Source organism: Xenopus laevis, chromosome 7L, assembly GCF_017654675.1.
Source record: "Xenopus laevis strain J_2021 chromosome 7L, Xenopus_laevis_v10.1, whole genome shotgun sequence".
Taxonomy (NCBI): Eukaryota; Metazoa; Chordata; class Amphibia; order Anura; family Pipidae; genus Xenopus; species Xenopus laevis.
The window spans coordinates 43171188-43459545 of NC_054383.1; the positions used below are offsets into that span (position 1 = coordinate 43171188).

At 37.6% G+C, this 288358-nt stretch overlaps 3 protein-coding genes across 7 annotated transcripts; 2 read left to right on the top strand and 1 right to left on the bottom strand.

Annotated features, from left to right (window-relative positions):
• The first annotated feature begins 9847 nt into the window (after positions 1-9847).
• fam241b.L (family with sequence similarity 241 member B L homeolog) lies at positions 9848-14313 on the top strand. Of its 2 annotated transcripts, none has more exons than XM_018225464.2 (3): positions 9848-10003; positions 12110-12237; positions 13798-14313. In XM_018225464.2, the coding sequence occupies exons 2-3, from the start codon at positions 12145-12147 to the stop codon at positions 14056-14058; spliced, it is 354 nt and encodes a 117-aa protein (XP_018080953.1). In that variant the 5' UTR covers positions 9848-10003; positions 12110-12144; the 3' UTR covers positions 14059-14313. The 2 variants fall into 2 exon arrangements, with proteins under 2 accessions (XP_018080953.1, XP_018080952.1); XM_018225463.2 differs by having other exon boundaries at positions 9866-10003; positions 12088-12237.
• A 54750-nt stretch (positions 14314-69063) lies between these two features.
• On the bottom strand, positions 69064-169661 carry LOC108696263 (cGMP-dependent protein kinase 2). 3 transcript variants are annotated; one of them, XM_041568869.1, is made up of 19 exons: positions 169306-169661; positions 141595-142204; positions 137759-137925; positions 135480-135593; positions 122273-122378; positions 115612-115675; positions 112823-112900; positions 108613-108707; positions 106894-106962; positions 102880-102981; positions 100459-100609; positions 94925-95061; positions 88039-88128; positions 83159-83300; positions 81941-82104; positions 80864-80986; positions 72871-72937; positions 70692-70758; positions 69064-70608 (listed from the first exon to the last, which is right to left on the bottom strand). In XM_041568869.1, exons 2-18 carry the CDS (start codon positions 142056-142058, stop codon positions 70741-70743), a joined length of 2151 nt encoding a protein of 716 aa, XP_041424803.1. In that variant the 5' UTR covers positions 142059-142204; positions 169306-169661; the 3' UTR covers positions 69064-70608; positions 70692-70740. The 3 variants fall into 3 exon arrangements, with proteins under 3 accessions (XP_041424803.1, XP_041424802.1, XP_018080955.1); XM_041568868.1 differs by having other exon boundaries at positions 72875-72937; positions 169377-169660; XM_018225466.2 differs by having other exon boundaries at positions 72875-72937; positions 169306-169660.
• Positions 148198-153001, top strand: LOC121395399 (posterior protein-like). 2 transcript variants are annotated; one of them, XM_041568871.1, is made up of 2 exons: positions 148198-149931; positions 150070-153001. In XM_041568871.1, the coding sequence occupies exons 1-2, from the start codon at positions 149301-149303 to the stop codon at positions 150969-150971; spliced, it is 1533 nt and encodes a 510-aa protein (XP_041424805.1). In that variant the 5' UTR covers positions 148198-149300; the 3' UTR covers positions 150972-153001. The 2 variants fall into 2 exon arrangements, with proteins under 2 accessions (XP_041424805.1, XP_041424804.1); XM_041568870.1 differs by having other exon boundaries at positions 148198-149088; positions 149158-153001.
• Positions 169662-288358: the final 118697 nt, after the last annotated feature.

Consider the following 288358-nt stretch of genomic DNA (forward strand, 5'->3'; position numbering starts at 1 on the left):
AAAAAACATTGGCGCTAGGGCCCCCCTGACAAGTTAAAAAAAGATGGGGCCCCAAAAAATATTTTTTAAAAAAACATTGGCCCCAGGGCCCCCTTACAAGTTAAAAAAAATTGGTGGCAGGGGCCTATAGAATATTAAAATAATACATTGGTGGCCAGGGGATTAAAAAAAAAAAACCCACATTGGTGTTCAGTAGAATTGAACTCGTGGATTCAGGACTTCAACTTCGCCTCCTTTCGCGACTTTGGGTCTTTTCGCAGCTTCAGGACTTAAATTTCGGCTGTTTTCGTGACTTTGGGTCTTTTCGCCGCTTCGGGAGTTCGGCTTCGGCTGTTTTCGTGGCTTCGGGTCCTTCGGCACTTCCGCATTTTGGCTGTTCTTGGCACTTCCACATTTCGGCTGTTCGGGATGGCCACAGGCTTCAGCGCTCTCAAGGGGGGCATGAAGGGGGGCCCGGCAGTGCTGCAGTTTTGAAAAGAGTCGGGCCCCCCTTCATGCCCGGGACACTTGTCCTCCCTGTCCCCCCCTGATGCGGCCCTGAGCGCATGTAATGGATCCTCGTGACAATCCCAATCTTAGTGCTCAGGTTTCATGGGCTCCAATGCAAAGATAAAACCAAAAATAGTGTAGTACTATTTTAATCATAAATTTCCATTCCATTGTGATCTCTACACAGGAAATTCCTTTACTTTTCCCTGGGCCCCTGCTCTCCTGCTGATCTCTCTGACTACTTTGCTGAGCAGGCTGACTACTGTTACTTTGTATCAATAGCCAGCTGTCCTCAGCCTGCATCCTCCAAACCCCACAATTCCCTGCACACATGATTTCAATAAGGAAAGGAACATCACAGTGCATGCATTGTGGGTTATGTAGTTCTTGTATGCTGTCTGTAAGCTGTCTGTTTTAGTCCCTACTTCCCTGCCAGGATCTCAAATGATGCAGAAAGAGAAGAACCGTTAAACAGCTGGATTTCAGCATAGAAAATGGCATTTATTTATACTTTTTGAAGAAATAGGTAACTGTGATGGATATATTAGGGTTTATTGTGTTATGTGGGCCTCTTTATCAAATTTTGGTTTGGAAGCCGTAGTTCCCCTTTAAATATAATTGCATTTTAAATATTTCTTTATTTGTATGTACCGAAATTTCTTCTAATTTGAATAATCATTAGTAATCATTAATTATAAATAGGTTAAGTTCTCTTGAGGTGCTACAGCATCATCTGCTTCTCTAAGCACAATCAAGCTTTATTGACCACTCCTCTACAGAGAGTCCTTGCAAGACATCTTTATGTTGGCCTCTCCTGCTAAGTGCTAACATATGGTTCTGCTCTTCATTCATGTTCTTCGGACATAGGGAAGGACGCAGAAGGGAAGAATTTAGAAGTATTGTATCAAGGGCTTCAATTGATTGTGCACTGTGAGAAGTAGAGGAGCAAGAAGCATCACCATACAAGTATTGCGTAATAGTAATGGAGATCTGCATTACATTAACACATATTTTTGATTATTCCAAAATATTTAAGACAGAGATACTATATTTAACAACTGTTAAATTTACCCTAAATTTTGTTTGAGATCATATCTCAAACATTGCTTATATAAGTTGGAGCTAACTGTGTGCTTATACTAAAAGGTTTTCTAGAATTCCTAGCAATTATTAATAGATGGCACTGTTTAGTTTACATCTAAAGAGAATGCATCCAACAAGGCAAACAATATGGCAGCTTGCACTGATATGTGAACAATAAGCTGTGCCTCGTGTGTTGTGATGTCTTACGAAAAATTAATGGATAGTAAATAGAAAATATGTTCTCCTTTAACCCTTGTGCTGCTGTGGATTGTTTTCAGTTTTTTCTTTGATCTATGCTGAGCCATGTGTTTACTGGCAACATGTGGTTCAGTAAGATTAAAGACTGCTGGCATGGAAAGGATTAAAAGACTTATTAAGTGCCTTGTAAACACATTCGTTCTTATTAATTTAAATTTTAATTCTGTTTTGCTTTGATTTTTCAAACTTATATTACCAATGCTTCAAAGACTTAAAGGGGACCCGTCACCCAAAAAAATTATTTCAAATCCTATTTTATCATGTTAGTCAAGCAAAATGAACTTTAATTACACTGTATAAATTATTTGAATCTTGTTTCCTTCAGTCTGGGATTTCAAAATTATAGCAAGCAGGAAGGAGCCATTTTGTGGACAGTGTTATTAAGACAAGTCTTGTATCATCTCAGAATCTTGTTTGTGCATCAGAATGCGGGACCTGATGTCCATCCCCATGTCCTGGTTACACAATTAAATGGTTAAGAGATTGGGGGGAATGTGGGGAGAGCAGTGACACCTAAGAAGTGCTGAATGGAAAGTGAAAGTAATTGCTTGCCCCACCTCTATGCCTAGGCATAGAGGAGGGGCAGGAAATATTTGATTGACAGCTGATATTTTTAAATGAGTTTACAACAGCTATAAATGCTTTAATAAAAAAAAGAAATTGGATTTCATATTTATTTTGAAAAGGACTTTTATTATACAGATTTTTATGTCTGGGTGACGGGTCCACTTTAAGAATACCAGCTGTCTGCCTCTAAAAACTCCTCTGCTTTCATTATCTTATTAAAAAGTAAAATGCTAAATATTGGTTTATAATATGTTATGTGATAGTATATCCCTCATACATTAACCCTCATACATCAAGTGAATTGTAACAGCCTGTCTTTAAAAATGTAAATCTGAATTTAAACTTTTCGTTTATAGATTAACCAAATACAGTTGACACAGAAACATTTCGTTTATGATGATTTCAATCGGAAAGGAGAAAGAAAAAGCTTTTTACACATGAAATAAAGTTTTATTACACTCAAAAGGTTTATGTCTTTTCCTGTGATAAGTAACTTTTCTTGTGCAGCAGGGAATAAGCTATCCTTAAAATGAGCAAACTCTTTGCACTCGGCCCTTTACTTTTATTAGATTGTAGCCTAAAGTGAATACATACATTGGGCAAACAGAATTCCGCATACGGAGTAATTCTACAGTTGCTTTTAAACATTTGCTACCGTCTGCCCTATTATAAACTAAAAAAGTGTAAATAGATAAAACATTCAGAAAAGTCACAAATGCTATATAATGTTTGATCAAACATTTGTGTTAACCACCCCTTCCAATGTCATAGCTTCCAAGAATTTGGAAGTATCAACAAAACCAGCAAGGCTTTTTAGATACTACTTATCCATGTAAATGTCCTAATAGAAGGCAAATGTTTAATAAAATGTTAATATTGGCTGCTCAAAAGTCATGGGCAATACCATCTAAATTTGACAAAGGCAACTACTCTTAAGCTGGCCATAGATGCAAAGATCCGTTGTATGAATCATCATATGATCAGACTTCTCCATCTCCCGACCTGCCACTAACCATTCAGATCAAAGTCTTACCATTTCGATCAAATAAAGTAGTTAAAGAACAGATCAGCCAATGTTCTGCTCCTGACAGCAATCATACGATATCTATGTCCGACAAAGCTAGTGTCAGTCTCCCACTGAAAATCATATGATCGGCAATACATGCAGAGATATTATCGGTAGCCGACAGAAATTTTCTAACCTGTCCGATCGACCAAACGACCAATCTCCATCCCGATGAAAAATGTCGGGAATCTCCACACATGGTCCGAAAATTGTACGAATCCTCGATTCGTACGATTGGATCTTTGTGTCTATGGCCAGCTTTAGGTTTTTTTATACTTACTCAGCAACAAAAGACTGTGAAGATGTTAGTTTTTAATCTAGCATCAAATGTTATCAAGTCTTTATTTGTATCCAGTGGTATTTGAAATGGAAATCATTACCTCATGCAGTTAAAATATTTAATACAGTTATTCTGTAGAATACCTTTGAAATGCAATGTATAGTTGGTAGGATGTAGCTCAAAAATTATCTTTAGATCTGGCTCTATATTATCTATAGACTTGGCTCTAATGTACAATTCTGGTGTAAGGGGGAATAATAACAGTAGCATTGCTATTGTTCAGCAGTCTATTAAAAAATTGTAAACGGTTATATTGATATGTTCAATTTGTACATTAACCACAAAGGCAAGCAAACACCCAGAAATACAGAAAAGAAGCAAATTACATTGTGGTAGTTATAACTGCACAAAAATAAAGGCTATTGCAACCATAAATATTGCCCTAGAATTGAATAAACCTGATTTTCTGTATAAGGTAGAGATCTTAGGTAACCACATTCCCAAACAGAAAACAAAGTTTAAGTGGCCTGTCCAGTCTACCCTGGCCTACTCAGATATGTCCTAAAACATCTCTGAAATGCATAAAATCACATCCATTTACATTTGTCTTTTCAGAGACATTTAAATAGGGCCTTGTGTAGGGCTCATTTAAAATAACTCATATATATTTTTGAAAACAGTAACATTTTATTCCAACCATTACAAAAGCACATTCCAACACATGCTGAATTGTCACAATAAAGGCAACTGAAGTAAGAAGCCAGTGGAAATGCAGATAAGTATCTAATACAGGGAAGGGTGCAGAACTAATCTAGTCACTATGATGAAGTTGCAGCATGTCCACAGACTATTACAGGCGCGAGACTTCTGCTATTTTCACCCCTACCTTTCTAAAGACAAGCATTAACAGAGGTTTTATCTGTAGTTCCTTTATGACATGCCCACACACAGGCAAGCAAGCTGGCATATTGAATGGAGAGTTCACATTGTGTTTTCTATGCTCTCCTGCTCCATGGCCTCTTATGTTGAATGGCTTATTAGCAGACCTCTTTGTAATGTAATTGGATTTTAGCTGTTGTTTGTTGCAATGAAAATGTCATCTATATAGGTGTGGTTGTATTCATTCTGAATTAAGTTGCCTTGTTCTTTCAGTGAGCTGTAAAACTATTCACTCCAGGCACAGCTGTGAAGAAGAAAGCCTTGGTATTGCTCCAGTACTGTTACTAATCAATAGATCTGTTAAATAGCTAAAAAACCCATTGGACATATAGAATGATATAAGACACACAATTAATAGTGATCTAGAATGCTAGATACAGACCATTTGATTACCAATCTGGATTCAAGCCTTCTTTGATGTATTGTAGTAGTTCCCTAACTTTTCAGTGGTTGTACAAATAAGCTTGGGATAATGAACCATTTATTATCAGTACATTTATTCCCTAAATACTTCACCTGATTATCCAAAGAAATATTCACAAGACTTCTAGAAATAATAACATTGAAATATATAAATTTATAATACTATCATTAGTCAGTTGTCCAGGAGTTACAAAGCCCTAAAAAATCTTATAAGAACTGCCAAAACACTGAATAGGCGAGTTGTTTCACAAACATACCATGAGGTCAATTCTTCTCCTTCCCCTGCCACTAGTTTTATGGGATAAAAATAGTTTTTTATTTTCATAATATAAAAAAAACACTTTTCTACATTTCAATTTGCTAATGTTGAAAAAAGCCTTTTATGGGCCACTATTCTTTACTTATTTTTCACTTGCATCCTTATCCTAGCTTTTATAAAGACGTTATTGGCCTTGAAGTTCTATCCTTGCTAAGCTTCTGGCTAAGCTATATGGCATCAAGCTCTTTATCATCTCCCTAAGCCCTCATATTGTGTTTCCCTTAATTAAACAGAAAGACTAGCTTGCAGCTTAAGGGTAGGGGCACACTGGGCGATTCGCCTTTTCTTTGCAGCGACCTATCTCAAGACAGAGTGAAGGTGTCCCCGAATCACTCAGTGAGCCCCTACCCTAAGGGACACAATTCTTTTGTTTTTCTAAATTGAGGCTATAGTCACCCTTTTCCAACATTTCATCAAATTAGCTTTTGCCAAATCAATCGCAATTTGCGATAAGACAGCCAGTCATATGAGGGAGTGGGATATCACCTGCTAGAGTCTTGCTTGAGTCTGTTTTTAGAGACCCATTATCGACCCAGACCCGCACTTCCACACTCTGACCTGGTCCCACACACCCGCATTGCCTCTGGGTTTCTCTCCCACCCAAACCAGCCTGTAGAAATCCCTTCCTGATCCTGCCCCGCTACCTCGCTACTCACCATATACGCTTGGAAACTGGATGTGATGTCAGTATTTCAAAATCATTACACGGGAACAAAATACCTCATCTTGTATCCTCAGCAAATAATTTATAAATCACAAACTAAAGTATGGACGGAGCACTGACAGATGCAAATGTAAGAATCCTAGAGGCACCAGTCCAAACTCAAAGAACAGCACTGCTTTTTATGTGAATGGCAGAATAGCACAATTTCTGTTTATTTAGGCCATGGGTTGATTGCTTCAGTGAATGCAAGAAAGGCCTATCTATAGGAACCTTTTTTAATTGAACCTAAAATGAAGCATGGAAGAAAAGATTCCGAGTTTCTTCAGGAAAAGAAAAAATGACCAGACTGAATAGGTAATTGGATTTTCTTTGCAAGTCAAGGATACTATAGTTTTTTTAGGATCTAGAGACAAGATTCCAAAGACTGCTAATTAATATTTCAAAATGCTATAAGAAGTAATTAAAAGGCAGTGATATGGAGTTTAAAACAAACCTACCATTTTATAAATACTGACAACTGATTTGAACGAAGCATAGGATAAAAATGTTCATAAAATATTGACTCAATAATAAATAAAGTTGAAATGACAATAAACCTGGCTTGAAATAAAGTTGAAATGACAATAAACCTGGCTTGACTGGCATGCTTGCTTGATTAAAAAAAAGAGAATGCAAAAGTCGGTTATTTTTTTCAGTGGTTTTGTGACATATACTTTCCATAGTTTTACTACAGCTTTTAATTGGTTACATATTGCAGAAAAATCAATGACCTGTTGCCAGCAGAGATAATGCCACATAAGAAGTGCAGCCTAATTAAAACAAGAAATATTTGACATGCCATAAAATGAAACCATTCAGCTATGGAATCCTTTATCTCAACATCTTGTTAGGTCAATCAATATTCAAAAGCAGTTTACTAGCCAATTCAGCATAACAGCCAACCAGTGTTGTGTACATTCTGGAATACAGCATGCTGTTTGATTTAATTACATTGTTAGGCAATATAGATTTGTAGAGCTCTAGTTAATCAAGACACATTACAAAAGATCTCAATAAATGCTACACCACAGCTTGCAAAAGATAGTTCAGTAGGTTCAATATATAATCATTATGGATCAATTCCCATTGAGCCTTAATGGTTATCAAATTTATCATTGCAAATGACTGCACTGCAATGAATTCTGTATCAATCAGTGTCGGTATTCATTTGATTCAATTTTAAAAAAGTAATTTTGCAGCAAGCCTTCTTTAGGATTTTTGTTGATTCATCGAACTGGCCTATCAAAGTATAATGGTTATCCCACTAAAGTGAAAACACCACAACAAAACTTCACACAAACAATGATATTTTGCCACTTAATTCTGAAAAACAGAAAAAAATCTCCAAATTTTTGGTTTCCAGAAAACCGCAAAATGTACATGATGCATACACATTTTCAAGGATGACAGATCTGCCTCTGCAAACAAAATGCTATCTGTGCTTTATGTGTCAAAAAATAGCAAGTTTTTGTAAAATTCACATGGGCAAAAATGTTTCTATTTCAGACTTCTTAAATGTAAATCTTTGATTTAGAGGGCCACCCCCTTGTGGAACTGCCCCAAGCCTCGGCAGGTATAATTGTAATAAAAAGGTGGCAACCCTAGCAGCACCTCCATACACATTCAGTCATGTCTCACTCAGAATAGCTGCTGCAATGTTCTCCATAACTTGGAAAATCAGTGTTAGGTTAACATTGCTAGAAGGGTGGTTCGCCTTTAGTATGTTATAGAATAGCCAATTCTAAGCAAATTTTCAGTTCGTTCCCTTTGCCTTTTTTTTTATAGTTTTTTAATTAATTGTCTTCTTCTTCTGGGTTGCTAGGATAATTTGGACCCTAACAACAATATTGCTGAAATTGCAAACAGAAGAGCTGCTGAATAAAAAGCTAAATAACTCAAAAAACAAAATAATAGAACCAATTGCAAATTGTCTCAGAATATCAGTCTCTGCATCATACTAAATGTTAACCCAAAGGTTAATTCCTCCACAATTGTTATCTGGACTCAATAATAATCAGACTAGTTAGAAGTGGCTGTAGGGTCAGTAGTAGCCCCATTACAGGTCACCAGGTAGTGTACCAGAGTAAGCAGACAGCTTTGGATTTTTGAAGGGTGGAAGGAAGCTAGACTGTAAATTAATTAAGTGACTGACAACAAGTGGTCTGTACCACTGCATAAAGCTGGAGCCATACATGCCCAGACCTGATCGGGTATTTTTCCCATCTTTAACCACACTGCCTAAAAAATCTGCAATACTGTTCGTCCTGTGGTTCCATCAGCTGGATAAACTGACAGGTTGACCTGTGTATGCCACCTACAGAGAGTTTGATTTCTAGATACATAGGGGAAAATCACTTACCGGCGAAAATTTGCCAGCGATGGCTTCTCTCACATCGCAACACTTCGACAGGCGAAAATTTGCCAGGACAATGCTAATTCACTAAAATTGCGAGGTTGCGTCCAGGGCGCTGAGCGATGGCTATGTTTCGCTAGCGTTAATTCGGCAAGCAAAGCGAAGTTGAGCTAGCGTTGGCTAATTTGCATTCGGCGGGAAGTTAAAGTTAAATGGACGTATATGTTATAGCACATGAGCCCAGTGTATAGTTTATGTGCCATATGTTAGGCAAATGTAGGGGGGAAGCCGAGTACCCTAAAAATTTTTTTCGATCTTTTGCAGCCTATCACCCTGAAAAACTGAAAAGTCGGCAGTGTTTTTTGGGACTTAGAAAAAATGTCAACTTTTTTGGATCATCCCTAACTACTCTATTGCACTTCGCCCGGTGTGAGGTGGCGAAGTAAAGTCTGGCGCAAGAGGTAACGTTCACGTAGTGAATTTGTGTAGTTACGTCCCTTCGCCAGAGCGCAACTTCGTCTGGCGTAAGGGTGTGAAGAAGCACTAGAGTCGGTCGCTAGCGAATTTACGCCAGCACCCGTTAGTAAATCGGCGAAGTGGCAAAATGACATCACGCTGGCGAATTTTCGCTAGCGTTAGCCACTTCGCCCTTTAGTAAATTTGCCCCCATATATCTAAACTGAAAGACTATGGTGTTAACCTGCAATAAACTATATAAATGGACCTAACTTGAGGAAATGGTTCACCTTTAAAATTAACTTTTAGTGTGTTATAGAATGGCTAATGCTAAGCAATTTTTCAATTGGCCTTCATTTTTCCTTTTTTCATAGTTTTTCAATTACTTTCCTTCTTCTTCTGATTCTTTTCACCTGTCAAATGGGGGTCAGTGACCCCCATGGAAAAACGATTGCTCTGTAAGTCAGCAAATGTATTGTTATTGTAATTCGGACCCTAGCAAACAGACTGCAGAAATCGCAACTGGTGAGCTACTGAATAAAAAGCTAAAAAAATCCCCTCAAAATAATAAAAAATGAAAACCAATTGCAAATGGTCTCAGAATACCACTCTCTACATCATACTAACTAACAGTTAAGTGAAAGGTGAACAATCCCTTTAAGGGATATATCTCCAAGACACAAACAGCACAGAGTAGAATTTGCCACGATTTCATGCACGTTGGCTGCTTGAAAGACAAGTTTATTTGGTAAAGCTATTCTGTTTTATGACTGTTATATTCTTCTTTTCATTGTTGGATCCAAGGCAACACGAATTATCTATACTGGAAACATTTCCAGCAGTTGAATGAATAGACACAGCGTCTTATTTCCCTGTGCTTTTCCTACAGCTTACAGTAGATGGCGCTAGAGAGCACCGTAGGCCGGTAACGAGTTGCAGAAAAGGAAGTGCTACATTCCAGCCTGTCACTACTTCCTGTTTTTACGAGCAAGGACTCCTGACAGCTGTGCCGGGGGCAAGTACCCGGAAGTAGGCAGACTGCATAGTTCTTTGTAGACGTGTGCATGGTAAGCTTGCATTTGTATCAGTTCTTCAGAACCGTACTGTACAACGCTGAGGCATAGAGTAGGTAGAGAAATCGGCACGGCAGCTGTTATAGGAATAGAAGCTTATGGGGATCGGCAGCAGATGCCACAGGTTGCCTATGTCTGCAGTAAATTCTCACCCGAGGCAGCTGATCTGATTGGTGCCTTGGGTCATGTTACAGTGATTAGTGTCAGTGTGAGCTGTGTTGTTGTTCTGTGGGAACAGGTGTCTGCGAGGAAACACACTTTTGCTACAGACAAATATGTAAATATAATAGGGGTCATGTACTGAAATATGGTGCATTGCAATGCCTAAAGTGGTTGTTCACCTTTGAATTTGAACTTTTAGTATGATGTAGAGAGTGATATTCTGAGACAATTTGCAATTGGTTTTCAGTTTCAATTAGCAGTGACAATAAATTTATAGCCTTAAGGTGGCCATACACGGGCAGATAAAGCTGCCGATATCAGTCGTTTGGACCAATTTGACAGCTTATCTGCCCATGTATGGGGGCTTCCGACGGGTCTTCCCAATCTATATCTGGCCACGATATCGGTCGGGAAGGTTTGATTTTTAACCGACCGACCCGTCGGAGCCCCTTGGTGTATCGTAATTCAATCGTTCAGAAATACGGCCAAACGTTCGAATTACCCCCGATATAGCCATGCCGTTAGTGGCATATCAGGGAAAGATCCGCGGATCTTTGAGTCTATGGCCAGCTTTACAGAGCAGGGCCAAGGTATTTTGGCATCCTTGGCAAGGGCTTCAATCAATGTCCCCCAGCCAGTCCCCGCATTACAATTTCCCACCTTACCATTCAAATTGCCTCATGTACCTGTGCCAGCACCTATTATATTGACTCGATTTGTACCTGTGCCACTGGCAGTCGATCCCTCAACTCCCAATCTGTACCTGTGCCAGCATAAGCCAAAACATCCATCATTTTGTTACCCCCAATGTGTACCTATGCCAGCGGCAGCCAAAAAAATCCATCATATTGCCCCAAACATCTGTGCACCTGTGCCAGCAGCCACCATAATGCCCATGTACCTGAGCCAGCAGCAGCCAATCCCTCATATTGCCCCCAATCTGTACCTGTGCCAGCATGAGGCAATAAAATACACAATATTGCCTTCAAATACTGTATGTACTTGTGCCAGCAGCAGCCAAAAATCCATCATATCATCTGTTTACCGGTGCAAGTAGCAGCCAAGATATTGCCCATAAATATGTACCTGTGTCAGCAGCTGCCGAGTGGGGAGTGATTCTGTCTGCAGTACGAATCACGGGAAGAGGGGTTTGGAACAGGTGGTTTATAATATTTAAAAACTATTACTAAGGCCAAGCAAATCAGGGTTTAAAAAAGAAAAGAAAAAAAATTCTCCTTAAAAGTGCACCCCCCCATTATTGTGCCCTAGGTGGGCCATTCTAAAATTGTGCATGTTGCATTGTAATAGTCTTCATTAGGCTTTAATTGCATTGTAATTTTAATTGCACATTGAGAATGTTAAGATCTGCTTGAAGGTGACAACTTTTGGAGCAAACGTTAACAACTTTTTTTATTAAGCAGTTTTTTTCACTTACACTGCACACTATCGGAAACTAACCTTTGCAATTACTATCCTACTGTCGCATGAGGGGCAAAGTGTTTGCAAAGGCAACATTTTTCACTTTGCGAACATATATTCACATTGCAAGCGGCTTGTGGACGATTTATGTGTTTGTGACCAATATTGCATTCCTCCACACGTAACAAGGAATCGTGCAATTCACACCCACATTGACACAAAGCTCAAACTAAAATGAATACAGTCCACATGTTATCACTGACTGCTTGAAATTGCACTGGAGTTCTAGGAAATAATGCAGCATTGTAGGAAAAACAGTCTGCATGCACATTTTGAGTTTTTAAAGGATTTCACACTAATGACCACCCATGTTGAGATAACCATATAACCACCTGATACTCATTGCTATATTCCAAATTAAAATGAATACACAAATTTTAAAGGTTTTATACTTGTTGAATCAGAGCTGAAAAAGTGTTTTCTCTGTTTTCTAACAGTGTGCTCAATATATGTGTACAGCAGGTGAGGACAGAAATAACCTTTGAACGGAGGAGATGGTGCGTATTTTGGCAAATGGTGAAATTGTCCAGGATGATGACCCCCGAGTGAGAACAAATGCTCACCCAAGAGCTAACACTCAGAGACAGGTGAGCTTCCTGTAATCAACTATTGAACAGAATACCTTTGTCCTTGTGTAACAAACATTGCATACAGTGGTATACAAAATATACCATTTATAGTATGGGATCCGTTATCTGGAAACACGTTATCCAGAAATCTCTGGAATTCAGGAAGGCTGTCTCCCATAGATTCCATTTTATCCACATAATCCACTTTATTAAAAATGATTTCCTCTTTCTCTGTAACTGTAATAGTAAAACTATGCCTTGAACTTGATCCCAACTAAGATATTATTGAGCCTTAATGGAGGCAAAATAAGTCTATTGGGTTTATTAAGGAAATGATTTTCTAGTAGTCTGAAGGCATTAAGATCCAAATTACATAAAGATCTGTTATCCGCGAAACCCCTGGTCCCAAGCATTTTAGAAAACAAGTCCCATACCTTTATATATTAATGTAACTATATAGTATGTGTGGATATTAAACTCTACTTTTTACAAATGCTTCTCCGCAAGAATGTTTTGTGTCTTGATACAGGTATGGGATCAGTTATCTGGAAACCTGTTATTCAGAAAGTTCTGAATTACAGAAAAGGGCAATTTTCCATAGACTCCATTTTATACAAATAATCCAATTTTTAAAAAATTCTTACCTTTTTCTCTGTAATAATAAAACGGTACCTTGTACTTGATCCAAACATGATGCAAAATTAATCCTTATTGGAAGCAAAATAAGCTGATTTTTTGGGGGTTTATTTAATGTTGAAGTGACTTTCTAGTAGACTTAAGGCACGACGATCCAAATTACAGAAAGATCCCTTATCTGAAATCCCCAGGTCCCGAGCATTCTAGATAACAGGTCCCATACCTGTACTAATATCACAATGAGTGACATGCAAAATGTAATTGTGTGCCATGAATAAGCTGCAGAAGCATCTAGGGACAAACACTTAATGATATGAATGGTCATATAGCCCAAGTTGTATTTTTCTCCGAGCTGTGCAATTTGTAATACTTTTTGTATTTGTTTGTTTTTTTATTTGTTGTTTTTATATCTGTGTTCCATTTTGCAGAGCATCTGTTGCGCTTGTCAGACTAATCCTGCCACCCAGCTGTTAGAACTTCTGCTGGTTGCCCCTGACTAGAATACAAGCTGACATTAACTTCATTCTTCCTTAGTGCCATAACTGACTAGTGACCGCTGCCATCTTTGCTTTCTCACATGCTTATGAGTGCCCAGGTGCTTCAAACACAATAGCTGTACTTGAACAGGACACTGGACTCTTATGTACCTGCCACAGGCAATCACTTACATGAGAGAGCAAAAATGGTAGTGGACATTGCATGGAAGTGGCTATAAATACAGAACTTGTAAATGGCAGCCAGTCTGTAAATAAGGTGACAACTCATACAACATGAATAGTGACAAAAAGGATGCTATGATGAATCAACCCAGCTTGTAGGATCTGTACAGTGAACCTCTGGAATAGAAAACTAAATTACTAGCCTAGTACTTTGTTGGATTTAGTTGTCATTTCAAGGTTTTTATGTTAATTTAACTAAAACATTTTCCGTTCCTGAATCTAGGGATTTTTTAACACCGCTACCAATGGTGGACAAGGACCACAGCAGATTCCACAAGAGGGAGGGAGGCCAGAAGGGCGCTCTCCATTCTCTGAAATTAACCAGCAGCTTGTAAATATGGGCTTTCCACGCTGGAACCTTGGAAATCAGGTGGTGGAACCTGTCATGTCAATTCTTCTTCTATTCCTCATTCTTATGGTGGGTGTACGTGGCTTACTTCTGGTTGGCCTGATATATATTGTCTCACATCTCAGCCAAAGATGAATGGAAGTGGTGCCAAGAACCTAATGTTTTGTATGTGTGGTTTCTTCATTATTATAATTGTGTATAAAAAGTGGACCAAAATTACAGCTATTTATATAAGTTGTACTAATAAATATGTAGATCTATAAAGAGCTATAGTTTAATGCAGAAAAGTTGCACTACAAACAAATTATCAATATCAATGGATCAATTCTCAAAAAGGATTTGCTTTTATGTGTAATATTAATAAAAATGGATTTTAATGTGTTTACTGAATTTTCTAGACACCTGGGAATTTGTTTACTGAGCAAAACAGCACTGTACACATCTGATTGGTACATGTGCAATTATATTACATTTTATTTCTATTTAAGGCCGTAAAACACATTCATGAATGTAATAAAAGTCAGCAAGAGAAATACAATTTGCACAAATAAGAATAAAAATTTGCATTTCGCAATGTAATTTTCTTCCTTAAACTGTTATTTCATTGTGCACATTGCAATTGCTCATTGCACACTTTTAAGAAGTGTTTGAAGGTATTTAATCTTTTGGAGCAAACACAACCACTTTTTCTTTAAGAAGTTTTATTACATTCACTGCGCACTGGCACAAACCATAAAATTTGCAAACTTTCTTCCACTGTCTGCATAGGTCGCTAAACGGTGTCCGGATTCTCAAAAGCTATATTACATTCACGCAAAGGCAAATTTGTTTGCGCAAATACATAACTGTCGGCATTGCAAATCATTTCTCTGTTACCAACATTTATTACATTCCCCCGTAAATGTTCTAACTGTGAAATTTTAACTGTAATTTTTTTTAAAGCTGTGGGACCTGAAAGAATAGTCAAGTGTGTTCATAATAGAACTTGGATTGTATGCTCCACTGGATCAGGGACTACTGTGAATGATGATATCAGAGTGATGCATAATACGTAGAGGCTATAGAAATAAAGGATAATAATGTACTCTACTATACAACTAAAGTACTTGTAGCAATACTGTGTGTATAAACTGGTATCTGCAGCTACCAGTGAGCTTTTATAAAAAGCCTTTAAGCTCTTATTCTGGTTGGATGTCTGGAATATACATTGCAATGTAATTTCTCCTACAGCACACCTGTAGTTCACCAATCCTGTAACTGGTGGTGCGTTTCTTCCGTTGACCCGGCCGGGTCCCTTAGCAACGCATGTGTATAGAAAACGTATCCGCACACACACTGGTTAATGCAGTCGGGGAGTATACCCTTTTATTCAGCCACCAAACATTCAACGTTTCAAGAATCCTGATGAAGGGTGTTGAATGTTTGGTGGCTGAATAAAAGGGGATACTCCCCGACTGCATTAACCAGTGTGTGTGTGGAATAAACATTGAACACTGGATTTTCAAGCTTCAGTATTGATTTAACAGTTTAGTTATCTGAACTATAAGGCTTGCCTCCTGGTGGCCAGATGGTTGAGATAGCAGCAGCAGACTGATAGGTGGGATGGGAGGCACAGCCTTAATATTTATTTTGCATTCTTAATTCATATTACAATTTATATCCAGTAGTTTTTTCCATGGGCCACTACTGCCATGTACTTAAGTGCTTTCATTACCATATGACTGGATACATTGCAGGTAAAGCATAGCAGGGTGACTCTTTAGCCAATCTATTGTTAGTTTAGTTAATAGCATTGCTAGGATCAGAAATTACAGAATAATTATAATTTATTTTAGCTGTTTGGTTACTCTCCCACACAAGATACGCAAAACCCGAGATAAATAAGGGACAATTTACAGAATAACCCAGGGATCCCCAACCTTTTAAACCTGTGAGCAACATTCAGAAATAAAAGGAGTTGGGGAGCAACACAAGCATGAAAATGTTCTTGGGGTGCCAAATACGTGCTGTGATTGGCCATTTGGTAGCTCATATGTGGATTGTCAACCTACACTGAGACTCTGTTAGGCAGTACACCTTTTTTTTTCATACAACCAAAACTTGCCTGGAATTCAAAAAGAAGCAGCTGCTTTGAGGCCACTGGGAGCAACATCCAAGGGGTTGGAGAGCAACATGTTGCTCACAAGCTATTGGTTCTGGATCACTGTCTATACTTACATGTGTTCTTATTTATGAGAGAATATAGGAATATCATAAATGTAATTCACTCACTATCACACTCTCTCTCAACACTCTTTACTTGTATATAGAATGATTAGCTCCAGAAGTAGTGTCATATGTGAAAAGTTGGTATGCATCTTTTAATGTATTGCCACAGATGGTGCTTTATGTAGTTCAGTCATAAAAATGTGGGCTCAAAGCACTGTTGACCTCTTTGTATATAAATTCATAACCATATATAACTATATGTGCCAATATTAATGCTTGCGTAATGTTGCAACAATGGCAAAATAAGATTTAATATCGAATTTTTTATCTGTGTCTAAATGCGTTTAAGACATGTCTCTTTTAAAATTAGCATAAAAATGTTTAGATTGAGCGGCAATGATTTCGGACCACTGAACCACAAGGCCCTTTGCTATTCGCTCATAAAGAGGAAATCCTCTGAGGCTCTTTCAGAGCAGAATCTACCGTCGGCAGTGTGACTTTGAATGGAATAACCTATAGTTAATTAAAAGGTCGCAGCTCAGGCCGTGCAACATTGTTGTGATTTTCAATAAGTGTATTTGCTTGCCTTGCAGAAAAGGCCTTAGCAAGGAAAAAAGGGTATTTCATGATACAATTTGAAAAAAGAAACCTTTTTATTTCTGTTACAAACCTAGAGACCCTAAAGTAATTTATTCCAGGTTTAATGAAGTTGCTAAGAAATTGATTAATTAAGCTCTTTATAATGTGGTGAGAGACCCTGACTGAATCAGAGCCCTAAATAAATCAATGTCAGACTTTACATGCCAAGTGCAAATTAACAACCTACAATAAAAATATCACTATAGAGTACAGAACCCATCATATTTGCTGTTTGTATTTAGTGTTGCCAACATACTTGCCTGAAAAGAAATTACACAAATCTATAAAGGATCATAAGGTAAGGGGCAATCATCAGTGTTTCTTTTCTGTTCAACAGTGATTTTAAGACTCCTCAGTTTCAGGCACCTGCTTTAAAGTCCAACATTTGGTCAAAGTCCCCCCTAACTTCTTAACAAGACTATAGATATATGGAAATATTGGTGTATCAGTCATTCAGCTATAGTACCAAGAAAATCTCATTATGATTAGCCTTCAAGCTGGGATTCTAGGACTATCTAAGATGGAAAATAGTCATTCTTCTGGGAACATACAGTTTGGAAAACACTTTTTAGAATGTCTATAAGCCCTAGCTAGAATTCCAAATGGAGTTTTTATACACCCAACAATTTTTAAGAAGCTTTGAAAATGGCTGACTATTTTGGAATAAGTAGATAAAATAGGTTTGTATATTTCATAAGCAGAAGCTATGTTATTGATTGATAACAGTTCAGGGGTTATTTATCAACTGTTGTTTTCCCATGATTAAATTTTTTCCATTAAAATGTGCAATAATGGAATTTTCAATAGTTATTAAGCAAAAAAACATGAAAATCATTCCATTGTCTTTTTATTTAAATTTAAAATTTTCCAAACTTTTTTGAAAAAAGGGTTGTATCTATTATGTAACTCAAGCAGTTGGTGCTAAGATCTCATGCTATAATGCTACGTTTCTTACAATTACCATATTAACAGAAAAACCATAATCTAAATTCCACCGACTGCTCATGCATAAACATCTGTGTTTACACAACACTTCTATCAAGATTTGTATTAGTGTAATTTTAGTTTAGTTTCTTTAAATAACAAAAACCCACAAATATTATTTATTAAAAAAAAAACCTCAAATTCATTGAATTTGTTATTTACAAATACATTTTACAAATACATTTTAAAAAGTTTGGACAGTGTAAAATATAGGTAAGAATCTCATTCTTACCTATATTTTACACTGTCCAAACTTTTTGAAGCAGGGTTGTTTAAACCAAAAAGCTACATACCCTGTACTTTCAGAACCATGATTATTCACATTAATTATGTAACTGAAGTAGACCAGAAGTAATATACTAAACATTTTTAAAACTTTTTAAAGTAATGTAGCATATATGTTTGCACATTTGCAAGTACAGTTTGTGTGTGAGCACTGTGCCTCCAATGAGCCAGAGGGGATTTTCCAATAGCACATACTACAAGTACAGGTATGTGTACCATAGACTCCATTTTAACCAAATAATCGTAATTTTTAAAAATGATTTCCTTTTTCTCTTTAACAATAAAACAGTACCTTGTACTTGATCCCAACTAAGATTTAAATTAATCCTTATTGGAAGCAAAACCAGCCTATTGGGTTTATTTAATTTTCCAGTAGACTTGGGTTATTTACTAAAATTCAAATTGTCATTTCAATAAAACAAACTTGACCCAACTTCCATTACCTTATTTATTTTTTAAAATAACTTGAAAATGTTGGTCTGGAAAAATCTCAATAAAATCGTAAAGAAACTCTAATTGTATGAATTTTTCGGATTTGACTCCTGAATTGCTCGAATTTTTAGAGTTATCACCTGAAAACCCTGAATTTTTCAGATTATCGTACAAAACCCAGCGCAGACCATAATATCTTCAAATTGGAAATGGGACATCTGCCATTTACTTCTACAGGACCTCAAAAGGTTTGCGATGGAGTAAATTTGAGGGGTTTACTCTGGTTAACAGGTCCCATACCTGTACAATATACTTTTCTCATGAAAAGACTGAATATGAAACAGGTATTTATCACATAAAAATGGGCTGTTTTGTATAATATATATCTACTGGTTGGGTTTAGGGGCTAAACCACTCAATAAGGGGGCTTTTGTAAAAACAAAATATATATATATATATATATATATATATGTGTGTGTGTCCTTTAGCAACTTTAGAATAGAAGATTTTAAATGGTCCAAAAACAGAAAAAAGACAATAATTACTTGCAATTGTCTGACAGCACTACTGTATACACCATGTACCGTGGTAAAATAACCCTTTAGATGTTTCTCTTAGTTATTCTCTACAAACTGTAACACAAGTCAAAGAAAGTGTAAGCAAAACTAGATAAAAGAAAGGGTAGAGATGGTTCAAGACCATTGGTCTCCAGCCCTTGAGGCCCCCATTATTTGTGGCAGGGATGGAGGTAATCCTGTGTAGCTAATTTATATTCTTAACAGCACAGAAATCCAGCCTTGGGCAAAAGCCAGGGAAGCTGAACAGCTCAATGGATTTGTACACATTAATCAGACAGCTATTAATCTCTAGTCTTTATCATTTTTGCTGTTCTGTAATGGTGTCAGATTGCATTTAAAGCATGGGTGCCCACATGCAGCATTGTAGTCATTCAGAGCAAAAATGATCTTGTCCAATACTTTGTTAACCACGAATGACCATTGGTATCTCCAATAGCCATATAGTACTTGGAGATTTTTTTCCATGAACTTGTCTATGTCTATGCAGCTCTGTCTATGCAGCTTTGATTACTGCTTACTGGGTGGTGGTGTTTCTGCTGAAACAATGCTGTACTAAACCAAACCATTATACTGAACAGAAAAAAACGAAGCTAATAAATGCTAGTCATTTATGTACTTTTCCATTTGAGAATATTTCCTGGCTGTTCGCTACTGAGTGAATGTGTGCAAACTTCTCAATCATAATGGGTTTTAACAATGGACTGATACACAGAACATACCCACACAACACAGCCTCTTTGTTAGTGTTAGTATATTAATATTGACTAAGTAGACTTTTCTTTATTATTAGCTATTATTGTTTATTATTTGCTATTATTAGCGCTGCATTTATTGCTTTGGGTTACTGCAGGGATGGAAAATCACAAAGAAGGATCTCAACTTCTTTATGCCTCATAAAGGAAGTTGAAAAATTATCACAGAACAAAATGTATTTGGAGCTTCAAATGCACGGCTATGCCTATCAGTGTCACAGGCTTTAAAGACACATATATACCTTCCCTGAAACTGAATCTCTAGCAGCCAAGTGGTGATTGGGCATCAAGAGTATTTTCTACAGAGATCTATCCCTTTCCAAGGAGAAAGACTCATGGGTAAGAAGAGCTGGCATGATTCTTATTGAAAGGACAGCTTGATCAACTAGGCAAGCACTGGCCCTGCAAGAAAAAGCTTTATGTGTGTAAAACTGTATATAATGGAAGTATGACTGGTGCATGGGCCATTGCCCTAAAGCATTGCTGTTCAACTAGCGGCCTGCATTCCCCCCTTGTGTGGCCCTCCATGTGAAAGTCTGCTTGCTGTGTCTGCTTACCATGTGTAAAATTTAAAAGGTACTTAGATTAACTGGCCCTTGCATTGTTTACACCTCAAATTCAGGCTATAAAATCCTGCATTGTTCACACATGTAATCCCCTCTGCATTGTTCACACATGTAATACCTCTATTGTTCACACCCTAAAACCCTGTACTGTTTACAACTCAGACCCACATAGTTCATCAGTTTACAATTCATACAAAATGCTGAAGGGCCACTAGCACTGTGTCACTATGTGTAGTACATCTTAGAATGGTCCTGATAGGCTTACCTGTCTTCTGCTTTCTCCTGCCTTCTCTATGCTCCCTGTGTGTGTTGTATTTTGACTGCCCTATGCTCCCTGTGTGTGCCATTCTCTGCCTGCCCTATGCTCCGTGTGTGCCATACTCTGCCTGCGCTATGCTCCCTGCGTGTTTCATACTCTGCCTGCCCTATGCTCCCTATGTGTGCCATACTCTGCCTGTCCTATGCTCCCTGTGTGCCATACTCTGTCTACTCTATGCTCCCTATGTGTGCCATACTTGCCTGCCCTGTTCTGCCTGTGGAACATTAGCCTGGTATTTGTTCTGGGGGTTGGTTAGCATTTGAAAATTGTTGTTAGGGGCCCCTTAGATGTTTAATCATGTGCTGGGGGGGTGCTGTGTTAGCCACATGGGAGGATAAGGCATATCGATTTTAGGGTATGTCTTAATATGACAACTTTTTTTCACATATTGGTGATAAGTGATATTCCTGCGGGGAGCACCAACCATTTGGTTTTTTGGTGTGCTACCATAATTAAGTGGACATGGTCTTGTAGTAACATGGGTGTGGTTTAAAAACAGGGAGTGCTGGTTTTCATTATTGGCCCTCCACCATGTTGCCCAGAAAAATTCTTTCCCTTGGTACCACAGAAGTTGAACAGCACTGCCCTAAAGGAAAGTCTTAAATTTGTCATTTATTAGGAATGCAAAGAATCCAGAATGTAGTAGAGGACCTGTTATCCAGAATGCTTGGGACCTAGGGTTTTCCAAATAACAACTCTTTCCATAATTTGGATCTTCATACTTACTAGAACTCATTTAGACATTAAATAAAACAAATAGACTGTTTTTTGTTCCTTTAAGGATTAATTATATCTTTTGATCAAGTACAAGGTACTGTTTTATTATTACAGAGAAAAAGGAAATCATTTTTAAAAAAAATGAATTATTTTACATGGAGTCTATGGGAGACGGCTATACAAACATTTAATATCATTTGAGTACACTGAACAACTGAATTCTGCAATCTTTTTGGTTAAAGAGAATATGTTTTTTTTGTTAGACTCATTTTGGACTATAGCAGAATAGTTGAGGACCCAAAGTCCAAGCAAGGCAGGGGCTGTTAAATGTTGGCCATGGCTTTGACATTAGTTTGTAGCATTTTTACTCACACCCTCTTTTACGCACAGGGTATGGGATGGATTGATAAAATACTGTAATCTCATACTAACCCAACTCAAATTAGTTTTCCTTAAAGTGGTGAATCTTACAATAAAATAAACCATTGCCAAAAATGCCATACCCAGAAGCCCCACCCCTACCATTCCCAGGGTTCCAACACAAACTATAGCATTATTCAGGTGGATTTTGTTGTCCTCATGCACACCAAAAAAATCTAAATAAGGTTAGGGTAATCTCCCTGAGTCTAGCTAGGGGTGCTTCTCTCCTAAGCATGCTCATTCTGTATTGGATTGTGGGTTTCAAAAAATGTCTTTTAATTATATTGTCCTTTGAATTCTCTATTCTCTCTAATTGTTTTCAGTGAAATACTAGATGCACACTTTGCAGCTTGGTTGGTGCAACTGTAGAACAGTGGCACAAAGAATGTTTTGATTATCATGGACCTCTCATGGAGATTCAAGTTGATCAAAACACTCCTCCTTACTCCATGCTAGAACTACTGAACAAAGGCATTCCTGTAATGACTAATAATAGTTAATTAAAGCAAAAATGAAAAACAGAAAAAATATCATTAAATGAGTAAGAACTTTGGGGAATCCATACAAATATTTCTGAAAAATTAAAGTGTATGTGATTTCATATATACAGTATATCTTTGTGTTTGAGCGATTGCAACAGGTAGTTAATGTCTTCAGTAGAACACACTTTAAACTATATAAATGCAGGTATGTTCTGAAGAACTTGCTTTGCATGTCCTTTTGTAAAGCATCTGAAAGTATGCAGGTTAAGAACCAACTAGTGCCTACTAAGCCATCAGCATGTTTATTTGGTTTGACCATCATGTATGTTACAGGGCAACCCTTTTGAAATAAAAAAAATACCAAAAGTGGTATAAAGGTGATACATTTAGTGGCTAAATAATATAATCATAGCAAGCTTTCGTAACATTTTAGTTCCTTTTTAAAGCTGATTACAATGAAGCTGTCGTGTTCTTTGGTATATATAAAACATTCAGCTCATAGGTCAAATGACCAACAAAAAGGAATATCAATCTATGTGTGAGGTGTCAAAGTCATTTACCAGGGCATCTGCAAGAGACAAGCAGATAAGGTACAAGATAATGTGGGTCAAAGAGGCGGAGTATAAATTAGGGCTGAATTATTGGAGTAGAATCAAAGGAATTCCATATGATCTTTTAGTCTATATCCAGACATGTTGGTATTTCTGACCTGGTGCATCATGTATGGAAATGTCCATGAAAGTCTCCTTAATTTTCATGAACATTCATTCTGCAAAATGTAAATACATATTATGAAATGATTAAATATTTTGAATACAAAGAGGAATGTTAAAATATGTTCTGTCCATACAGGTTAAAAGTGATAACTTGCCTTTTGATACCAACTCCCTGTAGGGCTCCTAAATGGTCAATGGTTGAATGGGGTTAAGTTGCACTGGGTGATAATACAATTAATGTGGTGTCCCCTTGTTGGAATAAGTTGGCCTGAGACCCAAAGGTTAGCAGTGCTTGGGAAGAGCATGCAACGTGTAGTATTTGCTCCATTCATATAATCTATCCCCTTTGCAGCTGCCTGAACAGTGTAAGGTTCCACGGCTCATCCAAAAGACAACTGAATTTTACTTGAGCTGAATGCGTACACACCAATATAGATGACATTTTCATTGCAAACTAACAAGGAGAGAAATCCAATTACATCACAAAAGGGGCTCCCTAATAGACTATTTGCTGTGTGTGGGTCTGTGTTGTTGAGTTAAAGGCTTTCTCAAAAATTGGATGCAGACAGCACGGCACAGAGACAATCCATCAGCAACACAAAGCCGGGAGTGAAAAACTCACTAGCCTTTTGTCTGCATTCAGGGACAAAAAGAAAAAGAGCAACATTTCAAGGAATTGCGACTGAAGTAAAATAATATCTGCACAATACTTTTAAAGGTCATTTTCTAAAGTAATTTTTTATTAGCTTTGTTATATTGCAGTGTTAGAAATGTGCCTGTATTATAGACTATTCTTCAGAGCATTTGTGTGTGCACGGACCTTGCTGTGTTAGCTCCATGTAATGAACAGAAACATAAGGCAACTGCCCTGGAATAGTTTTGCAAATACAACTTTAAATTACAGCCTCCCAGTCCCAAGTATCAAATGAAGAGAGGCTGAAACATTGCCCCAAAATATTTTCTGCTTTAATAAATGGAGTAATCTCACTTCCACTGATCGAGCTTGCATTCCTTCTCCTTCTTTACTTGGGACCTTGCTGGTGGCCCGTCTAGATTCTTCCCATGATGCAATACCATATTCAGTAAAATATTAGGAGTTCACATAAACATAAAAAGCATTTTGTAACTACATTATAATTAATAACAATTTTTGTCTGCCAGGGTGTCCCTCATGCATAAATATTTAAACTATCAAAAGGTAGTGGACTTCACCCCTGGGTGACTATAAGGCAATGAATATATATATATATATATATATATATATATATATATATATATATATATATATATATATATATATATATATATATATATATATATATATCCTTTGTGAAAGATTAGGCCGAATACCGTACCGCATCTGAATCCTAAGTAAAAAGGGGTAAACATTTTTTTTACTTCCTAGTTTTGTGAATAAAAGTCAAATGATATCCCTTCCCACTCCTAGTCTACATTAGGATTTCGGCCAGTCACAAGGATTCGGCCGAATCATTGATTTGGTGAATCCCTAATCATTATGAGATCAAATAGTGTCAAAGCTCCTGAGGCTAGATTTCTCTAGTCCTAATGGAATAGTTATGTCCCAAAACAATGGACAGTTATTAATGATACTGTATATAAATAGTGTCTCACAAATGCTTGCACAATTTCAACCAGTAAAAAGATGTTATAGTTTACCATATGATTATTATTAAATTAGGTGCACCACACTGCAGCAGCCAGAAGCCCCCAGATAGTATAAATATACAGTAATATTTGGAGTTTGTTTCACATGCAATATAAAATTAAATATACACAGCTGTTAATGAATCCCTTTTTGTACATAGTAAAAATTATAATTTAACGTGTAGATTATATGTTACAGAACTAGTGATGGGTGAATTCGCGTCGTTTCGCTTCGCCAAAAAAGTTTTTCAGAGAAAATTTTTTTTGACGCCGGCGAATTTTTGCTGCGAATTTCCGCGGGAGTTTCGCGAATTTATTCACGGGCATTTCGCGAATTTATTCGCTGGCGGCGAAACGCGCAAATTCGCCGCAAATTCGCGCCTGGCGAATAAATTCGCCCATCACTATACAGAACTATAGAACTGTTCCCATAATACAGTAGGTTAACAAAGTGAGACGGAAGCATTACAGAGGCAGTAGCACTAGGCTACCTGAACGGTCCTTAAGAGGGATATAAATGAGCTGGAGTTCAGAGATGTGCAACTAAACTGGTTAAAGGGATGGAAGATTTAAATTATGACTCCAAGTTTGGGGTTGTTTTCTCTGGAAAAAAGACACTTGCAAGGAGACATAATTACACTTTACAAGTATATTAGAGGGCATTATAGACACCCCTTCAGACTAGAAGAAAAGAACTGTAATCTGAAGCAACGTAGGTGGTTCTTCACAGTGAGGACAGTGAGGTTGTGGAATGCACTGCCGGGTGATGTTGTGATGGCTGATTCTGTTAATGCCTTTACGAGTGGCTTGGATGATTTATTGGAAAAGTAGTATAGATATTGGTATACAGTATATAGTTTATATATGGAAGTATACAGATAGGTCGGTATAAGTATGTGTATATATGTGTGTTGGGGTTCATTAGGAGGGGGATGAACTTGATGGACTTTAGTCTTTTTTCAACTCAGACAGGGCCTCAGTGAGCGGACAGTTACAAGGGGCAGCAAAAAGCCGCCTCCTGTAACTTTAAGAGCCGAATTTCCATTTTTTAAACCAGAAATTGGGCTCTGCTAGTGCAGAAAGCGATGTAGCGCTCATTGCGCTAGCGATGCAGTCCTTTTTAACCCGCTCCAGCCCTAAACTTTTAAGGGAGGGGACGGTATCAGGGTTGCTTAATGTAACTATATAACTATATTAACTGTTAGTTAAAGATCTCTACAAGAAGAAGACCTAGAAACTGCCACAGACCATGTTGTAATGTAACAGTATCTATTTTAACAATAGGTTTTTGTGTTTTATATATAAATTAAGACAGCAAAGAAACATTCTTATTCTATAGTTAAAGATCTCTACAAGAAGAAGACCTAGAAACTGCCACAGACCATTTTGTAATGTAACATTATCTATTTTAACAATGAGTTTTTGTGTTTTATATATAAAATTAAGACAGCAAAGAAACATTCTTATTCTAATCCTTTTTTTCCCCTTACCTTTGAGCCAAAAACACAACTAATGTACTTATGTTGCCCTCTAGTGGCTACAGAAAGAACAAAGCAGAAGGACAGAGAGAATACTTGAGCAATAAAAACAGCCTAGTGTTCAACTCTTTTTCTGGGGCGTAACTACAGAGGAAGCAGACCCTGTGTTTGCAGGGTGGGCCCATGAGGTATAGGGGCCCCATATACAATTGCAATAAATACTGGTAAAACAAGTCAACCTCTACACATTTTGGGTGCCTGTAAAATAATTTGTGATAGGGCCCAGTAATATCTAGTTACGCCACTGCTCTTGCTAACATATTCCACTACTGTGTTGGACCACAATCTGTAGTGTGCGTGAGGCCTTAAACGTAGAAAACTGGAACAATTGCCCCTAAACATATCTACAGCACGTGACACACTGCTCAGCTACAGAATAAGTGTCAACCTATGGTATATAATGCTACAAACATACACACATCATAAATAATCAACTGAAGCCTGGCAACATTTGATAACATATTTTAAACTGGGTACTGAATATGCATAGATATTGCGAGGTTGGCTTATTATATGAAAACTTAAAACAATCATATTGGCAGGGTAATTGCTAGCCTACATGTTTTCATCCCTATCTCAGGAATTGTTGCTAAAAAAATTGTGAAAAATTGAAACAAATAACTCCCTGCAGGGCACCACCCAGTGGGACAAGAATATTGTCAACCAAATCTGCTATAATCTAATATAAATGCAATCTAACAATAAATCACACTGAACTCATCATGGGCCTTTTAGGCATGCTGAGAGATGTGCAGCTGGGCATGAATAGGCATATTGCAGTAGGTTCTTGATTATAGGATTACATTTTCCCTTTCTTTATTAATATGATTACCTTTACTTTTTATAGTTCTTTTAATATGATTTGAAACAAACTGGAAAAGTGAACCATGTTTATTCACATGTATTAAATGAGTTGTTCACCTTGAGTCCAAATTACCCTAGCAACCATGCATAGATTTGAATAAGAGACTGGAATATGAATAGGAGAGGGTCTGAATAGAAAGTAATGAAAATTACCAGTGACAATAAATATGTAGCCTTACAGAGCATTTGTTTTTAGATGGGGTCAGTGACAGGCAAAGAATTGAAAAACTATAAATAATGAAGACCAATATAAACATTGTTTAGAATTGGTCATTCTATAACATAATAAAACTTTACTTAAAGGTGAACCGCCCCTTTAAAATGAAAGGGAACCTTTCCATAGGTTTGTGAATTTTTTCCCTAAAAGATGCACTGGCCCAGGGAAAAAAACAGGGTGATCTGATTGACTAGTAGGGTACAAGACATTGAACCCTAGTGAATCAGGGTTTCCCTGTCATTTAATAATAGTAAATGCCTACGTCTACAAGAGTAAGCAGTGGCTTACTATGATGATTTGACAGGGACATTTTTGTCTTGGATAGCAACCATGAAGCATGGCATGTTCCTGGAGAACAGGTCCTGCTGTTTATTTTTTATATGTTGGAACATCAGGCTTTGAGAAACCTTAAAGGAGAAATTAACCCCCCCCCAATAAGATAGTGCCCCCACCCTGCTTCCTCCACCGAACAGTTCATTACCCCTGAAAGGATTATGCAATTGCTTGCATATCGGTGCTGAGTAAGCACAGTGGAGCTCATGGGCACCATCTTCCTGGTCTTTGGTCTTCTTCGGGTCCTCTTCCTTCCCTTTGGCAATTCACGGCACTGTTGGTGCATGCGCAGTTGTTACGAATTGGAAGACTGCTCCAACTGCGCATGCTCCAATACGGCGATCCTTACAGATGAAGGCCGAAGATCCAGAAGATAGCGCCCATGAGCTCCACATATGCTTACTCTGCACCAATATGTGAGCAATGTATTTGGGACACTTTCAGGTGTAATGAACTATGTGGAGGTGAAGCAGGGAGGGGGACTATCTAGGGTAATAGGTAGGGGCTTTCTTATTGGGGGTGTTAGATCTCCTTTAAATGAGAACAAGATAAAAGAAAGTATATTTATTATAAAAATGATAGTATTTTGTAGTATTGCTTATGAAGAGTCATCCTTCAGTCCTAAGATGAGGAAAACCATAAAAATGTAAGCATTCATGAGCAAAGAGTTGTATGACAGCAAGGGTTGGGATTTGGTTGGCAACATAAAAATCCTGGAACTGTGATGAAACATCAATGGATCTAATGAATTTGAAATAAATAGAGATTTTGTTATCTGTATGAAATGATAAGTTATAAGCCTCACACCACCACATCTTCAGGCATATGTTGAACTTGCACATCAGTCAGGATTCCAGAAGGACCTCTATATTAATGAGTTCCCCAGAAGCCCCAAGGCTGCTGTCTGCATTGTTATGCCTTTGGCTAAGGCCTATAGCACATGGATCTATTCTCTGGCATTTTGTCTGCCTTGTTTTCCATCTGCTAAACATGCAACACCAAACAGCAGAAATTCACCTCTGTTGCTTCAGGGATTAGCGTGTAGGTGACAACAGTGACAAGTGTTTTCAGGCATTTTGGGCCTAATGAAGGTCACACAAAAGCCAATGTCTTACAGTTTCTAGCTGCTTTTCACAGTGAAAACCTATACTGCAGGCACATCTGTACTATTTGTGTAAACTTTAATACTTGTTTATTCTTTTGCTGATATATCTTTGCAGGAAAGTGTACTGCTAGCACTGTTTGCATTGTATCAGTGAGTGAGTAGTTTAAGAATTACGTTCCCTGCTTTTCTTATCTGATGACTGACTGCAGAATCCTGATAACATGCTTCTTTTTGCATAGAAATATAAGGAAAGACCAGTAAAAAAAGAGAAAGGGGAAATCAGAAGGTAGAAAAGGGAAACACAGAAACAAAAAGAGATGGGGCACACTGGAAATCTCTGCTGATGCTCTCTGATTCTCTATGGGTCTCTTTGCCAGTTTCTGCTTGGGACATATCAGAAAGAAAATGGATATCAAAGGGCACTTAAAAAAGGGGAATCTAAGGAAAAAACACCAACCTTATTTTTAGTGTGGGGGGGGGGGGTGCCACATAACTGTTCCATGAACACTAGATATGTGACCTTTGGCAGGTATGGGATCGGTTATCTGGAAACCCTTTATCCGGAAAGCTCCGAATAACAGAAAGGTTGTACTGAAAACCCCAGGTCCCAAGCATTTTGGATAACATTTCCCATATCTGTACAACATAAATACTGTAGACACCACTCTGCCTTATGTACATGAATTACATGACTGTCTCATGTGCACTAGGCATGTCACAGTTACATGGCATACCTACCAATGTGTACGCATTAAAGAGCAAGATAATTTAGGCCACACTACTGACTTGCATAAGCCAAGCCCAGTTACACTCAGTCACCTCCACTCCCAGCAAACTCACAACAGCAATATATCTTGTAGTTCTGGTACTGATTTATATACTTTCTCCATAGATGGGTTTCTAGCCCATGTGTGGAGAAAGCTTGGAGGGCAGCAGGCATGTACCTTTGTCTGCTGCCTATCTCAGTCCGGTCTGCAGAGTCGGGTCACCTCACTAGGTTGCGCGCAGGTATGCAAAGGGAGTATGGCATGCATAATTGCTCCCCAAGTTACACTCCTGGAGGAGTATAGGGCAGGCAGAGTATGGCACACACAGGGGGCATAGGGCAGGCAGAGTATGGCACACACAGGGAGCATAGGGCAGGCAGAGTATGGCACACACAGGGAGCATAGGGCAGGCAGAGTATGGCACACACAGGGAGCATAGGGCAGGCAGAGTATGGCACACACAGGGAGCATAGGGCAGGCAGAGTATGCCACACACAGGGAGCATAGGGCAGGCAGAGTATGGCACACACAGGGAGCATATGGCAGGCAGAGTATGGCACACACAGGGAGCATAGGAAAGGCATGTAAGATGTACTACATACAGTGAAACAGTGCTGGTGCCCCTTCATATGTGGTGTGAACAGGTGCTCCATTGGGCAGGTAGAGTATGGCACACACAGGGAGCATAGGGAAGGCACAGTATGGTACACACAAGGAGCATAGGAAAGGTATATAAGATGTACTACGTACAGTGACACAGTGCTGGTGCCCCTTCATATATGGTGTGAACAGGTGAAATATGTGGGCAGTTTCAGCCTGGGTCTGAGGTGTGAACAGTACAGGGCTTTAGGGTGTGAACAATAGAGGTGTTACATGTGTGAACAATGTAGGGAATTACAGTCTGAATTTGAGGTGTATGCAGTGCAGGGGCCAATTAATATCAGTACTGATACTTTTTAAAGCTTACACATGATAAGCAGTCCCAGCAGGCAGACTTTCATGTGGGGCCACACAAGGGGGGTTGCGAGCCGCCAGTTGGACAGCACTGCATCCAACATACCTCTTGTTAATCGTAATGCTACATGCACAAATGCAGATGTTTCTGAGAGAATGCCGACTGGCACACATACAGGAAATCTGGAACATATGTGAACAATTATATATAAGTATTTAAGTGTAGACAAATAAACATAATCAGATCACAAACCCATGTACACAATCTTTGAAATGTAATACATACACATGAGCAAACAAACACAGCTATGTACATATACCTACAGACAGCTACAAACACATTGCTGACACTATGTTAATAATTATGATGATGATGAAGCCAAACATTTTGCTTGCCATCTTACCATATTGTGGGTGCAAGCACACCCATTCAAAGTGGTCGACATCTGATCTAATTAAGCCCCTATTTAATGACCTTCACCTTCAGACAGAATAGAGTCCCTCCCCTTTCATTAATTGACACAGAACTCTAATTATATGATGGCTGTAGATTACTGATGATTGAATCTCACCAGATTTGCTTCGCTTGTGAAGGGTGAAATGAAGCCAATTTTCCCCATTTGACAATTTTTTTCACTCACTCTTGTTGTTGGTGTTTTTCCTATTATTTGCTAATACTGCTGACAAATAGATGGTTTAATTATCAGAATTATTTACAGATTTTAAATAGTGGACTCTTGACAGGTCATGGATTCGAATTGCAGCTTGTAAATTTTATCGCTTATTTTGGTAGCCGAGGATGAGTAGAGTATAACAGTGCTTTATTAGCAGGTTCGTTCGGCCATTACACATCAACAGTAGCTTGAACTCTAACACCCAAGCTGTACAGAAAGTACTGTGCATGCTCAGCACAACTCATGTGCACAGGGACACCTACAGGCCATTTGTATAAACACCACATCTTAAAGGACAAGGAAAGCTGATTTCACAATTGTTGCCAATAAATTAGCTTCCCTCCAGTGAATTCATTGATTACCTTAGCCTAGGGATTTTCTAATGGAGTGCCAAAAATCCAACTCACCTTTATTTTCCAGGCATCCCTCAAGCAGACTTAAATTTGCACATTCACAGTAAAATCTGAATATTTTAGTCTACTCCACATGTTCAAGTCTACCTGGAACACTGGGAAGTACATGTAAAATGTTGGCACTGCCATCCTGGGCCAACAAGTCTCAGTGATTAAATTCACTGTGGGTTACTTGCAATATTCAATGAATTCAGTTTTCCTTGTCCTTTAAATCACTGAATTTCTGTACTGAAGTGAAAACTGTAGAAACAGTAAGAGTGGATCAATATGCTGCATATTTCAATATTCCTGAAAGTTCATTAGATGAACATAGAAATTAACCCTTATACGTTGAAGTTGTTAAATTTATAAGGGGAATAAAAACAATATCACAAGAATTCAGCATATAATTAATCTCAAGACTATATAATTTATAATATAATGTTATCTTCATTTTCAAATGAAAGCAGCTCTACTGTATGGCAGGGTACAAGGCTAGTTAAGTACCCTCTGCAGCTGTGTTAAAAAGTAATTCTAGTGCAGCAGTAATTACAAAGTGTTGTATTAAGGCTTTGTGTACTAACCATGGCAAATACACAAAATGTGTTCTATCTAATACATTCTGTATAGAAAATATCACGGCTCATTGGCAGCATTTGTCTCTTATGGCACCTACAGGACCTCACAATACTTATATCCAGGTTTCAGTAAAATGATCAACTTTCTGCTTCATAATTCTTGAGATTCTTATTCAATATATTTGCATCTATAATGAAGAGAAAACATTGTAAATGGCACATGAATTTTCTGCTCATTAGGACATTTTATGTGAAGTGACTTGCTGTACTAAATGCTGGGTCATCCCAATTCCTGAAAAACCCTTTCTATCCAAGGCCAGAGCTTAATAAAACAGGATCTCAATGTAGTGCTGCAAAACTGGTGCCCTTAAAAGAGAAAATGTACCCAGATTAAATCTTAATTCTTCACCTATAATCTATGGTTGAACTTCAGTACTCTAGAATGCCTTTCTGACATCCTGATGTGTATAAAAAAATCAGATTTCAATCAAAAATGTTCTAAAGGATACATTCTCTCACCCCGAAATGGCAATCAAACAAGTACAATTTCATTATAATTGAAATAAATTATTGGATATATATTGGATTTACAAAAGTAACACGAATGCATCTTTACATAACTCTGCTACTCTGCTAAGTGCACCTGGAAAGGAAAAGGTTTGCAGCTATGCTTTTCTAAATTGGCTTGCAAAATGCTGAAAAGTACACCGGCCTGGGTTACTAGTCCATGAGCTCAATGCCACTTGATTTTCTGATGCCCCAGCAATTAAACTGTTCTGGATAGTGCATATGTGGAGTAGAATATAATTCACAAATTAGAAATCTGGGTTGTACTGCAATTCAGCTCCCCGGGGCTGGGGGTGTCTAACACATTGGCACCCCTCCAGTCAGCATCACTTTACTGGTCTTTTAGTAAATCAATTTTGTATCCAACATCTCATTTCAATCAATGTTGCACCATTATGCATTACTAGTTACCTTTTTTACTGCAATATTTTATCTCCTATAGCAGGAGTTGGCACACAAGAGAGCATAACATATATAATAGCCCATTTGCTAAAGGAATGCAAAATACAAAATAGCCAGTCAGTTCACTGTGTTCTTTACTTATAGTACAACAGTCATTGTCAGAATTAGGCACATCACAATAAACTTCAACATTTTGCATCGATGAATTTTTGTTCAAAATGAGTAAATTATGTTAATCGGTGCAAGTTGCACATGCACGTGAATGAATAGCCCATAGGCAGAACACAGACATTAACTTACTATAAATGGGCTTCAGTTGTGTGTGATTCTTTTGGCACAAGCTATAGGAGCAACCCCAAAAGTGAGCCCATATTTGCAGGTGTCAAGCTGGTGTTAGGTACAGGGCTCTCTTGCAATGGGGCATCAAAATAGATGCAATGGGCAAATTGGAACACATTGCTAGTACACAGTGCTAGTATAGATAATCATAAGTAGGCAGGCCCAGACTAGGCAAATGCCAAAAGGGCTACTGTAAGATGTCATAGGCAATCTGTATGTATTAGGCCTGTGGGGGGCTGTTTGGGCCTTTGTATACTCGAAATACCAGGGCCTATTTTAAATCCCAGTTGGGACCTGCAAATCAGGGAAGGCACATTGTGTATGATATTTTCATGGACACAATATTGGGACTATTTTAACACCCAGAGCTGCATTTAGCATTCATTAATAGGCCCCATAAAATTAAAGCGTATATAAATATTGGGGAAATGCTCATTTTGATGCACATTATCAAGGGAACCGTGTACACTCCTACACAGCAGAAACAGAGAATCTTGCTGATAACAGAATTGTGTGTGTTTTATTAGCTTCATAAATATAGATACTTGCAGTAACTGTTTCACAGTTATTAGCGTTGAGCTTAAAAAAATACAAATTGCTGCTATTAAAAAGTATCTTTCAGTGTAATTAACAGGGTTATGTAAATCAATAATACGGCTGTGTTTTAGCTGCTAAAACATGCTAATTGTTGCAAATGTTTGATCTTAATCCCCAGAGTCCATCTCCTCATCCTGTATAAAAAAATTCTGTATTCTCATTTGAGAGCTGCAAAGCTTAGAATTTAATAGTTCCCAATACTATAATATCAAATACTGGTTGTACAAATTAGATAACCAGTTTTGTCTGTGGAATATGATATATTTCGTTTTTTGGACGTTGCTATGGGCTGGGGTTGGTTATTTTGTTTTTAAATCTCAGTTTCATTTTAGAGTCAAGTTATTTGGTTGGCCGTGACTCGTCAGTCAGTTGTGTCCCAAGTGATCATTGATTATTACTTTTTCTCCAAAGAATACAAACTGAGACCGCTTGATTTTCATGGGGTTGAATTTTTTTTGGCTTTTTAAAATATTTTTAAGGGCAAAATCAGACTGGTAGGCTTCTCATTTGGGGGCCTGCAGCAGATAAATAATGTATTTAGAGGTCAGAGTGAACCTTTAGTAAAATTTCCCTCACTGCAATGGATGGAAAGCATTTTAGCTCCCTTTGCTCCAAAAAAGGGGGGTTGTGGAGCACTCCAAGACTAAGTAAAATATATAAATACAATGGAAGTGCAACTGATCTGGCCAAATTAACTACAAGATACAAAAAACAGAGGGGATTGATTAATGCACATTCCCTGGTCCCATGTTTCTTAAGTTATCCAGTATCTATGGAAGTGCACGTTATGAAACGGATTGGCAAGTGTTGCCGATTGCTGTTTCTGTAGTCAAACTTTAATCAGAGTGAAAAGTCAAGGGGGGGCATTTATAAACTTCACGCAGGGCAGATTGGTTCGCAAAGGGAATAATTTGCCCTGTGCATGGTTATATTTATAAAGCTGAATAAGAGGGTGCAAACAGAATTGCGTTTTTTTTTTCACAATGCGAATGTCTATAGGAGCTTTTTAAATATGGCACAATTCGCAAATTGTGAATATTTATGCACACACTCTGCGACTTAATTACGCCACAACTTTGGTGGCGGATAAAATATTCACAAAACAGTTTCGCAAAATGCGAATTTAAGTTACTGTCAACGCTATTTTTGTGCACAACAACCTCGCACAATGGGTGCACTCGCGCAAACTCCCGCCTCATTTGCGAAAATTTATTCAAACCGGAAAGACGGGTAGAGCAGTGCAATATATTAGCGTTCAGGAAAAAACATGTGCAATACAACCACTTGCGAAAAATATGCACTGCGCGAACTTTATAAAGGACCCCCAAGGATTTTTAAGATCAGCAGTTTTATACCCATTGCAGCTAGACACCTTGTTCTTAATGGTAATGATACATGGGAGATTTAAAAAGTGTTTGACATGCACAAATCCCTATGAATCCAGAGGGGCAGTTTTTGGGACCTTTTATGGCTCCTCTGAGAGGCGATTTCCTTTGGGTGGTAAATCTGCCCGTCTGTCATTGCCCTAACAGTCAATCTGATAAGTAACAGATTGTTGCTGTGCAACCCCATGCATGCTATAACTGTAATGTTCTTATACTCCAAGTTTGACTGTGTAGTCCAAAGTTTCTTCTGGCTATCAGGGTCAGAATGGGACACTGGGGAAAAAACCCAGACTTTGTGTGCCTCACCAACCCAGACCCACTCCCTGGACTCCACACATGGCCCCGACTGGGGCAGAGGGGGTTATGGCTGGGGTGGGGGGGGGAACAAAAAAACACACCCGCACACGAGACTTGTATCTGCAGGGCAAGCCCTTGCAAAAGTTTTTACTGTGGTGGTGCAACGTTTCGGGGCTCTGCCCCTTTGTCAAGCATGGGGTGGGGGGGGGGTCCAGGGAGGTGGAGGGGGGCTGCCCCCAGTTCAATGCTGCTGACTATTAAATAAGTCAGAGGGTTTGTTATGTGGCCTGCTTCTCCTGGGAATAAATGTGCCTATGCCCTCTTGCTAATACTGTACTGACTAATCCAGTCAGCCATGTATTAGTATTCTGCCACAGATGTACGTTAGAGAAATCCTCTGATTGGTTGTGAGTGATAATCCCTGTACAAGCAATGGTAGATAGCTGAACTCACTAATATTTCCAGATAGGGTGCCAGTTGTATGTGATAATCCAGTGAGGAGAATACAATGGTGATGCTTTGGTAATTTATTGATTTACCTAGAGCAAAACATATGCAGGAACTTAGGGTAATGCTGGAGAATATTAGAGGTCAAAATGAAATGCTCTCACCAGGTATGATGTCTGTAACAGAAAGGAAGTACACAGCACCCTGGGACAGGATGTGATGTCACAAAGGGAGGAGAGCAAAGCAATGGAAATTAACATAATACATTCAGAGGCACATAATAAGAATGACCACAGGGTGGCAGCACTACATAACAGTAATAATAAGATAATGCAGTTACAGCCAATTACAATTAAATGAAAGAAATAAAAGCTGGAACAGCACACTCCCCGTCTGAAATCCTAGGATTTCAATATATATGGAAACATGAATGTCCATGAAATGTTCAATCAAATACTGGAACCTGAAAGACAAAGCAAAACAAAGAAAGCACTTAAACTGAAAATGATGGACAGGAACAGTCCAAATGTCTGGAGTTTTCTGGTTCCTAGGAATAGTCCGGAGATGGACGACTGAATGGAAGAAAAGTTCCTCAAGTAAATGTCATTCCTCAACGGGTAAGAGAAGAACAATCTCGGATGCAGGCCTGATGAAGGACTTGGGATCGCCTTGTTTTGTGATGGTCACTCCCACCTTGCGAACCTTGCCGTCTTCACTGGCAAAGATTTTTGAGATCAGACCCATGGGCCAGGAATTTCTTTCCACCTTCTGGTCTTTCATGAGAACAAGATCTCCAATTTGTAAGTTTGGCTTGATCTGTTGCCACTTCCTACGTGCTTGAAGAAGAGTTAAGTACTCCTTTTTCCACCTGCTCCAGAAACAGTTGGCCAGATGTTGAACGTGTTTCCACTGTTTCAGATATAGGTTACCAGAAGAAGACTCTTCAGGTGGATTAGGAACAGATCCAAACTTCTGAGTGAGAAGAGTTGCTGGAGTGAGAATGGCAGGGGATTCTGGATCCATAGATACAGGTACAAGAGGTCTTGAGTTGACAATAGCAGATACCTCAGCTAGGAAGGTAGCCAAAGTCTCATGGGTGAGCCGTGAGAAGTTTGAGTTCATAAGCATACAGTCCAATATTTGGCTTTTTGGTACATCTTGCTTGTCATGTATACATTTCAGTTCCATTTTAAAGGCACTCTGCTGTACGTTACGTATCACAAGCAATTCACTTAGAACAATATCTTCTGCTGTGAGAGGTTTATGGCACATGTGCCAGCTGCGACATCCAGTGTTATGCTTCTCAGCGAGAAAACAATGAACAATATGGACTAACCTTGCAATGGTGTGAACGAGTCTTGACCATCTGAAGAAGTGTTCAAAGGGATGACAGCCCAAGCCAGTCCTCTTTTCAGACTTGGTGACAAGGGTACTAACTTCAGGCCGAATCTCTGGATCTTCATGAGGGTCTTGGAGACTGAAGACGTCTTGAGTAGGAGTTTCTTCATTCTGGTTCAGTGGAAACTCTGGACCTGTTAACCAAGAAGAATTTGCAGAGACTCTACCAGATGCCGGTCTGGTGGCGCAATCTGCGGGATTGAGATGAGATGGAACATAGTGCCACTGTTCAGGTTTAGAAGACCTTCTAATCCTTTCAATGCGGTTACTGACATAGACATAGAAGGGTTTTGACTGGTTGTATATGTAACCCAGGACAACCTTACTGTCTGTGTAAAATTGAATGTCATCCACATGAATATCCAGCTCACGCTGTATAAAGTCAGCAATCTCTATGGCTAGCACAGTCCCACAAAGTTCGAGTCTAGGAATGGTGTGCTCAGGTTTTGAAGCTAATTTTGCCTTTCCAAACAGAAATCCAACATGCACTTGATTGCAATAGTCTTTTATTAAATAAGCAACGGCTGCGATGGCTTCAGTTGACGCATCTGAAAAGATGTGGATTTCTTTCCTCTGAGTTGTAGAAAGGGATGTTGGAGTGTAGCATCGTGGTATGTGAATCCTATCTAGTGCATGCAAGCATTCTTTCCACAACTCCCATTTTTGTTGTTTGTCAGAGGGCAGTGGAGCATCCCAGTCTGAAATGGACTCTGAAAACCGTCTTAACAGGAATTTGCCTTGTACAGTCAAAGGTGCTACAAATCCCAGGGGATCATATAGGCTGTTCACCACTGAGAGAACTCCCCGTTTAGTAAATGGTTTATCTGCGCAGTTAACTTGAAATCCAAGGGAGTCATTTGATAAATCCCACCTCAGGCCCAGACTTCTCTGTACGGGTGGGTTGTCTATCCCTAGATTCAAGTCTCTGAATTCTGCGGCATGATCACTGGGTTGAAAGGCTTTCATTACTGCAGCACAGTTAGAGGCTATTTTATGTAACCTTAGACAAGACTTTGAAAGCATACCTTGTGTCCTTTTTAGCAGATCTATGGCTTCCTCTGCTGTGGGCAAGGATTTGAGCGCGTCGTCCACATAGAAGTCTCGCTCAACGAAGTTTCTGGCATCTTCCCCAAACTCTGACTCACCATCGGAGGCAGCCCTACGTAGGCCGTAAGTAGCAACAGCAGGTGAAGGACTGTTACCAACCACGTGCACCTTCATGCGGTATTCAACCATTTCTTTGCTGGTGTCGTTGTCTCTGTGCCAAAGAAACCTGAGGTAATTTCTGTGATCTTGTCGTACGATAAAGCAATGGAACATTTGTTCAATGTCAGCGGTAATGGCAACTGTCTCCTTTCTGAATCTCATGAGTACTCCTACCAGATTATTGGTCAGGTTTGGACCGGTGAGAAGGACGTCATTCAGAGATACGCCATTATGTTTGGCACTTGAGTCAAATACCACCCTTATCTGGTTTGGTTTCCGTGGGTGATACACTCCAAAGGAGGGAAGGTACCAGCATTCTTCATGCTCTTGTAAAGGTGGAGCCGGCTCTGCATGATCATTGCGAAATATCTTTTCCATGAAGGCCACAAAATGAGTTTTCATTTCTGGTTTGTTCTTTAACGTACGCTGCAAGGACATGAATCTTGATAGTGCCTGTTCCCGGTTGTCAGGGAGTCTGGCTCTTACAGCACGGAAAGGTAAAGGTGCAACCCAGTGGTTAGATGCATCTTTGAAGAATCCATTTTTCATTATTTTAATAAACTCTTTGTCATCAATGGACAAGGCCAATGTGTTGTCCTCTGGTGTTGTAGAAAACACTGTTTTTCCTAAGTTGTCATAGAGGGTAGGAACGATGTCTGGTGCCTTTAGAAGGTTAGAAAGCTTTTCCTTTACCTCATAATGATGAACACATGGCTTAAAGTGAGATGTGCGACCATTTTTGAGCACAAAGGTTTTAAAGGAGCTCACTTGAGATGGTTTGTGGCTCTTATCTATACATACATCGCCCACGATTACCCAGCCTAGATCAAGTCTCTGTGCATATGGGGCATTGTCAGGACCATTGCATTGTTGCCGCACCTTGTGGACCCTCAGAATGTCTCTCCCAAGCAAAAGTAGGATGTCAGCATTCATGTCCATAGGAGGAATCTCACTAGCTAGATGTTTCAAGTGGGAATGATGGTATGCAGCTTCTGGAGTAGGAATTTCATCTCTTTCATCGGGTATCTGGTCGCATTCAATTAACGTTGGCAAGGGTATATGAACGTTCCCTTTAATGGAGGAGATAAGGTATCCAGTGGCTCTTCTGCCATAAGTCTCTATACGACCAGAACAAGTGTTGAGGGTGTATGGTGTTGCTTCTCCCGTTATGCCGAAGATCTCAAAGAATTTAGGTTTTGCCAGAGACCTATTGCTTTGTTCGTCTATAATGGCGTACATTCTGGTGGCCTTTTCAGATTTCCCTTCTGGGTAGACATTGACCAAGCACACCTTTGCACAGCACTTGGAACCAGCCTCTTTGCCACATATCTCCATACAGGAAGAGGAGACAGTCGTTGTAGCTAGCTCTCGAGCCGGTGGCTCCCCGCCATGAAGTGCGACGGCACTGGTAGCAGCTTGAGATGGTGCGTTGTCTGAAGGCAGGGTAGGATGCATTGCTGTAACGTGCTTGTCACTGCTGCATTCTGCACACCTGATAATAACTTTACAGTCTTTTGCCATATGATTTGATGAGGCACAACACTTGTAACACATTCCAAGCTCTTTGAGTGTCTCTCTGCGTTCTTGCAAAGACTTTGCCCTGAGCCCACGACATTCCTTTAAAGGATGAGGTCTTTTATGGATAGGGCACATGTTGTTAGGGTCCTTTTCTTTAAGGAAGGGGTTGTCCCTCCTAGTAGTGCAGGCCGCAACAAGTGGGACATTTGTTTTCCTAACGGATACTGTTCGCCTTAAATCTCTATGTTTACTTGTGGTGTTGTCATACCTTGAACATGAGGATGAAGCAGGTAGGTTGGATTCAGTGAAGTCAAAGCTGGGGTCATTCTTCTTCCGAGCCTGGTCACTGATGAATCTGGTAAAATAAGAGAAAGAGGGAAAAGACACATTGTGTTCTCTCTTGTATCTGGAGCCCTGGTCTGCCCATCTCTCTTGCATGCCGTGTGGTAGTTTCAACACAATTGGATTGACGCCATGGGCAGTATCAAGGTAACTCAGTCCTGGCAGACGCGGGTCCATTTTCGCCAATTCTAGTTCTCTTAGCAGGTCGCTCAGATCCTGGAGCTTGCGATTGTCCTTGACAGTTATCTTTGGGAAGGCTTGAAGTCTCCTGAATAAGGCATTTTCTATAGCTTCGGAACTGCCATAGGTCTGTTCAAGTCTCTCCCATGCTGCAGCGAGGCCTTCCTCTGAGTGGCCTGCATGGACTGCTCTTAATGTCTTCACACGTTCTGCAGATTCTGGGCCTAACCATTTGATAAGCAAGTCAAGTTCTTCCTTGGCAGTGAGGTTAAGATCACTGATTACAGCCTCAAAGGTCGATTTCCAGGCCCTGTAGTTTTCGGCACGGTCATCATACTTTGAGAGACTAATGTTAATCAGCTCCCTGCGCATGATGTATCTGGCAAAGTCTGACATGTCTGATCTCCCATTTCCTATTGCTGGATTGCATTGTGGTCTCTCTGGAGCATGTAGGGGCTCTGGCACATGGGGTTGAGATTGATCAGGATGAAATGATGTGGCATAAGGATTAAGCTGTGGTTTGGTCTCTGGAGCGTTAGCCCGCTTGATGCTAGAAATTACCTTATTACTGGGATTTGATGATTTCTGGAAATCTGTGGGTTCACCCAGCTGGCGATTTAGAAGTGGAGTTGGTACATGCGATTTAGCAGGAGGAGCAGGCGATGGTTGCCTTAGCACGTATCTGGCAGTGCGGTCGGCTGGGTCTTCCACTTCTCCTGGGATGAAACAGTCTAGGTCGGTACCTTGGCCTAACGCTTGCTCCAGGACCTTCAGTTTAGCTAAGGTAGCTGCTTCTTCCCTTTCTGTCTGGAGGATTTTTAGTTGGGCTTCTGCCTCTGCGTCTATTTCTGCTCTCTTCTTCGCAATCTCAGCCTCCTTCTTAGCAAAGCAACTTCTTACACTAGCTTCCTCTGCTTCTGCCCGGATCTCTATAAGCTTGTCATGCAACGCCGACCTTCCGGAATGAGAGGTTTTGGAGGATGAAAGGGTATATTTGGTATGTTTACTTGAAGTTGATCGATGGGATCTCACCTCTTGTAAGTGTGCGATGCGGAATTCTGCCTTGCTTTTAGCGTCTTGTACTATGGCATCCTTCTCTTCGAGGAGATTCTCTCACTCAGCTCTTCTGAGGCATCATCAAAATCAGAGTCGCTTAGGAAAGTGATGTACTTTGCAGACAGTCGCTGATAGCAGACATAGGCATTAGTTAAGAGATTCAATAGTGTGGTTAGCTTTGTTGCATCGTTGTTATAGCGTAAAAGAGCTGCTATATAGTGTTCAGTTCTCTGCCATAAATCGTTTAAATTGTCACTGAACTCTTCTTTGGTTGCCTCATAGTTCTCTCTAATCTTTTGTGTTGGCTTGATAACACGTTTAGATCGTACTGCTTGTTCTTCAGTTAACATGGACTCTGCTTCCTGCATATCTAGGTTTTTGGGAGCAGGGTGAGTTTCTGTATGTTCAGTGATTGAGGAATCCACTAAGCCTCTTGTGGACATGTTGTTCCTGTTTAAGTTGTACTGTCTCTTTAAGAAGGGATTTCAGCTTGCTCACTGTGCTTATGAAGCCACATGCATATAAGATGGCGGACAGCTCTAAGCTTGCTTGCAGACTGCGTATAGACATGCAAAGACTGTAGATTTAAGCTTCATTTTGACTATTCTGCCACAGATGTACGTTAGAGAAATCCTCTGATTGATTGTGAGTGATAATCCCTGTACAAGCAATGGTAGATAGCTGAACTCACTAATATTTCCAGATAGGGTGCCAGTTGTATGTGATAATCCAGTGAGGAGAATACAATGGTGATGCTTTGGTAATTTATTGATTTACCTAGAGCAAAACATATGCAGGAACTTAGGGTAATGCTGGAGAATATTAGAGGTCAAAATGAAATGCTCTCACCAGGTATGATGTCTGTAACAGAAAGGAAGTACACAGCACCCTGGGACAGGATGTGATGTCACAAAGGGAGGAGAGCAAAGCAATGGAAATTAACATAATACATTCAGAGGCACATAATAAGAATGACCACAGGGTGGCAGCACTACATAACAGTAATAATAAGATAATGCAGTTACAGCCAATTACAATTAAATGAAAGAAATAAAAGCTGGAACAGCACAATTAGTGAAAGGAGCCACAGGTGTCAGCGCTCTGAAGTAAAGCACAGAGGCCTGTGGCACAATGCACCATGCAATTTAAAGAGTCTGAAAAAATGGCCGATTGCACTTTGCACACTACATGGTTTATTGTAAATGAGCCTTTTACCTCTGATGAGTTTTGTAAATGAGTTTCTATATTTATGGAACAGACCTTTAGCTAGCTGCCATTTTGATGACATGCCATCACTACATTGAGGCGAAGCAAACCACACTGATTCAAAGGGGAAAAGTGTCAAATTGTACATGTACTGTAAATTGTAACATTTATTTTATCTTATTTAGTGACAGTACACATGTCTGTATCATGAAGGTCCTCAGTGTAATGAGGAGCGGAATAAAAAGGATACTTCACCGTAAAGGTCAATTAAAAAGGGTGAGCATTATTACTATGGTAATTTCCACACATTGATTAGAACATATCATAATTGCCATTTCAACAGAGCCTTGGCTGAAGCTAGAGCCAAGTAACCGCTATTTAAGTACAGTGAGAAATAAAATATTTTCCCAAACAGTACATGATTTGCAAGTAAATAAAGCTGACTTTAATGTCATACTGAGATAACACAAACAAGTTATTTATTTAAACACATATTTTTAAATGAAATAGAAATGATTGAGTGAAGTGTGTGTAACATATACATTTATCAGCATGTATTTGCATGCTCTCTAATTGCAGAAATATATCCTGTATTCATCATTTTTAGTTTCTGCTTCCTACCTTTAGCAAGACAAATAAAGCACCAAAGAGAGCTGCAATAATTAAAAAGCTCAGTGATAGGAAACCCAGCATGTGCCATCAGCTGAAATTAGACTTAGAGTAGGGAGAATTATTTTCTTCATCACCTGCTGACAGAAAGCAATTTGCTAATTGTTGGTGTAGATACAGTTTATAAAGGCTTCTGTCAAGCTGCATGCTACCTTTTCATGTTTGTAATGACTGAAAGCAAGCATTAATTTGAAAAAATAAATACTGTTTATTATGAGCAGTGGTTTACAGTTGTGGGATTATCTTTTTTTTTTTTGTTCTTCTCTTTGGTTTGATACAGATTTTTGTCTCTATTTTTGCCTGTTTATAAAACTGTAACATGAATTGCTCCAGATATCCACAGTAATAAGCTATGAATGACAGCATTCTTCAAGTGGCTGCAGATTTTTATGCTGGAATTTTACAAATACTCAGCTTTATAAAAATGTTGAATTTTTCAGATGCCAATATGAGATGTATTTTATCACCTTATCTGAAGTAACTTTATATATATAGGTCCTGTTTGTGTGTTAGAGTCCATGGTCTTTGTATGGTTGGCAGGCATGCATGAATGTATACAAGTTTACATCACTTGATGAGCTGCTGCCTGGTGGTATCGGGAGCACATAAAAGGTATTCCTTGGTCAGATTCCTAGGAGAAGCCTTTCCAGCATTTTGTTCTAAATGTTTAGTAAATATCCATTGTACCGCAAAATTTGTAACAGAAGACAGTGGCACGGAGGGCAACTATAGGAAGTGCAATGAGCAGATTTGGACACACCTTTAATGAATGCCAAAAATTAGCACAGTGACTGCAACAAAAGTTGCACACAGATGCATCTTTAAAGACCCTTCATATGTTTTTACAGTTGCCATGACCATAATATAAATGCTCTATGGATGTCTTTAAAAATTAAGTTATTGTCAAGGAAATAAAAAACACTAAATATTTTACTAAAACCTTCATTTTCAGCTGTCAGTCACTGAGTTTATCCTGATGTTCATTTAATGGCCCGGCAGCTGGAAACCCTGAACAGATATAACAAATGACTAGTGTCTGGAAATATTTTAGCAGCATGACATCAATGTATTTAGATTTAAACAAATCTAACTGGTCAACACAACCTCTAGGGAGTTCCAGGGGCCCTGGATAGATGTGTTCTATAATGTGTACCCTGTTTCTCTGTATGAAGTGCTCAGCATTAAACTGCTGACAGTACTTCATATTTTAGAATCCTGTAGGTTTAGTATGTGCAAACAAGGGTACTACATAAAGAGGCTAGGAGTATGGAATAAAAAAACAAAAGTAGAGTGTACAAAAAAGCATAACTGGTGGACAAGGACAAAATCAACCTGGTAACACAGGACTTCCACTGCCATTGCCCCATGCTGCCTTGCCACAACTTTATCACCATCCTTACTATTGCATTATACTATCCCTGAAAAATTATATATTGCAATCTTTCCTAAGCTTTATAAGGCCCTCTTTTACTCCCATTTTCATTCATTATTTGTATGTAATCTGTATGCTTGATGTATACACCCCTCTATTGTACAGCACTGTGGAATATATTGGCACTTTATAAATCAAACCAAATGAAACATTTCAACAATCCAAATGAAACATTTGAGTACATACAAGTTATGTGTTGAATCATGTTTCTCTTAATATCTAAAGTCAATAACAGTTGAACCAGGCTCGGATTTGTGGGAAGGCCACAAAGGCCTGGGTCTACTTCACAACATTTGAAAAATAGAAAGAGGGACAAAAAGATTTGTCACACCCATTGTATGGCCACACCCCCTAAATACCACATAAATTTTACAAAATCTGGAAGGTTATGGGAAGTTTGAACACATTTCTGGGGGATTTAAGGTCCGGTTTTATGCGTTATTACAGCTTTGCTAATGAAGGTGATTTGCCTTTTAAAGGGGTGGTTCACCTTTAAGGTAACTTTCATTATGTAATAGAATGGCCAATTCTAAGCAAGTTTTCAGTTGGTTTTCATTATTTTTTTTTTTTAGTTTTATAGTTATTTGCCTTTTTCTTTTGACTCTTTGCAGCTTTCAAATGGGCGTCGCTGACTCCGTTCTAAAAAACAAATGCTCTTTAAGGCTACAAATGTATTGTACTTTTTATTACTGATCCTTCTATTCAGGCCTCTCTTATTCATATTCTAGTCTCTTATTCAAATCAATGCATGGTTGCTAGGGTAATTTGGACCTTAGGTACCAGATTGGTTAAGATGCAAATTGAAGATCTGCTGAATAAAAAGCTAAATAACTCAAAACCCTTCAATAATAGAAAATGAAAACAAATTGCAAGTTGCCTCAGAATATCACTCTCTACATCATACTAAAAGTTATCTCAAAAGTGAACAACCCCTTTAAGCTGTAAAGCTGGCTACAGATGCAAAGATACCATTGCACAAAATTAAGGTTTTTGGACTATGGGGGGAATAAATATAAGTCGTTAACGGAAAAACTATGCACAATGCGAAAAGTTATGCCTTTGCACGAACAAATTTTGCTTTGCGCAAATTTATTAATCTGAATGGTTAGTTGCAGGTTGAAAGATTTGTCTGACACAGGCTAATAATCTGCATGTCTATGGCACAGATACAGAGATCTGCATGTTTGTCGAGGTCACCAAATGAATGGAATGCTGCCCGAAGTACCTCCTTGAAGTGGGCGATATTGGGCTGATCGGATCATAGGGCCAAGGGCCCAACGATTTGATCACAATGAGGTTAAGAAGGCAAAGAATTGATGCAGTCCTTGATTCAACTGGATTTTTAAACCTGCCCGATCGACATCCAGCTGATTTACGGCCAGATATTGATGAGGGAAGTCCATCGGTGGACCCAAACACTGCCCAATAAGCTGCCAATGTTATATATATTGGCAGCTTATATTTGTCCATGTATGGAGACCTCATCTTATTAGTTACAATTGTATTGTGCAATGTCTAAATGGCAACAGAAAATACTTATCCTAAACTATTAAATTAGGTATGGCCTAGGGTGGCACAAATAAAGGGGCAGAATTCTGCCCAACCGTATCGACATTGTCCTTGAAGTACAGTATTTAGAATAGGAGGTGCAGGAGGTTTTGCTGCTTAAATCACCTGCTTGCCAAGTCCCCAGAACAGAAGAATGCACATACACAAACCAGTGAGGGGAGCAGAAGGAAGAGTGAGTGTGAGGGAAGGGAGAACCATCCAAGGGGCACCTAACCTAGGGCGCCCCGCTGTCAAATCAGAACCTGGTAGCAACTCAATATCATTTTAATCATTTTAACACCCAAACAAACAACAACAATAATAATAGAAAAACTATCTGTATCTGAGTACTAAAATTAAAACTTGGTAATGATCATTATCCACTCTCGACAATTTCCTTACTGTGAGTGAGTATGTATAATAATTATATAGAGGAAATTAAAGTAGGCTTGTGTGTGCAAGCATTTCACTGAGCTGCATTATGACTATTACATTAGAAATGTATCATGACCAAAGGCCAATGCCACACTTGGGTTGATCTGACCCTGCTGAAAATCACAGGTCGAGAATCAGCCCCAACACTGGCATTAGTTCTTTTCTTAGCCTGCAAACTTTACTGCTGCTTCTGTCCAGGTACAGGCACAAGTGGAAGAATTCGGTGCAAAAAATTACCAACACATGGTTCTGGGTGCAAGCAAAGAAGAAAGCTAATGTTAATATTAGGGCTGATTCCCAACCTGCACTTTTCTACAAAAGTGTGGCCCCATGTGGCAATTAGTCTTATTCTTACCCATATTCACTATAACTGTACTAACACTGAGATGTCACTATGTTAAACCTTAGTATGCGGTTAGCAACCAGTATGGCAGGCTGGGACAGATTAAAATCATCCAATCATTTGGCTCCTTGGCCAAATATTGGCTCATAATGTGGTAGTAAGCAGACCCACCAGAAGAAGACGGCATCAGCAGGCTGATCCAATCTAGGTATCCAGATACCTGCTTAGAAGCTTTCTGCCACTTTTGCCTGTAAAGACCCCTGCTCTACACTGAATTATTGCCCAATATAGGTCTATTTTGATAGTTCCTGGGCGCTATTTCTAGTTTGCTTATCCGTGTTTGACCCTCTGCCTGATTGACTCTGATATTTTCGCTGTCTGTCCTTACCCTGGCCTGTGACCTTGACTACACTTCTGTTCCTTATTTGGTGCCGTATTGTCTAATCCTTGACCTGTCCCGTCCCTTGACTACGCTTCTTGCCCTCCGTTCCTGTACCACATGCAGTTCCCTTGCTCGCCCAGAACTCTCCCCCTGGTCCTCTCACACTAAGACCTGGTGGCACCTGAGTAGCGGAAGGCTCCTCCCGAAGCCAAAGATGGCTGTTAAAGGTGGAAGACTGAGCCGCGACTGGGACCTTGGGGGTTGTTCTGGGTCTATAATACAGTTATAGAGGCACACAAATTGCCATGCCATGTGACTCTAAAGCTTGGGCCCATTTTTGGTCATACATGATGGACTTTTCTTGACTGTGATGGACTATGAATATCCAAATTAATAGTTAGATTTAATTTCAATTTGGGCTTAATCTTTGGAACTTCATAGTCAAACTAGCACAGAAGGGCACCCGAGGCAAACCCCTGGTTTGAGTTCTGCCTTCTGCCATAAAAGAAAGAATATTATCATGTACTGTATAAGTCCAACACTACTGCAAATTCAGAGCCTATTAGCTCCCAAACAATTCTCTAATCAGTTTCACTTCAATCCACTGTAATGCATTCTATTAACAACTGTACATGTGCAGAAAAGACTGTATGTTTGCATATACTAAATACTAAATATCAATACTGTAGAAGGGCAATTACAAAATATTATAGCTGCAGGTTTTTCTCGAGGCAGAAGGTGGCACTGTAATCTTTGCAATAAAATGGCCCTGCTTTATAGAGTCAAGCCTCCAGGTATTAATGATTGTTTTCTAGCTCCTTACATGAAGCTGCTGGAGGACCATTCAGTGCTGTCAAGCAGAAATCTGACACTATTCATGACTGTTAATGTATATTTTGCCAGGCAATTGAATGAAGTGTTTTGTGTATGCATCCCACTGAATATCAGCTTCAGGCTTTAGGCTATTAAATCTGAAACAGATAACAGTATCAAGCAATTGTGCCAAGAATGGTAATAACAGTGTTATCCCCTGCTCTGGCAGGAAGGTCAGTTATTGCACATAATTGTTATTGCTCTTAAGCTTGCAGTGGGTAAATTAAAAATCCAACAGGTATTCACAACCAAGGTTTTCTGGAATAGGGAGGATTCCTTAGGGAACCTGTGGAGTACTGAAACGAGTTACTATAAAAAAGTTTCTTGTTTAATCCCAGCCCAGCCAGTCTCCTTCCTGCAGCCGGGGAGCATGAGAAGCAGGCGGGTAGGGGATGACAGTGGGTGGCGGGTCGAGAAGTGGGTGGATGAATAGTTCCAGGTAGGCATCTCTGTGCTTTGGACACCAACAAAGATTTTTTTGCAGGGGGGACCACGCACCAGCAAGTTACACCACTAGCAATATCCATTTTTCAACACTGCTTAATTTTTATGACCATTAAATTAGTTATGTGCAATTTTCTGTTACTTAAAATATCCAATTTTCTAAGTTGATATTTTAAAGAGATACGGACACCAGAAATTAAATCTTTTTTTTTTTACATCTATCATATTATTGTCTTTGCATGCTATTTATAATTTTGCCTTACAGGTATTTGCCTGATGCTTTTAATGTTTCTCTATGAGGGAGCCAGGCTGCCATATTTGTGCAGCCGTAGTCTGTTAGCATTAGAAACTCTGATAGGTTGAGAAGGGACAGTCAGGTTTAGGTCAAGTTTAGGAACTTCAAGTAATTTACAAATACTTTCAAACGTTACATACAAAAGCAGACCTATCAGGGAAAAACGATCAACATGATTTATAGGTAACTTTTAATGTACATTAAAATTTTGAAGGGTAGTTTTTTCAGTGTCATTGTCACATTAACACTATTGGGGGTATGTGTTTCTCTTCTTTTGATAGCCTACAGGCAGAATCTTAGTAATATATGGCAGAAGGTACTATTAATAAATACAGAACCACAAGAATGAATGTTGGTGGAAACATACTTTTAAATCCATCACATACCACCTCTCTGCTTCAGGAAATGCAGCGACTTGGGATCTATGTGCCACATCTGGTGGACATGCCCAGTAGTTTTGGAACTATGAATTACGATAGCAGATTGATGTACACTGCAAGGATTTAACAACCCAGCTTGACGGCTAATCCAGCACATCTGTATGGCTACCAAAATATGTACAGCAGCTACCTGGAGAGAGAGCTCTCTCTCATCAAGCTGAATGAACAACCTAGATCCCAGATAGATGATACCACGAAAGCATTCAACAGTATACAGTGTCTTTAATTCTCCTTTTCATTATTGATTTTCTTCTTGTCTTTTACCTCCCTTTGCTTTTATACTTACTTTTATATGCTCTATTAAACTGACAGTTTGAGTTGTATCACTTACAAAAACAAATTAAACCACAGTAAACAAAATCTAAATCCATCACATACAAAACATAAAATATACAAACGTTTATTGCACTGAACTGTTGACAAGATCTGAGTGTTTCACAAGGTTAATGTATAAAAGCTGTATGACCTTTCCCTTCATTTTTGGATCTGGATGATACAGTAACTGCACAAAGTAATGGTGACTAAGGGATAATACTGGGAACCTAAACTTAGGCACAAGAAAAGGACAAGAAAACTTAGGCACAATGCACTGATGATTGTCAGTCCCAAACAGTTTGGGAGTTTTAACCTTGAAAGCAAGTACATTGCAGTTAAAACTTAGTCCCTGTGTAAAATGTATAATGAATAGTGATGGGCGAATTTATTCGCCAGGCGCGAATTCGCGGCGAATTTGCGCGATTCGCGGCAGGCGAATAAATTCGCGAAACGCCCGCGAAAATTGGGGGAAAAAAATCGCTGGCGTCAAAAAAAATTTTTTTTTTTGAAAAACGGACGCCCAAAACGGGCGCTGGCGCCGAAAAAAACGGGCGCCGGCGTCAAAAACGGGAGCCGGCGTCAAAAACGAGACGCCGGCGGCGTTTCGCAAATTTTTCGCCGTTTCGCGAATTTCGCAAATTTTTCGGCGAAGCGAAACGGCGCAAATTCGCCCATCACTAATAATGAAGCAATAAAATTCTTAATGAATCAGATGCAAGTTGGGTGTAGGACTGGCCATAACAGGGATGACTTTGCCGTTGTTGACAAGCTTAAATATATTGCAATATATGGACAAACAATCCTTGTTTTGTTTAAAGGGTAAGGCATTTTTTAGTAGCTTAAGGCACAAAATGTCTCAGTGTCCTAAATATATTGATAATGGGTTGAGCGCAGAGGACTCTTGTATTTGTCTATATGTATTTTGTGGTCACATCCTCATTGCACCCCCACTTACCGGTAATGGTTTTAAAAATTTGTTAGTTTATACAGGAGCAGTAGCCAGCTCCATATTGTAGCTCCCACCCTTTACAGCTATAGTCAGGTGATCCCAGTAGTGTCCAATAGACGTCACTGGTGAGCTCCAATTCCGACAAAGACAGAGAGACTGCACACAGACGCATGAGCATCAGGCACTCTGATGCACGCACCTGACCTGCCTTGCCTAAATTTTCTCCAAGTCTCAGGCAGTGCCGCAGCAAGCATCGGCATGCGGGGAGGGGGGGGGCAGGTCAGTGGATGCTGGTCAATGAAATTTTTATTTTTAAAAGAAAAAAATGCCTTAAAATGCAGACAGAAATACATTGCAATATTGCTTGAATTGATATGACTTGTTTATATGAAAAGAGTTGTTTTGAAGTTAAATTGATGTTTTTAATGGACACGGTTATATAAAGCTAGAGTAACTGCTGACATCACCTCTGATGAAGTGCCAGAACGAGGCATGGAACGCGTCAGGTGACCACATTGTCATAGAACAGGAAGTATGTTTCTTGTGGAGCCCAGCTAGTTGATTGTAAGGATCTGCTGTTTGGATACGCTCCTTAACTTCTTTTGCTGCATAAAAACCCCATGGGCTCCTGACCACTATGGGCCCCTAGGCTATAGCCTCTGCTAGCCTAAGTGTTAATCCACCCCTGCCTGTTCCTCTACGAGGGGGCTGCCATATTTGTGTAGCAGGAGTCCTTTAGCATTAGAAACTTTAACTGACAGCCTGAGATGGGACAGTCAGGTTGGCAAAACAGTCAGGTTTAGGAACTTCAAGTGAGGACTACTTACAAAGCAGACCTATCCGCGAAAAACGTGACCTATAGGTAAGTTTTAATGTAGATTAATATTTTGAAAAGAAAATTTTTAGTGTCAGTATCACTTCAAAACAGTAGAATTTCGTTCATGGCAAATAATAAAGAAGGAATTTTTGATTGATTTTCTTTTTAGTATGCTGTCATTACTCTCCAGGACATATTTATAATAACATTTTTAGCCGGTTTGTTTTTATTTCATGGCCTATGTTTGTGTTGTTTCAACAGAATGTAATTAAATGAGCTATCTAGCAGTCCTCCCACACAGTTTCAGCATGATTCTTAATAATATGTGTAAGGTTATGTCTAATATAGAAAATGTATTATTTGGTAATGATTCTGCTCTTGTTTTATGATACATCTGTTTTGCTGTTTTTCTGTCTAAGCCTAAAGCTGGCCATATATGTAAAGATTTTTAAAGGATCTTTTCGATAGCTTGAGACCACGATTATCTCGAAACTATTATATAAATGTACGATTTGTCCATCAACTAAAAAGACCATTTCAGGCGATATTGCCAGGAAAACTGAGGGTAGCTGCCTGCTTGGCCCTGCAAACATAGATAGATTGCACTGGAACCATCTGTCAGATCTATTTTCTGACAGCTGTCGGGCAAAAAATCGTAAGATGCACGATCGTTCAATTCCCACTAACTTCACGATAAATTGACGGATTGGTTGGATTGCACTGAAATCGATCTTTCACCAACGAAAGATCTTTGTGTCTTTACTCTTTAGCGATACTGTTTTCAAAAAAGAAACATTTTAGCTAGTAGCATTTTCTCTCATTCTGAAAACATTATATGCTGAAGATTTATAGACATAGTGCAACACATATATGTTACGGCACATGTATTTCCACAAATGCGGTGAGCAAAGTTCAATTTCAAATGTGTAATCAGAAGGAATATTAGAAACAATCACTAATAGATTACAGAGGACTATAGTATCTACATCAGAGTTTACAACTTACTTTTACATGGCTAATATTCATTGATTTTCCCTAGTATAAGTTCATGTAAGTGAAGCCTAAGAATTAATATTGACCGGAAACCATACTTTAAACTTTTGGATCCTTATTTATTTACATATTTTTGGTACATACTGTATGTGAGAGTGGTGGGCCCCCCTTTTGACCAAATGCTAATGAAAAGAGCAAAATGCTGGTTTAGCTGTAGCATGGCATTTAGCAGGAATATATGTATAATATTCGGCTTTCTGCTGCTTTAGAAGAAGATCCACAGACCTCATGAAATATAAAAATAACCAGGTTATTAGTTGCTCCCTTCTAATGTGGAAAAACACTAGAATAATTCGATAGATCAGGTATAAAGAACATAGGGCATCCAATGGCATCCAATGATTGTGGGTATTGATAGCCTGTGACAAGCATGTGTTTCTATAGCGATGACGCACTTGCATTTCTTTCTCTTTTTTTTTGCACTTGTAGCTCCTGGACACCATCAGGTGTTTCCATGGCAACCCTTATTTGAAGTAAATAATTTCTAAGGTTTATTTTGATAAGTACCTCATAGTCTTAACAGGACAGACATACATAATTTGCATATAATCCTTTAACCACCTCGCAAGCTTATATAACGAATCTATGCTACATGCTGTGCAATTTTGTGCAGAAACAAAAGGGTTAATGTTACTTTGTACTTTATTGGTTGTTAAAGGAATAGTAACATCAAAAAATGAAATTGTTTTAAAGTAATGAGAATATCATTTACCGTTGCTCTGCACTGGTAAAACTGCTGTGTTTGCTTCAGAAACACTACTATTGTTTATATAAATAAGCTGCTGTGTAGCAATGGGGGCAGCCATTCAAAGGAGAAAAGGCTCAGGTTACACAGCAGATAAGCTCTGTAGAACATAATGTTATCTGTTATCCACTATTTAACCTGTGCCATATAGCCTTTTTTCAATTTTCTCAATTGTTTCTGAAGCGAACACACCAGTTTTACCAGTGCAGGACAACAGTTCATGATATTTTCATTACTTTAAAACACTTTCATTTAAGCTTGAACATCCCATCCCCATCGTACATGTTTAGTTACGTTTTCTAACCTGTGTGTTCAGTTTAAAGTCAATCCACTGTTAGATTCTGAAGGAGAAATAAAAGTCATTTTAGGCCTCTAGCAACAGTTGTTGCAGTCCTAATAGTGTGAATATAATATTGCAATTCATAGTCCATGTACCGGTAAAAATATATTCATTTCAAAATTTCATAAACATTAGCTATAGAGTACCGAAATCTGAATGAACATGTAATGTTATTGTATAAATGTTCTCGTCCATGCTTCTTTCATCCTTTACTTTAGAGAGCATGTGATTAATGTGTAAACTCAAGGGAATAAGTCCCATGGAGTGGAGCTCTGGTGCAGAGGGAAGGTATAATTAGTTTAGGAATTGCCCCTATCTCTTTCATGAGGAGTTAGGCATGTTGACTTGAGTATGTTGTTGTGCTTAAAGGGGTGGTTCACTTTTAAGATAACTTTTATAGTGTTATATAATGGCTAATTCTAAGCATCTTTTAACATGGTCTTCATTATTTATTTCTTATAGTTTTTTAATAACTTCTTCTTTCCAGCTTTCAAAGAGCCCCATCTAAAAAACAAATGCTCTGTAAGGCTACAAATGTATTGTTATTGCTATTTGTCATTACTTTGTATTCAGGTAATCTCCTACTCATATTCCAGTTCTTTATTCATATCAATGCATGGTCGCTAAGGTCATTTCAACCATAGCAACCAGAATGCTGAAATTGCAAATTCTTAACTTAACTCACAGGTGAACAATCCCTTTAAGCGGTATTTTGGGAAAGTGCCTACCCTTTGAAAGAAGAGAAAAAACAGTCTTTGTTATTTTCCTCGAACTCACCTCTCTGAGGAGGAGATGTGGATTACTAAAAGTTGTTATGAGAAAAGGAAAAAGAAAAGTAGTAAACCCCCACACTTTCTGACACTACCTAATTCTTAATTATTTATCACTGACAAAGCGCTGTGTGCCGAACAATACCCTTCAACAATTAAAGCGCTAATTTAATTCTATGTTATCATCAGCGTAATTCATTGATTGTTTTAATTAATTGTTATAGTTAAGCAATAAAATTCATTAAGTTAAAGTGCCAGTGCTGGTTTCATTCACGTTCTATCGCTACAACAGGTATCAATTGCCTGATTAATCAAGTGCCAATTGTGATGAATAGAATAAAAGCGACTTGCACCAATAAAAATGAAAGTTAAAGTGCTAGTGCTCTTCTGGATACAGCCTCAGGCTGTCAGTGAATCAAAAATTGATAAGAATAAGTTTAAAAATGTGCTAGTGCTAATCAGTGTTTTAAAAGCATGAGTTCATAATTATATTTTAAAAACCCCAGAACCATCATTTAAGAAATAAGAGTAGGAAAATAAAAATAGGCAAGAGGTGGAGAAGTCCAAAGAAGCTACTATCAGAGAATATTTTCTAGGCTCTGGGACTCCACATGGGAAGAAAGTAGGACATTGAGGACTGTGGTCACTATGGTTATCTTTCTATCTGTTGGTAAGAACTAAACTTCCCTGAAAAACCACAAATCTTATAGTGCCATAGAATGAAAATAGATATGGAGAGGTTTAAATGCGGTAATGGGGAATGCCGATACGTTCAGTATTCAAACTGATAATCATTAATTATTATTGAATAAAAGGGGTTCAAAACTGGGTTCAAATTAATGTTATAAAAACAACAAACAACCGGAGGCTCCGCCAACGCATTTCGCTTAATCCTTTGCCTCGACGAAGCGGATCTGGGCTGGCGGGGACCACAAGAGCTGGCCCAGTCCAAGCCTCACCACGTGAAATAAACAGCACAAAACACAGCTTCGAAAATTAATCAAAAGCATAATGGCACAAAAGCTTGTGTTTTCACATTTTCTTGCTTTTAAAAAATATATAAAATTATGCCAAGATCAGAGTGGGCTCTGTTAATAAGACAGAAGTTAAGGTGGCCATACATGAGCAGATTAAAGCTGCCGATATCGTTCCTTTAGACCAATTCGGCAGTTTATGTGCCCGTGTATGGGGAATTCCAACGAGTCTTCCCGATCGATATCTGGCCACCATATAGATCGGGAAGGTTTAATTTATAAAGCGATCGACCAGTCAGAGCCCATTGCTCCTCGTTGTAATCCGATTGTTCGGCCCTAGGGCTGAACGTTTGGAATATAGCCCTGCCGTTGGTGGGCACATCGTGTAAAGATCTGCTCGTTTGGCGATGTTGCCAAACGAGCGAATCTTATAGTGTATGGCCAGCTTAAGTCAGGAGCAGGGTGAGGAGAGTGTCTCTATACTCAACTGTGCAAGGTTAATTCAATCTATTGATTTTAAATTCTGCTTCTATTATTCTACTATGGCCTTTTCATCCTCATTGTATTGTATATCAATGCATAGCTCTTGTTCAGATCCACTCCAGTGGAAATTCTGCTTCAGTGTGGCCTCATTCAGGAATTCATGCTTTCTCAACCTATATGGGACAGTTAAAATTTGTGGCGGGTGATTGGGATATTTTCATCTAGCCTGTTTTTGAAAGGATATACAGGTTGTCGGTGGCAAGCTTCTTATTTCAAAACCTGCTCATGGGAAAGAAAAATTAATTGTCATTTGCGAGCAAGCCACTGCAATTAATTACTGGAAAGAGAAATACATTTTGAAACTCACTTGTTCTTTCATCAGTCTGTTGCCCAAACATGAATGAGCCAAGATTAATTAATCTGTCCCTAGATGAAATAATCTAAAAATGTGTTTACTTTGCCAGAAATGTCTGCTTATATAATGGAAACAAATTGCTTGAGCTGTGCTATTTTACTTTTAGAAGAATCCAAAATGCTGTCCCTCAGAATTGAGTAAGCAAACTTCATATTTGAGACTTCCAAGTTGCTTTCTCTTCAGTGATGAATATAGCAAGTGGCTAGTGAGCTCTGTTCAATCAGGAATAAGTGTAGAGTGGCTCAGCAGGAATGCACATTTGGCATTATGCACACGAAGAGGTCTGCTACTGCCAGATAAATATGGTCGCTGCTTAGCCTTCGATAGAACAGAAAATGACCTGTATGAAGAAAAAAAACAATATTGTTTTGAGATACAAAGGTTGAGACTTGTAAGGGGGTAGACCGGGTATTGAAGGTGACTGTGCCTAAGAAATGTTGTGAAGTGTAAATGTTGTGTGCATATATGTTTTGTTAAATTTAAATAACGAGAATAGGTGTAATGTGCTAAATTGGCTACTGGTAAGCGTATGTAAGTGTAACTGTAATTCAGATGCCAGGCACTAGAGTGCATTGGCTAATCAGGTACAGGTAGAAAGAGGGTCTCCTAGTTTATATATCTGTTGAAGAATACATTTATTTGTTTTCCTGTTGCTGGTTGTCAATTGTGCCTTTAAAGGAGAAGGAAAGGCTGAGTTTACTTGGGGGTGCCAAAAGTTAGGCACCCCCAAGGAATTGTATATACTTACCTGAGACCCCGAGCCGGTGCTACTATCCGGTGGTTCTTTCAACGAGCACCAAGCAGCAATCAGCTTCCGGTTTCTTCTTTCTTCATGTGGATGTGCATGAGCAGTAACGCAAAAACGTTATGCTTGCCATATGCTCAGTTTTCCCTGTCATATCCCATGCTCCTATCCATTCAAACTCTGCCTCTAATCCTCCTGAAACCTACACTTTTCCCAGTAAGTCCTATGTCTTTTGCACCATTCAGGCCCACAAATTTACTGGGCTCCACAGGGGGTCAAAAAAGAAAAGCAATCAGTGCTAACATGGTCTTTCTGTGGTTATTTAGTCCAAACAAGTGATTGAATTTCACCCCTCTGATTAGGCTTGTAAATACCAAACAGCAACTCTGAGGAAGCGAATAAAAAAAAATCACTTACATTTTGGTGTTATAATACTACACTATAAGTGATTATGAAGTTTACACTTAGGTAACATTTACTAAGCTCGAGTGAAGGATTCGAAGTTAAAAAACTTCGAATTTCGAAGTTTTTTTTGGGTACTTCGACCATCGAATAGGCTACTTCGACCTTCAACTACGACTTCGACTTCGAACTAAAAGTCGTTCAACTATTCGACCATTCGATAGTCGAAGTACTGTCTCTTTAAAAAAAACTTCGACTACCTACTTCGGCACTTTAAACCTACCGAGCATCAGTTCTCATTCGGCATAAACATAGAAGAGAAGAGTAGTGTTATACAGTTTTACTAAAAATAAAATCCCCTGCTAAATGCAGGCTACTTACAAGCTTCTGTAGTATCTATCACAAAGCATGTAATCATTCAAGTTGGTGACTAGTGATGGGAGAGTTTATTGGGCAGGCGCAAATTTGCGGCGAATTTCAATAAAAATATTTGCGTTGATTTGCGTAAAAAAAAGTATGCGGGCGTCCGTTTTTGTGGACGCCGACACATTTTCACGGCGATTGTGTGAAAAAAGAGATGTCGCCGTTTTGCAATCTTTTTTTTTCGCGAATTTTTCGGCGAACCGAAATGCCCCAAATTCGCCCATCACTATTGGTGACACAGTGCAGATGGATATCTCTACGCATTTCATGTGATGTACGTCACACTTCCTCCGGACAAAAAATACATAACACTTAATAGTGATCCCTTCATTTAAAACCTAAAGTTTGTATGCACCACTTATATGAGGACGGAGCTATTGCATGTGAGGTTTCATGTGAGGGCGGAAGTGACACATGTACAGACCCATGTGAGGGCGGAGGTGACATCAATGAAGATCCATAAGGACAGTTGAAGTGATGCATATAGGGGTCTGTATAAGGGCAGGAGAGGAAAGTACAGTATATGGATTCATAAGAGGGCAGAAGTGATATACATAAAGGAGCTTCTATATTGGCAGGAGACTAAATGACAAAAAAACAATATTTTTCCCTTTCCCCTTCTTTCCTTTCTTTTTTTCCTGTTTAAATAAAGATAAATACATTTTCAGAGGTAAAAATATAAAATACAATAAATACATATAGAGATGCTGTACAAAATAACCACAAGGCAATAATAAAAATATCTCAAACTAAAATATTATACAGTCATAAGTAAATATAGAAAAGAGAGACATGATAGGGTAACATAAACATATCTAAAAATAATGTATAAAACTGGTGGGGGGAAGGAGTCCTGTCCGACCTCCCTCCCTCTTCCCTTATCTTTTAATGATTTTAGAATATCAGCTGTTTTTTTAGTTTCCCTTATTTTCAATTCTCTGTGTTTTACAATAAATGTCATACATTTGTTTGAGTGGATTTCCAAAATCAAGTCCCTTTCAGACTTAAACTCAACTCCATGTACTGCAAAACCTGTCTTTCCCTTTTGTGTGTAGTACCATACTTTTTTCATACCATCACTGCTCTAGTTATTTCAGTTATTGAGACTAATGAAATTCATATCTCCAAATAGGTGTCAAATAGGTCTAAGGGCACAAAATGCCAACAATTAAACTGCAGTCGAAATTATTCAATGCAGCCGCATAAAGATCATACCATTCTTACTGGTGAAGCTAGGTTCTCCCATAAATGTCAGCAAATAACTTTCTCCCAACAAGTCATACACCATCTCTCTTTTAATTAAAGTCTTCTATAGTATATCTGTGAGAAGATATCTAGCTGAAAGAAATAGTCCAGTATGATAAAAACAATTGACAAAAAGTTCACCACTAAAGATAATTTTATGCCACGTTTTGCATATTGGCTGTGAGTGTCCACTTGCATGCTGTAGATTTTAGTGCATGTTCAAAGGGGTATTAAAGGGATTAGTGGGTCAAAGTCATAGATCCTATTGGTGGATCCTGTTCAGGTTTTCCTCTAATAACTTGAAGGACAATGTTCACAAACACATTTCATACAACTTTCTCTTTCTGTTGCAAAATGTGTTGCTTGAATTGGTATAATTTTTTTTGCGTATATGTAAAAAAAAACCAATACCATTGATGGAACATAGCCCCCACGTTCCCCTTCTCCATCTAAAACCTTGAAAATAATGCCTTGCCTCTCTTTAAAACACTTAAAACCAAACATCTCATTAATTTTTAAGGCTTGCTGCTCTTGGACAAACATTATGCCTTTGCCTTTTATTACATATGAAAGAAAGACAGAAAAAAGAAACTATTTCTGGTACTCTGGTTAGGCATTTATTTGAAGTAAATTAGAATGTAACTTATACTGAAGTCATTGAACTTAATTAAAATATGGGTATCTAGCTTCTTTTAAAACATTCCCTCTTATTCCAAGTGGCAGGAAAAATGAAGCATGTATAGCAGAGATATAAAACACTGGAATGGTCCAGTAAAGCTACTATGATTTGAGTTATTCCTATTTTTTTCATAACAATTCAGGGCAACTTTAAAGTACCGTAAAGATTTGTACATATTAGACTTTTCCAGAAAATCAGGTGTGGCACAGTGGTTAGCATGGGTGCCCTCCCATTGCATGAGGCTTTTCTTTGCTTCCTGTCAGGCAACTGCCAGCATATGTTTTAGGTATGGGATCCATTATTGCGGAAAAGCTATCTCCCATAGATTCCATTTTATCCAAATAATCTAAATTTTAAAAATGATTTCCTTTTTCTCTGTAATAATAAAACAGTACCTTGTACTTGATCCATACTAAGTTATAATTAATCCTTATTGGAGGCAATACCAGCCTAATGGATTTATTTGTTACATGATTTTCTAGTAGACGTAAGGTAGGAAGAGCCAAATTACAGAAAGAACTGTTAATCGGAAAACCCCAGCTCCCAAGCATTTTGGATAACAGGTCCCATACAGGGCCCCCCGGGCCTACTGCCGCAACTTTAGTTCCCCTGCCTTCCCCTCCCCTTTCCGCCCATACTGTGTTTTTTGCCGCGACTGTCCCAGAGAATGGAGGCCTGTGGCTTAGTACAGGGAGCGTCCCTGTCAGACCCAGGTGCCACGCCTGTAATAGTATTCCCATCTAACATGAGGGGTCTGGAATTTCTAGCCTCATCAAACTTGTGTCGTCCTGATGACTTCTGGTCAAATGACAATTGTGTCAATGTATTAATTGGCACGGTGTATATAAATCTAATACTGCAATAACTTTTTACTGCATTCTGCAGATTGCTTTAAGCTAGGAGCACATATGACAGTTTTTAAGGTCATCCTCATCACAAAGTCAGTGATGAATAATATATGGTTTCTGATTTCAGTTTGGGCTAAAGAGGATTGTGACCTTTATAAATAACACCTTTATTGGAGTTTCCCATAAATCCTCTCTGGTCAGTGTCTATGTTACAAATGAGTGGTCCCTCCAATCACTGTTCTGTCTTCATACAGGGAGATATAAAATGCTGTTTCCTGTGGGGTCTGCCTAGTTGCTTGTTAGCTGCCATTCTACAGTGCAAGTGCACTGTGCAGTCCCCTGCACAGCACAAAAAAGCTGTCAAAACAGTGGCGTAACTACCAAAGAAGCAGACCCAGTGGGCATGGAGGGCCCAGCGGGAGTCTGGGTATGTGAGATGGGGGTTTTTCATGGGTGACCCATGTACGGTGGGGGAATGTAGGTGACCCACGAAAGTGTGTGGCAGGTATTATGTGCAGAGGGTGCCCTGAAAAACATTTTTACACCCCTGCCTCAAAAAGAAGTGGAATAGTAGTAGTAGGATATTTGGGGGACATTTTCACTAAAGTAGCACAAAGGTAACTTTTAAAAGCATGTTCTTTCTATAGGTATATACTGCAATTACTATAATGGCTTTAGAGGCCTGGTGGGACTTTGGGTATGTGAGGCGAGGGATTTCATGGGTGACTTGTGAGTGGGTGTTATATGAGGTCATGGGTGCTCCGCATGTATGTGTGGTGGGGGATCGGACCCACGAGAGTGTGTGGCAGAGATTATGTGCAGAGGGCGCCCGGAAACACATTTTGGCAGGAGGTCTGAGTTCCTAACGTTACACCCCTGCGTCAAATAGAAGTGAAATAGTAGTAGTAGTTGATATTTGGGGGTACATTTTTCAGTAAAGTAGCACAAAGGTAACTTTTACAAGCACATTCCTTTTATAGGTGTAGAATGCAATGATATATGATACTTTCCTTGACACTATATTTTCTCTTTAATTGAAGAGTGGTACGTACCAAAATTTTCCCCATTATTTCATTTTAGGGCAGCAATAATCCATTAGGTTGCTTCCCTTCTCTTTAGACACTTGCTTTCCAAAAAAGTTGTCTGGCTGGATACACTCTGCACTACACTCTGCACCTTACACTAGACCTGGGGGGGCACCAAAACACTTAGGCCTGGCATGGTGAGCACAATGCCTTAAATAAGTCAGAGGGATGGACTATAGTACTTAAAATAGGATGATCCAATGGCACATACTAATTGAAAATTATATTCATGAAAAAGCTTTACTTATATGAAACAATGTTTTGCATATGGGCAGTTGTATATGATATATTGTTATAAAGACTTGCGATGTGAGTGGGTATAGTTTACCTTTAATAAAAATAAATAAACAAGTGGCTATGTATTATTGTTAAGCTTATGAGAAACTCATGATAGGAGCTGCATTAAACAGAGAGCAAACTGCCATACTACTTGCTTATCTCTAGCAAACATCGCCATTCTCAGCCAGGCAAGCTACACATTCTCCTTCAACAGCTAAAAGTGAAATTATACACTTGCACTACAAACATTTACAGTACAGAGTGAAAATTCATCCTCTGCTAATATAAATATTATTCACTCAGCATTAAACACGCTATAATTATAGTGGCATTTGTAGAATGACTTTTATGATGTGCACTCCACACAGTTCATGATTTCTCAGTCACTTTGTATATTTCAACAACATTTTGCTTAGAATATATTTCCATGGTATAAGATCTATTAATGCATTTTTAAAGGTGTTTCTTTGTATTTTACAAACTTTATATTAATATTACAAAATACAGCATTGTTGTAACATTTCTTCAGCGATCATCATGGGGGTCCACATATAAGGGCAAGGGGCGGCACTTCATAATGTACGATATTCTCTTGCCATATGAATATATATATTGTTTTGTTCTTTTTTATATGAACATTTTTCTTACCATTACCATTGAGAATCTGCAATAAGCTTATAAAAGGCTTACATCTTTTGGTCAGCACCCCTTCAAATGATGGACCATCCCAATGCCTATTCTACTGCTCAGAGCAGAAGTCCAGTTTAGCTCCGCCCTTCCCTCTGTGAGACGCTTCATACTCCTCAACTGTGTGAGGATTTCGAGAATCTCCTCCTGATGAAGCAACTTCTTTCCCAGGGCAGTGTGAATCTGTTGTGTTAAGCTTAGAGTATGAATGACAGTTTATGTGTGTGTGTCTGTGTGTATATCTGTGTGTGTAAAATGAACTATTAGCGTTAATGTGTGTGAGGGCAATTGTGTGTAAGAAGTCCGACAGACTGTGTGTGAGTTATAGAGACTATAATGGACTTGTGTATAGCTGTGTAACTACATTCATTATTCAATCTTATAGGTACAGGTTGGCTGTGGGTTTTGCCTACAAAGCACATTAACTGTGGGTTTTGCCACAACGCACATTAACTCCTACAGTTCCTTGCCCTGCATTTACCCTTTCCCTTCTCAATTTGCTGAGTTACCCCCACGCTCACCTCTTTGTCTCTAATAACCCTCTGCCTCCCTCACTTCACTGACCTCTTTTACCCTTTCCCTTCTCATTCTGCTGAGTAACCCCCACACTCAATTCTCCGTCCCTAATAACCCTCTGCCTCTTTTACCCTTTCCCTTCTCATTCAGCTGAGTTACCCCCACACTAACCTCTTTGTTGCTAATAACCCTCTGCCTCACTCTATTCACTGGCCTCTTTTACCCTTCCCTCCTCTTTCTGCTGAGTTAACCCCATACCCACCTCTCCTTCTCTCTCACTCTCTGTCTCACTCTATATATCTGTATAGATAGAAATATCTATAATATTATAATATATATTTTTGAACCTCACCCCTTTCCTGTGGGAATGGGGCCACTTCAGGATTGTACAGTCATTTATACAAGTCTGATTTTTTTTAGGGTTAGTATCCCCCAGCCTGGATTCAACCCTCCCACTAGACCATATGATGGGTAGAGAACCGAACTGCACCTTAAAAGGGTGCCTCAGTTGTAGATTTCTATACATTTGTATTTGTGGGGTTTGCACAGAGGCTCTTAGTTGTTCTAGAGAGCGAAAGGTTCTGTCTATTTTCAGATTTACTGCATACTTAACACCTACAGCAGCCATACTGAAAATCCGCAAGGCCCCTTAAGTGTGGAAGGTTGCCTTAATACTTAAAGACTCTTTTGTGTCACTGGAACTGGGACCCCCAAGGAGAATAGGGTTCCTCAGAGATCCAAATTCATGGAGAACGTCTAATGTTGCATCTAGACATTACCCCCCATGTGCTAAAAAAAAGGATAACCTTGTCTACACGTAGGACTATCTTTACTTTTTGCCCAGGATGATGGCCTTTATTAACTGGAATTGATGGATTTTTAGTGCCAGAGACTCGATTGCTAAAGCAAATAACAGCAGGGAGAGAGGACATCCATAACTTGTGCCCCATTCAAGTGCAAAGCATGTTGATAAGATATTATTAACTCTGACTTGTGCTACTGGTTCCTTGTACAGTATAATAAATGGATCCAGGGGATAAACTAAGGGACAAATCCAAACCTTTCAAGAACCTACCATAGATATTGCCAACAGACAAGTCAAAAACTTTTGTTATACAGAATCAAAATAGGCTATGAGCATTTCTGCATTTTCATACACTTCTTGATGTGTTCCTGCATCTCAGGTCAAGAATCAGCAATGTGTTTGCACCTCTGCCAAATTGGAGCTAAAGTGGATGGCTGCCATCTCATTCCTTTATAAAAGGCACATATGAACCCCCCTAATCATGGTGCTCATTAGTAAGCATTGCAGCTACATGACTACTTAGAAAACAGTTCAGCCTCAGTAAGCAGGTGTTCTGACTAAGAGCTTACAATATGGAATTTCATATGTGTCCATTTTAAAATGAGTAAGTGCATTTATCTTTCACATTAGTAACCTGTCAACTCATCCATGCAGAACAAACTGTTGTTCTACATGGTTAATTGCAATTAAATGTAAACGTGTATTGCATATTCAAGCTGCAGTGTTTCTAAATGATCGGCTAATCAGCTTGATGGCTTTTATGAATGTTTCTTAATGCAAAAGTACATAACATTGCATACACACCCATGTATTTACACATATGCCTCATTCAGGCATGGTTGTCTCCTTGTGCATCATAATGTATAGTATACCCATAGCATTGGCTTTTAAGAGTGGGAAAACAGTGGTCAGTGCCAGTACACCATTATGAATTAAAGCCTAAAAAAAGTGCAACAAATAATTGAACATTTAAATAAATATAACCCATTTTCATCATCAGAAAAAATGGAAGCTTATAGAAAATTCCATATGAGATATCTAACAGAAAACATCCCCGGTGCAATTGTTGTGTTCAGCTCAAGTAATACCATCCTTCTGTTCTCACTGAGTTAGATGTTCTGCACAGAACGACAGAGTGGTCAAGCATGATTCATCAGTCGTGACTTGAGAAAATTACTTGTTCCGTGGAAAATTACCTGTCATCCTTGTCAATTAGTAAAGGAATGGTCTGTTGCTTGTGCCAATATCACAATGAAAAAAAACAACTCCAAGTTAGATTTCTGAAACCTAATGTTTATTGAGTAGAGAACAAAGGGAAACCTAATAGGGTAATCAAGGCATTTTCTTCAGCATGACAAGTTCGTGTTTAGTTTGTTTTTTTCACTGTTGGCCCATTCAGCCAAACACAGTATAAGTCATCACATAGCTTTCTGCTTTTTCACAGCACAATGGCTAAACACACAGTTTTAATCCATCTGCTACACAGCTTCTCTAAACATTGGAAATCATCACGCACTGCATGGATATGGTGGGTATCTACCAGGTCTCTATAATGTACAATTAATGACTTCAACCACAGAAAAATGAAATGTTATGCAGTATGTTCTGGAAACCAGTGCGTCCACCCATACATATCATTGTAGGGATTTTATCCCCCCCCCCATAAATGGCATCAGCGATCAGACCATAAGAAAGAATTTAACAAATTATTTCTCCTGAATGATTTGTCTATATTTAGAAAATGAAATTCACCTATGCAAATTTACAAAGTACTAAACATATAATGTATTCTAACTATTTCAATTAACAATTTAATCAAACCACATTTTGAGCTGAGTTTCAATGACAATAAGACAGTTTCAATAACCTAACTAGGACCTAGGGACAAAGGCTCAACTCATTCTCATTTCTTTCTTTCTTACAGTTGGCAAGAATTGCATGAGTCGGGATCCTGAAAAGATGCCAAGCAACTTTTGAAATTGAGATTTCAGATTTGCTTCAGATCTTAATTCCATAGGTCAGAGAAATTCAACTTATGGCTACACAGATGTTGCTGAAGTGTAATGCCCAGACTCCTCGGACTGAATCCGGAAACACCTTATCCAGAAAGCTCAGAATTATGGAAACGGTCATCTCTTATAGACTCAATTTTATCCAAATATAAAATTAAATTAATGAATATTAATATTATTGAATCAAAATTTTAAAAAATTATTTCCTTTTTCTCTGTAATACTAAAACAGTACCTTGTACTTGAGCCAAACTAACATATAATCAATCCTTATTGGAGGCAAAACCAACCTATTGGGTTTATTTAATGTTTAAATGATTTTACAGAAGACTTAAGGTGTGTAGATCCAAATCCGTTACCCGGAAAACCCCAACTCCCAAGTATTCTGGATAACAGGTCCCATACCTATTAAAAAAGTGTCCCACTGGGTGCAGGAACATATATGGAGCCACAGGATGGATATCACTGCAAAACTAGAACATAGTTTCCTTTTGATGTATTGTACACACAAAATTAGAATTATGTCTACAAGACAAAATGTATACTTTTTTCCTTAACGACTATACTGTGATAACATTCATCAAAGATGGTCTAAAACAAAAGGATGATCTATAATCAGCTGTGTATGTGCCTGAATTATTTTCTGTATGCTATGAGTAGAGCAGTTAAATCATTTGTTGAAGAAATGCTGTTTAGGCTTTATTTTTTTCTTAAAGGAGAAGGAAAGCTACAAAGGCAGTTTATTGCCAATACATTAGCCACAACAGTGCAAGCTAGAAAGCCATTTTTATTCTTTAGAATGCTTTTCCATACCTGAGTAAACAGCTGTAGACACTGTCTCTGTTTGTTTAGGATAGCAGCTGCCATATTAGCTTGGAGTGACAATTTCCTGCCTGAGTCTCTCCCTCATAGCTATGAGCTCAGATTACAGTAGGGAGGGGAGGAGGAAGGGGGTGCGGAGCAAACTGAGCATGCTCAAGCCCAAGCCTTGTAGGTTTAAGCTGAAAACATGAAGTCTGATACAGAAGACCATGTGTACACAATAGAACGAAAGAAATGTGTTTTGTTTGACAGAGGACTCTGAGCAGCATTACTTTGAGGGGTCACTGGTATATTTATATAGACCTGTCTGACAAAGCTTAGTTAATTTTAACATTTTCTTCTCCTTTAAATAAATGATGTAAATTGTATGCAATCAACTGTGCAGCCTACGCAGAAAAGTCACAATCGTGCAGTGTCCATAAGATGCCTTGCTTGTTGTCAACTTAAAGAGACTATTGAAACGAAGATATGAGAAATGTTAGGGAGGTTTAAGTAATAATTGTGCATGAGGTGAGTAGCTGCAAATCAGTGAAAAATTTTCACTTTCATTCTGAAACAATTCTGAATAATTGGAATTCCCAAATTCTGTGACTTTTCAATAATGGCTTAACATAACATAACTGTGGCTGTGTATACAAGCATAATATACAAACATAGATATAGTATGACAATTAAGTTACTATAACAAAATGGGAATCACATATCTAACCATGTTTGTCATCAATTCTCTTACAAGATATGCGGCACATTTGGCACAACTTGGTTTTATGAAATTTTAGTAAAAAATGCTTCTACTTCTTATGCTGCTTTATTAATTGTCTGAAAAAATATTGCTAAACTTAGTGAAAAGGTTAGTGACTTTATTTTTGTTTGGGTGAGTTTTTTGCATCAAAACACTGGAGCCTATGAGCGTTTTTTCAATGCAACTTTTTTTTGCAGCAACTTTTCCCGTGCAGAATACATTTGCTGGTCATTATAAGAGCAAATATTTTTATAATAGTAGATTATGGGGTTTTAAAGTAGTTGTTAACCTTTAAATTAATTTTAGTATAATATAGAGAGTGATATTCTGAGTCAATTTGCAATTGTTTTTATTTGTTATTATTTGCAGTTTTTGAGTTATTTAGCTTATTATACAGCAACTCTCCAGTTTGCAATTTCAACAGCAATCTGGTTGCTAGGGTCCAGAGACTGGAATTTGAAAAAAGTAGCAATAACAATAAATGTGTAGCTTTACAGAACATTTGTTTTTTAGATGGGGTCAGTGACCCCCATTTAAAAACTGAAAATAGTCAGAAAAAGAAGGCAAATAATTCAAAAACTATAAAAAAGAAAAAAACGAAGGCCAATTAAAGTTAAATAGAACTAGCCACTCTATAAAATACTAAGGGTGTTATTTATCAAAGGTCGAGTTTGTGAGTTTTTTTTCTACCTCAAATAAACTCACAACTCCAATGTTTGCTTATTTATGAAAATGTGAAAGCAAAAAACTTGAATCAAGGGAATTGAATACTTGAATTGATCGAGTTATCTGTGAAAAAAAACTCAAATAGCTCGGACTGATCGAGTTTTGAGCGCAAACCACCGAACCCCCCCCCCCCCAGAAAATCATGAAGGCTAAAAACATTTTCAAATGGTTCAAGGGACCTCTGCTAGTGACTTCTAAACATTGACAGGTTTTAGCTGGACTATTTTTGAATTCGAGGTTTTTGCAGCTTTGGGGTATAATAAATAGGGGTATAAAAGTTTTTTTTTAACCCAAAATTTTTTTTTACCGATACTACCCTTGAAAACTTGAATTTTTCAGGAAAAACACAACTCAACCTTTGATAAATAACCCCCTAAAAGTTAACTGAAAGGTGAACCACCCTTTTGAGGACAGTTAACTTGTGAAATTTGGGCCACATGTTGCAGCTTTTATAAAATATTGCCCTTGTGCTTTGTATCTTCAGAAATCACATGCAATCCTGGATGAAAGTCTCCATTCCTTTCCACCCTGCTAGTCCACCAAAGGCACAGATCATGCACAGATGGATATGTGCATGTATGTGTCATTGGAATATGAAGTAGGATGAAGGCAGAAGAGGAAATGTCAAACCAGGTTACATGTCCAAAGAAGCAAAGGGCAAAACAGGTTGAAGCGAATTGTAATAATTGTAAAGCCTAAAATGTCAGATTGTAATCAACAGTAACATATGCCTTTAGTTTGTTTTGGTTTGTTTAAGGACTCCCAGAATGAGCTATAGCTATATGTAGTAAAGAATTTGAAAGAAAAAAAAAAACACAATTATCTTCTAACTCTTTTTGCCCCAAATAACTGTTCATCTGCTTCTGTCATCATTCACCCTACTGCCCTGTTTGTTTTGGAAACCTAGTCTAAAAGGCACATATCAAATGCAATGGAGGTATGGAAGCCCAGGAAAGCTATTAACTTGGAATCTCCAGATATAATAGTTCTTTATGCTCTACGCTAATGCTGTTCTGCATTTGGGCATTTTATATTATAGGGGTGGAACATTGTACAGTGTGAACACTAATATGCTCTTTAACATATCAGTTTTGTGCAATGAAAGAAACAGACACTGAGGTACATCTATAAAATTTCCTCTTTAGGGAAGTGCAAAACACCTATCAAGAAAAATGATCTTCCTTTTGTTACAAAAGAGCCTCACGAAAGTAATCTGCTTTTTTTGCTTCAGCAAATGTTTCACATACATTACATTCATCAGATCTTATAGGTGTTTTGTTTAATTCTTTCTTAATAACTTAAAATACACTTAATCTTATAGCAGAAGAACCCATTAAGTTTTGCTTTAACATTACTCATCTCTATGGGTGAGAATAAAAGAGCTCCTGAGAATATGTCCTTACCAAATTATACAAAATGGTTGCCATTAAGATAATTTTGCATCTTCTGAGTCAGCACTGGACATTCGTAACAGAAGAAGACAATGAATGTGTCTTTCTGTTCCACTGTCAGATCCATAACACATTTTCAACTGTTTGGCAAATTATTAAAGGAAATAATAATCATCTAAAAGATTTGTGTGTTATATGAAAAATTAATGCCTTGCTGGAATCTTTAAATGCTGGGTTTGCTGTTGGGATTTGGTTTTGTCCAGAGATCTCAGATAAAGATGTCAGATTGTAATCAGCAGTGACATAGCAGCAATATAGTAAGAGGACCAAAAAATGTTAGAAATTTTTGTCCCAGCCCGATAGCTCATCTGGCGGGTCTTCGGATTCAGGGAGGAAATTGTCAAAATAGCTGTGATCTGTGATTCCCTTGATCTGCAATCAGAAAAATAAAGCCATGTCTGGAAAAATCAGCACTGGGTCCATATATTATAGCATTCATCTTTAAATTTACCAACCTCTCGTTTTAACGGAGATAGCAGCTTTCGGTTACGAAGTCCTTCCCAGTTAAATCCTTGATACCATCTAAGGAACAAATATGTGTTTCAGTTAAATGCATCAAAATTCATTTTTGGTATCACAGAATAATAAAGGGTGCATTTAAGTTTCTTCTAATCTGTACACAGTTCCTCCCATTAGACAATGTCCATTCTGCTGTGTTTAAATGCATATAAAAATGACATACACAACCCTAAGGGTGGTGACACACGCTAAGATTCCAGGGAGATTAGTCGCCCAGCGGGCTACAGGAAAACTTTGGGCGACTTCGGAAAACTAACCGCTCCAAGTGCCATCCCGCCGTGATTTACATTCTAGCCAGCGGGAAAGCTTTTCTGGGAGATTAGTCACCCGAAGAAAAGGAGATTTGACGCTGGGCGACTAATCTCCCTGCAATCTTAGTTTGTGTCACCACCCTTTAATGAATGTCAGTGAATGGTAAGGGGCCAAAATAGGATCCCAATTAAGAGTGGTCTCTACAATGATCTTTACCTTTCATTGTTGAAAATTCACATTTTTTTTTTTTTATTGACAATTCACTAATTATAATTTTTACCTAATGAAATGATCATATAAGGGTTTATTGACCAAAATATATGGCTGAAACAATGGCATCCTTTAAGACCCATATAGGGAGCACTTGTAGCTGTAGATCTAGTGCATGGTGTTGAACACAGCATTGTCTGTCGCAAGGGAGTGCTGTACTCAACACCAGAACTTAGCATGCTGTGTAAAAAGTGGAGAAAATTATTACTGGTGATGTTGCTCAGAGCAACCAATCAGATTTTTGCTTTTGTTTTATAACTGTTGAAATCTAATTGCTGATTGCTCTGGGCAACATCACTGGTAATGCTTCACTCCTCTTTTTACACAGAATGATAAAATAAGTCCCAACGTATGTGCTGTTGCTCCCCAAGCTATGGGACATTCCAGGGGAGTCCCAAATACTGGCTACCTACATTCACTTCAGATCACTCGAAGGTCATCTCCCATAGACTCAATTTTAAGCCTATAATTCTAATATTTAAACTTAATGGAGATACAAATTACAAAAAATACCCCTTATCCTGAAAAACCCAAGTCCCAAGCATTTTGAATGACAGGTCCAATACCTGTAATAGCATATCTGAGCTAGAATTTTACCATGCGTATTGTTTCACCATTAAAATATGCATTTTATTGTGCGGGGAAAAATGCAAGTAAAAAATGGCCTTTGTTTTGCCTCAGAACTGAATACAATATGGACCTGGAGTCTTTGTATTGTTTTTTTGCACCTTGCCTTGAAATTATAAATTAGAGATTTAACCTTTGTTTATTTATTTGATCAGTGATACCTTAAAGGAGAAGGAAAGCTACAGAGGCATTTTATTGCCAATAGATTAGCTGCAATAGTGCAAGCTGGAATGCTATATTTATTCTGTAGAATATTTTACCATATCTGAGTAAAAAGCTCTAGAAACTTACTGTTTGTTTAGGATAGGAGCTGCAGTATTAACATGGTGTGACATCACTTCCTGCCTGAGTCTCTCCCTGCTCTGGGCTCAGATTACAGTAGAGAAGGGAGGGGGGGGGAGGAAGAGGAGCAAACTGAGCATGCTCTTGCCCAGGGCAATGAGGTTTAAGCTGAAGGCAGGAAGTCTGATACAGAAGCCCATGAGTACACAATAGAAGGAAAGAAATGCAGTGTTTCTTTTGACAGGGGACTCAGAGCAGCACTACTTTGGGGGTTTACTGGTATATTTAGATGGACCTTTCTGATAAGGCTTACTTAGTTTTAACCTTTCCTTCTCCTTTAATATTTAAGTTAAATAGTATTAAATAAACATGTTACATAGTTTTGATATTTTTTCTATTTAGAAAATGCAGCCACTGTTTTTGGTATCTTAAAACCAAATGAGCAAAAAGTAAAAACTTTCTGTTTTTACTGACAGTTGATGTCATAGCTATGAGAACAATCTGAAAATTGTCAACAGCAAGGCATTCACATGTAATAAATGTTTAATGTGTATACCAAAATCCCTATGTGGAGAAAACACCAGATTCAACAACGTCTATTTTAAAGCCAAGTGGGTGATGACGAATGAAATGAGAGAAAAAAAAGGACTTATCAGTGCCAGGATGGAATGACTGATGACGTACATACTTGTGCTTTCGAATATCACTGATGCCATTTTTACGATTTCCTAATCTTTCTGCAGGGTTTATCCTATATAAAAAAAAAGTTAAGGTTCACTTTTTCATTTAGATTCATTACAAATGTGTTCCTATTACATACACTGACAGTGATACCTCTCTACTGATACAGACACATATATACAGGCAGACAACATAATCTATAATTTTTCCATAAAAGTATTTGCAGCTGCTTTACATTACCCATCTGATCCCCCATGTTCCTCTGTGAGGGTGCTGCCATATTTGAGCTTCAGTAGTCTGTTAGCATTAGAAAATCTAACTGACATGTTGATAAGGGCCAGTCAGGTAGGCAAAACAATCAGCTTTAGGAACTTCAAGTAACAATTACTTACAGTTCTAACAGTAAAAAATGATCAACATGAGCTATAGGTAACTTTTAATGTACATTAATATTTTGAAGAATGTTTTTTTAGTGTCAGTTTCACTTTAAGATTGATTGTAGGGGAGAGAGGTGGGAGTCAGGAAGACTGGTTAGTAGGAGATTGCAATAGTATAAACAGAATAGGATTAGTGGATGGATTAGTGTTTTGGCTGTTTGTTTGTGAAAGAAAGAGGCGTATCTTGGCCTGACGAAATGGCAGGTTTTGGCAGAAGTATTAATATAGTTAGAAAAGGAGAGAAACTAGTTAAAGATGACCCCAAGCAGCGTTGTAAATTAATTGTCATGCCATCACTAGTAATGGTGAAAGGAAGAGATGGGCTAGGTTTGGTTGAGAAGACCATGAACTCAGTTTTGGCCAAGTTAAGCTTGAAGTGGCTTTGCTTCATCCAGGAGGAGATAGCTAGTAGGCAGTTTGCTTTCTGGGTCTGAATGTCAGTGGTTAGTGAAGGGGTGTCTATATATATCTGGATGTCATCTGCATGATATTTAAGGCTTAATGAAGATACAAGTTCTCTTAAAGAGAGAGTGTACAAGGATAACAACAGAGCACAAAGGCACCCCCACACTACGATAAACAGGGGGAGAGAATTTGTTAGCAAAAGTAACAGAGAGGGAGTAGTCAGACAGGTAGGAAAAGAACCAGGATGCAGCTCAATCCCGGATACCCAGTTTATATAGTATTTAATGGCCTATTAAACAATCTTATCAAACTTGAAAATACTATAGATATAAGTAAATATTGCCTTTTACCTTGTGCCGCCATTTTGTTATCACCTGACCAGAAATACTGCAACTCTTATTTGTCAGGAAGAAGTGTGGGAGTTAAAGACAGAACTCTGTCCATTAATTGACTCATGTGACCTAACATGTTTGTGTGATGTTATTTTCTTCATTGTGAATCGTATGGTCCCAGGGAGCAGCACTTAGTACTTATTACTTAATATGGCAATTTTATATTTAGGATTATTCAACTGCACAATATACTAAAAAGTATATTATTATGCAAATGGTTTATTCAGGTGAAACAGTATTTTTTTATGCAATATATTTTAATAGAGAGCTACATTGTTCAGGGGTATCGTTTTCCTTAAGTATGCTTTTCACAACATCTAACTGACATGCTAGATATTACTGCAGCCAAGGCTTGTTATATACAATTTTCAGCACCAGCTAACTGGAGTTTGGTGAACACTAAACTAAGATTAAAACTTAAACAAAAGCTGGCGATAACAATTAAGTAAATTCAAGGGGTTGTTCACCTTAAAATTAACTTTAATATGATGTAGAGAGTGATATTCTAAGACAATTTGCAATTGATCTTCATTTTTTTATCATTTGTCGTTATTTATCATTTTGTTTAGCAGCTCGGCATTTCAGCAGCTATCTGGTTGCTAGATTAGATTAGGATTAGGACATTCAGTGACAGACAAGGAGTCAGAAGATGGAACCAAGAGCATCTTCTATTTGTGGCCTGTCTTGGAGCAGTCAATGTGCTATTTATAGATAAATTATGTTTTCACTATATAATGACCTCTGCAGTTTGTCCTTTTTAACTCTGTATATAACTGATTTTATCTGCTATCAGTTTCTGTAATAATGATTCTTACACCCACTTTAAACTGATGATCATGTCCTGAGTAGAGATCTTGGACATCATGTTTGATTCACTATAGCCTGGCATTACAGGTATTAAAGGAGAACTAAAGCTTAACTAAAGCAATTTGCAACGACCCCTAAATTTAGCTTCTCAACAGCTGCTCAGAGCCCACTGAACATGTGAGTGTTGCAGACACTTTCCAAGGTGGTGACCCCCTGTGACAAGTTTGAAGTCCTGGATCATTGCTGCTATTGAGAAGCTGAAACTTTAGGCTGGTGCAATAAGTTCAGTATATAAAATATGGCATTTTTAGTCATAATCATGTTTAGGGTTTAGTTTTCCTTTAAATAAATACCTTACAAACAGGCAATTATTATTACATAGTTACATAGTTAAATGGGGTTGAAAAAAGACAAAGTCCATCAAGTTCAACCCCTTCAAATGAAAACCCAGCATCCATACACACACCCCTCCATACCTTCACATAAATTAAATATAGCCATATCTATACTAACTATAGAGTTTAGTATCACAATAGCCTTTGATATTATGTCTATCCAAGAAATCATCCAAACCACTCTTAAAGGCAATAACAAAATCAGCCATCACAACATCACTCGGCAGTGCATTCCACAACCTCACTGACCTCATTGTGAAGAACAACCTACGTTGCTTCAAATGAAAGTTATTTTCTGAAGGCATGGCCTCTGGTACAGTGATCCTCTTTATAGGTAAAAAGGTCCCCTGCTATTTGTCTATAATGTCCTCTAATGTACTTGTAAAGTGTAATCATGTCCCCTCACAAGCGCCCTTTTTCCAGAGAAAACAACCCCAACCTTGACAGTCTACCCTCATAATTTAAGTCTTCCATCCCTCTAACCAGTTTACTTGCATGTCTCTGCATTCTCTCCAGCTCATTTATATCCCTCTTAAGGACTGGAGTCCAAAACTGCACTGCAAACTCCAGATGAGGCCTTACCAGAGACCTATAAAGAGGCATAATTATGTTTTCATCCCTTGAGTTACCGTAATGCCCTTTTTTATGCAAGACAGAACTTTATTTGCTGTAGTGACCAAAGAATGACACTGTCCAGAATTAGACAACTTGTTATCTACAAAAAACCCTTCTCATTTAAAGAAACTCCCAACACACTGCAATTTAGTGTATAACTTGCATTTATATTATTTTTGCCAAAGTGCATAACCTTGCATTTATCAACATTGAACCTCATTTTCCAGTTTGCTGCCCAGTTTCCCAATTTAGACAAATCACTCTGCAAAGTGGCAGCATCCTGCATGGAACCTATAGTTCTTTTAGTATCATCTGCAATAATAGAAACAGTACTTTCAATGCCCATCTCCAGGTCATTAATAAACAAGTTGAAAAGCAAGGGACCTAATACAGAGCCCTGCGGTACTCCACTAACAACACTGGTCCAATTAGAAAATGTTCCATTTATCACCACTCTTTGTAGTCTATCTTTTAGCCAGTTCTCTATCCAGATACAAATACTATGTTCCAGGCATTTCTTAATTTAACCAGTAATCTTCTGTGTGACACTGTATCAAATGCTTTAGCAAAGTTTAATTAAATGATAGCCACTGCCATCCCAGAATTGTTGTCCCTACTTACCTACTCATAAAAAGAAATTAAGTTAGTCTGGCAAGATCTAATAGGCATAAAACCATGCTGGCACAAACTCATAGTATTATGATTTGCCATGAAGTCCAGTATCGTATCCTTTATTAACCCTTTCGAAAAGCTTTCCTACCACTGACGTCAGACTAACTGGCCTATAGTTTTGAGGATGAGAACGGGATCCCTTTATGAATAGCGGCATCATCAAAGAAGGTTTGGCAATCACAGAGCTAAGCTTGCTAAGTACCCTTGGATGAATACCATCTGGCCCCGGACCTTTGTTTATTTTAACATGTTCTAGTCTCTTTTTGAACTGATGAGCAATAAAAGCACCGGAGTGCAATAACATATAATAAAATGGAAGAATAAAACATAGCTGATCCCCACAATGCCCAGTCAAAGAGAGCTTTAAATGGGTTAAAGCGTCCCAAATTAGTGCATCTGTAAAAACACGGTCATGGTTTTCTAGTGCAAGGGGTTAAATAAATTGTCATGTGTCTCCATCTACATCAACAAAAGTGCTATAAAAGGTTGTTCTAATCATCTATCTTATGATTTGCTTTTCTCTACGGTCCAATCTAGACTAAAGTTCAACAAAATGTACTTTTTAATTGCAGACATCAGCATCCACTTTGCTTCCATTTTACCAGCAGAAATGATTGGCATATCAAAATGCAGGACTAATTGCTATTTACTTGTGATTAAGATCTAAAAACTCATGCACCAATTCCCTATGCCAATTACTGTAGACTACAATGAGAAAAAAACCTTTACCCGTTGCAATGATATGTGCTAGGAATAATGTTAAATCTTCTGTGGACTGAAGACGTGATGATGACTCACACTGCCCATGTCTGACTCAAAGCCGAAATTCCCATGGCTGCTTATGTAGTCTGCAGTGACTCATATTTTGGCTGTGTCATCTATTACAAACATTTGAATTCCACTACAAAAATACTACAGAATAATGTCTCAGAATGCCAATCAACTATGAAAAAATGTAACTGAGCCTGAAAATAGAAGTGCAATAGCTGTAGATATATAAATATCTGAAATGGAGCACTCCTACTGTATAGTTAACTGCCTGGGTGCCAGTAACCCAAATTTTTTTTTTCTATACATTTTTAATTTTTAGTCAAAATTAACAGGGTCAGGTCTTGAACATACAGCAATTGTATATTTACAATCCATACATTATGGTATACAGAAATCAAATCGTCACACTTATTTGTGTAGAAAGAAAAGAGGCATATCAATAAGCGTAACACTCATTAACTGAAATAAGTCATTGTCACTATTGTCTTGTCTATTAGGGGTATGTCCAAGCATGATTTAAACCAGAGATAGAGGGGGAGGGGGTGAGGGATTCCAGGCTAGAAGGCCTCTATTCAAACCTGTATCCAACTTACAGATCTACAAGGACTGTCTGCGGTATAAGGGGGTTGTCATATATCTTCTACTGCTCACTATAGGCTTATCGGTCTAGTGGTCTGGTACTTTCCTAGCTTTTCAGTAACCCAAAATTTGAATTAAAGAAAAACTCAAATGGTTTATTTCTCCATAAGGTAGACCAAAGTATGTGACCAAAACACTGAAGATTAAAAATTTGATAGATTAGACAGATAGATGATAGAATAGATAGATGATAGATAGATAGATAGATAGATAGATAGATAGAAATGGATAGATAGATAGATAGATAGATAGATAGATAGATAGATAGATAGATAGATAGATAGATAGAAATGGATAGATAGACAGATAGACACACGCTGATAGATAGACAGATAGATAGCTGTAAATGCCTTTTTGGAGTACATATATATAGTGAATAAAGTACCCCCTCTTGTAAAATATAAGGATATTATTAGTTACCGAGGAGTTTCATGACCATATAAACTCACCGATATATTTATCTTGTTTACTTGAGAAAGGTAGTGTGCTCTATTTGAGCGATATTGTCTTCCATAACACTTACTAATCTTTAACTTTAATTTTGTTTATTTTTTTGTTTATTATTATTTTTTGTTCCAATTATTAATGCTATTATACGTTAACCTTTAGGATATAATACCATGCAGTGATTGTATAGCAATCACGTACTGCCCCTCTAGCATTCATGGATCACAGAGATATAACCAATGTTATTTCAGCGCACTCCCAAGAGTGCGAACAGCAATTGAAGTGAAATGATGTTTCCGGGCACTTTTGGATACAAACTCAATTCTGAATAAAATGTAACAGCTGATTAGCATGTGGATCCGATTTTCACAATGAACTTTGTCTAACAAGTGAAGTTTACAACATAATTGCAATGATACAGCGAGAGGACTGATCACGTGATGAGATGTTTAAAGCCCCACTCGATTTCCGACGCTTGATCTCTTGACAAAGCCACTTTCGTGGCGAAACAGCTGTCGAGTAGTTCGGCGCTGCTGGGCTCAAGGCGGTGTTATTCCCCTGTGGATTGGATGCATTTTTTATCCCGGGGATGATCTGACGGATATTTGTGAGCGTTCCACTCCACGGACGATATCCACACAAGGGCAAGTATAGGAAACCTTTTGCTGGCATACTGAACTGGGGTTCTGCATATATACCCCTTAGGCTACTACATTGGATCCAGCGTTTGCTACAGCTAACTCCTTACTTACCCTGCACTTAACCTCGGCTCAAGGGGTTTCCGCTGAGGGACTTGCAAGGGGAGCCAGCCCCTACCCTGTTTGGGATATACTTCTTATACAGAAAAGAAGGGACATTTTGGCACGTATGCCCTTAATGTGGTCTGAAACTAACTCACATTAATGCAGAAAAGTAATGCTTTATCTTTGCCGGGAGTTTACATCTAATACGTTATACTAAACCATCTATACTGCTCCAATCACATTTTTTTACCTACGCAAGGTTTTTCAACCAGCATGGAAAATAGTGATCACTAACTAACATCAGGGCATTCCCCGATTTTTGTTTCCAGCAGCGCTGTTGGTTTTTAAATATGTTTTAATTTGTTTCACTAGCATGGTTATTAATAAATATTGCTTTTTACTGTAATATATTGTGTCTAATTCTCTACAGTGCAACTGGATAGGGGGATAAGTCCTCTTTTGTATATAGGATAATTGCTGTCCAAATATTTATGGACCTAACTGTATATCCCTCAATCCTTGCAAGTGGCATGGTGAAATTTCCCCTTCATACTGCCATTTTGTTTGTTTTTTGGCTTTCTTGGTGCCATGTTGCATTTGCAACCCCTTATGTAACATCTTGAAAACAGAGAAAAATAAATACAAAGGCACACTCACTGCTAAAATTCAAATCCTTTTCATTTTTATTTCTAGTGAGATCCCAACAAACTTGATGAAGGGGCTTGCCCCAAAATGTTTGCTGGGATCTCACTAAAAATAAAAATGAAAAGGATTTGAATTTTAGCAGATGCATTATAGTGAGTGTGCCTTTGTTCTTATTTTTCTACGTTTTAACGGAAGCTCTTATCTGCAGCAGGGCTAACATTGAGCACCTCACATCATTATTAACTATCATTTTGAATATATCAAAGCAAAATAAGTTTTTTGGAATTGTATACATCTTGAAAACAGCTTTAAAATGATCGATTTATTTGAATGAACTATCTTATAAATACATTGGGCAGGCTTGGACCCCTTTTCATAAATCCGGAGGCATCTGCTACACTATGTATCAGTCTTCAGAGAGTTATTTTAAAGAAACCTATGTTATTTCTTAATGCTCACAGAACCTCACACCTCCACTGTTGTAATATTGCTGTGAAGCAGAATTGTGCACATTTACAGATAACTGTTAAGTTCAAGTTTGCTAAGGATTCCAGCATAAGTGCTGTGATGAGAAGCAAAGGCTTTTCCCTTTCCATCTGCTGCCTAACAATATCTGAGATGCTCCAATAAACTAATTACAGAAGCTTCATGTATTCCATTCCGAATAATAGATCTCATTGCACATAATTATTTAGCATGGAATAAACTTATTTTTTCATATACTTAAATGACTTTACTGAAAGAATAAAAACAAATCACCCTAGCATCAATAAATGGGGGCATGACCAGAGCTAGTCAAGGTGGATCAGTGGAGGAGATTGACAGGGCATTAGTGGAGATGGATAAGATCAAGGGTAGGGGCAGGGCACAGAACCCTGCTGAATATTAATCTGCCCTGGAATGCCTTGCAGTTTTGCTTATCATATTTATTTACATTTCCAGAAAAGCTTTGTCTTTCCTATTTTCGAGAAATTAATCTCTTAGTAAATTGTGACCAATGTACATAGTATAAAAATATACATTATTACCTGCAAAGCCTTCTGATGACATCTTCAGAGCGTCTTCCAATACGGTGAGGGAAGTCTACTTTCTCAATACCTTTCAACACCATGTTATAAATTTTGATTGGGTCTGTTCCAGAGAAGGGTGGGCTGAAACACAAGGCACAGACCAGTATTCAGTATGTTGTCATATTGGAGAGATTTACTAGTAATACTTGGTAGTGTTAGAAGTTAAGGTAGACAATGTAATTCTCCTACGGCACACCTGTAGTTCACCAATCCTGCAGTTGGTGGTGCGTTCCTTCCGTTGACCCGGCCGGGTCCCTTAGCTACCAACGTGTATAAGAAACGGATCCGCACACACGCTGATTAATGCAGTCGGGGAATATCCCCTTTTATTCAGCCACCAAACATCAACGTTTCAGGGGGGGAAACCCTCCTGATGAAGGGTGGGTGTTACCCCCCGAAACGTTGATGTTTGGTGGCTGAATAAAAGGGGATATTCCCCGACTGCATTAATCAGCGTGTGTGCGGATCTGTTTCTTATACACAGAAGTTAAGGTAGAGCAGATTGGTCAGTCACATCACTTGTTACAATGTTTGTCCCAGTCACTAAAGTAGGAAAATAATTACTCCAAGTGACAGCACAGATCGATTTGCACACAAATGAATGCTTTAGCATTAAATTGTTGTTTCATGAATCACGCCAATGTGTGACCAAAAGTGTTTGGGCCTATTAACGACATTATGCTTCTGTAAATAAGAATTGCTGATTTCAACTGGTGAAAACTGTTACACTAAATTTAAATTTGTCTCCAGGTTTTTTTTTATATGTTTAGACTTGGTCTAGATTTATTAAACATTCACATAATACACATAGAAGTTTTGATAGAACAACTAGCATGCCAAAATGATCAATTCTGGAGAATAAATCAAATAATGTTAGTTGCTCAGTGATTCTGTGGCAGGCTCTTCATAGTGATTTTGTAACTTTGACCTAAAGCCACTTGCTGCATATAAAAAAGACTCAAAAACCACTGAGCATTTATAACATACTAGGTATGTTAGGTAACCAGATATGTAATAGATAACCTGTTCTTATACCTTCCTGTTAGTAATTCATAGATGAGTATTCCAAGTGACCAGTAATCTGCACCAAAGTCATGTCCTCTGTTCATAATTATTTCCGGAGCCACATATTCAGGGGTTCCACAGAATGTCCAAGTCTTCTTCCCTGGTCCAATCTTTTTAGCAAACCCAAAGTCCACCTAAAATGCATGGATTAAAACACAGACATCAAAACAATAGCTAAATGCACAGACATCAAAACAATAGCTAAATGCATTACTATATGCTACTATGTACTCTATGAGGTTACCCCTTTCATCCAGCTCTTAGTGATAGAGGAGTACATAATGAAACCCACATATATAACCTATGTGAATAATACAGGGATGCAGTGAATCCAGAATTCTAGCCAGGATTCTGTCTTTTTCAGCAGGATTCGGAATCCACGTGCCTGGCACGAACAAGGAACTGCATGTAACATGTGGTTTACCCTTTATTTTTTCGAGATTTATTATACCCCAAAGCTGCTAAAAGTCAGAATCTGAAACTCCGCCATCACAAACCTGTTGAAGTCAATGGCAGATGTCCCGTTTACAATTTGAAGATATTATGATCTACACGGGGTTTTGTTAGATATCAGAAACATTCTGGGTTTATGGGCAATAACACAAAAAAAAAAATGAACGATTCGAATGTCAAATACGAAAAAAAAATTAATATGATTTTGAATTTTTGCTCAATTTTATCATGTCTTTTTCCAACCCGACTTTTTCGAGTTATTTTATTGATAAATAAGATAAAAGCATGGATGGGAGTTTGGTTTAATAAAAATATGAAATAAATTCGAGTTTTAGTAAATAACCCCATCAATTTCTATTTTAAGCTGAGTTCGATGCTCTCCGATTTTGAAGAATGTTAACCTCATAAAATATGAGTGCAATATTTATAGTACTGACATGTTTTGATTTAATATATTACGTTAGCTGTTTTGTAACCTTTAAGAAGACATAACTTTTGTCTCCACAAATGTACACAGCATAAATCAAGAGCAGAACACAGTGGATATAAATATGTTCTTCGACCTAGTAACTGAATGTACTTTAAACAGCACTGAAGCATAAAAGCACAAATATTCTACATATATGGATAGGCAAATTATCCGCTGATTGTACAGTCACATGGAAATGGAGGCAGATGTAGCCCCTGCTAACAGCACATGCAAGGCAAAATTAACACAAAATATTTGGAACTTACCATTTTTATATATCCTTCAGAATCAAGAAGAAGATTTTCAGGCTTAAGGTCTCTGTAGACAATGCCTCGATTGTGCAAGTAATCAAAAGCCTCAAGAACACAGCCAGTGCAGAATCTTGCTGTTCCTTCCTCAAATGGACCACTTGTATAAATAAGGACATGCAAAAAAACATTAACATTGTTAATAATAATTTCATTTCACAAATGTATGCATCCTTTTGGTCAAAACACACAATTTTAAACTTAAAGCCTCAAATTCGAATCTAAGATTTATCATCCACCTACCCTGTAAGCAACTCAAATTCGATAGGTCACCACCTTAAAGGTGGTAATACAAAACTATCCCTAATACACAGAATTAATGTATCTCATGGTATATAAGTATTTGTGACCATACACAGATAAAAAAATATACAAAAAACATTTCTATTAAAGAATGAGAACAAAATCAGGTTTGTGCAGAAAAGGATGTCGTTATATTATGAACTCCATTCTGTACATTTTAACAATCAATCTGTTTCACAAATGTATAACCTCCATGTAACAGACACACTTATGTGTAGAGTTACTTACAGAATGAATTGTGTAAAAAAAAAACTTAGACAGAATATATAATAGTGTACCTAACTAGTGTACGCCAAGCTAGATTTGAATGAAAAATAGATAATTGTGACAGAAAGCAAGATTTTTAGTACAGGATTTATTCTTTCCACAAAATGAAAGCTCAGTTTCACAAAACAGATAAAACATCCATTCTGAGAAGCAATACTGTCAGTCACATCACTGAACCAATAAGAACAAAGCTTACTGCCATATAACAAACAAGATGCAAAGTTGCCAGCTCTGTGTATGGTCACAAATACTTATATACCATGAGAGACATTAATTCTGTGTATTAGGGATAGTTTTGTATACAGAATTTGTATTTGGGACAAACTGCGAGTTCTTAGTACATTCGAGTTTATAAGAGTAAAAAAAACCTCACATAAAGTCTTAAATTCAACTTTTGATAAACAACTCCCAAAATGTGGGTGACTCAAAGTCATTTTGTTATTTTTGTTTTTGTATTTCTTTCTAATGAACAGTTTAAACAGTATACATGCATCTGCCCTAATATGTGGCCTGTAGAGACCTCAAAATGAAAACTGTGCATATGACTTTTCTTGTATTCCAAATCAACTTCTAAAAACACAGCACCCTACCTGTCTATTATGTGATATAACACAGCACATTGCAGCATATTCTATATCACCCCAGGGCCGCCATTAGAAATCACGGGGTCCCGTACAACAACATTTTTGGGGCTCCCTGGGCCCCGCCCACACTACCACCCAAGCCCCACCCCAGATCCCACCCACTCCACCCAAGCCCCACTTAATCCCACCCAAAGACCACACAGACATCAGCACAGTCTTGTTGAAAATTTTTGAACTCACTCTAAGGAAAATAGTATTTTTCTAATTATATTATTGTATGACATGCACCTGGATTGCTGCTGAGCAAGGAACTGCGCAGTTTAGATTTGACAGTATTACTTATACAATGTCCCTAATTAGCGATGGGCAAATCTGTGCCACGAAATTCGAGAAACTGCGAAATTTTCATGGGCAATGGGCGTCAGAATAATTTTGATGCGTGTCAATTTTGATGCGAGCTACAATTTTTATACGTGCAACTATTTGGTCCAAATTCATTAAAGTCAATGGGCATCTGAATAATTTTGACACGCAAAAGGCCCCCTGTAGCCACAGGGTCTGCTTCCTCTGTAGTTCCACCCCTGCTTCTGGTACATTTATTATAACATGGCAGGTAGGTGTGGCCTGTCCCATTATTGCTCTCAGCTTAGACAGGAAGAGGGAAACAGGAACAGGAGTGAATCATAAGACAATGGCAAAACAGCAGGAATGCCCTTAACCAAAATGGCCACACAAGCAGGTTACTACAATAAGAATAACCATATCACCTAAAATGATCACATTTATGTTTTGCATACTTTTCTTTCTCTACAATCATTATAAGTGCAGAATTATATTTCTTATCCATTTGTAAGAACTTCCAATTATGAACCTGTAGTGTTTAACAGCAACCCTTTTAGGAAATGTTTGTTCATGTGTATTACTATGCAGCACAGGGGACATTAGAGGGCGCCCTCTATAGCAGGCCACATACTATGCCTTAGGGATGATGCAGCCATGTGGAGCAGAGCTGGCAACTTCTCATCTTGTTTGTTATATGGCAATAAGCTTTGTTCTTATTGGTTCAGGAATGTGACTGACAGTGTTGCTTCACAGAAGGGATATTTTATCTGTTTTGTGAAACTGAGCTTTCATTTTGTGGATAGAATGAATCCTGTACTATAAAATCTTGCTTTCTGTCACAAATATCTATTGTGTCATTCAAATCTAGCTTGACATGCACTAGTTAGTTACACTATTATATATTATGTCCAAGTTTTTTTTTTACATAATTCATTCTGTAAGTAACTTTGCACATAAGTGCGTCCGTTACATGGAGGTTATACATTTGTGAGACAGATTGCTTGTTAAAATGTACAGAATGGAGTTTGTGATATAATGACATCCTTTTGTGCACTAACCAGATTTTGTTTTCATTCTTTAATAGAAATAAGTCTTTTGTATATTTTTTTATCTGTGTATGGTCACAAATACGTATATACCACGCGAGACATTAATTCTGTGTATTAGGGATAGTTTTGAATACAGAGTGTATTTGGGACAAACGGCACCCCATACTTTTGGATTACAGTGCATTATTAGATTTGATTCAACTTTGTTGGTTGACAGCAAATAAAAATTTGTCATGAGGAAGGATGATGGCTTTTTATTATGAAACAACATCAAATTCTAGATGGAAATGTTGTTTAAAGCCTTGGATTAATATAAAATGACCGGCAGCATAGACAATCTATATTTTACAGAGATAAAATTTCATTGAAAATTCAACTCTGGCATTTCTTTAGGGATTAACTTCCTTGTAGTTCAAATCGATTTAAGCCCTCGAGAGTAGCCCTGTAAAACTGCTCACTTTTTGTAAGGAAAAACATCAGATTTGTGTTTTATGGGTTCTTTTCCAAAGATGAAAAGCCTAGTGAACATGGCACAGAATGAAAGCATCAAGGCTTTTTGCCCTTTTTAAAAGAGTTAGTTTAAAGTCATTGCTGCACAGATCATGATATAAACTGTAGAGAGATCTTTATCTCACAGTATATTTCTATTAAATTTTTATTTAATAGATGTATTTATTTTTTAATACATCTATGTTTTTATTTATTTCTCCCATCTACTCAGAACTGCCTATGACTTACCGATTAAAAAATAAGGTGTTCATACTGAGAATATGTTTGGATTTTTTGGGTTATGTTCCCCATATGTAGTCCAGCATTTGGTCAGGTCCATCTTAGCTCACAACAGAGTCGGGCCAAGAGGTACTGTGCCCAAAGCCTCTCGTCACTCCAGCTGCCCCCTACTCAGCACCCCACTCACTCTCGACAACAGCTCACCCTTCCACTCATTACACCAGTCAACCCCATTTGCCACCTGACGCAGCGGGCAGACGCACACTCCTGCGCGATTGGGTGAAGAGGTGGTCGGGGGTTGCTGTGCACACGGCTCCTCAGTAGTTTTTTTTGCAGGGGGGCTGGCAAAGACTAGTTATGCCACTGGATTGATTTCAATGCATTTCATGAATTTTTGCTGTTTCCTGAATTCTTCTGCAGTTTCGTAGACAGATTCACTCCTCACTGCCTGTTAATCCTGTCTGTGCCAGGGCCGGTTTTCCTTTTATTTTACTGCAATACAGTTTGTTTAAATAAATACTATACCCCCAGAATGAAAAAAAAAAATAAAACATTTTATATTAAGTGGCCTCATTAAAGAATCCTACCAAACTAAACGCCTGGGCATAGGGTGGCAAGACTGTAGGGGTGGCATGGCGCCCAGCCGCTTGCATGTGCACACACGCACCTGAGGGGGGACATGGAGTTGCGCGCGACATTTGCAGGCGCTAGGAGAGTGTGTGTGTGTGTGTGTGTGTGTGTGTGTGTGTGTGTGTGTGTGTGTGTGTGTGTGTGTGTGTGTGTGTGTGTGTGTGTGTGTGTGTGTGTGTGTGTGTGTGTGTGTGTGTGTGTGTGTGTGTGTGTGTGTGTGTGTGTGTGTGTGTGTGTGTGTGTGTGTGTGTGTGTGTGTGTGTGTGTGTGTGTGTGTGTGTGTGTGTGTGTGTGTGTGTGTGTATTTATTAGGGATGCACCGAACTGCTTCTTTCCAAATAGAAACTAGCTTTCTGTGATATGCAAATGAAGACTGGCACTCCAGAAGATCTATATTAGCATATAAAAGACAGGTTTGGACATGTAATCTTCATTTTCTAATTAAAGCCTGTGCTTGGGAGTTCTATGACAACCTGTAGTTTATATTTATACATTTATAATGTTTGCTAAGGTGGGATCGTCTCAAAACCATGGTAATCAGACAAATCTAATGTAAATGCCTCCCTTGTTTACCATTCCTGGAGGAAAACAAAACCCCTAATAACTAAAATCTGATGCAGGATAATAAACTATAATAAAAAAAATAATATAAACTACAATCATACTTATTTATATTATCTCTCTCTAAAAAAAAAAAATATATATATATATATATATATATATATATATATATATATGTAGATAAAATAATGGTATATTCCAATAGATAAGATTAGGGGGTTCTACATAAGGTTTTATTAGCAAACTGTTTATTCACCCAAGCAAATTATCACATACTATTGGTAGAATTTTTATTTGTTACAGTCCACCTTCATTTTTTCTTGATTTTATTAATCAAGATGGGACAATAAGTACGTAAAATACATTAACTCACGTGTCTCGCAAAATGCTCCAGAGTTCACCTCCCAGACACACCTCCAGAAGCATGTAGACATATTTGGCATCCCTGAAAGTCCTGTAGAGCCTACAAAACCAAACAGAGAAATCCTCACATCTGCTATTGAAATTTGCCTGCCAAGATTTAAGATCAGCAATCTGCACTGTACTTTTCACAATCATTTGTATTACTCAGTCTGTCGTGTTTATAGGCAGCCTTGTGTTGTATCCACTGCAGTATCATTTTGTAGACAATCTATTGGAAAAACATCTGTTATGTGCAAAAACAAACATTGCTGCTCAAAATACACTTACCAAACTTGTATTTTTGGGAAAGGGTTTTAATGAAATTTTACAGTAAGCAGAAAAATTATTTAAAACATAAGATTTCTAACTCATTTTAAAACTTATATTTTGAACAGTCTTTGGTATGCTTCCATTGTAGAACTGTCCAAATATATACTTGTTTATTTACTTGTATCAAGCTTGTTTGTCTAGGTCTTTCAAGCGGGGGGGGGGCAAATTGGGCAGATCTGTTTATTTCCTGGGGCCAACTATTGAATCATTTTATGGGCCTATGGGGACCCATCATCAAAGCGATTTTCAAACTTGCCCAATAGATATCTATCCAAATTTTGGGTAAGACAGGCAATGCCGGGTGCCAATAAGATTCCAACTCTGTCTTGCGGGGCCAGGTCAGCAGCTTTTATCAGCCTATGTATGGCCAGCTGTAGAAAATTGTAAACTGTTATGAAGAGGGTCCTTATAGTGCTGCAGTAAATATTATTACAATACAAATACACAATTATAATGTATTTAACAATGATATTGCTATGATGCACTTTTCAGCAATATATAGCAAAAATGGTTCAAAAAGTAGCTAACATATAGGTTTACTTTTTACGTGTCTTTATTGATAAAATTAGAATTTTATGGCATAGCAAGGAGACAGTGTTGTTATCCCCTGACAAAATGTGACTGGCTAAATGAAAGAGATCAAGACTAAAGCACTTATTCACAAATGGCCCACATAATCAGCCATTTTTTTTGGACTGCATGGGACATTGTGTAAAAAGTTGTGGTCCTCTGCATCTAAAATTGAGTGCTGCCTGAGTTAAGGTGGCTATACACGTAGAGATCTGCTCATTTGGCGACTTTGCCAAACAAGCGGATCTCTCCCTGAAATGCTCACCTTGAGCAGGGCGATATCGAGGGGTCAGGGTTGGACTGGACTGGACTGGACTGGCGGGACACCGAGAAAAAACCCGGTGGGCCCCAGGCTCTTGTGGGCTCCGCCGACCCGGATCCACACCCATAATAGCTACGTAATGGTGCAAAAACATTGTGCACATTCGCAAACGAGTGTACCATTGTATGCGTGTGCACACACATGGTCCACCGGCTCATGCACACATGCAACAAGCCGGGGCAGCACAGGGGGCAGTAGCCCCAGGGGGCCCCGGGCCCCCCAGTCTGACCCTGGCTGATCCGATCATGGGCCCTAGGGTCCAACTACCGGATCATAATGCAGGCAAAAAGGCTGACTTTCGAACAGATATTGATCAGGGAAGCCCATCAGAGGGCCCTACACACAGGCCGGTAAGATGCCGACTCAGTCTGTCAGAAGCTTTTATTGACCCGTGTATGGCCACCTTCAGTCAGTGCTCGATTCACATGACACAAACAAGGGGAGGTGTCCTCCCTACTGACCCCCTATCCGCCCTGTACCTTACATGTCATTCAGATGCACTAGGTACAGAGCAGCATAGCTATACAATGTATGTGCTTAAGAAGAATTATTGTCTAGTGAGTAGTTACCCTCATTTTATGACATTCAAAATTTTAAAAAATAAAATTTATTGCATGAGTGCTTGTCAATCATTGGTGTATCTTTAGAGATGTTTTTGTTTTTATGAAAATTGAGCATACATTTATTCATATATATTTTCCTCCTATTAGAACACAAATTAAACCAGATAGGTGCAAAACAGAGGCAAATACATTACAACCTATATCTGTTGTTGCAGTGTTCCTGTTTTTGCATTGATGCTAATGGTTACATCCCCCCATTGTTATAACATGCAAAGAGGGTTGAACAGTGACTGGTAGATGCTCCACAGGTACAACATTCACTAAGCAATTCTGTACAAAAAGGCAGACAAACACATTATCCGCAGATACTTTAATTATATACTGTTGCAAGTGAGGGAATACAGGGTTATGGAAGCTCATAGCTCATAGTACAAATTGATCCAGAGACTAGTCCGATTGCCATTTTGGAGTCAAGAAGGAATTTTCCCCCTCTGAAGTAAATTGGAGAGGCCTCAAATGTTTTTTTTTTGCCTTCCTCTGGATCAACTAGCAGATAGGCAGTGTGACAGGGTGTTTGGGAAACACCACTGTCTTAGAGCAAAAGGCACATAAAAGAGTGCATTTAAACTGCATTGTATGTGCTGCAAAGGAATATTTGGCTCAGGTAGGGTTAATATTCCCTCTCAGCCAGGTAATTAAGTGGCAGGTGAGAGAGGATCTACCTGACCATGTAAAAGGGCTGTGTGAGCACAGTTCAGGGCTCTCCAGGGAAGTGAGGTGCTGTGAGAGACAGAGCTGGGCAGAAGGAGCTTTTCTGCCAGCAAGAGAGTTCCAGAGCTTGGAGTCTAAATCCCTTGTGGGGAAAGAAAGAGAAAAGGACTGGCAGAGGCTGGTGAGTCTGAGTCCCAGGAGGGTAAGCCAGCAGGGCTGAGTGTGAAGCCCAAATACTTCAAAGCCCAAGAGGGTGAGAGTTTCCCTTGATGGTGAGCGACCAGAGGGGGGAAAACCCTAAATATTTTGAAGTGTATTTACTGAACTGTACCCGGCATGTTCTACAGTGAAGTTGAACTGTTACCTGAACATTTTTCTGTTGCCTTTTTGTTGGGAATGTCCAGTGCTTAATAAACCTGTGTTTTTGTCGGAAGCCTTGGTGTCCCTGTCTCTAAGCTCCAAAATCCTACGCTACCTGCCTACCAAACGCTAATTCCCCCTTAAAAATGCATGTGCAGGCCACTGGCATGTCACAGCAGGTTAAAATGTTGAACTAGATGGATGTGTGTTTTTTTTTTAGTCTAACTTACTATGTTATTATGTTACTCCTTTTTAATTTTTTTTTTTTTTAATTATTTCATTTTTTTCTGAAATAATAAAACAGTACCTTGTCATGATCCTAACTAAGATGCAATTAATCCTTATTGGAGGCAAAAAATTCTTGGGTATAATAAATGTTTACAGATTCTTTAGTAGGCTTATGGAGATCCAGATTATGGAAAAACCCTTTAAAACGGAAAGCCCCAGGTCCCAAGCAATCTGGATAGTATATCCCATACCTGTATATGGTAAGAAAATGTTTCATTTGTTTTCAGGCCATGCAGTATATAAAGAAGTGTTTGGACTGTAGACATAATTATTCTACACAATCTCAGAATTAAATGTACAAGGAGAGAGGAATCAGATTGGTATATATTTAAGTGAAAGTTGAAGATATGTTTGTTTTGGTTGTAGGCCATGATATATATGAAGAAGAGTTTAGAAAGCAGATGTGTCACAGCTGGTAAACTCACCAAGGAATGGCAAGGATGAGATTTATTAGGCTCTACAGAAATAAAACAGACATTATTTTTTTGCACTTTGAGCTTCACCAAACAAACTGTTAACCTCTGGCTAGGTTGTATTATTCTTCTGGTAAATATTATATCAAATTACAAGGCTGCCCGATATTTTCATTGTACAATACTTGAAGTAGAAGTTTCTCACTGTTTGGTGAATCTCCTCTTGGCATAACATCTCCTGCAAACTGTTATATCTACTTCCTTGCTCAGAAAAGACAATGATTACTGTATTTTTAAAAATATCAAATGATCTACAGTTATAGATATACAGTTTCATGATAGATTGCAATGCAATTTCAATCTCACAGTTGTCACTTTCTGTGGTTATGATAATTATAGGATGTGCAAAGTACATTACATTCATCTAGTGTGCAGATACAGTGGTACATTGTACCATATTTAAACTGCATATGTGCATCATTGTTCACATTGGGGTAATCCTTTCTTTGCTAAGCATGTATCAGTATTTCAGTTTTGTTTATATAAACTGTGTGTCTGTGTGTCTTGTGGGCTGCAATGGCGACAGAATAACTAATAAACATACTAACAAACACAGAATAAATAATGGTCTGATTCTCTACATGCAAGAGGGTCATTAGGCAACTGAGAACTGCAAATAGTGATCTATTCAATCAGATAGAGCCCATATGGCCAGCACTGGTGTATTAGTACACAAAATCAGCTTAATATGCAGTTTTATTTATTGTTTAATAACTTTAAAATATTATTTACAATAACTAAAAGGATATTATCAGTTCCAAGAGGAACACTTACTGTGCAAATACAATTTAAAACAAAGCTACACTAAATGATTTATTATACACAAGTTTCAATAATAATAATAGTAATAATAAGTGAAATCACTGTATACAAGCACTGTATACAGTATAGCTGATGACATTGTTCAATATTTAAATATATAGGACTAGTGTAAACAAGATGCTAAGTTTGGCATGAGTTAATAGATTAAACTGAAAAACCAAAACACAGTGTATCACACACACAAGCAAAATGTACTGGCTTTTTTTTCAATCCAATTCAAGGAATCTTTCCAGCATTAAAGGACAAGGAAAGGCTAATACACTGGGCGGTGCCAATATGTTTGATAATTAAAATTAATATTAACATTCATACATGTTGCCTCCATCAGTTTTTAACTCATTTTGACAATCAGATGTGTGAACTGTACTGAAATTTAGATAGGAAAAATTAATTCTGCCAATTAGGGTTTTATCATGAAAACAATTCATTAAAAAAACTTTTGCCATAATTAGATTTAATTCGATTCAATACCAAGTAGGATACAGTCATTATGCAACTATCCCCTTTTTATTATAATAGCAGTTAATATTTTACACAAGTTTTAATTTTATTCTGACACATTAGGGGGTTACATTTTCTGCATTCATCTGGATTGTTAAGGTCACTCTCATTAAATGAGCAACAGCCATAGCCAAGCAGCATTGAAGTATATGTTAATGATCCTTTTTTTTATTCAGACAATAAAACATAAGAGGGCTCATTTACAACTGCAGCCAAAACTTGCAACTTGCAATGCCTACTCTGACAGACCCTGATTGTTTCTCCTACTCAATGTAACTGAAGGAGTCACAGCGAGACATGGATTTTTACTCTTTAGTGCTATTCTTATCTCTACCAGGGAGCTTTTACCTTGTTACCTTCCCCATTGTTCTGCTGATGGGCTGCTGGGCTGCTGGGGGAAGGGAGGAAGTGATATCACTTCAACTTGCAGCACAGCAGTAAAGAGTGACTAATGTTTATCAGAGCACAAGTCACATAACTGGAGGCCCCTAGGAAACTGACAATATGTCTAGTCCTGTGTCAGATTTTAAAATTGAATACAGGTATGGGACCTGAATACTCGGGACCTGGGGTTCATACCTTAAATTTGATGAAATATCATGTAAACATTAAATAAACCCAATAGGCTAATGTCTAAATATACAATAATAATTTTTGAATCTTTAAATAGAAACCAAGGAGTACAACATATAGCAAAATTTTTTGTAAATTGTTCAGTTATACAGGTGGATAATTTTTTAAAGTGGTATAAAATAACATTCCAGATTAAAGGGCTTTTAAAGTGGTGTACAGGTATAGGATCTGTTATCCAGAAACCCGTTATCCAGAAATCTCCAAATTATGGAAAGGTCATCTCCCATAGGCTCCATTTTATCCAAATAATCCAATTTTTAAAAAAATTATTTCCTTTTTCTCTGTAATAATAAAATGGTACCTTGTACTTGATCCAAACTAAGATATAAGTACTGCATATACTCGACCCGAGTATAAGCCGAGGTACCTAATTTTACCTACGAAAACTGCGAAAACTTATTGACTCGAGTATAAGCCTAGACACAACTACAGCCCTGTCTCCCAGCAGCGCACATTCCGCCAAAGCGACCCCCCAGCGATCAACCGGACTTCTTTGCAAAGTTGATGGTGACAGAGAATTGCCAAACGGATTACTGTGTGCATTGTCCCACTGTCCCACTACCATGTGCAGAGGGTGCTGTGTGATATTGCCATCACTGTCAATCTTTCGTATAACCAACAGAGGGCGTTGTATGATATTGCAGTCACTGTTATTCTTTCATATAACCAACAGAGGGCGCTGTATGATATTGCAGTCACTGTTAATCTTTCATATAACCAACAGAGGGCGCACTGTTATTCTTTCATATAACCAACAGAGGGTGCTGTGTGATATTGCATTCACTGTTATTCTTTCATATAACCAACAAATGGCGCTGTGTGATATTGCAGTCACTGTTATTCTTTCATATAACCAACAGAGGGCGCACTGTTATTCTTTCATATAACCAACAGAGGGCACTGTGTGATATTGCAGTCTCTCCCCAAGCGAACTGTTGGTATAGGAATGATTAAAAGTGACTGCAATCTCAGCTACTGCCCGCTGACTCAAGTATAATCCGAGGTAGACTTTTTCAGCACATTTTGGATGCTGAAAAACTCGGCTTATACTCGAGTATATACGGTAATCCTTATTGGAAGCAAAGCCAGCCTATTGAGATTATTTAATGTTTAAATGATTTTCTAGTAGACTGATGGTGTGAAGATCCAAATTATGGAAAGATCCGTTATCCGGAATACCCCAGGTCCCGAGCATTCTGGATAACAGGTCCCGTACCTGTATTTCATATTCCATATTAACTGCCTATTCAATTAACACAGTTTTTTTTTTTTAGAAGATTTTACCTGATGATGAAGGGACAGTTGATTTGCTGTAAAATGTTTTTCTCCCAGTATACATGTTCTTGCTGATGTGTATCTACAATATGCTTCTTTTTAATGCACTTCAGTGCAAAAGTCATATCTTCATCTTTGAGTTTCACCTGAATGAAACAAAATATGCATTTTTAAGCACAACATTTTTTTTTAGTTATTGTGACAGTTGTTGCTTCTAACAAGTCAAAAGAGATAAAACATGTCTAATATGTTCAGAAAAGAATGGGTATTTAAATAACAAATTAACTTCCAACAACATAAAGTCTACATTGCCAGCAAAAAGTTCCAGCTATGTAGATTTACAAACATTTGTGCTAAATTGCACAAATGCAGTTGCCAGTAGTAACCATCTAATTGTAGATACATGTCACCAGGTTCAAATTATTTAAAAAAAAAAGTATTGCTAGCCAATATGAACTGCTGTAGTGGAAGCAGCCGCTAGCAGTCAGTGAAAGGATTTATGTACAGATATGGGATCTGTCTTCCGGAAGCCTGTTATCCAGAATGCTCCGCATTATGGGAAAGCCATTTGCCATAGAATCCATTTTAATCAAATAATTCAAGGTTTAAACAATGATTTTCTTTTTTCTGTAATAATGAAACTGTCAAATACTTACCGAGGGGACGACAGGGACGCCTGTCGCCCCCTCGACGGGGACGCCCGTCTCTCTCCTCCGCCGCCGATGCGGCTAGGCCTCAGGCGCCGGCTCCTATGGAGCGCGCCGCGCGCATGCGCAGCAATTAAAGGGCCAGTCACGCTGGCGCGATTGCGCAGGCGCTGGCGCTGATTCGCCAGCGTCCAATGTCGCCAAATTCAAATCCTTAAATGGCCAGCAGTCCTTTTGTGCCTTGCCCAACGTAGGTTCTGTTTATTGTTCCTGGGTGTTATTATTCTAAGATACTTGTTGTGACCTTTTGCTATCCCTGACTACTGTTTGACTTCCGCCTGCCCTGATCCTTTGGCTTGTTCCTGACTACTCTTTGGATTCCGTTTTTGTACTTCGACCCTGTTAGTTGCTGACCTGGCCTGTGACCTCGACCATTCTACTGTTTACCGATTTTGTACCGCATTTCCGATTGGTTTCGACTCGGCCCGTTCCTGGACTTTGTTAAACTTACGTTTAGTTCCCTTGCTCGCCCAGAGTTCTTCCTTCAGTCTCCTCACTATTAAGTCCTGGCGGCATCCGAGTAGCGGAGGGCTCCACCCGACGTGAAAGGCGGCGGTTATAGGCCGAAGCGTGAGCCGAGCCCGGGACATTGGGGTTTACTCTGGGTTGTGGGATACCGAACGTTACAGAAACAGCCCCTAGTACTTGATCCAGACTAAGCTGCATGAATCCATATTGGTGGCACATTTAAATAATGTTTAAATTGTTTTAGTAGTCTTAAGGAATGGTGACCTGAATTATGGAAAGATCTCTGCATAACAGGTCCCATACCTGTATTGCACTTTATGAGTAAGACTGGTGTATTTTGGCTGTTCATAAGACTTGTGAATATGCAATATTTGTGGTTCGCATAAATTAATTCAATTCATTTAATATTATTGGCCAAATGTATTTAAATCATTCCTCTTACAATATATTGCCTTCAGCCCAAAGAAAAAAATTTTTCATGTAATGTGAAACCTGAATTCACTAAAACTTACTGGGTGTAGATATTTTTAATCCAAAGTATCTTTCCAGCATTAAAGGACAAGGAATGATTAATACATTGGGGGTTGTGCTGTCACCTTACTAGTATTTCCCAAGGCTTCTTTGTGGCTTCTTCAGACTTGTAGATTTACACATGTTCACATACCTCCCAACATTTTGGAAATAAAAAGAGGGACAAAAAATTGACCATGCCCATTTTGTGGCCACACCCCCTAATTACCATGTTCATTTTATAAAATTTGGCAGGTTGTGAGAAAGGTTTGAATGGTACCCTTTTGTTCCTATTTAAGATTATATCCACTTAGCTACAGTAACGTAACCGGAGGGGGGCGGGCCCTGGTGCGGGACGTGCAGCCGGGCCCCCGCCCCCTCCGTACCAGATCATCTGCCCTGAAATCGGCCGTTGCGACCGGAAATCGGCAGTGCGCGAGCTGCCAGGGGACCCTGAGGGGGTGCTGGCCCTGGCCCAATTGCACCCCCTGCTCCCCCGGTAGTTCCGCCACTGCTTAGCTATATCGGAGGCCTGACAAAAGTCAGTATACAATGCTAGAAAAGTAATTTCTTATAGAAAGAAGAAAGTACCCTGCATGAGCTAATTACTATACCATTGGTCACAAAATTGGATCTAAGTTTCCTCTTACCTACTATACTTTTCTATATACTATTATACTTTTCTAATAGTGCGATTAGTGGTAATCAATTAGGAGCCCACCTGGGTAATCATCTAGTTTATACTGCAAGTAGGTTACAATTAAATACCCAGATTTAAATTGGTGATTTAAAACAGATTCTGATCATAAATACAATTATCAGTTTAATACCACGTTAATTACCTTACACAAAGCGTATAACCACCAATTATCTACAATTCATAAAGTAAAGTCCTTGTGCTTGAGTGATGTTAGACCAGAAGTTTTCGAAGATTATATTCGCTGCTTACTTAATTTCCGTTTTTAAATTAAAGTGCAGTGCATTTATATATATGAAATCAATTCAAAATTAAATAAGTTGATTCCTCCAAACCTAAAAAAGGGGGGGTCGATTGAAACACTATTCCCCAATTCAGAAATGCATTAAATAAAGTGCAGTGCCATAAATACAATTAGGATCCCATTCCAAAATTAATTAATAGTAGGTTAAATGAATTATTAATTTTTTTTGTGACCAGCAACAAATAAGGATATAATATAATATAGACCCTTGCGCTCAATTCATATGAAAATAGTCAGAAAAGGAAGAAAAAGAACGGTGGAGTTGTCCCAAAACTAGCTGCCTATTAATTTCTTTCCCTGGGACACCACAAAGCAAAGGCAGTCAGGGTAACTGGGACTGCGGTCTTGTATTTACTCTATTTCTATTACTCTTGAAGAGACTAGCCTATTCTAAAAAAACACAAAACGTCAGCCCCATAGATTAGTATAGCAAAGGAGTAGAAATAAATAGAATATGAATATGAAGCGCACAAAGGGTTCTAGAAACGCCAACCCTCTAGGACCAGATACAAACAAAATGCTATTTTTAAAACTGGTAATTAAGTATCAAAGTTAAAAGCAATGGACATGCCGACGTGCATTTCGCATACTTGCTTTGTCAAGGCGAGAAAAATTTGGCAGGTTATTAAAGTTTGAACCTATTTCGATGTTTTTTTTTCAGTTATTGCAGTTTTGCTAATGAAGGCGAATATCCCTTAAGGGTCTGGCCACACGGCAAATCTCCTCTTCTTCGCGGCGACTAATCTCCCCGATCTGCCTTCCGCCGGCTAAAAATGTAAATTGCCTGGTGACTAATCTCTCCTAATCTGCCTGTGTGGCCAGACTCTTAAACTGTGAGTCTAACTACTCCCAAGAGACCTGTTATCTTATATTGTTACAATAACTTGAATTTGCTTATCTCAACATTGTTACAAAAGTATCTTATCTGAATCTCCTGGCTGTTCTGGGCTCTCTGCCAAAAGCCAATTAAGTTCAACACATTGTTTCTTTTTTTAGCTGTTCAGTGCAGAATTGCACTTTCCAGTACAAACATGTCTGCGGGTTGAGCTGTTAAAAGAGGGACTGTCCCACTGAAAACGGGACAGTTGGGACGTATGTGTTAACAAGTCAGATTTTACTATTTTATAATACTGTGCATATGCAAGTCTAGATAGCCACAAAGCAGCCTTGGGGAATTTTAAGTACATGGCGGCACTAAAAAATTATCAATTTACAATGCAATGATTAATAAATAGGGGCAATGTCAATATGTGACATGTTGGCACTGCCTCCCATTTATAAAAAATGTGATTTTATCTGTATTAACCCATTTGCAAAATGCATGTTATTGGATGATGGAGGAAAATTACCATCAATTTTAACCTCAATGTCTTTTATTTTGGTAAAAGTCTTGGGTTCTCATTGAATTTATCTATTTGTAATACTAATCTATATTGGGGATCTTCAGCATACTACTATCACCGACCTACAACCTCCTATGCTTCAAGATAGTAAATGATTGGTTAAATAAGTGCCTTGATTGTGTTAGCTTAGGTTTTAATTGCATTCAAGGTGTAAAAAACATTAGAGAGCTCTTTTATTCTGTAATACAGAATGGAAAGTACCATTTTTGGACACAATTCACCATGTTTTTTCCATTAATGCATTGTTTCCCTCAACAATTGTGTCTGATGCATTAAAACACATGCAATTGCACTTGTTGATGAATTGGATGCAATTGCATCCAAAATTGTTAAATGCTAAAATGGCACCTGTACTTCATTCAAAAATCAGAGTAGACTGGATGGACAGCAGTGTTGCCTAGGGTGCCCAGTTGGCTTGGCCCAGCCCTGGTGGCATCAACATGTCCATTGATTGCACCAATTTTTTGCATTAACTTTAGCATTACCACATTTGTAGCTGTGTTCATAAATTAGCCCTTTTTTACACCAGAGCTGTGACCCATGACAACCAGTCAAATGTTTGCATTTTTCTACTGCAGCTTGCTACAAAACACTGATCGTCGATTCGTTGCTATAGGTTAATGTTTAGATGCAAATTTACCAAGTGTTGATTACTGAGCGCTTCATATGTACAGTCATTATATATAAATATATATATAATTATTATGCTTGTTACTATACCCACACTAAAATCATCGTATTAATTTAGAAGTGCCACTTTAAATGATGAATATATATTTCCATTAACAATGAATGTCAAGCCCAGGGCTACTATCCATGTTGCATAGGTTTTTCAAAACCCATTTGCTTATGCATCAGTCTCCATAGCAACCTTAACATGGGACGGTTTCTGGAAGATATTCTGTATATGTTTGATTTTTTGAGGTTGCATTATACTTTGGTCTGTGTGTGTTAGGATTTTCATACATCATATAATTTATTTTTGTCCCTATATGCTCTCAAGCAGGCATTTGTTTCAGTGTTCATATGAAACACAGCCTCCATCAATCTGTTCTCAGCCACTGACAATTTTAAGACTTAATTTGAAGCTGCTGACCCCTGAAAAGAGCAAAATAGCATCCAACCACAAACTAACTTCTGAACACCATATACTTCATCTTGTGTTCAGAAATCTCAAGCCACCGAAGACCGTAAAAGAAGAAGGCTTTGCTTATAAAATTATTCGTAGGAAAACACTCTACAGAATTTATGGATAGTGAGAGAATGAAGGTACAAACTTTTATGGGATAACCATATTCCTCCAGTGCAACATTTTTCACCCGAAGAAGGGAGTTACCATTAAAGCTTTTTAATAAATCCTGTAGGGCAATTTCTCACAAAGCAATTTGTGTGCCAATTGCTCTGTTTGTACCTGTAAACAGAAGTGCAGACAGTAAGAGGCAGTGTAATCTCACCAGCTCAACACGTCCAAATCCTCCTGTTCCAAGAGTAGTGATGACATCTAAATATCGAAAGGGTGATGTGCTGGAGAATTTAGAAACTAGTTCTCTCAGCTGGTTGACCTCTGAATTATCTCGGGACATTGAATGATGTAAGCTTTTTCTCCTACAATGCAAAAATACACACAGTCAATTATTTAGGATGATATCCCTTTCTTGGACTGTGGAACTCTTCTGTGAACCTCTGAACATTTGTATCAAACTTTGAACAACATAAAATTCATAAATGATAATATGTTTGTTTTTCCCAACTGATATGTATTTTAGCTTTTAGACAAAAATGACCTGTGAAACAATGCCTGCAACCATAAAACAAATGCAACATTCATATTCCATGATGCTAGTCATGGCTACAAAATGGTTAAGGATGGAAGTATGTAGTCTTGGTGCATAATGATTTGCCTCAGCCTCAAGTGTTCTTCTTATAGTCATTAATAGGTGTGAGAGTATTTAAAGAGCATAGCTCACTGTATATATTTGCAATCTATTAACCATCATTTAACCAAATGAAACCACAGTTATGTAATAATATTGACAAAGTTGTCATAATTATAAATTTCAATTAGTATTCTATTTAAAAAAAAAAATCAATCATCCCTTTGACTCTTATGACATACCAGAGATTTCAGCAACATAGAAGCCCTCAACACACCTATCACTCTCAAGGAGCAGGACTGGAGGGCCCACATCAAAACCCACAGAACAGCTCAGCATGAAGAAAGCACCAATATGTCCAACTGTATTCAGAGGGGTTCCACCTCATTTATTATACTGAGATTTACTAGACGGTGTTTCAGGCTTATCACATTGTCTGGGGAACATAGTGAACAGTGCAAAAAAAAATATATACCTTTGTGAATTGTTCACACGCTATACTTATGTGGGCATAATTACCCTCTATTTTAGTGTTCATTTTATGTATGCATGAAGGAAGGCTACTGCCAATCCCAAAATGTTGCAGTTTTTCTGTCCTGTAAATCTCTGAATAATAAATGGGATGAATCAATTAAGTTGATTGATTTTTTCTTTAGACAAGCGTGCAATACCAATTTATTGATGAAGATTATAAAGCCTGTATTACTTCATCAAGACTGAGATCACAGAAAAACAGCAACGTTTTAGGACACTTTTCGGCCCTTTTTCAGGCTTGAAAGGATGGTGCTGTTCATTGATTTATTGTACCTTTTATGGTGGTTCTTGGCCTCTAAGCAATGTGCACCTAATCCCGAAGGATATTTGTGCTGAATCGGAACTCTATTTTTATACGAACATATAGTAGCTACAAGTTTTCTCTGCAGAAATAGTGACAGCAAAACCAATGACATTGTCTACTATGACCTCTCACTGTAGAAAACTGGAATGTAGAAATGAATAGTACAGCTGTGCAGTTGTTGCAGAAAGATATAAGTCAACCATGTTTGCTAATATTATAACTGCCCATTAAAGAAAGTGATTGGAGACAGGCCAAGTAGTCTGTCACCTCTACTCTACTGAAATAATCATGCCTATGTTATGTGTATCAGCTGCAAGTGTTTGTTTAAGTGCTTCCAGAGGAATCTCACAGCTAATTTGCAGCTATATTGTTGCATCTTTTACAAATTGCAATGGATGCAACTTTGCCTGTGCTCCCCCCCCCCCCACCAATTACACTGGAATTCTGAGGGTAAAAAGCTATTTGCTGACATACACATTTTCTCTAAACTATAGTCCAAAAACCTTTTAAATTTGTTTGAGAATCCTATGATTTCTTCATAACAATTTTCACCGAGTCTATCTTTAGGAAAAAAGTACTCTTACTGATGCATTAGCATGAGAAGGGAACTTGTTGACATGTAAATATAATTGCAATTTTAAAAAATTAATTTTTAATGTTCATACCAACACATTAAATTGCATTCCATTAATACCTTTCAACTAAAAAGAAACTAATTTGGAGGCAATTAAAAATGCACAGTCCATTTTCGCCTATTACAAATGGTATTTAGTGAACAGAACGGCCTGGGTTTTTATCTAATTATGCATTTCAAATTTTAATAGTAATTGCCAGACCTCTGTCTGACCATTTTTTTCCACATATGTGATAATTTGTGTACATGCATTGCATTACAAGGAGAATGTGATATATTTTAACTCTTCCACCAAGTTATAGGCATAATGATATTGCATAAGATAGCTGAAAGGACAATAATACCAAGACAAAAGCTATACATTTTTAAATAGTTTTTGACCTGTTTTGTGTAAAAATGTTTATCTTCACTTGGTATGTGTGAAGTCTAGTTTATTTGTTATAACGTTCTAAAGGAAATTGTACTGCTGCATTTGGTTCTGACAAACAAGAACTAAAACAATAACAGAATAAATTAATAATAATTTTACCTAGCATTCCTTCTGTCGTGGTCATTGAGTGCAAGCTGGTAAACATACTCCCGGAGGTAAGTCTGTAGCTCTTGGTAAGTTCCAACCATCTGATTGAAGGTACTAGGCAAGCAAAAGAAAAAAGAAAAAACAACTCTGAAAAGTTCTGCAACTCAGGTGTACATCACATAGATATAAACTTCCCTATCTACAGAGGCAGAACACGTACATTACCAACTGGGGTCCTGGAACTAAATTTATATCAAAATAATAGTACTGTAATACGTTTTTTGTCTATGGCTCATCAGATTTTAAGTCTTTTCCTATAATTTGTAAGTGCTGCTGAAATGACAAAGTTAGTGACTAGGGTTTAGGGTCAATAAACATATAAATGAGGGTTAAAAGTATCCAGACACCTGTCTATCCAACATCCTAAACTAAGGGTATTGATGTGATGTTGGTCCTCCCTTAGCTGCTGTAACAGCCTCATCTCTTCTGGGATAATCTTAGAACATTGTAGGTGGGTGGTAGGTGCTTGCGTTCAGTCACAAGTTGTGAATTTGGACACTGATGTTAGGGATCAGGCCTGGTTTTATTTATATGAAAATCTGTTTTAAATATAGCCTGTTTTATGTGATATTTATTTATAGAGACACTGATGTTCATGGGTATAGTTTTCATGTAGGTACAGAAGCTTATGCCTTGTTGGTTTGTTTATTTACTGTATCTTTATCGACTGATTTAATTTTTAAACATACTTGAAGATGACGGTGGTGTGTAAGGTTTTATTTAGTTACTTATTGTATGCAGTTATAGTTATTTTTTATTAAAGAACTGTTTTGCCAAAGAAACAATTGTTTCTGCTTTAGGCATAACATGTGAGCAAAAGAAACTACAGACTACAGATTTCTGTAGATTTCTCTTAACAAAAGAACCAAGAAAGGATTTGGTGAAACTAAACATAGAGCCTACATGCCCTGCGGTAATTTTCCTTCCAATAGATACAAAGTGCTTGTACAGATTCCTATAATAAACAGAGAAACAAAAAATGAATCCAGGAGCACAGGATGGTTTCAATCATGCAGGAGTCTCTTTACTCATCTCTGCAGAAAGTATATTCCCTAAAGGTGCCTTTAGCCTAATATAATATGAGATATTTTATAAATATAATATTGAAGATGAAGAAAAAGAGTCTGTATACAATAAATAGAAAAACGCAGGCTAACAAAGGGAGTTAGATGGACTTTTGGTCTGAAATTCTGTACCACCAGCCCATCACTCTTTTTCATTAACATAATTAAATCTGGGTACTGATTTAATCAGTAATATTATCCAGGTACTAGTGACCAAACAACAGCTCCTGGGGCTCTGAATTTTTTTTATTACATATTAAGTTTAGTCTGTGTATTGGTCAGTGTCTGGGGTGTTTATTAAGGCAACAATTAAGATAAACTGCTCAATTATTTACATGAAAACAGAACATTCGCTATAATGTGACAGCATCTACCACTAAAGAGGTACAACATACCCAACGTGCACTGCTCCCACATGAGACATATAGTTCTAACATATAACCCATCATGCATAGCGACAGCAATAATACTTTTGAATTAAGATTTTAAACAGAAAAATTATGCTAATGTGTTATGCATGATTTAAGTCCAACAATTTAGCAACATTCTACCATTTCATAAATTATATTTTCCAAGTGCAATTCTGACTCTTCCATCGACATTGTGGCAGGTTTAAATCAGATAGTCAAACAAAAATTACAGAAAAAATTACAGATTACATACATGTAAGCTTTTTCAAGCAATTATGGTTTTTCACCCAGTGATTGAATGTCTACACTTGACCACATGCAAACAATGTGGTATCCTTAGCAGTGTTAAAAATAATGATATTTGCATTCAACAGCATCATTATTTAGCATTCTTCTTGTTTATCCATTTTGATTTAACATCAAAAGACAAGGATTTCAATTGCCTGGAACAAATCCATTTTGTAGAATTGAGGTACGCATTTTATTTTGTGGGTGGTTAATTTCAGAACATGAAAATCATATTAAATTTTGTAGATTCTGAGATCCTTAGATTGTGTGTTGTTTACTCAGCATTGTTGAAGTGTAGCGAAAGTAATTATAGATTATTATACCTTTACAAAGTTAGAAGTACAAATGAAACAATTATACTAGACTTGTTTTTATTACCTCTCCATTTCAAATATAAACGGGATGCCCCGATAACAAAGAAAATCAAATTATGACACGAGAGTCATTGCTTGGAGTGTTAAGAGATATATTAAAAACAACTCTGGTAAGGGAGTAAGAAACTTTTTCATGTAGCTGGTTATTTCTTCATTTTTTATTATACACGTAATTGGTAGATGTCAAGGGAGTAAGAAAATATTGTTGTATTGTTTCATAAAGAAGGTTCATTTTTCAATTTTTATTATATGAATAATTGGCCTGAGTCTCCAAATAAGACATTCCAACAAATGTTAAATATTTTAATGAACAAGTCAAACCAGCAAAAGGGCCAGAATTATAAAAAATAGGTAGATAAGATATAATGGCAATTTTTGATTACCATTAGTAAAAAATAGAATGGTTTTACAAGGTAGCCATGTTAATGGAGTATTATGAAATGGTACTACTGAGACATACACTAATTGAGATCAGAATCAGCAAAAAGAGCCCAGTGTAACACTAATGAAATATTACAAACTCTGTTTTGCAGCTCACAATAACTAAGAACACTCCTAATACATTATAGGAATATACTGTATGTAAATTACAGGTATGGGACCTGTTATCCAGAATGCTCAGAACCTGAGTTTTTCCAGAAAAACGGTCTTTCCATAATTTAAATCTCAATAAGTCTACTCAAAAATCATTTAAATATGAATTAAACCCAAAAGGATTATTTTACCTCCAATAAAGATTAAGTATATCTTAGTTAGGAGCAAGTACAATGCAGTCTTTTATTATTACAGAGAAAAGGGAAATCATTTAAAAAAAATTAATAATACAGTCTATGGGAGATGGCCTTCCCATAATTTATAATGTCTCAAGCAAGGTATGTCCTTAGGTTAGGCTGTTATTTGAATAATGAAGAACTGAAATAAGTTTATTTTGTAAGAGACTCCAAGAGTCCCTCCCCTTCATTTACCCAAAGAATTAAAGTTAATATGGGAATGGGCAGTGCCAGCACCTTTATCTTGCTGCAGACATATATATTTGCTCAAACTTAGGGGCACATTTACTTAGCTCGAGTGAAGGAATAAAATAAAAAAAACTTTGAATTTCGAATGATTTTTTTGGCTCCTTCGACTTCTATCGAACGATTCGAAGTAATAATCGTTTGACTATTCGACCATTCGATAGTCAAAGTACTGTCTCTTTTAAAAAAAACTTCGAAGGTCCCCATAGGCTTCCTAACAATTTTCTGATCAAAGGAAAATCGTTCGATCGATGGATTAAAATCCTACGAATAGTGATGGGCGAATTCGCGAAACGGCGCCGGCGTCTCGTTTTTGACGCCGGCGCCCGTTTTTGACGCGAATTTTCGCGGGTGTTTTGCGAATTTATTCGCTGGCGGCGAATTGCGCAAATTTGCCGCGAATTCGCGCCTGGCGAATAAATTCGCCCATCACTACCTACGAATCGTTCGATTCGAAGGATTTAATCGTTCGGCCTAACGATTTTTCCTTCGATCGTAGGAAATGCGGTAAATCCTTCGACTTCGATATTCAAAGTCGAAGGATTTTACTCGATATTCGACCCTAAGTAAATGTGCTCCCTAATGTGCCACTGTTGAGTGAGATGTACGGGCAGGCAGGATTTGCCAAAAATCAAGAAAACTAAGAAACATTTATAACTTCTACTTTATTACCTTTATTTTTCAGATGACAGCATTTTCAAACTTTGCTTGTCATTTTTGCTGTTTTTAGTTTGTACATTGCTAAGTCATTTTTAGAGTACGGTGTGTACAGGATTTTGTGAGAGAAAGCTCTTATTTGCAGGTCTATACTTACTCTCTGTCAATGACAAGGCACTGCGTGTCATCCTCTTCAGCAATGATGTTGGCAGAACGAACATCCTCACTTCAAGAAATGATAACAGTGAGAAATTAAGCATTAGAGATTCCATTAGCTATGTTCCACATCCTCAATCATCCCATTATCGATCAAATGAGTGAAACAAACCTGATGGAGTGGATTTGATGCGGCAAGAACACAAGGCAGGGATAAAACAAAACAGAGCCCACATATTCAGTGAATAGACTAATCGTTAGTGTTTCTGATATTAACTCTATTTTCCTCCCTGTAACATCATGTTGCCTTACTGTCCTTCCCTTGACTGTCTAATGTTAGGGCAGGGAAAGGAAAGTAGCTAGAGACACCAGCTGTTTAACCTCTCTTGCTGCAACCATACAGTATACTATATGCTATATACCATAGATCATGTATTTGAGAATTTGGCCTTAGTCTCCTGTTGTCCGTTGGGCATCTTTTGACTGAGAAATGAATTTCTATAATTAATGTAAATTTAGTGGAAATATAATCTGAGGTGGGCATGGTGGAGGGTATTAGAAAGGCAACAATATTATCACATGACCAAAATGGAAGTGAGATCTGCATCAGAATAAATTTCTCTTCCCACAACACATTATTTGTGTTAGGTACGTGTACTATATTGCTGATGCAATACTGATAAGACTTTTTTTTAGATCACACCCCTCTTTGGAATCTAATATTTCCATTATCCTTTTAGCTCACAACAAAATGAGAGATACTTTGTACTGTTCAATTATACATTGCTGTGGCAATTAAACTAACATATCCACTGATATAACTCTACGTAACCTTACTCCTATTGCAGTAAAGCATAGTTTCCTAAGCGTATCCATAGGCCTCATCAATAATGCATACTTTCTGGTTAATGACAAAATGCCACAGATGCATTAGACTGTAAGACAGGTGGATTTGTCATAGTTAACATAAATGTATTTATGCACTTGTGCTGCTATGTGAATCTAATCACCTTGATGCCAGGGAGTGTGTGTGTGTTGAGGGGAATTAAATTGAAGAATTAAAGGGCAGGATACCCCATGTTCAACATAATTTAATTCAATAGGGCTTGTGCTGAATATACTTTTTGTCTATGGTTTTAATTACAAAAAATGCTGTGTTATTTCGTCAGCAAACTTAAACTAATCCATGTTTGGTCCTTAAAGGTAGATAATTAGATTGCCTTTGTTTTGAAGTAAATTGGCTTTGTTATAGAGTAAAATACATTTTAAAATCAAGAAAAATACAGAAAACAAATTTTTGTGGTAAAGGTAAAAAGTATGTCCAGCCCATGTACTATTCATTGAATTCATGTTGAAATTGCATTTATTATCCATTTTCCACTAGAGCAGCAAAAATGAACTGTTGACAGCCATGGGTAAAACTTTCCCAATTTTACTACTTTTCTGACCTTTACAATATCTCCTCATTTATATCTTCTCATTTTATCCATTCTTTCCACATACTGTATATCACTGCTTTCTTCATGCAGTTAGTTATATTTTTCACAGGCATGGATATGCAGCCAAAAAAACAGGGCACCTGTTGACTCCACCGAATTTTGCTAAAAAAAAATGACAGCTAAAAATACCCATCAACTCCAATATATTTTGCTCAAAAAAGTTGCTGAGATAAAACACCCATTGACTCCAATGTATTTTGCGCAAAAAGAAAAAAAATTACCTAATCAATGCTTTCTCTCCAAAATAGTCTCCAACTCCCAAAGTCTTAATTTCTTGTGGTTCCTGAGATCCTTCCACTGCTTGTGTAACACACACCTGGTAAAAATACAGTTCAAATACTTAATGCAGTAACGAGTGAGATATATATATATATATATATATATATATATATATATATATATATATATATATATATATATATAAATGAACACTAGTATCTGGGTCACAGTACTTGATAAAGCAAATTAGAACATGTATATGTACAGAGGGTCCATTACCATTCCAAACTTTTATGGTTTGCAAGTTGTGGACAGTTCCTGTGCAGGTCACACTTAAGGGCAGATTTATTATTACTTGAGTATCAAATTTGGGGGATTTAAAGGTATGGGATATATACCAGAATTTTCAAGGCTTCGGGTGTAAGTGCAAGAGTAGAGAGTACAGGATCTATGATCCAGAATTCTTAGGGCTTGGGATTTTTGCAGGTTTATTATGTAATTTGGAAAACCATTGCTGTAGGATACTAAAAATGTAAACATTAAGGAGCAGATATATTAAATGTTGACTTGAAAATTCGAATCAAACTCAATTCAAGTTTTTTAAATATTGGAATTGGATTTTTGAGATTTATCATACTCTGGCCCTTTAAGAATTCAGATTTGACTATTCGCCATCTAAAAACTTCCGAATTACTGTATAGGTCAATGGGAGAGGTGCAGTGACCAATTTGGAGCCTTCCTGACATTCGAGTTTTTTTTGGAGAAATAACTGGAATCAATTCAGATTTGAGTTTTCGAGTCTGTAAAATTAGTCCAAGTTTTACATATTCCATTTTATTAATAAATAGTCAAATATTCGAATTTCGAGTAAAATAGATTTCATGTGAGTTCAACGCTGGATTTCGTGGGAGGGCGCCACTGGGCCGCGTTATCCTAGCGTCCGCCCCCTTCCCACGAGCATGCATTCTCGTCTGCACCGGAGTGTTGGGGAGCTGCTCTCCCGCAATGCTCTCCAGAAAGCGGATGAGCAGCATGCCGCCCCTAATATTATGTTGCCCCAGGCCTTTGTGGCCTCACCACAAATCTAGGCCTCTGTGAGTTAAAAAAAACTCACATGAATTTAAAATTCGACCCTTGATAAATGTGCATCTGAATAAAAATAGGATTATTTTGTCCTCAGTATGAATTTATGCAGCTTCCATCTGCATTTTATGAACCCTCACATCCTAACTTGCTCATCATTCAGAGGAGCAAAGTATAGAATGGCAGGAGGCACAACATGCAGTCAGGGTTGGACTAGACCATTGGGTGAGTGGCACACAGATGCTGCTGTGCCGGGCCACATTTAGTTTTTTTAAAGGGGCCAACTGATCGGGGAGCGGGTCTGGGCCGGTGGGGGCCCATGAGGGCCGAGACTCAACAGTTTTTTTCCCGGTGTCCCGCCAGCCCAGTCTGACCCTGCATGTAGAAGAGAGCTGAGTGTCCTAATGCTGCTCTCTGCACCAAGTGCTGGATTTTTTATTCTGTGCAGTGACCAGCAACCCAGGGGCACAAGTAAGTGAGCACTAGGGGGCATACTCTTGCACTTGCACCCCCATGTGTAGCAAATGACCCTTATGGTGTTTTTAACCTCACAGTACATCTAGACATAAGTTATCAAATGTTGAGATATAAGCACATAGATGTTTAATATTAATACATTAAGGGGGTTACTTAAGTTTATCTCATTTTTAATGAGAAAACAAACCAAAAGTATCTCCGCGTCCACAAATTTAACTAATGTATCAGTAAATCTTCTTGAAAAAGTCTGGGGCGAAAAAATTTCGTAACAAATTCTTGCGTCAATTTAAATGGTACGGTTGACTGGTCTAAACAAGTTTTGGCTGGAGTATTTTTACATTTTTTGCAGCTTTGGGATATAATAAATCACTAAAAATGTGAGGTTTTTTTTTTCTTCTAAAAATTCCAGTTTTCTTCTTTAAAAACTCGAAAAATTTGAGGTTTACTAAATGCACCCCCTAAAATGTACATTAAATACTAATTTAGAGGCGCTTGAGCATAGTGGACCAACAATATGCAAAGCAATACAAAAAGTGAAGCTTGTTTTTGAATGTATTTTTCCAATGCTTTTGTCTTCGTCAGCTGACTATACACGTGCACACAGACACACAACAGCGACAATTTTCTGTGTGTAAAAATATGTAAATCACATACTGGAAACAAGAAATCTAACATGTTTCTATTGCAATTAACAGGTTTCCAATTTCATCCTTGAGGAAACTGGTTGGTATTGAAAAAGAAGCAATGCCAGATGTGCCACGAACACTTTGTTTCCAGGCCTTCCCTTGGGCCTGCACTTGCAGGTCTATTCATGCCTTCTTGCATCCCTTATTTCCACACAGACCTATCATCAGCTGCTGCTAGCTTTTTAATTACTTAGATTAAGAAGTGGCAGATCACTGGCACGTATGAAAGCCAAGTACATTTAATTTGTATCAACACCAGAAGGAACTTCCCTACAATATAAACACTTTTGAAGTCCATTTTAATACCACTTGCTGCCAAGTGATAGATTGTGTAGGGAAACTGAATCCTACTTGTTATCTCTCAGTTGGTGCATAATGTTTGTAAACATGAAAGGTTTTAGGCAATAAGGACAAATTGTTACATTTAAAGGTTTCCTACACCCAAAAAAAACCCAAACCAGCCAGTTAATAGAATATATGTATATGACAATTCTTTTAGGTTTTCCTTGAATATTCTTTGTTTTCTATTCGCTGCAAAGCTATCTTCCAGATTAAAGGCATAGTGACATGATCCTATATTAAACCTAAAGCTGCTCCTGTTTGCCCCCTTGCCTACTCTCTAAATAAACTCACGTCTTATTAAACGGTGTTGATCTTTGAACTACAGTTTAAAGAACTGCTCCCGGGTTACATGGCTCCAGGAGGACGGAACAATGTTCTGATAGCTGCTGTTTACATGTGTTCTCCAGCCTACCAAAAATTGCACCGCCCCCCTTCCCATGATCACAAAGGTGCTCTTCTTTAAACTTTTTCAGACAGCAGCACAGGTTAGTAATCAGTATGTTGGGCCAAAATCTGCCCCGGGTTCACCGTGACAGCCAATGCATAACACAAATATAATTAAAAACAGAACATGGATGGGTCTGCCGTTTTTCCACCATTGTTTTTCCACTGGCAAATAAAAATATGTGTGCCATGGGCCTAGCATTTAGAAACCTGAATATATTGTGATGATTAAAAGGTAGATGCATCGTTCTACTCCAAAATAGGTGACAAAAAATAATGCATGATTAAAATGTAAATCAATCACTAAAAGTCAGGGGAAAAAATTCAAAAAATGAAGTAAATGTCAAGGAAGCAATTTCTAATAGGTGTCACTGTGCAGGTTACACAACACGATATTTAGAAAGGAATTTCTGATCTATCAGCAGACTGCTACAGTACCAACAAGGCCCTAGCTAGGTACCCTAGGATAAAGGGCAGTTCATATCCCAGATATTCATTCTCTCTTCTTACATTTTTATATTTCTTTTGCTATATTTCTCCTCCACTCGCTGTAGTAACAGAGTAGGTTGATGACACACAAGACATTTTGTTCACTGTGTTCCTCCAGAGCAGGCAATAAAACTCCCTAAAATACATTTGTATTGATTGCTGAATCCCCAATGGTAAAACATTTGAATTGCGCAAAAATTACAGGAGTAGGCAATTTCACCATTACACTATTCAAATATTTCACTAGCAGATTTTTAGATTTAGACATTTGGTTGCCTACATCGAAAATTTAGCTCAAGATACGAAATGTCCCATGTGCCATCCCCCTAAAACTAATTGTATTTTTCCTAGTGGAAACCCCCCTGAGGTGTGCTCCTCAGTGTTCCCTAGGTGGAGGCACTGCACTGTAAATCCCAGTTCCCAGTACTTTTCATAAGCAAAAGGTAATCAGAGCTCTGGATTGCCAAGGGTCAATTGCTATTTAAAGAGACAGTAACCAAATTAGGGTTATATAATGAAAATGAAATACTGAAAGTATATATAGCCACTTGAGGGTGTCTAACTTTTGGCACCCCAATTAAATATGCCTTTCCTTCTCCTTGAAAGAAAATAAAAATGGCTAGTGTCTTATACAAAAAAAATATAGACTATTATTAGACATTGCATATATTTTTAAATAACCCATTCTTACCTTTCCTTTGGCAAGAATGAAAAAAGTGTTACCCTCTTCACCTTCTCGGATGATATAATCTCCTTTGTCATAAAAATCCTGTCAAAAGAAATATGATAGAGAAAGCTATCAGTGTTCCAGTGGGAGCAGGAGAGCTCTGTATATAGAAATATAGATAGGGTTTCCTTTGCCTTTATCTATGTAGCAATCTAGCACTGCTGTACTTGAACACATGAGATTAGTGCACATGGAGGCCCTTCTGCAATCAGCAGATAAAGCAAACCTGATTGCAAATCTTTCTGCGGACTGATCTTGATGCTAGGAATCTAGCAGACGAAGCAAATAAAATCAACCATCCTACACTAATTTATTTTACAAAAATAATGTTCTTGATATTATATTGTAAGTCATTCCATTTTCCAAAGCAGGATAATTTTCTCTTCATTTGTACTAAATTATCTCCCCCAATTTAATTATGCAAATAATCACTGAAAAAATTATTTTGCCATTTAATTGCTTTTCTGATTATCTTGGGGGCAGACAGCTGTGACATAGCTTTTCAGAAGCTGAAATGCCAAATACAGAGCAAAGCTGAGCTAACCGTGCCATGCAACTTATTTAAAAGAAAACATATCCCTAAAAATAAATATGGGCAGAAAAGCTGTATTTTAAATACTGAATTGATCAACTTTTCATTTCTTTTTTCATTTTATAGTTTTTTTAATTATTTGTCTACTCACTCAAATGGGAGCCACTAACCCCAGCAGCCAAACAACTATTGCTCTCTGAGGCTACAGTTGTATTCTTAGTATTACTTTTTAATCCTTATGTTTATATTTAGGTCTTTTCTTTTCATATCCAAGGCTCTAATTCACGCCACTGCTTGGTTGCTAGAGTAATTTGGAGCCTAACAACCAGAGAGCTGTTGAAATCCTAAACTTGAGATCTGCTGAACAGAATGCTAAATAATTCAAATTCCACACATACTGTAATAAAAGGCGAACATCCCCGTTAAGGCATTTAAAGTTCTGCACAAGGGCTCAGTGTCAGTGACACTCACATTCTTAGTGTAGTCTGGGCAGCTGTTAAGAAGCTAAGCTTAGGGGTCATCACAAATCATTGAGTAGAAAATTAGGTTCACATGTTCCAGTGCAACAAGGCTGATTATTGCATTATTTAATAACCTGCAATGCTTTCTGAGATGCCATGCAATGACAATCAATTTTTTTTATTAATCAGCCATGTATCAGGGAACTTTCCAATTGTCTCTATAAATAGAATTTATTGTAGTCAGTACCTAAGTTCAGTACCTAACAGCAGCACAGAGCATATGCTGTGAATCAACAGAAAATAACTACTGGGGCACCTTAGGATTCCCTGACCTTCACTGCTAAACAGCTGTGGTAGCCTTGGGCTGGTACAGAATCTCAAACGTGCAGCATTTCTAGCTACTTCTTTGTTAACCTTAAATTTCTTGAATGTCTTTATACATGTAGATATATACATATGAGGGTGGGTGTGTGTGTCTGGAAGGGGTCTGGCATTAGGATCTAACCATCAATGAAACCAATGGAGCATGCTACAAATTCCTATCGCAAACCTTTTTACTTGATGTTGCAAAGTAAGCAGCATACTACTAAATGAGTGCAATTCTAGAGCAGATTGTTACATTTTGTTCTGCCGTCTAACAGACAATAGACATCATGTTCCCTGAGATTGTACCTAAAATAATTACATAAATAACGGCACTTTTGTGAAAAAAACAATACCCTTATGAAGTACAAAGTTATGTCCATCCCTTAAGAATTTAACAAAGCATATACAATATTCAGTTCAGCATCCCATTCACTGAATTATTTGCAAGTGTCAGATGGAGAATGAGTCATTTGCTTGGTGAGGGACAAACAATTAGTCAAGCAACAGTGCTCTCACCAGCTACTAGATTGTAATTGCTCTCTTTATTCTTGATGAGAAGTGTGTTACTCCACTGTGTCAGCAGAACTCCACTGCTGCACTCTAAAACCACTAGAATTTTAATCACATTTATTCTTAAGGCGCACAGAATGTGCTTGTTTGAAATTCTGTAATTAAATGAATGGACAACCAATTAAAGCAAAAATTTCCTGACCAGATTGCCACTACTGAGTAAAATGAATATCTTAATCAGATGATGCCACACATTTAAGTCAACCCTCATCATAAGTACCTACTTAGCAGACTTTATACTGAATTTATGGTGAGCTGATGAAACTGATTAGAGCATATGTGTCTGTGTGTAAGCCTTCTTTATCTTATTTATTGTTGGATGTGAGCTGCTATAGTATGCCAATCCACTCATTATTTTCTTCTTTCTCATTCAGGGTTTATGGTTAATTATAAAAAGCTGCAATTCAGAAGATAACTGTGCTTCTATTAGAGATATTCAACTATTGATTTAAATTTCCATATACTGTCAGCTTCATGCCCCGTACCAGCCATATTCTGTTGGCTTTTATTGTAAGATCATATGTATCCTTGAAGAATTCAGGATCAGTATCAGCTGTTTTATATGTTTGTATTATTTGATTAGATATATGGAAAACCTTTGTTTTGGTTAACTTTTCTGACAGTGTGAACATGCATCTAGAATTAATTTAATAAAATCTTAAAATCTGATGTTTCCAATATTAGAGAGCAAGCATGTTGAAGGTAGGAATGGGAGCTTTAAATATTTAAGGAATCCATCCCTATCCACATTAATCCTATAATCGGAAATAACCAAAACAGAGTAGATCCTTTATTACTTCTGAGGCGGGTAATAGAATACGTACAACTTCCAGGCAGTCCACAATCTTGGATAACTTTTCTTCAGGCAAGTCTTTTAAAAGAGAAACACTGGAGAGAAAAAAAGAGGCAAAAAAAGTTATTTTCTAGTATATAGGATTTTTGAATAGACATTGACAGCACTGTTATTCATTCTCTGCTTCCTGCCTCTGTTAATATAGATTTTCACCCACTCTCTCTCCCTCTAATGTCGGTTGTCCACATTCGTTAATGATTTCCTGAGAGCCAGAGCTGCTTACTGACAGAGACTGGATCATATCACAGTGGCACAAGACTCTTTAACTGTAATATAGAAAGACTCCCACTGTCCCAGATACATAAAAATCACCCCAGACTCTCAGCTAAGTTAGAGTATTTTGGTTCAGTGCCTTGCAATTGTCTTCAATGAGTTTAGAGAACTGTTAAATTAGCCTGTAGGGGGTCATTTAAGCAAAAAGCTGCATACGACTCATACACTTCTGCTCTATTCTTGCAGTCAAGGGTTGCTTAGCTTTGCTACTCTGTTGTAATCGTTATATGACCCCCCTTCCCCCTTATACCCCCTGGCTCTATCTGGCACTGCTAATGAACCAACCCATCACATCTATAACGTCTTATCCGCCAAGTTACAATATGTAGCTTGTAATGTGTTTCAGCTTACAGAGAGAGGAGGAAGGAAACATAGGAAATCATTAATAAATGCAGAGGGAGCTATAATGCAAACAGAGTTTACAGCTAGCTACTGCATTACAAAAGGTTTTGGCTGGAAGGATTTATTGCAGATTTCTAATTCTTGAGATTCAGATGCATCGCTGCACTCTGAAAAGCTATTACTGGTAGGCAAATATTTTCTTAAAATTATTTACATTTTGTTTGTCTTGTCTCCATAGCTGGAATGTACAATTATTCGTTATCACAATAAAAAATACTATACTACTTACTATAAAATGTTATAAAATCCTAATGCTTGAAAGAAAAAGGGGAAAGTGCAAACTGGCATATATTGTTTCCATTCAGCTGAAGGATTTTGGATGGTACCATTTGATGTTTAGTAAGTAGACCTTTTAGCTTATTCTTTTTCATAGTGACATGCAATAAAATAAAGCTTTCGTTCTGGTGGTGCTTCATATTGCCCATTTCATGGGTTGGATCCTGTTGCAGGGTTCTAATAGACTTAATACACATATAAACATATACACATGCAAACAGTATCTCTGGTTTCTAAGAGCCTTTCCCTGCCTGCCCTACTCAGCATGAAGGGTAAATATGTAATACACCCAAGCAACCTCTAACGCAGGTAAGCTAACAGGTAAATTAAAAAATTCTATTTTTGCAACAGCTGCTCAGAGCCCACTGAGCATGTGCGTGTCGCAGACAATTTCCAAGATGGTGACTCCCTGTGACAAGTTTGAAGTCCTGAATCATTGCTGCTATTGACAAGCTAAAAATTTAGGCTGGTGCAATAAGTTCAGTATATAAAACATGGCATTTTTAGCCCTATTCATTTTTAGGGTTTAGTTCTCCTTTAATACTAATACTATACCTTAAGTTAGAATAGGCGTTCCCTGCAAAAGGTCATTCCCTGCACATATGTATGCACCAAACATATGTATAATGTAAAAGCAGTATGTAACAATACTGTAGTAATTCTGCTATATCCATACACTGCCATATCCATATCCTGCAACTGTTTATTCTGGTAATTCTGCTATATCCATACACTGCCATATCCATATACTGCAACTGTTTATTCTGGTAATTCTGCTATATCCATACACTGCCATATCCATATCCTGCAACTGTTTATTCTGGTAATTCTGCTATATCCATACACTGCCATATCCATATCCTGCAACTGTTTATTCTGGTAATTCTGCTATATCCATACACTGCCATATCCATATACTGCAACTGTTTATTCTGGTAATTCTGCTATATCCCTACTTGTATTTGTTAACCCCAATAACTTTTGTCTGTCAGGCCTATTCTACTTTAGTTCTTTGATAAATATCTAAAGCACACATCTGTGTCCCCTCCTCCGTGAACAAGAGATATTTTTATAGCCCCAAACCTGGTTCTGGTGTCTGTAAAACTCTGCCCTTTGCTAGCTATTTAATTGATTAATTGATTAATTAGGCTCTGGTTTTCCCAATCAGCTACATATAAATTCAGACACAGTATTGGGGATGGCACTCGTGTCTGGGGCATGGCACGAGTGCTAACATTTCCTAAGTGCTTAGAAATGACAGTTAAACAAGGCAGTTTGACAAGGCAAAAGGAACCGGATTCCCCTGCAATCAACAGCGAACCATCTGGGATAAGAAGAAAACAGATTTGCTTGTACCTGCTAGTTTGTTACTTCTTACTCCAAACATGCTTTATCCTGCATTTCTCCTCCTTTCACTCTCATGCTTCATAAAACATTTTTCACTACCTCCTCCATCAAATCCCAGTTCTATACAAATTTCAGCCTCTCTACTCTCCTCTCCTTCCCTCTCCACACATGAAGTTTATAAAGTACTCTGTTTAGCTATTCCACAAAACTCCTCCTTTTCATACAAACCAAGGGCTTATAAATCCCACTCTCACTTAGTCTATCTTTCCTTTCTATTGCTGGCAGCTGGGGACATTTCCCCAAACCCTGGCCCTTACCCCATCCCAGTTATATCACGACCACGAGCTCCTTCTCTCCGGAGCAAATTCAATCAGTACAGAACACTTACTCCTATACCCAAAAACCCAGTTAATCTTTCATGTGCTCTCTGGAATGCCAGATCTGTTTGCAACAAACTCACCGCTATACACGACCATTTCATTGCAAATTCCTTTAACCTACTTGCGCTTACTGAAACCTGGCTCTCTCCTACTGACACTGCCTCACCTGCTGCCCTGTCCTATGGGGGCCTACACCTTACTCATACTCCTAGACCTGGTAACAGACCTGGAGGTGGGGTAGGTTTGCTTCTCTCTCCCCGCTGTACTTTTAAAGTTCTTCCACCTGTTCCCTCTTTATCATTCTCCTCATTTGAGGCTCACTGCATTAGGCTCTTTTCTCCTGTTTCACTCTGCATTGCTGTTATATATCGACCACCAGGACCAACTGCACAATTTCTGGACAACTTTGCAGCCTGGCTTCCTTATTTTCTTTCATCTAACATCCCATCCATCATATTAGGTGACTTTAATATACCCGTTAACAACATTAACAACTCTTCTGTCTCTAAACTTCTTTCACTAACCTCCTCCCTAGGCTTATCTTTGTGCTCAGACTCCCCCTCTCACTCCAATAGTAATGCTCTGGATCTCATATTTACCAGACTCTGTTCAACCTCCAATTTTACTAACTCCCCATTTCCCCTCTCTGATCACAATATGCTCACATTTCAACTCTCACTAACTCCCTCCTCACCCCCTGCTATTCCCCAAACACGTACTTACCGTGACTTGCAAGCTGTAGACGTGTCACATCTCTCTTCTTCCTTTGACTCTCTTCACTCTAATATCTCAGCCATCTCATGTCCTAATGAGGCTACCTCTGTCTACTATAGTACTCTCACCACTGCCCTAAATGAGCTTGCTCCTATAAAAACTAAACGTTCTCGACCCAAACCACTTCAACCTTGGCATACTGCTCATACAAAAGCGCTCCAAAGACACTCACGTGCACTTGAGCGTCGCTGGCGCAAATCCCGTTCAGAATCAGACTTTTGGAGCTACAAATCCGCCCTGCGCTCCTTTAACACCAGCCTCTTCCAAGCCAAACAAACATACTTTACTTCACTCATTAACTCCCTTTCTAAAAAACCAGCACAACTTTTCTCCACCTTTAACGCTCTCCTTTCCCCTTCTGCACCCCCTCCATGCACATCTGTCTCTGCTCAAGATATTGCTGAGCACTTCAAAAACAAAATTGACACTATCAGAAGGGACATTACACTACTCAACCCCCCTAGACTTCCACCACCCTCCCTGCACACTGCCCAGTCTCTCCTGTGCTCCTTCACCCCTGTCACTGATGAGGAAGTCTCAAAGCTTCTGGCCTCTTCTCACCTTACCACCTGCCCGCTTGATCCAATTCCCTCGAAACTTCTCCGCAATACCAATCCTTGTCTAATCAAAGCCTTAACTCACCTATTTAATCTTTCACTCTCAACTGGACTGTTTCCTTCTCAACTAAAACATGCTCTTGTCACCCCCACTGAAAAAACCCTCTCTTGATCCCTCCAATCTTGACAACCTCCGACCTATCTCTCTGCTACCTTTCATCTCTAAACTACTTGAGCACCTAGTCTACAACCGACTTACCTCATTCCTCTCTGACAATAACCTGCTGGACCCCCTACAATCTGGTTTTAAGCCACAACACTCCACGGAAACTGCCCTGACTCGACTAACTAATGACCTTTTAACCGCTAAAGCCAACAATCATTTCTCACTACTAATACTGCTTGACCTCTCAGCCGCATTTGACACTGTAGATCACCCTCTCCTCCTCCAGTCCCTCCAGTCGCTTTGCCTTCGTGACACAGCCCTGTCCTGGTTCTCTTCTTACATCACCAATCGTTCCTTCAGTGTCTCCTACAATGGAGTATCATCTTCTCCCCTCTCCCCTCTCTGTCCTGGGACCATTACTATTCTCCCTCTATACTTCCTCCCTTGGCAAATTAATAAATTCGTATGGTTTCCACTACCACCTCTATGCTGACGATACTCAAATCTATCTCTCATCTCCTGATCTCAACCCAGAACTCCTAACTCACGTCTCCTCCTGCCTGTCCGCTATCTCTACCTGGATGTCGCAACGCTACCTTAAATTAAACCTCTCTAAAACTGAAATGGTTCTCTTTCCTCCAAGAAACACCAGTAGCATCCCCGAAGTATCCATCATAGTTAACAATTCCACTATCACCCCCTCTCCCCAGGCCCGGTGCCTTGGGGTTATCCTAGATTCTGCCCTGTCATTCACTCCTCATATCCAGTCACTTATTAAATCATGTCACTTCCACCTAAGGAACATATCCAAAATACGATCATTTATCACCCAAGACGCTGCCAAAATTCTTATTCACTCTCTCATCATATCGCGTCTAGACTACTGTAACTCTCTTTTAATTGGCCTCCCCCTCCAGAGACTGTCACCTCTCCAGTCCATAATGAACACTACTGCGAGGCTCATACACCTCAGCAACCGCTCATCCTCTGCCTCGCCCTTCTGTCAATCCCTGCACTGGCTTCCGTTGCCTTTCAGAATCAAATTCAAATTAATGACACTGACTTTCAAAGCACTTCACAACTCTGCTCCACCCTACATCTCTGAACTCATCTCTATATACTCACCCACTTGCTTACTTCGCTCCTCTACTGACCTGCTACTCAACTCTTCTCTCATTACCTCCTCACATGCTCGCATTCAAGACTTTGGAAGGGCTGCACCCCTCCTCTGGAACGCTCTCCCACGATCTGTCCGACTTTCTCCCAACCTTTCTGCTTTCAAAAAATCTCTGAAAACGCACTTCTTTCGAGAAGCCTACCCTCACTCTGCTTAACTACCAAACGCAACACCACATACAACACCACATTTCTCACCCACTTACTTCGATCTTGCCCACTCCCACACCTTGTGTATTACTCCCTTCCCTTTAGACTGTATGCCTATGCATAGGGCCTTCCTCACCTCTTTGTACCTGTATTGATTGTGATGTTTGTTACTCCATATATTCTATGTATGTAATTCATGTGATGTAGTTGTATAATCACAGTTACTTTACAGTGCTACGCAATATGTTGACGCTATATAAATACATGTTAATAATAATAATAAAATACAAATATAGGATCCATTATATGGAAACCTATTATCCAAAAAGTGCTGAATTACCGAAAAGCCATCTCCCATAGACACACCTCCCAACATTTTGGAAATAAAAAGAGGGACAACTGTTTTTTGACCATGCCCATTTTTGTGGCCACACCCCCTAATTACCATGTTCATTTTACAAAATTTGGCAGGTTATGAAAGTGTGAACATATTCTGTGTTTTTTTTCCAGTTATTACAGTTTTGCTAATGAAGGTGAATTGCCCTTTCAGCTGTGAGTCTAAGTTTTCCCAAGAGACCAGTTTATCTAAATTGTGACAATTACTTATTTGCTTATTTCAAAATTTATTACGAAAGTATCTTAGTTGCACCTGCTGGCTGTTCTGGGCTCTCTGCCATGCCATAAGCCAATTAAATTAGAAACTTTTTTTGGCTGTTCAGGGCAGAGAAAATCAGGACTTTTCAGTACAAATGTTGGACTGTGGGGTGAGCTGTCAAAAGTGGCACTGTCCCCCTGAAAACGAGACAGTTGGGAGGTATGCATAGACGCAAATTTTAATCAAATAATTTACATTTTTGAAAATGATTTCCTTTTTCACTGTAATAATAAAACAGCACCTTTTACTCTATCCCAACTAAAATTTAATTAATCCTTATTGCAGGCAAAACAATCCTAGTGTGTTTATTTAATGTTTAATTGATTTTTAGCCGCCAAAGTATGGATATGGAAAAATCCCTTATCTGGAAAACCCCAGGCATTCTGGATAACAGGTCCCATACCTATAGCAAATCAGCCACACTGTGTTCTATATAGTATGAGAATCTGTATTATAAAAATAATGGTCCAACATACCTGCGAAGGAAGCTGAAGTACTCTTGGTGCTGGGCCTGAGCTGAACTCATCATAATGTTCTGGAAAACCTGCCTGTCCAGGACCCAGATTTTTGAATCAGTCACAGCTGCAAAGCAAAGATATTGGTGTTCATGGTAGCGTTACATGACATAGGATTACTGTAGGACTTTATTTACAATCTTTATACTGGCCAATGGGTTTAAAGAAATAGACCAACATTCCAAAACTCGGAAATGATAAATATTACAGTGTCACCTGGGTAATCTAGAGATTCCTAGCAGCCAGGGAAGTGATTAACAAACTGACACATTAATTAAATCATTTACAAGTTTTACCAATGTGTCATATTTTTTTTAATGCTTTGAACAATTGAACTCTATTCTCTGTGCATTGTTAAGCCCCAAAACTTTTTGGTCATTGTGCTCAGAAAGAGCTTTGTACTCAGGAGTCTATTATTTCAACCCACTGACACCCCTCTGTCAAGGTGCGGTGCAATGTGCAGGAATTGGCTAATACTGATGCAACTCTTTGCACTCCATTCTGCAATTGTGGTTACTGGCAGTGGTGTAACTATAGAGGAAGTAGACCTTGGGGGGCATTGGGGAAAAGGGAGGCTGATTCTTCTATGGTGTTCAAATTCCCCTCCTTGCTGCACTTGTTACGCCCCTGGGTAATAGTTGCAAATTTCAGAGAAGCAAGGTACAAAACTGTCCTAATATGTTTTGTCAAAGTGAACATACTCTACCCCTTGTTTATATAAAATGCAATAGCAAAACTATAAAGCTCACTTTAATTATTCAAAGGAAACAGTATAATGTACTTTCTATTCCACTAAAATAGATATTTAAAAAAAAAAGCATAATTAAAACAAATAAAAGTATATATGGTGTAAAAGAGATAAAACAGCAGTACTTTAACTATTAAAGGAACAGTTCAGTGTGAAAATAAAAACTGGTTAAATAGATAGGCTGTGCAAAATAAAAATGTTTCTAATATAGTTCGTTAGACAAAAATGTAATATATAAAGGCTGGAGTGAACAGATGTCTAATAAAACAGCCAGAATCCAATTTCCTGCTTTTCAGCTCTATAACTCTGAGTTAGTCAGCGACTTGAAGGGGGGCCACATGGGACATTTCTGTTCAGTGAGTTTGTAATTGATCCTCAGCATTCAGCTCAGATTCAAAAGCAACAGAAATGACCCATGTGGCCCCCCTTCAAGTCTCTGATTGGTTACTGCCTGGTAACCAGGGTAACCAGTCAGTGTAAACTAAGAGAGCTGAAAAGCAGGAAGTAGTGTTCTGACTGAGACGTTATATATCAAATCACTCCAGCCTTTATACATTACATTTTTGGCTAACTAACTATATTAGAAACATTTTTTATTTTGCACAGCCTATCTATTTACCCAGTTTTATTTTTACACTGAACAATTCCTTTAAAACCTTTTGCAGGGAAATTAAATAGTTTTATAAATACTGTTCTAGAGTGCACTGTAATTTCTCAATGTAATGTTCTAACTAATGTGCCAGTACACCCACTTCAGGAAAATAATTTCACAACTTCATAGCTCAATGGGGCCTATTTATCAAAATTTAAATTTGCAAATTTAAAAAATATCTCAAAAACTCAATATCAAACTTAAATGTGCCCTTATTTATAAAAAAAAAACCCAAAACCTATCATCTCAAAAACTCAATCACAAACATGAAAAAACTGAAATGCAGCACAAACTAAATATAGTTATCATTTGCAATGAGTTTACTAACTTTCAAAAAACAAGAAACATTTAAATTGAAAAAAAAAACCACTTAGATTTTGCAAAAAGCTGCCAAAGTTTTAATTTCAAAAGCCTGTTTGGGTAAAATGACAAAGATAGTTTTTTTCATCATGAAACCCTGCAGGATTATTAAACTCCTGTGGGATTTCCTTAAAGTTTGGCTAAAAGTCACAAGCAATCTTAAATTGGTCCCTAAGAACACAGAGACCTTTTTGCATATTATGAATGACACCTCATTTTGTTATAATGAATGCCCTTGTGTTCTCTGGAAACTTTTACTGGTCAGTAAGGCATCCAAGAGTTCATTCATGTCACCTAAAAGTGACAGATATTATAATCAAATGAGCATAAAACACTCTATATATAATACAGGATTTAGAATAAAGATGTAATACTGAACAACCTACAGTATTTTAGAGTTTCAAGTGTCAGTTTTGCTATTTATCATGGTCAAGTTGTTTAGTCATTAAAAGGCAAATGACCAGTGTCGGACTGGGACACCAGGGGCCCACCCAAAAACCTTTGACCAGGGGCCCACCAATTAATCTTAGACCAGGGGCCACTCTTAGTACTATTTTTCTTCCTCTCCTCACTCAACCTCTATTCTCCTAGTCTCTTTTCTTTACATACTATAATCTATTTTCCCAACTATTTAGCCTCTTTGTTCTTTGTATCCTTAAATCATCTATTAAGTGCAAATGGCACTTTGAGTTAAGCTGTAATGTTCCTATTTGCAATTGTTCGAAAACAATTTACTCTAAAAACTACCCAAGTGGAAACTTCTGAGTGGTTTATCTGTTTGCAAATCCCATAATAGCTAGAGAAGGTGTGGGAGCATAAGAACCTGATGTATATGGTGATTTGTTCAATCATTTGTTTTGAACAGTTACTGAATTGGCTTTCATAGAAATTCACATAAAATTTATTTATGAATTCAGCATAATGCCTAACAACAGAGGGAAGAATACAAACTTTAATGGCACAATGTGCTGGCCAGTCAGAATCTTATCATTAGGCTGTTTTTTGTGTTGTTAGGAGGAGTTGCTGCTTTTTAGAGTTAGGAGATATGTAATGAAAATATCAAAATTGATAAAGATACTGTACTTGGTGAAGGCCAACTGATTTCTTCGTACAACACCAAAAATGGTTGTTTTTTCTCATCTTTAGGGCTTTTGACAACCCCTACTATCGAGCAGTCAGAAAATTATTCATGTTTTATTTGGTTGTGATATACTAGCAAGAGAGGGGCTGTTAAAAAAAGTGTTTTAAAGTAATATCATGTAGTGTTGCCCTGTACTGGTAAAACTGATCTGTTTGCTTCAGAAACACTACTATAGTTCATATAAACAAGCTGCTGAGTAGCAATGGCAGAAATTGAAAAAAGGCTATATGGCACAGGTTAAATAGTGGATAACAGATAACATTATGTTCTTCATAGCTTATCTGCTATCTGCTGTGTAACTTGAGCCTTTTCTCCTTTGAATAGCTGCCCCCATGGCTACACAGCAGCATATTTATATAAACAATAGTAGTTTGTCTGAAGCAACACAACAGTTTTACCAGTGCAGGGCGACACTGCATTATATTTGTATTAATTTAAAACAAATCATTTTTTGATGTTACTGTTCCTTTAAGCAACGGACTTGATGTACTCTTGGGATTCCATTCAAGACTTTTTCTGCATCTGAAATTTTAATTAGAGTTTCACAGCAGAATTTACTTAAAGTGCATTTACTTGTATGTAGCAGTATGACCAAATACTTGTATCCTCTACACTTACCGTATTCATATTAAACCATTGGCTTAAATGGCCCAGTGCTGAGTGAAAGGCTTAAACATTTCATGACGCTGTGAATGAATGAAAATTTGTTTGGTCTGTTAATCCTAAGCAAATCAAAATAAGAATGAACTTGTTATAATTAAGAAAATAAATACAATTGTAATGTCAATCCAGGCACTGGAATTTAATTTTAAGAAGTGATAGGAGAAGTGAGGTCTGCTCAAACTTGGATTCAGGAATAAATAGTTGTGTTTTAGACACGCTCCTGTTGCACTTGCTATCACTTCATCCATTACGCTGCGCTTATTTCTCCGGTTGAGACAAATGCAGAAATATTATCCTCGCTATCTCCATGTTCTTTCTTCCTTAGCAATCTTCTTGGCTCTGTGAATTCTAAGATGATCTTATGTTTTTCTGCCCTAGTTAACAATTTCTGGGCTGTGAAATGTCATCCTCAAATCCTTTATTACAGCAATGTGGTCATATTGTAAGAACCACATCCTTGTACTTCTTTTACTGTACTTTTGGGACAATACAGTATCTTTAGTTCTTCAAATGTTAGATTTTCACTATACTTGGAATCATTTTACTTTGAAGGCTTTCTCTCCTTAAAGTACATTTTTATGTACAGATTTTTAGTGTGATTTTTCTAAGAATAAGATCAATAAATAGATGAAAACGTAATTTACAGAAATTAGACTTGCTGCTCTAGCTACCTATAGAGAATGTATCAACTATAGACAGCAACATGGCATCTGGCATTCTTACCAATAAACGTTATCTGAACTGTAGCTCACCGATTAATTGCTTAATGGTAGTCCTGCTGGGTATCCTGTGTTGATACCCTATTGAATTGCTCATAAAGGGTTAGAATTAGTGATGGGCGAATTTATTCGCCAGGTGCAAATACGCGGCGAATCCCCGCGATTCGCCACTGCCGAATAAATTCGTGAAACTCCAGCAAAAATTCGCCGGCGTCTAATAAAATTGGACGCCAGCATCCAAAAACAAACTCCGGTGTCAAAAACTGATTTTTCGCCGCTTGCGAATTTCCCTGGAAAATCGCAATTTTTTCAGCGAAGCGAAACAGCCAAAATTCGCCCCTCACTAGTTAGAATGCAGGACAAATCCGCAGTCTTAAGTCTGCAAAATTCTTTTATTGGGGAGTGAATATCCAAAGTCACAGTAACACAGTATCTATCTATCTGTCTGTCTGTCTGTCTGTCTGTCTGTCTGTCTGTCTGTCTGTCTGTCTATCTATCTATCTATATATCCATCAATATACTGTATATCATCATTCTAGTCGGTTTAATTAATTGTGTTCACTGTAGGGTCCAAATCTCTATTCATACATTTTAGTCTTCCTAATCTGCCCATCGCTTTCAATCTTACAAAACCTAGCCCTGCTAAAATCCTTTCCAAATTACTTATTCAAGATTCCACATCAAATCTTTGTAATTTGCACAGCATCCCCAATCATGCTAATTTCTAACAGCCCCTAAAGACTAAAACACATTTTATCAGAGGTGAAGGTGCACCTATTGTGCTCATTCATTTTGACTGTCAGTTTGAATGCTTTCATTAAAAAATCACTCAGCATGAATATAACACTGCACAGTGATTTACCAAACTACCTGTTGAGTTGTATTTTTTTTCCCACAAGCAATTGCCATATTTATGACATGCAGACATTACACCATCTGAGATATCTCAATTCACTCCCTGAATAACTAGATGCCTTTGAGGGAACTGGGAGTCACAAGGCAATCTTGGAGAAAATGAAAGAAAAGAATAAGACACGATAGTAGTTATGATGTAGGGAAGAAAAGAATGGAAGTGGAAATGACTACACTAGACAGAAGATGGAATATTTAAACTGGCCACAAGATTATATACCCACTAGATGATATACTATATGGGTTGAATTCATTATCCCATAATCTGTTACCCAGAAAGCCCTGCATGCCAGCTACCATAGAGTCCTATTTAAGTAAACAATATAATCATTCTGACAGATTTTTGTCCTTATAAAAATTAAACAATACATTGTACTTTATCATAACTTAGATATAGCACAAATCCATTTAGTTTGTTTTTGAATTAATGTTATTTCTTAGAGGGGTTGTTTACCTTTGAGTAAACTTTAAGTATGACATAAAAGTAATAGCCTGAGACAATTTACACATGGTCTTCATTTTCTATTTGAATTTTTTTTTTTATTAATTCACTTTAAGTTCAGACGATCTCGAGTTTGGAGTCTTGTTGCTAGGGTTCAAAATACCAACAGAGACTGGTTTGAATAGGAGACTACTATATAAATAGGAGAGGACATGAATAGAAAGATAAGTTATTAAAAGTAGCTATAACAATAAAATTGTAGTCTTGCAGAGCAAAAGTTTTGTGGCTACTGGGGTCAGTGATCCCCATTTGAGTCAAACAAAAGCAAATACTTGCTTTTAAATTATTATTATTATTTTTTTTAAATAAGGAACAATTGAAAAATTGCTTTTATTGACCATTCTATAACATACTAAAATTTGAACCACCCTTTTAAGGTATCATGCTCTGCAATTTATTGTACAAAATATGTCCCAAGTTTTTTTGGATATTAGATCCCATACCTGTATAACCTTTAACATAAGGAAACCCAATCCCTGTAACAAAAAGAGCAACAATATTCTCAATTCAATTCACTGGAACTTGTAGGTTCAACATAACTAAATAAATATTTATACATTTATACAATTACTACTATTATTATCTGGAATGCTTGAGATCTGGGGTTTTCCAGATAAGGGGTCATTATGTATTTTGGATCCCCATTCCTTAAGTTTACTAAAAAGCATTTAAATATTAATTAAACCCAATAGTATTGTTTTGTGTCCAATGTGGATTCATGTAGTCCAATGAGTCTCAAGTACAAGGTACTGTTTTAATATCAATATTAATTAATGTTTAATATTAATATTACAATTTTTTAAAACTAGAATTATTTGCTTAAAGAGGGTGGTTCACCTTCCAAAGAGTTTTTTCAATTCAGTTATTTTCAGAAATAAAGACTTTTTCTAAATTGCTTTCCATGTTTTATTGTTGACGTATTTTTTTCAAAATTTAAGTTCAAAGTTTTATGTTCCTCTCTGGTGTTTTCGTCTGGCAGCTCAGTAATCCAGGGGCAGATTCTGAACTGTTACCATTTGCTACATCAGTTGATACATTTCTCAGCAGCATCTGTGGAATATTAGCAATTATTGTAACAATTCTAGCAGCTGCTTTTAATGAAACTCAGGGATTCTGCTCAGCAGGGTCAAAGATAATTTACAGTTACAGAGTCTTACATCCCCCCCCCCCAGAGCTGCTTCAGAAAGACATAAGAAGGTGAAAATGAACCTTTGAATTGAATATTAAAAAAGGTCAAAAATAGAAAATATAAAGTCATTGAAAAGTGTTTATTTCTGGTAAATCTAAAAACAGCTGAACTGAAAAATGTGTTTGGAAGGGAAACTATCCCTTTATAATGGTAGCTTTTTGGATAATGGTTTTCCAGTAGGGATGGATCATGGATTCAGTTCAGGATTCGGCCTTTTTCAACAGGATTTGGCCAATTCTGTCCTGTCTGAACCAAATCTGAATACTGATTTGCATATGTGAAGTAGGGCCTCCACATTTCATTTTTTAAAAAAGATTACATTTTCATATTGTCTGCCATTATATGTCTTTATCTGTATCTAGATCTCCCTTTTCTACATTGTTTCAATGGTTGTAGGTCTCAAAAAACTGAAACTTGTTTTTTTATTGGTTTCACCTTAATTACTTCTACCCATAAATATGTATATATATATAGCTTTTGAAGGTGAAGGATGGGGTTTGATATTTCTGCATTACATCAAGCACGTTTAGCAACCCATTCGCCGTGCCCATTTTCTCCAGTCACCGATTTCATTTGACGGGTTTAGCCGGTGACTATATGGACATTTGAACCAACACTTGGGGACTTTCTTCACAGTTCTGAATACTCTTTCTTTTTTGCTTTTTTATTTTTTATCGTTTTTTGAAAAAATTCTTTATACACTGACATTGCTCAATTGGGTAATTTTAGATGTTTGATGTTGTATAATTTATGCACATGGTTATACTTATGGCGCTGTTACACCTTTACCATTTGATATTGGAATAAGTAGAAATTAACACAATTAGGGTTAACACTATGTGGAATATATGCTTATTTACATACACATATTAAGTATATTTTGGGGCACCTCAGTGATCCCCAGAGTGGTGATCCACCAGCTAACATAATTATACATCACCTTTTAGTTTAGAACAACCGTTATGGATAGGTTATGGATAGGTTGTGAAGGATAGGTTGTTAAAACAATCATTTTACACTTGCCGCTTCTGAACTCTGCACACATAGGGGCACATTTACTTAGCTCGAGTGAAGGATTAGAAGGAAAAATATTTCGAATTTCGACCTTCTACTTCGACCTTCGACTTCGAATTGAACGATTCGAACTAAAAATCGTTCGACTATTCGACCATTCGATAGTCAAAGTACTGTCTCTTTAAAAAAAACTTCGACCACCTACTTCGCCACCTAAAACCTACCGAGCACCAATGTTAGCCTATGGGGAAGGTCCCCATAGGCTTTCTAGGCAATTTGAAGTCGATGTTGAATTCTAGGATATTCGAAGTCGAAGGATTTAACTTCGAGGGTCGAATATCGAGGGTTAATTAACCCTCGATATTTGACCAATAGTAAATGTGCCCCATAGTATGCTCCAATGCAATATTTTCTTTATTTTATTCATCGCTATAGGGGGCGCACAAAATCAAGACCTTTCATCTACACTCATCATTGTTACTTTGTAACATTATCTATACATCTTAACATAGTGGTGTGAAATATTTAAATAGTTACAAATATGTTTAACAATTGTTACAAAGTTTGTTCTTAAGCATCTCCTTATCTAGCCGAACAGGGGAGTTTTTATAATGAAATTGTCATTTGTGTATTTTTTATATTTTTATTTTGGTGCATTAACATACTTTCTGTATTTTCAGCTATACTATTCGACGCTTAGTAATGATGATAAATCAGCCAATTAACTTTTCCCGCCATCATAGGTATTTAATGCATTGTTTTTTGTCTGTTATTACTTTGAGAAAGGCCTTGAAGAGCAAACAAGTCATATTACTAAAAAGTCATATTACTGAAAAATCTATAATGATATCTAGTCTGTGTAGGATCTTCTAAACCTAGCTACAGATCTCATAAACCCACAGTAGCATGACCCTGACCACACCAGACTTTTTATTATTAATAATATTATTATTATTATTACTACTACTACTACTACTACTATATTTCTTTCAACTTTTTTTTAACTATAAATGCATATTAATATATAATTTAAAAAAGCTTAATAAATCATTTATACAATAAAAGCAAATCTGCCATGCAACATGATAAAAAAAAATGTGTTGAGGGTAGATTATTCTAACAAAACTGCTCACACAGCTGGAAGTACTTTCCTCACAATGAAGCATTGCCGTTATCTCATTCTATGAAAAATCTCCTCATAGTAAAGAAAAGGTAAAACCATAAGGGCAGATTTATCAAAATTTGTAATTCATTTTCATTATTTTCTTTTCAGAGATGTTTTAGAACCTTCTAGTATTTTCTTTAGTTCTGGGTTATTTATTATTTGTCAGTTGCATTTTTACAAACATAAAAGGATTTGTGAATATTTTTCGTAACTTGTGCAAACCCCCAGAGGTTTGAATTGAAACAAACTCCAAAGAGCATCCAAAGGTGGTGACAGGATACGAGAATATTAATATCTAAAAAATCTGCAGGAACCTGGTTTGTAATGTAACTACATTTTTCATCACAACCTTATAGAATGACTCTTTAGTCCGCAATCATGGCTTTAAAAACCAGTCTACTAAGAGGACTTAGCTTGAGTCAGCAAAATAATTTGTCAGTGGATCAATTTATTAACTGAATTTGGGGTAAGTAACTGTAATGATACCTGGTGGTCTAGTGGTGTGGTGGGGAAGCCTGCCGGTCTCCTCACGGGGATGCCCACATTCTTCTGTTTAGTTGCATTTATATTTTGGCATGCACATCTGATGTCATCACGCTTGGTGCGAAATTCAAATATTCAAAAGGCGCCTTGTCCTTTTATCTCAGGTATTTTGTGAGAAAGTTCCTGGGTGAGCTTATTATCTGGTTTCCTTGACCCTTGCCTGTCCCTGACATCTGCTGATTTGCTGCCTGTACCAAGCTTAGCCTGTTACTGACTATTCTTCTGGATCCTGAAGTAAACGGATTTGAAGTGAAGCAAGTGAATTTCTTGTTTATTTAACCCATGTACAAACAAGATAAGGGCAATATTTTGGACCCCACTGGGACCTTTATCAAGCCTGATAAAGGGCCCAGTGGGGTCCAAAAAGTTGCCCTTATCTTGCATGTCAAATCAGTGTGCTGCCGGTTTATTTTTGCATTGGATACAGGACCTGTTGGCTAGGAGAAGGTCATCCAGGTGAAGCACCTGACACCCATATCAGGTGTACATCAGAAGGATGAGCACTGCAAATTGGATAACGTATTTAATGATTGGTTTTGACCCCACCTGTGTCCTTGACTACGCTTCTGGTTCCTGATTCCATACTGCACTCATTGGTATTGAACCCAGTCTGTTCCCTGAAAAGTTCAGTGGAGATCATAGCAAATTCTTCACCATTCAGGAGGCCTGTAAATTACATTTTGGGTTCCTACCTCGCTCCTTCCCCACTGACGAGTCCAGAGCAAATTTTGTCATCACCTTACTCCAGGGGGACCCACAGCTGTGGGCATTTACCCTATCCCCTTCTAAGCCAACCTGTCACTCTCAATACCTTCTTCAAGGCCATGGCTATTATTTACAATGACCCTCATCATTCTGCCTCTGCAGACTCAGCAATCCGTAATCCTGTGGCTAGCTAATGCTATCAAAGATAGACTAGTTAATTTTCCTGCTCTGTTCTCCCTTGATTCCTTAATGCACCTCACTATACAAATAGACAGGAGGCATCAATCCCTGCTGTTATCCCTTATAATATCCCCTCAGAGTTGGTACCCAAATCTGAAGTTTCAGTCCCTAGGCCTTCAGAGGAACCCATGTGATTGGGTTTTACCCATTTGTGCTCTAAAGAAAAGGGCCATGGGTGGGCTAATGTGTTGTGTCTGTATTGTGGGTATACAGGGCATTTTCATAACACCTGTCCCAAGAGGCTGGGAAACAGCAAAACCTATGCAGGTCTGGGGAGTTCTGTTTAGGTCATGCTGTTACGATTGAAGCTCTTTAGGTTGTGGGTTAGTGCCTTCCCCATCCAAAGATCTTATCAGGTCCATTGGTTCTAATCATTCAGAACAAAGTTTTTTCTTCATTATCAATTTTCCAGCCTCTGATTTCCATGCTGACCATCTCAAACATCAGTTTTATGTTAAATTCCCTCGTAAGCCTAGAGGTCCAGTGGCACCCTCTAGAGGGGGGTAATGTAACGATACCTGGTGGTCTAGTGGGGCGGCAGAGACCCCGCTGGTCTCCTCATGGGGACGCTTGCATTCTTCTGTTTTGTCAAGTTTTGGTACACGCGTCCTTTTATTTGGTGTGCCGCGTCTGATGTCATCATGCTTGGGGCAAAATTCAAATATTTAAAGGCGCCTTGCCTGTTTTTCCATTGCCCAACTTAGGTCTATTGTGAGATAGTTCCTGGGTGAGCTTATTGTCTGGTTTCCTGTTCTTGACCCTTGCCTGTTATTGACTATTCTTCCAGATGCTGACTTTATACTGCGTTTACTGATTGGTTCGACTCCGGTCTGTGTCCTTGACTACACTTCTGCTTCCTGATTTTGTACTGCACTGCCTGATTGGCATTTAACTCCATTTTAAGTCTGTTCCACAACTACATATGCTTATTCTTTCCCCATACTTCCTGACACATGTTCCGGTTCCCTTGCCCGTCCAGAACCCTTGCCTTGGTTCTCGAACTATAAGACCTGGCAGCATCCGTGTAGGGAAGGACTCCTCCCGACGTGAAAGGCTGCTGTTATTGGCAGAAGCATGAACCGTCACCAGAACCTTGTCATTTGTTCTGGGTTTGGGATACAGGATGTGAAGGTACCTTTGAACTTTGGAGTCTGTGGTTGCTATAAAGTCAAATCCAAAAAGACGCCATCTCAAACCTGTTTAGGTCATGTAGAAGACAATTGCAGATGTCCCTAAAGTTGTTTCTTCACACCGTGATCTGCGCTGGATAAACCGAAAAAGTCTAGTTTTCGCATCGAAAATTCAATAAAATTTAGTTTTCGGAGCATTAATCATACAATACAAATTGACACTCGATTTTGTTGTCGCTTCAATTTGTTTCAAGAAAAATTATCGACAAATTAGTATAACTTGTGGAAGGGAGTTAGGCTAAGTTTGTTTTCAGAAAAAAATGTGATGAATTTGAGTTGTAGTAAATCAGCCTCTTATTATAAAACTTTGTATACGTTTACTCCAATTCACTATTTTTGGTTTAGATCCCCTTTAAGGAAAATACCTCCAATCCTGTTTTCTATATAGTTCCTTTCTTCCAAACAAGGTGTTACCAAATGAATGTCACTGACAATAAGAGATGAGTAGGCCGTTTGTAGTTATCTTCACCAAAACATTAAGGGGGTATTTATCATTCAAAGGTCGAATCAGTGAATTCTGGGTGAACAACCTATAAAACTTGAATCAACCGAGTATTCCATAGGAAAAAAACCACGAATCACTAAAATTGACCGAATTTTTAAGCGAAACCGACCATCGTGACCTTTGATGCCCAATATTCAACATTTTAAAAAAAAAAGTTTTGCCAAAACAGATACAACAACATTTATAAACAACTGTGTGATATTCTCACTTATAAACCTTTCAGATAACCAATTAATATATTACTTAAAATGTATGGAAATAAGTCTAAGGGATATGTGTTTAGAATTAATTTGAAATGCAGAAGAAAACTGGAATGCAATTTGAAATGAACACCCAAAATAGCCATTTCTTTATGTTACAAGGAAATGCCACCAAATCCTCTTTCTGTAGCAGAAAAGAATGCAGAGTTCCCTATGTAAAGCTCATTCTCCAATCAGACTTTATAAGTAATGTTACGTGCATGTCCCCCTAACAAAGAATTTGGACAATCAGTTTTTGATGTAATTGAGTCTCAGTCAAAATAGAAAGCCATTTAAATGATGAACTGATTTGCTGCATGTTTGAGTTTATCAGAGCACTGACTGGATAAATACTTTATTGTGTATGGTTCATTAGTTCGTAATATCATTGTTTTAATAAAGATAACAGGAAGAAACTGAAAAAGTAATTACATATGTGAGAGGGCCTAATCCTTCATATCTATTGAAATACAATAAATATATTGCTTTCACTGTGGCACAGATGAAAGTATTCTTAATTTTTTAGAGAATGCAGTATTTTTAAATATATTTTCATATACATTGCATAAACTGTAGGAAGGAGATGCTTAGGGGGAGTTGGCATAAAAATGTTACAGGAAAAAAAAACTGTTTTGTGTGATATATATGTATTTATTAATGTGTTTACACCCAGACTCATACCTTTCACAGTAGCAGTCCTTTTACAGTTATATAGAATTGCCAGTTCTCCAAAAGCAGTCCCAGGATGCATCTGGCCAAGCAACCTGCTGTTTTGAATAACATCAAGCAAACCATCTGTAGGGATTAAATAATCCTGTTAATTACAAAGCATTTTTTTTCTGCAGTGAATTTGCACAGTATGTTTATTGTTTAGTACACTCATCACTTTCACCACTTTATTAATGCTTTCTTTAGGTAAACCTCCTGTTAGTTACTTTGTTTTATGTCATGCAGTGTAAGCTTCATATAATAAACCGCATAGATGGAACTAAATGATTACAAAATGAATCCATCCTTAAATTTGTTTGTTTATTACTGGCTCGGTAGACAGCTAGCAGAACTTTTTGTATGTTCACAAACAAAACTATTATAGTTTTAAGACAGGGTATACATCTGTCTATTACCTTCCCTTGTTAGTGGCAGGGTTGTTTTATTATACCCCATACATGGTATTGCATCTAACTATTTCATATAGAATTTTATAGAATCACTATTACTACAGTAAATGATTGGGCTACAATAAGAGGTACACTCCAAATTATTTGAGAAAGTGGTGTCACTGGTAGGAAACAGAATAACAAAGAAGTCTTGCATTCATGCTGCATCTTAAAGGTATATATTAATTGGTGTCAGATCCACCATGGAACAGTTTCCTTTACTAATGAAATTTCTTATGATCTGAGCTTGTTCCAGGCTCCATTAGGAGACAATCTATGTTTTGAAGGGGACAGTAATGTATTATTGACCTTAGTAGCCATAGCACATATCTTTGCTAAGAGCAAAGAGAAGAGGTTGCCAAGACCTACTTCATGTTAATTTATAATGTGAAAATGAGCTTGCATACTTAGCACTTATTGCATTAGCTGCAAAAGTCTTGCCAACTTGATGAGTTGCAGGAACAACAACAAAACATTGGCCTACCAAATAAAAAATAAAACAATATTTATGATCAGATATTCAATTTATAATCTACACTGTATGGTGAAAAGTATCTGGATCACACCCCACCCACATTTCATTCTAAGGAGATTCATTTGAAGTTGGTCCTCTCTTTGCTGCAAGAACAGCCTTTTCCATCTACTCTAATGGGAAGGCTTGCCACTAGATGAAGGAACATTGTTGGATGGTATTTGCTTTCATTCATGTGAGCTAATATGGCGAGATCAGGCCTGGCTTAAACCAGTGTTCTTAACTCAAAGATGTTGATTTGGGTTAAGGTTATTGTTCTGTGCAGGTCAATCAGGTTCTCAACTACCATTTCAGCAAACCAGTTTTGTATAGACCCCATTTTGTACAAATTTGTACAATATAGTGCTGAAAGAGGGAAGTACCTTCCCACATTATTGCCCCATAGATGTCATTTCAACAATGGCATTGTATGGAGTACAAGCACCTGTATTGGCAATGACTGGTGTGGCCAATTCCAATGCTTCAAAATATCCACTTACTTTTGGTCATGTAATATTTATCTGGAGAAATAATTGGTATTTAATTTTTGTGGGTGAGACTGCTTACATAGGAAATCAGATCAGACAGCTGACAAGGGCAGGCCCGGATTTGCGACAAGGCTACAAAGGTCCGGGTCATGGCACAAGCTCAGCTGCACTTTTATTTGCACCAAGCCAAAGCACTAGGGTTTATGCGCCCTATCCCAATGCTCTGGCTGGAGATAAAAATGATGCACGTGTACACGATCCGAGGGGAGGGGGCAATGAAGGAAGCTGCTTTCTGACAAGCTATTGTTTCTCCTACTCATTTTAACTGAAGGTGTCACAATGAGACCTGGACTTTTACTATTAAGTGCTGTTCTTAGATCTACCAGGGAGCTGTCATCTTGTGTATAGAGCTGCTATCTGGTTAGAGCTGCTATCTGGTTACCTTCCCATTGTTCATTTGTTAGGCTGCTGGGTGGGGGGGAGTGGGGTGATACACTTAAACTTGCAGTACAGGAGTAAAGAGTGATTGAAGTTTATCAGAGCACAAGTCATATGACTTTGGGCTACTGGGAAACTGACAATATGTCTAGCCCTGTGTCAGATTTCAAAATTAAATATAAGAAAATCAGTTTGCTCTTTTCAAAAACTGATTTCACTGCAGAAGTCTGCTGGAGCAACACTATTAACTTATGTGTTTAAAAAAAAAAGAAAACACAAATTTTCCCATGACGGTATCCCCTTAAATTTGAGTACATGAGAACACAATATTCTAATATAGCATTGAAAAAAAAAACAACTCCTCACCTGCCAATACATAGAGATGGTTTCCAGCTGCCCCCTCTTGAATAACAAGCTGTGACTTACTATATACTCTTTCATACATACAGTCCACCATACACCTGACATGTGAAGCCTCAAGCTGCCTTAAAAAGTCATTACTCATAATGGCACTCGTGATTAGCTTCTTGGCACTAGGGAAACAGAAAAGTGGTTTGTTTATTTTAAGTAGGTCACAAACAAAGAACAAGCTTTCTCAAAGGCATTCTTTTATTTTTATAAGACATGTGAAAACACAAATCATTTTATTTTAGGTCATGATGCAAAGCATAGATCACAAACAATATTGCAAGATATTTGTTTAGGGTATTGCAAAATTTGCTTAGGGTAAAACTAAGGAGAGAAAGATGCATTAAAGAATCAATGTGTTTAAGAAAAAATCTTTCCCAGAGCCCAGCTGATATCATGCAGCTAGTGAAATGTCCAGTCAAAGGAAATTGTGCACCATATGGTACTAGATGTATAGCACTACTCATGATATAAATTCAATTTGATGAGAAAAGCTTATCTCCTAATTCAATTCCACATTTTCCAACAGAGTCTGATGCAATTCAATGAGGAAAACTGTGGCCCTGCTTTGCTTTAGCAGGACCACAGTTACATTTAGAGGAGACCCTGGAGAAATGCAGTAAGGTTTGGGGCACCAAACAGTGAAAAATAAAATTAGTTAATGAGCAATGTTAAACCATTCTTCAGTTTGAAAAAACTGGGGACATCTCTTAGAGTAAATACCAAATGATTATTACAGTTATTATACAATAATACCAGACTTTTACCAAGGACTCTCAGGGCCAATAGCTCTCTGCACCACACTTAATCAACTTCTATTCTTATTACAATAAATTAATAAATAATTCTTTGAAAATATATTTTACAGTTGGATTTAGGAAGTTATGGATGGATACACATTAAATGATATTAAACTTAATCAAAGGGCACCTTTTTTCTGGAGAGCTTTAAAGGAAAAGTTGTAATTTATTGTAGTGGTTTGTTAAACTTGCTCTCGTAGTTGCAAATAGGTGCAAATAGCTACAATTTAACACTTGTCATTAAGAATTATAGATGATTGAATAATCCATAATGTGCTTGTTCAAAATAGCCTATACACAATGCAATATAACATACAGTATGGTTATAGTGCTTTTCACCTTCTTTCCTGTGTGAATGGGAAGTAAGAAAAGAATTGGCAGGCCATCCAAAACTGAATTTTAAAGGGGAATAAATAAATGATAATCCAGTATTTTGCCAAATTGCCCCTTAGACTGGGCTTCCAGGTATAAGTAGCATTGCAAATAGAAATTCTTACCAAATTACAGCTTTTTTAGTATTTAGACTAGAGAAAAAGAATGAATGGACCACATACTCTAACTGTCTCTCATTCTGTCCACGTCTTGGAAGATACCCCACATTCATGTACAATATTGGTTGCATAGACTTTTTCATTGCAAAAACGAAATCCTGTGATAATAAATTAGTTAATTTCACTAATAAATGGTGAAACTGGTAAGAAGTCATCAATCTACAGTGCAAGACTGACACTTAAGTCATAATATTACCATTGTTAATTTAGACAGCAAATGAATAACATTTATATTATACAGGTCTGAAATCATGTAACACATAACTTATTATTTCAAGCCTCTGATTTCTGTAAAGTGGCTTTAAACACAAGTGTGAATATTATATATTATATTATATATATGCAAAGCAAAAACATTCCTGGAAAATTTCCCCCCTCATGGAACCGTCTATTAAATAAAGCTTTCCCATTTGGTTTCAAGGAAAGCCAAGCTAGTTTCTAAACATGTCTACAGACTATTATTTCCCATTATTAAGGTTCGTCAGTGTAGTTTAGACAATTATTTCTTCCTTTTACAATTAATTATTTCAGTGATAGATGTATTTAGTTATTTCTTATTAATAGATTACCCCCTATATGCTGGTATTTGTAAGGCATATTAAACATGGGAAAAAAAGTGAATTTCCCTTAAAATCAAAATGACTTTACAGGTGATATAGTTTGCCATCTATGAGTTCTGTCTCTTGAAATGCAACCAAACCTCTTTAATTTCATATTATAATGTTGGTCCTGCAGCATTTGTAGAACTACACAACCTATCAGAACCTTGATAAAAATAGGTTGGCATTCCCTGTCTGCTTAAAGCTGTCTGCTTAATAGTAACTCTATGATATCGTTTAAAACATTAACAAATCTAATTCTACATACACAGAATCTAATAGTAAAGAAGAAATATTATCAGCAATATTATTTTATCTACACGCTGTCTCAAGAAACCAGAGAATAATATTCTCCACATATGGGATGTACCTAGTCATCACCTTCAGGCAGAGATTCTAATATTCCATTTTAAATGTTATGAGAAAACTGCTTTGTAACAGCAATGATTTTCATCTGGCTTCTGCGTATGTGACATTTTAGAAAAGGACCATTAAAGTCATGATAGAAGTGCTTAATGTTGCTTTAACCTTTTAAAATAAAATTGATCTACTGACAGAGGGTAATATTTTGAATCTATGACTGTAAACTTTAGAGAACAAATACTAGTTCTAAAAATGTTACAGTAAAAATTTACTGAGAATATTGTACTGTATTTATTTTGTAGTTGTTTACTGAGAATATTGTACTGTATGTATCTTTTATGTTTTCATCTCGTTTCATCAGCCCTTTGTTTGGCTGTCCATCTTGTCAGATGGAAAAGGATTTGTAGATTTATCTCATCCAGTATAAATGCAGGCTTCTGTTACAAAGTATTCTCACCTAATCGGTGAACTACACATTTCCTGTCTTGCTGTGAATGTTTCAGACCACTAATACAAATAGAAAGAATCATGTATGAACATATTGTAAATTGATAAGACATTAATGTATTATAAATCACCTATTTGTTTTCCATATTCCTTATGTTTCAAATATACCCTAACCCATTAGATTGTAAGCTCTAGTGAGTTCGGCCCTGTTTGTTATAAAATAATGTAAAGCACCGCGTAACTTCCTAGTACCATAAATATGCTGATGGTAAATAACTATGTTTTTAAAGGAGAAGGAAAGTCTAAAATTAAGTAAGCTTTATCTGAAAGGTCTATATAAATACACCAGTAAACCCTCAAAGTAATGCTGCTCTGAGTCCTCTGTCAAAAGAAACACTGCATTTCTGTCCTTCAGTTGTGTACACATGGGCTTCTGTATCAGACTTCCTGTTTTCATCTTAAACCTCCAGGGTAGGGCTTGAGCATGCTCAGTTTGCTCCTCTCCCCTTCCCTCCTCCCCTCCCTGCTGTAATCTGAGCCCAGAGCTATGACTGAGCAGGGAAACCCAGGCTAGATGTGATGTCACACCAAGTGAATATGGCAGCTACTATCCTAAACAAACAGAGAGGTTCTAGAGCTGTTTACTCAGGTATGGTAAAGCATTCTACAAAATAAACAATGTTATAGCTTGCACTATTGTAGCTAATCTACTGACAATAAACTACTTTGTTACCTTTCCTTCTCCTTTAAGAGTTTATTAAAGCGATTTTTTGACATTTTTTTCGTTCTGCAACTCTCAAGATCAATAGCAAAACAACTGAGCCCTCACGATTGATCTATTTGATCAATGTTCAGGGTCTGTGACCCTAACAACTGGATGGCATTTTAATAACAATAAGTAATATAAATAATGATCTTCAAAACACATTTTTTTACTCTGCCATTGAATATATATTAATAATATAGCAGACACTTGCAGACCAATAACAGATGTGTAATTTTAAGCTACTGTGAGGAACACTTTATGACCTCACCTGGAATCTTTCCTCACAGTTGTGACATCAGGATTCTTAGAAGAAGGGTTGTAGTAATGTCGTGAAGTTGGCTCTGCTGACACTCCTTCCTTGGCTTTCTGACGCCTGTGGGCCTCTTCTGCTTTCTCATTGTTCTGAGAAGGCCCTTGGTTTATAACACTAAGAAGCTTCTTTTTTTGACTGCCCTTTGGGGACGTTTGATTTACATTTTGCCCAAGAGCATCCTGAAGTTTGTCTATCTGGATAACTTTAATTTCCAGTTCCTTCTCCAGCTGCACGATTCTTTCATCCTTTTCTTGGAGCTCTTTCCATCTCTGCTTCAGTTCCTCTTCCAGAAGTAACACTGTCTCTTGTAACTTGCTAAAAGCCCCCGAGGAGTGCTCACGCCTTCTGGAAAAGAGGCAACTGTCCTCCCTTTTTGGGGCTCGAATAGTTCCATTGCCCATACTGTTCTGGTTGAACATCCCCGGGCCAGGAAAGGTTCTCTGCTATGCAAATGTTTATTTGTGCATTCTTCCTGTGATGTTACTTTCAAACTCAAAAGCTTTTTGTTATAATTCTCCACGATTCATTACTCGTTGTTCCCATTTTTCTAGCATTTCTAAATTACCTAGGAAAAAAAAAACATTTGTGCTTACTAAAGTAATACTTTGATTATTGCTTTTCACATTTTAAAGCATCACCATCTCCAAAAAGATGTATGCTGCCTTTTTTGGTCATAAATATCTATATACTATATACTGTATTCAATGAGAAAATATATCCCCAGTTTGTGTGCCATTCCATTATGCCTGTGAAGGGGTCTAAATCTCTGCTCTGACATTACTACCCATTGTTGTTTTACTCAACAATAAGATGCTAGTCCTAAAAGCAGCTTCTTACACAATAAATATAATGGTGTGATATAGAACATTCACAGAGCTTAGCACAAGATAATGTTTCTATTTGGGATACAATACTTTATCATGGTTATCATCTGTATGTTTATGCCTAATGAACTTGTACCTGCACCCTAGGAACTGGTAGGACAAATTGTTGCAGCAAAGGGAGTAGACATAAACCAGATGATTAATCATGTTTTAATCTTATCTTGATTTGAGGCACAGAGGGTATAAAGAGTGGCCTAAAGGAATTCATGTCAAACAGTGCTTTCAGCTGTTCTGTTAAGTAAATGTCAATTTCTTCTGGAAAAACAATTTGTGAATCACAACAAAGGCCTATTATATCAAGCCATAAATAAGAAATGTGCTAGGTTGTGCCTGACTGATTTGTGTTGCTTTGCTCATTAGCCAAAATTACATATTGAGAGGGATGTAGTTTTAATAGTAATACATAATCCCTGTACAGTAAGATAGGGGGCTATATAGGTGTCCAATCATTGGACTGTACAGTAGCTAAAACATATTTTTCTTTGCAAAACTGGTATGTACTGGTGATGAGCCATGCATCCAATCCCAAATGCCATTAAAAGATTTGATATCTTCACTGTACAAAGATTTCATACAATAGAAACAGATTTTAGTGCAACATTTTTTGAACAACATTTTTTAAATGTTTGTATGCCAAATATAGAAAATGTGCCAATACTGTGGCTTAACATCAGCCATGTTTTTCTTACTAATCCTCTGTAAAAGGTAAGTGTAAATTACTGTATTGCTCAGGTACATATGAGTGTATGCTGTTAATGGGAGGGTCAATCATTTTGCACCAATATGCACCATAATACTTTAGAAGAAGCAGTGTAGGACAGTTTGGGGCATATTTATTATGCTATGTAAAATCTCTGTGAAACTGATTTTAGGCCTACTCTTTCAAATGTATTTTCCTACCACTAGAAAAGGCAGAATTGCCCAGTAAAACTGGTATTTACTGCCTGATAGCTTATCCATGTTTATACAGGCCTGGCCCAATATGCAAAGCCTGATTTAGAAATGAATCACAGCTAATTTGCCTCTTCACTCCAAGTCAGTAGTCTTTTTCTTAAAATTATTGTTATTTTAATGTAGCACATAATGCATATGCCTAAAGTTGTAGATTGAAGTGGCAGAGAAGAAAAGAAAAGAAAGCAATGGTACTTTATGTCTCTCGGAATTCAATGAAATGTATTGCATTCTCTCTCTCTCTCTCTCTATGTAGAAGCACACACACATTTTACGTAAAAAGAATAAAGATTTATAACGAACTGACGCAGTTAAAATGATTTCAAACTTTATACTTTCATTAATCCGATATTGTGAAACTACTGTATGCGTGGGATGCTAGCGCCTGCAATAATATCAAGCAATACTTTCAAGGCACTCGGCCAGCTGTAGAAGAAAATGTCAGACAGGCTACCAGAGCGGCAGAACACTATTCGTATTAATATTCCAGAGGCCTGATCTGTTCGCATAGATCTTTATAGTCCAATTCATTTCATACTCCACAGCAAACATACAGTACTTTTACTTGGATTTCACTATTCAGTAGATGCAGCAAACACCTCCACAAAAACATTTGGGAAGTATGATGACTATTATAGGAAAGGGCTTTCTGTAATTTAGAATGTATTTAGAATAAATGTATTACATTATCCAGAAATCCATTGTCAAGGAAGCTCTGAAGAATGGGACTCCCACCAGTCAATTTTAAGCAAATAATTCTTATTTTATGAATGATTTTTATCTGCAATAATAAAACAGCAATTTGTACTTGAACTTACCTTAGCTTCATAAATCCATATATGTGGCAAAGTAATTCTATTGGGTTTTTAAATTTTAAAGGATCGCATAATTGAGGTATGGTGAACCAAAGATCCGTTATCCAAAAACCTCAGGTCCCAAGCTTTCCGGATTATAGATCCCAACTATATAATAACATCAGATAAGATTTACATCCGTGAAAAGCTGGAGTACTAACCTCACATAAAATATTCCTTAAAATGTTTATTATATTGCATTGTTATGGCTTAAGTCTGAATTAAAGCAATATTTAAAATTTCTCATTTACGAAATAGTAAGTCATTAGCATGTGGGAGGGGCTTCCAGATTTAAGGGGGAAGTAAAACCAACTGGTACTCACCACACGGAACACGATGGAAAACTTTAACAGCAGATTTTATTCACAACACACATCAGAGGCTCTTCATTCAGGCACACAATCACACTCCAGAAATCGCTTCTTCAAGCACGTTAATTACAAATTTTCCTCCACACCAGTTTTTCTTTAAATAGGGACACCTTACTTAGAACCTTGGATCCCACCTAACGCCCTTACATCCATATAAGGACTCTTACCTACCACCAACCAAACCCAATGCACATTTCGCCAAGTGGGCTTCCTCACAGGGGACCTAATAGCTGGGGCTATACAATTGCAGTTCTCTCAACTGCTCCCATGGAAGCTCTTATTTACTGTATATAGTTAATCAACTATGAAGCCATGGAGGGACATTACAATAAATCCAGCGATATACTGGGGATTCCCAAGTAAATCCCGCATCCGTTAGGCCAAATCCCGGTATCTTCTTACTATCAACATAAATGAAGTCCGCTCATCGTTCCTATTTCATTGCCCAGGTGCATCCAGCTCTGGACCTAACGCTTATACTTTGGAGCGGTTAAATCTCCCCACTGAGTCCGTCACTAAGAAGAATGTGTCCACTTTACACACCGATCATTGCAGAGGTACACTCAAGGGCCCTTTCGAAAGAATCGCTTATTTTCAACTTATAGGTAAAAAAAGGTTACTTTATTTAATACATCTTGATACACTGATAAAAACAGCGTCCAAGGTCTGACGCATTTCGGGTCAGTGCACTTCCTCAGAGACCTCAACCCTCATAGATATGCACATTATTTAAACCCATAGTTACCTGCCCATGTAGTTAACAAGTTAACCCTTTCCAATCTACTCACATCAAAAGTGATATCTATAGTCATGGTAATTAAAAGAAAATCCAGTTAATCAAGAATATCCCATTCAATTCATTAAAGTTTTACAATCTTAAACACTGGTGAATAATACTCCACTATAAAAAAAACTTTTCACTTCATTATTTTGTAATCTTACAAATGCTTGAATCAACACCATTCAAAATAGTCTATTATACTAGAGTTTAACAATTTCAGATACAATATCGATACTATATACATCATTTTAGTAGTCATTTGACAAATTTATACAATGTTGCGATTCTAAGGATGCTATAAAATACTCAACTACATTCTAAAAGTAGCAACTTATGTCAAACACTGAGTTCAGACCACAGGGCTGTCTTGTGCACAGCTTATAAATCCATTTGACCTCCATTCTTAATGATTTTGTTTGTAAATCGCCCCCTCTCAGGCCTAAAACCACCCTTTCTATACCCTGTACAGATACTAATTCCACATCTCCAATATTGCATTCCTTAAAGTGCCTAGACACTGGTGTATTCTCACTTCCTGATCTTATGGTGCTCAGATACTCCATTATCCTGTTCTTTGCATTTCTCATAGTACATCCCATATACTGCTTCTGGCATATCTTACAGGTTATGAGGTATACTACTGAAATAGTAAAGGTTGGTACCAGTTACACAATTACGTGCCTGCGCCACTGCTTCTGTCCCACATAGAAGCTACTGCAATTGCAAATTCTGTAGAGGTTTTGGACAAAAAAGGCTCAAAACCGCATATACTTTGCTGCAAGATTTATTCAACACAACATGTTTCGAGCATTGTTACTCTTTATCAAGTGTTGGAAAAATGTTGTGTTGAATAAACCTTGCAGCAAAGTATCTGCTGTTTTGAGCCTGTTTTGTCCACAACCTCTATAAAATTTACAGATGAGGTATACTACCGCTTTCGTATTACAATTTATGTAGCTTCTTATCTGATATGCCTCCCGTGTTACACTACATTCAAATGTGTCTGATACTTGGACCACTTTACATGTCATGCACCTGGTTGCTCCACACCTAAAAATCCCCCGACTGTGTAACCATGTCTCTGACCTGGGTTCCATGCTGAATAAACTAGGGGCTAACATCATCGTTAGAGTTGGAGCTTTTCGCGCTTCAACCCAGACACCCGGTTCAGGTATTTGTTTAAAGGCTTTATCCCCATATAAAACTGGCAGATGTTTTTTTTTTTAAATACTCTTAATCCTGTTGAACTGTGTACTGTATTTCATGCTCATCGTAAGTTTATATGTATCCTCTCCCATCTCTTCCTTAGCTCAATCTCTATTTGCATTATATCTGTGGTCCTTCTTTGTCTTAATGTTTTCTCTAATAATCAGTTTAGTTCTGTCAGAATTTAATGCTGACCTGAAGGCATTCTGCAGGGTTTTTAGATTATATCCTCTCTGTAAAAACATATCACGCAATCGACATGATTCTACACTTTTCATCGGAACTGCAGTTCCTGCGGAGACGCAAGAACTGCTCCTTGGGGATTCCCCCATTGAAGTGTCGTGGGTGGCATGAGTCTGCTCTTAGGAGGGAGTTTCCTGAGCATGGTTTGGTACATATTGTGATTACAATCTTCTCCCCCTCTTCGATGCTAATCACCAGATCTAAATATGTCACATATTCATTCCTATAACAGCTATTGAATCTAAGGTTCACGGTCTCATTATCCAAACCTAGGATGAATTTTTCAAACTGCTCCTTACCCCCTGCCCACACAAACAAGACTACATCAGCTGTCCCCCACCCATATTGTGCTCTTCCACTCTACCCCCTGTAGAACATCCCCAGTGTTCTTAAATAGGAGTCCAGGCGTTTGACTAATGGTTGTAACATGAGGTCTATAAGCTCAGACAACCCCTCATTCAAAGACGAGATGCCTTTTTGGTGGTACTTCCCCTTTATGCACCTTCATAAGGTGATAAAAAATCAGTGTTTGGGGGTTCTCTGGTACAATAGTCCTCCAGGTTCTCTCATTGATAAAGCCTTTATGCCTCCCATATGCAGCTTTTAAACTGGTGACCAGTAATTGCTACCTGATGTTATACATGACTAGACCTATAGCAATCCTTGCCCTTTTTATTATATAACCCCAATTTTTTAAGGAGAGTATTTAGAAGCAATAGCAACGATGTAAGAAACAAGATTGTGCAGTCCATTAATGTTAGCAGTGTTACTTTAAATGTGTTACTAGTAGCTGTGGGAATAAGTATGGTGTAGACATGAACCCCTCTCCTGAGGGGTTGTAAACTGGAAATGAGAAGAAGTAATATTTGTATGCAGGCCTACATTATAAAACACCTATATAAGGTCCCCAAGGGCTTTCCTTACATTAAAAGGAAACACAATTGCATGATAAGGCTGTCTTCTATAAAACAATTACAGATAATTTATAATTCATATTATGGTACTTTAACAACCCATCAAAACCCTTTTACTTCTCTAAATGTAATACTTGCTTCATACATTTTACAGCTCGCTAGTGCATTTAAACATTTTTAAAGGTGACAAAGTGCCCGATCAAAAAGCAGAAATTCTCCACATGCTGCCAGAGTTTCTTCCATGTTATGCATTTTGCAGGGACAAATTGTTGATGAAGGTAAAGTAAAGAAACAAGGAAAAGTACTGCTATAATTACATTATTTTAAAAAATACACACGTGCACTGTAATAACTCATATCCCATAACTAAGTGAGGTAAAGAATTAACAGTGACTCTGGGCTCAGGGCAGTGTACACTATAAACACAGACGCAAAGACTGACAGAACAAAGACTATCCTGTCGTAAAAGGTGATTGCCTTCATATCTATCTCCTAACACTGTTGTATAAATGAGGAACAGCTATCATGGACAAAGAGAGGAGTCCATAGACCCGGCCTCGGATGAGGAAACAACAAAGTCAATGAATGGCATGGGAGGATCCCAACAACAAAGGATGAAAGGATATGTGTTTACACCCTCAAGGTGTCAGAACAGGTTTCAGACCTTGGGAACAAATGTCAGATATGGAAGTGACTGTCTGTGCAACACTGCCACCCACAGGACATCTTAAACATCATTAGTTGATCTACACTGCCATCTACAGGACACTACTAACTTGGAGGTTTCCATGGCTCATCATATGACATCGACTTGATTGGCTGGGACTGTCTTTTGGGTGTGGCTATCCTGGGAAAAGTGTAGTATGCTTGTTTGAATGGTCTTCCTTATGTGTATATAAAGAGCATTGTAAATCCCTTGTTAGTTAGTCACTTTCCACTCCCTTCCATTGCATCCTTCCCTATCCCTTTCTACCTCCCTCCATGTTAGTTAGTTCCCTTTATATGTAATACCTTTTAGTTCCTTTGTAAATAAATACCACTTATTTAAAGATCAGTCTGCCTCAAGTCATTAGCCTGGCACCTCAAAATAGAGCAGATCCAACATATTGGCACCCCAGATTTGAGGATTTTAACTAAACCCATCATCCTAAGGAAAAGGAATCTGCTTGGCTGAGAAGATTTGAGAAGCCTGAGACTGATGCGTTAAAGGTCTGACCAGAAAAGAAAGCCTGGAGCCTAACACAGGTAAGTATATGTTTCTTTTATCTAATTTTAACTGAAGTTATTGTATTAGAAACGTTTCTGTTTTTTTAGTGGAAAGAAGTTAAGGAACACTTTAAGTAAGGTAGTAAGGTCAGTTATTGTGTAGAAACTAAGGTATAGTTTGTTGTTGTTGTGAAGTTTAGTGTTTTGTTTGTGTAAGTAATTGTTTGTAGTGTGTATTGTTTGTTGTAAACATGGAATTTGGTGAAAGATATGTAAACAAATATGCTTCAGCTGATTACAATTCATGTGCAGATGAGTCTGTGACACATCAGTTTAAAAGTCTACTGACACAGTGTCAAAGTTACAACAATAAAGTAAAATGTAATCATCTTGCAAAAATGGTAAAGAAAATTAAAATGGCCAATGAAATATTAGCATTATTAAAGATGAAAGTTATTGCTGAGAATAAGGCAGAACAGTGGAGAAATGAGAAGGTCCAGTTTAGAGAAGACTTGGAAAAGTTTGGTGATTCACTTATTGTAGCAGCTAGCACTTCAGAAGAGCATATTTCAGAATTAGAAGAACTGAGGGAGAAGGTAGAACTGTTAGCTAAACAGAATGATTTGTTAGAAGAAAAGTTGAAGGATTGTGAGGAGAGGTGCAGGCTCAGAGAACAAGAGGTGATATCTTTAGAAAGCAAGGCTGGATATGAACTAAATGTCCCAGTAAGTGTCTGCCCTGTTACTGAGCAAGAGATAAAAGATGGAGAACAAGGTATAAGACCACAAACATTACCTAGTCCAACTCTCTTTAGCCCCCAATCAGAATGTGCTAGACAACGGATCAATAATACATATGTGCCAACTGATAATAATATTCATTCAAACTCAGCAGCACTGAAAATACAAGAGGTTATAAGTTTGACCCAGATATTGGGAACGTTTGACACTAATTTATCCCCTACTAGCCTTTCCAATAAATTGGAAGCTGTGGTCAAACAATATAACCTTGGAAATAAAGATGCATGTGCCTTGCTTAGAGCATGGCTCCCATATCAGTTGGCTGCAGAACTTAGGCCTCCGGTTGGTAAGCACATTGGGACATTGTCCAATATCAATGAAAATTGGGGAAGTACCACTGAAAGGTTAAGAGAGTTGCAAAGGATTTTGGGTGGGCGAGATATAAGAGGTACAAATGCATTGGAGAATGCAAGGTATAGGAAAGGAGATGATCCAATGTTATTTTGCACTGATTATCTCTCCCTATATAAAGTTGTATTCAACTGCCCTGATATGTTGCCAAATGAGCCCAATTTCCTCTACTCAATGGCAAATAAATGTAATGTTGATTACAACACAAGAACTGCCCTTAGGTATGCCACCTCATACAACAACTTTATAAATACACTTAGGGATTGGTCTCAGGAGTCTTTTGAATTCCAGAGACATATTTCTGTTGCTTCTAAAAACAACCAAAGCAGGAGATTTCCACGGAAATGTTACAGTTGTGGTAAGTATGGTCATATTGCTCGATTTTGCAGAACTTCTGCCAATCAGCATGATACTTACCCAATCCATTCAATACAGAGACAAGAGGGGGATGCACAGGAAAATCTAAATGATTATCTCCTAGACCATAGCCCTCCCTCAGAGCCTGAAACTGTTGTCTCCTCTGATAACATAGACACAGGTTCCAATAGTGCAGGAGATCAAAAAGAGAGCCAAAATGAGCCCAAAAGGGAATTTCACACACTTCCCTGTAAAACAGGAAAAGAAGGGACAACTGCCCCACCCTTTATGCCTTGGGTGAACATTCCACTGTGGCTTTACAGCAGTTGGTCTCACATTGCTATGCAAATGCTAATGGCCAATTTAGCACAGTTTGCCCAGGGTGTACCAAACACAAATATGCCTGTTTTCTAATGACAAGGAATGTGATGGAATTAAAACTAGATATGGCCATGACCACTGTATAATGGATATGTACTATGTTATTTGTAATGTTATGTATATTAATTATATGTATGTTTCTTTTTCAGAGTACTAGTGGAAGAACGATTGTCCATTTATCCTGTAAAATGAAGAAGATACTGTGATTTTAAAATTGATTTTTGTTTCAACAGGTTGTAGATTTGTTTTAAGGAGCACAGCACCTGATGATTTTGTGTCTTACACTAAATAACCCTGATTAACTGGATAACTGTTTTTAAAACCACGTGGTACAATCAATGAGCTCAATAGTAAAATAATTGTTTGCAAACAATTTAAAAAACAATATTTAAACTCAATAACATCTCTTCACAATACTGGTGTCCTTGGTATATTATTAACTTTATTGTCCACAGGTATTTGTTTTTGTTCATGTACAGTATTTGTGTTGTTAAATGTAAATGTGTTTATCTTTGTTTTACATGTTGTCTCTGTTTAGTGTTTTGTGTTAGTTTGTATACAGTATTAGTACCTTCATTGTTTTATCAAAACACTGCTTAAAATAGCAGACCGTGTAATTTTGATTTTTTTTTTTTTTTTTTTCCAATTTTTTTTTTGCTCTCTACTTGCATAATGGTACCTACGTTTTTCGGTACCAAATGGGGGGTGATCATAGTTTTTCTTTCCTAAAGCCCATCAAAAGATGCAGTAGATACATGAAAATGTTTTTACAATTTTTTATTGTTATTTTTGTTTTTTTGCAGCTTTCATTTTATATCATTTTATATTATTTTTTTAACTGAATGTACTGAACAGATAATAATGCTAAGCATATGGTCCTGCTCTTGCTCTTTTATTTCCAGGATCCATGAAACTACATAGAAAACAAAATGTGGGCCCTGGATCAACTGAGTTTGGTTATGTTTTGAAGGGCAAATGTGTTTAGAACTTTTGAATTTTATTAAGACAGGTTTCAGAACAGCATTACTCACACATTGTTCAGGTTAAATGGAATACATAGGGCACAACTTTCTTCTTAGAATAAGTATGTTTATGTGTATATATATATAGCAATATAAGTATGTTATTTATGTTTTAGTTAATGATGTGTTTCGTTGGTTATACATAGTGCATTTGCATATAAAGTTAGAAGGCATTATGCAGATAAAAATAACATTAATTTAAGAATATGCAGACTAGCAAACAAATGTCTGTATTATACAGAGTTTAATTTGGTGTTATGCTACATGGAATGTACATGTATATATAAGGTGCAGTGTTTGGTGGTATTGACAACCTATGTTATTTCCTTGTATCTTATCATGTGTGAATGAGAGTGAATGGTGCAATGTTGTCTGTTCCCTGCCCAAGGATGTTACACCGATATAGCCACAAGTCCGAAGAGGTTCTTCCAATGCTTTCATGGTGTGTCCTTCAGACACAAATGGGGGAATGTAATATCTCATATCCCATAACTAAGTGAGGTAAAGAATTAACAGTGACTCTGGGCTCAGGGCAGTGTACACTATAAACACAGACGCAAAGACTGACAGAACAAAGACTATCCTGTCGTAAAAGGTGATTGCCTTCATATCTATCTCCTAACACTGTTGTATAAATGAGGAACAGCTATCATGGACAAAGAGAGGAGTCCATAGACCCGGCCTCGGATGAGGAAACAACAAAGTCAATGAATGGCATGGGAGGATCCCAACAACAAAGGATGAAAGGATATGTGTTTACACCCTCAAGGTGTCAGAACAGGTTTCAGACCTTGGGAACAAATGTCAGATATGGAAGTGACTGTCTGTGCAACACTGCCACCCACAGGACATCTTAAACATCATTAGTTGATCTACACTGCCATCTACAGGACACTACTAACTTGGAGGTTTCCATGGCTCATCATATGACATCGACTTGATTGGCTGGGACTGTCTTTTGGGTGTGGCTATCCTGGGAAAAGTGTAGTATGCTTGTTTGAATGGTCTTCCTTATGTGTATATAAAGAGCATTGTAAATCCCTTGTTAGTTAGTCACTTTCCACTCCCTTCCATTGCATCCTTCCCTATCCCTTTCTACCTCCCTCCATGTTAGTTAGTTCCCTTTATATGTAATACCTTTTAGTTCCTTTGTAAATAAATACCACTTATTTAAAGATCAGTCTGCCTCAAGTCATTAGCCTGGCACCTCAAAATAGAGCAGATCCAACATGCACAAAAATATATTGGAGCATTCAGTAAAATATGACAACATTGATTTTCCTCAAGTAGCCTTATTTTGAGTGTTCACCTAAGGTTATGTTTTTCAAGAATGCAGCAGAAATTTGAAGGTATAATCTGTGGAACAACCTGTAACAGTCTGTTCAATAAGAACCCTACTCTTTTGGGTAAAGGGAAACCTTTGCCAGCATCGGTCTTCACCAATGCCTTTTTGAAACTTAAGAACTTTCTGTAGCTGGACCTCTAGGAACTGAAAACTTCAGAGAAAAGACCAGTCAGGACAGGTTAAACTAAGGTAAAAAAAACAGAAAGACAAACTATAATCGAAGGCTTAGGCATGATCTGTGAACAGAAGCCAGCTTGGATATTGAACTAAGGCTGCGGACGTTGTACCATGTGTATCTGACTTCATGATGTGCATGCCAAAGAAAAGAGCATGCAAAAATGCATCTGGAGACCATCCTGCCAACAGGTAAGTCAGTGTGTATATCTCCCATAGAGCCTTACACAGCAATTTAATAAGCATAAATATTTATCTGAATTTAAATAAATATTAATGGAAATCAATTTTTTTTCTAATGCTGTAAATACATGAGAGAGGAAGGGTTTGCTCATCTCTGTATGCCAACCAAGCAACAGTTGGACTGGTACAATGCCCTTTCTTAGAATATAATAGCATGGCCCAATGTAATTACAATGGAGTTACAACTGATGGTGCTACTTGTAAGGCTCTATTGTTAAACCAATCTTTGCTTATTATTCAACAATACAGATCACACAACAGGTTGCCTGGCAATCTTTAGTCCTTTCTTGGGAAATCCCTTGCTTCTCTCCCAGGCCTAATTCTACCCTACATATATACTGCCAAAAAGGCCACCTCCCTCCTACTTCCTGCCAATTTTATTCCCTTCTTTAACCACACTTTTACTAACTTTTTTTTTTCAACTTAAAATTTTTTATTTGAATTTGAGCATACAAAAATTCAAGCATTACATAGTTACACAATTGACAGTAATACAGTTATTGCATGACATTACGGTGTTCAAAGTGTACATATACTAATCTCACGAATTAAAAATAACCAGAGAGGGAGAAGAAAGGTGAGAAACATAGCCTCTAGAACAGATTTATACTGTATGGTAAGGATACAATCATAGTCTCCACATATATAAAGGACAATACCTAACTCTAACCTTAGTTCAGTAACCACATTATTACCCTGTTAAGCCCTGCAACACCATGTTATACCCTGTGGGAGATATAGTAATCCCACTTTGACCAGGTTTTCTCATGTTGGGGGATTTTCCCTCAAAGCCTGGCTGTCATTTCCTCCATCAGTTTCATCTCCCGAACCCGTGTAATTGTGGGGCTCTCAATCAATTTCCACTTAGAGGTAATAGAGAGCCTAGCTGCTGTATAGACATAATTCAGTAGTTTCTGTTCAGGGGTGGAGATGTCTAAGTGGGGGAGACCTAAAAGAGCATTAGATGCTTGAATCGGTATTTCCATAAAGAGGAGCTTCGCTACAAGCCCCTGGATATTTTTCCAGAATTCTGATAACCTGGGACATGACCACATTATGTGGGAGAGAGAGCCCCCCTGCCCGCATCCTCGCCAACACAGTGCCGAGGTGCCCTGGAAGATTTTACTGAGTTTTTCTGGAGTGTAATACCAAGAAAGCATAACCTTATAGACACTCTCTTTTTGTCGCACACATGTGACACCTCGGCAGGTGTTTTCCCATATGTCCTCCCATTGTTCCTGGGACAACGTGATGGAGAGCTCCCTCTCCCACTGTAGCATATATTTATGTCTGGGAGGGGGATCCCCTATAGCTGTATTCAGAATACTGTAAATACGCGATATTAGACCTTTCTGAGGAAGGCCCCCCAGGCACATTTTTTCAAAGGGAGTAAGCGAAGTAGGGAATAGTCTGTGCCCACAGAGACTCCACTTTTACTAACTTGAACATTTTAAACAAAACATATTTCACCTCTTTACATATTTACATTTCACAGAGTTTAGAATTGTACAGGAAAATTGTGTTAAATTCAGTGGGGAAAATTTATAATCCATTAAAGAATGCCTCTTTTTTATTCATATAAGCCATTGTCCTTTGTAGTTGCTTATAAGTCAGATATTCGTACTGTACATTTGTTATGCTGGGAGACAACTTTTCTCTATTAGACCTTACCTGAGCTGTAGCTACAAGAATCTCTCAACATAGTAACATAGTAAGTTAGGTTGAAAAAAGACACACATCAATCAAGTTCAACCTTTTAACTCTATTGAATTACTAGTTGATCCAAAGGAAGGCAAAAAAACCCCATTTGAAGCCTCTCCGATTTGCCTCAGCAAGGGAAAAAATTCCTTCCTGACTCCAAAATTGCAATCAAACTAGTCTCTGTATCAACTTGTACAATGAGCTGTCTTCCATAACCTTGTATTCCCTCACTTGCTAAAAAGCCATCCAAAGCATCTTAAAGGTATCTAATGTATCAGCCTGTGCAACTAATTCAGGGAGAGAATTCCTCACTGTAAAAAACCCTTCTGAAAATTAAATCGGAATCTCCTTTTTTCTAATTGGAATGGGTGACCTCGCGTCAGCTGGAAAGACCGACTGGTAAATAAAGCACTAGTGAGATTATTATATGATCCTCTTATATATGTATACAAAGTTCTCATATCACCCCTTAAGAACCTCTTATCCAAAGTGAACATTGCTAATTTGGCCAGTCTTTCCTCATAGCTAAGATTTTCCAAACATTTTAACAGCTTAGTTGCCTTTCTCTGTACCCTCACTAATTCAATAATGTCCTGTTTAAGCACTGGAGACCAAAACTGTATGGCATACAGTATTCTAGATGGGGCTTTACCAGTGCTCTATACAGTGGAAGAATGGCCCCTTCCTGCGATGAATCAATGCCTCTTTTAATAGAATTCAAGACCTTATTTGCCCTTGATGCCTCTGAATGGCATTGTATGCTACAGCCAAGTTTATCATCTACAAGGACTCCAAGGTCCTTTTCCATAATGGATTTGCCTAGTGCAGTCCCATTAAGGGTATAAGTGGCTTGAATATTTCTACATCCCAGGTGCATGACTTTACATTTATCAACATTGAATCTCATTTGCCACTTAGCTGCCCAGACTGCCAGTTTGTCAAGATCCTGTTGCAAGGATGCCACATCCTGGATGGAATTTATTGGGCTGGATAGTTTTGTGTCATCTGCAAACACTGATACATTGCTTACAATACACTGCCCTTAGTCATTAATGAACAAGTTAAATAAAAGTGGACCCAATACCGAGCCCTGAGGGACTAGTGTTTCCATTACAATGAGAAAAAAAGTATACCAGTGGCAGTTAGCATAACCTCATAGATGTTAGTAGATTGCCAGGTTTTAATGGTTTCTTGAAGGTCCCATTCCCAGTTTTACTGGAATGCTCTATATCATCTATACTATGACTTTAACTAATACTTTAACCATGATTTAGCAGACTTGATTTTGATGATGTTTCAATAAAGCAAAATGCACTCTGGTGTGCCCATGTGCATCAATCAAAAATTCTTTCGTGAAGCGTGTAAACGGGGTTGTTCAACGTAAAATTAACTTTTTTTTTAAAAAAATTACTTTTAGTATGATGTAGAGATTGATGTAGAAACAATTTGCAGTTGCTCTTCTCATTTATTATTATTTTTTTAATCAGATTCTTGTTTAACGCTCCAGTTTAGAATTTCAGCATATCTGGTTGCTAGGGTCTAAATTACCTGAACAACCAAGCTGGAATATGAATAGGAGGGGGTCTGAATAGAAAAATAAGTAATACAAACAATTTTTTTCGACTGTTGGGGCCAATGACCCCATTTGGAAAGTGTCAGAAGAAAAAGGCAAATAATTAAAAAACTATACAAAATTAAAAATTAAGACTAATTGAAAAGTTGCTAAGAATTGGCCATTCTATAACATAGGATAACAAAGGTTAACTTAAAGGTGATCTACCCCTTTAAGGACAAAAAAACTACTTTGTGCATTAATATACAGGGTTGTGGAAATACATAATGCCAATCAATTGATAAAGTTCTCAGAAGAACTAGTTATGGAAGAGAGAACACTGACTGTCCATATGTCTCCATATAATGGATTATTGTAAATGCATTTTCCAGATCCCTGGCAGTCTACCCAGCACAGAACATCCTAACAAATGTAGTCCAAACTATAACCAAAGACATGTGTGAACTACTTAAGAACTCCAGATTAATATCAATGAGAGGGGTACAAGTCAGCTGTCTTGTCAGATGTCATGTCTGTTACAAAACTACATTTTAAATCGAAAAGAAGTTCCAGATATCAATGGTTATCCTGGTGGTTAGTAGTTATGGCTGTGGGCTGCAGACTATCATAGAGTCAACCATGCATTATATAATGTACGAGAGAATGCTTGAGGAGTTTAGTACATTTCTCAGATCCCAAAGCTAAACTGCAGATGGATTATTGCAGAGTAGTGTTCAATACAAGTTTTAAAATGTTACACTTATGGCCAAAATGTGGCCTACGGCATGTTAACTAGTAAAACAACCGTTTTTAAAATGTAAAGGTTTTTCACTTTTTAAAACCAAATCTTTGAATTTATTTTTAAGGTTTAAAGATGAACTAAAATTGATTTTATTTGTGCCAAAAGCGGATAAAAAAATCATGTATATTGCTTAGAAAACCATGAGGATGTTCTGAATCACTTACTCATTCACAATCAATGAACAGTATTAGAGAGTTATCTTGCACAAACGTCTAGGGATTGATGCTCAAATTATCCCATTTCTGCTATTCCTCTTTTTAAAATAACTCATTCTGTTTCTGTATGTAGTTTGTAACACTTTAAGGTTAAACTGTTATCAAAGACAGTTTAATTAATAATGTAATTTACACCTCATTCCAATACATTTTTCAACTGAACTAATTCACTTTTAGTTTATTCTTAGAAAGATATTGTAAGAATATACAGGGTCTTTAGTAGGGGAATGGTCCGTAATGGTGAGGAACAATGAAGAAATCTTTCACTTTTTATCATTCATAGTCCTTCATCACCAATGACAGTGAGACAGTCCTGGCTTTGCTAACTCAACCCAAAAGAGATTGGTCTTTTTGACAGATTTCTTCTAAGAGCCCGTAATGCTTTTGATGTCTAGCCTCTTGGTAGCCTACACTTATCTGCAAACCCTCCTTGATGCCTGTGAAGTTCTACCAACTACTCCACTGTCAGAATTACAACTTGTTCTAGTACTATCATTCCAGCCTGTTGTTACTCTAGTGCTGAATCCCTGAGCAGTTCTAGCACTAGCTCTTTCTCCTATTCCTGTGCTGGCATATCAGCCTGCTCCTATGTTTTCTTTCTGACTTCCTTCTCTCTTTCCATGGGGCTCCTAGCATCTACTATTTATGGGAAATCTGACTATAGAGTTCAACCCCCCATCCTTTGGAGGAGGTACTGTAAGGATGCTTCAGGTCTGTGGTGCATCCAGAGCATTATGTTATCAAGCCCATAATGTTTGTTTCTAGGGATGATACAATCGCCTGATCTCAACTCTGCATTTGGGGCTAAATTAATTTAAATATTTAAATATTTAAAACTAATGACACCAGTGGATTGCCTGATTGCAGGTCTACACCACTACTTGTAATGCTTAGTGAGATAAGATCTTCTGGTTCTTCAACTCTAGTCTTGTTCATTACTATCCTTTTCACTGCCCATCCTTTGCTATACATACCAAGAATGTGTGATCAGCTATGGATTAGTGATGGGCGAATTTATTCGGCAGGTGCGAATTTGCAGCAAATTAGCAGCGAATTCGCGCGATTCGCCGCTAGCGAATAAATTCGCGAAACGCCCGCGAAAATTCGCCGACGTCAAAAATTTTTTTTTCCGAAAAACGGACGCCGGTGTCAAAAACGAGATGCCGGCGCCGTTTTGCGAATTTTTCTCAGTTTCGCAAAATTCGCAAATTTATCGGCGAAGCGAAACGGCGCAAATTCGCCCATCACTACTATGGATGTATAAAGAAAAGTAATGAGGAACAAGAGAGTCCGGATAAAGGTCAGGTAACTTATTTCATATGAAAGCCATTACAGGCATGTATGGTTGATCCATTACATAGGTGCAAAGGAAATTATGTGTGCTCAGCTGCAGTTGTGTTATGGGAAAGAAACTGTGCCATTCTTTACAGGGGTGTGATAAATAATTGTTAGATCATTTGGAATGGTAGGATATTCAGGCAGCTATGGGGTATATTACTCTAGCTCATTGAGAGAAATTATACAGTCTATTATAGGGGTTTGGCTTTACTGAGGTGTGGTGGCAGAAGTGAAGGTGAGTCAATGTCTGACAGTGACTGAACTGTATCACATGTCTCAAGTGTATTAGCCCATGTGTATCAGCAAAAGTGGTTATATGCTTTTAAAGACTTTTGCCTTGCTTTATAGGCTGTTTTCAAAATCATTGTGCAATGCCACAGAGTACACATGGAAATGAGGATCAGGCTCAACAGCTTTATTCTGTATATATTCTTGGTATACACCACATGTACAGTAAATATATAAATGTCAGCTTGTAGGTAAGCACTGAAACATATGCCCATACATTTTCAAGGTGCTATGTAGCCTAAAGCCATCTGTGAATGCTTAAATCTTAGACCCGTATTGTAGTAGTCAATGTATATGGGAAAAAAATGGTTTGCATTGGAAGTAATTAATTTACCATATGTATCGCGCTACATCATGTTATGGAAGTGCATGAGATGCATGGTATTTGCTAAATAAAACATTAATGTATTGTTAACGTTTAGACTGTACAAACATATCATTTTATGTTTTATAAAATTAGTATTTCTTGAACGTAGGCCCTCACCTTCCTTTCCTATGTTCTCATAGAATTCTGAAGATAAAAATAATTCCAGTTTGCACTAGGAACTCCAAGTAAATTCCCTACATAATTCCCAGCAACATCCATGGCTCCCATTAGCCTGTTGGGTCCATTGATTGTATAGGCCATTTTAATCAATTCAGTGATAGGAGTTGATAGTTGTGACCCCAATAATAATTCTGAGCTATCCAATCACATAGAAGGCTATACATAATGTTAAATTTTTTCCTGTTGCTTTTAAATGAATCATTCCTTTCTGCATAGAAAGTGTGATATATAGCTAGTAAACTGTATCTGGCAATTTTACTGCTCTCTACACTATGTAGATTATTAAAGAGGCATCATATCCCATTTTCAACCCAAGTTAAAAATTAATGAATAGGACTTGTGCTAAACATACTTTTTGCCTTCTGTTTTAATTGCAAAAAATCTTTGGTCAGAAGGCAAACAGAGATAATAAAGCTACACAGTGTTTGGTACAGATAGATCGTTATTACGCAGGTAATCTTCTTATATAATAGACCACTATTAACAAAACATTTACAAGAAAGGTTAGTGTTATGGTTGGCACCCAAAACCCAGAACCAATGCCAAGCACCCTGGTCTCGGCTCGTGCTTCTGCCTGTAGCAGCCGCCTTTGGCCTCGGGTGAAGCCCTCAGCTACTCAGATGCCGCCAGGTCTTCTAATGAGAGGTGCAAGGCAAGGGGTTCTGGGCAAGCAGAGGGGCACAACCGGATGGTAAAGTTTCTGGGCAGAAAGTCGCAGTACAAGGCATGAAACAGAATCGTAGTCAGAACAGGCCGGGTTGGGGCAGGCGGAGTACAAACGTAGTCAGGCAGGCAAAGGTCAAACCGGGTGATCAATCAGAAGAGATTTAGCAGAAGAGGTAGTCGGTATTCAGGCAAGGGTCAGGATACAAGAGTTCAGAATAGTCGATAGCCAGGCAGGGGTCAAAACAGGATACAGATCAAGATACAAAATAGCTCAAAGCTCAAAACACCACAAGGTAGCAAAACTTATAACGGGCAACCACTGAAAGCCCGAATGAGCCTTTTAAAGAGTTCAAATTTCGTGCCATTGCACGCTGGTGTCCTCACGCCAGCACGCCAGCGCCTTTAATTTGCGAAGAGGCGTGTGCGTGCCCTAAGGAACCGGCACTGGTGCAGGACAGGAGCGACATAGCGGGCGTCCCCGCCACACCACTGGATCACCAGGGTGAGAAACTTTTATTACAGTTAGAATGCCGGGTTGTACACTGGAAATTTAACTTCCTCACAAGGACCAAACATAGAGAAGCATTCATTTCCTTATTTGCCTTGTTTAACTTAAGAAATAACATAAAAACATTGATTTTTCATTATTAAAATGGTAGTTAAAAAGTATGTTCAGAACAAGGCTTATCGATTGAACTTATGTTGAACAAGGAGTATACTGCACCTTTGGTTGCATTGTCTTGATGTAAAAAAAAGTATTGTAATGTACTGTGCAGTTAATTTATCTGTGCTTGTGGGGTTAAAACATGAAAACAATGGGTTTTTCTTTCTTTGTCTTTGGGAAAAACACATTTAACTTCTCACTGCTTTTCACAGAACTGAGAGTCCTCAGGTCCCTTCTGTTCATAGCTGCGTTGTATATGGTACAGCTCATTGGCCTCTCCAGTTTCCACAGAGTGCACGCGCCAATACAGGGCCATCACAGTAACATGGCTTGAGGCTGTCTGGCTGCTGACTGGGAATTGAGCAGCACATCAATAAGGAAACACATCAGCATTAGCCGCATGCAGCGGGCGCTTTCAGACACATGGAAACAAATAAAAATTGTTTAAAAATACTAACTTTAGACAAAATGAGAACATGGTTTGAAAAACATGAGTCAATTTTAACAAACACCATGTTTTTTTTAAACAGTTCTACTAAAAATACTGGTTTGTAAGCCATTGTATTATTATCTGAGACTTTTGCTCTTCTCGTTATACTCAAAATAGGAACATTTAGGTAGGAGATTTCACAAATATTACGGTAAGTCCCACACATAGCAGTAAAAGCACTTTGTAGAATATTCTCTCTCTTACTGTTATAAGTTTTACTATTACAGGGAAGTCTAAGTATGGCCATTTGCTTTTCCCTGCTTGGCTTTTAGAACTTAGTCCATGTTCTTCTCAAGCTAAAATAGACACATTAGTCTAGGGAGATTTCATTATAATAAAGAAATAGCATAACAGCTATGGCACACCTGGCTTTTTCCCGGCATGTTGCTCTTAAAATTCACTTAATTTCTTCCTACAACAGTGTGTAACTATAGAATAAGCAGACCCAGTGGTAGTGGAGGGGGGGGGACAGGTGTCCCCAGACCACGGTGTCTGCAGTGCTAAAATCCTCCCTCCTCAGCCACTCTCTGAAAGAAAATTTGCGTGCATGCCACATCAGGCCGGTGTGGCAGCAGCGCCTGGGCAGGGGTCTGAGTTGTTATGGGCGCTGGGCCCCTTTGAAGATTTTAGGCAGGAGGGGGCTAGTGAGCACTATTTACACCACTGTCAACAAAGCATGGCAAAAGCTCTCTGTATGGCACACAAATGCAGATAATTTTCTATGCTTTGTAATGGGAAACTGTCGACTACACATATATACTGCTTAAGTACCACTTCCCTTTACAAAGACAGACAGGTTATTGCTTGGCTTTGAACTTGGTTGAGCATTCTTCCCAAACCAAAATGGAAAAATATATCCCATCACTTGACTTATTCAATTCATCATTTTGCCTATTACCAAGAAAGCTGTAGCCAAGATATGTAATATGGCAGCTCCTGCTTAATGTATAAAAGCACATTCTGCAAAACATAAAATGTAACACAGGTATGGGATCCGTTATCTGGAAACTTGTTGTACGGAAAGCTCCAAATGGGAAGGTCATCTCCCATAAAATTATAATTTGATAATGAAAATGTTTTAAAATGATTTCCCTTTTATCTGTTATAATAAAACAATAGTTTATACCTACTATGGATTAATTCTTATTGGAGGCAATGCTATCCCATTTGGTTTAATTAATGTTTACATGATTTTTTAGTAGACTTACTATATCGAGATCCAAATTAGAGGAAGATCCCTACTCTGGAAAACCCCTGTACTCATTCTAGATAACAGCTCCCATACCTGTATAAATTCTACTCCCATATGAAGTATTGAGGGGTCTCGTTTATTAATAGTAGATGTGGCACAAGACATACTGGTCTCAGAATTGTACCTTGTTCCTACATCCACACTGTTGCAGGAGCACACTGCATCAATCTACCAGTTGCACCCATGTTGGAGCATCAGATGCAAGGCTCAACATGTGCACTTGAGTCCCTTTGATAACTGAGTCATTAGGTTATTATTGGTTATTTATATATGGCCGACACATTTATGGAGCACTTTAAATGGGGTGGTTCACCTTCAAACAACCGGTTGTTTTCCGATATATCACCAGAAATAACAACTTTTTCCAATTACTTTCTATTTTTCTAATATTAAAGTGCAAAGTGTCTTTTTTCACCTTCTAAAGCAGTCGCTGACCCTGTAAACTGTTCTGAATTGATACATTTAGTTGATACATATCTTATCTTTGTCCCTGCTGAGCAGAATCTCCGAGTTGCATTACAGGCAGCTGTTGGAATTGATATAATAGTTACTAATACTCCAGAGATGCTGCTGAGAAATTAATCAACTAAATGTTGCAAAATTGTAACAGTTAAGAGTCTGCACTAGCGGCCTAGCCCGATACCCGTGGGACCCACGGGTTGGGTGGGTTCGGGCCGACCTCGCACTCTTATTCGTGGGTGGGTGCGGGTTGAGCTCTTCTCCTGCTCTGCCTGCCCATCAAATGGCAGCTTCCGACATCTGGGTTCGTCTTTTATAGATGCTGCACCTGTTTGCCCCACACCTGGCGGGTCGGCATGGGTCTATAAAAGCAAGCCGGAAGTCGGATGTGCGCGGGTATGAGCTAAGGTAGGGCGGGTTAGGGTCAGGTGCGGGTCAGGTGCGGGTCAGGTGCGGGTCAGGTGCGGGTCTGGGAAATCCCACCTGCACATCACTAGTCTGCACCTAAATTACTGAGCTTTGAGACTCAAACACCAGACAGGAACATTCAAATTGAAATAAGTCTTTATTTCTGTGGAACAACTGAACTGAAGTGTTTGGATGGTGAACAACCCCTTTAAAGATATTTTTCATCATTTACATCTAGGGATGCACCGAATCCACTATTTGGGATTCGGCCGAAACCCCGAATCCTTGGTGAAAGATTCGGCCGATTCGGCCGAATACCGAACCAAATCCCAATCCTAGTTTGCATATGCAAATTAGGGGTAGGAAAGGAAAACGTGGAAAAAAATCTTCTTTTGTGATGTAAAGTCACGTGATTTCCCTACCCACCCCTAATTTACATATGCAAATTAGGATTCGGTTCGGCCAGACACAAGGATCCTGCTGAAAAAGGCCAAATCCTGGCCAAATCCCGAACTGAATCCTGGATTCGGTGCATCCTTATTTACATCAGTTGTTGCCCCAGAGGAGCTTACAATCAAAGGATCCTAACACCTTGACAAAAACTAGGGTCAATTTCATTAGAAGCCAGTTAACCTGCCAGTATGTTTTTGAGTCTGGGAGGAAAGAGTTGTAGCCTGAAAAAAACACAGAGAGAACAATACCCTGCACATAGTGCCTAACCCAGAATCAAACTCAGGACCCCAGCAGTGCAAGAAAGAAGCACTACCCACTGAGCCACTGATACTTCTCATAACACAGGCAGACTAGCAATTCATTTAATTTAATGAAGCCAAGTATTTCCTTTGGGGAATTTACCCCCACAAACAACCTATTTAACAAATATTCTGGGCTCTCAGAAAAAATGTATTGTATACCACTTTTTCCCCTTTACTGGAACAACAGAAAATGTATCTTAAAAAAGGTTTGGCTAAATCTGCTCCCATTTTTCATTGTGACAAGCAAATTGCAAACTTCGGATTTTTCTAACTTAAGTCAGCAAAATAAGCAAGTGAATTTGACTTTATTTTGTACTGGGTCATGCAGTAAACATTAGGCAAGTATAACCTCTATTTTAATATATTTCTGCTTATACATTTCCAAACCTTTAGTGTTTCAGTGAGAAAGATATTATAAAGTCTAGTGTCACAGCCTCTGTCCTTGCACTATTGATGCTACATTAAGGAGAAAACTATAGTTCAGATACTGATGTCCTTGGCTTATTGGTTATGATTTTCTTCATGTAACTTGATTCAGAAGCAGCCAACCCCCTGCCTTACTACTGTGTCTGCTTAACTGACCTATACACTAATGACTGGAGAATATAGCTGGGTCATTGTACGTATCGATTAAAGAGCAAGTGATTGTGCTTTGGGATATATAGGACATATTAAGGATGTCGAACAATCGAATTATTTACTGGGAAGGGTAGCCTATATGACGCTGCTAGCCTAGAAAAAAATAGCGAGTGAATGTATGAGATTTTATATAAAAGCGCAATGGTACAAATATACAATACAGTAGCAATGTTAGAGGAACAGGAATCAATTATGTACAGTTAATGTTTTTAGGAATAATCTTAATATACACTTTTTTATGTAAGGGAATGTCCAAATGGGTATTTGGCTCAGGCTGAGGTGCATTCAAGCACGAGAAACCTATCATATAATTTTGAATACAAGGTTGTTGCTGTATGAAAGGAGCATTAAAAGGCACTAGTTTAAACTGCAGCCTGAATACAGGATAAATGCCTTTTTTTGTTCCTGCCCTTATAAACACAGTTAGACTACACATCATAACAGGTATTTTTAATGCTCCTGTGTATTAATATTCCCAGCAATGGCTACAGTATTTGAGGTTGCTGGCACCTGTACTTCAGTTAAATAAATTGGGCACTGCTGGCATCACATTCTGTCATTAGATTGCCATTATGTTAATGTATTATCTTTATATTGAGTCTATGGAAATTCATTCATGCACAAAATACATTGCAACATAATTATGACGGACGGGCAATAAGGTGATACTTTCCATTTCCAATAGACAGGTTGCTAAGCAACAGCACCAACGCTAATATAAGAAGGTGGTAAACAGGGAGAGAGGTCAGAATGAAGGAAAATCTTCACAGTCGTTTTATCAAGGGTTTTTGATGTTTATCTGAACCTAATGGGAAACTAGCAGGGAAATAAATGGCACATTAATGGATGACAGTGCTATTCTGATTTTCACCGGAGGATGTAGAAGTAAACAGATAAAACTTGAGTGACCTTGCTTAGGTTAGTGAATGAATACCTAGAATACATACTGTATGTAAGAAGAATTTCTAGGGATTCCCACTGACCTGATCTCTTTATTCTCTGGAACTTTTAGGTTCAACATAACTAAATAAATTTGTACAGGCATGAAATCTTTTAATTGGAATATGTTTTTTTTTACAGGTAAGTAAAAAACTGTAATTTGGATGACCCTACCTTAAATCTGCTAAAAATCATTTAAACATTAAATAAACTCAAGATGATGAATAAAATAATTTTTAAAATTAGAATTATTAGTTAAAAATGGACTCTATAGAAGATGGCCTTCTCATAATTCTGAGTTTTCTGGGTAACGGGTTTAAAGATAACTGATCCCAGGCCTGTAATAATAATTATTTAAATGATTTGTAACAGAGATGTCTGACATCACTTTTCCCCGTGCTAAAGTCTATCTCCCAGAATTCCTTAACTTTCAATTGCTGTCTAGAGATGTTGGGAGTTGTAGGTCAGCAACAGCTGGATAGTGACAGTGAACTCTGCTGTACAGTTTCGTTTTGTATTTTTAGTAAGAATGAGCTTTTTACCCTTCTTTAAAATACCTGTACATGAAAACTCCTTATCACATTAATAGGTCCAAATCATCACATTCCCAGTAGGTTTAAGTCACCGTTATATTCTTGTCACTTTAATAAGTGCAAGTGACTATATTCTCTACCACATTAATAGATCCAAGTCACCATTATTTCTTATCACATTAATGGGTCCAAGTCAGCATATTCCCCATCACATTAATAGGTCCCAGTCACCATAGCCCGGTCACATTAATAGGTCCCAGTCACTATAGCCCCGTCACATTAATAGGTCCAAGTTACAACATTCCCTATTACATTAATAGGTCCAAATCATAATTTACCCTATACCATTAATAAGTCAAATCACATATTCCCAATCACATTAATAGGTCCAAGTCACTGGAGTTTCTTATCAAATTGATAGGTTCAAGTTATCATATTAACTACTGTATCACATTAATAGGTCCAAGTCACCATTATTCCCTACCACATTGATAGGTCCAAGTCACCATATCAATACCTAAAGAGGTCACCATATTTCCTATCATACTAATAGTCAAATCATCATATTAACTACTGTATCACATTAATAGGTCCAAGTCAACCATTCCTTACCACATTGATACGTCCAAGACACCATATCAACACCTTAAGAGGTCCAAGTCACCTATTCCCTATCATACTAATAGGTCCAAGTCAACATATTTCCTATCACATTAATACATTAATCCAAGTCGCAATTATTCTTTATCACCAATCACCATATACCAATGCATCTTTTCTCTCTCTGCATATTTTACAGCAGTGGCTTATGGGCTGATTTGTTTCAGTGTCCCATTATTATTTACTCACGAAACAGAAATGTCTACATGCCCCTTGGCTCCATGCCCTGCAGGTAACAGGGCACTGCAACCTTGGTCTGTACTGTGACTGTCACCTTGACAACAAACATGACAGGCAGTGGGACTGTGCACTTTGCAGTGCAGTTGATAACAATGAGGACTGTCTGAGATTTTAGGATATCCCTTTTAATGAGTACCTCTGCATGCGTATTTCTATATTTATAAGCAAAACATCAGAAGTACAAAAAACTGCATTTCAGATATTGATAAGCCTCTCATTCCAACATGCTAATTAATGCTGGTAATTAAGCAATCATGCACTGGATGGAACATGGTATACTTTCATCATATATTTTATTTCTGCTGTAGATACTGTATGTTTCTGCCAGATTACTATGATCACTATGTGTGGCTGAATGGAAGTGTTTATATACATCCAGACACTCAGGGTGAGAGAGGAAGAGGAATATGTTATGTCTGTTACAGCTTAACTGCTTCTCTGCCACAGTGTATGTGTTACAACGCTATGGTATCATTTAGTTCCTATCATTATACTTTATATGGGATATGAAATATTAAAATGCATGCTATTTACAGCTGACATGCTCCCTCGGTATAGCTGTTAATAGGCATATTCGGATACATATACCAGTCACGAGCTATTTTTACAGATTGATTTGTAAGAAATGAAATGTGTTCATGTTTAATAAACTAACAAGAGAAATTATAACCGTAATCATATTTCAAACTGCAATGTTCTATTGTGATAATCAAGAATAGCAGAGGCAATAACAATTCCCAAACAGCTAGTAGAAGAGAGATGGATTTCTGATTACAGCCTGATGACTTATTTTGTTCTGTTTAGTGGGTTTCTTGCAGTGAATGGACAGACTAAAGCTCGTCACTCCAGTGCTGTACTGAAACATGAACTTCGGTGAATGTAAACTGGGAAGAGCACAGCTGCCTTAACATAATTATACTGCAGTTTACCCAGCAGTTTAGATTAAATTAAGACTAAATACACACATGAATATTTAGAATATTTACTTGTCTGTATATACACACACACTCAGAGTTTCCATAGTGTTTGTAATTGTAATTTTCTTATTCCCTTACTGATAAGCACCTGCACTTATTTTTTTGATATTATGGTATCATAACTAATACTCTGTGATATATGTTCATTCTCAGCGTCCTGACCTTTTTTTCTTTCTACACTACTATGATTTCAATGTGTGGCAATGGGCACACTTTTTATCTGAATGCCCCTAAACAAAATATCGGAGGGGCAGTAGGTACAACAAAGGCTCTTAGTATAATTAGTTGTCACATATTAAAGAATGGTGCAGTTGAGCCAGATGCATTGTGCATCACTGCCCTTATAAAGGAAGCTAAGGCTAAGTTGCAGCAGCTAATGCAGACGGAGGAATGATGTCAAACTACATGAGAAGTTTGTAAGTGAAATATAGGTGCTGACAGCCTGGAAGTAAACCCACCTCTGACTCCTGGGAGCAGGCAGAGAAATCCTCTCCAGTAAAAGGTGTAACATTCACTGTGAAGAACAAACCTTGTATGTTGTTATTTCTCTGGTGAAAGCAGCGTCTACCAGTCACTGTCAGGATACCGCACATACGAGGACATCCCTGGGTCACATTTTACATTTTCGCTTTGAGGGTTGAGCCACCTTCACTAGCGCTGCGAATGTCATCTCTGTGTTGCAGGCAAAGAAACAACAAACAATAGGCTGAGAATGTTGTTGTCATAATTTGCATTTTTCCCCTTTCCCTCTGTGACAAATGCAGTTACAGGACTAACAGCGAATGAAGAGGTTTCACAGCAACAGCAGCAAAAAGCATGAAAGGCAGAGAGGGTACATGAGACGGGGAGCAGAGTCAGTGAGTGCCATCTGCAGGGAAACTCCAGCAGCAGAACCAGTGTAACCCTTACTGTGCTATGTAAAAATGCTCTGCATGCTATATGTATCATTAACCTCTGAGTCTTATATTTTTGGGGGGGGGGGCAGAGAAGATACTTTTTTTCCCAAAGATTTAAAGAGTCAGTTGTATAAACCTTCTTGGTTTACAGGATGCATGCATGATGCCTTCCATTAGATAACAAATTGAATGGTAGCCAAAGATATATTCAATGAAAAGCCGCATTTGCATTGGCACTATAATATAGCAGAATAATCTGGCAGTGCAGCCATTAATTAATATTATGGAATTCTGTTTGATGAGCTTCTGTGTAAACACATATACAGTATGCAGAGAAGCAGACATAAGCATAAGATACATCTGCTTTAAAATGATTTTACTTTTGGATCTGTTGTTTCTTTCAAAGTGGCTGCATGTATGTAGTAAAATATGTATTGCCAGCAGCCCTGCAGGCCAGATGTGCTACAGTAGCTATAGCTATAGCTGGTCACTACTAAGGCTGAGTTACTTTGTAAGACTACAGGCTGCTTTTAGAGTCTGTGTATAGTGTTGCTAAACTACCAAGTCAGCAATGTCCTGAAGTTGTTTGTACCCACCGCACTGACCTTAAGGGGACTCATCAATTTACCCTTCATCTTGAGCCATCCCACTGAACCCCATTGTTACATATCTTAATTAAACATCAGGAGGCAGAAATAGGGTAAAATTGCCACAGCATTTATTCACATTTTATCAAATAAATAGGACCTTGCCAGCCTCACCCAAAGGCAATATTCTAAAGCCAGAATTCCATAAGAGATCCTTAGTGTGCTCTGCTGTTCCTCACTGAAAACTTGAGATCATCACTATAAAGATATATCCACCACTAAGCATTAGGCTGCCTCTACCTACAGAGAGGATGATCCCAAACTCTGCAACCAGCAGGAGCTGCATCTCCCAGCATGAGAGAAGTTCAGCAGCCATGCTGCGGTCCTGAATCTGCAGTGTCTCAATGATAGAAAATCCGAGCAGGCTGTCACCCAGGGGAGGAACTAGGAGTAGGCAGAGAATACACGTGACTAGGGAGTAAAGCACCTTCTCTGCCTCCTACCCCCTAATCCGGTTCCCTTCTTGCCACTCTGGTCGCTGCGTGCGTCCTTTTTGCGGACATGTGCACCTGTTGGGCTCTGTGACTGGCCACGTTGCCTAGGGCACTGCCCTCATACCTGTGGGAGCACGTGCGCAGGCACAAATGAGCCCTGGGCCTGGCCTTTGTGACATCGCCACAAAAGTCTGGGCCTGTATACTGTATAAAGATGCAGAAACCACAATATTAGAAATCGTTCATGAAAACGTCTACATTCAGTTAAGTCTATAAATAAGAAAACTGACATTTTATATGTGAGTGTATAGAAGTGTGTATATACTGTATGTATGTATATAGACACACTGGGGTTTGTTTGGAGGGGTTGAACTTCATAGGATTTGGTCTTTTATTTACTCCAAATTAACTATACCACACATTGCTGCCCCCATATTCCTAGCAATGCATCCTAGGCACTTTTTCAAAACTTAGAGTACTCCATTGCAATGTTCTATTCAAAATACCTGTAAAATCATCTCAACTATTTTCACCTTGAAGGTAACTTTCAGTATGTTTTAGAATGTTCTTTTCTTAAAAGCTTTTCAGTCCTCATCACTTTTGAGTTATTTCTCTTTCCAGCTTTTAGATAAGGGGCACTGACCCTCATTTGCTCTGTGAGGCTACAATATTCGTGTTTTTGCAACTATTTGATAGTTATCTTTGTATGCAGGCGTCTCCTATTCATCTTCCACTTCTTGGTTGCTATGGTAAATTGGACCATAGTAACCAGGTAGTTGCTGAAATTCCAAACTGGAGAGCTACTGGACAAAAAAACAAAACAGTTGCAGTTTGTATTGGAACCTCTCTGTCTACATCATACTAAAATGAACTGCCATTTAGGCATACAGCACCTCCAAAATTATCAATGAAGAACCTGTGATCTTACATTTCCTACAGGTCATGAACAGACTGAGCATTCGCTTCTGAAATGTTTATCAGAAGATGGAGTAAAACATTCAATGAGCAGGAGGGGCCATAGTTAAACTATTGAGCATCAGAGTATCAGCTTCAGAGAAAGGCTAAGGCACAGTACAGTTTGTACAGAGCTATTGTAATGCTATTGAACATAATAGTCGCAAAGAGCCACTTATTACAGTAGAAATTACTGTATGCTTCTGTTCTTCCCAATATTTTAGAAATTATCCAGAGAGCCATAGCATTCTATGAGCCAGTGATATCATTTTGACAAACCACCAGTATTCTATTCAGTGAATAGCAAAAAGGCCGATGAACTAGACAGAGACAAAAGCATATTGTTAATGAGTAACCATAAATTCCAGTGGCTTCAAATATTCTTTTATTGCCTTGATGCAATTGGATGACCATTTCGTGCAGAATATTTTCTGTACGTTCGCCATTGTGATTTGGGGCTTTTTTAATACCTATAAAAAACACTTTAAGATGTCTTTTTTGTTTAATTGCAGAAATGGTAGAAAGGTAACAAGCACATTTTGTACAAATTACCACAGCCTTATGTTCTGTCATTCATCTAGAAGGATATATTGTTTATCACAAACACTGTTTAAGTGGCTTGGACGGCAGTAATGCAGGTATTTACAAGAGGCAGTCCTCAAGCTGTATTTGTTCTTGACATATCCTTAGCTCTGGCTGGCAACAGGCCCAGGAAATTTCCCAGCAGGTTTTTACCACAAGACAAGACAATTATATGATATCATAGATTTAGATAGTTTGAAAGCTTTCAACTGAGGAATGATAACCTCTGTGATTCTTAGCATTGCATTTCAGAACACCAGGGAGCACAGCAGCCAGTGACACAAAAGTCTGCGATCAGGTTCTTTTTTGATTCTGAAAATTTAAACTGCAACGTTTTCTAGAGATATGAAAGCAACTTAGTACCATGGCAAAGAATAAATATACAGATTCAGCAGCAAAAGATAAACCATATTTTGTTCTCAGAATCAGGTGATCCCCATACTGCCCAGCAAAGCACACAACCACCTTGCAAAAAGTATCCAGCATTGCTGACCACTGACCCACTCTGCTTGTGCTGATAATATGTTCCATGGATCAGTTTCTACAATCATGATGGGAAATATCTGCAACCATGTGAATAAAAATCTTGTATTCCTGCTGTCTTGCTTTAAAGAAAAAAGGCTTTTTTTTGTGGGCTTGGAACATTGCAGATATGATGCAGATTTAAAAAAAAATTGAAAACTCTTGATTTTGGTTGCCAAGTATCTTTCGCATGTGTGAAATATGGAATGCTGTGATTTTTTTTTCGTATTAGGGTATTTATTAACAGTCACTTGATTATCCTTGAGCAGGAAAAATTCCAATAAATTTGAGTTTTCAGTAAAATGTTTCTGTAACAAGCACGCATAAAAATGAATGCACAAAACAACCTATTTAAGATTGCAAGGTGCAATGCAAAACACAAAACTGCATTCATTATAAGTACTTTCGTTATACTGTAAGTATCCGCTTCTCTATTCTTGCACTAAAATGTCCACTTTCCTGTATTAGGTGCAGGGTGCACAGATGCAAAGTCCATATCACTTTTGCATAGGCGTTTGTGTTTGTGTTTTACTAGGACCCCATTTCTGCAAGGTGGCAATGTTAACCACTGCAGGAGGAGCCAAGAAAGCAAGGCTGATGAGCCTTCAGAAATAACTCTTCATCTGACCAATGTGATAAAATATGGAAAAAATGATATCTTGAATCGTATGACAATTATACTAAATTCATTCATGTGGGTTGCCAGTGCTTTTGCCATCAGAGAGAAAAAATCAAATTTAAATCTAGATGTGTAAACACAAAAGAATGTCTAATTATTTAATCTGTCTTCTGTGAATTTTCATTGGGAAGCTATTGTTCTGTGCTGGGCAAAGCAAACTCAATAAATCCTGAGCTAGCAGTGCATCTTTCTACTGCACCAAAACTGAACTGTACATTTCCTAGAAAGAGCATTTCCTTTTGTTTTTTCTGCTCACTGCCTTATGTAGCCTTGCTGTTAGTCTGCTCCTGTGATTCCAGTAGACTTTTAGCATACTATATTAAAGGAATGAAACCTCGTGGTTTGCATAAGATACATTTAATTTGCTTGAGAATGTGCGCATATAGAATACCGCGAGGCATATGTTCAGTGGTCTTGTGATTTTATGTTTATTGTTGTTTTCTTCAGGGTAGTAGCAGTACAGCAACTCAGAACTGTTTTAGAGTCATTTGCTCGCCCTCTGCGGAACTGTTAAATAATGCACACCTCTGATTATGGGTTATGGTTATGGTTGCTGACAAAACTGTTAATGCAGAACTTTAAGAGACAGGCAATGAAAATGAGGGTTATTCCCAAAGGTGCCAATGCTTCTGCAGCTATACTGCAAATCTCAGCATTCAGCTGCTACAGAACATTGGGTGTTCATTGGGTAGTTCACAAAGATAAATGGCTATAACTGACAACCCCCCTGGTCTAATTCACGCACCAATACATTGAAATAAACTTGTAATATGTGTATATTTGTATATTTCATTTAGATGACTAAATAAATAACAGTAGAATTCCAAACTGAGTAACTGATCTTAGTTACCCTGTACCCTGTTCAGAAAGTAAAATACTTGACTCCCTAGCACAATGTCCACATCTACATTTATTCTTTCCTCCATCTTACAAACAGTTAATGATGTTTTGGCGGCTGCTAATGCACTTTGCCTAATCTCCACTATGTGGCGGCAGAGAACTAGCTTTAAATTCTGCTTGCACCGTGTTCTTGGATGATCTGCCATCAGTAGTGATTTTCCGCAGTATGTAATAGAGATCTATTCCTTCAAATACAAGTCATCATTACCATATTATAGAATGAAAACTAGTGGGGAGCAGATGACTCCTGGGTTTATAAGAGAATTAAAGCTTAACTAAATAAGTCTAGTAGAAATGTTGTACATTATGTTTTAGGTTTCTATACTAGCCCAAGGCAACCAGAGCCCTTTTGCAATGAAGTTCTGTGTCTCCAAATACACCCCTGTAGCTCCCCAGCTTTTTTTCTGCTGGTTTAAAGAATATGCTCTGTGCTGCTGTTAGGTGCTAAGCTTAGGGACCAACATCCAATATATATATTGGATATATATTCTATATATATATATATATATATATATATATATATATATATATATATATATATCTATATATATATATATATCTATATATATATATATATATCTATATATATATATATATATATATATATATATATATATATATATGCAAAGACTTGGGCACACACTGTAGTACCAATTACCTGGGTGCTGAACAGGATAGTTGTATATTCATTCAAAAATGCTGACGCACACCAGGATTTTTCTTCAACAATACTTATTTTATTGATCAATAAATAAGTATTGTTGAAGAAAAATCCTGGTGTGCGTCAGCATTTTCGAATGTATATATATATATATATATATATATATATATATATAGAATATAAACATCACAATATACAGGAAGGCAGATTAGTAAATAATTTATGGCAATTTAGAAACCAGCACAATTAGCATCAAAATGTTATTATCAATCCTGTATCTTTAATTTATATGACAATTCTCAATCTCAGCTTAGTGATTTGTAAAGACCCCTAAACTTAGCTTCTCAGTAGCTGCCCAGAGCACACTGAGCATGTGCGTGTCACAGACACTTCTAACAAAGTCCAAGATAGGAAACTCCTGTTATAACTTTGAAGGACTGAATTATTCCAATATAGAAATGCTGAACCTTTAGGCTGGTTCATTAAGTTAATTATATAAAATATGCCTTTTCTAGCTGTATTCAGGGTCGGACTGCGTCGGTAGGACACCGGGAAAAAACCCAGTGAGCCCTGGCTTTTTTGGACCCCACCGGCCCAGACCAGCTCCTGCACGACCTCATCTTTCTGGCCACACTGCAGCACCCGGAAAAACGCATGAGCGCGGCAGGGGCAGGATGTATCGATGGCACAGAGGAGTTTGCGGCTAGGGGGCCTAAGGGAAGGTGAAGGAGGCCCTTGGCCCCGGGGGCGCTTCACCAATGGGGCGAGTTAAGGCTGCCGCCTCAGGCGGCAGCGCCCCACTAACTACTAGGGGCGGCAAAAATGCAGCTACTGGTACTTTAAGAGCCGAATTTCCGGTTTTCGAAAAGGAAATTCGGCTCTTCTAGCGCAGAGAGCACAGTTAGGTTCTCTGCGCTTGCGTCCTGGCCCTCTCTGCCGCCCTTGTGGACCACCCTGGACCCTCTCAGGCGCAAAAAGGTGAAGGGGCCAGGATCGCCCCTGCTGGGCCCCCAGTCCAACACTGGCTATATTCATTTTTACAGTTCAGTTCTAATTTAAGAGAGGACAGGGGCGGACAGCAGAAGCTTAATGTAGAGACAGAGTGACACAGATTTATTAGGTCAAAGACCCATTTATCTGCAATTCTCAGCATAAAGTTCCAGCATGTTTGGTAAATGCATTTAATAATGCCTGATAAATGGAGACAAGACCACCTGAAGCTTTGAATCTGTGTGTAATCAGTGGGGAAATGGCTGCAAAGCAAGTCCTGTGTAGTGACTAAACCATTATTTCTGTCTGTGTATGGAAGGGAGGGACCCAAAATATATTTATGAGCAGCCACAAAGAAATACAGAGAGAGCAGAAGCTGTAGTCATGTATTTGGTGAGTAAAAATGAAGCAGCCAATGTACCTGATGAGTTTCATGGTGAATTGGAGGAAAGGAAAACAGTCAGAAACAACTCTCTACTATATATCCCCACCATTTATAACATATATATCCCCACCATTTATAACATATAAGGTAAGTATGGCTACATATCAAATGTTAAACAATAATTCATCAAAATTTCCCTCTTACAATGATTATTATACCCATAACACACTGGGAGTCTGGGAAGTATATATGTTAATGTAAGCATTTATTTAGCTCTTAAATGCATTTGTCCCTTCCCTAATCTCTCTAGTAGTATCTTCCAATATCATTTGCAGGGTTTTCCACATCCTAATTAAAGACCAAGACGCATGTTCCTGCCTAAATAAAGTCTGTCAGTTGTTCTTAATAGAAACCACAAAGTTATTTTCCTTTCTCTCCATATACGTATGTCAGCAAGCCGCACATGTTTACGTCTAAGATATTTGTTCGGGGATGTACAGATGCTGAATACAGCAATAGCATGCAAAAGATCAGTACTACACAGCTGTGATTCATTTAGCCGATTCTGATAATAGCGGGACATAGACGTGGGAGCCTCTCCAAACGTTTCTAGACCTACTGTACATATATTTAGAAAACAAATGATCTCATATTGAAAAGTTTTCTTAAAGGTTTATTAATGCCAAAATAAAAAATGATAAATTTTATTTGACATTTATTTTTCATCCTGTATGTGTAAAAGTAGTTTCTTTGAAGCAGAAGTCCTGTTTTTATTTCAGTTTATTTGATATAAATTCTTTAATGCTCAGTCGTCTTTTATGTGTTGTCTAAATCATACCATACCTGCTTTTTTGTGGTCACAGGAACCTTATACAGGTATGGGACCTGTTATCCAGAATGCTCAGGACCTGGGGTTTTCCAGATAAAGGATCTTTCAGTAATTTGGGTCTTCATGCCTTATGTCTACTAGAAATTCATTTAAACATTAAATAAACCCTATGGGGTCTTTTTGCTTCCAATAAGGATTAATTATATTTTAGTTGGGATCAAGTACAAGCTACTGTTTTATTATTACAGAAAAAAAGTAAATCATTTTAAAAATTTGGATTATTTGGATAAAATGGAGTCTATGGGAGACATTCCGAGCTTTCTGGATATCGGGTTTCCAGATAAGGGATCCTATACCTGTACAATATATCTTGTGGCCTACCCTCTAAAAGCTCGGCCTATTGTAACAAATGTAATCCTATTAGGAGGCTCTTGTGGCCATTAGATTAGTGGTGCAAGAATCACTCTGCCCCTTGCATCTACATTGGTAGGAGGAAAGTATAAGGTTCTCCAATGACTTGCAGGCCTTAGTGCTTTCTAACTTGTCTGAAAGAAATTCAACCTATAAGTTGTTAAGGGGCACCAATAACCAACAAAACTATTTAAATCAAGTCATGTGTAAGTTTAAAAACAGAGGCAAATATCTGGCTTGCTATAGGGACAATTTAGCAGACACTGTTGATATACTACCAAATTGCAGTTACCCATACTACATCAGGTCTTTGCATTTTCTTATTTGTAGCTGACTGATTGAATTTAACAGCAGCTTGATGACTATTGGTAACGGCACAAGCACAATTTAGCAACTATGTTAATAAATCAGACAAAAGTTCATTGGATTTCCATTTGTAAAAATGCAAATTGATTTTAGAAAGCATGATATTTTGAATATTCTTTCTGCCAAAGATCATGAATAAGTATCATCTAACGTTACACTGAGAAAAACTCCTTTGGCTGACTGTCACGGCCGGCACCCAATACCAGAACAGGTGCCAAGTACCCTGGTCTCGGCTCGGCTTCACCAGTAGTGTGACCACCGTTGGGCTTCGGGAGGAGCCCTCAGCTTACTTGGGTGCCACCTGGACTTAACGAGGGGTACAAGGCGAGATGTTCCGGCTAGCAGAGGGGCACGGCAGGTAGCAGAGTCTTTTGGGCCGAAGGTCACGGTACAAACGGAACAGGCAGCAGAATCGTCAGACAGGCTGGGTCGAGGCAGGCAGAAAACAAGAATCGTCAAACAGGCTGGGTCGAGGCAGGCAGATAACAAGAATCGTCAAACAGGCAAAAAGGGTCAAAACCGGGTGATCAATCAAGGGGTTAACCTGGAGAGTAGTCGTAAGCAGGCAAGGTCAGGATCCAGAATTCAGAATGGTCAAAATAGCCAGGCAGGGGTCAAAACAGGAATCAGGCAGAATCAGACAATAGCACACAGCTCAGAAGCACCAGGAATTCAATCCTATCACGGGCAATGGTAACCTGTGGGAATGCCCTTTAAATACTATTTGAATTTGGCGCCTCTCGCGCTGACGTCATTACGTCAGCGCGCCTGCGCCTTTAAATCCGAGTGCGCATGCGCGCTAGGAAGCCGGCACCGGAGCAGCGCGGCGTGACGGGCGTCCCCGTCGAGGTGGCGGCAGGCGTCCATGCCGTCCCCCCACACCATGCCCAGATAATTTTATTACACTGACATGCAACACATTAAAGAATTATCAAGACACAAGTGCATTAGCATGCAAACTACAGGTATTTGATCCCTTAACCAGAAAACCCATTATCTCTCACGGGGTCCATTTTAAGCAATTATTTATTTATTTATTTATTTTTAATTCCTTTTTGAAGGAAAAGCCTATGGGGACCTTCTACAGCATTTTTCTAAGTTTTTGAAGTCGAAGTAAAAATCATTTGATCGTACGATAAAATCGTTCGAATCGTTCGATTTTACTTTGACCGCAGAATAGCCAAATTCGATGAAAAAAAGTTTGAATTCGATATTCGAAATCAAAGTATTTTAATTCAATGGTTGCATTTCGAAGTATTTTTTTTTTTGTAACTTAAAATTTTTATTAAGAATAAAATTCTCCAGAGAAGAAAATAAAAATAAAACATTCCTTGCTTGTGATATCACATGTGTACATTATAGCGGTAGTTGCTAAACAATACATTAAATGTAGACATTGCCGCAATTCTGTATTACAAGCAGAGATCGTTCTAGATATTCTCATACATGTTAAAACATTAACATATAAACATAAAACAAAATAAAAAATAAAAAATAAAGTTCTATCTTGCATGAAATAATCTCTATATTGATTAGCAAAAAATTATACAGTACATTGCTTAGTAGTTCAGATACCAGAGCAAATTCCATTTCTAAGAAAGCATCGTGGGTTAACTAAAAATCAAGAATCTATACTACTTGTATCTCAACATATGCCACCTAGTCAATTGTGAAAGTAGTTAGGAATTTTGTGGTTTTGCCAACATCTCGTAGGGTGCCCAAATAGCTAGAAACTTATGTGTCCTGTTTTGAGTAAATGCAATCATGTTTTCAAAAGTCATATTCGAGATATGACCGCTAACGTAATGCGAGCCACTGTTAATATATGGTTAACCAGAACCTGTGACGATCTAGAAACCTCCTCAATAGGTTTTGAATTTCGAAGTATTTTTAACTTCGAAATTCGACCCTTGATAAATCTGCCCCTAGTGTTTATAGGATTTTTAGTAGACTTAAGTTATGGTGATCAAAATTACAAAATAAAATACAGGTCCCAAGCATTCACTAGTCACTGTTACACATGCAAGTAATAAAGATTGTCTCACCTCAACTCATACTGGACATGATTGTGATTAGTTGGCTATGCATGGTTAATAGTAGCAGATCATCATAGCACAAAAAAACAACGATGTTGATAATAAATTAGAAAAATGTTCCCTGTGGTTTAAAATGTCGTATGCGATCAAAAATATGTTTTCCTTTACTGCCTCATTAAAGGCATACTGTCATGGGAAAACATGTTTTTTAATCTGTTAATAATTACATAGTTAGTTACATAGTTACATAGTTAAATTGGGTTGAAAAAAAGACAAAGTCCATCAAGTTCAACCCCTCCAAATGAAAACCCAGCATCCATACACACACCCCTCCCTACTTTTAATTAAAATTCTATACACCCATACCTATACTAGCTATAGAGTTTAGTATCACAATAGCCTTTGATATTATGTCTGTCCAAAAAATCATCCAAGCCATTCTTAAAGGCATTAACTGAATCAGCCATCACAACATCACCCGGCAGTGCATTCCACAACCTCACTGTCCTGACAGTGAAGAACCCTCTACGTTGCTTCAAATGAAAGTTCTTTTCTTCTAGTCTAAAGGGGTGGCCTCTGGTACGGTGATCCACTTTATGGGTAAAAAGGTCCCCTGCTATTTGTATATAATGTCCTCTAATGTACTTGTAAAGTGTAATCATGTCCCCTCGCAAGCGCCTTTTTTCCAGAGAAAACAACCCCAACCTTGACAGTCTACCCTCATAATTTAAGTCTTCCGTCCCTCTAACCAATTTAGTTGCACGTCTCTGCACTCTCTCCAGCTCATTTATATCCCTCTTAAGGACTGGAGTCCAAAACTGAACTGCATACTCCAGATGAGGCCTTACCAGGGACCTATAAAGAGGCATAATTATGTTTTCATCCCTTGAGTTAATGCCCTTTTTTATGCAGGACAGAACTTTATTTGCTTTAGTAGTCACAGAATGACACTGCCCAGAATTAGACAACGTGTTATCTACAAAGACCCCTAGATCCTTTTCATTTAAGGAAACTCCCAACACATTGCCATTTAGTGTATAACTTGCATTTATATTATTTTTGCCAAAGTGCATAACCTTGCATTTATCAACATTGAACCTCATTTTCCAGTTTGCTGCCCAGTTTTCCAGTTTAGACAGATCACTTTGCAAAGTGGCAGCATCCTGTATGGAACCTATAGTTCTGCACAATTTAGTATCATCTGCAAAAATAGTGCTACTCCAGTAAAATTCTCCACTTTAATCCATTTCTCAAAAAAGCAAAGAGATAAGAAACAGAGTTTTTATATTTAATTTAAAAAATCTGACATGGGGCTAGACATATTGTCAGGATCCTACCTGCCCCCAGTCATGTGACTTGAGCTAAACTTCAGTCACTCTTTACTGCTTTACTGAAAGTTGGAGTGATATCACCACCCTCCCCCCCAGCTCCTAACACAAGATAACAGCTCCCTAGTAGATTTAAGAACAGCACTCAATAGTAAAATCCAGGTCCCACTGTGAGACATTCAGTTACAACATTCTGCCAGACAGCAGTTCCATCCTAAAGTGCTGGCTGTTTCTGAAAGCACATGACCTGGCAAATTGATCTGAGATGGCTGCCAACACATCAATTTTAAAGGGATACTGTCATGGGAAAAAAATTTTTTTTTCAAAATGAACAAATAACAATGGGAAGGTAACCAGATATAACAGCTCCCTAACACAAGATAACAGCTGCCTGGTAGATATAAGAACAACACTCAATAGTAAAAACCCATGTCCCACTGAGACACATTCATTTACATTGAGAAGGAAAAACAGCAGCCTGCCAAAAAGCATTTCTCTCCTAAAGTGCAGGCACAAGTCACATGACCAGGGGCAGCTGGGAAATTGACAAAATGTCTAGCCCCATGTGAGATTTCAAAATTTAGTATAAAAAAATCTGTTTGCTCTTTTGAGAAATGGATTTCAGTACAGAATTCTGCTGGAGCAGCACTATTAACTGATTCATTTTGAAAACATTTTTTTTCCCATGACAGTATCCCTTAAATGAAACTAAAGGTTTCTGCATATTACTGGGTCATTTCTATATGAAAAGGGGATGTAACTTAAAATAACTGATGCATTTATTGGATATATTACACAGAAAGCTCTGAAATATAGTTTGCCATTTCCCATTAATAGCCCTTTTTTCATCTTTGCTTTTTCCTACTACAGGTATGGGATTTGTTATCCGGAAACCTGTCCCTAGATCAACTTTTTCTATGAGCTATCTTCCATAACCCTGTATTCTCTGACTTGCTAAAAAGCCATCCAACCCCTTCTTAAAGCTATCTAATGTATCAGCCTATACGACTGATTCAGGAAGAGAATTCCACATCTTCACAGCTCTCACTGTAAAAAACCCCTTCTGAATATTTAGATGGAACCTCCTTTCTTCTAATAGGAATGGGTTCCCACATGTAAGTTGGTATGGAAAGTCCCATACCTGTAACACTAGATCAGTATCCTTAAAGCTAGAACGAATTCAGGTTGATGCCAAAACAATTCTACTAATTTTCTTTTAATGCTTGACTGTTTTTAGTGACTTTAACACATGGTGGTCCAAATTATGGAAACCACCCATGATCTGGAAAACCAAGGTCACAAGCATTCTACATAATGGATCCCATACCTGTAATTGTATTGCATGTTTATTTAAAATATCTTCTATGAACAAGATTTTCCCTATGTGCCCCGGTCTATAATTTTTCATGTGTAATGGGAGGTCTGTAAAACGGATGTTTTATTTATTGTTTATGCCAGGGAATTCCAGCCTGAGGCCTATCAACTGTTACACAACTATTTACACATACTCACTAGTGCTGAAAATGTTTGAGAGGGCAGGGAATTGCAGTTCAGTAACTGGAACAGTTGGAAAAGTCTAGTCTACAATAAAAGAATTACAAATCTAGAATGCATTTAATAATGTCATGGTATACAGCTACTGCAAGCCAAAATTCAAGCTCTGACACTAAATCAGGCATTTTAAAGTGTTCTTTGGGTGAAACATTTTCATCTACTGAAAAAAGTGACTGCTGTAGCCCCAGTGTGTCCTATAATCCATCTGTAAAAGTCATATTCACTTTACCTGCTGTATTTATCTTGTGAGGAATTGGCATAAACTGAAGCTGGCCCTGCCCCCCACTTTTGTCAAGGTTTGAGAACATTACTGTATCTTTTAATAACACAAAACAGTTTTCATATTGAATACAGGGCTCTCAAAAGTGTCCACATATACTGTAAGTAGGTTTTAGTTTCCTAAGTTCCAGCAACAACAAAAATGCAAATTTTCAATTTGACTTACATTATTTTGTGTGTCCTGTGCGCGTAAACATTTTTCTTTGAAGAAGCCCAAACTTCTATTTAAAGGCATTTTAGAACATTTTAATTTCCTGGACTACTGGAGTTAGGGGAAAAAAAGATATAACAGATGTTTGTGATGCAGCTCATGCTCTATGAGCATGCAGCACTCTATTGACTAAAATAGAAAAATGTGTGTGGCTGTGTGAATCACATGTATCAGTTAAGCTTGCTCATCTGACAATACGCATGCAAGTACAGCATCAAGATCTGCAATCCTCCCATCCAACAAACTGAGCACTGGACACAATTGGTAGTTGCTTAGTAACACGATATTTAACATAAATTAACTTGTATCAACAGCCAAAGATTATCATAAGAGAACCATTTGTCAGGCCCTGTTGTGGAAAGGCCAAGGGGGGCAGGATTTTATGGGGGCAGCATGCTGCCCAACCACAACCACATTGGTTCAAAAACATTTTTTAAATTTCCCATGGACCCATTGCTCTGGTCCAGATGATGAAAATTTGCACGAATAAAGGGGAGGGGACAGGGGCAACGGATGGCAGTGGGCCTAAGAGGGACCACTATGTAAATCCAGCCCTGCCAGTTGTACTATAAACATTAAACAGCAGTAACAACACCACAAATCCTTGAAGAGGCCTAGAAGCCTGGTTATTGCCTCCTATCCAAGTCTACTAGTGATGTGTGGGCCAAGAAAAACTAGACCTGCACCAGCCTCCTCCCCACTATTTATAGGCCTGAGCTGACCCACCCTGCCAATGATGTTCCAAAAGGGGTAGGATGGGACAAACGTGCATCTATAAAGCCAGAAGCAGGAAGCAGACAGTGTATGGTCTTGAGTGGGAGAGCAGGCAGAAGAGCTCAATCCGAATCCGCCTGCAACTTGATAATGGTGTGCTGAGCCCAAACCCTCCCAACCCGTGGGTATTGGGCCGGCCCGCACATCACTAAAGTCTATATTCAAGGTTATCTACCTTCCCCTCAGGACAACACACCTACCTAGTTACCCCCTCACCTTACTAACTGCACATTTTAATTACCCTTAATGCTCAGAGTCGAGCTACCCACCACCAACTACAATGTAGGACATCTACACAACCTGTAGGGGCTGCTGTGCTCCTGTTTGTGCTACTCTGTTTTTATACTACAGTTGTAGTGCATTTATAATCATTTGTTTCTCATAAACAGTGTGACCGAATAGTATTTAGACCATGATGCACTTACCCTTTACTTTTAAGCTTTTAAGCCCAGGGGTACACCTGTAAGAAGTTCCTTGTTCTAATGGCTTTTTAGAAGCAAGACCCAATATTATGATAGCATTTGTACACAAAACACAGAAAGAACTCACCAGTACCTAATTTAACACACACTATAGCAGTGCCTAGCTGTGCCTAGAAGCACCTATATGCCATTGCTCAATGCATCCTACATTCTGGAGTTCACCACTGCTAGAAATGATAAAAAGTCATTCAAAAAAAAAGTTGTTATTGCAGATATAGGATTTGTTATCTGGAAACTCTTTGTCCAGAAAGCTCAGAATTATAGGAAGGTCATCTCCCATACACTCTATTTTAAGAAAATAATTCACAAATAATTCACATTTTTTTAAAAAATTTCCTTTTTCAATTTAATAATAAAATAGTAACTTGTAGTTGATCCCAACTACAATGAATCCCTATTAAGATTTTTCGGTACGAGCAAGGGGAAACTTACTAAGATTACCCAGCTTGAGTTTGGAAAGTTAAATTGGAAAAGCACAAGCAATCTAAAATGGACCCCTATGTTTCTAGCCAATTTTAATTTCTGAAGCAAGGATCATAGGTATCTTAAACTGTATTGTGCATTAAAACATGTGACCCTAATACATCAAGGGAGTTTATGTGAAAATGTGATATACAGTATATAGCAATACAACTGACCCAGAGGTGACCAAGTTCAATAGTAATTCGGGCTTGAATAAATCTTTGATAGGATAGTTAACCTTAGTTTTTGCTCAGTCTTAAACTTGACAATTTGATGAGACTATCCTTTTATCCTATCTATTCTTTTAACTATCCTTGCTTTACGTTGCCCATCTTACAATGCGACAATGCAGTGTCATTGTTTATAAAACCTCATTCATTTATTTGTTTCTTCATTTCACAGAATATTTTTTTCTATTGTCTTTAAATCTTGACTTTAGCTTTGCTTCATATTTAGTTGAACAGTATTCACTGGGTGGCTGGTTTACATAATTTCATGGAATATGTGTAGGCATACAATTATAACTTCACACATGGAAGCATTTTGCAGCTCAGATCAGCAAGTTTGCTTGATATCTTATTCATGACTGTGAATAGTTAAAGTAATAGATATTTTATAGATAGATATTTGACCAATAAAGTCTTAGGGGCACATTTACTTAGCTCGAGTGAAGGATTAGAATAAAAAATACTTTGAATTTCGAAGTATTTTTTTGGCTACTACGACCTTCGACTTCGAATCGAATGATTCAAACTAAAAATTGTTCGACTGTTCGACCATTCGATAGTCTTGGCCACCTAAAACCTACCGAGCATCAATGTTAGCCTATGGAGAAGGTCCCCATAGGCTTTCTAAGCTTTTTTGGATCGAAGGAAAATCGTTCGATTGATGGATTAAAATCCTTTGAATCGTTCGATTTTTCCTTTGATCGTTCGATCGCAGGAATTGCGGTAAATCCTTCGACTTCGATATTGAGGGTTAATTATCCCTCGATATTCGACCCTTAGTACTGTAAATGTGTCCCTTAGTTTTAGATTCTGACAGATATACATTTCTCATTTTTTAGATCCAAACAGGGTTTACAAAGCAGCTTAAGCTGATGCTATTTTATATACATTGTTGCTTCTGGATCTGTTAACCTATATTTTTAAATCCCAAAGCATTAACCTCAAACCCTCATCAACCAGAAGCACCTCTCTAGTTTGCTATATTTTATATTCTACTCTATCTGAAGGGTACTAAAGCTTTCTATCTTCACACAAAGAGTTACATCCTTCTCTTCAGACCTTGAAACCGCATGGCTCATGACACATTATGAGTCTGAAGGGTTTCACACAAATGTTCTTCTATTAAACAGAATCTAATAATTATTTTCTGCTTTTCCTTCAGTTTGTTTCTTTATCCAGAAGAGATTTCTGAGACATATGCTTGATCTTGTTATCTGAGATGAGGTTGTCATAATCTGTATTAAGTATTGTATAACAGTAGATATACGAAAGCCTAATTCAGGTTTTCACTAATAAATCATGAAATGTTGTAAAAAAAAAAAAAATTAAATTTGTAGTTCCAAAAATAAAATACCAGTCCAAGAGCAAATGTCATTCTTTACAACCTTTCCCTATTGATCTTATATAAAACTAGGTTAAGGAGGGTATGTATATTACACCACATACTAACAATGCACATTTAGAATCATAGTCTGTTTAAAAAGTCACAAAAGGATTTTAGCACTAGTATCTATTGAAGTGCATTATGATTTCATAAATAATATGCCAGTACTGCTATTTATTCTCAACTTGGCCAAAATAACACATGGGTGACATTGAAGAGTCCTAACACTCATAAGGCAGTTGCAATTGACACATCATCTTTCACAGCAGGATCATGAAGATCCTAATTTAAGATCAGATAAAAAAGGACTTCCTGAATAAATGCCCGAGCCAGCCAGCTGTAATCCTGAAGCGGACAAACAGGCTTCATAACAATAAATAAATAGAGTGAAATGATTGGTGCTGGCAAAACATGAAGAGTCCATTAGTTACATACCACAAAGAATCAATCACATGTTAGAGATGAACACATAATTTCCACAATTACAACATGAGATGTTGCGGGGACAGTTGTGGGTTATTTTGTGCAATACATTTTATGTTTCGTAGTAAACCTCTTTTTTTGAACTAAAAAATTATGAATTTGTTTTTGCTGTTGAATTAAACTTGTAAAATGGCACTAAAAATATTTTCTGCAAGTTATTTTTCCCTCCTGTAACTCGTGAACTAAATCAGTAGACAACTAACAAGACAACTAAGATAACTTATGCCAAGTCTACAGTGGGGTCAAATATAGACATTATTTTTTGCATTAGTCTGGCAACCCCCTCACACCCATTATACATTTGCTAATTATCTCTTTGTAATTATGAAGGACAACCTCAGATTTATAACGATTTTTATAAATATTGTACGACATGTATTTTATACCAATGCTAACATCTTTTTGGAGTAAAATATTTTATACATTTTATAAGTACACTGCTTGATGCCACCAATGAGTTTTATTTATGTGATCACATCTCACACAATCAATTCATAAAAGTCATTTTTATTTTATGTTAGGGGTTACATTATTTTTACTTATTGTAAAACATACAGTGGCATTTTAGGCTATTTGCATTTATAATTAACCAAAATGAAACTAGCATTTGCTAAAATAAAGCTTAAAACAAAGTATAATTTGTTTGCAAAAAGTCTTTTGACTTTGATTCGAATTTAAAAACATTCGAAAATTTGACCACTCGAAAATCGAAGTACTGTCTCTTTAAAAAACTTCAACTTCGACACTTCGCCAACTTAAACTTGCCAAATTGCTGTCTAGCCTATGGGGGACCTCCTAGAACCTGTCTAAGGCTTTTGGGCAAGTTTTGAGAAGTCAAAGTTTTTTTTTGAAAAATCCTTCGAATTGTTCAATTCGAAGGGTTAAATAGTTCGATCATATGATTTTACTTAGATCGTACTTCGATCAAATATGGCCGTTTTCACTGGAAAAAATACTTCCACTATCGTAGTACTTCGTAGTATCGATCCTTGATAAATATGACCCTAGGGGGCCGATTCACTATGGGTCGAATATCGAGGGTTAATTAACCCTCGATATTCGACTAGGAATTAAAATCCTTCGACTTCGAATATCGAATATCGAATAATTTAGCTCAGATAGTTCGATCGAACGATCGAAGGATAATTCCTTAGATCGAATGATAAAATCCTTCGAATCGAACGATTCGAAGGATTTCAATCCAACGATCAAAGGAATATCCTTCGATCAAAAAAAGTTAGCCAAGCCTATGGGGACCTTCCCCATAGGCTAACATTGACTTCGGTAGCTTTTAGATGGCGAACTAGGGGGTCGAAGTTTTTTTTAAAGAGACAGTACTTCAACTATCGAATGGTCGAATAGTCGAACGATTTTTACTTCGAATCCTTTGATTCGAAGTCGTAGTCAAAGGTCGAAGTAGCCCATTCGATGGTCGAAGTAGCCCAAAAAAACCTTCGAAATTCGAAGTTTTTTACCTTCGAATCCTTCACTCGAAGTTAGTGAATCGGCCCCTAAGTGTATCTATTTCATTTCATTCACATGTGTTTTTGTGTTTGACCCCCCTAAAACACCTGTTAAATGTTAATATTTAGGGGGAAATGCACTAAGTTTAAGGAAGTAAGATTTCCACCCAAGCAGTATAAAATAACGACCGCAATGAAAAAAAAAAACTGTTACAAACATTATTTCTTTAGTCATTGCTGTAAGAGCTGGAATCTGCCTGACAAGCTGAATTAAAACACTGTATTTCTACTTCAGTGTAGTGCTGTCTCCTCCAAAACATCCAATAATTATAAGGAAGCCATGTCATGCTTTCCCCTGTTAGTCCCAAAGGTTTACAGGTGCAAATAACTGTGAAAGTAGATGTTATCAAAGAATTACACAGTAAAGACACAAGATTATTTTACACTTAGAAAGTAATGAGTCTATCAAAGTCCCTTTTTGTTCCAATTTGTTTGCATCATCAAACAGAAAATATATTTTACTAATAGAAAGAGCATCTGGAAACAGACAATAGTTCTTTTTAGCACCCAAAAAATAACAGACGGAAAATTCATTACTGCAAGACTTCCACCTACAGAGCTTGTCTGAAGGGAAGCTTGAAGTCAGACATGTTTCCTGATAATTACTCGGCCCATTATAGACGGATGGTTTGGAGGAGAAATATCGTCTTCTCAGCTTCACATAAGTAGAACGTACAGTGTTTTTACATTGCTTGTCATAGGTGTTACACTTCCCCCCAGCCTCACTAATATTACAGGGATGATTACTTTTGCCATTCCTCATTGAATGTAGCAGAAGTGGACAGATGTGTCATAAATTATGATTAAGAAAGAAAAGTAGCACCATATGTGCAGTATGCAAAGTGCAGATCAGGATGAGTCTGCTGAATTATTTTGGAATGATAAAGCCCTTGGGTGCTGGAGGGGTCTTTTTGCAGATTGCATTTGAGATGTCCTTAAAGGCTTAAACTCAGCAGCAGGATACTTGCTTGCAGTGACAGGATGAAACGGAACACAAAATCAAAATGGGTCATAAACTTTAAAATAAGAATAAGTAACAGCCAGCATCTGCAAAAATACTGGACCTTTGTGCTATAAAGCAACATCCTTTATAAAGGATGTTTATACATGTTCCCAGGTTATAAACGTATTTAATTGTCTTTGCAAAAACTTATTAGCATAATAACATACATAATTTATCCATAAAACAATTGAATAGCATAGAATTGTGGCATTGTTACACTGTAAATTTAAAGGAAGCAAGACCTATGGCTTTGTGATTGGAAATAATGATATAGCATGGATGCTGGCCTAGGGGAAATGGTAAAAGCATCTTAACTAATTATAGAGGAAAATAGTTGCTAGCTATGGAGTTAGTCCCTTGAACAGGTCTTGAAAATGCCCTGCAGCCCCGGATTTGTGGAAAGGCCACAAAGGCTCAGGCCGAGGGCAGCAAGATTTAAGTGGTAGCTGCAATTGGTTTTCTGGAATATATATTTAAGTGCCATGTGGTAAAAGCAGACAGTAGGAAGGAGGTCCCTGCCCAGTAGAGCTTACAGTCTAAGTGGGTGGATAACATACGGGCACAAATTGGAGGGGAAAAGTGCACAAGTGTAACACACCTTATTGCCCCAGCCTGCGCAGCTGCCGGATCCCCACACTCACTCAGCATATAGACAGCTGCTGATGAAAGGACTAGGTCTATATGCTCTGGGTTTTTCAGCTTTTTATAAAGGTGGAGTGTTCTTGGCTGGAGCCCTGTAAAACAGTAGGAAAACACACTGCCGCAGTTATGAACTCAACAAGGCCACCAGCCCACCTCTCCCATAGATCGTAATGCACTGGGGAGGGACCAGACCATTTGGCAGTATTCATTAGGGAATTTAAAGAGGGCCCATTACAGAAATATAGTCTGGTACTGTACATATTCTCTGCTGATTTAGTCTGATATCAAAGAATGAGGTTTAACTTCTGTCAGAAATCACTGTTTTGTTCCTAATAAACAGTAACATTAACAAGTTTTCATTGCAAATCCTGGTAAGTGTGTTGGTACAGACCAAAGGTTTTTCTTCTTGTTATTCCTTTTTATTATTACTTTTAACAAACTAAAAATATTTGGTGCAGATTCATAGGCATAAATTCAGTGTGTTACACAAGCTTAAGACATCGTCCCTTAACTGCCAGTAATATTGTAGTGCTCCAAAATGTATAATCTGTAGTGATGGGCAAATTTGCGTAATTTCACGAAACTGTGAAAAATTAGTCTTGTTTTTGACGCTTGCGTCCGTTTTTGACACATTTTTTTTTTCCGCCCATCACTAATAATCTGGGTTTCTTTCTAAAGAGATTGAGAGAATTATTCCGACAAAGGAATTCAGGGATAGAACTTCAGAGCTAAGGAGCAACAAGTTAGAAAGGTTTTGGATGAGATATGGCAGTGGGTGTGGATGGTGTAAAAAGGTGGCTCTGAAAGGAGCGGAGGAGATGGTTAGATGAGTGAAGAAATGTAGTGAGGAGCAGAGTAGTGAAGGGCATTGAATGGTAGCAAAAGGATTTTGTATATTATCCTTTGTTTAACAGACCATGCTAAAGATGTTACCGGGGGTTGAACAGGTTCCTTCTTAGGAGAGAGCAGGATGATCCTAGTTTAAGATTGATTGCAGGGAAGAAAGGTGAGAGTCAGGGAGACCAGTTAGAAGATGATTGCAGTTGTTTAAATGGGATAGAATAATTAGTGTTTTGGCTGTTATTTGTGAAAGAAAGGGGCATGTCTTGGCAATATTTCAGAGGAAAAGTGGCAGGCTTTGGCATTGGAATTCATATGATTAGAGAAGGAGAGGGACTGGTCAAAGATGACCCCAAATCATTCTGGTCTTCAACACTGTCCCTGAGGACAGCATAGAGAGGGGGGTTGTGCCCATGAGTATATTAAATGGCAAGCATGCATCTGGACTGCCAATGGCTTCTGTACATGTAAGCTGTTTGGCAGCCCTAATATAATATCGCTTCTAGCCTAGCCATTTTATGGTTTAATTGGCATTTAAATCTTTTCAGACTCATACTGCAAACCTGAGGACTATTGTATTCAAGAGGCCAGACTTTATAATGATGTTCTTGAAAGGCCATAGCTTTAACTTGCCCTGGGATTATTCTTTTTTTTTGTGTCCAGTTTGCAGAGCCTGTTTGACCAATAGAATATTTTCTTTTATACTGCAAGATACAAAGATATTTTTATTGAAAGAGTGGGAAATAGCAAAAGCATTTGTCTGTGAAGGGAAAATAAATGAGTATTGCAGCATTCACTCACACTGTTTTTGTTTTCAGTCAAGTGAGCTGAGCTTTCAGGAGCAGAACTGTCCAAATACAACCCCCACAGCCAGCAACCAGCCTGCACCTCCCATAGCACTCTGCACTCGCCTCCTGTGCCTCTCTAGATATACATGTACTGTAGCATTCATTTTATCTTTTACTATTTTATTCATTTAGGTTTAGGTAAGGAGCAGTTTTTCACGAAGACTATTTAATCCCAAATTATTCACAGACTATATATACAGAACATCCTTTTGTAGTGCATGGTATTTCCAGGGTCAGACTGTGACTTCAGGGTCCCTTCTTGCAAGCTCAAGGGTCCTCCTCCTGATCCTTGTCCCTTTGGCTGCCCCCAATTAACAGCAGCTGCGATCGGGTAGAGGACGATATGACTGGGTGAGGGGGCTTGGGTAAGTGAAGCCCATGAAGGCCAGGCCACACCGGGTTTTTTCCTTGTGTCCTACACTGTGTGTCTGTATATTGTACTATTAAAGCTTCTTTTATCTCTATATAGACTTCATAAGAGCATCAAAAATAACCTTTATAATTTTTCCAGTTTGATATGAGAGAGCTGGAAACATTTATGGACGTACTTCCCTGAGGAAACTGGGCTTCATTACCAAGCAATGCAATTGCAGTGCTTTTCCAAAAGCTCTACTGTAACTGTGGTGCTGAATATGGGATAAAACTTTGCAGCAGTTTGTAGCAATTTTAAATTGTTACAATTGCTTCTTTGCTTATCTAAAAATGCCTCAACTTCAATGGTTCAGTGCTCAGCCATAAAGCAGGTGTATTGACAGTTAAGATCTTTGTCTCATCCATAGAAATTGGTGTTTGTGTATCTGAAGTGCCATCTTATTTAATGTGCTCCTTTGTTTAAATCCACTTCAGAGTAATGCTTGCTTTACACTGCAAAAGAAGACAAATACATAATGCAACTTTATGGTATTCTCCCCTCAAAAAAAGGGTTTCTTTGGAAAAACATAGTCCAGTCAACTAACATAGATATTAAATTGCATGAGTACAGTTGTGAATAACAATCAGTCAACCATAAGCTTTGAACAGGCTACTTCATAATAGCAAAAATCATATTGGTTGTTATGGGTCACCACACAATGCGGTTTACCACCTATGTTTATAAATTGTAAGCATGCTGCTACATTTTACTATGCATCAAAGATATGAGACTGATATGAGACAGATATGAGACCCATCTCTGAGACACACCCATCTCAGACACACTGGGTGTGTCTGAGATATGTTTTGCTGAATATGGGATAAAACTTTGCAGCAGTTTGTAGCAATCTTAAATTGTTACAATTGCTTCTTTGCTTATCTAAAATTGTTACAAATATTATTTTGAAGTGCACCTGCCATTTTTTCTGGGCTCATTGCCAAAAGCCATTTAAGTTTTAGAAACTTTGTATCTTTTTCTGGCTGTTCAGTGCAGGAGATCAAAGAGAAAGTCAGGACATTTCAGTAACAATAAGGGACTGCGGGTTTAACTGTCAAGATCGCGATTGTCCCATGAAAAACGGGACAGTTGGGATGTAGGTGAAACAATATTTTCACTTATTTGATCTCTACTGTAATGAGAGGAGTTTTATCAATAATGGCTCATGGAAATACTTTGATACAATTATATAGAAATAGAAGACAAAGAATTGTTATCAATGCTATTTATAATTAATCTGATGTTTAAAGTACAACAATTTTACCTATGGTCTGGAGATGAGCGATTTGTGAAAAAAAGGTCCAGGAGTGCACTACCTCTCACCGACAGATCTGTTATCAATAGTGGCTCATAATAATACTTTGATAGAAATATAAGATACCAATACAGTATACAAGACAGTTTTATAACTTGTAATCTTGCATAAGGAAGATTTATACGAGAGAAACTATTGAACTCAATTAGTCGATGTACGGTATTGTAGAATGTTTGAGGCTTCCATCTGCTGACTGTATCGGGATCTCCTAGATGGGTGCTTTGCTCGTTTGCTCACTCTGTGATGTATATCTTTTTCTTCTATTATCTGTAATAAAACCTTCGCTTATACTTAGGTGTTGTATGTTTATTGTTTCTGAGAGACTCTTGGAACCTCTAGTAAAACATCTACTTTTTTCACTTTTTTTTCATTCAGTTGGTTTCAGTTCACCACAAATAAACCCTTTTATCAGTTACTTTCTATTTTCTATTTGAGACCATTTTCTAATATGAAAGTTTAAAGTTTTATTTTTCACCGTGTTATGTATTTCTGAAGCAGCTCTGGCGAGGGAGGGGGTCATTTAAATTGATACATTAGTTGATACTAAGAATACCTGAGCTTTTGTGATGTGCAGGTCGAAAAAAATTTGCCTGCTTCCAACCTGCAACTGACCCAAACCTGGATGGTACCTCTATTTATAGACCTGCGCTCAACCCCACCCATCTCTGGCATCACGTAAGGGAGCAGGGTCAGGGCAGGTGTGCACCTATAAATGGAGGTTGTGGAAACCAAAAGCCTGCAGAGTAAGGTCGTGGGCAGGGAGAGCTCAAACAGAACCCTCCCGAGACCTGCAAAATGTGAAAGTCAGCCGAACCTGTTCAACCCACGGGCATCAGGCTGGCCCACATATCCCTACTGTTTCCCTACTGTTTTAAAAAAACTTTATGGAAAGACCACAGAGGGCTAGGTACTTAGTGGCAGAACTATGGGGAGGCAGGGTTTGGAGCAGTGAGTCAATACACTGGTAATTTTAAGGGGGCATAATGTGTAAATCAGTCCCTGCTAATAATCTATCATATGTCGTGGCCTAAATTAGCAATGTACACACTGATCTTAGTAATGACAATACACAAAGTGCCACACTATTCCATCCCTTTAAATCCACTATCTGAGGTACAAAGATAATATTAAAAACCTGCTATACCTGCCTGGTATTGTTACATAAAAGCACGTAGCATAGCATGGCTCCAGTTCCATTCTTTTCTAATGCAGTGCTGTGCTTTCATTTTATGATGTGTCATTTACGTTTCAGAAGGGCCTACTGAGAATTTCTTTCTGATTGTTTTACTGCAGTGAAAAAAAAATGCCTCAACTTCAATGGTTCAGTGCTCAGCCATAAAGCAGGTGTATTGACAGTTAAGAGCTTTGTCTCATCCATAGAAATTGGTGTTTGTGTATCTGAAGTGCCATCTTATTTAATGTGCTCCTTTGTTTAAATCCACTTCAGAGTAATGCTTGCTTTACACTGCAAAAGAAGACAAATACATAATGCAATTTATGGTATTCTACCCCTCAAAAAAGGGCTTCTTTGAAAAAAATAGTCCCGTCAACTAAAATAGATATTAAATTGCATGAGTACAGTTGTGAATAACAATCAGTCAACCATAAGCTTTGAACAGGCTACTTCATAATAGCAAAAATCATATTGGTTGTTATGGGTCACCACACAATGCGGTTTACCACCTATGTTTATAAATTGTAAGCATGCTGCTACATTTTACTATGCATCACAGAAATTAGATTGTTCCTGTTTTGCTGAGCAAGAAAGGCCATAAAATGCACTGCCTGAAGAAACAGTAACCTAAAACAAATATGTGGTTTTTTGCACCCTATCAACAGGCGAATTTTTGCTCAGGCAAACGATCGCTACTCCGCAATTTCACTAAAATGCGAATTTTACAGAACGTTACTTTTCTTCGCCACCTAAGACCAGGTGAACTGATAAGATGAAGCTCCTCAGTCTTGTGACATCATATCCTATATACCTGAAAGTCATAAAAGTTGTAAAAGACAATGGCATTTTTTAAAACAGGATTGCCTTCAAAAGTCCTAACTTTTAAATATTTTTGTGTTAACATTTCTTTCCCAACCATTTGAGGACCATGCCACATTTGTTTAAGGGTGGGCTTGCGTCCAGGGCATCAGATGATCTCTTTTGTCTTTATTATGCTTCCTTGGACATTTGTAATAATTAGTGGCCACTTCAAGCATTTGCACCAACATCTCTTATAAAGATGTCCATACGACATATATGTACCCACCCTATTCAAATTAACCTAAGTGTAACAGTACTAACAAAGTTTCACTAGGCAGAAAGGAACGCTAGCGAAAGATAGTTATGAAATGCTCACGCTGATGAGTTAACATTAGCAAAACTTCGCCAGAGTTTGACTGCCAGGACACAACTTCGCATTTTAGCAAATTAGCGTAGTGGTAGCGAATTTTCATCTGGCAAAGTGGCGCAAAATGTGCCGGATCATTTGCAGATGAAAATTCGCCCTTTAGTTAATATGCCCCATTGAGTTTAGATCCCTCTGTAAGAAATAAACTCGTATTCTACAGAGCTTATCCGTTATCTGCTATTTAACCTGTGTCATTTAGCCCAATTTCAACATGAATGACTACACCCATGGTTAAACAGCAGCTTTTTTTTATTTATATAAATTATAGTACTGTTTATGAAACACATACAACAGGTTTACCCATGCATTGCAACAGTACACTGTATTTTAATGACTTTAAAACACTTTCATTTTTTAATCTTAATGTTCCTTTAATTGATTGTATGGTATCCCATTGGTTGCAATGTCACTCAAAACATCAACTATTGGGACGGCTTTCCAGTGGAAATGACTCTTTATATATACAAGCTATAGGCAAATACAAATAAAAAGTGAATGGTAATAGGAATAGGATACTTGTAGCAATGCGTAGCGATTTTTCACCAGGTATGTATCTACTGCAAAATTCTACATTTCGCCATCCGCAAATATGTTTGCAAAATTTACCCAAAAGTTTGCCACTAAAATTTTCAGAGCAAGAAAATAAGGTGCCCATAACAAAGCCAATAGACTCCAATGTATTTCATGAAAAATGTCACCAGCAAAATAAGTGTTTTAAAGTCGCAGTGGAAAAAATTGTCACAAAAAAATACCCATTGGTTTAAATGCATTTCAAGAATTTTCACCAGTTCGCAAATGTTCTTACAGTTTCATTAATTTGTCAACAAAACAGATTCACTCATTGCTAATGATGCTACTTGACCAGGTCTAAGGAGTTTTATAATAATTATGTGTAGTTATGGTAACACGGTCATATCCCAATAGGGCACCCGTACTCTTTTACCTTATACCATCTTCCTTTCCTCCATTCCTTCCTCAATTACCATCCCCTCTTCTTCCCTGGTGGACCACTAAATAATTCTATCACTACTTGATAGCTGTAGCTAACAAATAAATTATAATATAAGCATGCTACGTTTTGTTCATACATTTATGTGCAAAAGCTGTAGCTACTTACGAGTTCCAGATGACAAAATTCACTTCCCATTCAATGAAAAGCAGTAAAGGGGGCAAGTAGCGGCAAATTAATGTCTGCCACTAGTATTGGTCATCAAAACACCATCTGTGCCACAGCCCACAGGGACATACCTTAGGCTAGGACACAGATGGCACGGAGGTGAGTATTTTAGTTTGTTGCACCTCATATTCAAATTGGTATCATTCATACCAATGTGAGGTCCTCTCAATCTGATAATCCTTTTAGACATGCTTGCCATTTCACAAACAGGTTATCATTTATGCCCTGATTTGACAGCCCCCATTGCCCAGACCCCCAGTCTGACACTTTTTCTGCCTTCTGTTCCGAATTGGGAGCTGTTGCACCTATTGGTGTAGGGTAGCCCCGGTCAGCTCCTGACCAGGCAAAAGCTCCAGGGCTCCATTCATGCCCAGCATCAATCAGAGCAGTACACTTGCACCTAAAGAATCAGACACATGGAAAACACCTGAAATAATGCCACTGAACACCGGAAAGGACACCAGCCAGACTTTGGTAATATTCGGCTAAACTGCTATTTAAGGTGAATCGCATGTCCAGTTTGACGAATCAGACACAATTGCAGGAGGTTTAGTGCAATTGCATCAAGATAATTGGCAGTTTGCATACTGACACTCTGGGAAAATGGTGCATTGTGGGGAAAAAAAGTATGGTGATTGCGCTTGAAATTGCACACTGAGGCGTAGCAAATTTATTTGCGGTAGGTGTAATTGCATATATATGTATAACACCATACATTATCTGCAGGTAACAGGGAAAAACTCCATTACATGATATTGGTTAACAATGCAACATATGCTGAATAATATTTAGATTTTTCTTGTGGTTAAAAAGTGTGTGGAGTAAGTCAGACACAGCAGTTAAAGTTAACATGGTACAGAAAACAAGAGTAGTGTGTGCACTCGAGGTTCCCTTTGTACTTTTGGATAATCTAGAAAACAGATCAGGAATCCTTGCTGGGCACAAGATCCTTTTGGTTTGAATAAGTCATTGTTCTGGCCTGTCTGGTAAAGTGGATATTCTGTCTAGCCAGGAATTATGAGGATTCTGTCTCTAGGTTCTTGTAACTGCTTTATGTAAATACTTTATTCCACAAGGATGTAGGCACTAAACATCTGCAGGTACTTTGGTACATTAGGAATATGGGAATATCTGGTATTAATTTAACAAATGCCATTTTTCACATGGTAAATATTTTTGCAGCATAAATGTCTCTTCCAGAAAAGACACCCTTATAACATATTCACTCTCAGATTGTAGTTTAGTAATACAGTGAACGAACCAGCAACATTTTAGTTTATATTTCTGATTTAATTTTATTAACTGTATATACAGAACCCACAAACATATTTAATAAAAATAGTACTTTCATTTTTGTTGCTGTATGAATATCATAGGCTGTAATCTAATGAGAGTAATTTGGGAAAACAGTTGCACATGTGACCCAGACATAATTTATATCCTAGATAATTTATATCCCGAATCCCTGGACTTTAAAATCCAAAGACGATATTTTAGCTGTATATCATGTTATGCTCAGTGCATAATTACTGGTAGCTCAATCTATATGGGCAGTGAATGAAATAAAAATGTAAAGTGGGGAGCACCTTCCACAAAACGGAGATGAATGGTGTGCAGGGTCAATGTAACATATTTTGTACAAAATAGGGGAAAGCATGACCCATAGAAATTGCACTATACCATTCCTTAGCACTGACTAACCAGTGTGAAATCAAATATAATCGTTATTGAAAAAATTAAAACAAAACCCAGTATGTCCACTAAAAATAATTCAGATCAAATGACTAGACATGGGTCTGGACTCCCCTAATAGATCACTATATTGTCAGGGTTGTGGGGATATCATATGCCTCATCTACAACGGCTTAGAAATGGGACAGAACAAATTCACCACCAAAAAATATATTGTTAGGCTGTGGCTTTTTTCGCTACCCTCCCTTTCTCATACGCCACCCCACCACCTGAATAGCCTTCCTGGACGGAGACTTGGTAAATGCCCACAATTTTAGCATGAGTTCCGATGCCCTGCCTAACCGTGATAAAACCTAGTTTGCGCCTGAAGCACTTTTCACTCTCACACTTGCTTTGTCAAAGGCGAAGAGTCTTCTTGGTCTGGTTCATCTATTTAAAACCACACAGACAGGGAGAAATACATATCGGCCTATGGGAACAATGCATTATCAATGTCAGTCACTTGACCACATCGTCCCAATCTCCTGTTCAGTCCTAGAGCCCCCGTGTTAATGACAACAACATGTCAAAGGTTGAGGGCCAACCACAGAGTATAATATTGGATCAGCTTGGAAGATGTGCCAATGTCTTTTTAGGATTGTATTGATAAGTGGTCATTGATTGCCAAATGTGCCAATAAAAATTATTTTGTCCTGGTAGTGTTAATAGCAAAAGAGTAGGCTCTTTTAATTATTGTATGTGAAGAACCTCTCTCAATTAGTTGTGATGTCAAATGTGGACAGTGCCTAGACATACATTAAAATGTGCAGAATAAATTAGCATAAGAACAGTCAAAAGTAGCAGTCTACAGTCATATTTTATATCTGTAGTTCCCTATAGAGCAACTAAATAGAGAGTGCCTTCAAAAAAAAACTTCAATGTTCCAGGTGCATAGACAGAGAGAAATTAAAAAATATGAGATGTTAGATGTCTTCCAGTCTCAGGGTATAAAGCAGTTCTAGATATGTTTCTAGATACCCCTTGCACTGTACATTTCAGCACCGCTAAAATAAATAGTTTTATATTTGTCTTCAAGGCTATATTCTTTTATTTAGGAAGAAATAGATGGAGATTAGATTTTATCTTTAAATTTATGGATTTATGGATGATCTGGACATACTTTATATAGTAAATTAGCTTCTTAGACAAGTGTAGTAATCCATAGGAATTAGCAAGGATGGTGTCAGGGTGACTGTGAGGTAGAGGCTAGACCCTTGGTGAAGACCCATGGTGAAGTTGGGGAACAAGGACTCCATTGAATGAGGTGTAGTCAGGATAGGGTAGTTCTCTTATAATAGCTCTCTGTTACCTGTCAACAAATAGCAGACTAGCAGGGTTGGTGGGTGCCATCTCGATCACAGATTAATTTTCTCCTTCAAGTGATCACCACTACTGCGCATGTACAGTTAAAGCCAATTAAATGGCTTCAGTGGAATCAATGGCAGGAGAACAAATGGCACTTGAGATGGTGCCCACCAACCATCACTTTAAAACACAGATTTTTCTCAGCGGGCTGCTCCAGGGCTACAACTTTTCATTTATCGCTTTCATTTTCTTTTAAAACCACGGCATTCGTTTTTGAAAATGCTAATACAAAAAAGAATTCTGGTAGGACTTTTCAGGGTGGTTCACTAATACAGATGAAGCCACTTGGATTTGTGAGTTAAATGCGTCATGACTCAGGGTTAATTGAAGAAACTGGGTTATCTAAAGTCATCTTAACTCATTTAATGCATTTAACCTTTTCATTAGCATACCAAAGCACCATTGTTCACAATGGTGAATGCTTTAATTAGATGGGATGTTGTGACACAGTTTTCTGTGTTAAATGAGATAAATGGGATATCTGTGTTTAGTTATTCTGTGTCAAACAGACAAACCAAAGTGGCTGCATCTGTATGTACTATCTGAGGCTCCAATGAACAAACTAGGCTTGGCTTTATTTAGACAAGAAGATAAAAAATGGTGGAACTCATCAGCAGAGCTGATAACAAACAAAGTTAAAAAACAGGGATGTTGGCTTAAGAGAAAATATTTGTATACATACTAGAAATCAATCAATAGCATGTCAAGACAAATGTATTATTTTCATTTATGGTGTTTCTTTAATGGAAATAATGCATTACAATTTTTAGCATAACTGTACAAAATGTTAGCCTAGTTGTTATTCTCAGAAGCCTTTACAGAAGGAATTTAAATCTATGGCCCATGCCCCATGCAGCAAACCATCAACATTTTCACACTTCCTCCCAGAGTTACCATATCATTCATTTGAGAACTGAAACCTTGAAAATTCTCATTAGTATACAGTAAGTCCAGCTGCATATCACATAGCTGAACAGACAGCTTGTATTGGGACTGATTACAGAGGAGCTATGTAGCCTGCATTTTATAGCAGTCCAGGTATGGGATCCAGTATTTGGAAACCAGCTATTCAGAAAAGCTCCAAATTATGGGATGGCCGTCTTCCATAGACTCCATTTTAATCATCAAACAATTCAAATTTTTAAAAACGATATCCTTTTTCTGTTCTGTAATAATAAAACAGAACATTGTACTTGATCCCATCTCAGATATAATTAATCCTTATTAGAGGCAAAACAATCTTATTGGGTTTAATTAATGTTTAAAGGATTTTTTAGTAGACTTAAGCTATGGAGATGCAAATTACTGAAAGAACTCATATACTGAAAACCCCAGGTCCCAAGCATTCTGGATAACAGGTCATATATACCTATAAAATTACCTAGCACCCACCTATTGAACAATCAAAATACATGCAGAGACTTTAAAGGAGACACCCACAAAAGTTAATCTATCAATACGTCTGTTTTTGTGTGTTTAAGTGACCTTACACATAATTTTTTTCTTCTGTAACTGGGGAAGTTAGGTCATTGCCAGTTGTGTCTGGCTGGGTTTACCATCTGCTTGGAATAATGATTTAAAATATATTAAATGTTAAATGTTTCTAATGAGACTCTAAGGTCTTTTGGAGACCAGAGCAGTGAGAGGCTTAAGCGGGACTAATCTCAGATGAACATACAGCAGCTACAGTAGTCCTGTTATCACATTACAGAAACTTTGCAAAACATTGACATTTACTGCTCCCATCAAACTAGAGGAAGTCTTGTGGTGAGGAATATTTTAAAGCCAACCCAGTTTGCCTCATTAACCATAGCAAGAGTTCAAACCCTAATTCCTGCAGGGAAAAGTACAATTATAGAGAAACCTTCTCACATTTCACATACTAAGTTCACAACAAAACGATTTCTTGTATTAGAAAATGTAGATCAAATCTCCTTTGTCAGCTTTAATACAAAATATAATATCGACAAGTTGGTGACATGTTGGCCTGGATACAGACAGAATAGTTTGTAGTTGGCCTGACAGGTGACCCAGCATTAACTTTGCACTTGTTTTATCTCAGGGAATGGTTTGCAGATACTTGTAAAAGTAGTGCAGCAGAAGAAGCAAACATGTCATAAATATGAATAAACAAAACATTCTTGTGTCACCTTATTGAAAGGGTGAATATACCTTATACTAGTTGTGTATTTCAACAGTAACTGGAAAAAACATGGAGGATAGGTAAATCTCTCCCAGAATACTATATAGGGCAGAGCATTTGGTCAGAACAACATGGGCTTTGTTCACTCTGAACAGAAAAGTCAGTAGGTGTTTGGTCTGAGTAGTTGCCACCTATGGGATATGGGAGTGGAGCTTGGTGTAGACTATTAAAGGGGTTGTTCACCTTTAAATGCATTTTTAGTATGATGTAGAGAGAGATATTCTGAGACAATTTGCAATTGTTTTTCCTTTTTAATTATTTGTGGTTTTTTAGTTATCTGCAGTGGGGTGCGATTGGGCCAGGGCCCGTACCCCCTCAGGGCCCCTCCGGCAGCTTGCGCGCCACTAATTACGCCGGTTACGGGCGTACAGAGGGGGGCCTGGCTGCGCGTCCTGCGGCAGGGACCGCCCCCCTCTAGTTACGTTGCTGGTTATTTAGCTTTTTAATCAGTAGCTCTCCAGTTTTCAAGTTCTGAAATCTGGTCGCTAGTGCCCAAATTACCCTAGCAACCATGCACTGATTTGAATAAGAGTCTGGAATATGAATATGAGATGACTGAATACAAAGATTAGTAATAAAGTAGCCATAACCATACATGTGTAACCTTACAGAGCATTTATTTTTTTAAATGGAATCAGTGGCCTCCATTTAAAAGCTGGACAGAGATAGGAGAAGAAGGTAAATAATTAAAAAAATTTTAAAAATAAAAAATAAAGGGCAATTGAAAAGTTGCTTAGAAATAGCTATTCTATAACATACTAAACGTTAACTCAAAGGCCAACCACCCCTTTAAACTAGGACACTGTGATAGCATTAAGGAGAAACAAGAGAGAGAGTAAAAGAAACTGAGTTAAATATTTTAATTTACCAGATTTACCAGATTGATACTGGCTGGGTCACTTTGAAAAAAGCAAAAATATTCAGACTGCCACTGAACCGATCTTTTCTGATTTCCAAGAAATTAACTTCCATTTGTTTGTTTGCATATGCTGCATGGAATTATATAAAGTGCCCTATTTTGGGAAACAACCTGCTGTGAATACAACACAGGTACACAGCCACTTGAAGTTACCTTGAAGAAATCTCTGCCATTTGAGCAAATACCCACAATACCCCCATATATATATATATATATATATATATATATATATATATATATATATATATATATATATATATATATATATATATATATATATATATATACATATATATATATATATACATATATATATATATATATATATATATATATATATATATATATATAATATATGTTAATGTCCAGAAAGGAGCACTCTGCTTAAAAAATCAACAGCCTGGGCGCTAATAACAGTTCAACGTAACAGCAAATAAGTATATCGCTCGACAGTTTAAGACCTGTCAAGTGCTATACTTAGAGTCCTCTGCACTCAGCCCATTATCAATATATTTAAGACAGAGACATTTTGTGCATAGTGCTGCTGAAAAATGCCTTACCCTTTAAACAAAATAGGGATTGTTTGTCCATATATTGCAATATTTTTAAGCTGGCCAACTACGTCTAAGTCATCCCATATCTGGCCAGTCCTATGCTCAATTTTATCTGATTCATTTAAGAATTCTATTGCTTCATTATACATTTTACAAAGGGACTAAGTTTTACCTGCAACTTACTAGCTATAGTCAGGTGATTCCAAGGATTCTTGTATTTGTCATTGCACCCTCGCCTAATGGTTTTAAAAAATAGTGGTGAGCACAACTTTCCCTTGGTTGTTATAGTATAGTATAGTAGTATAGTATAGTATATATATATATACGTCGCAATAAAGCAAACTATTTTCTTCACTACAAAGACCTGTGTGTGCGGTTCTTTTGTGCACTATATATATATATATATATATATATATATACTATATATATATATATATACTATAATAATGTATTATATATATATAATTAATGTATTAAGTATACTGTATATATATATATATATATATATATGTATATATATATATATATATATATATATATATATATATATATATATATATATGTATGTATAGCACCATAGAAAGCCAGCACTCTCGAATAAAAAGTTCATATGCCTGGGTGCAGTATCAAAAATATTATCCACAGAAATCCAAAGGATCCGCACTCACAGGTCTTATGCGTAAAAAAAGTTTTTATTGCAAAGCTTACAGCCTAACGTTTCGGCCTCCTCCGAGGCCTTTCTCAAAGTGTATTGGTCACATACAGGAAAGCATTATATACATAAATTGGCGGGAAACTACAATGATGATGTCATGTCATGATTAACATAACGAGATAATTAATGTTCATATGTGAAATACCACTATATACATATTATACCATTGATGTATTAATATATTATCATTATCACTTCCGTAATTCATTTGGCCCAACAACTCATAGGTAAAGTTTAAAACAGGTTAAAAACAAAACACAATGTAACCCATATCTATATCCCAAGTTGAAATTACTTTTTACAATGGTTTTAAGGGTTACTATGTTGCAAAATCTTTGAGGATGTAACTATTATCCATGGTCACATTTCACTTGTAACACGCTCAATAGAAAGCCCAATGCACTAAATTTGCCTTCTCTTCAGTCGGTCTATAAATAGCGGTATTATAATCCCAGGGGCTTGCTCTCCTCACCCCCTTATTTTGGACAGTATTATCTTCCCATAGTGATGTAATCTTTATTGTCTATATTATCTACTATTCCCCTAGGGACCTCCCATAACCGCCCGTGTCACGATCACTATCAGTGTCAAGTATACTTATATTTGTAATTTGGCTTTAACCCCCTCAGTACTAACCCTTGTGTTACTTCCCAGTGATAAAGTAGGACATAAATTTCCATACATAAATCCGACTAATGCGGTGATATTGTAGATTTAAATAAATAATAAAGTTCATTCAAATAGTAATATACAGGTGCCCATAAATAAATCCCATTACTATGTGAGTAAATATAAGGACTAAATACACTTATATATAAAAATAATAAATTTGAGGATCAATAAAAATAAACATACATTTACGTGAACTGCATACCGTGATAAAACATACATGTATTAATTCATATATAAAAAACTCTATAAATCAAAATTCAAGTTCATATTGTGCAAAAATACTCTAAGACTTTAGGTAATCAATGTGTATAACCCATATTTCAAGGTTCATTGCAAGGGTCCAAGTAACCTAGGTACTGTGAGATCCATGATCCGTCTCTAGAGCAAACAGTTAGTGTGTTGAAACAAACATGTTCATATACGAGGAAGACTCTGCGATCTCTACAATCGGCTCACCTGCATCCATCTTAAATTAATGTATTAAGTGATCCCTTACAGGACCGGACCCTCTCCAAACGGCTCCCATATATATATATATATATATATATACTACAGAAAACATACATCGATGTGTATTTTAGGGAAATATGCAAGGCAAGCAATATAGTAACCTTAGCTAATAAATAAAACTATACAAATAGAAGGATTTGATTTGTATCTAAGGGAATAAATAAAAGAAGCTACTTTTCCCACTCAAACCCCCAAATTATATTGTGGTATATCATATTTTAAATGGATGGCAGCCATATACAATAAAATAACTAGGCCACCCATCCTACCACACATGCTTATACATTAGCCTAAGAAAAGAACAACTTACACAGAAGGAAACCTGGGGGGTGACCAGGCACTTTGGGAATTAGATCTCTTATTACAAACGGCTGTTCTGCAAGCGATTAAACTGGATGTTGTGGTCATAGCACATGTTTACTAATGCCTGAAAAAATGTCTAATATCTCAGTATTCACATGGACAGTATTTTTGGTTTTCATAGGGCTATTCCTATTTGACAGTCTGACAAAAATCAGAAGTTCTGCCTTGCTTTAGGATGCTGGCCCTTGGGTACCTACAGTATATATAAAAAATTACTTTGAAGAAATTAAACCCTGCTTGACATTTAAATGTAAGTCTGTTAGGGGAGCTGAGGGTCACAATTGACACATATGCAGTACGCATAATGTACCGCACATGTGTCATCTGCTGAAGGGACTGTTAACCATTCAAAACACCATTCTGTGGCACTGAACAGACATATAGCCCAGCTAACATATTTGAATGTGTCTCTTGGGTAAATAGGGTTGGGGACCCCTGATATAGATCAATTATTCATATTTTAAAAAGGTTAATTTACGTTTTTAACATTGCTGCCTGAGAGGTCTGTTTAGTTCAGCTTTATGAGCTATGGGTACCTATTAGCTGGCTGAGATGCATCACACCTCCTACTGCAGCTCCCATTTACTTAAAGGAGAAGGAAACTTATCGAGGCAGTTTATTACCAATAGATTAATCACAATAGTACAAGCTAGAACTCTATATTTATTCTGTAAAATGCTTAACCATACCTGAGTAAACAACTCTAAAAGCTCTATCTGTTTGTTTAGGATAGCAGCGGCCATTTGGTGTGAGATCACTTCCTAGGTACGTAGAAGGATCACCGGCACACAGGAGTTTAGTTAGCAGGGCAAGCCCTTGCAATTTTATTAATGCAGTGCAACGTTTCGGGGCACGCCCCTTGTCAAGCATGCTTGACAAAGAGGCGTGCCCCGGAACGTTGCACTGCATTAATAAAATTGCAAGGGCTTGCCCTGCTAACTAAACTCCTGTGTGCCGGTGATCCTTCACTGTACCTTGGCTGGGCGGTTGCCGATTCCCCTACCACCGAGCACCAGGAAACTCTGCTTGGGTTTGTGAGGTGTGCGGTTTCTCCAAATTGGCGTGAGATCACTTCCTGCCTGAGTATTTCCCTGCTCACTCACAGTTCTGAGCTCAGATTACAGCAGGGAGGGGAGGAGGAAGAGGGAGAGAGGAGCAAACTGAGCATGCTCAAGCCCAAGCCCTTGAGGTTGAAGCTGAAAACAAGAAGTCTGATACAGAAGCCCATGTGTACACAATAGAAGCAAATACATGCTAGGCTTCTTTTGAGGACCTTTCCTTCTCCTTTAAGTGAGAAATGCCTATAATTGCTTCTCATACCAAAATGCATTGAAACTCTGAAGAGGCAAAAGCAGAAAGTATACATTGAAACTAACTGGAGGAAGAGACATATTATTACAAAAATTGGAAGTTATCGGTAATAGTAGTAATTTGTTCCCCTTAACAGATAATTCAAGGAGACCAAATGTCATATATGGAATTAAATTGTCTATGCAAGGCATACTGGTGGCATGGTACTTCTGCTCATAAAAGATTCCAGTGTTGTTCTGTAACTAATCTCTGAGTGATAGGATATGAAACGGTCCTCAACTATCTCACTTACAACTTTGATCTTACATTTTTATATTATCCAGTTTGTGTTTACTAAGATAAATGAATGCATTAACCTATGTTTCGTGGTTAGTAACTTTGACCTCTACCTTGCTGACAGCCAATATAACTTACAATAATGAAATTCTCCATAGTTGAATTCTCCCTAACAGATACACAGAAAAGTACAAAATACTGTCTGAATGATAGGCATATCATCATCTTGCACAAATATGTAATTGCATGTGCACTGTTTTCTGCAAGATTATCATAAGGTACAATAAGATTTAGAGAACCAAAACAGAGTAAAGTTCATACAAACCTGGGGGGAAAAAGCTTAACACATCGCAGTGACGCCTGCCGTTACATGATTAGGGGCAGGGGTGTCAGCTACGTGTTAAGCTCTTTCTTCGCCACTATTATGCAGCTGTTTTTCCTTCTTTTCATTTTTTTTAAACAGTAAGCAGATTTCTTTGTAATATTGAGGGCAGCTTATTAAATACTTTACCATGGATAAAGATTTCCCATAGGGCCTTCTCTAAGCCTAGACTAATAAATAAACAAGAAACACATTGCCTAAATATTCCGTTGCACTTGTTTATGTAAATTCTATCCAGGTGTGTTATTACATTTTTAGAATCTCATGGATTATCACAGAAATTATTTAAAATGATATAATTTGCATAAGAAAAAGACTTTCTGTTTCAAGATGAATAACCTTCCCTAAAATGTTACATCTAGGGCTAGAAGAAGCCATACATTTGGGCACATAAGGAAGAAAAAAATTTATGAAAATTGTGTTGTACACCATCCAGGAATAATATATTTTGCTCCATAGATTTCAGTGAAAATGCATTGGTTTTTTTTTTTGTACAACAAAATATGTTTTAATAAACCTATTTAGGAAATTATATATTTTAAACCTTTAAGTGCAATACAACCAGTGGCATAACTATAGAGGAAGACCCAGAGGGGTGAGGCCCAAGGAACAGGGGACTAAAAAGATTGCCTCCCTCCCCAGTCACTCTCATACCTGAGGTGGGGAAAAGGTGGGCAGGAGACTCAGAGTGGGTTGCGGGCAGTTGGGGAACTAGGTAGGGATAGCCATGCGTAGGGCCCCTCAGAAGATTTGTTTGCGGGTACTGGTGTTTCCATGGTGCTACGTCTGCCATTTGAACTCTGTACATTGCATCAGCAGGGGCGGATTGATGCATAGGCTTACCTAGGCTAAGGGCCCATCCAGTTTTTTTTTAATTATTATTTCTGTTTTCATATTTATTTTTATTTGCACTGGGCTTGGTCAGGTCCACCTGGGAGAAGAAGGCAGACAAGGCTTGTTCATAAAACAGGGTGTGCGTAAATCCAAGCATGCATCCGAGCTCTCTATGCGGGGTCAGTGATGTCATGCACAAGTGACATCACTGGTACATGCAAGGGAGGGCTGTGGAAAGTGTATTTAGAGGCCTCACATTTCTATAATCCGCCACTGTGCATCAGATTACAAATTTTTGCATAAAGAACAAAATCTTGGTTGTACTGGCACATGGGAGTCTTGAACTTTATATATTTGACAGGCAGTAAGTATAGAGCTCTATTGCACCTAGTGTATGATGCAAAAGGCTCTAGACTTCCCTCTCATATGCTGACATATATAGGCATAAATATATGCGCTGCATTTTGTGTATGTATGTCTTTTTGTGCACCATGTAAATGAGACTCATTGCATTGCTAGAAACAGCCAGCTGCCCCATTTTTAAATATTATAATAACAACCTAGAATAATAGGTTGGGAAGATTTTGCAAGGAATAAAGAACCCATAACATCAGCCAGCTATGCATTCAGTATTCAGAGAATGTCTGGCAGGTGTCCGGAATGCGGTAAAATTGGGATAATAGAGTGCTAGCATACTTGGCTACAGTTTCTATGCAAAACTGAGCAAAGAGGTATAACTTAACCTTGGTCAGCACACAGGCACCCAATGGTAGCTGAAAACATGGGATGGGAAACAGGCTATCACACCCATATTTTATGCTTTATATTGGGATCCATTATCCGGAAACCTGTTATCCAGAAAACTCAATTACTGTAAGGCCATCTCCCATAGTCTACATTAAAGCAAAACTTTTTTGTTTAAATGATTTCCTTTTTTCTCTGTAATAATAAAACAATACTTTGTACTTGATCCTAACTAAGACATAATTAATCCTTACTATAAAAATATTTGCTGGGTTTGTTTAATGTTTAAATGATATTTAACAGACTTAGTATGGTGATCCACATTACTGAAATAATCCTTATCTGGAAACCCCCATGTCCCCAGCATTCTGGATAACCAGTTCTGTTAAACTGGACAGCCCAGATTTCATAAAATTAATTTGGGTACCAATATATGTATTTCTTTCTGCATGAAAGTATATCATTGCTTATGCTGATGTTTTGTATTTGCATTTTAAAACTGAATTCACAGAATTCTACACTATTTTAAATAAACACAGTTCTTTATGATAAAAGCCACCCAAGACGTGTATTTCAAAGGGCATATCACCTAAATATTTTCTTTTAGCACACCATGCACAGTTTAAAATTACATGTTTTTGTAACTGTTTTTTTTTTTAAATTTATTTCAGTGACTTTTGAATTAAAACGTTTAAAGCTCTTTACCTCTTGTATTAGTTATTGATTGCTTTGTACTTTGTTTGTATATTTGTATGCAATGTATGCATGTATGCAAAAGTATTCAAAAATGTTCTAACCCCTTGGCTGTTGCTCCCAGTGGCCTCAAAGTGAATTTTTGATTTGGAGGCAAGTTATGTTTGCATAAAAACCCTGTACAGATTCTCTTGGAGCTCCCAGTCCACAAAGAGACTACCAAATGGCCAATCAGAGCACTTATTTTGCACCACCCTGGAACATCTTTTATGCTTGCTTTGTTCCCCAAATCTGACAAGTATTTTCTAGTTTTCTGAGTACTGAAGTCATCTCACTGTTATGTACTACAGGAAGCACATGGGTTTCTTTACCATGGAACAAACTATTCCAATTTTTCTGTTTACTGTTGATTATTATTTTTGTTGATATGAAAAGCAATTGCTACAGTGCTGTGCAATTTGCTTGTCAAGGTTTTACGTAGTCTGCTGCAAATTCGGTTTTGAGTATGTCCTACACATGCATTTATTCTTTTTGTTTAGAGACATATTCACAAACACACTTTTAATTATAAATGTGTTAAAATGACATAAAAGGGAAATGTTCTATGTACCGTATATGAGCACTCTTATGAACAGGGCTGTAATCTGCAATTTCAGTATAGTTGAATCCTAGCTTGATGTCTAAATGATCTGAGGAATTTTGTTTTGTGATTATAAATATGCCCAACGGCATCCCAAGGAATTAAGCTGTGTCACTTTTTTTCACAGAGAATAAAATTCGGTAAAGGAAAAACAACTAAAAGGCATTTCAATATTTTTGCCACAGCTGATTTCTGTAAAATCTGAATCTCATTTCATGCCCATAAAGGAAGCTGCTTTTTAATTTGTCTCTGTGATTTCTGGTTCATATAAAAATGTGGCACAGATGTGAACATCCAAAAACATTTACTTAAGGGTAGATAGGTTGAAGAGGTGGAAAAAGTTAGCCAGGTACAGTTTGCCTAGATAGTGAGTATAGTAAGTAACTAAAGCCCATATACCAGGGAAAAAAACATTGCAATTCTTTTAGGGTAGTGACAGACGAGACTACTGGGGCAGATTAGTCACCCAGCGACAAATCGAATCTTCTTGGCCGACTAATCTCCTCTAAATGCCTTCCCGCCGGCTAGAATGTAAATCACCAGCGAGATGGCACTCAGATTGCTCCGGCTTTCCAAAGTCGCTCGAAGTTTCCTTGTGAGGCAACTTTGGGCAACTTCAGAAACGAATCGTTCCTAATACCATCTCACCGGCAATTTACATTCTAGCCGACGGGAAGGCATTTACAGGAGATTAGTCACCCGAAAGAAGAGACTATTTGTCGCTGGGTGACTAATCTCCCCCAGTAGCCTTGTCTGCCACTACCCTAAAAGGATTGCAATGTTTTTTTCCCTGGTATATGGGTTTAGTTACTTACTATACTTACTTACTATCCCTGCAAAATGTAACTGGCTAACATTTTCCACCTCTTCAACCTATATGGCAGTTTCAAAGGGCACAATGAATAAACACAACTTAACTTTCTGTATCCATCTGATTCCAGGCAATAGTATTCCCAAAATAAAGACAACAAACAAAATAGTATTCAGGTTCTTACAAAAATATTCAAGCCCTTCACCAATTTTACTGAGAAACAAATCTCAACCTGAAATAATGTTCTCTATGATATTTTTATTTTTAAAACAAAAGGCAAAATTAGGGGCTGAATTAGAAAATCCTTCAGCGGAGCCGGGAGCTCCAAGGTTATCCTTAGTCAATAGGTGCACTCATGCATTTAGACTGCTTGGGTAGGACCAGGCACTTGGAGCATTTTTAAGCAGAATCGGTCTAAAAAGATGTCAATACCTGCAATATACCTGCATACAATTTTGCGTGACCACTACTGTGGTTGCAGAGCCCTTTTATATTGGGGTCTTTGTCCTAAGAGGCAAGCTTCCATCCGTTCTAGACGGAAACATGCTCTCTTTCAGTATTTCCTTGTATTTGTATTTCCATCTGTTCTTTTGCTAGGCATCGACTGCAGGTTCTAAATGGAATTTCTTCACTCTGTTATGGTAGGTGGTCTGAAAAGTTGGGCAAACTTTTCTGGAATACATAATGTTTGAACACTGACATTAACATGGTCGATTGCACATTTGCCATTTTCAATTAGTACAGGTATGGGACCTGTTATCCAGAATGCTTGGAACCTAGGGTTTTCTGGATAAGAAAAATTAGAAACCTTTCTCAAATCTTTCTTAACCAGAAGTACATCACACCAGGCCTTTTTCTTTCTCCTGACAACTTCCTAGACTACTTGGTGGTCAGACTGGTAAGAAAATGACCAGCAGGTGGTGCTGTTGTTACACAATTCATTCATATTAAAAGTACATGTATCCCTTAATATCTTGGAATTTAAAAACATAACTAATGAATGTACACTGCAAAAGTTCTTAGAATAGCGCCCTCATCAATTTTACATTCACTTACTTTAAAGGTTTAATTATCCTTTAAGGATTAATTATATCTTAGTTGGAATCACATACAAGGTACTGTTTCATTATAACAGAGAAAATGCAAATCGGGTTTTAAAAATTAAATTATTTCATTAAAATAAAGTCTATAGGCCATCCCATAGTTTGAAGCTTTCTGAATAACAGGTTTCTGGATAATGCATCCTATACCAGTATTATACTTTCATTTTGTGGGTCAGCCCCCGGACTCCTTTTCATTTAAGATTTACATTTACTGTGAAGTCAAAAGAAAAGGCAAAACAATGATTTGTCTAAAAATTCTCCATGCTTTTTTTAGACGTAGATTGTTTGCTCTATATCATAACTATGAAGTCATGCAGCTAGTTAGGAAATGTTCCCTGGTGTGATTATCACCAAGGGGAAGTTAATCTACGTACAGGAGACAAGTAAACAAACATGCAGCACAGCACAAACCACTGCCTGAATGGATGATGGTGAAACAGGTGCTTTTAGTAAATATATTTTATGTCTGTGCTGGAACACTCTATTCACTGAGAAAGAACAACCGACACATTTAGGAAATGTTTGATACCAATACTTGTCCAAAGTAGGTTGGATATTGCTGCAATCAAACTTGTAGACAGAAAACATAAAAGAAAAGGAATCACTTCCCAAATGGTCTCAAATTACCTCACACACTGTCCTGGTTCAAAAATAAACTTGAAGCAAGGTTGTTAGCGTGCATTAACATCGACGTTCCAAGCGATATTTTTAGGGGTGGCATTTATACTTGGCTCTGGTCAAAAAATGTAAGGCATTTCCACTTCCTGTCAAGTGATATTTTGCCCTGCCTTGTTCACCAAAAATTAATATATATATATATATGTAGTTCCAAACGGTCAACCAGTATCTAACATTACAATTATTTGGGGAGTAATATTTGATGCAATTGATGTATTCCAGTTTGACCAGAGCAGTTGTGATTTACAAACCTGTCACTCTTGTTATGACCAATAAGTTTGTGTAAGAATTCGCCAGACATTGTTATAACTGAGTAATCGCTGGAGAGTTATACTGTATGTTGCCTTCTATTATTTTAGCCAAGGAATGTCCGGAGTGCAGAAGTCCATGGTCTGAAATTAAATTCCCTATATCATAGATAGCTTTAGGATGGTGAATGATGCTGTAAAGCCTTCAGCCACAATTTATTTTAGTCCATTAATTTCTCCTTACAAATAAATACTAAAAATACTAACACACAAAATACTATACTACTCTCAGTTTACTCTCACAAATACAGTAAAACAGTAATTATTGAATATTTAGCATTAGTTCTAAGCTGTAAAATCTTTACAATTATGTTTAAAGTAGCTCACAAACAGGCCCCCCTGCAAAAAAATCTTTGGAGGTCTCCTATAGACCATGGGGACAGCTTCCTCTATAGTTAAGGCACTGCTCACATATGTCTGCAATAATGGGGTCAAAAGACAAGCAGGACACAACTGTGTGTATATATATATATATATATATATATATATATATAAATATATATATATATATATATATATATATATATATATATATATGATGTTCAGAAGCCGCCCATTCTATGAAGTATATATATATATATATATATATATATATATATATATATATATATATATATATATATATATATATATATATATATATATATACTTTTCTGTTGTGGAAATAAGTACGATGGGTTATGTTTTATTATACCTGTTATCCAGAATGCTTGGGAACTGGGGTTTTCTGGATAACAGGTCTTTCTGTCATTTAAAACTGTAATTGAGAATACTTACAGTAAGTCTACTAAACATAATTTAAACAATAATTAAACCCAATAGGATTGTTTTTTCTCCAATAAGATTTAATTATATCTTAGTTCGGTTTAAGTACAAGGTAATGTTTTATTATTACAGAGAAAAAAAAAAATTTTTAATAGTTTGGATTATTTGGATAAATTGAGTATAAGGGTGAAAGCCTTTCCATAATTCGGAGCTTTTTGGATAATGGGTTTCCAGATAACAGATCCCATACCTGTATAAATTATTGGGACAGCATTGTAATAATTAGAAGAGGTGAGGGGTCATCTGCTCCCATTGTAGAGATGTGCTCATTCCAACCTGACTAACTGATGTTACAAAAGCTTTAAGGCTTCAAATGATGCTTAAAATACTGTTGACAAGTCAAAATCAATGGCATTAATGAATGGATTTGTCCAGGAAAAAATGAGTGATGCCTTCATCTATAAATTTATGTGACCTAAAAGTATATACTAAATTCTCTTTGACCTCATCCAGGGAACATCCTGATACACAAAAGGCTGGGTGGCCTCCTTTTTTATATTTTATTTCAAATAATTTATAGTTTATCTTTATGACTTATCTGTCATCTACAAAATGTTCCATACCTGACTTCTGCTGCATCAAGAAGGGAGGCAGTTCTCTGGATGCCACCATATTTATTGAATATACAGTATGTCCTTATGCCACCAAGATAACTGCCTTTTTCATTAAACATGTGATGGCAATATTAATGTGCCTGATAAATGGTCAAAGTGCAGGAGTGCCTAATATATGGCATGGTTATGAGAATCTTTGGATTTTTTGAATCTTGGAAAGTGTCTGCGACACTCACATGCTCAATGGGCTCTGAGCAGCTGTTCAGAAGTTAAATTTAGGGGTTATCGTAAATTATCAAGCAGAAAATGAGGTTGGCCTAAAATATAAGATGATGCTACAGGACTGATTATTAAAGGGATTCTGTCATGATTTTTATGTTATATTTTTTATTTTTAAATGCCACTGTTTACACTGCAAATAATTCATTCTACAATATAAAATGTAATTCCTGAACCAGCAAGTGTATTTTTTCAAGTTGTAATATTGGTGTGTAGGCAGCCATCTCAGGTCATTTTGCCTGGTAATGTGCTTTCAGAAAGAGCCAGCACTTTAGAATGGAACTGCTTTCTGGCAGGCTGTTGATTTTTCTACTCAATGTAACTGAATGTGAAGCAGTGCTGTTCTTAGATCTACCAGGCAGCTGTTATCTTGTGTTAGGGAGCTGCTATCTCGTTACCTTCCCATTGTTCTGTTGTTAGGCTGCTGGGGGGGACACGATCACTCCAACTTGCAGTACAGTAGTAAAGAGTGACTGAAGTTTATAAGAGCACAAGTCACATGACTTGGGGCAGCTGGGAAACTGGCAATATGTCTAGCCCCATTTCTACCCTACTTCATTAGTTAAGCATTAGTTCTCCTTTAAAAACATCAACAGTAGATTGGTTACGTGCATTATGTATATGCTTGGGGCACCTTATGAGAAAATGACAGAATTAGGTCTATTAAAAGTGAAGCCATCATTATATAGCTCCTCATTAATGTTAACAGAAGAGAAAAACAGGCTACACACTTGTTATGTTTTGGGTAGCTGAGGATGAGTAGAGTATAACAGTGCTTTATTAGCAGGCTCATGCAGCCATTACACAACAGTAAGCAACTCTAACACCACAAGCTGTATAGAAAGTATGCACAGTATAAGTCTTGAGCACAGTGACATCTTCAGGCCATTTGTATAAACACCACAACACTGTTTCCGTCAATCAATTTAACTATTACACCCACACCCTTCTGCTTCATTTTTTACTATTAAAATATAAAAAAATAATTTGTGATTTGCTTTACTCTTCTCAACTACTCAATTTTCAATTTTAATTTGTGCATGCATGAATTGACTTCTTGTATCGCAGTTAACCTGAATATTTAAATACATGTTTTATTCTTACCAATGTCAATGTAAACTGTTATTAATACACATAGTTTTTTCTTTGCTTTGTCTTTTCTTTTATGGGTACTTTATAGAGGTCTATACTTGGTGGGTAACATGTTGTAGACATTCCATTTATCTTGTTATTTTTCCCAGTTAATATACTGCAGAGATGCCTTACCCTGCTAGAATTTCCATGTCTAAAGTAAAGGGTCCTTGTTACTCCTTGTTATACAACTGTCTATGCAACATAATCTCAGGCGAGCATGATATCATCTCTATTCATCTTCCATACAAGATACATGAAGATAAATGCAGCATTGCTGGTTATTTTAATATCCAAAATAACACCTTTCCAAGCTAGTTCTTAAACCACAGTAATGACCTTACCATAGTTAGATCATTTCAAAATGAGATGTTCAAAGTTCTAAATATGGTTCTACATAATAACAAATGCATTCATCTTTTTTTTATTTTATCTGTTCCTTATAAAAAATGTTACATTCACCTAAAGTTACATCCCAGCCACATGTTTCATCCCGTCAGTAATACCAATGATATCTGTATATGTGATAAACTCCAGCTCTCCCATTTTGCCTGAAAAGTTCCATGCATTTAGAGCAGACAGCTCAATAAGCCCTTTATTCCAACATAGCCCAGCTATAGTCAACCTATTAAAAAATCCTAACTGGAAAGTTTTGTACAAGTAAAACAAACTTTGCAACAGTCACACAAGACCTTAAAGGAGAAACAAACCCTTAATAAAAAAAACCCTACCCCCCTACCCTACATAGACCCCTCCCCCCCCGGGAAAATGCCCCTAACTCTTTAATCAACCCTCAGTGCAGATTCTGTCCAGCGTAGCCAACTTCAGCCCCTTCAGTAATCTTTGGAATGAGACCGGCGAAGCGGCGCATGCGCAATTTTCTGATTCGTGACAACTGCGCATGTGCCATAACTCACGAAAATTGCCTCTTCGGCATTTTTATTCCAAAGATTACTGAAGTGGCTGAAGATGGCACCAGTGAACTCCGCTGGATAGAATCTGCACAAAGGGGTAAGTAAAGAGTTAGGGGCATTTGCCTGGGGGGGCAGCTAGGCTGGGGGAGGGGTCTATGTAGGGTAGGGGGGGTAGGGATTTTTTATTAAGGGTTTGTTTCTCCTTTAAAATAAAAATACTTATCTTCTGTCATTTATAATGCCAATTAGTGAGCTGGCCAGTTACAGAGGTTAACTCTGAAAAAGTGGTTGTTCATGACACTATATTATATATCCATATTAAATAACAATTACACCTCATAAAATAGTTTAAACAAATGTGAAGACATATACTTATAATTGCTCTACAAATACAGATGTCCTTTTCTGGCCTCTAACTTAAGGTGGGGCCCTCCAATGAGCTTCATCGACCGAAAATGGTTCAGATGTCGATCAGGCAGGTTTAAAAATCCCAACAGGTGGAGGACCATATAGTGCGTATTGTCAGTGTGGACCACCTGCATTCACAGCATTGTGATCCAATCGTTATATCAGCCTGATATTGCCCACTCAAGCTGGGCATACCAGGGCAAGATCCGCTTGTTTGGTGATCTCTCCAAAGGAGCAGATCTGCCCATGTATGGCCACTTTAACATAATAAGTCTGCAATGCTATTATAAAGGAGTATCTCTATACCACTGTAGCATCATACAGAGTGGAACATTTATAGGACTGTGATATAGATATGCAGGTAGTTATGCAGTTTGGAGAAAGATATTTATATCTATTGGATTCTCAGTTACAAAGGCACTCTCAATTTTGTGAATTCCAAATAGTATGCTCTGTAACATGCAAAAGATGGTAAAAACACTATAAATTGAATGCATGTGTGATATTAGTGTTTCCCATGTGTTTTTGTGGTGTGCCAATGCATATGGTTTCAATATTGCATTAGGGTGCAATTAAATAGGTGCAAGTCAGTTGCTTATGGGGGCACAACCCATCTCCTCAAAGCAGGTGTTAAAACCAGGGTTCCTTTGTGTCCCACAGACTGTACTTTGGGCATTGGGCAGGCTGTACCAGGCAATTGGTGCAAGGCATAAATAGCACTTTCTTGTGCTCATGGGCACAAGTACCTCTGTCAAATATGTTTAAGTGTTTACTATTTTGCACTTTTATGGTGTTTACACCTAAAAAGACCTGTAAGTAAGTCCTGTAATAACTGTAGATATATTTATGTGGCAGTGTGTGTAATTATATTGTTAGAAGGTGACAAATATATCAGATTTCTCCATTGGTTTTTTTAGAAAATGACACCACATTGTCAATCCATTATAAACAGTTTGCAGCTGAACCATATACCACTAATGCAAAAGTTGAAAATAAAACCACTATTCACTGACCTTTTCAAAATATTGTTTTTAAAGCCCAGATGATATGACCATGCATGTTGTTTCTATAGGAACCTTAGTTAAAAGCATGTACAATATCTGCCAACACATTATCCCTACACAACAAATTCCATATCTTTATTACTTTCTCAGCTTTAACAACCTTTCCCTCTGTATTAGATGAACTGTCTTAAAGCCTGTTAAGTCCTGGGGTGCAGTTGTGTATTTTCATAATTTTTGATTAAAAGGTTATATAAAGGTTTATGCCTAAATGAATTTCCCAATCTTTATATCACAAGAAAACTTGTCTGTTTCTTTCTGTGTACATGTGCCTTAATTGTTTCTTTTGTTTATGAAAATCTTTTATTGTTTCATGTTACCTTATTGACCATCAATATACAGGTATATAATCACACCTTGTGCAAATATTGAACAAACGGATGCACAATCATATAAAAGGGATTACACCCCCAAATAAGAAATATAAATTCAAAAAATGTATGCGCTTCCTATAATAAAACTTAACATCCACTTTTATTTTTTTATTCCAAACGGCTTTAGATAACTTCAAGATAACTCAAAGTTCAAGGAATATATCCTACAGCTTGACAGGTACTTAGCAATCTCTCTCTTCACAGCGCCAACTCCTTCACTCGCTCAGCCTCAAGACATAAAAATTACAAAAAAACACAAATTGCACCAGATCCCTGCTAAGATAATACTAACAGGATCCTCCTGGCACAGTTGTGTGTTACAGCCTGCTCACAATACGGTTCCACTAGCGATCCCACTACCTGTGTCAGTGTCTGTTTGCAATGGAGTCCTGCTTTCAGTTCCGTGCATTCCACTGCCTCTGCGTCCACCGCTTCACTTCCTGGCATTTATGTCTTGAGGCTGAGCGAGTGAAGGAGTTGGTGCTGTGGAGAGAGAGATCGCTAAGTACCTGTCAAGCTGTAGGATATATTCCTGGAACTTTGAGTTATCTTGAAGTTATCCAAAGCTGTTTAGAAAAAATAAAAGTGGATGTTAAGTTTTATTATAGAAAGCGCATACATTTTTTGAATGTATATCTCTTATTTGGGGGTGTAATCCCTTTTGTATGATTGTGCATCCATTTGTTCAATATTTGCACAAGATTTGATTATATACCTGGATATGATGAAGTTATACAAAGTCATTTGGAATAAAAAAAAGGGAGACTCTAAGTGGATGTTAAGTTTTATTATAGGAAGTGCATACATTTTTTGAATTTATATAAAGGTATGAGCTCTATTAGAAATGTTTGGGAACTGGGTTATTGCAGATAATAATGTGAACCACCATGACTTCAGTTTACAAAAAAACATTTAAGGGGCAGTTCACCTCAAAATGAATATTTAGCATGATGTAGACATTGCTATCCAATTTGCAAGTGTTCTTTATTTTATTTTTGTATTTTTCCAATTATTTAATTTCTAGTTCTTAAGATTTCTAATCTGGAGTTTCGATGACCCTAGCACTCAGGAAGGTGGTTGTAAGTCCAAATGGAAAATTGATACAACAGGCACTCTACAGAAGAAAAAGCAAAAAAAATGTTATAATAAAAAAAAGTACAGTAGTTCTTTGTGCTCAGGTCAGTGTCAGATTTTTTTTTTACTTCTGGAGATATAGAACAACTAGGCAAACAAAAATAAACGAACCAAATATTAATTTAAAAAAAGACCAAATATTACGTTTCTAAGAGCAAGTTTATCTAACATGCCAAAAGTTAATTTAAAGGTACAATTTTTTTGCCACAAAAAAACGGATTTATGCTAGCTTAGGTACCTTCAAGTTCAAGGTGCTGTCTTATTATTAGAGAGAAAAAACAAACAATAAATATGAGAAATAGAATTCCTGTATCTCACAGCTTATTGCACAATGGGTTTCCAACAGCAGTTATGGGATCCCTTATCCAGAAACCAGTTATCCATAAAGCTTTGAATTACAGGATAGCCACTAGTAATGCCTGAAACTGCCCTGTTTTGCCAAAAATAATAGCAAAACCATTGAAAGATATGCGAAATGTAGACATTTTGCCAAATGCTATGCCTCAATGGACATTTTTCTGCCCCATCTTTTCTCAGATGAAATTCTTTGGAGTCAAAAAGGTGTTTTTTTATCACATTTTCTAATGTCAAATGCATTGGAGACAATGGGCATTTTTTCTCTATATTTTTTCTTGTGCCAATCCATTGGCCTCATTGAGGTTTTCTTCCTGCCGGAAAAAGTGCTTTTTTGTCTGGTGAAATATAATGCACAGATTCACAGCAATTGTTACAATTCCTCAAAACACATATCCAGTCATCCTAATGGCAAACTCCCATAAAGTCCATTATAAGCAAGTAATGCTAATTCTTTAAAAATGATTTCCTTTTTCTCTGTCTTCTTTTCCTAGCTAAGCTGCAAAAATTAATTTGCTGGCAAAACAATCCTATTGGGTTTATTTCTTGTTTAAATCATTTTAACAGACTCAAGATGGTGATCCAAATTACACAAAGATCCCTTTTTCAGAAAACCCTAGGTTTTGAGCATTCTTGATAATATATCTTATACTTATAATGTAAATGTCTGTCAGATGTGTCATACACACTATTGACTCATGTTAATGGAATTGTTCAGTATAAAAATAAAAACTGGGTAAATAAGCTGTGCAAAATAAAAAAAATGTTTTCAATATAGTTAGTTATTAAAAAATGTAATCTATAAATCTTGGCGTGACTGAATGTGTAACATAATAGCCAGAACACTACTTCCTGCTTTGCAATGCTCTTGGTTTCCACTGGTTACCAGGCAATAACCAATCAGCAACTTGAAGGGGGGGGGGGGCAAATGGGTCATAACTGACCTGCATGCTGAGGATCAATAGCAAACTCACTGAACAGTTATGTCTCATTTGGCTCCCTTAGAGTCACTTACTAACTCAGATTTGCAAAGCAGGAAGTTGGGTTCTGTTCTGTTAGACATCCGTTCACTCCAGTCTTTATAGATTACATTTTTGGCTAACTAATTATATTAGAAACATTTTTTATTTTGCACAGCCTATTTACCCAGTTTTTATTTTTACACTGAACTGTTCCTTTGAAATGCCCTCTCTCTTTAAGAGCAAAAAACTCACCATATTCTCCCATGGATGTACCTCAGTAGGAGGGCTTTGATCCCTGTTCTGTTCCTAGAAAAATCTGGCACTCGTTTTCTTGCTCTTGACAATCCCTTTGCCTTTTTTTACAATTGCCCTTCATAAGCTTAGTGTTAGTTGTTGACACCATATGAGCAAGAACCAGTTAAATTTGTGGGGAGAAAGCAACTTCAGATTTTAATTCTTAATGCTCTCTAAGATCATACGTCCACCACATTCAGTCTGCCCTTGTGAAAGTTACTCTTATAATTTATAAAAATATCCTAGAGCCAGCCATGTGTGGCCCACGTTGCATAGAAGATAAAAGAAGCAGTAAATAACAGGCTTAAAGGAGAAGGAAAGCTACGGAGGCATTTTATTGCCAATAGATTAGCTGCAATAGTGCAAGCTAGAATGCCATATTTATTCTGTAGAATATTTTAGCATACCTGAGTAAAAAGCTCTAGAAACTCTCTGTTTGTTTAGAATAGGAGCTGCAGTATTAATGTGGTGTGACATCACTTCCTGCCTGAGTCTCTCCCTGCTCTGGGCTCAGATTACAGTAGAGAAGGGAGGGGCGGGGGAAGAGGAGCAAACTGGGCATGCTCTTGCCCAGGGCAATGAGGTTTAAGATGAAGGCAGGAAGTCTGATACAGTAGCCCATGTGTACACAATAGAAGAAAACAAATGCAGTTTTTCTTTTGACAGGGGACTCAGAGCAACATTACTTTGGGGGTTTACTGGTATATTTAGATGGACCTTTCTGATAAGGTGTACTTAGTTTTAACCTTTCCTTCTCCTTTAACATTCATTTCAATGCCTGAGTGCTGCTTCAAAGGGTCTCATATAACCATATTGAAATAGTAGCTCACTCCTTGGTCTTTACCATTTTTTACTGTATCATCCCAGTGTCAATGTTTTGGCTCCTGCAGAAAAATATAATTGTATAGAGTGAACTAAGGAACCTTGCAACTAATGCCTGCTTAATAGCATGTTGATAGGGTTCTTTTATGCCTATAGTGCTGTGAAATGCCTCTTGGACCTTGTTTACCCGAGTTATTAGTAATAAAGGCATAGATGCTCTATAGGTAGCACCACTAGTCCTGGAGGTTAGTGATAGTACTACTAGCACTGGAGGTTACATTACTATGGTTCATGTGCTTTATGGATTGTATTCTTAAAGGGGTGGTTCACCTTTAAAGTAACTTTTATTATGTTATAAAACGGCCATTTCTAAACAACTTTTCAATTGGCTTTCATTATTCATTTTTTATAGATTTATAGTTATTTGCCTTTTTCTTCTGACTCTTTGTAGCTTTCAAATGGGCGTCGCTGACTCCCTTCTAAAAAACAAATGCTCTATATATAAGGATACAAATGCGTTGTTATTGTAAGTTTTTATTACTGATCCATCTATTCAGGCCCTCTCCTATTCATATTCCAGTCTCTTATTCAAATCAATGCATGGTTTATAATTTGGACCCTAGTTACCAGATTGCTTAAGATGCAAATTGAAGAGCTGCTGAATAAAAAGCAAAATAACTCAAAAAACTTCAATGATAAAAAAAACTAAAACCAATTGCAAATTGTCTCAGTATATCATCCTCTACATCAGGGATCCCCAACCTTTTGAACCTGTGAGCAACATTCAGAAGTAAAAAGAGTTGGGGAGCAACACTAGCATAAATAATGTTCTTGGGGTGCCAAATAAGTGCTGTGATTGCCCACTTGGTAGCCCCTATGTGGATTGTCAACCTACATTGAGGCTCCGTTTCGCAGTGCACCTGTTTTTTATCCAACCAAAACTTGCCTCCAAGCCTGGAATTCAAAAATAAGTAGCTGCGTTGAGGCCACTGGGAGCAACATCCAAGGGGTTGGAGAGCAACATGTTGCTCACGAGCTACTGTTGGGGATCACTGCTCTACATCATATTAAAAATTATTGCAAAGGTGAACAACCCCTTTAAGAATATAAATGAATACCTTTCCATATCAAGTAATGTGCTAATTGTTTGTGAGTTAGTTCTAGGGGGGTATTTACTAAAATACAGTTAAAACAAAGTCGACCTAACTACTATCCATGAATTTAACAAATTTATCAAATTATCAACAAATAAATCGGTGCCGGAAAAGTCTAGACAAATTCAAACAAAAATTTAAATTGTATGGGTTTTTTGTATTTGATGCCCGAATCACTTGCTTTTTAAAAGTTGTCGCCTGAACACCCCGAATTGTTACAAAACCCAGCGCAGATCACGATATCTTCAAATTGTAAAAGGGACATCTGCCATTAACTTCTACATGACCTCAACAGGTTTTAGCTGGAGTATTTTATGATTCCAATTTTTAGCAGCTTTTGGGTATAATAAATCTGTAAAAGTTTTAGGTTTTTTTCCTTTAAAAATTTGAGATTTCAGCTTTAAAAACTCAACCAGAAAAAAACAAAATATAATAAATAAGCCCCTAATGTTTGAATTAAAAATGTCTTCTAAAATGGACTGCTTCCTTAAATATTAAATATTACCAGTCCTTACGAAAGGAAGAGAAATAACAAGTTCATCTTAAACCCCTTCCTTTGGGGAGAGAAAAATAGGAAGCAAAATATCCATATGGAAATGCCTTTTAGAAGAAAATTCCCATAAAGTTTCCATTGTCCCCCTAGCAGATGCTTTTCTAGATATACGCAATTAAAAGCTAGGTTTTCTTTTGCTTCTGTGACACTGTGGGACGGAGGTCTCCCTTATTATACAACATGTGTTATACAAATATTGCTGTTACAACTGTGAAAGTCATCCAAATCCCCATATAAAAAGGTGCTTTCCTTGAAGGACAGTATCCTTTGATGGAAAGGTCAGAATACATCTAATAAAAGGATTAAATCCAGTAGCTACTGGTCTCTGTCTAATAGTGGTATACACTGGAGGCCAAGTAGTAAATGCCCTTGAATTTTCTGAACTGTCTGTCTCAAACAGCAAATATACATAACAGGTGGCATTCACATCAACTGCTATGTAGAAGAAGGTGTTTTACTTAGGGGCATAAAATTACATTTTCAGATACACCAAATTTCTTGCATTCTCCTTGGGAAAAAAACAACAGAACAGACACTATTTATATTTATCCAGACAACCCTCAAGCGATTGTGGGGAAAATAATTGCTTGATATTTGTTAGCTTCAAGAATCAATTAAATTAACCGACCTAGTAATTAGGGACAGATTTAAGGTTTGAGTTGTGTTTTCCACAAAAACTTTTTTGGTCCAAGTCACATTTTCAGGTTAAAAAAAGTTCAAATTTTTTCTAAAACCTGTTGAAGTCATATAGTAGTCAATGGCAGAGGTCCCTTGAATCATTTGAAGATGTTAATAGCCTGCATGATGTTTGAGTTTTTTTCGGATGATTTTGCCCAAAAACTGAAATAATTTGATTGATTAGAATTTTTTTTGCCAAAAACTCTGCAATTTCAGGAATTGCAACTCAAACTCGCAAAATCACGCTTTTTCCATTCACGTGTTTTCTTAAATATTTTCTCAAGATATAAAAACTCTAACATTCGACCTTTGATAAGTAACTTTAATGTAGTGATGAGTGAAACTCGAAGTTACAGAAAAATTTGTAAAATGGTGAAATTGCATTGGAGTCAATGGATGTTTTTTTCTTTTGCTTCTTCTAGCTCCAAAATCATTGGAGTCAATTTGCATTTTCATTGCATTTTTGTTCTCATGTCAAAAGCATAGGAGTCATTTGTGCAATAAATTAAAAAAGCTTGAATGTAAAGTAAAGCTTTAATGTAGAAAATTCCAATGTAAATAATGGTATAAAAAATAAGACTCAAATGAAAATGTAAAAAAACTTCTAAAAGCTTGCAAGGTCACTCAATTCAAGTTTTTTTTTTTACCTTTTTTTTTTTTTTTACCTTTTTTGAGCTTGAAAACTCATTAAAATGATGAGAAATCCACAAATTTAAGGTATTCTTCTACAATTTTATTCATTTGAGTTTTTTATACTCTGATTTCTTTTTTAAAAAAGTAGCTTTTGTTCTATTTTAGATTTTATGCTTTATGGGTGGCCCATTTTTTTCACAAGTATTCCCATTGAATGCGGCACTATGTCACTTTATTTAACTTATTTACCCACACCCGGGCAAGTTGCTAAATAAGTTTAGAGTGTGCACCTCCATATATATATATATATATATATATATATATATATATATATATATATATATATATATATATATATATATATATACCTGTATATATATATGTATATATATATATAGTGTCATAATTCCAAATGGCCAGCACTCCGCCTTTGAAGCTTACCTCGGGTGCATGGTAAATAAAATGAATAATAAAAAAGAAATGACCAGCAACACCGAGCAAATAATGTAATTATATCTCTGGGTCAGAAAGCATGTAAGGAACAATTGTTCATTAAGGCCATAAGGTACTATAGTATTGAGCTTATTAATCCAGAAGCATTCCCTCTGTAACAGCATTTTGGATCTATCACCACCCCTTTTAGGTGGGGGGATACATGGTCTATGGCTATGCATTTGAAAGTAGGTAAATGATGGCCCTTTTCCAAAAAATGTTTTGCCACGGGTTTAGATGTTTTATTATCCCTAAAGGCTGTACTTATAGCTGATCGGTGCCCATCCATTCTAAGCCTTAATGTTTGATCAGTTTTCCCCACATAAGAAAGACCACATGGACAAGTTATCAAATAGATCATATGGGTAGTGGTACAGGTGATATGAGACATAATATTAAACCTTTTACCAGTATGAGGATGGGTAAAGGTTTGCCCTGGCATCATGTACGGCATGATGGGCAACTAGGACATCTATAGCAACCATTTTTTAAGAAACTAATGGGCTTTACTTTCTGGTAACATTTCGTAGGGCCTGTCTTAACAAGTAGGTCACGCAAATTAGCTCCCTTTGTGTATGCCATCATCGGGGGATTGGCGACAAATGGTTTAAGGCTGTTGTCAGCTTGTAAGATATATATATATATATTGAATGACTGGGTAACAGTTCCTCTAACAACTCCTTTAGACAGAGCAGACAGAGTAACTCTTCCAGCATTTCCTCCTTGTCTCTTTCCCATGTTCATCCCGAGTCTGTGATTCAAATTATCCCCATAAACTATTTTGATGCAAACACCTTCTCCTGTCATTCACTAATATATAAAAGACAAATGTTTTTGCTGAAATATGAGATCAGGTGACAAAATGCCCAATAAATATTTTTAAACAATGAGCTTATAAATTTATAATTAAACTTAACATTAGTCTGGTGCAAATACAACATTGCAGCCCAAGACAGTCGCACAGATTTATCAACGGTTGGAAATTTTTAAAATTTATATAGTGACAGCATGTGAAAAAAAGATCAGACGGCATTAGTGTACCATAGACTTTCATTCAGTTCCTTTTTCTTGCAGTTCAAAAAATGTTTCCACTCTTTCATCTGAAAGAATAAAGATGTGCATGTTTTTGACCCATAAGAGAGAATGGGCTTGCAAGGTGGTGGAGAACACATTTTTGGTTTAAAAAAAAATGTCAAAAAATAAAAGTATGGAACTGCTTTGACAATTAAACCAGATCATAAAAATATATACTCATAAAATATTTTTGATTTTGGTGAAACATCATAAGTGTCTCCAGAAAAACAGGTTCATTTTGTCAAGTGCCTTTTATATGTATGCTTCTTAAAGGGATAAAAAGTTGTTTCCCCTTGTAGGTGTGACTAACACTTTATTTTCTTCCTCTACAGATAAAGTTATTTTTGGGTACCCAATATATACAAGCAAGAAATAGTGAATACTATACGTAGAATCCAGATAAGGATTATGGGTAAGACTAAGGTTATCTTACTTTATCAAGTTTTCTGTGGTAGGCCTAAATAAGGGGCAGTTCCATTGGTTTATGTGCCTTTTTAGGCTTTTTGTAGCTATATGATGAACTTTTGAAATATTTTGCAACACTACTATGGACATTGAAACTATGCTAATATCAGTATGTGTACCATTGTGGATATGCATGTATTCTATCTCTACACCTGCACTAGATGAACACTTATGCTAATTGTGATAATTAACCCGCCTACCTAGGCGATGACTTCACTTCCCTGCCACACTATAAATGTATGCACTTTGTATGCCTGTATATAACACTTGATAAAGGGCTGCTTAGCCCGAAACATGTTGTGAATAAAAGCACTTTGCAGCAAGCTCTGCGTGTTGGCTGACTTCCTGAGTGAACCGTTTGAAGCTTCTTAAAGGGATACTGTCATGGGAAAAAAAAATTTTTACAATATGAATCAGTTAATAGTGCTGCTCCAGCAGAATTCTGCACTGAAATCCATTTCTCAAAAGAGCAAACAGATTTTTTTTATATTCAATTTTGAAATCTGACATGGGGCTAGACATTTTGTCAATTTCCCAGCTGCCTCAAGTCATGTGACTTGTGCTCTGATAAACTTCAATCACTCTTTACTGCTGTACTGCAAGTAGAAGTGATATCACCCCCCTCCCTCCCCCCCCCCAGCAGCCAAAAAAAAGAACAATGGGAAGGTAACCAGATAACAGCTCCCTAACACAAGATAACAGCTGCCTGGTAGATCTAAGAACAACACTCAATAGTAAAAACCCATGTCCCACTGAGACACATTCAGTTACATTGAGAAGGAAAAACAGCATTTCTCTCCTAAAGTGCAGGCACAAGTCACATGACCAGGGGCAGCTGGGAAATTGACAAAATTTCTAGCCCCATGTCAGATTCAAAATTGAATATAAAAAAATCAGTTTGCTCTTTTGAGAAATGGATTTCAGTGCAGAATTCTGCTCGAGCAGCACTATTAACTGATTCATTTTGAAAACATTTTTTTCCCATGACAGTATCCCTTTAATAAATCTTAAAATAAGGTAACTGAAGTTCAGATTGATAATGGATAATTTTCACAAATCTGTGTTAGAATTCTGTTTTGTTTTACCAGAGAAATTTTTTTTTCAAGCAGTTAAGAAGAAAAAGAAAAAACACCCATTGAACTCAATGCATTTGGCATAGAAACAAAATAGGCATTCACTCCAAATGGTAACCACAACCTGGATTAAAAGTTTTGCAGAGATTCTGCTGGAGTTCTCCTTCCTTTATTGTTTTGATTTACTGGCACAGTGGAGTTGTTGGCACAGAGCAACTTAAATGGAAGCAGAACATTCAATTCCCCTTCAGCTGTACAGACCACCAACAACCCTTTACCCTGGACTTCTATTTTTGGATTCAAGCTATTTCCAGGGTCAGGGTATAATAAATCTCGAGTATTTAAGTTTTTATTTTTAAAACTTGATTTTTTGATCAAATAATACAACTCAAATACTCTAATTTTTGAAGAAAAAACAATTCTAACCTCCCCACTTATCACTTATTACTAGCTAAGCAAAGGTAAAACCAAAAGCTTTCTTGTAGGAACCGTAGCATTTCTATCCTCTCTGGAACTTTGATCAAATGGGCTTATGGATTTTGGTAAAATTGATAGGCCTATCAATCTGTTCCTTATTAATTATCATTGTCCATAGACTTCCAGCATTCAGTATTATACCACTAAGGGGGTTATTTATCAAAGTCCGAATTTATCTCAATATGTTCTGCTACAAACTCCAATCAAATCTGCTCGGGTTTTTTACGCTTATTTATTATTACATTTTCCCGATAATTTGCTTTGCGGGAAAAAATCTGCATTTCATGATTGTTTTGGAATTTTCACCCGAAAACTTTGGTGTATTGCACAAAACCCAGCGCACATCAAAAAATCATTGGGACTTCTGCCATTGACTTATATACAACATCGACAGGTCTGACATGCTGGATTTTCATTTGGACTTTTCCATCCTCAGGGTTTAATAAATTCAGAAAATTCATGATTTTATAAAAGTCTGATTTTATAGAAAAAAAATCACAAATCTTTCATGATTTTTGCATTCAGAGTTTAGTAAATAACCCCCTAGGTGTACAGGGCAGGGCAAACAATAATAATTTACTTATACAATAAAGTAACTACCTGTATAATATGTTTAAGCTTTCTTAGTACTCTATAGTTCCCAAACTAATGGTAATACTACTACTTTTCTTACTACGTAATCCACCTTTCAGACACATATGTGAATCTATTTTAACTCTGTTGGAGAAGACCCCTTTTAATGCACGAGTTCTAACATAAGTCTTAGCATACATAGAGAAATTGTGACACCTTAAAGCTATTAATTATTTTGAGATGAAAGAGCCCCAAATCCCCATGTCTCTGATAACACTTGCATATATGCAGGCTTTTTCGCTCATTCTGGCATCACTGCATAAACTTGTGTGTATTTTACAGTGGAACATAATTCTCCAAAATGCTACTCTCGCTGCTTCTTTAATAAGGAATTAAGGGTGTGGTTTCAATAGCCTTCTAGAATATTTTCTCCACTATTACAAAATAAACTGAAATGTGTTATGTCCCTCAGGACTTTCTCGAGAAGTTTTTCTCCTTTAGAGACAGTACCAAACTTAGTATACACCAGGGTTGTACCATGAGGTGAGGTGAGAAACTTTGTTTTCCAGAACTCACCAGCACACCCTGGCCTTTCCTTATACATTCTGCTCGGTGCATAGGGATCAGCACCCTCCAATCTTGAAATTGAAGATAACAAAAATACCAGCACATGTTAATTCCAATTGGGACAAAACTCCTACATTTTAAGAGTAATGTGTTACATTTCAGGGTATGTCTGATGAAGGGATGTCCCTCAAAATTTAGCATTTTTGTAATAAACAAACACACAGCCATTTGAACCTGTTGTGCCACTATTTTTGTTCTTTTCAAGGTGAGAGGCTTGCCCTGAATATCATACCTGTTCAGAGGACAAGCGGCTTGTGTTTTAATATAAAAAAAAAACACTTTTAAGATCTAATCTTCCTGTTTTGTATGTGAAGGTTTGACTTAGTAGTTTCCCCAAGTTCATGGGTGGCCTAGTTCTGTAGAATAACCCTTTTGCCCCTGGCAAGAATAAGTTTAAAAACTCTACAGTGGTGACTAGCAAGACTACATATGGAAAAGCACAAACAATTTGCAAAGTAGTTTTTTGTGCTTCTGGGTTTTCCATCTAATTCAAGCAATAAGCAGCTCTAAGCCTAATGAGGATAGATTTGTTTTAACAGTAAGTTTAAGTGATTTTAGTTGTGCTATCCATACAGAATCAGATATGCTGTTGTCATTAACTACTGTGGAAATAACCCACTTTATGTTCAATGATTAATTACGGCCTACACATAAATGAAATTTCCATCTGGGTAGTAATGTCCAGCATATGAAGATATTTGTTATTACAGCAGGAGACTATGATCAGAGTAAGCAAGATTCTTCCTTTTACTGTAATGAAGTAGAGTTCAGTGTTTATTAATGCTAATTTAATGTATGTAAAAAGCCTAAACACCAAACAAAGAGGAACATTAGAATATAGTCCTGTATTTTTCTTCATTCAAAATAAATCCTGGCCACAGAATTGAATCAATTGTGTATTCAAAATAACCGGTGGTTGCATAGTACCTAGGGAAAGCCTCTTCAGTCTGTGCCTCAGGTTTCAAAATAAGCACTATCCATATAGTTGTGTAGATTAACCCTTTCACTGCCAGCTGATTTAGGAGATTTTGTACTTTTATTACCAGACCATTTTTGAACTATTTGCGCTCTTTCACTTTAGGGACCTTTCCTGGGGGGTGTCTTTTCGTTTACCCAGGAAAACGATATATAATTTTTTTCAGGACAACCTAACCTTTCAAAATATGCTAGAATTTTGGTGTAATTCTGTAAAAATGATATAGGCAGTTAAAGAAAGGCTGTTATTTTCCATAGTACAAACACATATTAGATTTGGAAAGTTCCATGTCTCCTGAACACGTCCATACCAAATCTATTCATATAGTTTTTTGCAGATTTCCTACTTGTATAGGTCCCAAACTCCAAGCAGTACATATATACCAAATTTCCAAAGCTCTGCTCCACAAAACTGCGTACTTATGATTCTTATTTTAAGGCCAAACATTCCACAAAACCAGTAGGTTTACCCTAGAAAACTACACATTATTGATGAATCCAAAATGGGTAATTATATGTTTGTATTCCAAACTTCCAAGCTGCAATTCTATCCTTAAGTTATAATTTTTAATAAGAATTTGTGAAATTTTTGAAAAATGACATGAAAGCTTCCAGTCTACAGCATCATATCTCACACATATTATTAGGTAACCAGATAAAATACCCTAAATATGAATGCCTGTGGTCCTCTGAATAGTTTTATGCAGTGTCGGACTGGCGGGGTCTGGGTCCACCGGGGCTGCCACCTTAGGGGCCCTGCTCTGGGCCCCCCCGCCAACTTCAGGGCTGCAACCTGCAACCCACCCCCTGTCCCAAACAGTGTATACATGCTTCTTCTTTCAGTCGGGGCAGAACTCGAGCAGCTTTGTTTGTTTCCCTGTAGAGCAGCCGGCGACTGTGTAGAGATTTGTATCCACAGGCCCAGTGCAGTCTCCATATTCTGGTTATTAGTTATTAGTCTTGCTTCTATGGCAGAAATTATTTGACTTGTGCTGTTTTGATAATTTATGAAGATCCGTAAGATTAATCTCCCAACTGAAGCCCAGACCACACTGAGCATTTGCGTGGTCTTGGTCTTACAAAGATGTTCAACAAAGTTACAAGATGATGACCCCCTGTGGCCAACTTTGAAAGAATAAATCATTTGTTTAATTAGGCTTAGTTTATGTTTAGTATATAAAATACAGCATTTCTAGCATTATTCTATTTTTAGACTTTAGTTCCCCTTGTTTAAATGATTCTTTAGCAGACTTAAGGCACAGAGATCAAAATTAAGGAAAGATCTGGAAAGCCCCAGGTCCCGAGCATTCAGGATCTCAGGTCTCAGGCCTGAACAAATAATAAGAAGCAAGTTAAATAAATGCAAAATACTTACCATTATGTTCTGAAAACGTTCCTTGTACAGATAACATGTATGAGTGGATCAAACAAATTAATAAATTCATTCAAATTAATATTTGAATGTAAAACTGAAAATGAATTGCTTTACAGATTTCCACAATGTGCTTTAACATCAGTAGCTGCTTTTCATGGGTAAAGTTCTAACCATTTTCTTCCCTTCTCTGAGCAATGAGGGCAAATGTGAATAGCAACTTTCTCAGCAGAAATAGACTTTTAACAAAATTAGTCAAAGTAGGTTTGAGAAAACAAAAATCACTGACCTTTCAGTATATTAACAAGAGTTGAAATTGCTTTGAGTTAAATATTTATTAGCTTGCTATTAGCCTTGGAAAAAGTTTTTTCAAAGCATTTAAAATAATATATAATTTTATCATTTATATTGAAATTTGAGTATTGCCCTTAGGATAAGTGACCCACTGGCTTGAGACACAAATGTTTAATGTGTATATGCAATCACACAATCACGTTTTTATTTTTGTTTTACATCATTTTTGGATGTAGGTTTTTCACACAAGTACGTGGTGGCAATCATCCAGTCTTGCTTTATAATTTTCAAATGAAACCCTTTCAAAATAATTGTAGTACTAGAAATTGATAAATAAGGGGTGTTCTTTTGTTTTCTTAATCTAATAATTTCTACATACTGACGTAAATCAGACCCCTTTTTAATCAATTCATTCAATATCCTTGCAGATAGATCGTTTTTCTACTAGATATGTCACTATGTTGTCACCTTATCTGAATAATTATAATACATGAATGAAAACAAATACATATATATAAATTCTCTGTTCAGAATAATCATTTACATAATGAACAATTACCTTTCTATGGAATTAAAACTATTGCAAACTCTACTTTTTATATGCAGTATAGTACTAGCTGCTTAATGTCTAAATGCATTGAGGCCACTAAATGTCTAGTAATAAAACTAATGATGAATGGTTCAAACATGAAGAAATTCAAAAGAGACTATGAGTTTGTGCCAGCATGGTTTTATGAGTAATAGATCTTGCCAGACTAACTTAATTTCTTTTTATGAGAAGGTAAGCAGGGACCTCGATTCTGGATGTGATTTACTTAGAATTTGCTAAAGCATTTGATACAGTGCCACACAGAAGGTTACTGGTTAAATTAAGAAATGTTGGCCTGGAACATAGTATTTATACCTGGATAGAAAAATGGCTAAAAGATAGACTACAAAGAGTGGTGGTAAATGGAACATTTTCTAATTGGAGCAGTGTTGTTAGTGAAGTACCACAGGGCTCTGTACTAGGTCCCTTACTTTTCAACTTGTTTATTAATGACCTGGAGGTGGGCATTGAAAGTACTGTTTCTATTTTTGCAGATGATACTAAATTGTGCAGAATTATAGGTTCCATGAAGGATGCTGCCACTTTGCAGAGTGATTTGTCTAAGTTGGGAAACTGGGCAGCAAACTGAAAAATGAGATTCAATGTTGATAAATGCAAGGTTATGCATTTTGGCAAAAATAATATAAATGCAAGTTATACACTAAATGGCAGTGTGTTGGGAGTTTCCTTAAATGAGAAGGATCTTGGGGTATTTGTAGTGTCTCTGGTAAGGCCTCAGCTGGAGTATGCAGTGCAGTTTCAGACTCCAGTCCTTAAGAGGGATATAAATGAGCTGGAGAGAGTGCAGAGATGTGCAACTAAACTGGTTAGAGGGATGGAAGACTTAAATTATGAGGGTAGACTGTCAAGGTTGGGGTAGTTTTCTTGGGAAAAAAAAGGTGCTTGCGAGGAGACATGATTACACTTTACAAGTACATTAGAGGACATTCTAGACAAATAGCAGGGGACCTTTTTACCCATAAAAAGGATCACCGTACCAGAGACCACCCCTTCCGACTAGAAGAAAAGGACACAGTGATGTCAGTGAGGTTGTGGAATGCACTGCCGGGTGATGGCTGATTCTGTTAATGCCTTTAAGAATACACCTGTTAACGTGGCGCACTCATCTTACTGATACACACTTCTTGTAGTGTCAGGTGCTGGACTGGAGGACCCACTCCTGTCACTGGGTCATAACAATATGTAAAAAGGAACCAGCAGCACACTGTGTTTAAGGTGCAAAAGTGCACCAAAAATGTATTAAGCCTACATCATACAATTAGGCAATGTTTCGGGCCCACCTGGCCCTTTCTCAAGCTTGAGAAAGGGCCAGGTGGCCCCAAAACATTGCCTAATTGTATGATGTGGGCTTAATAAATTTTTGGTGCACTTTTGCAACTTAAACACAGTGTGCTGCTGGTTCCTTTTTACAATGCCTTTAAGAATGGCTTGGATGATTTCTTGGACAGACATAATATCAAAGGCTATTGTGATACTAAGCTCTATAATTAGTATAGGTATGGGTATATAGAATTTATGTGAAAGTATGGAGGGGTGTGTGTATGGATGCTGGGTTTTTATTTGGAGGGGTTGAACTTGATGGACATTGTCTTTTTTGAACCTAATGTAACTATGAAACTATGTAACTATTAAACTATGTAACCATGTAACTATGTAACTATGTTTTAGTGAGGAGAATGGGGGGGAGGGTTTCTAAGATTAAAACAAGTCTACAGATGTGCATTGATAAATATATGACTTAACTTTGTTCTTTCAAGCACATTACACATGCTTCAGAATGTACTGTACTTGGGGGCTTGCATGTTTTAAAGCATGCACATGGCACTCAAAATGTGCCCACACCAGAGCTGGAGTGTCAAAGCACAAGCCAGAGGATTTGCACCTAAGCACTGCCAAGAAACTGTAAAAGAGGATTCTGTACAAGTCTGTAGAGTGACCAAAGGCTGTTCTGGGCTTTATGTTGTTTACTGGGAGACTGTTCTACTATTCATAGACCCATTTTGGAAAATTGCTTCCTAATAAAATAATTTTAGGAATCATACTACTACAAGTGCTTGTACAGTTAAAGCTTGAAAACATTGTTTGACTATGCATCATGGGTGTGTCACTGATCACTATGCTCAACCACATTAAAGTGAGCACTGGGCAAAACTCCATGCAATGTGGCTTTTACAATGGTATCTTGCTTTCAGGAGCAATTATACAGTTGAATATCTACAGTGATAAGTGTGCAGGTATATTTTTAGGTAGAACTATATCCTTGAAAAGGAACAGTTATGAAATCAAAGAAAGACTCCTAAATCTATGTTTGTGACTCCAAGAAACACACGCTGCAATACTGTGAAAGTGGTATTTTGCGGCAACAAACTAGGCAACGTTTTGGGCCAATGTCCTTTCCTCAAGCCCAGGGATCCCCAACCTTTAGAACCTGTGAGCAACATTCAGAAGTAAAAGGAGTTGGGGAGCAACACAAGCATTAAAAATGTTCCTGGGGTGCCAGATAAGTTCTGTGATTGACCAATTAGTAGCCCCTATGTGGATTGTCAACCTACATTGAGGTTCTGTTTGGTAGTACACCTGGTTTTTATACAACCAAAACTTGCCTCCAAGCCTGGAATTCAAAAATAAGCTCCTGCTTTGAGGCCACTGGGAGCAACATCCAAGGGGTTGGAGAGCAACATGTTGCTCATGAGATACTGGTTGGGGATCACTGCTCAAGCCTATGCCTATGTTTGTGGTTATATAGGGAAAAAAATGGATCAGCGCCTTTGGCAACGGAGTCGAACTCACCAGAAACAAAGAGAAGGGGAGAAAAAAAGAGAATCGACATATAGTGTAATATTTTTGCAAATATTCGTTTTACACCAGATGCTTATGTGAAAAGTTTCTATTTTATTGTGTTTGTTCCCCTTTTTCCAAAATTTCTTTTATTTTAGTCCTCCATTTCGGGGGCTGTGCCTAATATTTAATTTTCAGCATGCATGTGCGTCTTCCACCAACAAATGGTTAAAGTGCCTACTTACAAGACTTTTATTTTTTCAACCACGTATAGTAGTGTTTTCCTTTCCCTTTACGACAAATTTCTGTGCCTTTCACCAAAAAAATGGCTAAAGTGCCTACTTACAAAACCTTGGTATATGGCTCGCATTTTATAGAAATGCTTTTGAAACCCGATTAAAATGTGAGTGCAAAAGTTTTTATGAAAGTTTTTAAATATTTATTAAAACGTATTACACAATATACGTCTCTATTCCATGTGGGATTGATTGGAGGAACTGATAAAAGAAGAAAGGGTCGTAAAATAATACTACATGCGAGCCATATACCAAGGTTTTGTAAGTAGGCACAGAAATTTGTCGTATATGAAGCATTCCACAGTTGAGAGACTGAATTAGGACCGGCAGGAGGGGACTAAAACTAAAGGACTAACTTTTTTCATTTCTGGTGCATATTTTGCATTTTGTGCATGTACTGCATTTACAGAATTTCTGTGTAAATATGTTTGTAGTTACCCACCCATAAAACATTTTTTATAACCACTGCATGAATTGGTAGATACAACACAGTAACTGTTATTTTACACATAAAAATGGCTTAGTTTTCCCTTTGAATTGGGTGTGTAGCTGCAGAATTTTGGAGGGATGATTATGTTTACTATTTGATATGATTTACTCTGTAGCCTCGTCCAGTTTGCAATTTTATTTATTTTAGCTCCTAGGAACAGAACTGACTAATTTGTCCAGAGTAAAATCTCAATAGCCTAAAGAATATATATATATATATATATAAAGAATATTTGAACCCAAAATAAGACCTTCACAACAGTATGTTGATCAGAAAGCCTATTCTGTTATGATATGTTCTAAGGAGGAAATAATTGTTTTTAGGCGAAATCTAACTCAACACCTGTTTGACTTATGTCACTGTCTATAAAATGAGTATAACAAAAGAACAAACTGAACTACTTTATTGCAGATACCTGGAACTTATGTATTCTTTCAGTATTCCTGCTCTAAATTGAACCTTTGCAGAAATAGTTTCTAATATTTGATGTGTTGTATTAACATTTCATTATTCTTTTGTCTGCATTGTTTTGCCAAGGGTAGTTCCCCAAGCTAAATAACATGTGGTTTTATAAAGTACACTTTGATCACCTGCTACAAGGAATACCTCAGGGACGTAGATCTGACAGAGCTGCACAAGTTCTCTAATCGGCACTTCATTTATTTCCCTCTACTGCATATGTTTTGTTTCAGAATCTGGACTTTCAATTGGCTTGGAATTGTGGAGTTGAAGAATCACTAATATATGACATTTTCAATGGCTTCCTGGAGCTTAAACTGTTGACATGAAATCTTGTCATGTCTTGTATTTTCTACACAGGCCATTCAAATCAAATTCAGATCTGAAAAGAAGCCATTGCCTATTTTCTTCTGCAACATAGTAAAAAACGTATATTTCCTTCATACAGGCTAGAAATTCAGTGGCAAACTTTGCATATATTGTGCCATCACACAGTGATTTTATATATATATACACACAAATTGATGCTTGTTTTCTACCAATATTTGATTATAGCTCTCACTGAATATGTGATCCATTCAAAACTGTGTAAAATGTCCACCAAAAGCTGCAGGAGAATGCATAGACAATGATAATACATAGACCAGGTGGGATGCTCATTGGAGGTTTCGTTTGCATTTTAATGGTGTTGCTGACCCTGGAGAGCTGGGGAAAAATGCATTGAGCAATATAGCACTCACCCTACTTAAATTTTTGTTATTATGTTAAAGTTTGTTGACATATATTGTACAGCCTTAAGACAGTAATGTGGTTGAGGAAGTGTATAGATTCTCATCAAAGATTGGGGATGTGTATTTTAGTTACCTTAAAAAAGTAGGTTATTTATCATCATCATCATTTATTTATATAGCGCTGTCAAGATACGCAGTGCTTTATTTATAAAATATTGGTCCTTCCTTTGTTGATATAACAACTTCTACCATTCCGGGACAACTTTCCACTAGACGTTGGAACATTGTTGGTGGACTTTACTTTGGCACAAAGCATCCACCATATTCAGATATGTCTGTCTGACTTCCAAATGGTGTGTGTGATTCATCTCTACAGAGAATACATTTCCGCTGCTACAGGATCCAATGGAAGTGACTTCTACACTCCAGTATATGCTTGGCTCTGTGCCTGGTGATGTTAGTCTTGAGTACTCCTGCTTCCAGTGAATAGTTCTGGAAGGCAGTAAGCAGTGAGTATTCCAACTGAGGATATAAAAAGAATGCAAAAGGATGTCTGGATACTTTGCAACATATAGTTGGTGTGACTCATTTACATTGATGTGTGTGTGTGAGTGCAAATAAATTTATATAGCTAAAAAATCCAAATGTACAAACAACGTCCGTGCTCTCAGGTCTTAAAAAGTGAAAAGGTTATTTATTGAAAAGAACTGACATTCAGCTAGCATTCTAGCCTACATCAGTGAAAAACATTTACTGCTGTGTGTCTAAAATAAACACCAAACGGCAGGGAAAGTGCATGGAGTGAAATCATGAAAGATAATTAGACCAAAGTAAGACATGCATATAATTAGCTATCAATTAACCAAACAAAAGAAAAAAAATCTAAATAAATATCATGTAGCAACACTAAAATATCTTATCATAACAACGATATACTTTTAAAACCATAAATATTCCAAAAAACCATTGGAGCTCCATATAAACAATGTGCTATCTCAATACTATAGGGATTATTTATCAAAGTCCAAATTTTTTCCGCTTATTTATTATTAGATTTTCGCAAAAATGTGGTTTGTGAGAAAAAATTTTAATTTTAATTTTTTTTCGGATTTTCCACCGGAAAACTCTGATTTTGTATGCTTTTTTCCTGTAAACTCCCAAATCTGCGGGGTATTGCACGAAAAAAATCATTGGGACTTTTCCCATTGACTTATTTGCAACCTCGACAGGATTTTTTGATTCAGACATTTTCATCCTGGGTATATTAAATTCCAAAAAATTCGTGATTTTTTTAAAAAAGTCCGATTTTATACTAAAAAATCACAAATTATTCAGGATTTTTGCATTCTGTGTTTAGTAAATAGCCCCCTATGAGCTAAAAAAGAAGCCCGTGGAGGGATCCTGGGACAGTAGGAGTGGAACAGGACATGACTGAGGGACGAGTAGGAAAGGAAGGGGATTTTCATGTTGGACATAGTGGGGATTGTAGTCAGGTTAAGCAGGAAGGGTGTAGGGCTTAGCCTTTAAATAGAGGGAAAACATGTAGGAAGTCAGCCATACCTTGCAGACGAGATGGGAGGCAGTCTTTCGTTAGCGAAGTTACGCCTGTGCCCGATAGTAAATCGTCAAAGTGCCTAAAAGCGCTGCCCTTCAGCCCCATAGAATTATAGTATTTATATGGTTCAACACTTATATTGTAACTGGTAGTTGATCCAGAGGAAGACAAAAAACCCTATGAAGCCTCTCCACTTTGCCTCAGAGGGGGAAAAATTCCTTCCTGAGGCCAAGATGGCAATTAGACATCTATCTAATGTATCAGCCAGCACGACCAACCAGCACGACTGATTCAGGGAGAGAATTCCACATGTTCACAGCTCTCACTGTAAATAATCCCTTCCGAATATTTTGATGGAAGCTTCTTTCTTCTCATTGGAATGGGTGCCCTCTTGTCAGCTGAAAGGACCTACTGGTAAATAAAGCATTAGAGAGGTTATTGTACAATCCCCTTATATAGCTGTACATAGTTATCATATTCCCTCTTAAGCACCTCTTCTCCAATGTGAACAGCCCCAACTGGGCCAGTCTTTCCTCATAGCTGAAATTTTCCATAAACTTTACCAGCTTAGTTGCCCTAATACCCTTCTCTGGACCTTAATTCAATAATGTCCCGTTTGAATGCTGGAGACCAAAACTGCATGGTACATTCTAGATGGGGCCGTACCAGAGCTCTATATAATGGAAGAATAACTCCCTCCTCCTGCAAATCTATGCGCCTTTTAATACAGCTCCAGACCTTATTTGCCCTTGAAGCTGCTGACTGGCATTGCTTGCTACAGTCAAGTTTATTCTGTACAAGGACTCCAATGCCTTTTACCATTATGGATTTGCTTAGTGCAGTCCCATTAAGGGTATAAGTGGCTTGCATATTTTTACAACCCAAGTGCATGACTTTACATTCATCAACATTGAATCTCATCTGCCACTTACAGTCCACATACAGTTCCAAGAATGCTCAGCCAGTTCATTGTCCTACAAGGCAGTAGCAGACTTAAGCTGGTCAGACATGGAAAGTTCTCTGTGTTTGGTGAGCACCCTGAGGTGGGAGCGATATCTGGCTGATCTAGTCATATACAGCAGGTATACAGGCCATGGAAGTGAAGACTGTATCAATAAGACAATTAGGTAATCGCTCTGATGGGATTTTTTAAAGCTTGCCAATCAACATCTGGCTAATTTTGGCTAGATATGGGAAGGGAGGGCAGGCAAGTCTGAGGCCCCATACAAAGGCAGATAAGACTCCAATTTGGCCTGAACGGGCCAAATTTGCAGTTTAATTCTGCACATGTATGGACACCTTTATTATATTACAATGAACCTTTTGCTGACTTAAGTCCAAAGAACTCTTTACATACAGGAGCATTCCATAAACACACTAATACACATAAGTAGGTCAGATAAAAATTTGTTCCTGAACCTATCTTTCCACTAATGGGCTATGGTTGAGCTCTCTTATGCCAATAATTCTTTTATTTGCATTTGCTGGACAAACAATACAGTATTATTTTAAATGCAAATAAAAAATTTTCACTGTCCCTTTATGCATCCCTGGTGTGCATTTCCGAACGTGTGTCACTTTCACTTAGCAATTGCTCATGCTGTGCCTTAGGTTTAATCATGTCCCACAAAGGTGTTGCATATAAAAGTGGTGCAAAGTGTTCTATTGGTCACCTCCAGTTGAACTTAATCTGACTCTATTAATTTCATACAAAATTAAATAGTTGGCGCTGTTAATTAAATATTTATACCATAAAATATATAGTTTGTAATCATTCTAATAATCATTATCCATTGCTGTTAAAATGTTTGAAATGCAGAAACAGATCCAGATTACTATGCTATTTTCCTACTGAATGAAAACTGATATGTACAATTTCCCTTCTGTCTTTCACTCTCTCTCTCTCTCTCTCTCTCTGGCCAGATATCCATGTTCCCCTAAGGAAACGCTGTTATATTTGCAGTGATTATCAAAACAGTTTCCGTCTTTAAAAAGTTAAATCTTATTTTTCCTCTATTTTGGAGATATTTGGGACTAAAGAGGAATGATAAGCAGCCAATTTTCAGCTTCAAGGAAAGCAATATCCATTTCTCCCCATCTTAATGTATAATACATTTTAGACCGAAATCAGCATGGCTAGTGTATGGTGGAAACCAAACCACAGCATTTATTGACTTCATATCTAAGCTGTGTGGCCTGCTTAATGCGGTGGATTAGTACTGATTCAAGTTAGAGAACTGGTCTGACACACAAGAGCAGTGATCCTCAACCAGTGGCTCGTGAACAACATATTGCTCTCCAACCTCTTGAATGTTGCTCCCAGTGGCCTCAAAGCAGGTGCTTATTTTTGGTTGTATAAAAACGAGGTGTACTGCCAAACAGAGTCTTAATGTAGGTTGACAATCCACATAGGGGCTACCAAAAGTCCAATCACAGCACTTTTTTGGCACCCCAAGAACATTTTTAATGCTAGTGTTGCTTCCCAACTCCTTTTACTTCTGAATGTTGCTCACAGGTTCAAAAGGTTGGGGATCCCTGTACAAGAGAATGCATGTAATTGTGTCTTATATTCTATCCTCTACCATACCTTTTGGAAGTAGCCATTAGGCACTGGTTTTATATGTTTCTAATAAAATGTTTTCACACTATTTGGTGTTTTTTATCTTTATATGACAACACTGGAATTATTCAGGAGGAAGGAATCTGATATATTTGATATATTTGATAAGGGGAGTGTGGAAGGTATCTGTTGGGAAGGTAATGGTAATTTGGCAGTAGATAAAGCTGATTTGCCCAGGCCATCATCACAATGGAAATGTACACCTTAATAGATGATTAAACTGAAGGTCCGCCTATAAGTTAAAGGAGCCTCCCTGTTGATCAACCTCATGGTACTGTTTATAAGGAGATTCCTAGACCTGTTCTGAGCCACCCCCTTGGTGGCAACAGAGATGGGGGTTTCTACAGTGAGGCACCATTGACTTATGGGTGGACCTTCAGTTTATTAATCTTTAACATGTCCCATGTGATAATGGCATGGGCCAAATCAACCTAATCCACTTACAAGTACCATTGCCTTCCCAACAGATGCACTCTAACATTATATAAGTAAATGGGCCAGGCACAGTTGGACAACTGAATTAAGAACACATTTTAGAAAGTTTCAAACACACATTGCAAAGAACCAGAATCCTTCTCTTATTGCAGATTTTCTTGGTAGTCATGGAATACATGCTTCAGCTTTCCTAACACACGACAGTTAGCTGTCATACAGTGTATGTTCATAGAGTTGCATGTATGCCATTTTTTGTTACACCATAGCAGAAGCCCCTTACTTCTTGGATCATAAGACCAATGAGGCATATTTATTTCCCAACAACTAGAGTTGCTACCTGGCCAGGCAAGTTTGGGGACAAGTTTTACCTGCAAACATGGGGCACCGCCATGGGAATGAGGTTTGTCCCCAGCTACGTGAATTTGTCCCTAGGACTTTGGGAGGAGCAAAATATTGCACCAAAGCTGGGGGGTGACCTTCTCCTATGGCTACGCTTCATAGACGATATTGTGTTTTTATGGCAGGGGAGTGAATCTGGAATAAGGGAATTTGTACAAACGCTGCATGAAAACAACCTAAACTTAGAATTTTTTTCTTCTTTACATACAGTTTGGAAACAATACATTTTTTAGATCTAGAGATAATACACAACAGTGGAATATTGAAGTTTAAAACTTTCTTTAAAAAGGTGGATGTTTGTAATTATGTTTTAGATTCCAGTAACCATAATCCGCTATGGCTTTAAAACATTCCCTATGGACAATTCTGCAGGTTAAAAAAGAATTGCTCTATTCCAGAGGAATTGGACAAACAATTAGATTATGTGTCAGAGAGGTTTTCACAAAGGGGTTTCAAAAATCGAGACAAAAGGCAAAAGAAAAGGATAGAGGGGACCTACTAAAAGAGAAAGAGAGGAAAGAAGGAATAGACACTGAAATTATGAGCTGTGCATTTATCATTACCTATGCCCCAGGGACACAGGAAATAAACAGGATTATAAAAAAACATTTGAACATTCTAGAAGGGGATGAACCATTGAAAGGGAGAATTCCCCAAAAACCCAGATTGATTTACAAAAAGGCAAACAAATTAGGACAAATATTAGTCCGAAACTATGTTCCAACTGCAAAAACAAGTAATAAGAAACAAAAAGAGGAGTGGAAAGGTTTTTATCCATGCGCTCTGTGTAAGGTGTGCAAATTCGCTGAAAAAAGAAAAACATTCAACTCTAATGTCACAAATAAAGTGTATGAAATAGAAAATGTACAACACAAAATGTGGTATATTGTTTGGAGTGCCCTTGTGGCTTGCAGTATATTGGCAAGACAAACCGTAAATTGAGGGAGCGAATAAATGAACACGTTAGGAACATTGAGAAAGGGATAGAAAAACACAGTGTGTCTAGTCATTTTAGCAAATATCATGGGAAAAGCAGTAAAGGTTTGAAATTTTGGGGAATCACAACAATTACACAGAATTGAAGAAGAGAGTAAATGGATATATAATATGCAGACATTCACTCCCAAAGGTCTGAATATTGATATAAATTTAAGAGCATTTTTATGATTTTAATAATTTATGTAATTTGATCCAACACAGGGGGACACAGAGCACTTGCACCTTAAAGTAATCACTATTTATAATAACACGGTAAATAGGCAAAGTATGTTATTGATAGCATTAATCTTGCAGGTTTAAGCACCAAATCTCAAAAGTCCAACACAGAACCTTTTTAAATCTGCATCTTATGAATAAGAAACATGGAGACCACACGAACAAAACATTTTTTTTAAAAAAAATTTAAAAGAATTTTTTATATAGAAAATAAGATATGAAAGAATCTGTAAAGACAAATTGGTAATAAATTGTTTCTAGAAAGTAGAGAAATAGATATAAACAATACACAAATTTAATGGTAGAACAAAAAGAAAAAAGGAAAGTAGATTTGTAGATAGAATGTTTTTATGTTGTTCATAGCTCCTTGTTATGTATGCTGTAAGCGAAAGGAGAAAGCAAGATTGCATCCGAATACACAGCCCCACAACACGGAAGTGATGTGAAGGTGGAACGCAAACCAGAGTGGAACGCAAAAAACGGAACCGTAAGTGACGAATATCGTGATTGGAGAAGATTTTGATTTGAAAAAGAACACGGAAGCCTTTTTAAAAAAGCATTTTTAGCCTCTGAGGAAGCCAGGAACACTAGTGAAACGCGTTAGACAATAAGAACACATGATATAAGGGCTGCAGACAACACCACGGAGTGGACACCAAAAGAGCCGGCAAAACCCACCCCTGGGAGAGTGCCCTTTGTGGACTATATGCGATTTTTTTATTTCAAAAACGTGAGTGCAATTGTTTTTAAAAAATTGTTTTACTAAAACAGGACTATACTATCTTCGGTTTCCATCTCTTTCCATGCTTTGGAGTAGGAGACTGGTGCGGAGCTGGAGCTAACCAGAACAGGAATATAAACTACGTGCATGTTCATACCCTTGGTTTGTGAATAGGAATTGCTGCTATTTGGTGGAGGTCCACTAAGGCTTATGGGATATAATATCAATAAGTTGTACCACAAAGGAACACTAGAGTAATGTGTGTATTATTGTAAAAGGGAGAGAGTAAAAGAAATAGGCACCTTTAGCGTTAATTGTAACTAAACACTGGGTGTTATCCCTTTTAACAGAAATACTGCACCATATTGGTTTCTAAACTTCTGTTGCCACAGGCGCTGGTCTTGCTTTTGTATATTTTGAAGTTAAAATGATGCTTGATGTTAATGATATTTATATGGCATAATGTTTAAAATATGGTAAGGCCATTATTTTCTTTCAGAAAAGGTGGCAACCCTATACCTTCTTTTGTAGGCTCCAGGCCTTTGGGACCACCCTTCTCCTGGAAATATCCAGGGAAATCTGACCAAGGCCTAGGGGGTCCTAGTGATCAAACCAGGAAAGTACACTTAACCATAACATATGTATAGTCCAGTTTATAACTATGTTCCATGAAGAAAGTACAGGCCAGTTGGAATGTAAACTCGCATACCACTTGTGCCATCTACCAGACACTGCATTCTGTTGTCTCCCAACTGTGAACTACTACGGCCTACAGGTGCTTGGAATGCAAATATCAAAATATTGGAGAATATAGAATGCTGCACAAAGCCCAGCACCCTGTGGTCCACTATCTATTGACTATGCCACTAAACTCTCTGTGCTTACATACACTCCTTGCAGAGAGCTCCTGCTTGGTATCTTTGTGACGTAGACCCATTCCATCTGAAGGGCTGCTCACACTTTCCTGATACAGTATTATGGAGACTAGGAGAGGGTCAAAGTGTCAGTGTTCTACAACAGCATCAGTGTTTGCTTGAAAGTCATCCACTTTTGTGCTCTTTTGAAACTATTTTAATGTCAGTAGCTATTATATACTGTATAACCTTAACCTCTTATGTTTATATTGATAGAGAAGCATAATGTAAATGGGTCTAAATCCATCACTTTAATACTGTACCTGTGACCTGAAGAACAATATATCATAAGACAGTTCTAAAACCACAAGGGCAGCATTACATCACATTAAACTGCAGAGATCTGTAAAAGCAATTGAAGCACCTGCAAATCTACTGAGATTTTTCTCACATGTTTCACAGTGTATATTTGGTTTAAATGGAGGAAATAGAAAAATCAGAAGTATGTCATATATTTCCAGGATACATTCTTGATAAAAACATATGGTGTTTTGTTACATTATTGCTACTCAAAATGATTTTTTTTGAATTTCATATATATACAAACAAAACTAAAAGCAAAATCACAGAATTTAGATTGCAAATGATTGCCAAAGTAGAACAATTGTTAAAAAGCACCGAAATTGAATCCATCCACTTAATAGGGACATCTTGAAGTTAACTTTGTCACCCAAGAAAGCCAGATACTTCTTTTAATTCAACTTTGTTTATTAGTATACTGTAGTTATCATGAGTGCAGCACTAATTGCAATTTATTTGAAATGTAGCCATTTGTCTCATCACTCACTGGGGACTTTGAGTGGAGAGTCAAAAGTAAAGCAGTCTTTTAAAAGGAAAGGACAACTTAAAGGAAAATTATACCCCCAAACGAATACTTAAGCAACAGATAGTTTACATCATATTAAGTGGCATATTAAAGAATCTTAAAGGTATACTGTCATGGGAAAAACATTTTTTTTTCAAAATTAATCAGTTAATGGTGCTGCTCCAGCAGAATTCTGCACTGAAATCCATTTCTCAAAAGAACAAACAGAGTTTTTTACATTCAATTTTGAAATCTGACATGGGGCTAGACATATTGTCAATTTCCCAGCTGCCCCAAGTCATGTGACTTATGCTCTGATAAACTTCAATCACTCTTTACTGCTGTACTGCAAGTTGAAGTGATATCACCTCCCTCCCCCCCCCAGAAGCCAAACAAAAGAACAATGGGAAGGTAACCAGATAGCAGCTCCCTAACACAAGATAACAACTGCCTGGTAGATCTAAGAACAACACTCAATAGTAAAAACCTATGTCCAACTGAGACACATTCAGTTACATTGAGAAGGTAAAACAGCAGCCTGCTAGAAAGCATTTTTCTCCTAAAGTGCAGGCACAAGTCACATGACCAGGGGCAGCTGGGAAATTGGCAAAATGTCTAGAAATGGATTTCAGTGCAGAATTCTGCTGGAGTAGCACTATTAACTGGTGCGTTTAAAAAAAACATGTTTTCTGATGACAGGATCCCTTTAACAAATTGGTCTATATATTTAAGTAAATCTTGCCCTTTTACATCTCTTGCCTTGAGCCACCATTTTGTCATGGTCTGTGTGCTGCCTCAGAGATCAGCTGACCAGAAATACTACAACTCTAACTGTAACAGGAAGAAGTGTGGAAGCAAAAGACAGAACTCTGTCTGTTAATTGGCTCATGTTACATAGTTACATAGTTACATAGTTAGTTACATAGTTAAATTGGGTTGAAAAAAGACAAAGTCCATCAAGTTCAACCCCTCCAAATGAAAACCCAGCATCCATACACACACCCCTCCCTACTTTTAATTAAAATTCTATATACCCATACCTATACTAACTATAGAGTTTAGTATCACAATAGCCTTTGATATTATGTCTGTCCAAAAAATCATCCAAGCCATTCTTAAAGGCATTAACTGAATCAGCCATCACAACATCACCCGGCAGTGCATTCCACAACCTCACTGTCCTGACTGTGAAGAACCCCCTACGTTGCTTCAAATGAAAGTTCTTTTCTTCTAGTCTAAAGGGGTGGCCTCTGGTACGGTGATTCACTTTATGGGTAAAAAGGTCCCCTGCCATTTGTCTATAATGTCCTCTAATGTACTTGTAAAGTGTAATCATGTCCCCTCGCAAGCGCCTTTTTTCCAGAGAAAACAACCCCAACCTTGACAGTCTACCCTCATAATTTAAGTCTTCCGTCCCTCTTACCAATTTAGTTGCACGTCTCTGCACTCTCTCCAGCTCATTTATATCCCTCTTAAGAACTGGAGTCCAAAACTGCACTGCATACTCCAGATGAGGCCTCACCAGGGACCTATAAAGAGGCATAATTATGTTTTCATCCCTTGAGTTAATGCCCTTTTTTATACAAGAAAGAACTTTATTTGCTTTAGTAGCCACAGAATGACACTGCCCAGAATTAGACAACGTGTTATCTACAAAGACCCCTAGATCCTTTTCATTTAAGGAAACTCCCAACACATTGCCATTTAGTGTATAACTTGCATTTATATTATTTTTGCCAAAGTGCATAACCTTGCATTTATCAACATTGAACCTCATTTTCCAGTTTGATGCCCAGTTTTCCAGTTTAGACAAATCACTTTGCAAAGTGGCAGCATCCTGCATGGAACCTATAGTTCTGCACAATTTAGTATCATCTGCAAAAATAGAAACAGTACTTTCAATGCCCACCTCCAGGTCATTAATAAACAAGTTGAAAAGCAAGGGACTTAGTACAGAGCCCTGCGGTACTCCACTAACAACACTGGTCCAATTAGAAAATGTTCCATTTACCACCACTCTTTGTAGTCTATCTTTTAGCCAGTTCTCTATCCAGGTACAAATACTGTGTTCCAGGCCAATATTCCTTAATTTAACCAGTAACCTTTTGTGTGGCACTGTATCAAATGCTTTAGCAAAGTCTAAGTAAATCACATCCACTGCCATCCCAGAATCGAGGTCTCTACTAACATTCTCGTAAAAAGAAATTAAGTTAGTCTGGCAAGATCTATTACGCATAAAACCATACTGGCACAAACTCATAGTATTATGATTTGCTATGAAGTCCAGTATCTTATCTTTTATTAACCCTTCGAAAAGCTTTCCTACCACTGACGTCAGACTAACTGGCCTATAGTTTTGAGGCTGAGAACGGGATCCTTTTTTGAAGGGATGTGACCTAACAAGTATAATTTGTTTGGTTTGTTTGTTTGCACAGTGAATCGTACTATCCCAGGGGGCTGCCCTTATTTTTTAAAATGGCAATTTTCAATTTATGATTACCCGATGGCACAAACTACTAAAAAAGTATATTATTATGAAAATGGTTTATTTACATGAATCAGGGTTTTAAATATGAGCTGTTTCATGCAATATCTTTTTATAGAGATCTACATTGTTTGGGGGTATAGTTTTCCTTTAAAGGGACAGTATACATCCTTGTACAACATGAGCTCAATGAATAGGTTTGTGCTAAACATACTTTTTGCCTATTGTTTTAATCATAAAAAAATCTATGTTTTTAGTTATTTCAAAATAGGGGAAATAAGGAAACTGAAGCTGCTCCATGTGTGGCATTTGTTTAGTTTAAATGTAGTTTCTAACCTCACTACCATCTATCGTCTATAGCCATGACAGCTCCATTTAAAAAATATATATATTTTGCCAATGCTGGGAAAAGAATATGGTAAGTTACTACAGGTTTGCGTCTGGTCCCAGTCCCCTACAGAATAGGGAGTATCTTGCAATGTGTTTTATAGGATGTTCTGTTTATTGCAATCAGTGAAAGACTTTAAATCTTTGCTCTTAAAGGCAGCTTCTGTCTAGTTCCTTTCTGCAACACTGGTCTGATTCTTGAAACAATGTGTAAGGGCTTACCCTGGTGGTCTAGCGGGGACTAGGCTGGCTGGCGTCATCGTTTTTTGCCGCAAAGTTTGAATATTTAAAGGGGCCTTGTGCTAAAAATTTCCGTTGTTAGGTCTAATTGATTAGTTCCTGGGTGCGATTTTGTCTGTGAATTATCTGGTTTTTGAACTTTGCCAATCCCGACCTTTGCCTACCTGACCATTCTTTGAACTCTGCCTGTACTGACCTGGCCTGCCTGACTATTCTAGAACTCTGCCTGTAACGATTCCGGCCTGCCTGACCACGATATATCTTAGATTCCTTGTGAAGCTGGTTTTGCCTTCTGTCCTAACCTTGGCAATGGCCGTGCCCCTTTGCTTGTTCAGAACACTTGCTTTGCTTCCCTCAAGTTACTTCTGAGTAGCTGAGGGCTCCCCTGAAGCCAAAGGCGGCTGCTACAGGTGGAAGATTGAGCAGTGACTGAGAGTCTAGCACTTCTAGGGAATTTAGGGAGCCATAGGTGACAGAATGGTTCTTTTGTCAGTCAAGACTATGCTTCTTCCCAGAAAAGAACAGTCAAACTACTTTTTTTAAGGTATCTTTCTTACTAAGTTTTACTGTTTAAACAGATAAACAAACTTTACAAACAAAGATTTGGCAGACAAACTTATACAATGTTGTATAGAATGGGTATCAAGGTGTCATTGCTGTTGTAGGAGATGAAGTCCGGGGTTCCCATACTTTATCAAGCCTAACTGGTACTCCTCTAGATACTGTAGGCATGTCAGTTTGCAAAGTTCAAGCTGTGCATTGACCAGTTTGATCCAATGCAGTATTGTTGCATAGTGCATTACTATAGATTTTTCTCATAGAACAAGAGGAGTCGCATAAGGTCTCTGGTGCTGTTCAGAGGTGCAGCAGAGTGTACTATAAGCAGATTGTAGTGTCAAGAATGTGTGGTAAGTACAGTTCATCATAAATATACCACACCTCTCACCTTTCCTACGACTCTCCTGCTTTTTGATGGAGATCTCTCTAGATGATTGGCATATGTTGGCTCAATGCAAAAGCAGAATTTTTTGACAGAATCGCACAGACACCATGTTTACTGCAGGTGTGGTCACAATAAAAGGGGTAAGCTCCCCACATACTGCTTTTGCAAGTGCAGTTCATCAGCCATACATTTTGTAATTTGTAACCTGAATTTCCGATATAATGACATTCCCAGTTCCTACTCCCGCATTGCATCTAAAACAGTTTTGAGCCCTTCGATTGAGTCAAAGTATAAGGCTTCCAGTAGAGTAAGAGGGTTTTCAGTATCAAAGTATTTCCATGGCATGGCACAGTTATGCTTCCAATACATATAGCAGTTAGGGGCCATTAGGCCTATCTGGCTAACTGGTGTGGGAGAGCATAGGAGTTTTGTGCTCCCAAATGAAGGGGAATATCATTTTGTTAATTCACTGGAATAGGGATGCATGTGATGCACAGTACATAAGTGATTTTAGGAAGTAACTCCTGCTAGCAGAAAATGACACCTGCCTGTCGTACTTCTCAGCAAGCACCACAGTGTGTTCGTCTTCATGTTTGCTCCTTCAACACACCCTGTGCACATGAAGAAGAAGAAGAAGAAGCGCAGTGGCCCTCTATTGCTTGGATCATGGGCATCATATAAGGAACTTGAGAGACCCAATGCAGAAATGAATGAGTTGACACACAGCTGGCATACATACTGGGTGCTAATAGCTGCCAACTAGCTAATAGTTGTGGCATAAAAACTGGACTGCAAATCATCTGGCATCACAAATAAATATAAAACTGTCCCTAAGGAGTACAGCCCAATCTGTTTTTGGTTGGTCAATAGTGATGGGCGAATTTGCACCATTTCGCTTCACCGAAAAATTAGCGAAAATTCCCGTGAAACGAAAATGCAGCAGCGTCCAAAAAACGGACGCCAGCATCCATTTATTTTTATGCCAGCGAATTTTCGCGACCGTTTTGCGTATTTATTCACCACAAATTCGCACCTGGCGAATAAATTCGCCCATCACTATTGGTCAACAAATACTTGCATATTCTATTGGAGATCATCAATCAACCCTATACTTGAAGTGAATATGACTGAACTGCTATGTGTTTGTTACCCAATTTAGAGTAGATAAAATAGGAAGATTAGTTGAAGCAGAGGATGGGAAGCCTTGTAATTTTAATTACATGATTGTATGAAAACCCAGTCTCTTATCTTAGAAGAGATAACACCCAAGCATCAATGCCTTTAGGAAACAAATGTTGTTAACAAAAATGGAAAATGGTGTTGATAGAGTTTGAATACAAGGAGAGACAGAATATTTAAAGGAACACACTAAGCTAAATACATAACTTGATGTAAAATGCAAAAATAAACATTTAGTGTTCTGTTTTGATTGATAATGGAAAACACTACCATCAGTAGATTCGATCTCAGCCCTCTGTTATGGGAGTGTGGAAACCATTTCCTTGATGTTCATCTGAAGGAGGATCAGAGTACAGATGGTATCTTATTTCATGATTAGACAATAAAAAATTTGTTGATGGAAGACATCAAGATCTTCTTTTAGAAGGATGATTATTTTTATTCTTTGAAATAATTTTCAATGTCTTCTTTTATTATAATATTTTTGTATCTATATATCACACTGAGGGGCTCTTTAATTGAGAAGAATAAGGTTTTTTTTAGGAATAATGGATTATTTTGTATTTTGTTGCATAAAAACGGAAATTATTCCAGGTATTAAAAAAAAACAAAAAAAAACATAATTCTATTTCTGTATAGATCCCTGGTAAGGACTTATTTAGTGTGCAGTGCAGTTTTGGTCCCAGTTCTTATGAAAGGATATTAAAGTGCTGGAAAGAGTACAGAAAAGTAAAACTAAACCTTGCAAGTACATTAAAGGGCATAATACACAAATGGGGGGAAGTTATTTTTCAGATAGATAATAGGCCACCTGCTATAGACTTGAGCAGTTCTTCACAGTGAGGAAAGTGATGTGTGGAATGCCATGCCGGATGAAGTTGTGATGATAGATTCTATTGATGCCTTTAAGAGTCACTTAAATTACATATTCGACAATTATCTCAAGATCTACAGTAATTTTGCAGGGATGCAGAAGAAATTCTAAACACTCATTTGCTGGCGTATACTTAATATTTAGGGTATAATGACAGTTTGTGCATACAGCTACCAAAAATGCCCTCCCCTTTACACAAAACAGTGATTATTTGTCCACTATAAATTTAACTGTATGTATTATTTTATTAAATTAAAGGAATTCTGTCATTATGGTGTAATTTGTATTACTATTCACATATTTACCACTAGGTAGGGGAGCATTTCTAGCAATGCAGGTATCAGGGAACTATGGCTTTGAAGGTTCTCATCCATCCAGGTGATGTTATATCTATAGTAATCATCTAAAGGCTACTGTGGGAAGGGGGGGAGATTTCACTTCAGCGTGCAGTGCAGCAGTAAAGAGAGAGACTGAAGTTTATTAGAGCACAATTCACATGGATGAAGACATCTGGGAAACTAAGAACATGTCTAGCCCCACGTAAAAAAAACTGTTTAGATTTAAATGCAGGATTCTGCTGGAGGAGCACTATTAACTAATTAATTCTGTGACAGAATCCCTTTAGCTCTGTAACTAAGTATAGGTTAGAGAAGATATTTCTCCAAAAGTGCCCTTTTTCATGTATTTTAATGAGTTCAGAAAACAATGGAAATTTTATATGAGAGAATAAGGAAGCTTGTAGTCAACCTGCTAGTCAGTGAATTATGCCTTCATTGTATACATACCATAAATTCATGAAAGCATAATGACCCTTAAAGGAACAGTTCAGTGACTGTGCAAAATCATTATTTTCTAATATAGTTAGTTAGGCAAAGGAGTGACTGGATGTATAACAAAAATAACATTACTTCCTGCTTTTCAGCTCTCTAGCTATTAGTTAGTCAGTCACTTGAAGGGGGGCGTAACATAGCAGTTATTATGGTTTTCGTTCTTAGCATTCTGCTCAGATTCAAATGCAAATAGTTATCATATGTGTCATTTGGCCCCCTCAAGTCACTGAATGGTTACTGCTGGTGAAAAGCAGGAAGTAGTGTTCTGGCATTTATGTTAGACATCCAGTGACTCCAGCCTTTATACATTACATTTTTAGCTAACTAACTATATTGAATTTTTTTTTATTATGCACAGCCTATCTATTTACCCAGTTTTCATTTTTACACTGAACAGTTCCTTTAAATGCAGGACTTGAACACTGGGGACCAGTGGGCTTGATGAAGCCTTACAAACATGCCAATATCTCCATACACATCATTGAATCTAGCCCAAAATATGTAAAATGGTGAATAGCTGACTTGAACAGTATTGTGCAAACCACTAGATGGAACAAATGCATGGGCAAAGTCCTCTCACTACTGCCTACTGTAGCTAGTGCCAAATGTTTTGTAACCAGAAACCAGCCAACCACTGACATGAAGTTAAAGCAGGCAGGCAGAGATATAAAGCACTTACAGGAAGAAATACAATCCACTTTGAGCAATCTTCAAAGGATTAAGCTGATCTGAAAAAAAGATTACTGTCCCTTTAATTTTCCCATAACATCCCTTGCCCTGTTCTAATGACCTTGGCAATGTTTAGGAAGTCTATATTTGGAAATTGTCATTCACAGTCATGTTAATTCTTTGGCCATGGTTTTGTTTCACTGCCTCTGACAGTCAGTGTGTAACTTGTGGCATTTGTTAATTCAGCTGCTGAAATGACCCTAAACATAATATGAAATGGCATGTTGCTTAATCAGCACAGGTTTGTTATAGTACCCTTGACCTTTTCACATTGATGTCAGCCCTGACAGTTTTGGCATTTATACACATACAAGAACATCAGCAATAATGGTGCCAGAAGTTTCCTTGATGCACTCTATTGTTTCCTGTGTGAGTTTTACATATTAATCCGGAACTATTTTGTTGTAGCAGTTGTGCAGCTGTGAGGCTTTGATATCTAACCCTTAGGGTTCAAAGAATATCCATTAGTCATCCACGGAGCTAGTTGTCCTCACATTGCATACCACAGAGTGATAGGGAATTCTTAATTAGAGATTTGGCAGGAGCCCATGAGTCTGGATCCATGAAGGCCATATGTAGATATTAAGATTTACAGCAACTCTTTGGGAGATAAGGGCCCTTGGTTCAAGTATTGCTATTTTATATTTGTGGTTCTAAAATGCATTTTAAACTGTGAAGTCATCATGGTCCCATTTGTCCATTTACTTAGCCCTGTGACAATGAATTCCTGTCTGCCATTTGACACTCGTCTTATTTTAGATCTACAAGTGGACAGGGGTTTCTACAAGGCTGGATTTGGATTATGGGAATCAGAATGCTTACAACAATTTGATGTCCAAAAATGCAGGTTGCAAGGTAGATTTACACAGGGCTGTGTTAAGAAATTTGAAGGAACACTATCCTAAAATAATGATTTTTATTCCTCTCAGTGAATGAGAGGTTTATTTTAAAAATGGTGCGATCACTTTTCTGATTCCTGCTTACCTGTTATATGGGTTCATGTGAAACTTCATACTTCCAGTGCTGTGATTCTAGTTCAAGCAACAAATGAGTTAAACTGTGCCAGGAATCAACTTCCATACAAGTGAGTGGGGGGGTGATTTCCAGAGTTCATATCTCCGGTAGGCTTCTGCTTTAAATGCAGCACCATAATCATAGTGTTTTATAGGGCAGGGTAGCAAACTTCCATATGGTGGCAGGCCTATATCTTCAGGCTCCTCCTACCCCAAACCATGCTCCATATGTGTTTACATGTATACTACATATATGGTGTCCTTGTTCAGGTTTCCTTAGCATAATTCTGGTATAAAAGGTTTACTGATAAATAGTAAAAAAAAAAAAAAAAAGCCCCATTTGCTGACTACAATTGCAGTTACGGGGAAAATAAGTGTGCATGGTAGATTTCACTCACCAGTAGTGCATTGTAAAACAGAATAAATTCTAGGCCTAAATAAACACAAATGTTAAAAATCTGAGCAAAACCAGTCTGTCCCAGTAGTTCTGCGAATCCTATGTCTCAGTAATCGCCCTATAACTTTGACAGTAGCAACTCGACATATTTTGTGCACGCCTGTGTCTGCTTTATCTAAGGAACATTCTTGGCCAATGGAGTGTTCCCTGCACCTGTTCCTGCACTATGACAACATAGGAGCTTAAAGCATATTAATGTTAATGTCCTTGCGCTCATGAACAGTGACACAATCACCACCTGCCGAAAAAATGATTGCCCTGGTATAACTCTAAAACCTTAGCACCCTTTTTATCTGTGTTTTAGTCTTGTCTTTTTAAAGGTTATGCATGAGGCACATGACTAGATATAGAAGTAGAGTTTTTAAATTCATATTTCTCATAACTTGTTCTACTGGTTTTCCTTTGATACTCCTAACCTACAAAACTCACATTGTCTCAGAGACTGCTGTTCCTTTATGGAAGTTCTGACACTGCTGCTTGGGTTATTTTATAGAGATTTTAAACTCTTGCTATTTCTTACAATACTCAACACATATCCCTGCCACTTGCTCTTATAAGCTCTGCAATAAGAGAGTGGTGTGTCACAGGGCTCCGTTTCACAAGGGCCCACCTGCTGGGTATCCCACATCAACCATTGTAGGATATACAGTATACTGTATGTGAATACATTTCAATCAAGTCAGTTGCTACAGTACAGTGTGCTAGATTTTGATTGGCAATACGTCTTATTAAAATGCTAGTGTGAATCGGACCATAGCCTTTTTGCCAGCACCAGGGGTTAAGGAAATGTTTTAATGTTTTTTTTAATGTTTTAATGTTTTAATTATATTATGACACAGTGACTCAGGTTCATTTCCAGGTGCTCATCACAGTGCAAGAATATTCTTCTACGGGGCTATTTATGAAGTAAATCAGATATACAGCACATCAATGTCTGAATTGCAGGTCTTATTTCATAAAATGTAATCTATTGCTAAAGCTATTAATTGATTTTAGCCACTTGAAGCTACTCCATGTTTGGTCCTTGTGAGGTAGATTATTAGACTAACAGTGAATAGATAACCATAAATTCATTATACATTGTCTGTCCACTTGTCATGGAATTATCTAATTTGCAAGGACCAAACATGGCGTTTTTTCAGTTTCCCTGTTTATCTAAAAAAAAATAACAAATTGATAGTTGTTCCACCTCCGACCTGTCTCCAATCTACCCCAATACCCCCTCTTGCTCTCTTTGTTCCCCCAAACCTTCCCTACTAGCGATGAGATAATCTGTCCTGTTTCACTTCACAGAAAAATTTGCGACACTGTGGAAAAATTTGTGACTTGGCAAAAAATTCAGAAAACGCATTTAAGTCAATGGGCAAACTTTTTTTTTTACTTGCGACAATTTTTTACTCTTGTGGCAATTTTTTTTTGTCTCTGCAACTTTTTTTTTCAAATGCAGTAAAGTCAATGGGTGTTTTTTCTTATGGCGACTTTTTTGTCCAAATGCATTAAAGTCAATGGGTGATTTTTCTTATGGGGACTTGTTTGTCTCTGCAAATTTTTCACAGTGAATTTTTGCCACAATCTTGCAAAAAAAAAAAAAATTGGAGATTGCGTATTGCTGAATTTCACCACAAATCCATGGCTGGCGAAAAAATGTGCTCATCATTACTGCCTACTCGTCTAATTGGTGACAAATGGTGATTGTTTAATAGAAAAGTGGTGAGCATTGTTGTATACAAATTCAGCTAAAGGTAGAAGAGATAACCAGTTATCTTGCAGAAAAGAAGAATAACTTTGGAGGTACTGTTCTAATGTCTGTCCATTGAACAGACATTGTGTGGAAAGCACGAGAGAAGGAAACCTTGATTTGCAAGGTATTACATAGTGATGTCCTAAATTGGAAAGTGAAATGAATGATCGGAAACAACTTCTTTAGGAATCCCATCAAATATAAATACTTCTTTAATAAGAATTTATGCAGTTTAAAAAGAAGACCATCTCTAGGTGATACATTTCTTGAGGGAAGAGGATTTGACAAGGATTCAAAAGCCTGTGCAAATTGGTCAGTCACTGAAGATTGTGGAAATAGGAAATGTTTATCAAAAAGAATAGGTTCAGTGTTTTGGGCTGGAACAATTTCAGATGAAAACATTCTAGAAAGGGCATCAGGTTTGTTATACCTAGTACCAGGGTGATAAGTAATATAAAATAAAATCTCATAAAAAATAGAGCCCATCTAGCTTGCCTGGGTTTTAATCGCTTGCTGAATGAAGATATTCAAGATTACGGTGAACAGTAAGAATCAATATACAGTAGGAAATTTGGCACCTTCCAGGAGATAACGCCATTCTTCTAGAGCAAGTTTAATAGACAAAGGTTCCCTGTCAGCAACATCAGTTTTGTTCAGATTTACTGAGTTTGCAAGAAAAGAATACTACAGGATGAAGCTCCTCCTTAAGACCAGTTCTCTGAGAAAGAATGGCACTGACTGCCAACTCGGAGGCATCAACCTCTAGGGTAAAGGGATCGGGATGGAAAAGAATTGGAGCAGACATAAAGAGTCCATCTGGATGTCATGGGGAGAAATAATGAAGCCAAAGATATATAAAGAGTTTTTTTTTAAAAAAAGACACTTTTCAAGTTTTGCATAAAATTTTTCTTCAAGAGTTTTAGAAAATATTAGCATATTGTCTAATATATGATGACAAATATATCCATAAAGTCTCTAAAAATATAATTTACAACGAGGTACACATGAGTAGGCAGAAACCTAGTCAGTCAGATCCAGGTTGAGGCAGGCAGCAAGATTCTTTAACAAGGAAGCAGGCGGAGGTCAAGAGCAGAGAAGGAAGCAGGTCAGGCAGAGATCAAAATCAGGTAGTCAAATAATCAGGAATAGGCTAGGCTTCTAGGATGGAACGAGATAACCAGGCAATGGTTTGCAGTCCAGAAGCACCTTAAATAGCCCAGAAAGGGCGTCATGACGTGCGCTGAGTGTGGTCCCAACAAGATATATTGGATCTAACTGTGAATAATTATCTGACACCCAACTGCTGCATGAAGAGAGAATGAAGTGAAACAGATGCTGAGAGAGCGATAGTGAAGATAAACATGAATATTTCAGAAACAGTTTATTATATTTGGAAAGTTTCTTATTTCAGTATGATGAAGCTTATATTACATTTTCATTTCTGCGATAGTTAGTAAAGGTAAGCAAAAACTTTATCTTCCTCCATCAACTATTGCTGATTCTTCCTCAGAGTATTTGTTTTTGCATACCTTGATCCATATAAACAAGTTGAAAATGTAACGTTAGGTTCTAGTACAGTAAAAGCATAAAAACATTATGCATTAAACCTTCACTAAAAGCCCAACATCACACACACCCTCGCTTTCTCTGCAAATTTCCTCTGAAATTACTGTTATTCTAGGGATACAATATGGGGTCCTAAAGTGGTGGTGCTGTTAGGACCAGGGGGAGAAGTATCAACTGTTTTTTATTGGATATAATCCAATATCTTCAAGTTAAAAATCCCCTCAAGTGATGCAAATTTAAAGGGAGTGATGAGGAAAGGGTGATCTTACTTAAAGGGATACTGTCGTGGAAAACAGGTTTTTTGATTTTGAAATTTGGCATGGGTGACTTCAGTCACTCTTTACTGCTACACTGCAAGTTGGAGTGATATCGCCCCCTCCCCCCAGCAGCTATCAGCAGCCTATCAGCAAAACAATGGGCACCTAACCAGAGAGCAGCTACCGGACACCTCTGCTGAAGGATTCACTTGCATTGCAAAAAATACTCCCCACCTAGTGGTAGACATGAGAATAGCACCCAAGCAGGAAAAACCCTGCTAGGGGCTAGGGAGCACGAGTTGGGTCGTATTGAAGTTTTGAGAAGGGAACACAATAGCTGTCTCAAAGCAGTTCCACCCTGAAGTGCTGGTTCCTTCTTTAAGCTCAGAATCAAACACAAAGCACTAAGATGGCAGCCTCCACACCAATATCACAGCTTAAAACACTAAATTTGTTGGTTCAAGAATAACATTTTAAACAGTAGAGTGAATTATTTGTAATGTACGCAGTGTAATTTAGAAATAAAAAGTAAACCATAAAAATTATAACAGAATCTCTTTCTACTTCGTATTTTAGATGCCATTTTATAAACGTATAGATGTAATTTCAATGTGGAGTTGCACCCTTTGTGTCTTTTATGTTTAAAGTTTGATAGCTAGAAATTCCTTTATCTAATTGAAGAATTTTGAATGATTTGGATATTTGAAATTAGCATATATACTATATATTAAATATGCATACCTATACAGACCTAATAATACACTCACATGCATATACATATATATATATATATATATATATATATATATATATATATATATATATATATATATATATATATATATATATATATATATATATATACATACATACATACCTACACTTAACTTAAAGACCCATAGATGCAAAGATCTTTTGTTGGTGAACGATCGATTTCAGTGCAATCTGAACCAATCCGTCAAATATCATGAAGTTAGTGGGAATCCAATGATCGTTCATCTTATGATTTTTCGTCCGACATCTGTCAGAAAATTGATCGGCCAGGTTAAAAAAATGTTATCGGCCCCAGTGAAATCTATCTATGTTTGCAGGGCCAAGCAGGCAGCTATCCTCAGTTTTCCTGGCAATATCTCTTGAAATGGTCTTTGGACAAATGGACAAATGGACAAATCGTACATTTAAACGATTGTTTTGAGATAATCGTGGTCTCACAATAACGAAAAGATCTTTTAAAAATCTTTACATTTATGGCCAGCTTAACTGAGATCACTGTAGATTTGGATATTATGCTTTTCATCCAAGAAGTCATCCAAGAAGTCACTCCTAAAGGCACTAATAGAATCTTCCTGCATAGCATCACCCGGCAGGGCATTCCACATCCTCACAGCACTCACAGTGTATATTTATACATACAATATGAACAAGTGACCAGCCAAAGGTCTCATGAAAAGAATGGAAGCAGGGCCATTCTTTATCTTTCAATCCACTTCTTTTTTATATAAAAATGGTCAAATCATTATTTTTTTGACAACAGCGTGTTTATTTTTTATTTGCAGGCTGTGACAATGATTTGTTGGAAGTGACACTTGAACATTTTGGTTCTCACAAGAATCTCTCAATAATCTTATTTATCTTCAAATGCAGAAATCAAAATATATGCAATTGCTTTAAAGCAGTTGAAAGGGTTGAATGTGAAGCTCTAACGAACCTACTGACAGACTACTTTTTTCAGTTTCACTAAGGCTGCTCAGGATCTCTTTCAACATTTTTGTCATGCCTGATATGGTTGCATGGCGGTGTACGCAGCATGGGTAATTTTAACATGCTCTATTGTGAAAACTGACGTTGCCGATAAGCAACCTTTGCTGCACTACAATTCATCATTTTGTACAAAATAAACTCTAAAGGTTGAAAAAGTTTATATAACTACCAATGTTTGCTCTCTTCTTGCTAGCAGGGAGCAAGGTTAGGCAGAGATTACTCCTTTTCTGATATTTATAGCTTTTCAGTTCAGTCCTTTTTATGTCTTAGATTCAGAAGCAGTGCCATATAAAAAACTTCTAGACACTGTTACCCCTCATACTTTACATGGCTTGGTATTCTTAAAAAGCAGCAATAACAAATTCATTAGAAATGTATTAGAGGTAAGCATTCTGTTATCCAGAATGCTTAGGACCAGAAGTTTTCCAGATAAGAGATCTTTCTGTAATTTGGATCTCCAAACCTTAATTCTACCATCATTTAAACATGACTGCTTTGCCTCCAGTAAGGATTCATTTTATTTTAGTTGTGATCAAGTACAAGGTACTATTTTATTACTACAGAGAAAAAAGGAGATTTTTTTTTTAAATGTTTATTATTTGATTAAAATGGAGTCTATGGGAGATGGCCTTTCTGTTATTCAGAAATTTCTGGATAAAAGATTTCCTGATAATGGCTTCCATTCCTGTATTGACTCTTCCTGTAAAATTTGTAATTGGTACAAGGAAGCCCAAAGACATACACCAGGGATGCCCACCTCGCGATCTACTCTTGCCACCTGACGCCATCATGAGATCTACCTTAAGAACGCATAGCAGGATCGCACAGCGGCATTTCCATGTATAAATTCCCCAATACCCCAATTTGCTGAAATACATTGAACTCTATAGACGACTTTTACGAGCAACAATTTTTTTCTGCGGTCTACCAGGAACTTTAAAGTGATCGACTGGAAAAACTGTAATTGATGTCTTGGGCACCCCTAACATACACTATTTAATCATTATCCTGATTATCATTTATTTTTATAGCAACAAGTTGTACTTTACATAAAGTTATGGGAACTATTATCCAGAATGCTTGGTATCTGGGGTTTTCCGGATAAGGGATCTTTGCATAATTTGAATCTCCATTCATTGTCTATTTACAATTAATTTTTAACATTAAGTAAACCCAATAGAGTTTTGTCTCTAATAAAGGGTAATTACATTTTAGTTTGGATCAATTGCAATGTACTGTTTTATTATTTTGGATAACAATTTTTTGGATAACAAATCCCATATCTGTATTAAAAAAAAAACAGGGGCTTAAAACTTGTAACCATCAAGAATTACTGAGATAGGAGAATTGCAGAGCCATGCTTTCCAGAGCTTACAGTCTAAAGGAATGAGGAACAGAGGACATGGGAAAAAATAGGTAATTGTTTTTCTGGTATACTGACTTTTGATGATTCATGTTGCATTAAATAGTCCTTTTTAAAGTGGGAGGTGTTTAGAGAAAAAGGGAAAGCATTAACTTATTGGTCAGAGGAGAGAATCAGCTTAAGAATCATTTTGCAGTCAGATATGGAATTAGGTTCATGAGAGGAGAAAAGAAGAAATCTCTGAACCAGAGCACAAGGTCTATGAAGGAGTGTGTTTTGAAATGAGAGCAAAGACTGGTCTTACCAGCATTATGGGCAATGATAGGTGGGACACTTTGTCACCTGAGGAAAGTTGCCTCTTCTGTGGTTGACAAAAAAAAAGTTTTGAAACATTTTAAAACCCTTTACAACACTTTAAGTTTGGAAATTGAGTCAGTTCTGCTAAGTGATTAACAAGCTATTACATTGACCGGAATTAAGTTTGTCATTTGCAGAAAACTGTAATAGTAATTTGCAGATATAGTAATTGCCATATTATCTATTCAACAATTTTCCCCAAATTGTAACCTACCAATTGGCATCAGTATTTCTCTACTGCAGCTATAGGCCATAATCAAGTAAGATATCTCATGGCTTCTGGTGCAGATGTGAAATAATCTTAGTGAGTGAACCCTCAAGACCAAAAGTTTTCCTGTAGCCTGCAGTTTGGGGTGTCAGTGAGAAAGCGTTAGTCTTAAGTAACCCAATAGAACTCCAAACATCACATTCAAAGGTAACACACATGCACCCAGCATTGGTTGAATATTCCTGATTTGCACTGGTGCTCCGTCACAGGCAACCACAGGGTTAACTTCAATATATTGGGATAGCAAATCACGGAAAACAGCAAAGAGCAGAATACCTGCTATTCAATCTTTATTGTGCATTCCACACAACATGTTTCGGGCAGCAAGTGCCCTTTCTCAAGTGTGAGAAAGGGCACTTGCTGCCCGAAACATGTTGTGTGGAATGCACAATAAAGATTGAATAGCAGGTATTCTGCTCTTTGCTGTTTTCCGTGATTTGCTATCCCAATATATTGAACTCCAAACATCAACTAGATAAGTTACGCTAGTGTTGGCTAATTAGCATACAGCGTGCAGTTACAGTACAATGGCAATATATTCTGCAGCAAATACATTAACTACACAAGGCCAGGGAACCTTAATAAAATTATATAAAGTTGTTATAATGTCCTACACATGTGCCCACAGTATAGTTTAGGTGCCATATTTTAGCAAATGTAGGAGGGAAGGAGGATAACCCAAAAAAATTTACCATCTTTTTCAGTCTATCACCCTTTAAATAGGAAAAAACGCCAGGGACTTGAAGAACTCCTATCTACTCTATTGCACTTCGCCTGGTCTAAGGTGGCGAAGGCAAGTCTGGCGATAGAGGAAACGGTCAGTAAAATGAAAAACTTAGTGAATTTGCATAGTAACGCTCTTTCGCCAGACCGTAAATTCGCCTGGCGTTAGAGTGCAAAGTTGCGCCAGAGTCTATCTTTTCGCCAGCGTTAGCCACTTCGCCCTTTAGTAAATTTCCCCCTAAGATAACCCTGGAGCTCATTGCTAGACATAAATAGAAAATTTCCTGCGAATTCCTTTTAAATCTATAGTCATCATTAAAATAACTGCCAATCTTTGGGTAATTCTGTCTATTGATGCTAGTAGGGAGAATGGCGGTAACATTAAGGGGCAGATTTATTAAGGGTCATATTTTCAAGTTGGATTTTTGGTCAAAACTCACAAATTACAGTTGGGGATATTCAAGATTTATCACAATTGGATATCATTTTCAGGGAAAAAAATCCATTCGAGTTTAGTCAAATTCAATTTGAATTCGATTCAAGTTTTCAGGTCGGTAATATTTGTTCGAGTTTTAGATGTTCACATTTTTTCTTAAATAACCTCTCATTCAAGTTGTGAGTATATTCAAATTTGATAAATCTGCCCCTTATTTTTTTAGGAATTTCCGTAAATAAGATAAGGGACGGGGTAATTACAGATACACAATTTAAATTTGTTTCCATCAAAGAGCCATATATAGACTAGACTCCCCTATGTTTTTTTTATAGAATATTAAGAATTTTCAATACATATCTACACCAAGTTCCATAATCTCCAAGACTAAGGAAGGAACTCCACGGTTGATTTCGGCGCGATCCGACGAGCTGCACAAAAACGCAGGCATCAAGTTGGATGCAACAGAAAGTAGGTAAGAGATGGAAATGTTGGTTTATCCGTCGCGACACGAATATTGGATGCGACACCATCCGATGTTCCTGTTGCTTACCTTATTTCCGTTGCATCCGACTCGATGCCTGCATTTTTGCGCAGCGTGTCGGATCGCACCGAAATCGCCCGTGGAGTTATTTCCATTGCATCCGACTTGACGACTGCATTTTTGCACAGCGCGCCGGAAACGCACCGAAATCGCCCTTACTTCAACAGTGATTGACTGTTTCTGCTGCAGCTGAAGCATTTCAACGTCCCAATGAGAAATAAATATTTTCCCAACCTTCACATATATGTCTATAGACTGTTATCTGAAACAACATACTTAATTTGCCACTTGTCAAAAAGCCGACAGCCTATTCCATAGAGGCTTCCTTTATGGAGAGTAACATATTTAAATGATTTCCATCTTGCATTCACTGAATAAACAGTTCACCTTTACTGAGTTTAGGGTTAAAATAACACAATAAAAAGAAAACTCAAAAAACATTACCATGCTACTATCATGTCACACCTCTTATTTCTTAAGCTGCAACACAGAGCGCACAGTAGAAGTTTATATAGTGAATAAAGTACCCCCTATTGAAAGTACTTCCCAGCACTACATATTTATAGAAGGAAAATAGACAGGACTATGCATCTGCTGTAGACATAAAGCTACAGAGTGCCAGCAGACACTAAGCACTGCAGAGCCCTCCGTGTGCCCCAAAAAAACCATGTTCATGGGCTGGCATTTTTACAATTTTAAAATTCATTGTCTGTTGTACTGAGCTGCAACAATACAAGTAACAGAGGAAAGTTAATCCTTTAAAGAAGCATGAAAATGTACGGTTCATTAACATATAGTTATGCATCATATATAAAAAATAATTTTTAATTCTGAGCCTTTAAGTAATACCTCAATAGAATCTTTTAAATCGTTAGGCAAAAGCGCATCAACCCTAAATCTCCTTTCCTTTGGTGTTTTTCATGCTAAAGAAGTTTTGTCAACCAGCTGACACTACATGCAATAAGAGACAGGATGGGCGATCAAGACAAACAGACCATTCCAGTGGCGAATAACACATGCTTAATCTTTCTACAGGAATGCCACCAAAAGGAACAGCTGAAGGTTACCAAGATCAAAGGCATTTTTGTTATTCCTAAATGTCCATCAGCTGTGAATAGGAAATGATGTCCATGCACTGGAAGAAGAAGTTTAGCGAAAACTATTAATAATGTGTAATTTGCCCTTAGAACATTGTCCTGTTGAATATTACTGTATATAATTCATTATATTTGTTTCTTTTTCTTTCATACTCAAATTTCAAGCACCTACCACAGCACGTTCTCTGCTTTAAGCTTAGGCTAAAATCAAAGTTGCTTCTAGAAGCTTCTGAAAAATATCATATTGTATTTTTAAATGTCTTTTTTTCATAGTTACATAGTTAAATTGGGTTGAAAAAAGACAAAGTCCATCAAGTTCAACCCCTGCAAATGAAAACCCAGCATCCATACACACACCCCTCCATACTTTCACATAAATTCTATATACCCATATCTATACTAACTATAGAGTTTAGTATCACAATAGCCTTTGATATTATGTCTGTCCAAAAAATCATCCAAGCAATTCTTAAAGGCATTAACTGAATCAGCCATCACAACATCAACCGGCAGTGCATTCCACAACCTCACTGTCCTCACTGTGAAGAGACCCCCTACATTGCTTCAAATGAAAGTTCTTTTCTTCAAGTCTAAAGGGGTGGCCTCTGGTACGGTGATCCACTTTATGGGTAAAAAGGTCCCCCGATATTTGTCAATAATATCCTCTAATGTACTTGTAAAGTGTAATCATGTCCCCTCGCAAGCGCCTTTTTTCCAGAGAAAACAACCTCAACCTTGACAGTCTACCCTCATAATTTAAGTCTTCCATCCCTCTAACCAATTTAGTTGCATGTCTCTGCACTCTCTCCAGCTCATTTATATCCCTCTTAAGGACTGGAGTCCAAAAATGCACTGCATACTCCAGATGAGGCCTCACCAGGGACCTATAGAGGCATTATTATGTTTTCATCCCTTGAGTTTATGCCCTTTTTTATGCAAGACAGAACTTTATATGCTTAAGTAGCCACAGAATGACACTGCCCAGAATTAGACAACTTGTTAGCTACAAAAACCCCTAGATCCTTCTCATTTAAGGAAACTCCCAACACACTGGCAAAAATAATATAAATGCAATTTATACACTAAATGGCAAAGTGCATAACCTTGCATTTATCAACATTGAACCTCATTTTCCAGTTGCTGCCCGGTTCTCCATTTTAGACAAATTACTCTGCAAAGTGGCAGCATCCTGCATGGAACCTATAGTTCTGCACAATTTAGTATCATCTGCAAAAATAGAAACAGTACTTTCAATGCCCACCTCCAGGTCATTAATAAACATGTTGAAAAGCAAGGGACCTAGTACAGAGCCCTGTGGTACTCCACTAACAACACTGGTCCAATTAGAAAATGTTCCATTTACCACACTCTTTGTAGTCTATCTTTTAGCCAGTTCTCTATCCATGTACAAATACTGTGTTCCAGGCCAATATTCCTTAATTTAACCAGTAACCTTTTGTGTGACACTGTATCAAATGCTTTAGCAAAGTCTAAGTAAATCACATCCACTGCCATCCCAGAATCAAGGTCTCTACTTACCTTCTGATAAAAAGAAATTAAGTAAGTCTGGCAAGATCTATTATGCATAAAACCATGCTGGCACAAACTCAAAGTATTATGATTTGCTATGAAGTCCAGTATCTTATCCTTTATTACCCTTCGAAAAGCTTTCCTACCACTGACGTCAGATTAACTTGCCTATAGTTTTGAGGCTGAGAACGGGATCCTTTTTTGAATAGAGGCACCACATTAGCAATTCGCCAGTCTCTCTGTACTATGCCAGATCTCAATGAATCCTGAGAGTAAAGAGGTTTCGCAATCACAGAGCTAAGCTCGCTAAGTACCCTGGGATGAATACCATCTGGCCCCGGACCTTTGTTAATCTTAACATGTTCTAGTCTCTTTTGAATTTCCTCATGTGTGAACCATGCATCATTAGTTGTATTACTGGAATTGGGACTATTAAGAAGGAAACCTTCACTTACTGGTTCCTCATTTGTGTAGACAGATGAAAAATATGAGTTCAGAATCTGCGCTTTTATTTTGTTTTCATCAACCAGCTGACCCCCCCCTCTGATAGTAAGGGTCCCAAGGTTTTGCTTTGCAACAACGTTCCTTGCTTACAAGTGGAATATACTGACATGTATATTTATTAAGCAGAATTTTAAAGACTTCTCATTTTTGTTCTGTGTTTAACATTGGGAAAAGCATTTCCCACTTAATATGTTGCAGAGATGCCCTTATACTGTCAAAGTTTGCACGTCTGAAATTTAGTGTTTTAGTTATTCCCTTATAGAATTGCTTCTGCAACAGAATCTCAAAGGAGACCATGTTATGATCACTATTGCCTAAATGCTCACCCACACAAATGTTAGAGATGAGTTCAGTATTATTAGTTATTACAAGGTCCAAAAGAGAGTTACAGTATTCCTAGTAGGTTCTGGAACGAGCTGGAATAAAAAGTTGTCATTCAGCATATTTACAAACCTACTAGCTTTTTCTTTCTTAGCAACCCCATTACCCCAGTCAATGTCTGGATAATTGAAGTCACCCATATCAACAACCTGACCCAGCTGTGAAGCCGTTGTATCTGCAAGAGTAGCTGGGCTTCATACTCGACACTTATACGAGGTGGTTTATAGCATACACCAATGATAATTCTTTTTGTTACCTTTTTCCCAGTCAAAATCTCTACCCAGAGTGATTCTACACCCTCACCAGTGCCAGCTATTGTTATTTCTTTAGCGCATGGCTTTAATTCAGGCTTTACATACAAACACACTCCTCCACCCTTTTTAATCCCTCTGTCCCTCCTAAATAGTGTGTAACCATTTAAATTAACAATCCAGTCACATGTTTCATCCCACCAGGTCTCAGTGATACCAGTTATATCATAATTTTTAGAGCATGCAATTAATTCTAGGTCTCCCATTTTACCTGACAAACTCCGTGCATTTGCCAGCATACAGCATAGGTTACTACTTTTGAAATTTGCATTACTTAGTGGAGAATTATATGTTAAGTTAGTATTATTCTGTTTTCCTTGTAACAGAGGGACCTCCTTAGCTGGTAAACTGTATGCCCCCCTCACTCCTCCCCCATGACCCCTTACTAATCCCACTGCCCCATCTACCCTAGCTCCTCCAACCTCTTAGCCATTCTTTCCCCTAGCACCGTGGACCCCCTTCCATTGAGGTGCCAACCGTCACGACTGTATAGGTTGTACCCCTAGGAAAAATAAGCCTAGTGCTCTAGGAACCCAAACCCTTCCTTCCTGCACCAAGACTTGAGCCATGCATTTAGCTCCCTAAACTCCCACTGTTTTCCTAAACTTGCACGTGGCATGGGCAAAATTTCAGAAAAGATGACATTGGAAGACCTTTCCTTGATCTTAGAGCCTAGATCCCTGAAATCACTCTTTAAGGTCTTCCATCTACCATTTATTTTGTCATTAGTACCGATATGCACTAAGACAGCTGGGTCATGCCCAGCCACACCCAATAATTTGTCTGTCCGATCAACCACATGCCGAACCCTGGCACCAGGTAGACAGCAAACTGTTCGGTTGTAGCTTTATTTAATCCAAATTAGGCAATACATTGCAACAATAAAAATTAATAAAAGCAAATCAGAAGCAAAAGGTTCCTCACAACAACATGGGTTAAAAACATACACTAGGCCCCAGCTTTAGCAGCCACATACTACACCTTCAACTGGATTGCTGGGGATCAATTGTACCATCAATTGATGGTACTTAGGCTGTTAGGTTGTTATTACGGGGTACTCACCAAGGTTCTGTCTTTGCCCTCGGTCAATCAACGCAGCACTGTTGCACCTTGCAGGATTTGAATGAGAGACTGGAATATGAATAGAAGAGGGCCTCACTAGAAAGATCAGTAATAATCCTTACAAAGCATTTGTTTTTTAGATGGGGTCAGTGACCCTCATTTGAAAGCTGAAAAGAGTCAGAAGAAAAAGGCAAATAATTAAAAAAAACCTCTAAAAAATAAATAATGAAGACCAACTAAAAAGTTGCTTGGCATTGGCCATTCTAAAACATACTAAAAGATAACTTAAAGGTGAGCCATCCCTTTAAGAAGAGTGGGCAGAATACCAAAATACAAGAAGAACCCATTCTTAAAGCTAAACATGATTGACCTTCATGCTGTGCCATCCAATGTTTATTTGGGGTTCCCTGGAGGGGCATCCCGATGGATTGCCAACCATTGCTATGTTTAAACAGATATATTACACTTCTTTCCACTTCTTTTCTGAAAAGAGAAACGTTTGCATAGACTCCTTGCAAATGTATGTGCAAAACCATATATAAATGTCGCATGAATAAAACTGACGTTTCATTCGGACCTACACACTGTACAGCCTGTCAATCATGAAAGACAACTGGTACTTTCTGCAGTAACATTCACATCATAAGTGTCTGGTGGGACTGAAGTACGTTGTGTTCTGCAATCCTTGTGTTCCATAATCCATTCAGAAACACGAGAAAGAAGCAGCAGCTGCATAGCGTAAATAACATTCATGCTCTTCATTTATGGTCATATGCTTTGTTTGAAGTGATTTCTACCCACCAGCGAGCAATATTGCAGTGTGATCATTCATCTGCTCTGATAGACTACAAATATTTGATCTAAGGTGCACAAATCATGAAATAAGTTGTTCCCATAATCACATGGTAAAATTTATTATAAATACAGTATGTTTGCTTGTCTAAAGGATAAACAGTTCAGGACAGGATTTACAAAAGCCACACAAAGGCTATGTGTAATGCTGACTTTTTCCAAGACGAGTCTTTGAGATATGATTCAAAGCAGCCGTGATACCCCCCATTCACCTCAAACACACATACACAAGAGAGTCTTGCTTCCTACTTACATACACAAAGAAGCCTAGTATAACATGTGGCTTCTGTTTGTAATAATGCCTAGCATTATAGTGTAAGCTTTAATAAACCTGGTTCTCTTTACCTCCTGTTTCAGTTAGTATTTGCCTCAGAATATCCAGGTTCTTTGCAAATATTTTAATAGTAACACCAAAAAATGAAAATGTATTAAAGTAATGAAAATATAATGTTCTGTTGTCTGTTAAAACTGCTGTGTTTGCTACAGAAACTCTACTGTAATTTATATAAACAAGCTGCTGTGTAGCCATTCAAAACTGAAAAAGGAGAAAAGGCACAGGTTACATAGCCATAGCACCCAATGCAGCAGTGGCCAATTTGCCATCAGGTGAGGTTTTGCTGAATATTGTATAATGGTTTTGCCACAACTGTGCTGCTTGATCTGATGCAGGGTGCTGTGGGCAGAGTTAGACTTGGGTGTTCAGGCCCACCAGGGCTGCCACTTTAGGGGCCCCCTCAGTGGCAACCCTCTCCTCTTCTGCCACAAACTTCCCCCCCCTGTCATATACAAGCTCTATAATCTCACTAAACAATCACAGGCAGAAAGCTGTATAGTGAGACATTCTTCCAACCATTCTGATTAAATAAAGTACTAAAAATAACAAATCAGAGGATGTTCTGGCCATTGATTGACAGAGAGCAATTGTACGAAAGTATAGTCAGATAGGTAATACATGCAGAGATATTAGCTAAATAACCGAGACCGAGACGTTAACTAAATAACCGATCTTCATGGTATGAAAAATGCGGGGGATGATCCACACACAGTCCCGAGAATCGTACTAATCTTGTTTTTGTACAACTGTATCTTTGCGTCTATGGTCAGTTTCAGATTTATGTTTCAGAGAAAATACAAATCCAACTTGCTGATGTAACCCATAGCTGTCCAAGTTTAGTATGGCAAAGCTATTACTGTAGGCATGAATAAACCTAAAGTGGACACAAAGTAACTATGATAGAGCCAGCAAGTTCTGCAGTAACATATAAATCTACAGTAGGTCCTGTTTATGCAGGGGCCATAGATTACTAAGAGAGTAATTATATTGTTTCAATTATCACTGCCAGTGCTTGGGGTTGCTTAGACATTATTATGCCTGGTTTGATAGGTAAATCAGTGGGTTTTGGGCACACTGGTCTCCTTTGATGACCAACATTTCAGGCCCACCATAGCTGATAATAAGGCAAGATTGTAAAACAAAACATTGTCATTGCATTTCCAAGAGTAACCATACAAATTGTCAATCACTACCTGACTGTATTTCTGGCTGCCCCCCCCCCCAACCACTGAAGGGTATTTAGCTGCACAGTTTCAAAACTGTTGTATGAGGTCAACATGCAAACTCTGACAACTTACAAAATTGTCCTATCAATAGATTCTTTAATACAGCCAATCTACTTTACAACACTACACACCAGGAAACCCATATTGCTGAACTGACAGATTGTTCACTTTATAAAGTGATGGTACAATATGAATGAGTCATGATGTTTAGAAACTCAAAATGTTCAACATTTTCATTTTTATTGTGTCCTGATTCATTAGGAGGGCTTTTAATCATACAAAATAGCCAAAGATGTTCAGACACAATGGGTCAATCAATTGGCAAGTAATTCCTGGAAATGAGAGTCTGCACCATAAAATTGGCACAATATCTAAAATGCATTCTATTTGTATTTGTAGGACTTTTGGGGGTAGTTCAGAAATATGCATCATCTACGGCTCCACTGAATACAATAAACAAAGCAGAGCTTTATGTACACAGCAGACGAAAATGGCTGAGCACAGCACTCTACTGCAAAGAAAGGTTTTTAGAAGTACAGGTTTTAACGTATGTCTTGTCAGATTTATACTTTTCAATTTTATATTTACTGGTCCTTGAAACACCACCCATTGGTGTAGCCTAACTTCCATTATCCTACATGCAGATAACAATCTCCAAACATGTTCTCAGTATGACATTATAATCAGTCAGTGATGCAATTGCCCATGAAACAAAGGACACTTGACTTGTAATCCACCAGATCCCTAAGATCACAGCTATATGATCTATACAGTATATACACTAAAGCAATTCAGACAGTTTAAAAAACACATTTCATTGCATAAGTAAAGGCCTCTGTAATGCAGAAGGATCATGATGGAAGACATACTATTAACAAGGAATTCAACTGCATTTTTGTTTTGTTCTCTTTATGAGACTCTTTAAGGTAAAAGTAAAACTGTTTCAAGGCACAATGGAGCCCATAACTTAAAGCCTACTCCAGGTTCCTGCGACTTTTCAGAGACGTGCTCTGTTCAGAAGTAGCAACCATGAGTATGGGCTCTAACATGTGCCTCTAGCGGTTGGGTCATTATGTAACTTATTACAATTGCAGCATGTTATGTATGTCATACTTTTATATATATATGTCATATTTATGAGTGTATCACACTCATAATTACCTACTAAGTGTTAAATAGCATTAGCAAAGTTACTCATTTAAACTTGCAGTAGGCAGGCTGATCAAATCTAATTGCAGATTGGTTGCTACTGGCAACTGCATCAGTGCAACGTAGAACCTATGTTAAGAAATCATTGCCTTACTTTTAAAAGAGACACTGTTGTCAGATTACAATTATTTTTTGTTTGCCTAAAAGCAATACAGGTATGGGACCTGTCATCCAGAATGCCCTGGACCTGGGGGGTTTCGATAAAAGTTCTTTCCGGAATTTGGATCTTCATACCTGATGGGGCTAATTCATTAACTTCGAGTGAAGGATTCGAAGTAAAAAAACTTCGAATTTCGAAGTGTTTTTTGGGCTACTTCGACCATCGAATGGGCTACTTCGACTTCGACTACGACTTTGAATCGAAGGATTCGAACTAAAAAATCGTTCGACTATTCGATAGTCGAAGTACTGTCTCTTTAAGAAAAAACTTCAACCCCGTAGTTCGCCATCTAAAACCTACCGAACTCAATGTTAGCCTATGGGGAAGGTCCCCATAGGCTTGCCTAAGTTTTTTTGGTCGAAGGATAATCCTTTGATCGTTGGATTAAAATCCTTCGAATAGTTCGATTCAAAGGATTTAATCGTTCAATCGAACTATTTGCGCTAAAACCCTTTGACTTCGATACTCGAAGTCCAAGGATTTTAATTTCCAGTCGAATATCGAGGGTTAATTAACCCTCGATATTCGACCCTTGATGAATTTGTCCCTAAGTGTACTAGAAAAGGATGTAAACATTAAATAAACCCAATAGGCTGGTTTTGCTTCATCAAATAAGGATTCATTATACTGTATATTAATTTGGATCAAGTACAAGGTACTGTTTTATTATTACAGAGAAAAAGGAAAACATTTTAAAAATTTGGATAATTTAGATTAATGGAGTCTATGGGAGACGTAATTCGGAGTTTACATGGATCCCATACCTGTATATGATTCCACAGATTAGTTCTGCAGATGTGACTACTACGTGTATGGCCCTAAAGGGCACAAATGATTACAAATTATGCTCTTGGAATTTGTAAGCAGCCACTATACCCCATACATTTTCCAGTAACACTATGCATAGTACAATAGACTTCCAGCATAGATACATAGTACATATATATATGCACAGAGAAAACACAGGGAGATACACTTTCACATTCATTATGGTTTAATCTAGTAGAAAATAAATATACATCCAGCTCTTGCCTTAAGCAAATAAGAAAAATAAATCTGTTTAATCTTCAAAATTTCAGACCTTCCAGTACAGTACAATGTCTAAAGCTGGCCATAGACGCAAAGATCCGATCGTACGAATCGAGTATTCGTATGATTTTCGGACCATGTGTGGAGAGTCCCGACATTTTTTGTCCGGTGGAGATCAGTCGTTTAGTCGATCAGACAGGTTAGAAAATTTCTATCGGCTGCCGATAATATCTCTACATGTATTTCCGATCGTACGATTTTCAGTGGGAGACTGTCACCAGCTTTGTCAGACATAACTTTCGTACGATTGCTGTCAGTGGCAGAACATCGGCTGATCTGTTCTTTTCTACTTTATTTGATATGAATGGTTAGTGGCACTGGCAGGTCGGGAGTCTTTGCATCTATGGCCATCTTAAGATGAGATACTTACCAGTACTGATCCAGTTATGAATGTATGACATTTTATCTATATCTTTGTTCACAAACGTGAGATTGATGACCCAAATCACTCCACTGGTCTACAATCTTCGTCCTGATTATGCTTGATTTACATTCAAAATTGAGAAACTGTAAACATAAAAACTTAAAAACAACTTAAAACAATGAATAAGAAATGGTAATGTATTTATGTACCTTATGTAGTGCAGAGAAAATACATGAAATGCCCATGGATTGATCACAATCTACTGAGCTCTTTTCATAATAAACAGATTTTTGATGACAGATCAAAGAAAAACTACTGCCGGAGAAAATGAAAATGTTTCATTTCTGTTTAACTTTTCCTGCACAGCTGGACAAACATACAAGAGAGCTCATTTTACCAATCAACAAAAATATCCATCTCTTTATCTGAAAATTATTAGTTCCTTCTTTCAGAAACTCCAGCTACAAGAACCACAGGACAGTCCCCATTCTTACCACCCCATCCTACTGCTCTCAATCAATACAGCTGGTTTATGTAATACAAGTAGCAACTTCTGCTACACAGGGCCGGATTTACTCATTGGGCACCCCTAGGCCAACCACTACTCCCCGCCACCCTCCCCCTGACATGTTCACATGAGCAAATTCCTTCTTCAGGTCCAGAAGACTGAATATTGGTACTGGGAATATTAAAAAACTATCAAATCTCCTGCATTTCCCTAGTGGTTCAGAACCAATGTGAATGCAGCTGGGTGTTATATCATGCCTAAAATCATGCTGCCCTAGGCTTGGGCCTTTGTGGACTTCCCAAAACAAGTGTTTTTAAGGTGAGCAAATGAGCAACCCATTTAATTGACATTTGTTTATTAATATGCCCAGTCATTGTCTTTAATGATGTCCTTTTGATAGATACATGCTTATTTTTGGATTCCTGTTATCCTCCTCTCACTTCCTCACTTGTGTACAGGATTGCTATCACTTTTAAGAGATAAAATGAGTCAAGAGGCATGTATAAATACTGATTTCTCCAGACTCATTCATGACCACATATCTCCATCTAAAGTGGTCTCATCTTTTTTTTTTACAAAATTGTATGCATTAATTCCTCAGCAATTTGCTATCCAGCGTAGAGCATATATTTGCCTTGTGCATGCACACAACATACGTTTCTGTGCATTGCATTCCAAGGTGGGGACATGCACAGAACTCGCGCATCGGAGACCAGGAGGGGCAAATCCAAATGTATGGTCTTGTTCACAACATCTTTTCAGAACTCATTTAACCCTGATTATGTTGGACTGTGGTTCCAGCGAAACGCTTTGGTAATTATTGACAGCATACTACTTCAGACCTTAAGTGGGAATACCTTGTTATTACACCTTACCTGCATAGAGAATTTGCCCTTCTACCTAAATATTGGGAGATTTGTGGGATTGCAACCCAGGAATTGTCTAAAGTTACAACTGCAATTTTATTTATCTTTGAGTAAATATTGAATGGGGCCCCTTTTTTATTTATATTGCATGCTTTTTCCTCTTAATCGGCTGAAGAACTTACAGACTAAAGTAAGATTTTCGCTGGCAAAAGTGCAAGAGCGTCGATCTTAGTAGAGATGAAGAGAGGATGCAGAAAGATGCAGAAATGCAGAGGATTCAGCCAAGATTCTGCTGAATCCGAATCCAAAAAATCATATGACTTTTCGTCACACAAACAACATTTTTAACAGGGAGCTGTGCTTGTTTCCAAAGTCACCCAGCCCTTACCCACCTGCTCCCAACCAGCACCCAACCCGACCCAGCAAGCCTTTGGTATTTATAGACCAAACACAAGTCTAGAAATACAGCCAGCCAGAAGAAAGTGGGGCAAAGTAAGGTGGCAGGTGAGGTGGGCAGATGGCAGAGTTTGGTCTGAACCCGTCCTCAACCCGCAAAGAATGTTTGGATGTTGCCTGCATGTGGCAATGCTATTCTATTTAAAAGGGCATGGTAAGCCCCGCACATCACTACCACACGCCCCTCTTTAATAGGTCACTGCCAAAGGAATACTCTACAAACTACAACAGCAGAACACATTATGAAAAAACAGGGTACATTGTGGCCATTGTTTGCACTTTGCACATTGCCCAGATTGTCCAAAATGACCCTTAAAACCTTGTGTACGGGAAAGCCACCCCAGTCTCCTGGCTTTCTACAGATTGTAGGGTGTGTTTATCATACCAGATGTTGAACATTAAAAAAAGATTTCTTTTCAAATAAGAGGAGCTGGGTGAGTTAACAATTCAGTAATTATTTCATATCAAAACATGGAAGGTTCTTGTTTCCAACTAATCCTGGGATAACAGCTATACACATCCAGATTTTGCATTATTTTCTATGTGATAGATTTCTTATTTATTTATAGAAAATTTCCAATAAACAATAATGTATGTATCCATGAATTATAAAGATTTGAAATTGTTTATTTAAAAAAAACAGGTGCTGGAAATGTTTTGGAATTTATTTGCATTTTTTTTACATAGAACTTTTTGTGTTGACTTTACACACAATAGCCTCTTCAGGGTCACACGACCACACAAGGGCCACATACATTTTTTGCCCCTAAATATGACCAAAACTTCTGGTGAGGTGAGGGGTTAGAGGTGGTTACCTTTCAATTATTTTATTTTTCACTACCCATTTAATTTCATTGGAATGAACAGGCTGAATCAAGAGCAATGCATAACAATGTGAATGAACCCATACTACACTGATAGATTTTTTGCAAAATGGACTGTTATTTGGGGAATTAGGGACACTTGACTATACTACAGGGAGTCATAAGAGAGGGGGCAATTTCATTATTTATGTATTTTATGCATTTACTCACAATATGCTACATTATAATGATCCAGGCAATAATACCCACAGTACTATTGTGCTTCCCCCATAAATAAAGTACTGCCTTGCCTACATTCAAGCATGCAAATTATGGGTTGTGCAAGTTAGCAAGTGCCTGCAATTTCCTGCCTTGTGCCCGCAACTCTGCACTCAAGTGATTCCTAAATTTGCACAAAGTACCATTATTTTGCACCCCTTATTACTCTAGCATTTGCATCCAGGGTTATGGTAAATGACCTCTTATTTTCAAATGTGCTGCTGTTCTGCTGTCCTGGCTTAAGGGTAGAGGGAGGAGTGGAAGGAGTCACAGTATGGAGGACGGAAACAAGGAATATAGGAAGGAAAAAATGAAAAGATGTCAGGTTGTGGGAATGGCAGATGAGGAGAAGAGCATAGAACAGAGACAGTTGGGAAGGAGAGAAAAAGGACTGGTGGACATAGGGAAAGGAAGAGAATGGTGCACAGTAAGAAAATATTAATATGTGGTTTTTGTCCCCAGATTTTTTTCTGATATCATGAATATATGGTAAGATAACAGAAGGTGGGAAAGCAGAGTCAAAAGACAGTCATGTAACTGCAACCCAGAGGTGACCTTTGACAAAGCAACCCATTCAGTTATGTAGAAGCATTTTCTAAAACTGCACTGCATTCTCAAGGTGACGTCTTACCAGGGACCTATAAAGAGGCAAAATTATGTTTTCATCTCCTGAGTTTATGCTCTTTTTATGCAAGACAGTACTTTATTTGCTTTAGTAGTCACAGAAGGACATTGCATTGAATTAGAAAACTTTTTATCTACAAAAACCCCCCAGATCCTTCTCAATTAAAGGGGTCCAAGCCCCCTATCCCCTTACCCTAGCAACCATGCATTGCTTTGAATAAGAAACTGGAATATGAAGAGGAGATGGTCTGAATATAAAATTGACTAATAAAAATTAGCAATAATAAATGTGCAGCTTTACAGAGCATTTCTTTTTTTAGACCCCCATTGAAAAGCTGGAAAGAGTATTCAAAAACTATAAAAAAAAAAAAAAATTAAGGCCAATTGTAAAGTTGCTTACTTAGAATTAGACATTCTATAATATATGAAAACTTTAAATATATTGGTGAAAGGGTATAAAAAGTTAACTTTGTACATTGGAGATGGTAGCAGTTGGGATAATAGCCTCTGGGAAGGGACTGTTGTAGGATATCAGATATACTAGGGAGAGATGGTACCTATAGTAAAAGTGGAATGATAGCCTGTGGGAAGGGACTGTGGTTGTGGGTAAGAGGATATAGTAGGGAGAGATGGTGCCTAAATTAGCAGTGACATGATAGCCTCTGGGAATGGACTGTGGCTGGTGGATAACAGGTATAGTAAGATGAGATGGTGCCTATAGTAATAGTAGGGACAATAGCCTCTGGGAAGGGACTGTGGCTGTGGGATTGCAGGTATAGTAGGGAGAGATGGTGCCTATAGTAGCAGTAGTATAATATTCTCTGGGAAGGGACTGTGGCTGTGGGATAGCAGGTATAGTAGGGAGAGATGGTGCCTATAGTAGCATTAGTATAATAGTCTCTGGGAAGGGACTGTGGCTGTGGGATAGCAGGTATAGTAGGGAGAGATGGTGCCTATAGTAACAGTGGGACAATAGCCTCTGGGAAGAGACTGTGGCTATGGGATAGCAGGTATAGTAGGAAGAGATGGTGCCTATAGTAGCAGTAGGCAGAATAGGCCCTGCACCACAGGCAAAATCACTGTTATGCAGAAAAATCACAGGTGGACCACAATTGTACCATTGGTCACCCACAGGCCTCCCTACAAAGCCACATGGCCACAAAGTTTGCTTTCTCTGTTGTTATGCCACTAAATCAGATGAAAATGTAAGATGTTTTTTTAAAAGAATGCCCACTAAATCAAATCAGTATAGCCCAAAAATCCACCCCCCACACAAACAATAAAAATTAACCCTTTGGTGAATGTAACTATGACCACCACCACGTTTCATCCTGTATACATGCACTGCCTTACTCTGTAGATACAGTAGGTGCAATTTAAAGAAATTGGTAAATCAACATAATTAGCTGCTTGCAAGAGGAACATAATCAGTTTGATCTAATTTATAAATTTAGATATGTCTACCCATAAAGACACAAGTTTTATGCAATAGAAACTAATATATATTGACTGCCCAATTTTAACACAAACTGCATTCTCCCGACTCTCTCCAAAGTAATTTTATATGGAGGGATATGAAAGGGGGATGTTTACTTGGAAATTCTCCCTAGGGGACTTTGTGTGTTGTTCTAGTTATGGGTCGAAAGAAAAAAATTGCCCCAACTAAATCCATCTGTGTCATAGAGTTAACCTTTCCCTACTGGAGCTGATGCTCCCGATCAACAGTTGTTACACAGTAGCTCAAAACAATACTAAACACATTTGACATGTAAATAGTTTAAGATGTTAAAGTCAGCAACAGACATGGAAGGAATTACGCTGTAGTAATTGTAGTAATTGTTTATTGCTGTATGAAATGTTTGCCTGCACTGTGCCGTTCATGGAATAAGATACATATCACAGAATGATTTTGATAAACTATGGTGAATTTGGACTTAGTCTCATTCTATTGGTGGAACAAACCAATGTATAAGGTTTCATTTACTACAGACTTCAGTTACAAAGCCACTGAGTTTTCTTTCACTGACCCATGACCTGGTGTCTCTCATAATACTTTGAGATGTCACTCTTATACACTATATAAAGAAGCAGAATTTGCTAAGGTGAACTCTATTGGGACTGTTTCACAGAGCGCAGTACGATCACGATTTGGGCAGTTCATTTGACCAACCATATCAGGTTCCTTAACAGAAAGAAAAAATGAATGAGAGGGAACCCTTGAAGCTCCTTGAATTCCAGCTTAAGCTTTTGAATTTATGCAGGTTGTAAAATGCACACTGAATTTACTGTTTATGCACATTTTGTAGACAAATCTGCTGTTCCCATTTTAGTGTCTATGGGCAGTATTTACTTGAAATTTCGTGAAATGCCTGGCTGTCAGCATATTTGCAAACAATACCATTGTTCTTTAAAAATGTATTTCAACCACATTCGCTTGTTACTGGACTGCAAATCCCAGCGATAATTTAACATTTTATTAATGGTGAAAGCATGCTGTAGGGGGTCTGTGCAACCTGTAGGAACATGTCATTGGCCAGGACATTTTTCAACTAAACTACTAAATTAAATCTCAGCCTATGAAAAATATGACAGGATTAAATTTGCAGAGATTACAGTGAACAGCCTAAGTAAGTACCATATCCACTTCAAGGCAAACAGCATATTGGGTATACCATAAAGTATAAAGAATAATCAGGACCTGGAGGTTTGCTGAATAACAGGTCTTTCCATTATTTTGATATCCATACTTTAAATCTGCTAAAAAACCATTATACTGTATTTTAATAAAATGAATAATAAAACATTAAATAACCCCAAAAGGATTGTTTTGCCTCCAATAAAAATTAATTATATCTTAGTTGCGATCAAGTACAAAGTAAGATTTTATTTTTACAGAGAAAAATGAAATATGTTTCAAATTCTATAATTATTTGATTATAATGGAGTCTGTGGGAGATGACATTCCCATAATTTGGAGCTTTCTGGATATTGGGTTTCTGGAAAATGGATTCCATACCTGTATTTCAAGCTTTAATAAGAAAAAAATGATAATCCATGCCTTCAGTTAATATGGTTGACTTTTCTGGCTAATAATACCTAGGATACCTAGAATAAAATCTTAATCTCTGTAACTAAGTTATTTATCTAATGTTATCTAGGATCGGTTTTATTCATGATTAACAGGCCTGGTCTCAAATAATTTACCTATGGGACATAGAAAATGGAGAGAATCCAAAATGACAGTGTGCAGTTTTTAGGGGAGAATTGCCTGAACAGCATAGTCACTTGTACTTTCAGGAGATTCCCACAGAAAATGTCATGCGATTGCCCTAAAGCAGCGATCCCCAACCAGTGGTTCACAAACAACCTGTTGCTCACCAACCCCTTTGATGTTGCTCCCAGTGGCATCAGACCAGGTGCTTACTATTGAATTCCAGGCTTGGAGACAATTTTGGTTGCATAAAAAGCAGGTGTTAGAATCAGGAGAGCATCTAGTGTCTTACTTGCATAGAAAAAGCAACATGTTGATACTTAGGGGGTTATTTACTAAACCCTGAATGCAATGATTTTTTTTTTTTAATAAAATCGAGCTTTTAGAGAATCACAAATTTTTCAGACTTTATTAAATCCAGAGGCTGGAAAACTCTGAATCTGAAAACTCGGCATCTCAGACCTGTCGAGGTTGCATTTTAGTCAATGGGAGAAGTCCCAATGATTTTTTTGATGTGCTCTGGGTCTCGTGCCAAACCCCGAAGTTTTCTGAGGTTTTGGGCAAAAATCAGAGGTTTCGGGTGAAAACTCAGAAAAAAACGTGAAAATCGGATGAAACCTCCAAAAAAAATGTGAAAATCAGAGTTTTTACCGCAAAGCAAATTTTCGGGGAAATTTAATAATAAATAATCGTTAAAAACCCGAGCGGCTTAGATCGGAGTTTATAGCAGACAATACTGAGATAAGTTCGGACCTTGATAAATAAAAAAGTATTTCACAAATACAACATATTGTTGATCCTGACTCAGGGAATCCTCATTCTCGGGAGTTTATACAATCTGCGTCAAAATGTAATGAATGTGAGAACATTACATACATGAAGCTTTAATGTGGCCTTGAACTAATCCAGCAAAAATGAATAAACATTCCTTTTATGAGTTACTTAAAAAATTAATCGAGGAGCCATCTCAGAAAAAAATACCTGTCATTACTAGTTTATTATTTCAACCAACTAATTGTAACTCTCATCCTGGCTGGTAAATGGTTTTTATTCTTAGAAACCGTCATTTCTCCTCAACTACTGACCCCTTAAAGGGATACTGTCGTGGGAAAACATGTTTTTTTTTATCAGTTAATAGTGCCGATTCAGCAGAATTCTGCACTGAATCCATTTTTCAAAAGATCAAACAGATTTTGTTATATTCGATTTTGAAATCTGACATGGGGCTAGACATATTGTCAGTTTCCCGGCTGCCCCCAGTCATATTGAGATAATTTCTGTTATATCTGAGATCTCTTTGCCTCTAGGAAGTGATTAGTTTTAAATACTGTAATCTAAAAATTAGAAAATATTTTTAGGTGGTCTTTATACCTAGATAATCTACAAACTGCTGATAGAGATGTTATAAAATTTATGTACAAATTTATTATGCTGTGTAAAACAAAATTAGCCAAAAAATAAAAAAACTATGTAAAAAGCTGTTTAAAATCAATGGTGAATTTATCAAGGTGTTTCATTTATCAAGATTTGCCACTTTTATTTTAAATTACTTCCAGTGGAAGTCACTCTCAGAAAAAACACGTAAAAATTTTAAGCCATTTTTTATACAGTACAGTGATGCCTGGCAATGTGTGATGCAGCATCCCGCTGTTTTCTAGTAGTATCGAGCTGTTTTTTACACAGCATAATAAATATGTCCCTAAATGTACAATTTGAACCTTTTTTTATATGGCTATCCATTCAACTGTTTAGTTCCAAGCAGAGAGTTATAAGTGATTAACTAATTAATCAACAGAATATGATTACTATGTTATTTTGCTATCAACCATGATTTTGAATTTCTGTATTGATTCTCTTGTCATTAATATTGATATGTGGCGATATATCTGAATGTCTATGTTAACACTTCAATAAAAACAGTTGAAAAAGAAAAGAAAAAAGCAGGTGTACTGCCAAACTGAGCCTCCTGTAGGTTGCCAGACCACATATGGGGCTACCAATAGCCAACCACAGTACATATTTGGCACCTCCACAAACATTTTTCATCTTTTACATCTGAATGTTGCTCATGGGTAAAAAAGGTTGGGGACCCCTGCCCTAAAGGATCAGATCTTGGCATTCTGGCAGATTCTTGGCATTCATCTTACTGTACACTACACTTCTCACAAATGTCAAAAACCCTTTGGTGTTTTTAGTACCAGCTTTAAACTGATGACACTAGAATTGACTTTACTTGTTTTGACCTCTCTCCATCTGCAGGATCTCATGTGTCTTACAGATTATCAGCAGCATCTTTTTAGAAGCACACCTGCTACCTCAAACTTAACCTAGCAAAACTGAATCCTGGGGTTTGTTTTGAATCACAGAGACCTGTTTGCTTTATGTATTTGGCATCACTATATTTTTAAGAGGAGTGGCACACATGTACATGGTAAGGGCAGGCCTGTGACCCCTGAATCTCTACTGTGCACCTCATACCTGATTTTTCAGGTATGAAAGCAAAAATTACCAAGAGAAAAAATTACCAACAGAATCCCCCTAACCTTGTGGGACAGATATCTTGTGCTTCCACATTGTTAAACATGTTAGCAGTATTTTCTTTTAACTATGGTTGATTTTTTCCTCTCCAAACTCCCCATCAGAAGAAGTCATTGTCCTTCTGTTCTTCTAAAATGACAGGTAAGATTAACATACTCATAACATTTATTTTGGATGGCAACTTTATAAATAGTTATGTTTGGTTTCTAACAATTAGGTGTTTATTTATTAAAGTCCGAATGCCAGAAACTAGAAAAAATTTGAGTTTTTTATACTACAAAATCCGAATTTTTATTCGAAAAAAACCTCAAATTTTTTGGAATCTACTCCAACTCAGACCTGCGTCGAGTTCATGTAGAAGTCAATTGGAGAAGTCTCGAAAATATCATCTGCACTGGTTTTCGTGCAATAATCTGAAGATTTTGTGATTTTGCTGGCAAAAATACAAAACATATATGTTTTCAGGTGGAAAATCTGCGTTTTCGGGCAAAATTTTTATGATTAAATCTTTTCACGTTTTTTTTCCCTCACAGGAAATTTTAAAAAAATGTATTGATAAATAAGGGGAGAAAACCAGTGCAAATTTGGCAGGAGTAGTTTTCAGAAAATATTTTTGGATTTTGATAACCCCCTTAGAATTTAAATGTTGTGGGGAACAAAAAAAAGTCAGTGGTGAACATAAATCAGCATGTAAAGGGGTTTTCTCAAGAGCATTTCTGCATGCCTTGACCTCAAGATACTGATACTACTACCAATGATATGCTTTACTCTTGATACAATGTGTGGTGGAGCAACAACATTTAGATCCCCTATAATTACTGTTATGCAAATGAAATAAGTTTAATATGTATTCTATATGTAATTTTGATTGCTAGTGTTTAGGGAACTGACATAGAGAGTCATTTATCATACTCTGTAACCTGACACAAGTTGGTGATGAGTGTCTAAGGTTTTCTAAAATTAGAGCTGAAGTGCAAGCTGACCTTACATTCCTGTGATTGCCCTGTCACCTAAGGAACCAGAATGACCAACGGACAGACATAAAAACCATGAAGCATTACCTAGGCTATAGTAAATTTATGGAAAGGCAAAGCTAATAATGACATCTGCCATTAAATGCCACCTGTTTTCAAGCCTCTGAAACCTCCCAATGTAATTAGTAAATTGCCTTCCAGTAACCTGTATATTTTAATCTACCTAGTGCTAATTTCTACCTATGAGTTTGTTTTCTCCTCCTTAGTTATACTGGGTATTTGTATCCATATGGGTAAATATCCAATAACAAATAATTTTTTCTCTTTATTTCCCTCAATCTTAGCCTTTATATATATATATATATATATATATATATATATATATATATATATATATATATATATATATAGCTAGACACCAGACTTCTATTGTCTTTTTACTAATGGAATCCCATGGTGGCCAGTGTGGCCAGCACTTTGAAATATGTTGGTGCTTTATAAATACATGTTGATAAAAATGATAACAATAATAATCCCCTCCAAAAAAACATATTTTTATGCTCTTTGACATAAAGTCTGTATATGTGTTTTTGCATATTGCAAATTTGAGTTTACACACTACACAGCAACTGGAAAAATCTGAATATTCTATCGGAATAACAAAAGCAGCTATAATGTTCTTACTAAATTCCTTTATTCCATATTCATGTTAAGAAGAGCTTAAAGGCAGAATTGGTGCATGGGATGGGGGAAAGGAAAAGCAGTCGGAAATGGAGCAGCGCAGCAAGCTCTTTTCTATGGCTTGGACTAAAGGGTGGATATTACCCCATATCTTTTCTTGTTTAATGTACAGCTATGGGTTCTAATATCCAGAATGCTTGGGACCTTGGGACCTTACCGTAATTTGGATTACAGTAAACCCAATAGGATTGCTTTACTTTAAATAAAAATCAATAATACCTTGACTAGGATCAAATACAAGCTACTATCTTATAATTATAGAGAAAAAGGAAATCATTTTTAAACGGGTTTCCAGATAACGGATCCCATGTCTGTATGATATTCACAAAAGTTTATTTAACAATGGGTATTCCAGTGTATTCCAGTGTACTCAATCAGCTGGGGGTAGAAAAAAAAGTTTCATCTTCTGTATTATGTATATATGTATGTTCACAATTGTTATGGTGGTTCGGTAGTCTAATACTGATGTTGTCAAAGCCAGGCAGTAAATTGTGTCCTTGCTGTCAGTTTAAATTTATGGGCCATGGACCTGGTACCTCACATGCCTTTTATACGGTGATGGATGGCACTGGTTGCTGCAAATCATATGACCCAATGAATGATTTCCATAAGTGAAGGAAATGCACCAATTTCCAATATCATTATCTCAGTATCATCACACAGCATTTGCAAGGCTTGTGCACATGTTTACTTTATATACTAAAATTGCACATCCCTACGTATCACTCCACCTGACATCAACTTATGGAAACCAGTGACAGATTGTGACAATCTTAAATCTTCACCCCAAAGTGTCTTCTTTTTTGTTTTACCAAATTCAGTAACAGTTACTAAAAAATAAGCTTACACAGTATAAGAAAGGCATAGTTTTTGGAAATTGTATTACTGTGTTTTATTGTCTAACAAGAATTATAAAGCCATATCCTGCCTATGAAAATCTGCAGATTTATCTTATGAAACAACAGGAAAACAGATATTTCAAAGGCTTTCTCATTAATAAACAAAGAAAAAGGCACCTCAAAAAGGTAGAAACTGTAAAAATTTCACCAAAACCCAAATTTTTTGGTTCTCAAACTGAAACTGGTTTACTGAAACATATTAATGTGTTTGACATTCAGTAATTTGGATCTTCATACCTTAAGTCAACCAAAAAATAATTTAAACATTAATTACAACCAATATGACTGTTTTCCCTAAAATAAGGATTACTTATTT

What these genes read in the sequence shown, in the direction of transcription:
- fam241b.L (XM_018225464.2), top strand. Translation starts at nt 12,145, where the DNA reads ATGGTGCGTATTTTGGCAAATGGTGAAATTGTCCAGGATGATGACCCC. An exon ending in GAGCTAACACTCAGAGACAG is followed by an intron (nt 12,238 to 13,797) that starts GTGAGCTTCCTG and finishes TCCTGAATCTAG; the next exon opens with GGATTTTTTAACACCGCTAC.
- LOC108696263 (XM_041568868.1), bottom strand. Translation starts at nt 142,058, where the DNA reads ATGTTCAACCAGAACAGTATGGGCAATGGAACTATTCGAGCCCCAAAA. An exon ending in CACGACAGAAGGAATGCTAG is followed by an intron (nt 100,610 to 102,879) that starts GTAAAATTATTA and finishes TTTGCATTGTAG; the next exon opens with GAGAAAAAGCTTACATCATT. An exon ending in GATTTGGACGTGTTGAGCTG is followed by an intron (nt 95,062 to 100,458) that starts GTGAGATTACAC and finishes TGTTTCATTCAG; the next exon opens with GTGAAACTCAAAGATGAAGA.
- LOC121395399 (XM_041568870.1), top strand. Translation starts at nt 149,301, where the DNA reads ATGGAATTTGGTGAAAGATATGTAAACAAATATGCTTCAGCTGATTAC.